The sequence below is a fragment of the Myotis daubentonii genome, chromosome 9 (assembly GCF_963259705.1).
Source record: "Myotis daubentonii chromosome 9, mMyoDau2.1, whole genome shotgun sequence".
Taxonomy (NCBI): Eukaryota; Metazoa; Chordata; class Mammalia; order Chiroptera; family Vespertilionidae; genus Myotis; species Myotis daubentonii.
In genome coordinates this window covers 7,978,945-8,254,699 of record NC_081848.1, presented here as the reverse complement: position 1 = coordinate 8,254,699, position 275,755 = coordinate 7,978,945, and the positions used below count along the sequence as shown (strand labels likewise).

Below are 275,755 nucleotides of genomic sequence, written 5' to 3'. Positions count from 1 at the left end.
TTGGGTGCCCCAACTCGAACCCCAAACCTTTTCGTGCATGGGACAACACTCCCACCAAGCAACTTGGCCAGGGCTGAATTTACTTTTGACAGGTATAGCTCAATCATAGGAGGGCACAGGTCAAACAGTCCCAGGATAATAAGTTGACCCCAGAGATAGGCTAGGAATTCTTACATTCCTCAAATCAGGCCTGAAAGAATAGGTCTGAACTCCCCTAAACAGATTGGTAAAGGAATTTAAAGAAAAGGAAAACTCAAAACTCTAAAAAGGTTTGCACTCTTGGGTTCTTATTTGCATATTTTTATATAGTTTCAAAATAAGTGCTAAATCAATGAATTCTTTTTATAATAATCTGTTTTGTGCTTACGTTGGAAATACCAATAGTAAAATATCTGTAGCAATAAAGTAGTCCTTATCTCCATTACTCAAGTAATGAGTAAACATGCTACCAGGGAGATCACTTGAGGAAATTTACTTTCACTAAATGTAAATTGCTTTTTGATTACTTTCAGTCAATAAACACAAGTGAAAATGATTAATAGTATTTGGTTTGCAAAGTCCATTTTATTCATAGTTTGGTGGTGGTGTTTTTTTAAATTAGTTCACAGATCTGGTATATACAGGCGGTTAAAACTGGTTATCACTTTGATAATCAGAAGCCTCTGGTATAACCATGGTCTTTATGAAAACACATTGTAAAATAGGGAATACATGGTAATCTCTTTGAAAGCAATGGTTGCAAACATCGTGTTTCTAAGAAAATATAATTTTACATATATATTTTAAGCAAGCTATACCTCTTAACATAAATTCAGACAATAGAAGTGTGCAATCATAATGTTTATTTTATAGGAAAAAATGAAAATTATTGTGACCTAAATGCTTTTAAGTAATTTAGAGTCCTCTTGGATTAGATGTAGAGCATAAGATATTTTCCCTAATTTACAACCATCCTGGTCAAAAAGAGCTGAAAAGTTGGTCAATAAGTAGGGTTGTCGTTTTCAAGTGAGTTTAACCTGAATTATTTAGGTACAAATTGTAAAGTGTTCCACCTTCAGCTAATTAGGGAACTGACTAAGCCCATTATTTTGTTTTTAAATGAAAACTTTTAAAGGAATTAAGTTTTTGAATAGACTAGTTTGTATAAGAGGATCATTTTTAAAAATCTAACAGGATATAAAAATTATTTTATGAACTCTATAAACATTCTAGTTCCTTAGATTTCTCAAAGAAAGAGAACTTCAGCAGTCACAGGATGGGCTGCCCCACACAAAAGCCGCTAGGGGACAAGACTCGAGTAAGTCAAGAGACCTCCTAGAGTACAGCCACAGTATATCCAAAAGGGACTATTCACACCAGCATGAATCAATGCACACTCCTCCCCAGAAGGCTTCTCTCTCTCTAGAAACTGGAATGAAGATTACCAACTCATTTTACACAAGAATTATTGGGGTGACATCCTGTAACGGAGGTGCTTAGTGTATATTAGATCGATGAGCTAAAGGGAAAAAATTATCTCATTTGCTCCCCTGAACTCAACTTCTGCTTTCTATGGGGGCACTAGGGCCGTGCAGCTCCTTTTCCAAAGGACATAGAGATAAAAAACAAAAAAGCTAGAGAATTTTGAAATTTTTATCTGATTTAATTTTCTCTGAAAAGGAAATTCTACATGATGGTAAGAATGTTTGCTGAAAGAAAACTGACAAGTACAAACTGATTTAAGAGACAGACACTCAAGGTAAGTTGTACTGGAAATACAGTAATGAATTTTGGCCTGATAACCCTCATGCTGTCTTATAGCAAAACACTAAAATCCATGCAACAGACAAATTAGTGACATTAGGACTTTTTCTCCAGACTTTCTGGGGGGAAAATATACCAGAGTGCTTTCATAATGAATTATTCTTACTTATGACTGACTTTCCCAAGTTTTGACAGTCATTTCTGATGAGAAATCATCCTTCAATAGAAGACCAGGTAAACATACATGAAGACATCAGGTGTCTTTTGATCTGTCTGCTAGAAGAACTATCAAATAGATTATGTAAAACTACCTCCACAACAATGACAGGTAGAACTGGAACAGGAGTTATCATTAGTATGCTTGTAATAAAATAAAGCTCATTCGGAAACCACAAGGGCTGATAAGAAGAGCCCATATAAAAGCTACTGGGTTCTCCAGACAATGGACACAGTATACAGAACGCAAGAATATACAGAACTCACACTCATTATAAAAATAGACATGGTTCTCAGACAAAAAAAGCAAATGAGTACAAAAGAATTCTCCAAACACATCTTTATAAAACAACCAAATGTCATCTCAGAGCTCCAATGAGTGAGTAGTCTGTTGAAATGGCAGAAAAGGGAAGATGAACGAGAGACAGACAGGTCAGGAACCCAGAGCTGACCTGCCCACCTCTCCTGGTTGGCAGTGTACATTGGTGGTCACAGGCAGACTGCTTTTGGAGGGCAAACGTTTTTCTCTCTCTCTCTCTCTCTCTCTCTCTCTCTCTCCCCCCATCCCCCTCTCTCTCATGATGGCTGGTTGATAGTGTTTGATGAATGAATGAGAAAACCCAAGTTATTGAGTAATCTCTAGAAATTTAACTATTTTAACTTTACACTTGACAATGTTACACATGAGAAAGGATTCTAGGTCTTTTCACCCAGAATCAGCCCTGCCATTTACAACTCATGCTCCATGCCCCATGGTTTCTATTGTGCCCTAAAGGATCAGCCTAGACTAAATATATGAAAAAATAACTCTGGCCTTGAACTAAAGAAGGGCAGATCAGTAACTCATGCTCAATACTTCATAAACCACAAATACTGAAATTAATGGTCTGTCTCCTTTTAATTGCAAAGGAGATGCCATGAGCTAAAGAAAGTCATGAGAGAAAGTAAGTCAAGAAGATATGGGTAGCAGCACCTTTCCATACCCGCCTGGATTTTTAAGGAGACTTTCACTCCTTATTCCTTTCAAATATAAAATTCATCAGTTGGAAGGGGAAAAAATGGCTCTAAAGTTGAAGAGTCCCCAGAGAAAACTAGGAGTACATGGACTATGCCCTGTGGGCTAAAGGACAAGTTGCAGAACCAGTTAAGACACAAGAGGCAGCCCGAGGTCTTACTTAATTATGGTTTTAGCACAGTATAGCACAAATATGGGCAGCCCTTTTTCCATCCAACTAACAATTCAGTACCATCCATGTCCAATCCAAAAGATTCCTGACGAGTGGCTTTCATCTTTGGTACCACCCCATGAGTTATTCTTGGTTTGTAATAGCTGCAAAGAAGCAAAAAAGCTGGTATCTTTGCCTTGTCTGTGAGTACAATTGCTGGACTCTGATTGCTGCAACCACTGAGGCCAATTGAAATAACACAGCAGAGTGATGCATCCAATTCCCAGGTTCCAGATAGTAGCAGCCATGCCCCTACAGGAGCAAGATCATCCATCCTATTGGTTAAGGCCATCGGTTTGTTGTCCTCAGAGTAGAATAAAATACTGTGTTCCCACGGACAAGGAACTCCAGATGAATTCATGGTCTACATTTGGACAGGGATTTTAAGTACCACATACATCAGGCACAGAAACGACTGGCCTGTGGCTGTCACACTTGGAGAAGCTTCTATTTTGGCAGCACAAACTAGAAACTTTGTAGGGTATTCTAGTTTTAGTTCTCGTTCCTGAGTGAAGCAGCCAGGGCATGCCAAGTTCCACCAGCCCAAATCCAATACTTAGAATTAATTCTCCCCATGGTCTTCTTCTACCCAGGCTACAATTTTCCCTTCCCATCCAGGGATGGCATCATCATCATGGAAAACCTGGAGAAAGAAAAAAAGCCGTAATGAAAAAGAACACTAAGATAGGAAGTCTCACTAAACAACTGCTGCTGATAAAAATGAGACTTCAAATATAAAGGATAAGAAAGCATAGAGGACCTGGCCACCAGTGTTTCTCAGTGGTTAGAGTGTTGACCAGCACACCAAAGGGTCATGGGTTTGATCTCAGTCAAGGGCACGTACCTGGGTTGCAGGTTTGACCCCAAGCCTGGTCGGGATGCATGCGGAGGCAACGAATCGGTGTCTCTCACTTCAATGTCTGTCTGTCTGTCTGTCTCTCTCTCCCTCCCTCCCCCACTCTCTAAAAATCCATGGGAAAGATATCCTCAGGTGAGGAATAACAACAAAAAAAGTGTAGAGGAAAGCTTTGAGTTTGAGAGTTAGAGTCTATGTCCATTTGGTTCTGTCCCTAAAGTTATAATGGGTAAAAAAAATTATATATATATAACTAGAGGCCTGGTGCACGAGATTCATGCACTTGGGGGCAGGGGCAGGGGGTGTCCCCCAGCCCAGCCTGCACCCTCTTGCAGTCAGGGAGCTGTCAGTCAGTCAGACATCCTTAGCACTGCTGTGGAGGTGGGAGAGGCTCCCCCACCACCTCTGCTGCGCTCATCAGCCATGAGCCTGGCTTCTGGCTGACCAGTGCTCCCCCTGTGGGAGCGCACTGACCACCAGGGGCAGCTCCTGCATTGAGCATCTGCCCCCTGGTGGTCAGTGCACATCATAGCAACCGGTCGTTCCGCTATTCGGTTGATTTGCATATTAGCCTTTTATTACTTAGTCTTAGTTCCATATGTATAAAATGGTAAGAGCATCCCTAACACTACCTTGCTCATAGAAATACAAGAATTCATAAATTAGGAGCCATATAGTACATTGGGCTTCTTAGGAGAAAGAAACAGTATAAACATTAAAACAAGAATGGGGAAAAAATTGGTCAGAAAGACCAATCTTAACATGTTTGCATGCAATTCTTTTCACTCATTCATTCATTCATTCATTCATTCAATTCATTTACTAAGCCACTAATAGAACAGGGTTATTAAAACACTTCAGCGAGGCCCTAGCAAGTTTTGCTCAGTGGATAGAGCATCGGCCTGCAGACTGAAGGGTCCCAAGTTGGATTCCAGTCAAGGACACATGCCCAAGTTGCAGGCTCAACCCCTAGTAGGGGGCATGCAGAAGGCAGCCGATCAATGATTCTCTCTCATCATTGATGTTTCTATCTCTCCCTCTGCCTATCTGAAATCAATAAAAATATATTTTAAAAAAACAAAACATTTCAGTGAGGAACTAACTATTTACAAAATAAAATACTGGCTTTCTCAACCCTCTTTTTTTTTTTAAATATATTTTATTGATTTTTTACAGAGAGGAAGGGAGAGAGATAGTTAGAAACATTGATGAGAGAGAAACATCGATCAGCTGCCTCCTGCACATCTCCCACTGGGGATGTGCCCGCAACCCAGGTACATGCCCTTGACCGGAATCGAACCCGGGACCTTTCAGTCTGCAGGCCGACGCTCTATCCACTGAGCCAAACCGGTTTTGGCTTCTCAACCCTCTTCATTCTAAAACTACAATGAAAGCACTTATAATATTCCATAACCTAGAACTCTTTTCCACAAAAAAGTCTATTTTTAGCAGATGGACTATAAAGAGAAGCACAGGCTAAGGAAATAATCAAGGCGTTAAGAGTAAGTACAGTTGACTCTTCAGAAGTTCCTCACTTTCATATCTGAGAAACTACCATCACTATATACACCAGTTCCACATTCTTGCCTATTTATTTTGCACTACAGAGAAAGCAGAAAGTTTTTGAAGATTTGACTACAGACACAAAAGGGACCCCAAAGCCAAGCTTTTGTTCAATCGAAGGTCCTTTATTTTTCTTAAAATAAAACTTCTGTACAAGTTTGGTCAAAATAATTAAGTCCTTGAAGTAAAGCAGCTATCAGCTTCTTGGGCCACTCCTTGACCTTGACCTTTTCAGTCTAGAGTAGTCAGACTGGTCGGAGGCTTTGGGACGTTCCTCTGACCTGGTTAGGGAACGCAGGTACTTCTGGATACTAGTCCTTGAGTAGAAGGCTTTGGGGGTAAGGAACGACCAATAATACCACCCAGACGCCCCAGGAACACTGTACCTCCTCTTTAACAGTGCCGAACTCAGGATCCAGCGCTTTGAAGTGATACCGGTGATTCCCTTCTCGGTCAATAGCTGCTTTAAAATCCTTCAATGTCACCTCCCCCAACCTGCAACAAATAGAGCTCTAAAATAGACTGTTTACCAACAGGTTGGAAAGATAAGGCTAGCTTTAAACCCAGGCCCCTGCCAAAGTCTCTTGGGGCAGAAATAGTTTGGTTTTGTTAGGTCACTGCCCCTGATAACCCAGATGATTCTACAGAGCAGAGGTAAGGGAGCCAGTCACCAATAGGGAATAAAAATGGCATTACAAATGGGGTGATCTGAGAATTTAAAATAGATTTATTCAGCAACAGCCAAATCACTCTCTTCCTTTTCTCTGGATAAAAGACATAAGGTCTCTGAAATCTAATTTGTTGAACTCCCTTCTAACCCAGACCAAGTAAAAGCAGACTCTCTCTAAGAAAGAGAAATCCTCACTTTCATATCTGAGAAACTACTTTTCCCAGTAGTTGGTTCCACAGCTTAAGTATCTTATTTCAGAGCCTTTAACCTTAGAAGGGAGTATATTGGCCCAGTGTTTGCAGTTTCTAACGGTAGTTGTAGTAATCAAATAGTAACAAAGATCAATGATAGCAATCCAGGGCTATCAGCAGGAACTATTTTGAGCACTTGAAGCCTATTTGCATATCAAGATTGGAAGCATAGTTGTTGTGTGTTGTGATGAAAGGAGCCACATGCTGACCTGACAAGCTCAGGGGAGGCCTGCATGGTGGTCTTGCAAACTCAGAGACCTAAAGTAACCACAAAGGATGATCTGAAATTAAACTTTGACTAAAAGCAGTTATGGTGGCAGTTACGTCCTAGGCCAGTATCTTCACTGACAAGGTCAACCTTTACCTTCACTGAGCCTATCTGTCTTTTTGCATCTATGATAACATACCCTTGAAATGTCTGGGTAACTTGTGACTTCCCTGTATCTGGAGCCCCTGGGGCACAACCAGGTGTGCTGGGCCCCAGGACAGATACCACAAATTCCTTCATCATCATGTTAATTGTTCCCGCACCCACCTAAGTGTGTGTCCATCATTTTACTTTTTGTCCAATCCCAGGGGTTTCCCTGCTTTGCTTTATCCCTCCTCCTTAATCTATCACCAATGAAATTCATGTAACCCACCTATGTTCCTCCTTTGATTGGAATGTATAAATACAGATGTAACCCCGCCATTCTCCGGAGCCCTATCTCAATTCGTTGAGGTTCTGCTTCCCGGCATATGTCGACAATTTGGCTCAAATAAACTCACCAAAAATTCTTTACAGGTTTCAATGTTTTTTTACATTAACATGTGTGTGCCTAGCAGATCATGACTTGTCCCTTGTAATGCCCCTGGTGAAGCTGAAACTGGAATCTCTATGTCCTGTGCTCTCCTCACCTCACCATACAGCTTCTCAAACACCTCTTAGCTGGTTAGATGGATGGGCAGTAACTAATGATTCTGCCTTCCTGCCCTTTTAAAAAGAGAAATAGATCCAAGAATCTTACCTCTTTGGTATATTGACCATGAAGGGTGTAAGTGACCGGTCAGTGAAATAGAGCACTTTAGTGCAGGTGCTGCTGACAGTTGGAGAGCTCTGTGAGTGAGGCAACGCTGCAATCAGAGAGACTGTGGTCAGAACATTCAACTTGCAACCACCCAGCCCTCATTTCCAGGTTTATTAAATGTCCCAGGGGGACGGCAGGGGGGTGGGGAAGAGATTAACCAAAGAATTTATATGCACATATGCATAACTATGGACAGACAGCAAGTGAAGGCCTGGAGGGAGGGAAGGGTAAAGCGGGGGAGAGGGGTTAATGGGGAAACAGGGGACATCTGTAAAACTTTCAACAATAAAGATAAAAATTTTAAAAAAATGTCCCAGGAGGATGAAGCTGCCTGAGGTCACAGTACACTTTTCTTTTCACACCCTTGCCAAACACCAAGTCCACAGGGTGTCACCCACAGGAAGTCACCACTAGGGCCACAAATACAGGAAGTGCTTTGGATATGGACACTACCACAAAGACCATCATTTCTTACCCATTCTAGGTATTTCTAGTAAGGAAATAGCAACTGTTCTGCAGGTATTGTTGCTAAGAGTCAAAAGAGGCCAGAGAAGCCAGCAACATTTCAGCTAGGGCAGAATGGACACATAGCAGGAGCTGCAGGCACTGCCAACACTTACATTTTGGAGGTCTGTGGTAGAGAATGCTCATGCAATTCATGAAATGAGAAATGAGTTGGAACAAGAACCACAGGAGCAAAATAACCTTAGAAACTCAGATGCCAAGGGAGCCTCATGCTTCCAGTCTAAAACAATCTACCTTATCCCTTAGCTACAGAGGATCTATATGTGTTGGCCCATGGTTTTTAACTCAGTTCTCTTGATCCACATCTTGTCTCTAGCTTTGTATAGGTACTTACGTAAAATTTTTATTTAGTTTTAAAATAAATTTGTATTTTTTTAGAATTTTTAAAAATTGATTTTAGAGGGGTGGGGGAGAGAGAAACATCAATGTGAGAGAGAAACACTGATTGGTAGGTTCCCTGACCAGAATGAACCGCAACCTGGGTATGTGCCCTGACTGGGAATAGAACCCAATGACAATGACGCTTCAACCAACTGACCCACACCAACCAGGACTGGAAACATTTTTATTAATGAGTACTTGTGATTATGACTTTAAAAGAACAGGAGGAAAGACCAATCAGAAACTCTTATCATAAGGACCAAAAAATAATAAAGTGTCATTAAAATCTGTCCTGTGCCCTAGCCGGTGTTCAGCACACCAAAGGGTCATGAGTTCGATTCTGGTCAAGGGCACATACCTGGGTTTCAGGTTGGATCCCTGCCCTGGTCAGGGCATGTGTGGTAGACAACTGATTGATGTGTCTCTCTCACGTTGATTCCTGTCCACCCCCCCCCTTCCCCTCCCTCTCTTCCACTCTCTCTCAAAAAAAGAAAAAAATCAATGGAAAAATATATCCTCAGGTGAGATTAAAATAAATCTGTCCTGCAATTCCATCTACATATATTTTCTTATTAACTTTTTCTAGACATTGATCCCATTCAAACTGGCAGCCACAGGACAGCATTTCTAGCAAGGGGTTTCAAACAAAGGAGAGTGTGAGGGAAGAATTAATACAGGGGAAGAAAGACAAGGGAACATTCATCTTTGTATAGCAATCACAGTCAGTCTTCAGAATTTTTCTTCAAAGAATGCCAGTTATTAAAACTATATGCCAAAATGCTCCGTGGACTCTAGCACCTAACAGTCACTTTAATCACTAAATTTTATTATTGATTATTGATTCATTCATTCATTCAACAAACATTTATTGTACACTTACCATGTGCTAAATTTCGAGAATATAGAATCAACCATATGTGGTCTCTGACCTCAAAGAGTTTACAGTCTAGTATGGATGACAAATATGGATATAAATAATTACACTGAAATCAGACTTGTGCAAACTGCACAGAAGGACTGAAGATGGAGTGGTTAATTCCACCTGGAAGAGGTCAGAAGGCCCCATAAAGCTCTTAGAAAATCATCAGATAGAGAAGTCGAAAAGGGCATTCCAAGAGGGAAGGATACATGTATGTGCATGGAATGTGATCATGTATTTTAAAAATTAAAAGTTAACTAGTAAGGCTGGACAGATCACAAGGACTCTGCCAGCATAAAACATTTAGATATTAGTCGTAAGCTCCGGGGAGATACTGAAAAAGAGTGACATAATCAGACAGTAGGAAGGCCAATCTAGCAGCAAAGTAAAGTATGAGTTGGATGGGAGAAACTAGAAACCAGTCATCCCATTAACAGGCAATTAAAAACAATCTGAAAGATGAGGAAGGGCAAGATGGAGTCAGAGAAGGAATGGATTTGAGGAACCTTTTTCTTTTATCTTTTTAAATATATTTTTATTTATTTCAGAGAGGAAGGGAGAGGGAGAGATAGAAACATCAATGATGTGAGAGAACCATTGATTGGCTGCCTCCTGCACGCCCCCTACTGGGGCTCAAGCATATGCCCCTGATGGGAATCAAACCCGGGGACCCTTCAAGTCTGCAGGCTGAAGCTCTATCCAGTGAGCCAAACCGGCTAAGGCAGATTTGAGGGACTTTTAGAAGGGAAAAGTCTTGGTACTTGGGATACAGTTGAATGTTGGGGGTAAAAGGGAAGTACAGTCCGGGGGGAAAAGATGCTGGCAGTATTCCACTGTGTAAATGTACCACATTTTCCTCATCCATTCATCCACTAATGGGCACTGGGGCTGTTTCCAGATCTTGGCTATTGTAAATAACATGGCAGCGAACACAGGGGTGCATGTACTCTTTCTGACTACGTGGCTGTAAAGAAGAAGGAACTCTGTGACAGTTTGGATGGACATGGAGATGATTATGCTAAGCAAAATAAGCCCGTCAGAGAAAGACAAATACCATATGATCTCATATGTGGAACCTAATGAACAAAATAGGACCAGAGCATGGATACATGGAACGGACTGGCAGATCTCAGAGGGGAGGGGGAACGGAAGAGGTTAGCCCAAGAACATATATGCACATATGCATAGCCCATGGATGCAGACAATGTGGCGAAGGCTGGGGGGAGGAGGGGTGAAAGAGGGTAGAGCTGGGGGAAATGGAGGACATCTGTAAGTCTGTCAACAATAAAAAAAAAAAAGATGCATGACAGTACTATTAACTAATATAGGGATAGAGAGGTGAGTTATGTCATACTTTAAAATGTTTATTGGTTGCCTTTATGTATCAAATACTAGAGATGCAAAAATAAATTAGATCCAATCCCCATCTTTAAGGAGCTCAAAGTCTAGTGGGGTGAAATAGCAAAACAATTACAATATAATAAAATGTGAAAATAATATTGCTATGTACTGAATCCTGCCCTTCCCAAATTCATATGTTGAAACCATAAACCCTAGTGTGATGGTATTACAGACAGTATCTTTAAGGATGGATTAAAGCTAAGGGACGTTATAAGAGTGGAGCCCTGACCCCATAGAACTGGTGCCTTTATAAGACGAGGAACAGACATCAGAACTCTCTCTCCACCATGTGAGGACACAGCAAGAAGGTAGCCATCTGCAAGCCAGGAAGAGAGCTCTCCCTCACCAAAACCTGGCCATGCTGGCACCCTGACCTTAGAGAACTGTGAGAAAATAAACCCCTGTTTTTTAAGTCGCCCAGTCCATGGTGTTTTGTTATGCAGCCCAAGTTAATACAAATGTTACGACACATTCTGGGTGAATTTCAAGGAAAGGGTAATCATGAGGTCAAATGCCACACAGAGGCCTAGTAACTAAAACAGGTTTAGTAACTAGGCCATCGATGACTTAGAGAGCAGTTTCAGTTGATTAGTAAAGAAGACGGAGTTGGATTACAGACTTTCCCTGTGAAAACGAGAGTAATGAGGGAGAGCAAGCCTTACACAACATTAAATCATGTTAAAATAATTGTTACTTCAGTGTGAAATTACTATGAAAAGCATGTACAAAAAGCTCAAATAAAAGATCCCCAAACAAATCTTTGTGTGTGTGTGTGTGTGTGTGTGTGTGTGTGTGTGTGTGTGTAAATTTAACATATAACTTTAAAAGGCATCACACATCAATTTTAGTTTTTAAGTTCATGATCATTTGGACTTAATTTTTGTATACGGCATAAGGTATGTGTCAAGACTGTTTTTATATGGGTCCCTAATTACTCCAGGACCATGTGTTGAAAAGCCTATCCTTCTGTGTTGTATTTTTTTTTTCTGGTTGGGTAACCTAAACCTTCGTTCCTTTTGCCATTGACTAGCCCTTTCACAGCTACCTAAAATCTATTGGCCAAATATTTCTGACCTCTCTGTTTTGTTCCACTAATCTATGTGTCTATGCATTCACCTATACTGTACTAACTTTTTAGTTTTGAAATCAGATAGTGTGGTCATCCAAATACTTTGTTCATCTTTCTCAACTTTTTCTGTACGGCTATTTCTTTTTTTAAAAAAAATAATTCCTTATTGTTAAAAGTATTACATATGTGACCTTCCCCCCCCCCCTCCATTAACCCCCTCCAGCCTGTGTGTGTGGCTATTTTAATCCCTTTATTATTCCATATACATTTTAGAATCAGCTTGTTTATATCTACAAAAGGATTTTTATTGGAATATGATTGAAGCTATAACTTATTTGGGGAGAATGGATCATCTTAACAATATTGAGTATTCTAATCAAGAAACATGGTATATCTTCCCATTTCTTTTTATATTCTTTGATTTATTTCATCTGTGTTCTATAGTTTTCTTTTTTTAAATATATTTTTATTGATTTCAGAGAGGATGGGAAAGGGAGAGAGAGATAGAAACATCAATGATGAGAGAGAACCATTAATCAGCTGCCTCCTGCACACCCACAGTGGGGATCGAGCCCGCAATCCGTGCATGTGCCCTTACTAGGAATCAACCTGTGACCTCCTGGTTCATAGGTCGATGCTCAACCACAGAGCTATGCCAGCTGGGCTGTGTTCTATAGTTTTCAACATAGAAACGTTGCACATATTTTATAAGATTGGTTGGTACCTATGTATTTAATGCTTTTTGGTCCTACTATAAGTGGTACTTACAATTTTTTTTCTATTTCCAAGTATTAATTGCTAGTATATAGAAGTACAGTTGTGTCCGGTAACCTTGCTAAACTCATTTTCTTTTTTCTTTTTTCTTTTTTTCATGTCAGACAGGTAATGTGCCAAAGGTGTAACAAGGTTCGTGGGAGGCACATCTCACACAGCAGCGTGAATACCCAATCATCACGCTTATGAACTACAAAAGGATCCCAAACTCATTTATTTAAAAATATATATAATATACATATATATATAACATATATATATTATTTCAGAGAGAGAGGGAGAAATAGAAATATCAATGAGAGAGAATTATTGATTGGTTGCCTCTCACACACCCCCTACCAGGGATGGAGCTCAAAACCCCAGCACATGCCCTGACCCATAATCAAACCATGACCTCCTGGTTCATAGGTTGACGTTCAACCACAACTACAGAGGCTGGGCTAACCTCATTTCTTAGTTTTAGTAGCTTTATTATAGATTATTTGGGATATGTCCTATAGACAATCATGTCATACAAACAGAGCAGTTTTGCATCTTCTTTTCAAATCTCTATGCCTTTTCTTTCTTTTCCTGCATCTATGTTCATCAGAGATACTGATTGGAATCAGGGTAAAATAAAATGTGTTAGGAAATGTTGCTTCTCTTATTTTCTGGAAGAGTTGGTATGAAATTGTATTATTTTTTTCTTAAGTGACTCTATCAGACTCTGGAGTTTTCCTTGATGGATGGAACATCTTAAACTACAAATTCAATTTTATTATAACTATAAACCTATTCAGCTTATCTATTTCCTCTTGAGTAAATTTTGTAGTTTGTGTCTTTCCAGGAATTTATACATTTCATCAAAGTTGTCAAAATTATGGGCATAAAGTTGTTTGTTCCTTAGTATGCATGTAATATCTGTAAAATCTATAGTGTTGTTCTCTCTTTCATTTCTAATGGTAATTTGTGTCTTTCCTTTTTTTCCTTGGGCAGTCTGGCTATAGTTTTATCCATCTACACTAATAAAAGAGAAACATGGTAATTGGTGTACGACCGCTACCCTTCCCATTGGCTAATCAGGGCAATATGCAAATTAACTGTCAGCCAAGATGGTGGCCGGCAGCCAGGCAGCTTGAAGCTAACATGAGGCTTGCTTGCTTCAGTGACGGAGGACTCCAACGTTCCCCGCCTGCCACTGCAGGCCTCTGAGCCTGCAGTTTCAAACATTGTAACAAATACAGACTCCAGAAACCATCTTTCAGCCGGCTGGGGTCTCAGAGCTGGAGTTGATACAGAGTTTCGAGAACCGAAACAAACCAGATACCTGCTTTCAGGAGCGGAGGCCTAAGAGCTGGAGCCTCAGAGCTAAAGCTGGCCCAGAATAAAAAAGAAAAAAGAAAAAAAGGAGCAGTTGGGAGCTTCAGTCCCAGCCTGAAAACAGCCCTCAGCCCCTCACCCAGACTGGCCAGGCACCCCAGTGGGGACCCCCATCCTGATCCAGGACACCCTTCAGGGCAAACCAGCCGGCCTCCACCTGTGCACCAGGCCTCTATTCTATATAGTAAAAGGGTAATATGCCTCCCAGCACTGGGATCAGCGGAGCCACAAGGCCTCCCGGCACCGGGATCAGCGTGACAGGGGGCAGCGCCCAAACCCCCTGATCGCCCTGCGGCTCTGTGTGTGACAGGGGGCGGGGCCACAACCTCCCTATCGGCCCTGCTCTGTTCGTGACAGGTGAAGGCGCCCCAACCCTCTGATCGGCCCTGCTCTGTGGGTGATAGAGGGCGGCGCCCCAACCCCATGATCCGCCCTGCTCTGTGTGTGACAGGGGAGCTCCTCAACCCCCTGATGGGCCCTGCTCTGTGAGTGACAGGGGGGAGCTCCCCAACCCCCTGATGGCCTTGCTCTGAGCGTGACGGGGGCGGGGGGGGGGGAGCTCCCCAACCCCCTCATCGGCCCTGCTCTGTGCATGACAGGGGGCAGCGCCCCAACCCCGATTGGCCTTGCTCTGTGCGTGACAGGGGGTGGCGCCACAACCTCCCCATCGACTCTGCCTTGAGTGTGACAGGGGGCGGTGCCCCAACCCGCCAATCGGCCCTACCCTGAGCGTGACTGAGGGTGGCATCGCAACCTCCCAATCCGCCCTGCTCTGTGCATGACAGGGGGCGGTGCCCCAACTCCCCAATTGGCCCTGCTCTGAGCCCAACCAGGGGCTGCACCTAGGGATTGGGCCTGCCCTCTGCCACCCGGGAGCAGGCCTAAGCCAGCAGGTCGTTATCTCCCAAGGGGTCCCAGACTGCGAGAGGGCACAGGCCGGGCTGAGGGACCGCCCCCCCCCCCAGTGCACAAATTTTTGTGCACCGGGCCTCTAGTTTTATTATACTTTTCAAAGGACCAGTTTTCTGTTTAGTTTTGTTCTAATTTTCGGTTTTCAATGTCATGGATTTCTATTCTTTTTTTTTTTTTAAATATATTCACTGAGCCAAACCGGTTAGGGCGGATTTCTATTCTTATATTTAATAGTTCCTTCCTTCTGCTTCCTTTGGGTTTATTTTACTCTTCTTTTTCATATTTCACCCCCCCCTTTTTTTTTCTTAAAATATATTTTATTGATTTTTTACAGAGAGGAAGGGAGAGAGATAGAGAGCCAGAAACATTGATGAGAGAGAAACATTGATCAGCTGCCTCCTGCACATCTCCCTCCGGGGATGTGCCCGCAACCCAGGCACATGCCCTTGACTGGAATCGAACCCGGGACCGTTCAGTCCGCAGGCCGACGCTCTATCCACTGAGCCAAACCGGTCTCGGCCATATTTCCCTTTTTTTAAATGATATCTTAGTGTGGTTTTTAAATATATATATATTTTTATTGATTTCATTTTAAAATATATTTTTTTATTGATTTTAGAAAGGGAGAGGGAGAGATAGAAACATCAATGATGAGAAAGAATCATTGATCATCTGCCTCCTGCATGTCCCCCACTGGGGAGCCCACAACTCAAGCATGTGCCCTGACTGCAAATCAAACTGTGACCTCCTGCTTCATAGGTCAAGACTCAACCACTGAGCCACGCTGGCCAAGGTTTCATGTTTCTTTTTTATTGTTGTTAATATTTTTCCATTGATCTTTTATAGAGAGTGGAAGAGAGAGGGAAGGATAGTGAGAAACATCAATGTGAGAGAAACACATCAATTGGTTGCCTCCTGCATGCGGGAGAAGCCTGCAACCAAGGTATGTGCCCTTGACAGGAATCGAACCCAGACCCTATGGTCTGTAGGCCAACGCTCTAACCACTAAGAAACACTGGCCAGGACATACTTTAGGTTTTGTTTATTATTATTTTCTTAATTGCATATGTGAAATACAAAACTGGTTATGGTTAGCTTTATACTATTTGGTTTTTGAAAATTATTTACATACTTTTAGATTGGGTCTGGGTAAACTATAAAAGATAAGAAAATGTGAACGTTATTAAGTCAAAAGATACAGAGTAAAATAGAAATTATGAGGCGGTAGATTTCCAACATGTTGGAATGAATAGGGGGGGAAATGTAATGAGTAGGCATAGAGCAGGTAAAAAATAATACCTAGCCATGACCACTAGATGGCGCAACGATTTTGCAGGACTTAAACCGAATGACATAATAAGCAATCAAAGTTTTAAGGAAAATCCCCCCCCAAATCAAGCTTATTGGTGCAAGAAAGAACTGGAATTTTCTGTGCTATTTGAGTTGTAGGATGATTTGTGTGTGTTTTTGTTGTCTTAAATTTTGTTTTATTTGGTATAAATGTTTTAAGCTTATAGTATTTCCCAAAGATATTTTAGCCTTTCTGAGTCAATAGAACAGCACCCTGCACATGGTTAAATGGTACTTGAAGTGATAGGGGTGATGATGATGGTATCTTCATAGTCCTGGAAATAACTCAATACTAACTAGTATTGCTCCAGAAACAACACATTATAAAAGTGAAATTATATAAGAAAAATTCGATCCACAAAATACTAACGTCTGATCTAATACTCTAGGAGACCTTACTGAGCAATAATGAGCACTTACTGGAATTAGGGGGCCAGGACTCCCGGTATTCACTACCTGCTTGAGTTCTGGGTGACTTGCCCCGAACCTGGAGAGCCACACAAAAATCACAAGAATTATGATCAACGGCAGAACTTAACCAAGAAATTTAAATTTTAAAAGTGTGCCTAAAATATACTTGTTCTACCATTTGCCTAAAATACACATCTTCTTCCACAGTGTATAAAACTGTATATATTTATTCTAACAATAATAATGCACATTTATAAAAGGCTTTCTAATTTTCAAGCATTTCCCATATATTGCCTCATCTGATGCGAGCTCATTCAGGGGAGAAGGGGGAAGGGAATAAGCAGTAAAGAGAGAGCTGTGGGGCCAAGCACCACAATTCCTCCGACAGTTAAACAGTTGCTAGGAGTGAGAGTTATCATGAACTCCCTCCCCGGATTGTCAAACCATGATGAAAAGGAAAACCAAAGAGAAGAGCAACTGCAACCTTCAGCAGGGTCTCATCCTTTAGCACTGCCTTCCTCTAGACTAAAATGGATAAAGTTAAGCTTCGTTGGGAGCTTGCCTAAGAGAAGCAGCAGAGAACGAGGATTACCCTTTTTTCTTGCTTCTTCTGGGTCTCCATGACATGCAGGCGCTCCATGAGGCTGGAGATGCCCTGCTCCAGGCTGTCGATGGTGTGGTGCTGAGGGTCGTGGCCGCTGAAGCTGTTGCGCAGGCTGCGGAGAGCATCGCGCACGAGCTGCAGGTCGCTGGTCTGTGGGCGAGAGTGAGGTGCTGCTGGCATGCTGCAGGGTCATGTCATTAACCATATCCTGGCCACTGGGCTTAAGAAGACATAGGGGAGAAATTTCCAGGATAGATCTTTTATTTTTGAGGGAGGAGGTGTGGATTATAGGAAATGGTCCTCCACAGAAGCAGGCCTACTGTTTCCCACCAATTCTTCATTTCGAGTAACAAGTGCCTCAGATCTTTACACACCCAACAGATGCAAGAATAGGGAAGTGGGATACAAAAGGCGAGCCCACTGGTGATGGATAAGATGCTCTTCTGGTTTCAGCTGAAGTGGCAGGTCTGCACTCAAATCTTAAGAACTTACCCCTCTAGGAGTGATTGAAGCAGCTCCTTTTCCTGCCGCCGGAGGGAGAAAACCATTGCTTTGAGAGCTGTGACTGTTGTAATTGGTCACCTACAGCAGCAAGAAGAAATGATGCTTGTTGTGAGAGAATTCCAAACCAAGATGTCCTGTCTTACTTTTCTTCTTTACATTCGTCACTTCCTGACATAGTTTATAATTATATAATTATATATCTGTTTTCATATCTCTATTAGAATGTACAGGGGTTTTTTCCCCTTTGTTCATCACTGCATCCCCTGTACTTGACCCTTCATAGGCACTGTTGAATGTAGAATAAACAAAAGGGAAACCTCAGCTGGGAAGCCCCCAATCTAGACTCTGCCTGGCCACTGGAGGGCCTGAGAATGCTGCTACAGCACCTCTGGCCTTTGCTTTAGTCATTTAAAAATAAAAACAATGACTAACTTTCCTTCCTCCCTTCCTTCCTTCCTTCTTCCTTTCGTTTTGAAATATCTTTTTATTGATTTCAGAGAGAGAGGAAGGGAGAGGGAGAGAGGGATAGAAACATCAATATTAAGAATCATTGATGCCCTAACCCAGTGGTTCACAACCTTCTGGCCCTTTAAATACAGTTCCTCATGTTGTGACCCAACCATAAAATTATTTACGTTGCTACTTCATAACTGTAATGTTGCTACTGTTATGACTCATAATGTAAATATCTGATATGCAGGATGGTCTTAGGCGACCCCTGTGAAAGGGTCGTTCTACTGCCAAAGGGGTCGGGACCCACAGGTTGAGAACCGCTCCCCTAACCGGTTTGGCTCAGTGGATAGAGCCTTGGCCTGCAGACTGAAGGGTCCCAGGTTCGATTCTGGTCAAGGGCATGTACCTTGGTTGCGGGCACATTCCCAGCAAGAGGTGTGCAGGAGGCAGCTGATTGATGTTTCTAACTCTCTATTCCTCTCCTTTCCTCTTTGTAAAATTCAATAAAACTTAAAACTTAAAACTAAAAAAAAAAAAAAAAAAGAATCATTGATCAGCTGCCTCCTGCACGCCCCCTACTGGTAATCAAACCAGTAACCCGGGCATGTGCCCTGACTGGGAATTGAACTGTGACCTCCTGGTTCATGGGTAGATGCTCAACTACGGAGCCACACCAACCACGTAATGACTAACTTTTCTTGATCCTGATTCTGAGTCAGGTGGATCTACCAGGACTATGTTTAGTCATTTACCGGGATTATTATTTTTTTTAATTTAAACTCTTTATTATTGAAAGTATTATATATGTCTCCTCCCCCCCCCCCCCCATTGACCTCTCCTCAGACACTCCCACCCCCCATACCTGGGTTATTTTATGTATTCTTCATAATGGCAGAGAGGGCCACTATTATTTCCATTTTCCAGATGAGCCTTATTTCTAAGGTTCAGAAGCAAGTAAATTAAAGTCACACAATGGTCAAAAGTGGTAAAGATGTACCAATGTTACACCAATAAAGTTAATTTTAACAAGCGGTAAAGATGTATCTGAAACTAGATTTTCTTATCCTGGAATCTGTATTCATAACCCCCTCACCAAATAACCTCCTAAAAAACTGACCTGTGGCCTTGGTTCCGTCCTGATTCAGAAACAAAACCCCCCTCTTTGCCCTTGTAAATGTGGGAGGGAGACCCCGAGTTGGAGGTTACCTCATCTGCCTCTCTTTTCATACAGTGAGCCAAAAGGACATCTTTGTGTTCTAGCTCCCGTTCTAGATCCACCTGCAAACCAGAGACTAAGTCAGGAAAGCATTTCTTCAGGCCATAGGGACAGGAAAGTCAGTGGCTGAAGATGTCCCCACCTGCTGGTAACTGGCCTCGGAGAGTTTCCGGAGTGCTTCCTCCAGCTTGGCCTGGTGATGCTGAAGCAGGCGGTCCTTCTGCCCCAGCTCCTTCTGCAGTAGAGAGAGAGCTTTCAGATGTGGCAAAGTCAAGAACATCGAACAGTTTGCTCCTTGCGGTGCCACTTCCATCAGAGGAAAGCGGAGCCTTGGGGGAACGGTGCTTTCCTCAAGCTACACCCCACACCACACACACCACAGCAGTCTTGCACAGCGCAAAGGATTCTTGGAAGGGTAAAGAGAAAGGGAACTACTGTTTGCAGAAGGACCACTAACTACATGCTATCCATGCTAGTTAGATAGAAAGGTTAGGACTAATCTGAAGTTTCCACACTCCTAGTTCTGTGCTCCTTCTCCTAGCCATGCTCTCTACCTTCAGGGTTAGGGTGAGTGAATCAAGGGAACACAGAAAAGGATTTCCTTGCCAAAAGCAAGGATGAGCACAGAGTACTTAAGTGCTCTTTGAACAACAGCAACATGGGCTGTTCATAAGACAAGGTCAGGTGGAAATTATTTCCAAACTGACGTTCATTCTTACTTTATATTCTCCCAAGAGCCGGTTCCTCTCATCTAGCTTCCTCTGCAGATCCACCTGCAAGAAGGATAAGAAAGAATTAATGGCAGGGAGGTGCTGTCTGCCAAGCCCAGCAGGAAACTAGCTATTCAGTAACCAGGGTTCCTGTGGGAAGCAGAGGGCAGGGCTGCGGTAGAGTCACACAGCTGCTCTGCGTGTCTACACAGACTGTGGACACACAGTGTAGCCTCCGTGTCTCGGTGGCCCCAACGCTGAAGGGCTTGAGGCCAGTGTGTTGGAGGCTCTCCCTTGGGAACAGACGCAAGTCTGACAGGAAATAAAATAACTGCAGACACTGAGAGCAGACAACCTGAAATTGAGAGATCAGGACAGCAGACCTAACGGGACTTCATGCAGGACCCTGTTTTGCTCCTGGGCTTCAGTGAGGTCACAGTTCATTCATTTAACTTACATTCTGGTTGTGCAGCTCATCTTTGTCCATATTTGCCCGCAGTAGTTCTTGTTTGAGCTGAAGAACAGATGTGTCCTGCTGAGTCAACCTCTGCTGCAAGGCATCCTGGGGGGGAATCATACTGATTATTGTGGTCCCAATTAATCAGCCAGCTGGTTATTACTAAGTTATAAAACCCCTCACTGTGTATCCAGCATTAGTTCTGGCCACGCCAGTGGGAGTGACTTCAGGGATGGCCACAGGAGATGAGCAGGGGCTTTCTGCCCCTTCCAGGACAGTGGCACCTAAAGGACAATCCTATTCATTGTCCTACCAAACTACATGAAACCTGATTTTCCTTCACTTGGTACTCACCACTACCCTCTGCGTCATTCCTGACGGTGTGGTGTCCTAGGGCGAGGTCTTGGGGAATAAAAAGGACTTAGATTCAAATGACAAGTTCACCACTTTTGTGACAGTGACGTTGGATGATGCACCCTCCTTCCTCCCCCCTGGCTTTCTCATCTATGTCTTGGGCATATAAATACTCAGTCTACCTCGCTGCCAACTCCCTATTTCCTAGCAGGCTGGGGCCTGTCTCTGCCTGCCACCCTATTCATCCAGAATCCCTGAGGTCCCTCCACCCAGCCTCCCAGACCCCTGCACCTGGCGGCGCTTCCATGCCTAACCTGGACCAGGACTGGACTACACATATTTCCATGCTCAGAACTGCTCTTGGACTATGGTTCCTCCTCCCATATCCTAGAACCTTACCAACTTCAGGCTATCCTTCTCTCAGCTTGGACACTCTTGGTTCCTCCCATGCTTAAGAAAAGGTGAGTTATACATACTTACATAAAAGGGTCATTCCTCCAACCACTGTGACCTCCAATGGAACTATGGACTGGGGCTGCATCCCAACGTATTGACCCTGACTTTCCTCTTTACAGACCACAAAGAAATGGTGGGGGCTCTGGAGAAGGTGGGAGCCCATTCCTGAACATGCTGTCTGCCAGGACGGCACGTGGCAAAGGCAGTCTAAGAGGCCCTGGCGCCAGCAGCTCAGAGGAACGTTTCCCATGCTCCATGGGAGGAAAAGCGCTTCTGTGGTTAATAATTCTAACCTTGCTTTGGGCCACCTTCCTTACGAGAAACCTCCCCGGGTCCTTTAATATGTTACTATTCACTGTGACTCTTCAAGTCCAGAGGGCAGATCTCAGATGTATTTGACCATGGAACACATTTGTTTCTGAAGTATCTCAAAGGACTCAGGCTCTGAAAACGCTCTAGTCTAGCCCACGAATGGAAGTGCAGGGAAGAGGGGAACACTGTTTTCCACTTCCAGTATTTATACACAGACATGCTCCCACTTGGGTGAAATAACATACATTCAAGGTGATAAGCTATATCACTGGTTGTATGAGCAAGTGCTTAAATAATCACATACAGTGGCACACTGTGCAGCCACAAGCAACATGTCAAGCTGTATTTGCTGTATACTATTATTTGGGGGAAAATTATGTATGTACTAGAGGCCTGGTGCACAGATTCATGCACCAGTGGGGTCACTCGGCCAGGCCTGTGGGAATCCCCTGAGGGGTCCCGGATTGCAAGAGGGTGGTTCTCAGGTGATGCACCCCAGAATCGGGCTCCCTCCTCTCTGGTTCCGGGTGCATCACCTGAGAACCACAGCTGTCAAGTCACCGCAGCTTGGCAGCTCCTGCATTAAGTGTCTGCCACCTGGTGGTCAGTGCACATCATAGCTACCAGTCGGACGGGAGACCAAGTGCATGAATTTCACCCTTGCGGGGATGTCCGACTGACAGCTTCTGGCTGAGCAGCGCTCCCCCTGTGGGATCAGGCCGAAACCGGCTCTCCAACATACCCCGAGGGGTCCCAGCTTGCAAGAGGGCACAGGCCAGGCCGAGGGATCCAACCAGTGCATGGTCAGGGCCGGGAAGAGATGCGGGAGGTTGGCCAGCCAGTGAGGCACCGTGGGAGGGTTCCAGGACATGTCCAGTCCATCTTGCTCAGTCCCGATCAGCTGGATCCCAGCAGCAAGCTAACCTACCAGTTGGAGCGTCTGCCCCCTGGTGATTAGTGCACGTCATAGTAAGCAGTTGAACGGTCTTAGCATTTCATTAGCATATTACACTTTGGCCAACCAGTCAACCGGACACAGCATATCAGACTTTTATTATATAGAATTTGTTGATAATTGGTAAGTTGCCTCCAGGAGAGAGGACTAGGTGATTGGGGGGACAGGGCCAGAAGTCAGGCTTTACAAGGATTATCTTTTTGTACCTTATTAACTTTAAACCATTTGAATACTATTAACTATTCAAGAATTAAGTAAATAACAATTTTTAAGAGGATATACCTCTTTAGAACAGATAAAAAAATAAAACTGGAGAGAACTGTAGGAATTGATTGTTTACAGATAGAAACAAACAGGGCAGCACAGAGGGAAGTGGCAGCACCAGGGGTCATAACCCCCAGAAATAAGCCTCGGCAGAACAAAGGTGTATATTCCTCACCACGTCTCACTTCCCACCCACAAAGCTCTCCCTTTCCTAACAGCACAGAGTCTGCCAAAGGCCCCACCATGTATACAAAGAAAGACGAGAGGACCCATCCAGCCTCCTAGCACCTACTCTTACCAGTAGACTACTCGACCTTGTAGATAATTTATTTAAAGATTTAAATATCTTCCTTTTTACCTTTATCCCCTGTAAGTTTCTGGCTTCTTGTTTACATTTCAGCAAGTCCTTCTGCAAACCAAACACAGTTAGATGAGATGGAGCATCTGGGCTGCTTCAGATGCATTACCTCGTTCTGTGAGTAGGAACACAAAACTCAGAAAACCATTGTATGAAAAAGTAACTGTCTACTGAGGCAGAAAGGTCTGGTCCAGTGAACAGTGAAGGCTGACCCAGTCCATTCTGCCCTATGGCCCCCAGGCTCAACGCCAAGAAAGAAGACACCACACAGTCCCATAGGCTTTCATTCCTACAATTAGCAATCTTCACCACCAGGAAATGGAATCATAATAATCTAAATCCCTCTCATGAAATACGTGATCCATCTCAATATGCCTACCCCCAATGTCTTCAATGATTATCTTCGTTTCTAATGTTTAGCCAAGGGTCAAACTGCTGATTCTCCAAGAGCATGTTGTTTTTCATGGACCAAACAAAAATAAATTTAGCCCAATAATGCAGTACCAAGTAATTACCCCTCCTTGACAGTAGATTAAACATATGTATATGATTATCACTAGGAAAGAGATTGTAGGAGAGGAACACCCATAACTCGGACCCACTCTCTTCTTATTGCATCACATCAAGAGTTTGGAATTAACACATCCGAAATGGAAACGGTTAACCTGGACTCCACAGATGGGCTTCAAAAATTCAGGTCAGTGAGTGTGTGTGCATGTGCTCTTGCATATTTCTGGGGAGAGGGTTAATGGTTTTAGGCTATACTTATGGCTCAAAAAAAAGTTAACACATTGCGGACCAGTAGTTTTATTGCTAGCTTTAACCCAGTGGCCAGATAAGTTTTTATTGAATGAGTAAAAAAAGTGTTTTACATAAATGTTAAAGGCACGCTTTAAAATTAAATACTCATAGCATTTTGAAGTTATTTATTACATGTTCTTACAAGCTAATATCTTGTAAATTATGATACTTTGTAAAACACTGTGAAGCGAGAATTCTCATGATTCATCTGCAATGTGTTAAGATCCACTGACCTGAAAGAATTCTGGGAAGTATTCATTTAAAAAGATCTGGACTCTGCCCTAGCCAGTTTGGCTCAGTGGACAGAGTGTCGGGCTGCAGACTGAAGGCTCCTGGCTTTAGTCGGGGTGCATGTGAGAGGCAACTAGTCAATGTGTCTCTCTCACATCAATGTTTCTCTCTCTGTGTCTCTCCCCCTCCCTCCCACTCTCTCTAGAAATGAATGGGAAAATATTCTTGGGTGAGGATTAACAACAACAAAAAGATACTGGACTATATTTGATAATATTATACTGCATATTTGAAAGTTGCTAAGAGAGTAGATCTTAAAAGATATCATCACAAGAAAAACATTTTAACTATGTGATCATTTCTATATATATATATACACATAATATATATGAAATCAATAAGATGTTTATCTGAAACTAATACGTTTATGTCAATTATAAAAAAGAGCATACTGATAATAGATCCAGTTTTTATTTTATATTAGTTAAAAAAATAATGAAACATTTCAAACATATAAAGGTATAATGACATAGATGCCCATTACTCATCACTGAGATTAAAAAGATGTTACCTTTTGCCATATATAGAACACATCTCTCTTTTAATCAAAGGCATAATACAGACATAGGTACAGCTAGAGTCATGAGTCTGCATCCCTTACCCCCTTCCCTATTACTGTCCTGAAGTTTGAATTTTTTTCAAAGGGTAAATGTACATGTCCTGACATACCTTTAGGTCCTGATTCTCCTCCACACTCTGATCCAGACGACTTTGGATTATAATCTGAATATAAGGCAAAAAGAGATGGCTAAGTACCTATGCTGTGAAATTTAGAGGCCATTCATTCAATAGATATCTATTGAACACTGACTACTGTGGAGACAAAGGATAGAAAACAGTGCCTGTTCTCTAGTGGACGCATATGCCCAGGGAGATGGGAGCAGATGAATATGGACAAAGTTTATAGTAGAGTAAGTAAGTATGTGTTGGATGCAGGAGGTTGGGCAAAGGCAAAGAGAAATAGCAAGGGATGAAGCTGGAGAGAAAACTAGGGGCCGGATCATGAAAGGCCAGAGAGGGCAATGGGGAATCCATGAAACATTTTAGGCGAAGAGATGACAAAATGAGGTTTCCCTTAAAGGTAAATCATTCTTGCTGTTTTATACAAAATGAATCGGGAAGAACAGGAGAGGAATCAGGAAAGCTAGTTAGAAGGTCGCTAGAATATTGGATAAAGGCCTGAATTAAAGTAGTGGCTGTGAGAATGGAGAAAACTGCAGATATTTAAAAAGTCAACTGACAAAATTTAGTGACTAATTGGTTATAGAGGGAAGGGTCAGAAAGGATTGAAAAAATGATATTTAGATTTTTGTTTTGGGTATTTGGCTAGATGGACAGTAAAAACACAATCCAAAAGGACAAGTAGTTTTGGTGGTGGTGAGAGAAGGGAGAGAAAAGCTGTTTAATTTAGGATTCATTGAAATGGAGGTGCTGATGGGGAATACACAAGTGGAGGTAATAACAGGCAATTGCATGTTCCATATATAAATCTAGAAGTCCACAGAGAAACTGTGCTAGAAATAAATAGTTGAGGTGACATCTGAGTCAGGTGGGAGGTGAATGAGGCCATGGGGGCACCTATTACCCAGGGGAAAGCATGAGAAGGAGAGGGTCCTAGGAGCAAGCATTTAAGGCTCAGGCAGAAAAGGCCCCTGGATGTAATGCCCGAGGGTAGGGTCCTGGGACTGTTCTGGCATTAGCATATCTCCAGCACCTTGCAACAGCAACTAGCACAGTCACCACTCAATAAATATTTGCTGGTTGATTGAATGAATGAAAGGAAGAAAAAAAGAAGGGAAAAGTCCTCTAAAACAGAAGAGAAAAACCAGGAGAGTTGGAGTTAGGGAAGAGAGCATTTCAAGCAGGTGCAGACAACGGGGTCAAATGCTAAAAACAAATCAAGTACATGAACCAGATCATTTGGTTTTGTCACAAAAGATGGAGCTCACCAGTTGCTCCTGGGGATTGACTCCTGGTTCACAGAAGGCCAAGGGCCTGTCCTGCTCATCTTCGGGCAAGGACCCACTGAGCAGCAAGGCCTGGATAACCACAAACACAGAAAGAAATGTAACTCCATCAGAGAACTGAGTCTGGGGTTGGTGGGCTCATCCCTTATTGAAATCACTCTGGCTTCCTCCAGAAATTCCCTTGGTAATTTGTGAACCTGGTCCTCCAACTGCTCACCGTGGGTCTGTCTGGAGTTCCTCTGCTCCAAGGCTCTTTGGCTCCAGAAAACAATCTAAAATAAACATTCCTCTTGGAAGCGGCATTTCAAAACCAGAGCCCCTCAAACTGAATTTTGCCAGCTGGGAAGTGAACCAAAAGCAGTGTAGAATTTCCTAGCATAGAAAAGCTTATTATAATAAATTAGTTAGAATTTATAGCACTGCCTTGGGTTTGTTAGAATAATTCTGCATTTTTACTCTCCAAGGCAACCTGATAGAACAAGAAGGAAAACATACTTGCAGAGAAATATGGGCATTCATTTCCACTCCCCACACCAGGCTTTGTTTTCATCAGATTTACCCTAAAGCTAAGAAAGCTCAAACTCAAGGGCCCCTCACCTGTACTGCCCTCCCAAGTTCCTATATCTAATATTGGATACATAATCTGTAATCTTAATCATTTTAAAAATATATTTTTTTATTGATTTCAGAGAGGAAGGGAGAGGGAGAGAGAGATAGAAACATCAATGAGAAAGAATCATCGATAGCTGCCTCCTGCATGGGGATTGTGCCCCCCCACCACCTTGAGGATTGAGCCCCCAACTGGGGATTGAGCCTGCAAACTGGGCATGGAGCTTGCAACCTGAGCATGTGTGTCCATCCGGGAATCGAACCGTGGTCGACACACAACCACTGAGCAACACCGGCCAGGCTGTAATCTTAAAGATGGCTTCCCAAACTGTGTACTTTTAGACTCACAAAACTTGGATCTACCCCTGCAGGCAGCTATTACAAGACCTACCAGCTGAATGAAAGATTTAAAAATGTGTCCTCGTCTTATATCACGAGCTTTCTTAATCCAGTCAAGAGAAGAGTTACAGAGATGAGATCCTGTTTCATTAAATAGTATAACACAAATTAACCACAAATGTTGGTATATAAGAATCCAAGAATTGGTTGGTCTGCCAAGCACTAATTAACACTAAAAGTTTAGTAAATCAAATTACTTGGTTATCCCATAGGGTTGTGGCAAGAGGTAAGAAGCCACAGAGCTGCAGGTATCTAAGGGAGAGCCACGTTACAGAAACACTGACCCTAATGGCAAAGTGCTGGATGGGCTCTAGCGAGAGCCTACGAACAAGTCAGAAACCGGGTGTGGCTTAGCAGGCAACTTGTTCATCCCTGAAGGAGTTAAAACGCCAGTGGCTGCTGTGAGCCCCATTGTATTCCATAGGGAACTGAATTCTCACTGTGGTCATGTGGCTGTGATTAAACGCCTCTGTTTGCAGAGAATATTAGGATGCTGACTTTCTGCCTATCGATTCTCTTCTTTTTCTGTCTAATCTGTCATCGGGTTTCTTCCAGGCTGAAAAATGCAAACCAAACTGATGGATATCTATGTTCACATAATCACATTATCCTGGGGAAACTTGGTTGGGTGTAATCCCAAAGTTTTTCATGCTTTAATAGTTCCAATTAAAGGACAGCACGCGCACGCACACACACACACACACACATCCCATTAATTAAACCATTCCTCAATGGAGTGGCAGAAAATGTTTATCTAAAAGGCAGACATTTAAAATATACAAAGAGCCCAGCCTGTGTAGCTCAGTGGTTCAGCGTCGACCTATGCACCAGGAGGTCATGGTTTGATTCCCAGTCAGGGCATATGCCTGGGTTGCCAGCTCAATCCCCATTGTGGGGTGTGCAGGAGGCAGCCGATCAATGATTCTCTCTCATATTGATATTTTTCTCTCTCTCTCCCTCTTCCTCCCACTCTGAAATCAATAAAAAAAATATTTTAAAAAATTTAAAACATACAAAGAAAATGGGTGGGAAATCAACAACTCTCCAGGGAGGAATATTTAGGCAGTAAACATTCCTCCAACCCTTCTCCGTTCCTGGGGCATACATTATGCAAATATTTTACCAAGCACCAATCTCCCTTTTTTTAAGGAACCCTTTGTGTCCTCACCCTGTTGCTGGTTGGCTGGCAGCACCGCCTCCACCGCCAGCCGGCTGCCAGAACCACTCACATAATGTGGGCTTTGTTTATGTCTCCATAAATATTTGACAATTCAAGAGCAGTGCAGTTCCCAGCACAAACAGAAAGGAATATTCCTAGACAATTTCAGGGTCATCAGCACACGACCAGGGCTCCCCCAAATAGAGACAGATGCACAAAGACAGAGGGCTGGGGGGTCATTTCAGGGTAGAAACCAAGTCAAGTGGGTCAGCCGGCCTCTGGGAGATTTCCTGAGCTGGCACTGAAGGTATAGGAAAGACTGAAGGGCTTTGTTGCTCAAAGAAAACCTCTTCTACCTGATGACGAAGCCTTGGCATTCACTCGCAAACGCATTAGGAGCGAGCGGAATCCTTTCGCTAGATTCAGACAGAGACCTTGGTATTACGGGCTCCCGCACCCTTCCTGAAACAGTCCTAGGAGACAATCCCTGACTCTCCAGAGTGCCATTATTTGGGGAAAGCTGCAACTGCACGGCTGTAGCTGCAGCTCGGGCAGGAACCCACCTGTGAGCTGAGAGCCAGAACAAGGGTTTGGTAGGGCTCGATGGCTCCCAGGCTCGTAGAACTCCTGACAACTGCGTTGTAAACAGGAGCCCATCTGGCCCATGTAAGAGCTATACTCACAGAGAAGGAACTGTCTGCCCTTGGAGTCACACTCCCTCTGTCTAAACTCCCCATTCAACTCTGACCTCACACAAAACTGAGTCAGTTTATTTTCAACTGACACCAGTGATTTAAGAATAATAATCAGTTGGTGCGCGGAAGACGAACGACAAGGGAAGGAGCTACCTGTAATCCTGATATCATTTTCTTGGCTTCCTCCATTTCTTTTTCTAAATGTTCTTGTTGTTCCAACAGCTGTTCTTCCCATGAGGTCTCCAGACAGGTGGTGGGGCTACCTGGTCGCCAGTCTCGGGATAATGGAGAGTCTGTCTCCTCTACAACACGAAAGGAGGGAGTACAGTCCATGTTGAAGAAAACTGAGAGTCCGGCAGGAAGTGTTCACAGTCCTCGCATTCACAGGTTCAGGTCACTGCCTCCTGAACCTGTCCTCGCTCACAGCCTGGACTCGCCACCAGGTGGGGTTGTGAGACACAAAGAATTGGCTATTAACTCGGACCCCGGGCTCCTGGGAGCAACACTTCCTCTGTTGGGGAAACACATCCTCTTCAGAACGTTTAGGAAGCAATAAGACCTCCTCTTTGGGAGTCTTGGTGTGGGACATATAGATTTTACTATTAATTCTTTAGAACTGGCTCTCCCGGAGCTTGATTCTGCCAGGTACAAAGAGGGAAGCTGTCAGTGGCCATGAAAACAAAAGTCCTGTTGGTTGCTCTGGAGATTCAGAGACCATTCTGTCATGTAACAGTGTCTCACACAGGAAACGAACCAGTAAAGCATATTTGCACAAATTGTTTAATCTCTCTCTCTCTGGTTTTGTTTTATTTTCCTGCCTTTACAAGCTCTTCTAATTTCATTCATAAAAATGAGTATAGTAAGTCGAATCCCTCTGGGTTTCTGTGAAGATTAAATGAGGTAATTTATGCCCAGGGCCATGTGGTGTGGAGCCCAGAGCAAGCACTCAATCAATGCTCTCCCTCTCCCTCCTCAAGTCCCAGGAGTGTCTGACTCAGTAACATGCTCAGTCGTATTCTTTGATACTAATGCCAGGTTTAGAGAGGGGATAGAATAAGGAAGAAATCAATTCCAGTTTTTCTTCTGAGGGCGTCGGTTGCATTGTGTCCCCTAATAGGCGAATAAAACTCTATCTAAATCACGTGTTTTGCTTCTTCCTGTTTTCCTCTGTGTTTATGTGAGTAAACAGAGAGCAACTAAAACAGAGGAAGGAGAAGTCTAAACAAAGGGAATTCCTCGTGGTCCTTTCTGTAGCCCTCATACCAAACCTGATGTAGACCTGCTCTCAACTGTACGTTCTCACAGACACCTCAGCAACTCCTCTATAATCCTGGCCCTAATTTAAGCAAGAGAAGGACTGAAATTATTTGTATAACACAGAAATCATAAAATCTATTTATGTGAATAAGGCTTCCGACTGTTCCAAAGTCATTTCCTAATTCACAGGCAGAGGGCCGAGGAACAGCCTGTCTATACTGCTGCAAGATTTCTGACAGCCAGGACATCGGAAGTGACATTCTCTAAGAGGGTAACTACGTTCCTTGGCTCTAAAGCAGTGGTCGGCAAACTCATTAGTCAACAGCCAAATATCAACAGTACAACGATTGAAATTTCTTTTGAGAGCCAAATTTTTTAAACTTAAACTATACAGGTAGGTACATTGTTATTAACTTAATTAGGGTACTCCTAAGCTGGCCTTTGCTAAAAACGTCCTGAATCAAATTGAGGTACGTTCGCTGAGGTCGACCCCTTCCAACTCTCCCATCCACACTCGTCTTGTATACTTGTTTCATCTATCTCCTTTCCGAAAACCGACTTCTGCGCATGGGCCAGGAAGTTTCAATCGCACTGTACGTGCGCACCCGCACGTGGTATTTTGTGGAAGAGCCACACTCAAGGGGCCAAAGAGCCGCATGTGGCTCGCAAGCCGCGGTTTGCCGACCACTGCTCTAAAGCATTAGAGCCCTGCAGAGCTGAGCCTGCAGACACAGACTATGGAGAGGCACAAGGATCCCCCAAGCTCTTCAAGCTGAGAGCTATTCCTTGAGCCAACCCAAGCACCCAAGAAATAGTACCTGTCCTGTTCTCTATTCCTTCAGAGGGAATAATCACAAACTCTGCCTTCTCCTCCGACTGGGTGATAATGGATTCGCTCTTTGCACTGTGGATAGGACTGGGTGAAGTCAGGCTGTGATAAAAGGAAGAGAAACAATTATTATGAACAGTTGTTTAGAAGCCAACTTTCATTAATTAATCCCAGATACAGGTTTTTTTTAAAGCTTTTCATATATATATATATATATATATATATATATATATATATATATATATTTGTGTGTGTGTGTGTGTGTGTGTGTGTGTGTGTATTTCAGAGAGGAAGGGAGAGAGATAGAAAATCAATGATGAGAGAGAATTATCAATCAGCTGCCTTCTGCATGCACCCTACTGGGGATGGAGCCCGCAACCCAGGAGTATGCCGTTGCCCGGAATTGAACCCGGTACCCTTCAGTCTGCAGGCTGACACTGTATCCACTGAGCCAAACCAGCTAGGGCCCAGAGACATGTTCGTATCCATCTTACTCCTACTGCCTAACACAGTACCTGGCCCACAGTAAGAACAAATATTTGTTGAATGAATAAATGACCCAGTCCTAGGACATCTTTTACACAACAAGGTTGCCTTGAAGCTTAATTCACTGAGAAGAAATTTATCAGAATTGGTAATCTAGCATTTTAAAGAGCTTCTGGGTTGTGTGTGTGTGTGTGTGTGTGTGTGTGTGTGTTTGTTTCTTTTTAGTCCTTACCCAAGGATATGTTTTTATTGATTTTAGAGAGAGGAAGGGAGAGTGAGAAAAACATTGATGTGAGAAACAGCTATTAGTTGCCTCTCATATGCATCCCAACTAGGATTGAACCCCCAATCTAGGTATGTGCCCTGACTGGGAATCAAACCCACAACCTTTTTGTGTACGGCTGATGCTCAACCAACTGAGCCACCTGGCCAGAGAAAGTTTTGTTTTGTTTTTTACTCATTACCATTACCATCCTGGGCCCAAGTTTGGAGACTAATATAGTATGTGTTTTACTATCTTTGAATACTTGAAGGAAAATCTGTTTCCAATACACTGATCCTTCATACACACAAGCAATACCAGCAGAGTAATCACAGCAAATCAGCTCTGGGCTGATGCCAAAGGAGAGGAAAGAGTGGAAGGTGCCTCAGCAGGGAAAAAGTGCTGGGGTGTGGACAGCACCAGGATGGACAAAGGAGCAGTGATATATCAATGAAGCTAGGACATGATAAGGAAAGGGTAACAGGCCAAAAGAGGAACACCTGCTGGGCACGGTAAAGGTTTACTTGACTTACTCCCGGAGTTACTTATAAGTCTGCCGCACTAGTTTCAAACTGTCATGAGCAACTCGCAACAATTCTTAAGTTCTGATATAATTACTGGCCTCGGAAGGAACTGTTCGGATTTGGGGGGAAATGGAATTTTAAATCTCCAGAAGAACAGCAAAGCTATGACAAGCCGGGGATGTGAGGCTGAAGCTCGCAGCTGCAGAGCCCGTTTCTCTGCACTGCACCTTGAGCACATGGGCACCGAAACACTGTCAGGGGCCATGGGGGCTGCAGGCCCAGCCCCCTCTCAGGAATTCTTTCCAGATCCATCACCTAGACAACAGGGACAGAGTCTAGGATTCACTGACCCACTTAACATGCCCCTGACGTCTCCCAGGCTAATCCTCACAGCCACGAGCAGGAGTTAACATTTCTTCTTTCTAGAAACCAGTAAAAACAAGAGGCAAGCACAGAGGAGGTGCCTAGAGAATTCAGAGCCCCTGAAGCAACCTGAGGACTAGGTTCTCATCCTCCTCATGGTCCAAAGTTTAAAGGCTTCAGTGGGAATGCCCTCAACCAGTAATACATTCTCATCCTTATTAGAACACACAAAAAAATTTAAAGTTGTTGCTTCTTCAACTTAAAGAAAGGAACTTAACCAGACCTATAGATCTACAACCCAAACAAGCAAGGGGGGTGAAGAGTGGCAAGATGTGGTATTTAGAAAAGGTAATTGCGCCCTAGCCGGTGTGGCTCAGTGGATAAAGCATCAGCCTGTGGACCAAAGGGTCCCAGGTTCGATTCCAGTCAAAGGCAGGAACCTCGGTTGCAGACTCCTCCCCAGTGCAGGCCCTGTCCCGGGCTCCTGCAGGTGGCAACCAATCAATGTGTTTCTCTCACATCGATGTTTCTCTCTGTCTTTCCCTCTCTCTTCCACTCTCTCTAAAAGATCAATGGAAAAATATCCTCGGGTGATGCTTTAAAAATAAATAAATAAAGTGTAATTTAAAAAAAAGAGAGAGTGAAATTTCTTAAAAAAAAAAGATAGATAGATAGAAAGGTAATTGCTCTATAGAATTCTCTTATCCACCTTTCACTACTTAGGCAATCTTGATTTCCAGGCCAACATGCATTAGCTGCTGGAAAAGCACTAGTCTAGGGGGACTATCCATAATAATAAAAGTGTAATATACTAATTAGACCGGACAGCCGAAGGATCTCCCGGATGACTTTCTGGACAAAGCCGGGGCTACGAGGGCCGAGCCCCTTGCACAAATTTCATGCATCGGGCCTCTAGTGTTATTTATAAAGAAACAGATTTAAGCCCTAGCTGGTTTGGCTCAGTGGATAGAGAGCCGGCCTATGGACTAAAGGGTCCCGGGTTCAATTCCAGTCAAGGGCACATGCCCGGGGTTGCTGGCTCAATCCCCACTAGAGGGTGTCCAGGAGGCAGCCAGTCAATAATTCTCTCTCATCATTGATGTTTCTATCTCTCTCTCCCTCTCTGAAATCAATAAAAAAATATATATTTTAAAAAGAAACAGATTTATGATTGTGCAGGCCTCAGCATTCGCCTTCCTATAGCAATTGGGATCCATGTGCCGAAAGAGGCCTGAAACAGCTACTCCTTTTTGAGAATGAAGACACTTCCTCAGCTGACAAGGTGCTGTGGTTGACATGTCCCACCGGCTGCATTTGAATGGACCACGGTGGGTAATGTGTGAGTCGAGGGTGGGCTGGGAGGGTGGTGTGAACCAGGACGCTGGAAAACTGCTTTCCTAAAAGCAGACGCATGCTCAGCTCCACCTTCTCCTCCTGAGTGAGCTGTCTCCCACACAAGGGCCGAAGGAGGCGGACGTCTGCATATCCAACCCCACTGGGGGAGTGGCCGAGCAGCCAGAAGAAAACAACATTTTTCTTTCTTGAATTGAGGCTGCCAGTGTGTGAGGCCAGAGAGCTAAGACCATGGCACTGGACGGCCAAGTTAAAAGAGAAAGGACTGAGGAAGAAAAATCCTGAGGCCAGAAGAACCTCATGAATGAGGATAGTGCATTAGGTCCTCTGCCTCAAGCCAGAGGAAAGTATTTTCACACTAATTACATGCTGTAGGCTCTGCCCGATTCACTTTGAGCCCTATTTCATAAGCAAGTAATCCCCTACCTGCCACCATAATCTTCTCAAATCAGGGAACAAGTGATTACAAATCAGGTCCCACCGATACACTTAATCCCCACAGGTTTAACGTCCCTCCAACCTTAATGTATCAGAAAGGGCCATAAGAAAGGGCCACAGGAAAAGGCGTCCTGTTCCCCCTGAAGTGCCTTCGGTGAGCAGAGACAAGACAGGGTAAAGGGCCACTTCTTCCCCTACGCTGGCCCAGCGCCCTCACCGCTGCACGTTATGGTGATAATCCCAGCGCCCTCGCCGCTGCACCTTATGGTGATAATCCCGGGCCAGCAGCCCGTTCTCCCCATACAGCACCCCCACCATCCGCGTCCATCTCTGGCCACCGGCACCCTCCCGCCGGGCTCTGCTCCCACCCAGGCCCCCCCCCCCCCCCCTCCACAGCCCAAGTGGCCTCAGCTCACCATTTGACTTGCGTCCCTCCCATGGCCCCCTCTGGCTCCGGGCTCAGCGAGCCTGCTCGCCTGGGTGAAGCGGGGGGCTGAGCGTCACAGCGCCCCCCGATCCGGGCATGCCTCCCCGAGCGGGGGCAGGCCGACTCCCCGAGCCGCCGGCCGATCGCGGGAGAGACGGGGGAGGGCGGAGAGGCCGGCGTCCCGGCCCCGGGGACCGGGATGCTCCGGGGCTGCGGCGCGCGGTCGGTCCCGGCAGCTCAGACGCGGCAGCAGCCGGGGCTGGGTGGGACCGCCTCCCCTCGCAGGCTGCGGGCACCGGCGGCCGCATGGCGGGCTCCGCGGCCGCGCGGCTGGGGGCATGCCCGGGGCGCGGGCATCTCAGCCCATCTCCGGCCGGAGACGCTCCGCGGCTCGGGCAGCGCGGCCGGCCGAGTCCCGGGCAGCGGCGGGCGGGCGGGGACCCCGGCTTCGCAGCGCCTCCCCGCCCCTCCCGGCCCCGCCCTGCCGCCCTCCCCAGGCGGCCACCCGCGGCCAGGCAGCGCCGGCTCGGACCCAGGCGGGGGGGGGGGGGGAGGGTCGGGGAGCACCCTCCGGGCAGGGAGGGGCCGCCGGCGGGCAGGATCCCCAGGGGGCTGGCCCTGGCCCTGAGAACCCCCGATCTGTACACGTTGCCTTCTCCACCCTGAGCCCTCCCTCCGTGGACGCGGAGGTCGGGGTAGGTAGAAGCCCGCTTCGGAGGGTGCGGTCTCCCCGGAAACCGCGGACGCCCATCTCTCCCGCCTCCTCTCCGGGTGTTTCCGAGTGTGCTCTGCCCACGAGGGGTCGTTTTGCCGGGACACGGGGAGAGGCTGGCCTGAGGTCTGGGAAGCACCAGGCGGCAGGGTGTCCCCCGAGGGGGGGGGGGGCAGGGGATTGGACACTGAGGGCTCTTTCCAATCTTAACCTCCGGTTCCAAGTCCCATCCCGGGGTCTCCTGGCTTTCGTGGTCACTGAGCCATGAGATGGGCTCCCCCGAGCAAGGGTGGAGGGAGGGAGCCCGCTGGGTCCCAGGGAGCACGCCGAGGAAAAGGCAGGGTGCTGACTGAACACCCTAAAAAGGCGAGTGAGAGGTCAGCTTAGCGGTTCTCAACCTGTGGGTCGCGACCATCGGAAAACACATATAGCATATCAGATATTTACATTACGATTCATAACAGTAGCAAAATTAGTTATGAAGTAGCAACGAAAATAATTTTATGGTTGGGGGTCATCACAACATGAGGAGCTGTGTTAAAGGGTCGCGGCATTAGGGAGGTTGAGAACCAGTGGAAGGAGTCAAAGACAGAAAGCAGAACGCCAACTGTTCTCTGAGCCCCTCCAAGAAAACTGTCCCATCAGCCACTGCAGTCGGATTTCCAGTGGGTCACTAACTCCCACTCCCACGGAGGCTGCCCCAGTCTGAGTCCTGCCAGAGGGGAAGGAAGCAGGTGATCTCAGGAAGAAATAGAGGCTCTCCCCTGACCTCCACCCGCCCCCCCCCCCCCCCCCAGGGTGCTGCCAGGCACTATCAGGCACGGAAGAGCAAAAGGCCTGTGGCCAGGCAGGAAGCAATAGATCTCATTATACAACGACACATCCTTTGACTCTGTACCAAGTGACAGTCTAAGAAGCAAGCGAGGAAGAAGTGGTTTGGATTCTCACTAAAAGCACATCTATTGCTTCATGGGTACAGGGTTTCCTTTTGGGGTGATGAAAATGTCTTCAAACTGGATGGAGGTGATGGTTGCAAACATTATGAAAGTACTAAATGCCACGGAATTGTACACTTTAAAATGATTCACGATTGCTGGGCCTGAGCGGCTCAGTTGGTTGAGCATCATCCTGTGCACCGAAAACTTACAGGCCTGGGACACTTACGGAGGAAGGCAACCCATGGACGTTTCTCTGTCACATTGATGTTTTCTTTTCTCTCTCTCTCTCTCTCTCTCTCTCTCTCTCTCTCTCTCTCTCTCTCTCTCTCTCTCTCCCCCCCCCTTCCTCTCTTGAAGCATGTCCTCGGGTAATGATTTTTAAGAAGTAAAATGATTAATGGTTAATTTTATGTTTTGTGAATTTTATACATAAGAAAGCACATCTATTAAATGTGAACACTAAAGTTGAGCAAGGTTACCAGAATATTAAAACGGGGAAAGAATTGCATGTGACCTCCATAGACTAGGAAATGGTCCATCAAACTAAGACGGGATATTATGAGAAAAAGAAATAAGAGGAAAAACACCAAAGACACATAAAATACTTAAAGACAAAGAGCAATTAGGTTTGACTAGAACAGCCTAAGCTGGATTGAGGTAGGAGACAAAAAAGGTCAAAAGATGATAAATTAAACATGATTCAGCAATGAAATGAAGTTGGTAAATAAGCTAACATGATCTGGGGATGTGTTCATAGGAGCATGATTTACATAAGCCAGGAAAGTAATCTTTTCCTGCCACTATACTTGGCATTGATCAGGCTTTTATGAGAGCACTGTGTCCTGTTTTGGTCTCCACACTTGGAGCCTTTCAGTTACAGTCACATATGTATTCTAATCATTAGCCCACTCAAATATGTACTTATCTGCCACAATTCCCAGCCCTATAAGTGAAAGTCGGAAACATTCTAATGCTCTAAGTCAGTGGTTCTCAACCTTCCTAATGCCATGACCCTTTAATACAGTTCCTCATATTGTGGTGACCCCCAACCATAAAATTATTTTCGTTGCTACTTCATAACTGTAATTTTGCTGCTGTTATGAATCATAATGTAAATATCTGATATGCAGGATGTATTTTCATTGTTACAAATTGAACATAATTAAAGCATAGTGATTAATCACAAAAACAATATGTAATCATATAATGTGTTTTTCTTTTTTTTAAAATATATTTTATTGATTTTTTACAGAGAGGAAGGAAGAGGGATAGAGAGTTAGAAACATCGATGAGAGAGTAACATCGATCAGTTGCCTCCTGCACACCCCCTTCTGGGGATGTGCCTGCAACCAAGATACATGCCCTTGACCAGAATCGAACCTGGGACCCTTGAGTCTGCAGGCCGACGCTCTATCCACTGAGCCAAACTGGTTACGGCAATATATGTGTTTTTCGATGATCTTAGATGACCCCTGTGAAAGGGTCGTTCGACCCCCAAAGGGGTCGCGACCCACAGGTTGAGAACCGCTGCTCTAAGACAACTCTGCTCACTTTCTCTTGCTATGAGTTTGATACAGCCCCCTCAGGCCATAACTTAGTTACACCCAGGCAATAAGCCAATGCAATGGAACTGGTTCTCATAAACACTGGCAGCTGATATACACCCTCCGGACATCCAGGCTGGACCATGGCAGGTCCCAGCACTGGCACTGTGGCTCTGCACAAAGCTTCCCCAGGTGGGAAATTCACAGCATCCCACCCTCCCCTCCTGCCAGCACAAAACCACGAGGCAGTGCTGAGGGCTACCCCTTTAAGGCCAAACATAATCAGAGGGAAAGAGAACGGGTCTAGGTGCCTCACGGCCTGCTGTGTTGCTACTAGAGGCTAAGAACCCCAAGACTCCTCAAGAATTCAGCTTTTAGCTAGGACTGGAGCGGTAAAGAATCTGAGGCCACGGTTACCTGGAGCAGCTGGACTCCGACGGGGACCGTTGCTGCCCTTCGTACTGCTGCACCAGAGCTCGCACGCTCCAGTATGGGTTCTCGATCTCCTCGTCCGTGCTGCTGTTCCTAAAGCCAGAGGACACCAGCAAAGGAGAAGGGTCAGTCCTTCACGTCCACTCACCAAGTACTGAAGGTGGCCCTCTCGTGAGCACTACAGGAAAGATGAATAAGGCAAAGCCCCTGCCTCAGAGACACTTGAAACCTCGCAGGGAAGATAGATAGAAACGCGCATAACTTCACCAATCGTTGCGACACCTCGGGGTCATGCTTAGCACACACACGACCACCAAAGCATTTCCTGCCGCGCCTCCGGGGGCAGCTTGGCCTTCAGGATACGTTCCAGGGAGAGACTCCCGCAGACACTGCTCCCAGTGAAGGAAACACACGGTGCCAATGGCATCTCTTCACAGTTCTGGGCACCAGAGCAACAGATTACCTATGCCATTCAACCACTTTGCTGACTGCGAATAGAGCTCTTCAAAAGAAAGGGCTTTTCTCGTTCAAAGTGCTCTTTTCTGCAGCGTGGGGCTGTTTGGGTGATATTTTTATCTACTGCAGATACGCATCTAAGGGAAAATATCAAAGACAGTCCAGTTTCCATGCCCAGATGCCCACCCTTACCTCTGTCTGTATCGAAAGACGTCCCGTCCTGACCGTGACATGTCGTGACACACATCAGCCAGAGCAGCAGCTGCTCCCTGGGCCACGGCCGTGGCACAGTGTGGCTGGTGACTCTGCAGAGGGGCTCTGAAGTCCCGTCCTTGGCTGACGGTCCTGCCAGAGCCGGGTTTGAAGTGAGCTGCCAAAGCAAGGACCAGCCGCATGATAGACTTCAGGTTTCCTTCCACAATATCTGGGGGACAGAAGAGACCGAGAGGCCCTCAGAGGGAGGGAGAGGGCTGAGGACTCATTCACTAAATACGCACTTGCTAGGGATGCAGGTGAGCGAGGCAGTCAAACTCTCTGTCCTCACAGAGCCATGTTCCACAGGGACACAGAAGACGTAAAAGCAATGACAATGAAGTACAGTAACATGTCATGATAGGAGAGGTACAGGATTCTTCGGGGGCTCCGAGTGGAAGCATCGTGCCTAGTCTAGAGGGCTCAGGATTCCCGCAGGAAGTGAGCTCTAAGCTGAGACTTGGTTGATGAGTAGTGGTCCATCAGATGGAGGAGAAGAGGGAGCAGCAAGCATGAAGTCTAGAGGCAAGAGAAAGCATGACATACTAGAGCCTCGCTGTCTGGTGTGGGAGCCGCTGGCTACACTGAGCACTTAAACGGTAGCTATAGTCTGAATTGAAATGTGCTGCAAGTGTAGTATTTACTTAGCACACGCACACCCAAAAACAGAATGCAAAATAGCTCCTTAGATGTAGTATAAAAAATAGAATGTAATAGTTTACATTTTGAAATATTTTAGATATATGAGTTAAATTTTTTATTCAAACTGGTTTCACACTTTTTTCTTTTGTTTAATGTGGTTATTAGAAACTTTTACGTTACACATGTGACTCACATTATACTTCTACTAGAGGCCCGGTGCACAAAATTTGTGCGGGGGGGGGGTGTCCCCTCAGCCCAGCCTGTACCCTCTCCAATCCAGGACCCCTGGCTCCTAATCGCTCACCTGCCTACCTGATCGTCCCTCACTGTTTCCGTGCACAGTTTCCATGCCCAGATGCCTACCCTTACCTCTGTTTGTATTGAAAGACATCCCGTCCTGACCGTGACATGTCGTGACACACATCAGCCAGAGCAGCAGCTGGTGACCTGGTCACCCCTAACTGCTCCCCTGCCGGCCTGATCACCCCCAACTGTCCCCCCTCCACCAGTCTGGTTGCCCCCAACTACCCCTCCTGCTGGCCTGCTGGTTGCCCCACACAGCCTGCTGCTCAGTCATTTGGTCGCCCCTCACTAACCCCCCTGCCGGCAGGGTCGCCCCACGCAGCCTGTTTGGTCGTCCGTTCAGTTGCGATGGTTGCTTAGGCTTTTATATAGATAGATGGCACAGCTCTGCGGTGGAGGAGCTGAAAGAAGTCTAGCAGAGCTAGAACTCAGAGCATAGCAGGAGAGGGTGAAAGCTGAGGGATGAATCAGAGGTCAGGTCAGGAAGGGCCCGATAGGCCATAGGAAGGATTGCGGGTTTTATCCTAAGGACCCTATGATCAGAGGACTGCCGGAGCATATGTACTCAGGGTAAGATCATTCTGGCAGCAACGTGGAGAGCAGATGGGAGGAGGACAAACATCCATGCAGTGGGACTAAGCAGGAAGCCAGGCAAAAGAATATGAGGTCCTGAGGGGCAGTGTTCCCTAAAAATAGTTGACTTTAATGGGCCAGATCCCCAAGCCCACTCCTAATGGGGACCAGATGAAAGAGATTATCGTATTCTAAATTTGCCCTAGAAAAGAAAAAGGAATGCAGGCAGAAAAAATGTGATAGGTCTGGTGAAAGTTAATGTAAGGGAATTGGTAAAATACTTTTTTTTTTTTTTTTAGTTGCATAGCCTTTTAGATATGCAAGGTTTTGAAAGGATTGATTGATACCTTCTACAGGGTGCTCTCAATGGTCAGCATCTACCCTTCCTGAATGACCCCAACACAGAGAACATCAGTAATAGAAACATGACAGGAGTGCCCCCTCTTGCCCCCATTCTCACCAGAGTCACAGGTAACCAGGCCCAGAAACTGAGGCTGAAACAGAACCGGATTACAGTCAGTTCTAGAGAGATGGCGAGAGGACTGGGGGGCCTGTGCTTTCCGAAGACACCTACACCCTTTCATCCTTGCAGCCTGGGCTCAAGGGGACTGAGAAGTGTCCCCTTCTGGCCGTGTGGCTACAGGAGAGGGCATGTGCTGAGGTCACAGAGCCCCTTCATCCTACCAGGAATAGTCTGTGATGTAAAAAAAAAATGCTAGAAAATAGTTTCCATCTGGAAAACTGGATGGAAAAAAATGTAGGCTACTATGATGTGAAATAATTATTGGTCATGAAACTGTAGGAACTTCAAAAACATAATCTAGCCTCATTTTTATTACTTTAAACGAGAAATTCTAAAATCAATATCCCAATTTTGTAATTTCTTCTCTATTAATTGTCTTACACACAGTCAGGCAAACCTTTATTTAATTAAAATGAATAGAAAACTTCTATCTTCACCCAGGTTTCCAAAGCAGTCAAACTTTGATAATCACTCTGTCCCAGTAACTTTCTTTACCGGAAAATGACATGAGGTCATGGGGCTAATCCTCCTCCTGTCTATCGGATCCCTTGACTACACACTGAGCAATTGCCAATAAAGATGAGTGTACTCGTCCACCAAGAACGTGAAGAGGCACTGACCTTTAGCTGAAGTCTGGTGCATACGAATCTTTTTGGAGGCCACAAACTGTAGCACCTTCTCCACGTTATTCTTCATCTCCTGTTGGTTTCTAGGACTCAGCTGTACCCCACTCAGCTTTTCTCCTGCTGTTAGAAGACAGAAAATATATGAAGTTATAAGGAGAAATAATATCAAAGTCTCATATAGCCAGATATAAAGGGAATATTTGATGTAAAAAGTAAGATTATATATAAATATACAAGTGAATTAAGCCTTAGTGCTTGTAATTTGGAATGGGGAGTAGAAAAATTAAAATCTTTTAGATGGCCTGCAAATTTTAAAAAAAATATATATTTTTATTGATTTCAGAGAGGAAGGGAGAGGGAGAGAGAGAGAAACATCAATGATGAGAATGATTGACTGGCTGCCTCCTGCATGCCCCCTAGTGGGAGTCAAGCCCCCCTGCAACCCAGGCATGTGCCCTGACCAGGAATTGAACTGTGATCTTGTGGTTCATAGGTTGACATTCAACCACTGAGCCACACTGGCTGGGCTGGTTTATGTTTTTAAAAGTTGACTCTGGGTAGACATAGATTATACAGAAAGGAAACAGGGAGATTAGTTAGAAAGAAAATGAAAAGACAAGGCAAGAGATAATGTTTTAGGCTAGAGTGAAAGAGGCTACCGGGTGAAAAGTCAAATAGTGGGTAAACTTTTACTGTAAAGCAGACAGCACATGCGAAGGACTGGATATGATACATGGGGAAAAGAGAATAATCAAGGAAAACTTCTAAGTGTCCTGCTTCAAGAGCTGGGTGAAAGGCACTGTGATATGTTGCTTAGATCAAGAAACCTGGAGGATAAAGGGATTAGTGGGGAGAAGGAAATCAGTTCTGATTAGGACATGTGAAGTCAGAGTTGCATTTTGGACATTCAAATAGAGATGCTGACTAGGGGTTGATATTCATGTCTAGAACTCAAGGAAAAGTTTAGGACTAAAGATATATATTGGAAAGAGACCACTTAGGGATAGAGAATATCCAAGGGCTAAGGAGAACTTCAACAACACTCAGAGGTTAGGAAGAAGGAGAAGAGCCAGCAAAGCAAACAGGGAGCCAGTGAGGAAGGAGGAAAACGAAGTCCACAGGGTCCTGGGAACAAGTAAGACAAACGTGTAGTTGCCTTCTTATTCTGTTGCTGGTTTCTTTTGTTGTGCAGAAGCTTTGTAGTTTGATGTAGTCCCGTTCATTCTGATGGATGATTGGATAAAGAAGATGTGATACATATATGCAATGGAATACTACTCATGCATAAAAAAATGAAATACTGCCATTTGCAACAACATGGATGGATCTTGAGAGTATTATGCCAAGTGAAATAAGTCAGGAGGAAAGGGACAAGAATTGTGTGATATCAGTCATATGTGGAATATAAAACAAAAAGCAACAAACAAAACAAGCTTATAGATACAGACAACAGAATGGTGGTCACCAGAGGGGAAGCGGGGTTCGGGAGGATGGAGAAGGTAAAGGAGGTCAAATACGTGGTGATGCAAGGAGACGAGACTTCAGGTGGTAGACACACTATCTGTGCCTGGAAAGCTCCTGGCGAGGAGAGAGGGCGCAGCGTGCCCCCAAGGCTTTCTGTTGGGACAGGCGAGTACTGGGCCTGGGCCCACTGATGCCCCTCTTTCCTTTCCTTTTGTGTATACCTTTTTTTCCCCTTTTCTTTAGAAAAGGGGAAAAAAAGGTATATACCTTGAACTTACATAATGTTATTATTAACCAATGTCACCCCCCAAAAATAATTTTTTTAAGTGTTTGAAGGAGGAAGGAATGATCAACTGTGTGAAGTTCTTTTAAATGGAATAAAATGAGGGCTGAGGCCTGGCACTGGATTTCACAAGGCAGAGGTTGTGACCCTGAGAAAGTTTGAGTGGAGTCGTGGGATCCAAAGCCTGAGGAGGGCGGGTGGGTTAAGTAAGGGATGGGGAAAGGAAGTGAATTCAGTGAACTTTTCTCGAAGGCAAAGTCACAATGGAATGTCACAAAAATACTTGGGTTTTGGAAAAACGAACACATATTCAAACTGCTTGTATATGTACAGAATATCTCTGGAAAGAAATGCAAAAAACTGCTTACTCTGATTGCCCCAGAAAAACCAGGTAGCTGGCAGAGGGACAGAGGTGGAAAAAAAGGCTTTTGACTTTATACCCTTTTGTGCCTTCTGGGTTTTTTATCTGATTACATTTTCAAGTATAATCTATTGAAATAAGTGAAAAATTAAATGTTTAGAATGAGCTCGGAATGAAAGCAGATCTAGGTTTGCACCACTGCTCCGACACGTACAGTTATGTGGTCTTGTAAAGCTGCCTAGCCTTTTTAAATCTCATAAAATAAGATAGTGGCACTCATCCTACCCATGTCATGCATCAAAGTAGCATGCTTAGCACAATGCTTGATATACTAGTATTCTTATTGCTCAATGAATTTACTTTTATGAATCCTCTTTTTTAAGCTTGTTTCCTGAAAATGGGGATACTATTAGCTGTTTCTCAAGGGTTGATGATTAAATGAAATTAAAGGAGATAGAAAGTATTCAACAAATGGCAGCTGCTGCTACTATTACCATTATCACCATCATTATCTATGAATACTCTGGTGAGTCCCTGAACTGTGCCAATGAGGGAGAGGCTGCCTGCAGCAAACCGGGCTTCTGCGCCACGGGAACCCTGCATCCCTCCAGGACCCTCAGTGAGGTCAGCTGACTAACATAACCATCCGCGTTTGAGTACCTATCATGTGCCAGGCACTTGGGGAGGAGTTGTGGAACCAAAAGTACAGAAAAAAAAATTATGCTGTACCTGCTTTTAAAGAGCTCAGTGTACACAGGAGAGAGAGCTGAACAATTACCATTCAGTGAATGGAAATAAAATAATACTAGAGCTACACACAAATGCTATGAAAATAAGGTTATGGCACCATTTGTAAGAGTGACCATCAACAACTGCAGGGCTCCAGAAGGACCAGCCCTTTCATGGAGCACATGGTAGTCAGTATCTGCCTGGCTCCCACCTCCTTTTCCAGCCTCGGTTCAGACATTGATTCTTCTGACAAGCCACTACTGAACCTCCAGAACTGGGCTGGGTGAGCCCCCTGCCATGAGCCCCATCTGTACTCACCCCATCAGAATGTAAGTACATCAATGGAAATGACTTCACTTTCCAGTCTTTCCAACTAGATTGGGGGTGAGGGGAGCTCTTGAGAGCTTAGACTGTGTTTATTATCATATTCCCAAAGCATAACACAGTACCTGGCACACAGTGTTTATTGACTAATAAATAAATGAATTAACCCTGGGAAAGTATTCTGTCTTCTCTACTTCCAATGCCATAGATTTTATTTACACACACACACACACACACACACACACACACACACACACACACACTTTGTTAATCCTCATCCAAGGATATTTTCCCATTGATTTTTGGAGAGAGTGGAAGGGAGGGGGAGAGACAGAGAGAGAAACATCGATTGGTTGCCTCCTGTACGTCCCGAACAGGGCCGGGGATCAAGCCTGCAGCCGAGGTATGTGCCCTTGAAGGGAGTCATGGACCCTTCAGTCCATGGGCTGACGCTCGGTGCCATATGTTTTACCGAAGAAGCCACCTGTTCTGAAGGCATATGAAGGATAAAGAAGGTCAAGTTCTGGTTTATGTTAGCACCAGAGTCCAGGGCCAACTGACCGACAATCTCGATGAGATGAGCCAGGATCACCCCATCCCGAAGGTCCTGTCGCAGGTCCTGCACCGGCTTCACCGCTGGGCTCTTCCTCAGCTGCGCGTTCACCCAGGCCACGTACGCCTGCAGTTGCTGCTGAAAAATGAAAGGTGGGAATAAGGGGAAGGCTGCCCATTATTCTTAACCTCCGCCCTGCACATGCAAGGCCGAATCCGAGGTTGAACTATGGTGGGCAGTGCATCACACCCAGAGGGAGCAGGAGCTTTTAAGGAAAGAAAGAAGAAAGATGGTCAGGCATATAGCACGTTTTAAAATTCCCTAGTTTCATGTTAGTCTCCAAGGATCAGCTAACCTCTGACTAGGGTGGCAGTGTACACACAGATAAGGAGACAAGTATGTCAAGGACTACGACTCCGGCTTTCCTTGAGTTTTGCCTGGATGAGGTCCAGGCCCACAACCACAGCCAGTTTTTGGTGTAATCACTGCCACCAGCAGCCCACCCTGCTTCCCAGGAACAATCACTCATGTCCGTACGCACAATGGGCTGCGATAGTCATAAGAATTGATCTTGGGGATCAGGAATAAGCAGTAAACCAAGCTCAGAACTGCCTTTTGCCCAGCTGCTTTTTTTCACAATGAGACTTAACTGAAATCTTCTCACACTGAACCTAAGATTTATTCTCCTGAGCCTATAATCCTGGGATTGCTACAAAGTTAGTTTTAATCTGTGCTTTATATTGTCAAAGAGGATCTAGTCACCTAAAACCTGCACACACTTACCAAGGAAGGGCTATGGTAAGCAGTGTTCCTGAAAACTAAGGACAGGCTGGGGAGGGGGGGCACTTGCATTTATTCTCCGACAAAGCTAGGGCCCAGCAACCTCAGATGCCTGTTAGGCCCAGGTAGGGACATACCACTCATCCAAACCCTTGGATGACCGTACATGTTCCACTTGTCCCTTACACAGAGCTTGTATGCAGGTGTTTATTCTGATTATTTGGTCTGAAGATGGGCACTAAATATCAAAGTAGCACATGAACAATGTCATAGTGCAGGCAGCACTCTGTCTGGTTTCTGTAGAAGCCCAAGACCCTAAAAATTAAGTTCAAGGGCTAAATTATTAACTTATAATTTGGTTAAAGTTCTGTTGACTTCTAAGCCCCAAGTACTTCCTTAATAAAGTGATGTTGGCAATTACTCATTGGCGGCTTCCTGAGCTTAAATTAAATCTTCCTTATTTTCTCTAAATTGATTTGTGGGAATAAATAAAGTCCTTTGGAAGACAGTACTAAGGCAACAATCAATCAGCTACTGAGAAACTACAGGAACCACTATGATCAGCAAGAAGTGGGGGAGGAATATTTATTGAGTACCTACCATGAACTAAATATCATTTGTGTGGTTTTTTAAAAAAAATATATTTTATTGATTTTTTTACAGAGAGGAAGGGAGAGAGATAGAGAGCTAGAAACATCGATGAGAGAGAAACATCAATCAGCTGCCTCCTGCACATCCCCCACTGGGGATGTGCCCGCAACCCAGGTACATGCCCTTGACCGGAATCGAACCTGGGACCCTTCAGTCCGCAGGCCGACGCTCTATCCACTGAGCCAAACCGGTTTCGGCTCATTTGTGTTTTATACATGTTTTAACGAGCTAATGAATAGACCTGGAACAGGGCTGCCGCACAATTGATGCTTACTAAATGGTCATTACTATTTTCATCATTATCATCATCTAACTCAATTATCAAAAAAGCACAGAAGGGTCAGTATCATCCCAATGGATGGATGAGGTTCAGAGAGATTATGTAACTTTTCCAATGTCCCCACAGCTAGGACATAGTAGACCCGGTATTGAAACCCACTGGGGATCAAGCCCGCAACCCGGGCACATGCTCCTTACCGAAATCGAACCTGGGACCCTTGAGTCCACAGGTCGATGCTCTAACCACTGAGCAAACCAGCTGTAGCCCTAAGTATTTTTTAAATATATTTTTATTGATTTCAGAGAGGAAGGGAGAGGAAGAGAGCTAGAAATATCAATGATGAGAGAGAATCATTGATCAGCTGTTTCCTGCATGCCCCCTACTGGGGATCAAGCCTGCAACACAGGCATGTGCCCTGACCTGGAATCGAACCATGACCTCCTGGTTCATTGGTTGATGCTCAACTACTGAGCACACCAGCTGGGCCCAAATCCTTAAGTATTATTTTTTATTTTATTAAATGTTCATTTTGAAATAATTTTGCCACATAAACGTGGCAAAAACATCACAAATAGTTCCCTTACACGCCTTCCCCAAATATTTACATCTTACACAACCCAGTACAATGATCAATACAGGAAATTAACACTGACACAAGACCACCAACTAACCTACAGTGAAATGATTCAAATTTCACTAATTATCCCACTAATGTCCTTTTTCTGGTTCAGTGTCCAATCCAAGGTCTCACACTGCATTTAGTTGTCGTGTCTCTTTAGTCTCTTCCAATCTTTGCCCTTAATGATCTTGACAATGTTGGAGAATATTGGCCCAAATATTCAGTGTCCCTCAATTTGGGTTTGCCTGATGTTTCCTTTATTTCTGCTCTGATCTTTATTACCATTACTAGAGGCCCGGTGCACAAAATTTGTGCACGGATGGAGTGGGGTAATTCCTCAGCCCAGCCTGCACCCTCTCCCAATCCAGGACCTTTCGGGAGATGTCTGACTGCTGGTTTAGGGATCCCTGCAGATCGGTCCTAAACTGGCAGTTGGACATCCCTCTCGCAATCTGGGACCGCTGGCTCCTAACTGCTTGCCTGACTGCCTGATCACCCCTAACTGCCTCTGCCTGCCTGCCTGATTGCCCCTAACCACTCGCCTGCCTGCCTGATTGCTCCTAACCACTCACTTGCTTGCATGATAACCCCTAACTGCTCCCTGGGAGGTGGAGCCAGCCGGGAGGGGGCATGGTGTTCTGGTCTCTGGTCGTTCTGGTCATTCCACCATTTCAGTCGCTGGGCTTTTATTATATAGGATGTTTTCCAGTTACTTTTTGTGTATATAAGAGCTACTTTGGTATGTTAATTTTATGACCTGTTAACTTATCTTTAATTGTTTGAGTTTTATCAGTGACTAGAGGCCTAGTTCACGAAATTAGTGCACTGTAGGGTCCCTAGCAGCTGCCTGTTGCTGACCAGGACCTCTCTCCCTTCTCCTAGCAGGCCCCGCCCCCTGGTTGAACTCCCGGATGACCTCCCGGTTGAGGGGACAATTTGCAAACTATGCTTTTATTATACAGGATTGTGGCATCCAGGATTACTATCACATCAACCGTAAAAAAAAAAATAGTTTTTCTTCATTGTAGTGCTTCCCAATTTAGTAAGTTACTGGTATTAGAACTATATATATATTTTCTCATGTTAAGAAAGTACTCATCAAGTCTTATTTTCTTGAGTGTTTTTATGAGGAATGGATGTTGAATTCTGAAAGTTTCTTAGCATTTATGGAATTAATCTTTTATGATTATTTTCCCTGACACCTATTAGTCTGGTACTATATGATATTAATGGATTTCCTAACAATGAACTTACCTTTAATTCTTGGAATTAAACTCACCAGATCATAGTGAATTATATTTTTACTATGGTGTTGGATTCTATTGTTAATAAAATAATTATTAGTGCTATATCAGTACTATATATGACATTTCTTCATAGGTACTCATGAACATTAGTCTGCAGTTTTCTTTTTGATTGTCTTTATCATATTTAGGTATCAATATTACCTTTGCTTCATATGAAGTAGGAAGTTTCTCTACATTTTCTATACTCTGAAAGCTTTGGGACTCTCCGATATGTGAAGGTTTGATAGAATTCCCCTATAAAATAATCTGGGCCTGGTACCTTATTTGAGGAATAGTTCCTTAATAACTTCATTTCTTCTACAAAAATTGGTCTAAATTTTGTCTCCTGCAATTTTAATAAGAATTTCCCAAGAAATGATTCATTTCATCAATTTTTTTTCCTTTCTTTTTTTTTAATAATTTTTATTTCTTAAAGTATTACAAAGAGTATTACATATGCCTCCTTTTCCCCCCCCCCTTGACATTCCCCCAGTCCCTACCCCCTGCCCCCCCCCCCCCGTGTCTTGTGTCCATTGGTTAATCTTATATGCATGAATATAAGTCCTTCGGTTGATCTCTTAATCCCCCCCCAAACCCTCCCCAGGCTTCCCACTGTAGTTTGAAAGTCTGTTCAATGTTGCTCTGCCTCTGCATCTACCCCTGTTCATCAGTCTATACTGGTCCCCATTATCTGTCCCAACATCACTGGAGCAGTCCCAACCTCATCGGGGCCATCTCAGCCTCACCGGGGCCGTCCCTACCTCACTGGGGCCGTTTCAACCTAACCGGGGCCGTTTCAACCTAACCGGGGCCGTCCTGACCTCACTGGGGCAGTTTCAACCTCACCAGAGCCGTCCCTACCCCACCGGGGCCGTTTCATCCTCACCGGGGCCGTCCCAACCTCATCGGGGCTGTCCCAACCTCACTGGGGCCATTTCAACCTCACTGGGGCCGTCCCGACCTCACTGGGGCCGTTTCAACCTCACTGGGGCCATCCCGACCTCACCGGGGCCGTTTCAACCTCACCGGGGCTGTTTCAATCATTTCATCAATGTTTTAAAATGCATTTGCATAGACCTGAAAATACTCTGGTAATTTTTTTTGTTTCATTGGTTACTTCTCCATTATCATTTCTCATTTTGTCTTTTGTGCTTTCTCCCTTTATCTTCTTCATTGTGTTAGCCAATAGTTTGTCTATCTTGATATTTTCAACAGATCTTTTTAAAATGCTTTCAAGAATTATTGCTATTCTGGCCTAAGTCCCTCTAAAACCATAATATCTAGAAACAACCACAATTCTCTAGTGTAAAACCTGACACTCGGCTTCCTTATCTAAAAAATTTCACATTCTTCTTCTCCTTTTTCTTATTTTTTGTTACCCCACCTCACACCGTTGACTCACACAATGCTGTCAACCAAAACCTCCCAGTAATTTTTAATATTCTGCTGTTAAATCAATCTCTTCCATCTTTGTTCTTTTAAAATTGATCTTCTTAATGCACATTTACCTCTTATAAATTTCAACCTGTTAGATTCTTTCTCTGAAGATCCCTGCAGACCCTGTCCTTTCATGCATTCATTTATTCAAATCAACCAACACAGCCAGGAATTGTGCCAAACCCAGCGTTTACAGTCACATAAATAACTATGGCACAAAGTGATTGCTGCAGCAATGGAGAAATGTTAAAAATGCTATTAATGCACAGAAGGGTCAAAAGGGAAGGAAACATTTGGCTGGCTTGTTAAGGTTGTTTGCCAGGCCACAAAGAGGAGAAGGGCATCCTAGGTGATTTAAACAAAAAAGAAAAAAAAAGACCTGTGGAGGCATATGGTATCTTGGAGGAATAGCCAATTAATAAATTACTGTGTGGGCAGAGCCATCAGTGGCAGGCAATGAGGGTGGAAAAATAGGTCAGCACAAACCTACCAGCACTTAGACTTAGGGCTTAAGATCTTCAGCAGGAAAGCCTGGAGCTTTGAAACAGGAGAGTGAAACTGTGAGACCCGCATCTTAGAAAAGTCACTCTGGACACAGAGGAGAACATGGGGTAGAAAGAGGAGCATCCAGATCTGCAGAAACTAATGAGGAGACGAGGCAACAATTCCCATGAGAGAAGATGGGAGCCTGAATTGAAGCAGCATAGTTAGAAAAGCACAAATTCCAGAAACAAATCAGAGGGGAATGATAGGATGTGGGCAGTGACAAAAAGAGAGGCTCCAAAAAGTCATGCCTGAATGATTGGCTGATGACGATACATTAACTGAGAAAGGGAATACGTGAAGAACAAGTATTGGGAAAAAGAAATAAGAGTCTGAGCTCTTTGTAAAACATAAAAAAGCCAGTTGGCAAAATCCATGTCTAGAGCACAAGAGATGGGAGCGAGGTGGGAGGTACATGTTTGAGAGTATGTATGTGTGATAGGTTATAGCCATAGGTGTGAGTGAGACATAATAACTAATAACTACCACCTACTGAGCACTGACTATGCACCAGGAACTGTGCTAAGGACTTCACCACATCTTTTCATACTCTCTCTCTCTCTCTCTCTCTCTCTCTCTCTCACACACACACACACACACACACACACACATTAATCCTGTGAGAAACTATCTTTCTCATGTCACACACATGGAAACCAAGGTTCAGAACAACAAAAACCCCAGTCACAAGGCTGCTAACTGTCAGAAGAAGAATCTGAACCCAATGCTGACTCCAAATCCTGGGCTTACATGTGAACCACAAGAAGTTACTTGGCAGGAAAGGGAGTGAGGAGACGGATGGAAGGGAAAGAAGAGATTAACAATGTACTAAGTGGCAATTTTTGTCAGCTATTGAAAGAGGCACTTTATATCCCTGTCTCCTTTAATATTCATACCCAGCCATTAAAATTGATTTTATTGGCCCCATTTCCCATATGGGAAACCTTGCTCAAGATCATAGCACTGATAACTCATGAAAATGGGATTTGAACCCACTGCACCATACTCCAAAGAATAGATTATTTCTACAATACCAAAGAAAGCATACAATGAGAGGAGAGAAGGGAGTACCCAGGGCAGAGGATGTGATATATCAACATTAAAGAAACAAGTGAAGTGAATTGAGCAATAAAATGATCCTAGGACATATAACCAGAGGGCAGAGGAAATATGGGAATCCAGGGATGAGAGAATTTTAAGACAGGTGGTCAGTTAGGTCAAATGCTATAAACAGTCCAGCTGAGGACTAAGAAGCCCATTTCACTGAATAATTAACAGGCTTTGATAACCTTTGAGAACAGATGCTGTAGCGTGGTGGGGTTAAAAGTCAGATGGCAGTGAACTGAGAAGACCTCAGAGAGCATAAAACCAGCAGTGAGGGGAGGAGAAAGGGTCGCTGGAGAGGAAAGGGAATAGAGAATGAGGATAACAGGAAACTTGTTGGCTGGGGTGTGGGGTTAGTGAGGGAGAAACAGATACAAAGGGAGGGATGTGAACAATGCAGCAAGGTTCCGGGGAGAGGAAGAGGCCACTTCCTGCTCTGATTGTGAGGAGGCAGGAATACATACCTACAAATAGGTACAGACCTGGGGAATGTGGAGTGGGGGAAGAAGGAAGTTGAAGGAGCCCAAAATTTAATAAATGCCCCTTTATTCATTACTAGAGGCCTGATGCACAGAATTCGTGCAAGGGTAGGCCTTCCTTCCCCCAGCTGCTGGCTTCGCCGTCCTGGCCCCGTCCCCCTCCTGCACCCGCCTTGGCTTGGTGCTGCCCACAGCCGCCACCACACACCCTGGGCTCCCAGGTTCTGCGGAGCCCTCCACCCCGAATGATCACCCGCTGGACAGTGGCCTGGGCCTCCCTCTGCAGGGCGATCGTGGGGCAATGGCAGGCCTGGCACTAGTGCATGAGGTCCTGCTGTTCGGCCATTTGGTCGATTTGCATATCATGCTTTTATAATCATAGATAGAAAGGAACGGGGAGAATGGAGGAGGCTTCCAGAAAGGAACCCTGTGGGAGACTGGAAAGAACAATGATGGCACCCAGGACTCAATAGGGCTGGAAATCATAATTGTGTCATTCAATCAATCAGCACAGCTATGTGATTTCCTCTAGAAGGGCTCAGCAGGCCTGGGGGGTGAGTGGAGGAAACCAATATGGGCTAACCTAGGACTGGAATTGGTCAGAGGAAAAACAGCGATCACCAGGAAGTGAGGATGGTGGTGGGAGTACATTTGAAGTGACTGATTGTGGAATCTGCACCGGATAGAAGAAATTAGGGAGAGCTGATAAACTGAGAGGACAGAGAATAGAGAACTTGATGCACCTCAATGTAAGTTTAATGGGAATGGAGGAGTGTGGAGATTGGGGTGTTAAGCAGAGAGTAAACGTTCAGAGTTCAAGATTTCAAGGGCAGCACTAGACTGTTTGCTCAGTGGTTAGAGCATAGGCTTGCAGACTGAAGGGTCCCAGGTTTGATTCCAGTCAAGGGCATGTATCTTGGTTTTAGGTATGTGTGGGAGGCAACCAATTGATGTATCTCTTTCACATTAATGTTTTTCTCTGTCTCTCTCCCTCCCTTCCACTCTGTCTAAAAATAAATGGGGGAAAAATATCCTCAGGGGAGGCTTAACAAAAGAAAACAAAACTAAGATTTCAAGGGCAGGGCAATTTTTTTAAAAAAATATATTTTATTGATTTTTTACAGAGAGGAAGGGAGAGGAATAGAGAGTTAGAAACATCGATGAGAGAGAAACATCGACCAGCCGCCTCCTGCACACCTCCTACTGGGGATGAGGGCAGGGCAATTTTGTGCAATAAGTTCCAGGATGCAGCTTCCCTGTGTGGCATTTTTGTAGCAGCACAGAGGACAATCATTGCCGTGGGGATGGTCAAGGAACTGGGAGGCTTGACTGTCTTCATCATGGATCCTGAAATCATTCCAGGAAAGTGTTAGCTGAGGATATTTACTATTCTTCCCAGAGTCATATAACTTAAAAGACTGATGAGTGTGCCTTCCATGACGCCCAGCCAGCATGGCTCAGTAGTTGAATGTCGACCTATGAACCAGGAGGCCAGGGTTCGATTCCCGCCAGGGCACATGCCTGGGTTGTGGGCCAGATCCCCAGTGGGGCATGCAGAAGGCAGCTGATGAATGATTCTCTCTCATCATTGTTTCTCTCTCTCTCTCCCTCACTCTTCCTCTCTGAAATAAATAAAAAAAATTAAAAAAGAAATCACTGACAAAACATTTTAATTGAATTGTCCTTTGTCATGTCACTACCATGTCTGCACGCTGACAGAGACCTAATAAATCACATCTAAGAGAGATCACAGATTCACAGCTGAGTGGCTTATTCTTATCCACAGGTTGAGGGTTACAATGACTTTGCTCCTTTTAAGTCTAATCTGGGGAGCCAACCACTAAACTAAGTCTCAGTGCATCTCCTCTCTGACATGAAGGTATCTGTACCTGGTGTCCAAGAGGCAGGCCAAGGCCCTGTTCTTGTTATACTGGAAATGCCTACTGCTGGCTCTGAAAAAACTGATTTGAACAACAAAGTAGACACTCATGAGGACCGGCCACACCACCAACTTCCCCACCAAGATGTTATCTTAAAAGAGGCCTACAGTGAAAGCCTACGTCCCAGTTTTATGTTTTACTAGAGCTACTTCTGTTAGCAGATGGAATACATATGCTTCTTGCAAGAGTCTGTTACTCTCTGGTTGAACTAGTAGGTCTTTTTCTTGTCCTTTTTTTTTTTTGCCTCAGAATCTTTTCTCAAATTATAACTTGTGTGAAAGCCACATATGTAAAAAAGGGAAAGCAGTGATTCTCTGGTTAGCACCAGGGTGGGGAATTCAGAGACTAGTCCCCCCCTTTTTAAAAAAAAAAATTTTTTTTTATTGATTTCAGAGAGGAAGGGAGAGAGAGAAACATCAGTGATGAAAATCATTGGTTGGCTACCTCCTGTACGCTCCCTACTGGGAATCAAGCCCAAAACCTGGGCATGTGCCCTTGACCAGAATCGAACCTGGGACCCTTCAGTCCACAGGCCAATGCTTTATCCACTGAGCCAAACCAGCTAGGGCTAGCCTAGTCCTCTTTACCCCCCACACCCTACAAGCCATGTGAAGTAACCTCTTAAGGGGTTCTTGCATCAGCTGAGGAAAAAGCAATCACTGAATTTTGCTTATTTCTAGCACTAAAATTTTATAAGTCAATTATTCAGTGAAGACAAAATAGATTCAGCAAAATAAAAATATCCAAAATATTAAGAAGTATACCTTGAACCTTCTGGAGAAGCTCCATAGAACCATAATCAGTTTCCAATCAGGCCCAGAGGGGGTGGGGGAGCTGCAGGTGTAGCTAACAGCTCTTGGGGGTAGCAGTCCAGCTCACAATGACTCCCCCTTCTGTAGAAACATGACCCTCTACAATCAGTGGTTCTCAACCTTCTGGCCCTTTAAATAGTTCCCCATGTTGTGATCTAATCATAAAATTATTTTCGTTGCTACTTCATAACTGTAATGTTGCTACTGTTATGAATCGTAATGTAAATATCTGATATGCAGGATGGTCTTAGGCGACCCCTGTGAAAGGGTCATTCAACTGCCAAAGGGGTCGCGACCCACAGGTTGAGAACCGCTGCTCTACATACTCAGTGATGGGCCCCAGTACTGGTCTGGCATTATATCATCCCTTCCACTGGCCACAGTTGACTGATCCACCTAAGTTGACTGGTCAAGCCTAGTAGATCTCTGGACTTTTTTGGTCTCAAATTTAGGAATAGAATCAGTCCCCTTCCCAACCACCCTTCTCTCTGTTTCTCCCAGTCTCTCTTTTACAAAGTTGTAAGATATAAAACTTAGATGCTGCCATAGGCATGATGTTCACATCTATAGTGAAAGTGAATAAAGCCACCCACAGAACCAGAGATAAGAGGCAAAAAGCAGAGGGAGCGATCCTGCCAGTGTTTGAGTTCTTGATTTTCATTGAGACTGCGCCATCCTTGCCCATTCCATGATTTAGAGTTTTAGCCTTTCCTTGGATTCCATGCAGTAGATTCCATTTTCTATCTCTGCTAGTTCAAGCTGGGTTCTTGGCACTTGCAACCAAACTAATAAGAAAAGCAAGATACTTTCAGCTTTCGACAAGGTATAACTTTCTTCAGTCATCCCAAATCTGGGTTCATCCCACACCAGCCGCCTCCACCATGCTGCCAAAGTTTGACCCCAACGAAACCAAAGTCCTATACCTGAGGTGCACTGGCGAGGAAGTTGGTGCCACATCTGCCCTTACCCCCAAAATTGGACCCCTGGGTCTGTCTCCTAAAAAGGTTGGTGATGATCCTGGTGGGTGTGGCTCAGTGATTGAATGTCGACCTCTGAACCAGGAGGTCACGGTTTGATTCCTGGTCAGGGCACATGCCTGGGTTGCGGGCTTCATCCCCACTAGGGGTTCTGTAGGAGGCAGCCAATCAATGATGTTTCTCTCTCATCAATGTTTCTATCTATCTGTCTCCCTTCCCCCCTCTCTCTAAAATCAATTTTAAAAATATTTTTTAAAAAGGTTGGTGATGACATCGCCAAAGCAACCAGGGGTTGGAAGGATCTGGGGATCACATTGAAACTGACCATTCCGAACAGATTGGCCCACGCTGAGGTAGCACCTACCTTCTGCCTTTGCCCTCATCATGGAAGGCCTCAAAGAACCACCAAGAGACAGAAAGAAGCAAAAACACACACCCATTAGGCACAGTGTAAATGTCACTCTTGATGAGGTTATCAACATTGCCCAACAGATGCAGCGCCAATCTCTAGCTAGGGAACTCTCTGGAAACATTAAAAGAGATTCTGAGGAATGCCCAGTCTTCAGGCTGCAATGCGGATGGCTACCACCCTCACGACATCATGGATGACATCAACAGTGGTGCAGTGGAATGCTGGGCTTAGTTAAGAACTACAAAGGAAAATATTTCAGTTAAAGATCATTTGACAAAAAAAGCAAGAAATCAGATATACTATGTCTGTGACCACAAAGAACTAATCTTGATCCAGAATTAACATCTGAAACTTGTTCCGTGGAAGCTAGAAGGATGCCTGAGCAATCTGGAAGTCTAGAAAGGCTGAGGGTTTTATGACAACCCTCTGAGTCAGGTCTCAGGGAAAAGGAAAGTACACAGAGCAACAATCAAATCTGTGTGAGCAGGATTTTGGCTTGACAAGACTGAACCACTCTAAAGCTCTGAGCAGCTGGTGTGGGGAGAGGCCTTAGCAACCCATACTCTCCATCAGCTTCCTCCAAGACACTCCAAGTAACCCTGCAATATCAATTCAAACTCTTCCAATAAAGACAGTTCTGCCTACCATCTTAATCTGTGCAGGAAATCTTGACCTGGAAAGCTTTCCGGTCGCCCAATGTACCTGGTTTTCTTTGGGACCTGCCCTTCCTTCGGAATAAGTTTGTAAATCCAGCCTCTGCTTTCTATCTCCTCTAAGCAGCAAGGTCAAAGAGAATTCCTACAGGGAACTTGTTTGGGTAGAGCTGCAAAAGCACTGATTGGGCTTTTCCAGAGAAGTCTGTGGGACCTCCCATCCCTAGTGTAGAAACATTCAGGAAGTAGGCTCTATAGCAGTGGTTCTCAACCTTCCTAATGCCGCGGCCCTCATGTTGTGGTGACCCCCAAGCATGAAATTATTTTCGTTGCTACTTCATAACTGTAATTTTGCTACTGTTATGAATCGTAATGTAAATATCTGATATGCAGGATGTATTTTCATTGTTACAAATTGAACATAATTAAAGCACAGTGATGAATCACAAAAACAATATGTAATTATATATATGTGTTTTCTGATGGTTAGGCGACCCTTGTGAAAGGGTCGTTGGACCCCAAAGGGGTCTCGACCCACAGGTTGAGAACCGCTGCTCTATGGCTTCCTGCCTGGCAAGCAGGAAAGGCGAACAAGAAAAGGAGGAGGCTCCTGCAGTGTGCTGGAGAGTGCAGGAGACCTGAATGGCTCAGGAAGGAAATCAGTTTTACAGTGAAACCAGATACGGGACACCCTCCAGCAGCAGAAGCTGAGGAGATGGGGTGGGGTGTTGCTGATAAACTGAGAAGAAGGCAGGAGGTGTGAAAACCTTGCGTTATTACTGGCCTAAATTCTGCCAGGAGAAGAATGTAATATGGCATTTCTTTTCTATTAATTCCTTCAGGTCTTACTCAACCAGGAAAGGCTACTTATTCATTGAAGTTGGTGGCTAATTAGGTAAAAGTAAAGTTCACAAGTAAAAATTTTAGGTTTTTTCTTCCCTCCATGGGTAGGGCTCTTTGTATTAGTGTTCAGCCCAGAAGTCAAAGGATAATATACCAGAAAGTAAAAACCTAAAAACTTTCTGGAAGATTTCATCTCCTAGCCTTATTTTTAAATTTCCATTAGTCATGAGTTCCATAAACACTCTGTTCTTCACAAGTATATGTTATAAGTGTTCAAAAAATGCATGTGAGTGAATGAATGAATGAAAGAATGAATGAAATGAGGTATCACTGTATAGTCTATGAGTGTCCTTTACTAAAAACAGGGCATGGAGCCCACTCTTAGGGTTTTGGGATTGGTTCCCTACCTCCCTAATATATATGATTGTTATCATAATTAGCTAGTTTATTAATATTAATAGAAAGAGAGCAAAGGGGAGGCCAGACATTATAAGCATGGTCATCTGCGCAGCCTCACCAGGAAGCTACAGCTTCACTCTCCCCAGTAATAACCAGTCCATTCCCTACAGATCATTGGGGGAAGGGATCGAACAAGGGGGAAGATGGGCACATTCGCAGTTAAGTTGGGGTGACACAGGAAAGGTGCTTGCCTGTCAGTCTAGCCTGGGAAAAAGATCACTGGCTAGGAGGCTACTCTGATGGAAGCCCATGAAATCCTGGAAGGTGAAAATCCCCAAAGGGAGTTCCCTCTCTTGTGCTCTCTTGCTCTTGCACTCCTGTTTCTCACCTGCTCTGTGACCAGCACTCACCTGTGTGCTAACCTACCATATGGCCTTAAGCAGCTGCATGGCCCGTGGCCCTGTGGACCCCACATGCAATGAACTGCAGCTGGGAAGACAGGCTAAGCTAGTCAGATGCTGCACTGAACTATAATTTTGTTGTTGTTGTTGTTAATCCTTACCTGAGGATATTTTTTCTATTGGTTGCCTCCTGCACAAGCAGATTGAGCCTGCAACTGTGGCACATGCCCTTGACCAGAACTGAACCCGCAACCCTTCACTCTGGCAGCCGACACTCTAACCACCGAGCCAAACCAGTCAGGCTGGACTGTAATTTAATATAGGACAGAAAGTCTGGGCAGTGGCCTTGATCCTAGCCCTGCTGAAGACAAGATTGGACTTTTTCCATGGCAGGACATGGAGATGGGACCTTGGAGGGAAATCCCCTTAATTTTATCCACTGAGCCAAACCGGCTAAGGATTTTTTTTTTTTTTTTTTTTTAGTCATCACCCAAACCCCTTAATTTTACATCATCAATAAAGCTTTCCACAAAAATCCCATCCCCCCCATGGGGAAATTCTTTTTCCTGAGGCATCCCAAGAACTCCACTTCCACTAATAACATGATCACTGAAGGTTATGTCCATGACCACTTAAATAGGGCCTGGTTTGAGTGCCAGAAGCCAATTCCAGCATATCATAATTGCAAGAGTTTCATCAGAAGGTTGATGGAACTTGGGGACTCAACAAGGGCTGAGTCCCATATGTTGTCACCTGTTGGGAATGGCTGATGGCATTTCCTCAAACCTGAAAAGGAATGATTGCTTGGCTGCCAGACAGCGCAGGGCATCTTAATCTACATGTTATTGCCTCCTACTGGCCAAACACCTGAACAGCCGTTGGCTAATTTCCTCCATTCTGACAATGGACTCTGTATACGAAACCCTGACCCTTTGAAGTGTATATCTCTGCCTCTCCTCTGGACAAATTGTGTTAATAAAAAGCATGGGGTCCTGAGATGAGGAGATCTTAGTTTCCTTTAAACTAGGCTCCTCTGACCCCCAAATGCCTTTCAAAATTATATTTCATCTCTGGACTCCTATTTAATCTACGCACAGCCTTCTTCAGATTCCAGAACACTTCTTAATGTTGGAACAAGAGCCCCGGCATTTGAGGATAAAAAATAAGGAAATACGTTCAGGAAAGTTCAGTCCTAACAGCCTCGACAACAGGGCGAGTCATGGGGAAGTGGCACCTGGCACACAGTGCCCATCACTGCTCCACGGGCCTGGCCAGCCCATCACTCACCATGAGGAACATGACGCTGCCTGAGAGCTTGCTGCCAGGGAGCATCTGTTTAGCTGGCATTGACTCCTGTGGGAATAAAGCCAGTGAGCTCGGGTGAGGAGTGGAGAAATCAGTCAGGATAGAAAAAAGAAGGTTGGCGAGTGAGGTGCTTTGTTACATTAAAGACTTAACTGGCCTTTAATTTCCACAGCAAAGCACAGAGGAGGTCATTGTGGAAATGTCTGACCGCCTCTGCTTGGCCCCAGGTTGCGGAAGGCGTGAGGCGCTTGGGAGCGATGTCTGCTGCAGCTGCTCCACATGCCAATCCTCTTCTTCACTGGCCCTATGTCCCCCTGCGGGAATGGCGCCAGACAAAGGCTCCTCCTGTGTTTCTCAGGGACTACCAAGCAGATGAATCTCTGTGAGATTTAAATTTTTACTTTTCTACATGGAGAAAAACTGGTAGGGAAAGTCTCCCAGGTCATGTGCTTAAAAGGTTGAGGCTCAGACACCTGATTTCCTGTTGACCAACATTTTAACAAATCAGCTAAACAACTTTCAGTCCCTCAGGCCATTCATACTCCAGCCAGGCACAGGCTCACTCTGCCTGACAGGCAGGATTTCCACATCACCACAATTTCCCCAAGTTTCAGACTCTGACCATTTACTTTATGTTCACTGCCCCGTGAGCTCCACCAGAGCACAGACTGTGTTTTTCTTACTTCTGTTTCCAGAACCTGGCACGGTGCCTGGTGAACACAGCCATTCAGTGACTGTCTATTAAATGAGTACCTGCATGCATGTTTTCCAGATTAGCAAGAAGAAAAGTCTGGTCTCGGTGAGTAGGTCAGTTGGTAAATCGTTGGTACTTTTCATGATATTATTAAGTAGAAGGTACCTGTGTAATCTTCCACAAACACTACCTCTTTTATGGTACTTATCACATTAAGCTTCCTGTTATGGTTTTTATAGTACACCTATAAATCTCTTCCTATAAATTCCTTGGAAGCAGGAACTAGTTGTTTTTCTATTATTTTATCCAATTCCTCATCCAATAAATGAATTAAATGATGGAATGAATGAATGCTTACTTGCCAGACTATATTACAGTCTTTGGTCTCCCCAAATCCTCCAACACATGCACCAAAGTACTTTTTTAAAGAAAGTTTAGCGAAGGAGAACCAAGATGGCGGCATAGGTTAACGCCGGAGTTTGCTGCTTTGAACAACTACTTCAAAAGTGAAACCAAAAAACGGAAGGGACATCACCCAGAACCACAGGAACGCTGGCTGAGTGGAAGTCCTACAACTAGGAGGAAAGAGAAACGCACACGGACACTCAGAGGAGGCGCAGTGGTGAAGTCAAATTCTGAGGTGCGGAGTGTGCGGAGCAGGCTGGCGGCGGAGGGCGCGGTTGTTGTTTTCAATCGGGAGGGAGTCGCAGACTCTGAGCACCAGATACAGGCGAGTCTTTAGGGACCCAGACTCAAACGGGAGAAGCGGGACTATCTGGCTTCGGTCAGAGCGAGTGCAGCTTTCTCTCCCAGCTTTGCAGCGGGTGCTGGGACTCAGAGAGGCAGAGCCCCTGGGGACAGGACTGAGAGCCGCCATAACTGCTCTCTCCGGCCCACCCTGTTGATCCTGTGCGACCCGCCCCGCCCAAGCCCTGCACAGAGGCATTTGCCGGATAGCCTCAGGCAAAGGCTAGATTAGCACCTCCCTAGAGGACAGAAGTTCTCTCACTGCTGACACAGCTGATTCTCATAGCCACTTGGCCTGGAGGTCAAACCCTCCCTGGAATTAGCTACAACAATCAAGATTTAACTATAAGACTGCGAACAAAGACCACTAGGGGGTGCACCAAGGAAGCATAACAAAATGCGGAGACAAAGAAACAGGACAAAATTGTCAATGGAAGATATAGAGTTCAGAACCACACTTTTAAGGTCTCTCAAGAACTGTTTAGAAGCTGCCGATAAACTTAATGAGATCTACACGAAAACTAATAAGACCCTCGATCTTATATTGGGGAACCAACTAGAAATTAAGCACACACGGACTGAAATAACGAATATTATACAGACGCCTGACAGCAGACCAGAGGAGCGCAAGAATCAAGTCAATGATTTGAAATGCGAGGAAGCAAAAAACATCCAACCGGAAAAGCAAAATGAAAAAAGGATCCAAAAATGCGAGGATAGTGTAAGGAGCCTCTGGGACAGCTTCAAGCGTACCAACATCAGAATTATAGGGGTGCCAGAAGATGAGAGAGAGCAAGATATTGAAAACCTATTTGAAGAAATAATGACAGAAAACTTCCCCCACCTGGTGAAAGAAATGGACTTACAGGTCCAAGAAGCGCGGAGAACCCCAAACAAAAGGAATCCAAAGAGGACCACACCAAGACACATCATCATTAAAATGCCAAGAGCAAAAGATAAAGAGAGAATCTTAAAAACAGCAAGAGAAAGAAACTCAGTTACCTACAAGGGAATACCCATACAACTGTCAGCTGATTTCTCAACAGAAACTTTGCAGGCCAGAAGGGAGTGGCAAGAAATATTCAAAGTGATGAATACCAAGAACCTACAACCAAGTTTACTTTATCCAGCAAAGCTATCATTCAGAATTGAAGGTCAGATAAAGAGCTTCACAGATAAGGAAAAGCTAAAGGAGTTCATCACCACCAAACCAGGATTATATGAAATGCTGAAAGGTATCCTTTAAGAAGAGGAAGAGGAAGAAAAAGGTAAAGATACACATTATGAACAACAAATATGCATCTATCAACAAGTGAATCTAAAAATCAAGTGAATAAATAATCTGATGAACAGAATGAACTGTTGATTATAATAGAATCAGGGACATAGAAAGGGAATGGACTGACTATTCTTGGGGGGGAAAGGGGTATGGGAGATGTGGGAAGAGACTGGACAAAAATCGTGCACCTATGGATGAGGACAGTGGGTGGGGAGTGAGGGCGGAGGGTGGGGCGGGAACTGGGAGGAGGGGAGTTATGGGGGGAAAAAAAGAGGAACAAATGTAATAATCTGAACAATAAAGATTTAATTAAAAAAAAAGAAAAAAGAAAGTTTAGCCCCTAGAAAAACACTTGCAGAAAAAACACTTGGCACATTAACCAAAGATAATGTTCATATGACATCAATACCAAGTGGCAGAGAAAACAAATAAATAGCTTTGAGGCAGATCAGAATGGGGACAAATTGATAGAAAGGGCAGGCCCAAAACATAGGAGTTGGGGATGACATCCAGGTGAGCTATAGAATGTGGCTGTAGCCAAAAGTTGTGGATAATTCAAAATGCAGACTAACCATGTCGATACAACGGACTGCATTGACATGAATCAATTCTATGAGTAATTTGTCAGGTGTGTTCAGACCAGGGCTATTCAGGGAACATAATGGAAGAAAATTCTGCCATGCACAGTTATGCATCATGGCATATGGTTGAGATTAGAGGCTAACAGTGGGTAGAGGAAAGCCTTGATTCAAAGGACAAGGTTTCTCTCTGTTAATGAACCAGTTAGGGCCATAGCTTCATTTCCTGTGGCAGTTTTTGCTGCCACAGAGAATGACGTCACGGCCCTAACCACACAGACCTTAAAAGCAAACGGGTGATGAAGAATAGCTTCAGATATGCTTGGAGCATTTCCCAGAGATGACTAGATAGGTGTGTTATTCTTAGCCTCAGTGAAGAGCTTTCCAGAGGGACTGAAGTGTATTCTGACACTGGCCTTTAAGTCCCGATCTATATCCTTATCACACGACTCTAACAAAAGAGACTGAATATATCTAGCTCTATTAAGCAATCCTAGAGGCTGCAATAGGTCAATCAGGGCCCCATCATCTCTGAAATAACTAACATAGCATTATTCAGTAGCACTAAATGTGATACAGTACATGAAAAGAATTATTCAATATAATTTATTATGTATGTAAAATAATTATTTAAACTTTCAGGGACATTTGAGATTTAACATATTACTATTAATATTGTTTAGATTATGTCAATTTCTCAGAGAAACCAAAATACTGATTGGTTATCAGAGTTCAAATCAGCCATGGGCAAACTACGGCCCACGGGCCGGATTCGGCCCATTTGAAATGAATAAAACTAAAAAAAAAAAAAGAAGACCGTACCCTTTTATGTAATGATGTTTACTTTGAATTTATATTAGTTCACACAAACACTCCATCCATGCTTTTGTTCCAGCCCTCCGGTCCAGTTTAAGAACCCATTGTGGCCCTCGAGTCAAAAAGTTTGCCCAGCCCTGGAATAGATTATACATTAGCCTGTAGATGGGGTGGAAGGGAAGTTTACAGGATGGATAGAAAAGTCAAATGTCAGAAAGAAAAAAGAGGCATTACTACATTACCCTAGAGGTGAATTAATAAAGTTGTGTGTCTATTGTTTTATTTCTTGTTGTTTTGTTTTTATTAAGACTCCATTACCACCACAAAAAGAAAACTCTCCCATTCTCCCTTTCCCTTATGATTTATAACAACTGGAGGTCAGGGGACATTTATGGACACACTAAAGCTCTTCAGGGGAAATGTTAGGAAATGAAAAAGAGCAGAAGGCAAAGACGGGCTGACTCTGTGCTGCTTCTCTCCTCCTGAGAAGACAGACAGTGGGACCGGATACTTGGGACTGAGTTTAAAAAAGGGGAGGCCAGAGGAGGACCTAAGGGGCTCCTGCACAATTGGCGGATAAGTCAGACGTGTGACACTTGAGACCACGGGCAGGCCCAAAGGCAAGGAAATGAGGAACCGGGAATACTGGAAGCACTCACAGAGGTGGCCTCCTGGCTTGTGTGACTGCAGCTCTTTGTTAACAACCCCCTGACATGTGTTCAGAGGACTGGTGCAAAGACGAGGAGCCCTGCCGTGCACGCAGGGTGCAAACTCTGACCTTCAAGGAGGGCTGTGACAGCCTCAGCCAAAGGAAAAGCCTGACTCAGTGGGTTAGGTTGGGACAGCGTCTCTGGAACTTTCCTCTCTGTGTCAGGAACAAGGCCGGGCACAGGGGCCAGGACTGGAGAAGGTTCTGGAACAGGTCAGGCTGCAGAACTTCTTAATTAGAAACAGGAATTGAGGAAAGAGCCTGCCGTGCAGCTGTAGCAAGAAAACCTTACACACAAATTCGCGAGAATGGCTACCTCCAGGAAAGACTGCAGCGATGGCGGAGGCACTGTCTTGCCTGTAATGTTCATATTTAAGAAGAGAATGTACTCATGTGTTCATTGTTTAAAGACTGATTTTTAAAAATCTTAAATTTAAGAAAGAGAAGGAAGAGAGGGAGAGGTGAAAAGAAAAGGAGAAAGAAAGCAACACACAACTAACAGTCTAGGTCTCCTTGTAGGGGTCTCCCTGGAACCTGGGATAAGGCGAAGGGGCGGGGCTCAGAAGCAATGAAAGCCATGGAACAAATCGCAAGGGGGAAGGATCCTACATCAGAATTCTCTAGGTCCCAAGAAAAAGAGATGTAATAAGTAACAGAATTTTGAGAGTAAACACTGAGGAGAAAGACCAGCCAGCCTCTCCCATACTGCCTGGCACACTGGGGCTCCGTTCCCCGCTCTCACACAGAAGGGAGGCAACACTGACTCCCCTGAACTGAGCCCAGAAACCCAGACCTTTTCTCCTCTTACGTCTTCTCTGCCAACCATGCCCTTGGTTGTGGAGAAACGCACTACCCAGGTTTTAAAAAAAGATATCAATAGAAGAGGGCACTTCATACGGACCACCTACCTGCTCACCCTGCCCCCTCAAACTTTCTACCAATGCAATGCCACCCACCCTTCCCTCTGCTCTTCGTTAGCGCCTGGAATAGAGTGAGCACTTCTGCCACAGACTCAGGAATTTCCTGGGGGGGGGAAATCCCTGGGGAGAGTGGAGACCACCTCTTCTGGAAGGAGATGGCCTCTGAATCCGTGTCCTGTCGTCTGGGCTCAGGCTAGCAGCCAGCGACGGTCCATGACCAGCGTAGCTGGAGGCAGGCGGCCCCTTTGATGTCTCGCGGTTCACCCGTGGGGTCGGCACCCTCCCACCACCAAAGCCGCCTTAGGGCTCCGCATGCGAGTTGTTCTGGGTCCTCCCGAGGAGGAGGGCGCCGGAGGACCGGTTCCAGAGATGAGGCGGGAGGCGCTGGGGGAGGGGGGCTGGGCAGTGGGAGGGGCAGACGGGGCAGTTACCTCGTTGAAGCCCTCCTGCAGGACGTCCAGAAAGTTCCCCCGGGTCAGGCACGCCAGCATGGTTCCTGCCGGGGCTCCCCGGGCGGGGCTGCAGGCCCGGCGGCGCCGCCTCCTCCCACTGCACACAAAGACTCCGGGTTCAGCTCGTGGGGATGTCTCCGGAGTCCCGCACGCCACTTACTGGAAACCCAGACCTGAGCCAAACTAGCGGCTTCCACTGGGCATGCTCCTACCGAGGCCCCCGCAGGAGGGGCCGGCTGCTCCGCGGTTCCTATAGAAACAGCTGGGGCGCGAGGGCTGGACCGCGCTGGCTGGAGGGAGAGCGCCGCGGGCGCGCGGAGGCAGGCGTGAGCGCGCGCCACACACACGCACACGCACACACACACACGCACACGCGCACACACACACACACGCATAAGCGCGCACACACGAGCACATAGGCGCGCTCGTGAACGCGCACACACGCACACACACGGGCGTGCCGGCGTGTGCATGCACTTGCAGTCACATACGCACACACCAGGTCTGCAGACAGGCGTGTCTGAGGGCGCGCGCGCTGCACACACATCGGATCTGCTGATTAAAATCGCGAGCAACTCACCGCGTGGCGGGTGGGAAAGGGAGTGAATCAGAGGATTACAGCCTCTCCCCTCTGCCACACCAGCTGAAAACAGCAACCTTTTTCCACATGGGGCCTGGACAGTGAGGTTAGGCTAAAGAAGAGGAAGCAAAAGGTAGAGAAAAAGAAAAAGAGAAGAACCTTTTAGAAGGAAGGAGAGAGAGAGAGAGAATAGAAAGAGAAAACTTTAGTTATTGATGGTATTAGAACACATTTAATTGAAAGAAAGCTAAGCAAATCACACAGGATCACCACAGAAACATCAAGGGTAAACCAAGGATGACCAGGCTTTGACCAAAAAACAAAACAAAAAACACCTTCCTTTCTTTTTAGGATAACTTCTAAAATGTAAAATCCATATTTTTAATGTTTTAAATTAATTAAATGGGTTTTAATTGAAATAAAAACAGCAAAAATGTCCTGGTGCTTTTGAAAGAGTTAAGTAAAGCCTGCTCAAGTGAAAGAGCTATCCCCTCTGTTTCTTCTTATTCAAGCCATAGGACTTATTTATTGTTAAGAACACTAGCTGGTTGTACTCTCAGTGCACACTCTTGTTTCTGTAGGAAACAGGAAGCTGGAAGAGCACCCATAGTACGTATATGTACCCCGCCTGCTCCCAGATGGAGGGAACGGGTTTATAGAGTGTTAAAGCTTAGAGGGGCTGGGGCCTTGTCCAAGGACACAGCAGTTCAGTAACAGAGAGGGTTTGAGGATCTAGGACTCTACACTCATAATTTTGCAGAAGGGACAGATTCTATCCCCAAGTCCCCGTTAGAACCTTAGCAAGAAAGTCAGTCGTGGCTCTTAGGCAACGTAATGACCGCCTCTTCGTGTCAGCAGGAAAAAATCTTTACCCAGAGCAGCCAGAACTGGCAACATCTTGCCTGCATGTTGAAAGCTGCTAAACAAAGATGCTTCTGAGAAGAGAGAGACACCTTCCTTCTGACCACAGCAAGCAGGAAGCAGAAAGCCAGCAGAGGTGTTAAGTGGCTGCTGCTGGTTGAATACTGTGGGTTCCATTCTGGCTAAGGCTGGGGCAAAACCATGACGACAAATCAAACTGAACCCGAGCAGCCCACAAGTTAGAAGACCATCCTTCACAACCTGTCTGGGAATTTAGTTGCCAAGAACACCCCTCACCAGAACCACAGTCCTTACACCCTCAGGTGAGTCACTAACTCATGTGAATGCAACAAGGCCTTCTTAAAAGAGAAGTATGCCACTTTCAAGAGCATAAAATTGCATAGACACAGTAGAAAATATTGAGACATCAGAGGGAGGTTCTGCTGTTACCAAGCGGTCGCTGTTTCTCAAACAACAAGTCATTTATCAAAGGAAGACCCCTGACCTCAATGCTCCTGGGAAAAGACTCATTACATCACTGAATGTTAAAGCTTCAAAGAAAAGATCTCACCCAGCCAGTATTGCTCAGTGGTTGAGCACTGACCTATGGACAGTAGGTTACGGTTAGATTCCGGGTCAGGACCATGCCAGGGTTGAGGGTTCGATTCTCAGTACAGGGCAGCCAATCAGTGATTATCTCTCATCACTGATGCTTCTAACTCTCTCTCCCTCTCCCTTCCTCTCTGAAATTAATAAAAATATATTTTAAAAATATCTCATTTGGCCCAACTCCCTCATTTCACAGATGTAGGAACCAAGGCTAGGAGAGGAGAGGTGCTTAGAGTCACACAGCTAGTGTCTCTGAAGCCCAACCCTATGCTGGAGGAATGAAGGAGAGCATTGTGGTGAACTGAGAAAAGATTTACTACAGGGCATATGGTCCAAGATTGCACTCTTCCCTGGAAATCTATACTTAAACCAACCACATAGTCTACATCAGTAGTGTCCAATAGAACTCCCTGTGAGGGTGGAAATGTTCTATATCTGTACTGTCCACTACAGTGACCACTCGCCACATGTGGCTAATGAAAATGTGGATCTAAAATTTAAATGGCATTTAATTTTAATTCATTTAAACTTAGTACAATTTTAAAGTATTCCATTGTCCCCATACAACTATTGAAATGTCCCCAAAGTTATGATGTATTGTATTTAATTTGCTCTCACACTTGGAAAAAGCACAAAATTCATTTTTTGGCCATATAATCTCAATTTTTTTAATCAGAATATATGTTCACCGTATTTATCATGGGCTGCTTTAGAACGTGGCTCAGGTGAAGAATTGAGCTTTTTCTCTCAGTAGCACTAACATTTACTATTCCTTCCATCCTCCCATCCCACCCTATTGTGATATCAACATAAGAGCTGGGAGGAAAAGAGGGTTAGCTAAAAGAACTGGGAATAACTAGAACAATGATCTGCATCCCACAGTGCCCCTGTGTGGGAAAACAGCAGGCCACTCTGGGTAGCTGAAACATCTCCCACGGCTGCAGGCCTGTCAGTCACTCTGCCTGGGAGGTGAGGCAAAGCCCAAGCAAGCTGCTGTCTGCATGTCGCTGCCTGATTTCTAAAATTATCCCAGGCTTCCTGAGCCCTGCATTATTTTAACAATGATGGTACATACTTCCCTCACCAACTAAAACCAAAAGCTATACAACCGTAATATAGCAAAATCAAGCTTTAACTATGTGCCAAGCCCTGTACTAAGCACTTAGATACATTATTAGCTCATTTGATGGTCACAATTACAATAAAGAGTAGATTTTTTGATACAGTCCCTATTTTACTTATGAAGAAAGAGAGGTTTCGAGGATAAGTAATTTGCTCCAGACCCTATAGCTACTAAGAGCTGAAGTTAAAGTCCAGTTTCTTCATCATTATGCAATCTTTTTTTTTTTTATATTTTATTGATTTTTCACAGAGAGGAAGGGAGAGAGATAGAGAGCCAGAAACATCGATGAGAGAGAAACATCGATCAGCCGCCTCCTGCACATCTCCCACTGGAGATATGCCCGCAACCCAGGCACATGCCCTTGACCGGAATCGAACCCGGGACCTTTCAGTCCGCAGGCCGACGCTCTATCCACTGAGCCAAACCGGTTTCGGCATTATGCAATCTTTTATATGATGCTTGCTACAAAGAGGTTATTCATTAAATGTTTTTAGTTGAATGAATGAGTGAATGAATGAATGAGCTAGTGTAGGAGATATCAGCAAACTCAAAAGACATTCATCACTTCTATTAATATAGACAAGAACATGTTAGCTCAAGTAAGACTTAGAGCATTAAAAGGAAATGTCATTGGTGAAAATATTGATTGTGACTTCTCCTTGTATAGAAGATGTGTGAAATTCTCACCTATGTAAAATTTAACACATCTATTATGGGCCATCATTAGTGACTATGGAGAAGCAAAAAGGCAGTTTGAATAAACAAATAGAATTGTCAATAGAAATATTTTAAGTGACTCTCTGAAATAATTTCTTAATCTTCCTTCTGTTTTCTCACATTAATGAGTTTCTTGGCAGTAGTATATGTTTAAAATTTCTATTGCACTTACCTTTAGAAACATCGGCATAAATATACACAAAAGGGCTCATATTTACAGGCAAACACCCCAAATGTGTCCTAGTTCCTAAACTGCCCTTTGTTCCCAGGCTTTTCTGCCCTTCCGCACCCTGTAATCTTCTTTACACTGCTCAAATGTCTTCAAACACTCCCCTTCCTAGCATGTCCAATATGAATTCCTCGCTCCCAGCTCTTAAAGCCTCCCCCTTCCCAAACTGCCAAGGCTCAGGATCGCAAGCTCCACACTGTCTCACAGATTTACAAGGCTCATTCTCACCTTCATGCCTTCACGACTGTCCCTCTGCCTGGAATGTCCCACCATTCTTTTATCTTTCAAGCTTTCATTTAAAGCAATGATCCATAATGCATTTTAGACCTTGTGGGAAGCAGCCATGTCCATGGGCTGCACGTAGTCCTCAAGAGCAGTGATCCATTCCTCTGGCATATTTATTCCAACTTTATCGTCTTCTACTACACACTGTATTTGAGGTTTATGAACTCCATGCCATACTGGAACTAGTTTAGAAGAGCCCCTGACCAAGCCATCTGCTTGAATGCTCCTGACACACTCCTCTCATTCTGCCATTTCCATCTCAACAGCCCGAGGTTTCACATCTAATAAGATGGAAGACTTGGCAACAACTGCAGGTTTTTGGCTTTCTTTGACTCATACTGTGCAAGGCATTTTCTCTTCGCCTCTTTGCTTCTTTACTTTCCTCCTCCTCCTCAGATCCAAAGAGATCAATGTCATCATTGTCTTTCCTATCTGTAGCTCCACTTCCTGGGGTGTCTTCCATATTAGCAGGGCCATATTGCCCAAAGCTTTCTTCACTCCTGGCAGGCTGGCCTTTTCCCTTTCGGAAGACTTGATGTGATTATACCAATGTAGGGCATGATACAAGCTGACAGGTATTGGGCTGGACACCACTTCAAATACCACATCTGTTTGTGATGGCACATACCCCTTGATATAGCGCTTGTCCACCAGGTAGTTGCTGAGCACCGGGAGGCAAGTGGGGATTTTCAGGTCTCCCAAACCCATGGCTTCCCTGATCCTGGAGCTGGGCAGCAGCAGAGGAAGAAGGAGGGTGCAGGCAGTCGCACGAGGGCTAAGAGAGGAAAAAAGGCTGCCACACTTCTGCTACTCAGGCCTTCACTATGCCTAATTCAAGTCCCACTTCTTTGTGAAACTTCTCTGACCACTCTTGATTTTGGTAAAATAAAGACAGAGATGATCATAATCTGTCTGGAACACTCACCTCCCAGATAGCCCATGGTTCATTCCTGCTCAAATGTCAAGTTAGCTGTTTGGCCTTCTCTGATCACTCTAGTTAAAATGACAGCATCCCCTTACGCCAGCACTCCCAAACCTGATTTATCTTTTTTTCTTCCCAGCATTCATCCCATCTTGTATATTCTATGTTTACTTGTTCATCTGTTTATTGTCAGCATCCTCCTGCCCAGAATGTAAAATTCCCCATGAGGACAGGGAATTTTGTCTGTTTTGTTACTGGTTAATCTTGGGAACTAAGAATATTTCCTGATACATAGTAGATGCTCAATAGATATTGACTGACTAAATGAATGAATCTTCCTCTCTTCGAAATTCAAAGGTCATAGCATGTATGATATCATATGGAACATTAACTTATATAGTTAATTTAGGAATGTGAATCTTTGTCTCTTTTACTGTATTTCCAAGACAAATATAAATAATTTCTGGCCCTGGCCAGTGTGGCTCAGTTGATTGAGCATCATCTCATGCACCAAAAGGTCACTGGTTCAATTCCTGGTCAGGACACATGACCGGATAGAGGCTCGATCCCCAGTAAGGGGCGGGGGGGGGGGGGGGCAGGCGTGCAGGAGGTGGCCAATCGATGCTTCTCTCTCATCAATGTTTCTATACCTCTATCCCTTTCCCTTTCCTTTCCTCCCCCTCTAAAAAAATCAATAAAAACATATTTTAAAAAAGAAAAGCAAATCAATAAAAACATTTTAACAATAATAATAATAATTTCTGGTATCCTTTTATGTTTTTCTCTCTTCATCAATGTATTCTTTCATTAATTATTCATTAATTATATGTTGAGCATCTATTATATGAAATTATATGCCAGGTCCTATTCTTTTATTTTTTTAAGAAAAAATTTCAAGAACTGAGATACACATAAATACATACACACATAAGCAAGAAAAAAGACTAAAAAAAAGAGTAGTAAAACAAAGACTAGTAAAACCGAGACTCCAATATTAATTATGTGGGGACAGAGTGTACAAAGTGTGACAGACTGAGTGGGTAGAAAAAGGGAAAAAGAGACAGAATGGTGAGAGACTGGAGTAGGGTGTTGCCAAAGTAATCACCAGATGCTAGTGCTTAATATAAACTGAACCAAAGCAAATATGCAAATATATTTAACATGAATTTTTAAAATTTACATTTCAAAGTTTTCTGCCAGCTATCCTGCAGGTAAAAACTAAACTAAGACGAGCGACATCTGGTGGATATTTTGGAAGAGATCCTTGAGTTTCTCCCCCATGTATTTGGACTGCATTCATAATGCCAGCGGTTCTCAACCTGTGGGTCGAGACCCCTTTGGGGGTCGAACGACCCTTTCACAGGGGTCACCTAAGACCACCGGAAAACACATATATAATTACATATTGTTTTTGTGATTAATCACTATGCTTTAATTATGTTCAATTTATATCAATGAAAATACATCCTGCATATCAGATATTTACATTATGATTCATAACAGTTGCAAAATTACAGTTATAAAGTAGCAACGAAAATAATTTTATGGTTGGGGGTCACCACAACATGAGGAACTGTATTAAAGGGTCTCGGCACTAGGAAGGTTGAGAACCACTGCATAATGCGTTAGGACTCCACATTACTAATTACACTCTCATGAAATAGTCTTTTTGCAGGACTCAAGGTCTCATTGCAAGAGGAAGCCATGGGGCCTTTCTATCTCCCAACTAATGTCCCTCTGTCTTCTTCAGAATGCATACAAAATCTGACACCACAATTCTCCTGTTAAAAGGTAACTTATTACTTAAAATGTTCACATCCTTTGATCTAGGGATTCCACTGCTGGGACTCTGCCCTAATTAAAATGGTCTTAAATGAGAAAATCAATTATTTTTTACAATGGGGAGAGTGAAACATAACAGTTCAACAATAGTGGAAAGGCAAAGAAAATTACAGTCATTATAATGTTTTCCAAACATTTGTACCCACATTAAAACAAACATTTTAATAATTTTGTATCAACAAACATTAAGTTAAAAAAGCAAAAGTCAAAAAGTATGTATATATGACCTCAAATATGTAAATAATACACATGGAAAAAAAGACTAGAAGAAAACATTCTAAAGTATTTAGAGTGATTGCTTCTGGATGGAAGGATTATACATTTTTAAAATCATGGTTTGCAATATTTTTCAAATGCTCTATAATTAACATACTTGTTTTTACAAAAACATTATTTAAATCTTAAACAATGCATATGTTCCGATTAATTTGTAGAATTTTTCAACCTCTGCCTGGTTTTATTAATTTCAGATGAAGATAGGTAGAGTTTCCATAAGGGGAAGCAAGAAAAGAAAGCAAGCCCTGACTGGTTTGGCTCAGTGGATAGAGCGTAGGCCTGCGGACTGAAGGGTCCCAGGTTCAATTCCAGTCAAGGGCATGTACCTTGGTTGCGGGCACATCCCCAGTAGGGGGTGTGCAGGAGGCAGCTGATGGATGTTTCTAACTCTCTATCCCTTCCCCTTCCTCTCTGTAAAAAAATCAATAAAATATAGTCAAAATATGTATGTTTAAAAAAAAAAGAAAAGAAAGCAAATATAATTTAGTTCCAGGATCTGAGTCCTTATGAAGAAACCCCCGGGCTGTAGAACTGTACTGAAAATCCAGTACTGTTGGCATGCTCCTCTAAAAATCACACCAGAAACTTACAGAGGGCTCTGCTGGCACCAGGGAGCTACAGGGTCTCATCACCACATGGGTCCCCATCTTCACCGTCTCTAGAAGAGCCAGGTCAGGGCCACCTTGAAAAAAGAGGAGGAAGAAATGTGTAAAAATACAGGACAGGAAAAAATAAAATTCCAAAAGCTAAACCAACCTAGTGGGGTCAGCCCCTGCCTCAAACCTACCAATGTAAGTCTAAGTATCAGAAACAGATGCTGGTTAACAGGAACTCCAGCCCACGGTCTTATCATCACAACGGGGCTATCCTAATAGCATTTAAAAAAACTAGTCACTTAGGTTTGAATGGTAGTAAACTAAAGAGTAATGCTTCCCTATCATTCGTGAAACCAGGATGCATTTTCCCTTCTCCTCGCATATATCAGTCTAAGACCAGAGCAAGGATTCCGAAGACAAGCAGGAGAGATACTGGGAGCTCTGCTTCTGACATGCACTTCCCGTCTTCTCAGAAATTCAGTATTAAACTAGAAAGGCAGCATTTATATTCTGCAGCAGAAGTTTTCATAGCACTTTACAGTTACAAAGTGCTATCATCTACATCATCTTAATTGGCCACCACAGTAAATAACTCTTGGAAATAGAGTTCATTTTATTGCCCCCGGCGAATAGGAAATAGGCCCCGCCAATTAGTGGTGGAGGCAGTTTTCTAGCCACCTCTTCACTCGGTCTGTGCCAGGGAACAGGCCGGGAAAACAGTGATCAGGATGCGAATGGGGCCAATCTTTGACTACACGCTACATAACATTCCCGGTGCTTAAAAATTCTCACATTCTAGGAAGCTGATACTAATATTACCAACTTTTTTGTGCTGTGATTCCATTTTCAGTACTCTATCCATCTTAAGCAGCCATCCCTCTCCGGGACAAGCCGAGGGCCAGCCGTATTTAGGGACGACGGTGTCCAGGTTGAGAAAGGGAAGCACATTACCGCTTGCCTCCAAGTTCTGGAAGTCTGAGTCAGGAATGCACACTAAGAACCTGTGAGCTCGGAGCGGGTTCCAAACTTCTGCCTCCTCCTTCTCGCCCCCCCCCCTCGCCCCTCCGCGTGTCCCCAGTTCTGATCTGGCCGCTCAGCTGATAGTACTTCCCAGTTACCCGCCGCCTTTCAGCACTTACCTCTTCAATCATCGGTCCGACGGTCGGTCTGGTTCGCCATCGCGGTCCCCAGCCCTTCGGAGCCGGGCCTCGTTCAGCTACAGCGTCGCCGCTGCGTTCTCGCTGCCATGGTGACGCGGAGGCCCGCCCCAGCCAGCCTCCCACGGACCCGCCGGCCTTCTGCCGGCCCAGACCCCGCCCCCTGCCCGCCCCGCCCCGCCCTCTAACGGCCCGGAGATCGCAGCTGTCCCCGGGCTTGACCCCACCCCCTGTGTGTCTGCCTGACCCGCCTCCTGCGAGCCTGGGTCCCGCCCTCCGACTTCCAGGACCGGGTCCCGGTCTGCACAGAGGCGCCTCCTACCGGCCCGGACTCCGCGCAGAAGGGAGCTCGCCTCGGGTCGGTGCCAACCACTCCCTCGCTCCGCCCCGGCCGGCCTCTCCACCTGCCGGCGTGGAGCCCGCAGGTGCTCGCCCCAGAAAGCGCACCAGGCGTGTTCCGTAAGAGATTTATTGTTCCTAGCGGCTCAGCACCTTCGAGAACCTACGGTCTGGCCACGCAGTGCTGTCAGTGTCAGTGACTTGAGGTCCTGGTAATGGATGCTTGGAAAATGCTTCCTCCAAGCCTCAGGTGGCTGTTCAGGTCTGGACGTGGACCCAGCCACTGAGCAAATGGCCCGGGCAGGCCCAGGGCTGTGTACTAAAGCCCGCGAGGCCTTTTCAGAGCACCTCTTCTTCGGCTTTGCAGTTTCAGGTACGCAACAGGGCATCATTAAATTAAGTTCAACAAGGTCAGCTCAAGTACTTAAGGGGTAACCTGTTTTTCCCGCACTTTTTTCTTTTTGAGAGTAGGAGCAAAGGTAGGATCAAAACCTACCTTCCCGCACACTCAACCTACCACCTCGTTTTAAGTGCAACTCCATCCACCCCTGACTAACCCAAATACAACTCCAAGCTCACGGCGGCAAATAAGAGATAGGCATATGGGGAGAGAGCAAGACTGGGGACACAATTCCAGGGGCTCCTGAATTCTTTAAACTTAAAATGTGGCACCATGCCTGGGCTGCCACCCAGTTCTCCAAAAACAGTTCATTGTCTCACGGGAGTCCTGGTGAAATGATGGAAGCTGGTCCCTCTTCCCCGAGGCTCACACTAGCGTCCCGCTCTTGCTGTCATAGCAGGGCGTGGCCTGGGGGAAGCAAAGGGTGGCATACTCTGTAGCATTTTCTGACTGCAGGTGCTTCAGCTCCCGGGCAGAGCGTGGCTGGGGCTGGCTGCACACTTGAATGACTGCGTAATGTAAGCCGCTGTCGTCTGTCCTGGGGCCTTGCTTCCGCTGCTGAGACGCCGGCTGCTCCAACACCTGCTTAGGCGCATGTCCTGTTGTGACATGGCCCTGCCAGGAATGGACAACATTAAGAGAGATTCTTGGATTGGTTTGGCCCCCCCACCTTCCACGATGTCCCTCTATTTTGCTCCATTAGGGGGGCACCGAGGAGGAAGGGCAGAACAGGCAAGTTCTATAGATGACTGAGCTGTGTCTGTTCCAGGGGAAAAGGCCGAGGCCTGGCATCCCTAGCCCAAGCCGCCCTCGAGAAGGGACAGAGGCCTGTCATTACCTTTGTGCCACTCTGCTTCTGCCGCTGCTGCTTCAGTGCCCATCTGGGTGGACCCCCTGGGAGGAGGAAATCCAATTTAAACCCATTCACTCTTCCCTGTCTCTACTGAGGTTGCCATCTTCAAACCTCTATTAAATTATTATGGCAGGCTTCTAACTAATCTCCCTACGTCTGTTCTCACCTTCTTCACTCCCATCATTCCCACATCCAAACTCTTTAGTAGGGAATGCCATCTGGCTCTTTTACAATCTGCCCATAATATCTTCCATCCTCATCTTTCTCTGGTCCCTAACAGAGTTCAACAGATACATGTTGAGAGCCCATTAGATTCCAGGCTCTCTGCCACATTGTGGGGATTGAAGAATGAGTAGGCTGCTTCCTCTGCCTCAGGGAGCTTACAGTCCACTAGGGGAGACAAGTAAGTACACAGACTATTACAATGCAGTGTGGTAAGTGCTTAGCTACCAAACAACTGGTCACTTTCAATCAAATCAGCCTCTTCTCTCTCTCCTTTCTTTTTTCTGCATAAGATAATCCCCTTGCCTAAAATAGCCTCTCCTCCCTGCTCCTCTTCCAACTTGTGAACTTGATGTTACTTCTTCAACATTGGTGTTTCCTGCCATTCTCCCACAGCAGGAGTATGCATCTCTTATAGCACTAGTAGATGACGTTACGGCTACTTGGTTACATATCTATCTCTCAAACTTGACCTTCCCCTCTTTCCTCTTGTGCTTTTCTCTCTCCTCGGGTTCCTTCAGTGCCTCACATACAATATAAGTGCTCAGTAAAGTTCGGTGGATGAATGAAAGCATGAACAAACAACCTTGCCCACTGCAATAATAGAGAGGACGAGACCCAGAGTTTCAGAGCTGGTCTTGAACCCAGTAACCTAAAGGTTCTCTGTCGTGCACTGTCTCCCCTTATCCCTCCCAACACTACCCTTCCCCACCCTTATGCTCCTTCCAAAGACACCACTTCCATTATCTTCTCTAATTTGCTACCAGCTCCCTCCACCCCGACCTCACCCAGTCCCTCTCCTCCCCCAGTTACCCATTTTCTTTTTCCTCTGGAAGATTGATGGGCAGCTCCTGTGAAAGGAAAAACAGATCACCCATGTGTAAGAGACCTGGCCTCTATCTTCCCTCCTTCATCATTTGCTCTGTGATCTCTTTAACATTCTAGGATGATCTTCCCTCCCCTCCCTCTAACAAGTCATCCTGAGCCAGCCCCAAAGCATTTATCAAGGATACCACACCTCTCCCAAAGAGATGGTTCTGGAAGGCGGGGTGGAACAACTGACATAACCAAACCCAAAATACAGACTCAGGCAGCCAGTCATTACATGCCAAGGAGGAAGCTGGGTTGAGCGCTATTCTGAGATTGTCTAACAGGCTAATTCCAGCAGAGGGTAAGGGAAACTGGCCAAATAATGGGCTATTCCTGGATTCAGAGACCCTCTTGCTTCTGCTTCCCTGCCTTTTTAGGGGTCTCTGCTAGTCTGGGATTCTCATTCTGGGAGTCACAGGAGCTGCCACAACCAGGGCTCACTAGTTAGGGCTCCTCAAAGCCCTTCCCTAACAGGTGACCTCCCTCCCTGCTTCCCTGTCCTTGTGTTTAATTAACAAAAGTGTGAGATGTTTAACCTTTAAGGCCCATAGCACAGGGAGCTTTGAATTTGGTGAGTGACTCAGCTACCCCAAGCTCACTGCAGGGCAGATCTCTGATACTCATTTCTGAGCCCCTAGGGTCCCCAATGGAGCCGGTGTGTCTATGATTGTCAACTGTTTTATGGCCAGAGAAACACTTGTCTGAGGAAACAGACTAAATAGTTTGGAGCTTACTCCCATGCTTTTTCTTGCTAGTACATTTCCAGCTCTCACCCTGGCCAACCCTATTTGTCTGACTTCTGTCTTCTGAAGGAAGTTTCCTTTTATTGCTACTTAAAAAGAGAGGAAAACTTACAAACCATGTCCATTTTACTACTGTGGAAAAATCAGGATCCCTCCCCCCCCCGCCCCCCCGCCCTCTCCCCCCCCCCCCCCCCCCCCCACACATTTCTGACAGAGATTTGTGTTCCGGTGAGATTTTTGGTTTTAACGCAGCTTGCTGAGTTGAGAGCTGTTAGTCACTATCTGAATGCTACAGGTGATTCAGAAGAAAGGCATTGAAACTATTTCTGGGCCTTTCTACTTCCTCTTTGGCTACTTCAGTTCTTCCTTTCTCTTACCACTGCCTACCAGCCGTGGGCAAACTATGGCCCGCAGGCTGGATCCGGCCCGTTTGAAATGAATAAAACTAAAAAAAAAAAAAAAAAAAAAAGACCGTACCCTTTTATGTCATGATGTTTACTTTGAATTTATATTAGTTCACACAAACACTCCATCCATGCTTTTGTTCCGGCCCTCCGGTCCAGTTTAAGAACCCATTGTGGCCCTCCAGTCAAAAAGTTTGCCCACCCCTGGTAGCCTCTAATTCCCTATCCTTTGTCACTATTGTCTTCCTAATTACTTCTACTTAAATGGATAAAGAAAATATTAATTCTAAAATGACATAGGGTTGGGCAACCCAATTTTAGTAAATGGAGCCTGCTCCCAAGTTCGATATTGCACAATGCCTGGACACAACCCAAATGGAATATGCAGTTACTCTTTGGTGACAAGGCTTTATTTTTAGCTTAGAATTAAGGAAACTAAATGGGCACTCTCCCATATGGGTAGTAGGAGTAAAAATTGGTGCAATCTTTCTAGAATGCACTTGGCAATACGTATAAAAAGCCTTAAACAAATGTGTGTACCCTTTGGTATAGCAATTCCATAGCCTAAGAAATAATCTGGCAGGTGCAAATATGAATACTTAATATAGCATTATTTACAATGGCAAAAAACAGTAAATATTTTAAATGCTCAACATTGGGAACTGATTGAATGAATGACATCTCTAATCAATGGAAAATCACACATCCATTTAAGAAAAATGTTGGAAGAACACCTAATAGCATTGAAAATTTTCTTCCATATTAAGTTTAAAAATGTAATAAGATATGTTTTGGGATAAAAAACCATCTACATAGGCATTTTAAAAAGATTACATGGAAATATAATCAAATGTTCCTGTCATCTCTGGGTGCTTTTATTTATGGTTCTTATTTTCTGCTCTTTGGTATTTTCCAAATGTTCTACAATGATTAAATATCACTTTGTAATAAGAAAAATATTTTAAAATAAAAATCTCTTTAATTATCATAGTATCTTTAAATCTCTGGAAGTTATTGAGATTATGAGAAATACTATTTACCCAGCCCTACTAATACTTTGAGAGGAAAAAATATACAGGGTGGGCAAAAGTATGTTTACAGTTGTTCGTATGGAAAATAATACAATAATACAAGAATAAACTCTGTTTCACGTACTCACAACTATAAACCTACTTTGTCCCACCCTGTAATTTGGTTAGACTATCTGGTATAGTGTTTCTAGCCAGGCTCTAGAGTCAGACTGATGCTATCAGACTAGCTGTGTGACCTTCGGCAAGTTTTAACTTATTAGGCTTCCATTTTTTAATCAATAAAATGAGGATGACAAAAGAACCTAAACCTTATGGGATTATTGTAAGAATAAAATAAGATAATAAATGTAAACTATTCAGCTAGCTGCCTGGCATATAAAGAGCATCAGTCAAAGCTGACAACTATGACTACCACCATCAGAGGAAAAAATAACCAAAAGGAAGAACATGAAGACTTGGGAAGGAAGGAAGTGAAAGAAGCTATTACACCCCCTTCTTTAGGTGCTTTTATTTTTTTAAATATATATTTTATTGATTTTTTTACAGAGAGGAAGGAGAGGGATAGTTAGAAACATCGATGAGAGAGAAACATTGATCAGCTGCCTCCTGCACACCTACTGGGGATGTGCCTGCAACCAAGGTACATGCCCTTGACCAGAATCAAACCTGGGACCTTTCAGTCCGCAGGCCAACACTCTATCCACTGAGCCAAACCAGTTAGGGCTCTCTAGGTGCTTTTAGATATTTCTGGATATCTTATATCTGTAGGACATTTCAGAGTTTAAAAAATGCTTTTTTTTTTTTTTTTTTTTTTTTGCAATCCTGACAACATATCAGGAAGCATGTATTATTATTCCCATTTTACAGATCGGTCAGCTAAGGCCCTAAAAACGTTATGTTACTCTAGAAGGCAGAGACCAAATTTCCTATTTTTACTATGTCTTCTGCATCTATCAGTATGCCCAGCACATATAGGTATTGAATAAAATATTTGTTTAAGAAATGAATAGAGCCCTAGCTGTTTTGCCTCAGTGGATAGAGCGTTGGTTTGTGGACTGAGGGTCCTGGGTTCAATTCTGATCAAGGGCACATGCCCAGATTGTGGGCTCGATCCCCAGTAGGGGGTGTGCCAGAGGCAGCCAATCAATGATTCTCTCTCATCATTGATGTTTTTATCTCTCTCTCCCTCTCCCTTCCTCTCTGAAATCAATAAAAATATATTTTAGAAAAAAGAAATGAATGGATAAATGAATGCGTAATAGGAACAGGACTTGAATCCAATGTACTGACTCCAACTCATATGCCTTTTTCAATGTACCTCAATTATCTCTTTAAATATAATGATGCTTTATTCATAAACAAGGTATCCTCAACACTGCCCCAGGCTTGGAAAGGTATAACTAAGAAGGCATTGGTTATATAAAACCAGGTCCGGGGGTCTCTAGTGATGAAAACTCTGGGAAAGAACAATAAAGACATTACAATTAATTTACGGTGAGCCTTTCACATGTCCTCTGCTCTTCAAACCTGTCATCTAAATGACATAAGTCATGTTCTCTATATTTTAGATATCATAGGTCATGTCATCTGTATTTTATATATGAGAAAAAAAAAAGAAGTAACAGGATTTGCCTAAGGTCACACAGCAAATAAGTGTGAAAGTTATATTCAAATATTCCATGGGTCTCCTCTCCTCTTCTGTCCTTTTAAATAAACATTTCTCCAATGTTGAGTTGCTTGACTTGGGAGGCAGTATTACGCAGTGGTTTAAGGCATGAGCTCTGAAATCAGACAGATCTAGATTGGAATCTTGGTTTACGTGCTTACTAGCCATGTGGCCTCAGACAACTGCTCTGAGCCTCAGCTTCTCAGCTGTAAAAACAGGAGGAGATGTAAGCCACATCTCGCATAGAATAGTTGGGAAAAGTAAATGAGATTGTAAAGTGGTAAGCTACAAGTGCTACAATTCTTATCATCATCTGGGGAAGGAAGGAAATGGGAAGAAGAGAGAGGAGAGGAAGAGGAGGACAAAGAGAAACAATGCCAGGTCACCATTCCATCCCTGCTTTGGACATTCTCCTGACAGCTGGCGTGGCTGTGTTTTCTGAAGTCTCTTGAAAGGAGTGAGCACAGAAGGAGGTGCTGTTCTGGTGGAGGAATAGGAAGGTGCCAGACGGAGGAAAGTGGCAGTGGGAGGCTGGCAGAGAACTATCATGCACCTCGATCTTATTCTCAGGGCCTCCATGTCAACCCACACAGATGTCACCCTCTCCCCTTGCCCCCTACTCACCTGCTTCCCCCGCAGCAGAGCCGGTTTCCCATGGTGCTCTGTCTCCGAGGGAGCCTCGCTGTTTATCTACATAAAGAGCTTGTGCATTTCCTGGTTCCTGGTTTAGTTTTCAGTAGCAGCTCCCAGGCAGTCTGTCAGTGTCAGATTTCAACCTAGCAGGTTGCACTTTGGAAGCCACCTGCTGGAATGATTCCCAGGTGACTGCGCCCAGCCAAAGGGTACAGGAACACACACGGGCTCCAGGTGAGAACTACCTCACCTTGGGGATTTGGAGCCGCTTTGATGAAACCATGAACTTTGAGCTTCAAGCTCCAATGAAAAGAAACCTGAGATAGAAAAGGGCTTTGGGCTTCCTTAGGAAATGTTTTTCCATGATATCGCACTGTTATTGAAATATGTCCTCTAAAATGGAGTACAGAGTCTCACCTTCGGTTTCCCAGCACTACTCAGCTCTAATTGAGTTTCACTTTCAAGGTTATCAGTATCAGTTTCTCATTATCCCTGTCCAGAATCTGGGTTTGGAAACTGTAGTCTCTAGGAAACGTTAGGTAAATAGATTTCTTTTTATTCTTTCTCCCTTGCTATTGGAATTAACGTGGGCAAATCACTTTTTTCTTAGGACTGTAATAATGAAGGACCGAACCTATTGCCCAATCCCCTTTCTGGTAAAGAATCATATGATTGCAATGACCTCAGCACTTCTTAACCACTCACTTCCCCATTCCCAGCACAGAACTATAGAATCCCCACTTATAGAATCCTCAACTCAGCTTCTCCTTCCAATGACCTAAAATTACATTCATTCCACACTTACCAGCAACTAGGATGCAGTCAAGCAAATCCCTCTGTAGAGAATATGGGTTCTAGGAGAATTTTTAAAACCCATAAAGCTTGTCTCCAGTGCTCCCACCCCCATCTGCCTTGTTCAGATGCCCAGGTATTTGCTCCTTATGGGCATTCAGGACCCACCATTCCACCCTGCACTCCACAGAGAGTACCCTGGACTCTTCACTCTTCCCCATCTTCTTTCCTTAAGAAAAATGCAACAATAAGAGTGAGGGCCTTATCAGATTGTGGTGAAGATTAAATGAAATAATGTATATAAAGCTCTAGCCCAGGGCCTGGAACATAGGAGCTCTCAGTAAGCCCTACCTATTGTTATTATTTCTTGTTTTCAGCTAATCGTCAGATGGTAAAGCATCTTTATTATCTTGTGCTGGGTCATTGCACGGCCACTTATTTCATGGCCATGCCTCTCCCCTGCAATTCGTTCTGTGCTCTACCATTACCTGTATTCTTTTCATCCTGTGACACAAACATCTTAGCCTGGCACTCAAAGCTCTCCAAATTTGGTCCCTTTCCAGCCTATTTCTCTAATTTGAAGGAAGTCACTTAAGAGATTCTATATGGCCCGAAACTCCAAAGGAAACAACAGTGTGTTGTGGTAGCCAGATCCACCTAAAGCAGCATTAAGAGCAGTCCAGAGTGATAAACAAGGGCATTGATTATTCCACTGAAGTCTGTACCAGTCAGTCCATGACTGGATTAAGTCATTTATTTATTTATCTATTTATTTTATTTTTAGAGAGAGAAACATTGACTTGTTGTTCCACCCACCTAGGCATTCACTGATTGACTCCTGCATGTGCCTTAACCAGGGATCAATCAAACATGCAACCTTGGCACATGAGGATGACATTCCAACCAACAACCAAGCTACCTGGCCAGGGCTGGAGTAATAATTTTAGTACTCTATGTTGATTTTCAAGTTATGTTGTCAAAAGGCAGTGTGTTTAAGAGAGAGTTGTCTAGATATCAAGCTATATTACAAAGCCACTGTTCTCAAAACTGCCTGGTACTGGCACAAGAACAGACATATAGACCAATGGAACAGAACAGAGATCCCAGAAATCAACCCAAGCCATTATGCTCAATTAATATTTGACAAAGGAGACAAGAGCATACAATGGAGTCAAGACAGTCTCTTCAATAAATGGTGCTGGGAAAATTGGACAGATACATGCAAAAAAGTGAAACTAGACCACCAACTTACACCGTACACAAAAATAAACTCAAAATGGATAAAGGACTTAAACATAAGATGGGAAAACATAAAAATCTTAGAAGAATCGACCCCAAATAGCTGCAGCAATCCTGAAAAAGAACAAAGTAGGTGGGATCTCAATACCAGATATCAAGTTGTATTACAAAGCCACTGTTCTCAAAACTGCCTGGTACTGGCACAAGAATAGGCATATAGATCAATGGAATAGAGTAGAGAGCCCAGAAATCGGCCCGAACCAATATGCTCAATTAATATTTGACAAAGGAGGCAAGAACATACAATGGAGCCAAGATAGTCTCTTCAATAAATGGTGTTGGGAAAATTGGACAGATATATGCAAGAAAATGAAACTAGACCACCAACTTACACCATACACAAAAATAAACTCAAAATGGATAAAGGACTTAAATGTACGACAGGAAACCATAAAAATTCTAGAAGAATCCAAAGGCAACAAAATCTCAGACATATGCCGAAGCAATTTCTTCACTGATACAGCTCCTAGGGCACTTGAAACTAAAGAAAAAATGAACAAATGGGACTACATCAAAATAAAAAGCTTCTGCACAGCAAAAGAAACCATCAACAAAACAACAAGAAAACCCACTGTGTGGGAAAACATATTTGCCAATGTCATATCTGATAAGGGCCTAATCTCCAAAATTTATAGGGAACTCATACAACTTAACAAAAGGAAGATAAACAATCCAATCAAAAAATGGGCAAAGGACCTAAATAGACACCTTTCAAAAGAGGACATTCAGAAAGCCAAGAGACATATGAAAACATGCTCAAAGTCACTAATCATCCGAGAGATGCAAATCAAAACAGCAATGAGGTACCATCTCACACCTGTCAGACTGGCTATCATCAACAAATTAACAAATGACAAGTGCTGGAGAAGTTGTGGAGAAAAAGGAACACTTGTGCACTGCTGGTGGGAATGCAGACTGGTGCAGCCACTATGGAAGACAGTATGGAGTTTCCTTAAAAAACTGAAAATGGAACTCCCATTTGACCCTGTGATCCCACTTCTAGGAATATATCCCAAGAAACCAGAAACACCAATCAGAAAGGATATATGCACCCCTATGTTCATAGCAGCACAATTTACAATGGCTAAGATTTGGAAACAGCCTAAGTGCCCATCAGCAGATAAGTGGACTAAAAAACTGTGGTACATCTACATGATGGAATACTATGCTGCTGTAAAGAAGAAAGAACTCTTACCATTCACATCAGCATGGATGGACCTGGAGAGCACTATGCTAAGCAAAATAAGTCAGAGAAAGATAAATATCACATGATCTCACTTATTTGTGGAGTATAATAAATAAGATGAACTGATGAACAAAAATAGATCCAGAGACAGTCTGTTCATCAGAAGCAATGAACAGACTGTCAAACCTCAGAGGGAAAGCAGGAGTGGTGGTGGTGGTGGGGAGGTAAGCGATCAACCAAAGGACTTGTATGCATGCATATAAGCCTAACCAATGGACACAGACAGTATGGGGTGAGGGCATGTGCTGGGGGGCGGAAGTGGCCAGGGAGAGGTCAACGAGGGGAAAAGGAGACATATGTAATACTTTAAACAATAAAGAATAAACAAACAAACAAATAAGTAAATAAATAAAGCTCATATAGCCCTAGCCGGTTTGGCTCAGTGGATAAAGCGTCAGGCTGAGGACCAAAGGGTCCTGGGTTCAATTCTGATCACAGGCATGAACCTTGATTGCAGGCTCTTTCCCAGCCCGGGCCCTGGTCGGGGCTCAAGCAGGAGGCAACCAATTGATGTGTTTCTCTCACATCGATATTTCTCTGTCTTTCCCTCTCTCTTCCACTCACCCTAAGAATCAATGGAAAATATTCTCAGGTGAGGATTAACAACAAAATAATAAATAAATAAATAAAAATCCCAGTTACGAAACAGTTCAATGTGAAGCTGCTTTGGTTGAAGTCTGAGTAGGATCTTTTAAACTTCTTTTTCTTCTCAATTAAGGACTAAGATTCCTGAGTAGATAATAAAAGGCTATGGTTTTTATGATTTATATTTACCATGTGTGTCCCCATAGTATATCACTTGGGGGTTGATAAATATTTGTTGAATGAATGAACAAATGAATATGCCAGTAGTTATTTCTCTGAAGTATGCTTTCATTTTAAATTGATGGCAATTCTTCAACCAAAAATTGGATTCTTCAAGTGAGGGTTCTTATCCCGAGGATCCACAGTTCTCTAAAAGGGGCATATGAATGGACTCCAAGAGCTCTATTCAAATTTTATGCCAAATTTGGGGGCATATGTATTTTTTATGGTAAGAGCATCTATAGCTTGCTTTTGTCATATTTTCAAATTGGTCTCTAATCCAACAAAATTAAGAATCAACCACTTCAATGAAGAATTTCAGGTGTCTATCACAGCCTCATAAAAGATTATTTTGGAGCAGGGAGATCTTCTGGAAACTCCCCAAATCATACACACACACTTTCTTGATTACAGAAAGTAAGTGAGGGGTCAGACCTCAGGCTTTCCTGCACACACCATCCTATATAATAAAAGGCTAATATGCAAATTGTCCCCTCCAGAGTTCCACTGACTGGGAGTTCGACCACTCGCTATGTGTGCTGACCACCAGGGGGCAGCACAGAACGAAGGAAGACCCTGATCAGCCCTGATCACTGGCCAGGCCTAGTGACCCTACCTGTGCACAAATTTCATGCACCGAGCCTCTAGCATTTCTAATAATAACCCTCTACTTCCAGAGGACACCTCCCTGGCCATCAAGCTCACACTAGTAGCCCTAGACCCCCTGCATTTAGTCTTGGATTATGTGGGGGTGCTGCAGTGATTCCTCTGGGATGTTCCAAGATATGAGGCAAATGCTTCCTCTCACAGGCCTCCGCTTTGCAGAGGGCAGGGAGATTATGGAGTTCAGTGACAACGGCAGAGGTTTCTGTGTCTGTGCCCCTGCGTATACATACTTGGTACTCAGACAGAGGCCATTATCAGTGGACAGATCTTCGTATGGGAAAACAGGGCTTTAGGCAACTCTCTCCAGCCAAATCCTGTTTTCCCAATCCCTACCCTAAACAGGCCAGACAGTCTGGAGACCCTCGTTTTTGTGTCTCTAATCACCAGCTCAGACAGTGCCCTGTGGTTGTCTGGATGGCATATCCCTTTTCCCTCCCGGGATCACTCTCCTTTGTTGCACTGTGAGAAAGTTATGGCTCGGAATTTGATCTGGAGCCAGTGTCAGCTTTGGGTGTGACCTCAGCATTCGAGCTCGGGGTTCTGTAATGTTGAGCACATCGAACTGAGGACCATGTTTCCTAGCTATGCCCTCCTCCTCCCTTCCCACCCCGTCCTCCAGGCCAGAGAATAGGAAGCAGCACAAACAAGGCCCGGAGATTTGGGTTTATTCACCTCTACCTAGAACTAAACCAAAGGCTAGGACACGTCCCACAGGACCAAACCATACTTTGTGGCCCGTGCACTTTTCCCTTCTCCCAAGGCTGCTGCTGTCTCTGGGGTGGAGGCAGCAGCTGTATCACCACGGGAGGTAGAAAGGGCTGGGCACTGGGTCTGAGGCACTCAGGGCTCAACTCTGGCTGCCTCTTCTTCCTCCGGATCAGGAGGTGGAGGGAGGAGGGAGATGTAGACCTCATTGACTTCTGTGTCCAAATGTCGGCCACCCCGAGGCGCCTCCAGGTTGAGGATGCCGTCATGGGTGAGGGCAGCGCGGACCCGCCAGGGGTCAACATCAGCAGGCAGGACGTAGGTGCGGCAGAACTCCCGAGACACGAAGCCGTGGCGGTCCAGGCGCTGGGGGTGCCGGGCAGACACCTCCAGCAGGTTGTCCACAGTCCTCACGGTCACCTCATCTGGGGTGAAATGGCTCACATCCAGGAACACCTGGAACTTGCCCTCGCTGAGCCTGAGCTCAGAGGCCCCTGCCCGGCTGCCCTCCCCAGCTCTGATGGCCCGGGGCCGGACATAGTAGCCGTGGTAGAGGGTGGGGGTCAGGATCTCTTCTGGCAGGAGGCCTGAGGGGCAGAGAGAGAAGGCAAGAGGCAGGATGAGGGCGTATGAGGCGGGAGCAGGGGTGATGGAGACGTGAGAACTAGGGAGAGCCGGAGGGGCGTCCGGAGGAGCAGGGAAGGGGAGGGAGGGGGCACAACGGCTAGAAGGAGGCAGGTGGGGAGAGGGACTGAGAAAGGAAATGAGATGGGGATGGAGGAGGCCAAACCCAAGCAGAACTGGGCGGACAGAGGAACGAGAAGCCACTCTGAGGGGCCGGGGGCAGGGGGCAGGGGGCAGGGGGCAGGGCCCTGGGCCTCAGGTCTGCACTGAGGTCAGTAGGCAGCGGGGAGAGCCGCGCGGAGGGGCGGGTGGGAGCTGGGGTAGGAGATGGCTCGCCCGGGAGTTCAGTTAAGCCGGAGTGGGGTGGAGGCCAGCGCCGTCGGGAGGCCAGCCCAGAATTTCAGGCGGTGGGGGCAGGAGGCCGAGCGGCGCTCGGGCCATACCTTCTCCGAAGCGCTGCTCGCCCAGGCGGCTCGGGTTGGCAAACTCGTACTCGGCGGTGGCCGGGTGGGCGTGGGGCACCGAGCGGCCGGACATGGCTGCGGACGGAGGCGGCCCTGGTCCGAGGTGCGGCGACCCTCCGGCTGCCTGCGGAGCCGGGGCGGCGGAGGTGGGGGCGGGGTCGACACCACCCAAAATAGTGCGGCGGCCGGAGGGCGGGCGCCCGCCCCAGCGCCAGCCGCCTGCGTGTGGCCGGACCCCCGGCTCCCCCGCCGCGCGCCCTTCAGCTGTCGGGGCACCAGCGAGGCCAGCGGTCCTGGCTGAGAGTGAGCGGGGAGGGCCCTGCGGGCACCTCCCAGCCGGCACATTGTCCACGCCGCCTTTCTCCTCGGTCGCAGGCACCCTGCGCCCTGCTCATAGAGCTCTTTATTGAATGTTCTGCAGTCCTTGGAAGGTGAAAGGTGCAGGGACCCCCCCGCCCCCCTTTCTGGTATGTGGTGAGGGGTCTTTCTGCCCAGATTCATGTCGGGGTCCCCACCAGAACCCAGGTCAGCCTTGAGAACCACACAGATGCCGGCCAGTGGCATGCAATCGCTGCTCCCCTCCAGAGACCCACAAAGAGTTAAGGTCTCTGGGGCCCAGCCAAGGAAGATTCCAGTTCCTGCCCAGGCCCAAGATAGTTGCTGGCCTGTGTCCCCTGGCTGGCTGGCTGGAGAGGAGGAGGGGCACGCCGCCCGCCTGCTTGGAATTCCTGACCGTTTCCCAAACGGTGAGGGGAGGGTGCCACTGGGTGTGGACAGAAAGCTAGTGAGACAAGTCCAGGACAAGTCACTGGACAGGCCAGGCGTGTTTATATTTCTCTTTTCTTAGCTCAGTGAGTACTGGGTATGTGTCACACTGCCAAATCCCTGATCACAAGTCTCTATGAACGGGCGGTGAGCTGGATAATAAAACCCCTGACATCATCATTCCAGAAGCTTCACAAGGCTGCGTATATAAGGGGCTGGCTGTAGCTGCCGCTGAAGGAGCTGACCAGCCAGCTGACCCCGACACTCACCAGCCACCATGGATATCGCCATCCACCACCCCTGGATCCGCCGCCCCTTCTTCCCCTTCCACTCCCCCAGCCGCCTCTTTGACCAGTTCTTTGGTGAGCACCTGCTGGAGTCTGACCTCTTCCCGACTTCCACTTCCCTGAGCCCCTTCTACCTCCGGCCACCGTCCTTCCTGCGGGCACCCAGCTGGATTGACACTGGGCTCTCAGAGGTAAGTCTCCCCTCCACAGGCAGGAGAGTTTCCAGAACCTTCTGGAAACATTTCCATCTGCTCTCCTGTTCCTCTGTCTGAATCTGGTCAGAGGGGACGCTATGTCCAAGTGTCTTAAGTCTTTTAGGCACTTATGTGTCCTGCAGTGAAGAAAGATGAAGTTGCTAGTTTCTTCTCCAGTCACCTGTTTGTCTTTGATGCTCCTCTGTATCCCACTTATTACATTTTTTCCATGTGCTAGGAAGATACTCTTTTATCCCCTAACTTTTAAGTAGGGTGCCCCTTTCTGGTTTGGTTCATAAAGATCTGCAAGGAAAGAGCTGCCTGCAGACTCCTTTGCTTACCACTTCTAATACTCATACTCCTGAAACTTTTATCATTTCATGTTTCAGAGCCAGGAGACAGCACTACCCATCCTGAGCTTTCCATCCCCACTGTGTAGAGCTGGAGACAGCAAATACGATTTCCTTCCTTATTTCCTCTTCTAAGATTTTCCCAGTTTCTCAGGGCTGTGTCAGGCACCAGCCTGGGTCCAAGCCTAAAGAGAAAAGAATGTAGGTCAAGTCTTGGGACCCCTACTTGTCCTAAGAGGGTGGGAAAACCGGGTGAGCACATAAGGTTGACAGAAGCTGTCACTGATAACACTGTTTTAAAAATATCCAAGTGTGAGTAAACAGGAGCTGAGTGGGCAAGGGCTTTGGAAGGACAATCAGGGCCAGCAGAACATTCCAGATTGAGTGGGTGGGAAAGTTGGCAGAGATCTGAGCAAGAAGAAGGGGCCTTTGTCTCACAGACAAATGACAAGGCCAGGCATTGGGGTCAGAGAGGCAGCAGAAGCCATGCCCAGGCCCATCCTTGTGATTGGTCCCCTGGGTGGCCTGTCTTCTTCCCTGTCCCTGTAAATAAAGTTTGGGCCTAATGACCAAGTGGTGTGCCTTGGGTACCACTATGGTGGCTCCCCTGCACCACAGAGCCATGTTTATTCAAAAAGGGATGTTTAGCCAAAAAGAGGAGGATAAACTACCGGGGAAGAAAACAGAATGATGAGACTGCACTAATGCACCTTCTGACCATTATTTCTCCGACCCCTTCCTCCCACCTTGCTGTTTCTAGATGCGTCTGGAGAAAGACAGATTCTCTGTCAACCTGGATGTGAAGCACTTCTCCCCAGAAGAACTCAAGGTCAAGGTGCTGGGAGATGTGATTGAGGTGCACGGCAAACATGAAGAGCGCCAGGTGTGTAGCTTGTTTTCTCCTCTGTTCATTCATTCAGCACATACTATGTGCCAGACATTGCCATCAGCCTCTGAGGCTGGCAACACTCCAGGCCTAGCCCATCAGGGCCTGGAAACAGGATAGACCTGGGATTGTTATTGTTTTGGCCAGAGAAGTGATCTTTGTTGTTTGCTTTAATTTTATTTGATTGCCTTAGATGGGTTAGATGGGATAGATGGGATGTTCACTTCCCATTTAAGCCAGTGGTTCTCAACCATGGTCACATTAGAATCACAAGGGGAATTTAAAAAAATTCCAGTGCTAAGGCACATCTCAGACCAATTAAATCAGAATTTTTAGGGATGGGACAGAGGCATCAGCATTTTAAAAAGCCCCTAGGTCATTGTAATGTACAGTCTAGGTTGAATAGCACTGATTTAGGCATAGTGCTTGTCGGACACCTAATGACATTAACTGCATGCACTCTGAAGGCATTTGAGTTTGGGACTTTTGATGTTCTGGAATCCTCTTCTCTTTAGCCCATCTTAACAGTGAACTACTTGGTTTGCCTCAGTTCCAGAGCTGTACTCAGCTCCTAATACCCTGGAGCACAGACGGAATCTGTTGAGAGCCTGTCTGTATAAATGCTTGAGATTCAGCAGGTTTAGTAGAATGCTGAAGAATGGAATAGCCAGCTTCTCATTACTTTCCAGGAGGGTGTTTCAATAAGTTTGTTTTTTACCAATTAGTGATAACTCGGAGCCTTGTACAATAAACAGTATAGTTTGAGGTCCTCAGGCTGTTTCCATTTTGTGTATATAACCTAAGTTTGGGTCACAGTCTCTCTGGATGGAATCTTTTTTTCTCTTTTTTAATAGCAGCAGTCCTATTGGTCTGGAACATTCTGGGACATTCTTAAAGAGTCAGAACAATATCTGAGCTTCCTCAGGCACTTAGATCTTCAATGCCAATGATGTTCCAAAACCTGTAGGCCCAACAAACATTGACCTAAACCTTTGGGAAATATCTCTAAGCATATCCACACCTTAGGGTGTGAGAGCTGTGAGGCTTTGCCTGTTTCAGATTTCTCAGATTCTCGTTGAAGGAGTGACCACCTAGACAACGTCATCTTAGCCCCAAATAGAAAAACTTTCTCTCATGTTGCCATGGCATTGGTCCCACCTGAAAGGGGAAGTGGGGGGTGGGGGGGAAGGGGAATGTGTGAGTTCTAAGCAAGTGCTGCTTTTTCCTGTTCTCATCTCTCTGCCCCTTTCCTCCTTCTCTTGGATTAGGATGAACACGGTTTCATTTCCCGGGAGTTCCACAGGAAATACCGGATCCCAGCAGATGTGGACCCTCTTGCTATCACCTCCTCCCTGTCCTCTGATGGGGTCCTCAGTGTGAATGGACCAAGGAAACAGGCCTCTGGCCCTGAGCGCACCATTCCCATCACTCGTGAAGACAGGCCCTCTCTCACTGCAGCCTCCAAGAAGTAGATGCCCTTTCTCTAATTGAATTTTTTAAAACGAGAAAGTTTCCTCACCAGTGACTAAAACTCTCGCGACTAGTGCTGAAGCTTATTAATGCTAAGGGCAGGCCCAAATTATTAAGCTAATAAAATATCATTCAGCAACAGATAACTGCCTTGTGCTTGAATATTCATATGGTGTTTTTTTTTATTGGAAAAATACAGCAGGTCCATTTATTCATCACATTATGATCTAGGGGGCTCCAGGGATATTAGAGTCAGAATGGTATAAATTTAGTAAGTCACTTAACCTTTCTGGTCTTTCGGTCTTTCATTTAAAACATGGGGTACTGATTTGTACACTTTTTAAAAAATAATGTTTTTATTGATTTTAGAGAGGAAGGGAGCGGGAGAGAGAGATAGAAACATTAATTATGAGAGAGAATCATTGATCGGCTACCTCTTGAATCCTCCACACTGGGGATCGAGCCTGCAACCCACGCATGTGTCCTGACTGGGAATCGAACCGTGACCTCCTGGTTCATAGGTCGACACTCAAACACTGAGCCACACCAGTTGGGCTGATATGTACACTTTTTGTAAGGAGTAAATTAAGGAGAAAAAATAGATAAAGTTCCTGGCAGAGTTCAAGGAATATCAGTTCCTCTCTCTTCTCCCTCTTTGATTTTGGCCCTCAATTCCAACAACAAATTGAATGAACTCTGGATAACAATACATTAAAGGCCTTAGTACATCTCTGAAATTAATCATGTCACTAGGGAGGAGAGATGGTATCCCCAAAGTTATTTGACATTTTCCTGCTGTTAAGCATTGCCTTCAGTTGATTCATAAAGGAAATAAGAAGGACTTGGGTGATCAGCACCAAACACGCATCTCAGGTATAGTCCTAAATTATCTGGCAAATACCTATTAAAGCTAAGACTGGAAAATTTCCAATTCAATGACCCACTATAAAAAAAGTTAAGTTTTAGAATTATAATGAATAACTGATTAACAAGTGATTCTATTATTTAACTTAAAAATATATTACTCTACAAAAACATCTTCATTTCACTTCTGTGAATCTAAACTTCTGATTCAATTAGTGAGAAGTGGCCCTGTGTAGGTAATCTGGCATAAATGTTTTTCTTCCTTTCTTTCTCTAACTCTGGGCTCATAGTTTTGCACTTGCGTCCACTTCATTTTCTACATTTCCCCCCCAGTTCTAAACCAGGTTTTATAATGATGAGTGGGGCTGCTGTCCTGCTATCATATTGAATACTATCATGGAGCCACAGATAGCTTATGCAAATGTGTAATCATCATGCTATGCCTGAGTCTTCCCACCGCACTAAGCCCAGAGTTTCTATTCAACAAAGCACCTCAGAAGTTTGATGGGCAGGATTTTTCCATATTTCTTTCACAAATGGAAAAATCCCATTACAGCCTCCTGGCTTTAAGCAATGAGCTGGTTTCTTCTTTCATCTTGGATTGAGCACTTTTAGTCTGTAGAAGGGAAACTCTTAGCTGCTACTGTCTGCTTCTAGACCTAGAGGCCAAATGCACATTCCCCTGAATTTTTTGTTTATTTAAACATTTTGTTACTAATTTTGCCCATATTGTTATTTATCTTTTCTACTTTAAAACACTCTGCCACTGCTATGTGTTAGGAACAAAGGGATTGCATCAAACATGAACTTATTATTCCATCTTGACAAAAAGTCCCCTATTTACTTTTTGACCTACCACTTTGCTGAAACTACTTATGAAAGTGAAAGTTTTGCTAAATCTCATGGACCATTCTGATAATCCATTTGACTACCCACCTCTTTCTTCTTTAAACTTCATTCTCTTGGTTTCTGTGACATTGTGCTAAACACATTTTTCTCCCACCTTTCTGACCACTTCTCTCTCTCTCTTATGAACTCAACTTTCTCTGTGAATCATTTAAATTTGCCTTTCCAATGGTTCTACTGTTGACCTTGCCATGCCCTTCTTTTTGATAAGCTTAGATTATACTATCAACTCCCATACCTTCAACTCTCATCTGTGTGCTTGCATGTTCTAAATTTATACTCCCATGCCAGGTGTGCCACCAGGAGAACTGAAATGACATGTCCAACTACTTTTTAAATATATCCACTTGAATTCCCTAAGGCCCACAAATTCAACATATCTACAACTGTATTTATAATCTTCAGTCTCAGTAAATTCTCCTCCTAATGTGCTTCATTCTTGGTGAATTCAATAGTTCTCTTTTATGTATCTTAACTGCTCATTCTTATTTTTAATATTATATATTATGTAAGTTCACACAACTGGCAAAACCAGAAATCAAAGAATTATTTGACCTATTTTGAAAAACAAAACAGGCAACAATAAAATCAACAAAAAGAAAAATTAAGGAATAACTTAATTTGAAAAGAGCAATAAATATTAAATAAAAAGCAGAAATTTAAAAAACATATGGATATGAAAAAGAACTTTTTAAATATATCAGAAATTAATTGATGTCATTAATGCTATAAGGAACAAATATGCACATTTACAAATTTAAAGATAGCTGAGGAATTCACTCAGAATGCAGCAAGTTGGGGGGGAAAAAGATATAAAAAAAAAATCAGAATAGTTAAGATACATGGAAGAAAGAATGAAAGACTCCAATATATATCCAAAGGAGTGTTTTCGGAGAATTAATGGAAAAAATGATAAAGCATTATTTGAAGAGATTTTCCAGAATTGAAGATAGATGTGAGTTCTCAGATACTGGGCAGGATAAATAAAACGAAATATGCACCTAAAAATATCACTATGACAATTCAAAACAATAAGCATGATGAGAAAATCTTAAAATATATGAGGTGAAAAAGGTATATTAGTTATGAATTAGTTGGTCCGACGGTTGTGGGTTATTGTTAAGCTGATTAACAATTATGAATTAATTACAATTGTATTTACAGCAGACTTCTCAGCATTAATAAATATCAAAAGATAATGAAGTGGGGAAAAAAAGAATAATGGGATGGCCCAGCTAGCATGGCTCAGTGGTTGAGTGTTGACCTGTGAACCAGGAGGTCATGGTTCAATTCCTGATCAGGGCACATGCTCGGGATATAGGCTCCATTCCCAGTGTGGAGCATACAGGAGGCAGCATATCAATGATTCTCTTTCATCATTGGTGTTTCTATCTCTCTCCCTTCTTTTCTCTTCCTCTCTGAAATCAATAAAAATATATTTTTAAAAAAGACAATGGAGTGAGGCAAGAACATACAATGGAGACAAGACAGTCTATTCAATAAATGGTGTTGGGAAAATTGGATAGACTCATGCAAAAAAAATGAAACTAGACCACCAACTTACACCATACATAAGAATAAACTCAAAATGATAAAAGACTTAAATGTAAGTTGTGAAACCATAAAAATCCTAGAAGAAACCATAGGCAGCAAAATCTCAGACATCTCTCATAGCAATATGTTTATGGATACATCTCCTAGGGCAAAGGAAACTAAGGAGAAAATAAACAAATGGGACTACATCAAAATAAAAAGCTTCTGCACAGCAAAAGAAACCATCAACAAAACAAAACGGGAGCCCACTGTATGGGAGAACATGTTTAGCAATGATACATCTGACAGAGGGTTAATATCCAAAATATATAAGGAACTCATACAACTTAACAAAAGGAAGACAAACAATCCAATTAAAAAATGGGCAAAGGACCTAAATAGACACTTCTCCAAAGTGAACATACACATAGCCAAGAGACATATGAAAAAATGCTCAAAGTCACTGGTCATTAGAGAGATGCAAATTAAAACAACAATGAGGTATCACTTTATACCAGTCAGAATGGCTACCATCAACAGATCAATAAATAACAAGTACTGGCGAAGATGTGGAGAAAAGGGAACCCTAGTACATTGTTGGTGGGAATGTATACTGGTGCAGTCATTATGAAAACAATTATGGAGTTTCCTAAAAAAGAAAATAAATATGGACCTGCCATTTGACCCAGTGATCCCACCTCTATAAATATATACTAAGAAATCCAAAATACCAATCATAAAGAATGTATGCACCCCTATGTTCATAGCAGCACAATTTACAATAATAGCTAAGATCTGGAAACAGCCCAAGTGCCCTTCAATAGATGAGTGGATAAAAAAGCTGTGGTACATTTACACCATGGAAAACTATGCAGCAGTAAAAAAAAAAAAAAAGAAAAGAAACTCTTAACCTTTGAGACAGTGTGGAGGGACCTGGAGAGTATTATGCTGAGTGAAATAAGTGAGTCAGAGAAAGATAAGTATCACATGATCTCACTTAGATGTGAAATCTAATGAACAAAATAAACTGATGAACAAAATAGATCCAGAGACATAGAAGCATGAAACAGACTGTGGAATTTCAGAGGGAAGGCGGGGAGGGTGGGTGGGTGGAAAGAGATCAACCAAAGAATTTGTATGCATATATGCATAACCCTTGGGCATAGACAATAGAATGGTGAAAGCCTGGGGCGGGGGGTGGTGGTGGGCTAGAAGAGATCAATAGGGGAAAATGGGGGACATATGTAATACTTTCAACAATAAAGATTTAAAAAAGATAACGGAGCAATGGCTGATTGGGTAGAAATAACTAGCTGTTAACTCATAATTTTAGTTATCACTCAAAGTAAAGTGATCCATGGCAAGGATAGCAATATTGAAAAAAAAATCTCAATGTAATTTATTACATTAATAGAGTAGAAGAAAATAAATCTTTTTAAAAAAATTTTTTTTATTGATTTTTTACAGAGAGGAAGGGAGAGGAATAGAGAGTTAGAAACATCAATCAGCTGCCTCCTTCACACCTCCTACTGGGGATGTGCCTGCAACCTAGGTAACATGCCCTTGACCAAATCAAACCTGGGACCTTTTAGTCCATAGGCCGAACCTTTGTCCACTGAGCTAAACTGGTTAGGGCAGAAAATAAATCTTATAGTTATCTCAAAGTAAGTATGGGTCCACCCCCATATTTACAGGGGGAAAACAATCCCTGTCCTGTTAACAATCCAGGAATACTAGGGAGTTTCCTTAGCTTGATACATATTATAATACAAAAATCTAAAGCAATCATTATATTTACCAAAGAAAATTTCAATGGATCATTTTTACTATCCTGAGCAAAATAAAGGTGCTCACTATCACTCCCAATATTTAACTTGCCATGAAAAGTTCTAGCTGATACCACAATAGAAGAAAAATAAAATGTAAGGATTAGAAGAGGTGAAACTGCCATTATTTGTAAATTATATAACCATCTGCCAAAACAACTGCCACATAATCAACAAACTATTAGAACTACTAATAGCGTTCAGTGTTTATAGGATGCAAGTTTATAGAATACTGTTCTGGTTATTGATTCCTACATATTAAACTATCTTAATATTTAGTAGCTTAAAACAGCAATCATTTTATTAGACCTTACTATTAGTAGCACAGGCTCAGTTGGGCAATTTTTCAGCTCCTCATGGCATTGACTGGGGTCTCTTGGTGGTATTTAACTTAACTCCAATTCCTAATCCCTTGGAGAGGATGACTGAAAGGCTGGGTTCAGCTGGACCCTTCTCCCTCTCTTTATAATGTCAGGGCCTCTCAGTAGGGTCTCTCCATCAGGTAATTGAACTTCTTATATGGTAGCTCAGGGCTCCAAGGATTGCTCCACAGACAGGAAGTGGGAGCTGGTCGAAGTAGTTACAAAGCCTGCAACTATAGGCTTTCCATTCAAAAGGAAGGGGCATAGACTTCCACCTCTTGATGGGAAAACTGCCAAAGAATTTGTGGCCATATTAATCTTTCACAGGGGCTAACAGAAAAGGAGAAGATATATGCACTCTCTAAAATTTATAAGACATTAATAGGTGAAATATACAAAGAACTACTGCAAATCAAGCAAAGGACAGCTACTTCAATTTAAAAAAAATCAACAAAGACTATACATATAAAATGTATAGAAGTGGAAACCAAAAAGCCAAACTGCATACAAATAAATGCTGAAAATCATTAGTAGCTAGAAAAATGCAAATCAAAATAACAATAAGCTATCACTTTAAAACAGGCATTTTCAATATTGCATTATTGACATTTTGGGTCAGATAATTCCTTGTTGTGGGGCTCTTCCGTGCATTGTAAGATGGTTAGCAGCATCCCTGATCTTACCCACTTGTGAGAAATGCTCACCTTACTGGATTCAAATAGCAGACTTGGAGACATGAAGCATGCCAAACACAAGACTTTTTCTTTTTTTAAATATATTTTTATTGATTTCAGAGAGGAAGAGAGAGGGAGAGAGAAACATCAATGATGAGAGAGAATCATTGATTAGCTGCCTCCTGCATGCCCCCCACTGGAGATCGAGCCGGCCACCCAGAATCTAACCGTGACCTCCAGGTTCATAGGTTGCTGCCCAACTACTGAATCACACCGGCTGGAGGAAAACGAGACTTTAATACGGTCTCCAAAGAGTGGGTGTCCAGTTGAACAGGCACAACAGAGCATCAGTCACAGTCCCTCCTCCAGTTCCTCATTGGCTGAGTATGAGGAGGTTAATAGTTTTCCTCATATGTGGCCTAGGCCTTATTTTCTCCTACTGGATTATTTTTTAAAATGGGCTGAGGCCTTTTCTAGTTGTCTCTACTGTCTTTAGTCTAGGTAGATCTTCCTGGAAAATGTGCTACTGGTCACGTACACAGTTCTTTGTTCTTGTACCCTCTTCCCTCCTCCCTATATTCTGTTTGCCCTGGGAAAATTCAGTAACCATTTCCAGTAAAAGTTGACTATGCTGAAGATGGATCACAGAGGCTATTTCCTACACACTGGATCCAAAAGGCATACCACTTGTAACAATCAAATATATCTTTAGACATTGCCAATGGTCTCCTGAGGGACAAAATTGCTCCTGGTTGAGAACCACCACTTTACACACTATCAGTTTGGCAAAAAATAGAAAGGTGGATAATGCTAAGTGTTGGCAGAGATATGGCAACATAGGAAGCCTCAGGCATTGCTGGTGGCTTCATAACAATATACGCCTACTCAGAGCTCAGCAATTCAGAAAATGGGTAATTTGCACAAGTCTAAAAAGGAAGGAGTATAAGGATATTCTATGAAGCCTTGTTTGACTGTGGGGAGTTAGAGGCAAATTACAATATGGTGGAGAACACTCTACCTAACAATACATTTTTTTTTCAGTGCACATAAATAATTCCACAGAGAGACTATACATTAGGCCAGAGAAATTAAATAAGAAAAAGAAAAACAGAAGTAAAACTTTCATATCTTACTTGTAGAAAACTCTAAAGATTCACACAAACTTGGTAGGTAAAAGCTATGGAAAAGGGGGACTGTTGGTGTAACACTAAATAAGTTAGGACAGGTAAACAAAGAGTAACTTTGTGTTTGTAAGCTAGTTTCGAAAGGCCAAATTCTGTAAAGGCCACGTGTTAACATAAAATTTTGTAGTTACATCAATATTGAGTAAATTTGTTGGTATGTCAAATTTTAGTTTTCCAGTTTTACTGGAATGTGAATTCACATTTACAAATGCTGAGGCAGCCTAAGAACCTTAAGTGAGGTTTGAATAGTATTGAGCTCTGTCTTGCTGCAGTTATTGTATCCAAATTCTAGGAAAAACAAATTGATGCTGGAAAAAAAAACACAAAAAACCCCCACACAATTCCATTTACAATAGCATAAAAAAGAATACAATACTTAGGAATAAACCTAATTAAGGAGGAAAAGACTTGTACACGGAGAACTATAAGACATTGCTAATATAAATTAAAGAAGACAAATGAAAAGACATCTATGTTCACAGACTGGAAGACATGTTATTGTAAAGATATCAATACTAGCAAAAGTGATCTACTGATTCAGTGCAAGCCCTATCATCTTAAACAGGAGACACAAATAGAAAAATGCTGGTAAGTTTAGCCATTTTATTGACTTTATTGGGGTTACATTAGTTAATAAAATTGCATAGATTTCAGGTATACAGTCAAGCGGCCAGCTTGGAATACATCATCTGTATATTGCATTGTGTCTCACCACTCCAAGTGAAGTCTTCTTCTATCATCATTTATCCTCCCTATACGGTACCCTCTTCTACCTCCCCCCAACGCCCTTTCCCTCTGGTAGTCACCCATGCTGTTGTCTGCCGGGAGCCGGTCCATCCTTGCTGTTTCAAGGGACCTGGCATATATGGCATACGGTTCTTAATATGTTTGCTCACCTTCTTGGCGCTGTGTTTTAACCAAGGTCACCTCTCTGAGAAAGGTTGTTTCCCCAGGTAGGGATTTCCCCCTGAAGTTAGGGAGGGAATAAAACCTCTTAACTAAGTGCCAGGCGGGTAATTAATCACTTTAACTACGAACAATCATGCTTAAGCTACATAATCTTTACTCCCTGGAATGGAGATAAGAAACGCCCTAACCTTTGGAATAGAGATTGATAGGATTGGAATCAACTGGTATAAATACAGATGTAACAAGACAGCAAGACACAGAACGTAGAAGTCAGAACTCAGAAGACAGAACCTACGCGGAACCTGGAGATGGAGGAGCTTCGCTGGAGAGAACATGGCAAAAGATCCTGGACAGAAACTGGCAACAGAACCTAGAGACAGAACCTAGCGAGAGAACATGGCAAAAGATCCTGGACTGAACCTGACTATAGAACATGGCAAGAGAACCTGACTAGAACCTGGTGACAGAACCTGGCTGGAGAACCTAGCAAGAGAACATGGACACAGAACTTGGCTGGAGATCCTGGCTAGAGATCCTGGCTAGGCTGCTGATCAACTGAACGCTGTCTCCGTGTCATTCCTTCTTCGCCGACTCCATCCACACCTTTGGGGACCCCTGGACCTGCTGGGGTTGGACCCCAGCAGTTGTCTGTGTCCATGACGTTTTTTTCTTTATTTAATCCCTTTATTCTTCTCATCCAGCCCTACAACCCCTTCCACTCTGACAGCTGTCAGTCTGTAACTATGAGTCTGTTTCTATTTTGTTAGTTAATTTTGTTCATTAGATTCCGCATATAAGTGAAATCATATGGTACTTACCTTTCTCTGACTGGATTGTTTCTCTTAGCATAATAATCTCCAAGTCCATCCACACTGTCATAAAAGATAAGATTTCCTTCTTTTTTTTTTTTTTTTTTTTTTTTTTACAGCTGACTAGTATTCCATTGTTTAACTGTACCACGGCTTTTTTATCCACTCATCTATTGATGGGCACTTAGATAGTTTCCAGATCTTGGCTATTGTAAACAACACTGCAATGAACTTAGGGGTGTGTACATTCTTTCCAATTAGTGTTTCAGGTTTCTCTGGATATATTCCCAGAAGCGGAATTGCTGGGTCATAAGGCAGTTCTGTTTTGTGTGTGTGTGTGTTTTGGTTAATCCTCACCAGAGGATATTTTTTTCCATTGATTTTTAGAGAGAGTGGAAAGGAGGAGGAGAGACAGAGAGAGAAAAACATCAATGTGAGAGAGACACATCAATTGGTTGCCTCCCACATGCGCCCCGACCAAGACCAGGGATTGAGCCTGAAACTGGAATCGAACCTGGGACCCTTCAGTCCATAGGCCAATGCTCTAGCCACTGAGCCAAACCAGCTAGGGCTGCCCATTTTTTAATTGAATTGTTTTATTTAATCTTCAACCATGAATATGTTTTTATCAATTTGAGAGAGAGAGAGAGAGAGAGAGAGAGACAGAGACAGAGAGAGAGAGAGAGAGAAACATTGATCTCTGAGAGAAACATTGATCAGTTGCCTCCCCTACTCACCCAACCAGGGATCGAACCTGCAACCTAGGTATCTGCTTTGACCATGAATCGAACCTTCAACCTTTTGGTGTACAGGATGACACTCCAACCAACTAAGCTCCCTGGCCAGGGCTGGATTATTTGTGGGTTGTAATTTTTTTGGTGTTTTTGTAACAGTGAAAAATTGTAACCCACCCCACCATTTTTTTGGACATTGTTTCTGTAAATAAACAGCATGTTTGTATAAGAATCCTAGGAATTAACTTCAAAAGATACAGACTCCAACCATCTGTCGTCCCAGTTCTGGAAGATTTGCTGACCTTCAAATGTAAAACCAGGATGACGTAGGACCAGGATGACAAAGACCAGGATGATGCACACCAGACTGTCACTTGACCGGTTTCGAGGTCCTTATCAGAATGCACAGTGCTGCCTGCACGTAGAGATCTTTCCAACCCTCTCCCCTTGGTTTCTTTGTTCTGCTTTGCATCTCCTTCCTTATAAAAACTTCTGTCTGAGATATTGAAATAGGCTTTGTGACTAGAGTCCCCCATCTCCTCAGGTGACCAGCACTTGAATAAAACCTTCTTCCTTTTTTTATCAGCATCTATCTCATGAGTTTGGTTTTAGTGGAAGCAGGCAGGTGAACTTAGGTTCTGGTTACAAGATGTAGAACTTCTTTAAAAAATTAAGATGTTAACCTCTTATAAGATGAATCATTGGCAAATATGTTTTCCCATTCAGTGGGTTGTCTTTTCATTTTGTTGATGGTTTTCTTGCTGTGCAAAACCTTTTTAGTTGGCTGTAGTCCCATTTGTTTATTTTTTTCCTTTGTTTCCTTTGCCCAAGGTGATACATCAGGAAAAAAAATATTGCTAAAAGAAATGTCCGAGATTTTACCACCTATGTTTTCTTCTAAGATTTTTATGGTTTTGAGTCTAATATTTAAGCTTTTAATCCATTTTTAGTTCATTGTTGTGTATGGTATAAGAAAGTGGTTTATGGTTGTTTTTTGGTTTTTTGTTTTTTGCATATATCTGTCCAATTTTCCCAACACCATTTATTGAATAAATCTTCTTTACCCCATTGTATATTATAGCTTCCTTTGTCGAGTATTAATTGACCACAAAGGTATGGGTTTATTTCTGGGCTCTTTATTCTGTTCCATTGATCTATGTGTCAGTTTTTATGCCAGTGCCATGCTGTTTTGATTACTAGGGCCTTGTAGTATGGTTTGATATTAGGCAGCGTGATTCCTCTATGTTCCTTCTCAAGATTGCTGTGGCTATTTGGGGTCTATTGTGGTTCCATATAAATTTTTGGAATATTTGTTCTAGTTCAGTGAAATATGCCATTGGTATCTTTTTGTTGTTGTTGTTTTAGAAAGGAGAGAGAGAGAGAAACATTGATGAGGGAGAAACATCCATCAGCTGTCTCCCACATGTTCTGCACTGGGGACCAAGCATGTGCCCTGAACAGGAATCAAACTGGTGACTTCTTAGTGCACTGGACGACGTCCAGTCAACTGAGTCACACAGCCCAGGGCACACCATTGGTAACTTGATAGGAATTGCTTTGAATCTGTAGATTGCTTTAGGTAGTATGTACATTTCAATAATGTTAATTCTTCCCATCCATGAACACAATATAGGCTTCCATTTATTTTTAGCTTCTTCAATTTCTTTCTTCAGTGTCTTATAATTTTCCAAGTACAGGTCTTTTACATTCTTGGATAATTTATTCCTAGGTGCTTTTTTTTTAATTCCTAGGTATTTTTTATGCAATTCTAAATTGGATTGTTTTTTAGTTTTCCTTTCTGATAGCCCATTATTTTATACACTAGAGGCCTGGTGCACAAAAATTTGTGCACTCAGTGAGGGTCCCTCAGCCCGGCCTATGCCCATTCACAGTCTAGGACCCCTTAGGGGATGTCCACCTGTCGACTTAGGCCCACTCTCCAGGGGATCAGGCCTAAGCTTGCAGTCAGACATCCTTCTGGCAGCCAGGGAGCCCTCGGGGGATGTCCAACTAAAGGCTTAGGCCCCCAAGAGATCAGGTCTAAACCATTAGTTGGACGTTCTTAGTGCTGCCACGGAGGTGGGAGAGGCTCCTGCCACCACCACTGCACTGGCCAGCTATGAGCCAGCTTCTGGCTGAGTGGCACTCCTCATATGGAAGTGCACTGACCACCAGGGAGCAGCTCCTGCATTGAGCGTCTGCCCCCTGGTGACCAGTACGCATCATAGCAAATGATCATTCTGCCGTTCAGTCAATGTGCATATTAGCCTTTTATTATTATTATATAGGATGTCCCCATTTCCCCCCTTTTGCCCCCTCTATCCAGCTCTTGCCCCCCACTTCTCTCTGGCCATCACCATACTGTGTCCATGGGTTGTGCATATATTTTCTTTGGCTAATCCCTTCTTTAAATTCACTTCTTGCCCTAATCGGTTTGGCTCAGTGGATAGTGCGTAGGCCTGCAGACTCAGGGGTCCCAGGTTCGATTCCGGTCAAGGGCATGTACCTTGGTTGCAGGCACATCCCCAGTAGGGAGTGTGCAGGAGGCAGCTGATCGATGTTTCTCCCTCATCGATGTTTCTAACTCTCTATCCCTCTCCCTTCCTCTCTGTAAAAATATCAATAAAATATATTTTTAAAAAAATTCACTTCTTTAAATTTTTAATTTCAGATAAGTGCTTATAACTGCACTATTATGTATTTTCTATTATATCATTTAGAATTAAGATATTTTTAATTGAACCCTTGTAAATTATAGCACAATTTAATAAATTATGCTAGAAGCAATTAGGAGATTTTTCATGTAATGCAGATACATTTCAATTAATATTTTATTAATTTTTAATTTTTTAATTTTTTAATTTGAAATAATCTCATACATGTAAAAAAAAACTATAAAATACTACAGCATATTATATTTACCCTTCACCCAATTTCTTAGGTGTTAATAATTTAAACATAACCATTATACAACTAACAAAATTTGGAATATATTTTTCTTATAATCTCTTTAATGTTACTTAATCCATGTACTTCGTTTTTGTTACTCTTCACCCAAGGATATTTTTCCATTGAATTTTAGAGAGAGTGAAGGGGAAGGGAGAGACACATTGATTGGTTGCCTCCTGCACATGTGTTGATAGGGACTGGGGATCAAGCCAGCAACTGAGGTACATGCCCTTGACTGGAATCGAACCTGGGACCCTTCAGTCCACGGGCTAATGCTCCTGTGCCCTGAATAGGAATCAAACTGGTGACTTCTTAGTGCACTGGACGACGTCCAGTCAACTGAGTCACACAGCCCAGGGCACACCATTAGTATCTTGATAGCATAACAGGCTGCAGCTTAATTCATTTACTTTTAATCTATATGTGTCTTTATATTTAAAGTGGGTTTTGTTTTTATTCACCCTCATAATCTGCCTTTTAACTGGTGCATTTATGCCACTGACTTTCAGAGTGCTTACTGATAGAGTTACTACCATATCAGGCAGCTTCTGGGGCTTCCGGGGCCAGCCTGCCTTGCCGCCAGGGACCGGATTGGATCCCGGGGCAGCAAGGCAAGCCGGCTTCTGGGGCCGGCCTGGATGGTGGCACGCTGGCGGCTAGCGCTGTCCCACCCTGCCTTCAGTATACAAATTTAGCCGCCATCTTTGTTGGTGGTTAATTTGCATATCATGCTGATTAGCTAATGGGGGGTGTAGTGAAGGTACAGTCAACTACCATGTTTGTATATTATTAGATAGGATTGTTGTATAAAAATGCCACCAGTCGTAACTGGTTTGGCTCAGTGGATAGAGCATTGGCCTGCAGACTAAAGGGTCCTGGGTTCAATTCTGGTCAAGGGCATGTACCTTGGTTGCAGGCTACTGTTTGCAAATATCATCTCCTATCTGGTTAGCTGCCTCTTTGTTTTGTTGTCAGTTTCTTTTGCTATGCAGAAGCTTGTTAGTTTGATAAATTTATTCATTTATTTTTGCCTTTACTTCCCTTGCCTTTGGGGTCAAGTTTATAAAATGTTCTCTATGACCAGTAAAATGCTTATTTATGGGAGAGGGAGAGAGAGAGAGAGAAACATTAATGATGAGAGAGAATCATTGATTGGCTGCCTCCTGCACACCCCCCTCCTGGGGATCAATCCTGCAACCTGAGCATGAGCCCTGACTGGGAATCAACCCGTGACCTCCTGGTTCATAGGTTGATGCTCAACCACTGAGCCATGATGGCCAGGCTTGAAAGGTACATATTTATTGCCATTTTATTCTTTTAACTATGTTCCTCTGGTTTTTTCTCCCCTTCTTTTTCTTAAAGAAGAACCTTTAACATTTTTTATAATACTGGTTTGGTGGTAACAAACTCCTTTAGCTTTTCCTTGTCTGGGAAGCTCTTTATTTCTCCTTCAGTTTTAAATGATAGCCTTGCTGGGCAAAGTAGCCTTGCTTGTAAGTCCTTGGTTTCATCACGTTGAATATTTCATGCCAATCCCTTCTGGCCTGAAATGTTTCTGTTGTGAAATCAGCTGACAGTCCTACGAGAATCCCTTGAAGGTAACTATCTTTCTCTTGCTGCTTTAAAGATGGTCTCTTTGTCTTTCTCCTTTGCCATCTAATTATGATGTGTCTTGGTATGGGCCTCCTTCAGTTCATCTTGTTTGGGACTCTCCGTGTTTCCTTGAGTTGTGTGTCTTTTTCCTTTATCAAGTCAGGAAAGATTTTAGTCATTATTTCTTTAAATAGGTTCTTTATCCCTTGCGCTCTCTCTTCTCCTTCTGGTAACCCTATTATGTAAATGTTGTTATGCTTCATGTTGTCCCAAAGATCCCTTAACACATTGCGGACCAGTAGTTTTATTGCTAGCTTTACCCAGTGGCCAGATAAGTTTCTATTGAACGAGTGCAAAAAACGGTTTACATAAAATGTTAAAGGCACGCTTTAAAGTAAAATACCCGAGTAGCGTTGGGGCTGGCGAGCGCGACGAATCAGAGCATTGCGCCGTCTGTGGGCGCTTCTGGGCCACCGGCTTCTCCGCCTTCCACCCTGGCGTCCCCAAGTCCTGGCTCCCCATCCTCGCTGCCCAGGGCGTCGACGCCCTGCGGGCTCAGCGGGCTCAATCTGCGCAGCGCCTCCTCCATGTTGAGCAAACCTCTTCAGGGGCTCGTGGTGGCCCCCGTGACCTCCACACCGCCGCCAGGAGGCAAGGATCGGGAAGCGTTCGAGGCCAAGTACCAACTTGGCCCCCTGCTGGGAAAGGGGGGCTTTGGCACAGTCTTCGCAGGACATCGCATCACAAACCAGCTCCAGGTGGCCATCAAAGTGATCCCCCGGAATCGCGTGTTGGGCTGGTCCAGCCTGTCAGAATCAGTCACATGCCCACTGGAAGTAGCACTGCTGTGGAAGGTGGGTGCAGGTGGTGGACACCCTGGTGTGATCCGCCTGCTTGACTGATTTGAGACCTCAGAGGGCTTCATGCTGGTCCTTGAGCGGCCTTTGCCTGCCCAGGATCTCTTTGACTACATCACAGAACAGGGCCCGCTGGGTGAAGAACGGAGCTGCTGCCTCTTCACCCAGGTAGTGGCAGCCGTTCGGCACTGCCACGCCCGTGGAGTTGTTCATCCTGACATCAAGGATGAAAACATCCTGATAGACCTCCACCAAGTCTCTATCAAACTCATTGATTTTGGTTCTGGTGCCCTGCTTCATGATGAACCCTGCACTGACTTTGATGGGACAAGGGTATACAGCCCCCTGGAGTGGATCTCTCGTCACCAGTATCATGCTCTCACGGCCACTCTCTGGTCACTGGGTATCCTTCTCTATGACATGGTATGGGGAGACATTCCCTTCGAGAGGGACCAGGAGATTTTGGAGGCTGAGCTCCACTTCCCTGACCATGTATGCCCAGACTGTTGTGCCCTAATCCGCCGGTGCCTGGACCCTAAACCTTCTGCTCGACCCTCACTGGTGGAGATCCTGGTGGATCCCTAGATGCAGAAACCAGCTGAAGATGCACTCCCTGATACCCCTAAAGGAGGTTCTGTCCCTTTGGCCTGGTCCCTGCTGCCCTAGTTGGGCTGTCCCATGGCCATGCCACAGGAATAGGACATCTGTTGATCTGGTTTTACAGGTCATTAAAAAATCCAGTGTTACTAGGGTCAGAGATTGGGGATCAGGGGTCAGAAAACATATGCCAAGTCTGCCCAGTCCCCATCTCAATCCTGTTAAGGAGCCTTCCTCCCAGAATTTACAGTTTCTTATTCTGGAGGGGGGACTTCCTTGCTTCTCATTTTACTAAGTATGTTTATTTGGTTAAAGTTAATTCCATTCTGAGCCCCAGGAATCTGTGTTACAACCCTTAAACTGGCACCTCCTGCCTGCTACACCACACAAACTTAGTTGAAATGCTCTAACTTGGGCAAGGGTGCTTTTGTTGGAATACCCCAGCAGCTCTTATTTTAGTAAAGGGACTGTTTCCTTTAGCTTAGGTTAAGATTCCATGTTCAGTCAAGCTGCTTGCCTACCTCAGCCCAGGGTTGATTATTCTGGGGGAGGTAATGCTCTATTGTTATTCCAGGGCTTTTTTTTTTCTTTTTTTGTCTTGTTTTTTTTGGTGAAGGGACCCTACTCTGTTATTCCAAGTGCTCTTATTCTGGTGAGGAGAAACCCTGCTTCCAAGATTTGGGAAGGAATGGGAGATGGACACCACCAGAGTCCACTAGGATGGGTTGGATGGTTTTTGGGGGGATCAGGTGGGGGAAATAAGTCTTGTTGTTTGTTCTCCTAGGGCCTCCCCCTCCACCTTTTTTGGATTCTTGCTTCCTCCTTCTGAGCCAGGATTGTCCAGTTGCTGAAAGGTAAATACTTATGTATTAGGAGGAAGGGAGCTCCAACTGTGTCATCCTCTCCCTTCTCCACATGCCTGGATTATTTAAAAAGCCATGTGTGGAAACCCACTATTTAATAAACGTAATAGAATCACAAGTGACTGGCCAAAAAAAAAAAAGTAAAATACCCATTGAATTTGAAGTTATTTATTACATGTTCTTACAAACTAATATCGTTTTAAAGCATGATACTTTGTAAAACACTGTGTAATATGAAGTGAGAATTCTCATGATCCGTCCGCAATGTGTTAAACTATCCTCATTTTAAAAATTTTTTTTCTTTTTGTTGCTCTGATTGGATGTTTTCTGCTACTTTGTCTTCCAAATCACTGATTCAATCCTCTGCTTCATCCAATCTAGTGATTACTCCTTTTAGTGTATTCTTCATTTCAGATAATTGCAGTCTTCATTTATGACTAATTCTTTTTTATGGTTTCTATGTTCTTTTTTTGCCTCCATTTCACTTAGCTCTTTTTTTTTTTTTTTTTTTTTTTTCACTTAGCTCTTTTACTGGAGGTGTCTTCTGTTCTTTCATTTGGGGCATTTTTTTGGTCTTCTCTTTTTGGCTGAATCTTTGTGTTTGTTTCTATGTATTACGTAGGTCTGCTATGACTTCCAGTCTTGGTAGGATGGCCTTATGTAGTAGGTATCCTGTGGAGCCCAGTGGCACAGTCTCTGTGATCACCTGAGCTGAGTGCTCCAGGGATTTTCCTTATGTGGGTTATGTGGGCCCTCCTGTTATAACTAAGACATGATTTCAATCGACCTCTTCGTGTGTGAGTTCACCCTCTGGCTGAGGATTGACCTGTGCCTCAATGTATGAGCTGCTGTGCAGGTGCTGACCACATGAAGCAGAATTCACCTCAGCAAGGTCTCCTGCCTGCTGAGATCTACCCTTGAATATGCCACTTGTGAAACTAACTGAATCCTGCTCTGATGTTGTCTGAAGCTGGCCACTGGGTATGATGGTTCTGGGAAGGGCCCTTGGGAGGGGACTCTGGTGCAGGCCAATGTCAGATGCTCCCTTTGACTTGGCCTGGGCAGCCAGTTTGGAGCTACAAAGCAATCCACAGTTTTTGGCTGCCTCTGCTGGGCCTGGTGTGCATGGGAAGGCGCAAGCTGCACCACAAGGGGAGCTTTGACCACCACCGGGCCTGGGTCACCAGTAGGGGTGAGTGGTATTCACCAAATTGATACCGGTTCAAACTCAGTACCAGTGCTGGGCCTGAGGTCACCCAGCAAAGGTCCTGTGGTAGGCAGTTAGACAGACATAAGCAGAGCAAGGACGATGGGCCACGTACAGAAGGTCACCAGAGTGGAAAACCCTTGCCTAGCAATGGACAATTATAGGATGGGACCTTGCCCACTAGGGTGACCTTTCTGTCCCTAGCATATTGTTGGTCATTCGGTTTAGATGTCCTGACCTTCCTCCTCTGAGATCATATCTGGGCTTCAGTTGCTTTTCAGTTCCGGGTTCAGAAAAGCAGCAAAACCAGACAAGTGACCCCTGGGCTGACCTCAGGACCAGCTGCATTAAATAATGATTCCCCTGCCCTGACACTGACCAATCAATCATTGGAGACCTCAGTCCTAAAAGGACACACCTGGAAAGCTGCTGAATATTCTATTAAGATCTTCCCATGGAACTGCCTCTAAAATCTCCACCCTTAAAACTCTTAGGAGGGAAGGCCCAGTGAACTCTCCTTCCTGGGAGCACACCCATGCCTTTCCCTCCCCCCTCCACACCTCCAGGACATGTTATCATTACCTTCCTCACTCCCAGGCTCCAAAGCAGCTTCATTTGCTTCTAAGCCAATTTCTTTTACAAATTATTTCTTATACCTCTGTGATTTTCTAAATAAACTAGTGGCCTGGTGCATGAAATTCGTGAATGGGGAGAGGTGTCCCTCGGCCCGGCCTGCACCCTCTCCAATCTGGGACCCTGGCAGTTGGACATCCCTCTTGCAATCCGGGACTGCTGGCTCCTAACTGCTCACCTGCCTGCCTGCCTGATTGCCCCTAACCACTCTGCTTGCTGGCCTGATCACCCCCAACTGCCCCCACCCTGCTTGCCTGCTCACCCCCAACTGCCACCCCTCCACTGGCCTGCTTGCCCCCAAATGCCACCCCTGCCGGCCTGATTGCCCCCAACTAGCCCCTCCCCAACTAGCCTGATCACCCCTAACCACCTCTGCCTCAGCCCAACCGCCATGGCTTTGTCCGGAAAGACGTCTGGAAGGTCTCCTGGTCTAATTAGCATATTACCATTTTATTAGTATAGATAGAGGCCTGGTGCACGGGTGGGGGCCGGCAGGTCTGCCCTGAAGGGGTTCTTGGATCAGAGTGAGGGTCCCCTTGAAGGGCATGACTGGCCTGGGCGAGGGGCTGAGGGCCGTTTGGGGATGGTTTGCAGGCTGGCGAAGCCCCCAGCTTTGTCCAGAAGGTCTCTGGAAGGTCTCCTGGTCTAATTAGCATTATTACTCTTTTATTAGTATAGATGTTGTCTTATAGTTTGAGTATTGACTGTGGATTATTTCCTAGCCAGGACTCAAATACTAAGTTTTCTGAACCCAGGTCAGTCTTACCTCACTGCTCTAACACCTGGTGCTGTTCCCACCAACACCAACAGTCGCAGGGTATAACAAGTCTAGCTGCCACCTGCTGGGTGCTTGCACACCTTTGTAGGGGGGTGGGGTCTCAGGGAGTTATCAAGTGACACCAGCAGAGTTTGTCAGGCCCAAATAGACCAAGATTTGGCCATGTGAAGGGAGGGCTCTGCGCTGTTCAGGCGTATGAGGGGGAAAGGACCCCCATTCTAGAGCCACACTACTCAGTCTGTCCCAGATTCCGCCAGGAGCCCAGTTTCATCAGCGCAGGATCACTGGGAATCAGGAGGATGGAGCTAATAGATCTCTATTGAGGGGGAGGTGCCAGTCAGGCTTGGGAGAAGGTGGAGAGAGTAACCCCCCACCCCATAGCCACACAACTCTGTTCCAGATTCTGCCCAGACCTTAGCAGGGCAGAGCCACCAGGAATCCAGAGGGTGGAGGCCACTAGGAACTTGAAGAGTGGGGCTAGCAGATCTCCCTTTTGGGGGAGGAGCTAGTCAGGTTCACAGGAAAGGAATGACCCCCACCCCAAAGTCACACAATGCAGTCACTGACACCCTTTGAGTCTCAAGCCTCTACACCCAGCCCAGGCAGCTAACTTCCCAGCAAAGTGCAACCTCCATAGGTATAACTACAGGAGTCTTGAGGGTGGGCATTCCCCCCGGGCTGATGCCATACGGAGGGCAGTGCTCCATTCAAGAAAGATGGTGTCTGCAGTGCATGAGAGTGACTCAGCACAGGTATCCTGGTGGCTGTCCCTTCAGCTTTCTCCCAGAGCCACAAACACCAGACTCTCCTCATGTGACTGGTCTGCTCTGCCCTCCTTCTGCTGGAGCCCAGGGTGAGTGGCTGTGAATGATATTTTGTGCATCGGCCCTTTAAGAGGGCACCTATGTCTCTAGCAGACTGTCACCTCTCCCTGACAGACAGAATCGCCACTGATTTTCACAGTCAGAGTTATGTAGGCACCTCTTCCTGGCTCTCGTTCTCTGGGCTGGGGAGTCCAGCTTGAGGTTGAGACTTCTCAGGGGGAACGTTTGCAGCTGATATCCTTTCAGAATCTCACCTGCTGCCTGTGGGAGTGTAGCCAGTCCTTTCCTTAAAATATATATATTTTAGATATCACCTCACACCTCTCAGAATGGCTATCATCAAAAAATCAACAAGTACTGGCAAGGATGTGGAGAAAAGGGTACACTACTTCACTGCTGGTGAAAATGCAGATTGGTGCAACCACTATGGAAAACACTATGGAGTTTCCTCAAAAAATTAAAATCCGTTTGACCCAGTGATCCCACTTCTGGGAATATACCCTAAAAACCCTAAAACACCAATCAGAAAGAATATATGCACCCCTATGTTCATAGCAAGGTTGTTTACACTAGCTAAGATTTGGAAACAGCCCAAGTGCCCATCAGTAGAGGAATAGATTAAAAAGCTGTGGGACTATGGCATACTATACAGCTATAAAAAAGAGGGATCTCTTACCCTTTGGAACAGCATAAATGGACCTGGAAAATATTATGGTAAGTGAAATAGGCCAATATGAGAAAGACAAATATCACATGATCTCACTTATTTGTGGAATCTAATTAACAAAATGAATTAACCAACAAAATAAGACCCAAAGCATGGAGGCCTGGAACAGACTGACATATCTCAATATGGGGTTGGGGGGAAGGGATGAGAATAGATAAACCAAAGAACTTATATACTTACTAGGGGCCTGGTACACAACATTCGTGTACTGGGGGGTGGTCCCTCAGCCCAACCTGCACCCTCTGCAATATGGGAGCCCTCAGGAGAGCCCTCTCCAATCTGGGAGTTTCTGTCTGTCTTTGCAATCATATGAGTGAATTGTCTGAGACCCCAACTCAGTTTGGTTTGTTGCTCACAAAATAATAGAGGCATTTTTTTCTTTGCTTCATGGGTGGAGATTTCCTGGAAGTTTTAAGATATCTTCCCTTTAATTTTTCCTAGACACTCTGATTTTACTTATGTCTCTCACCTTCGCTTTTTCTCCATCCCCCACTGCAACAGTAACTTGCACCAGGTTCACTTTGCTCTAGTGTCTAGGACAGCTGTGGACAAACTACGGCCCGTGGGCCGGATCCGGCCCATTTGAAATGAATAAAACTATTGAAAAAAAAGACCGTACCCTTTTATGTAATGATGTTTACTTTGAATTTATATTAGTTCACACAAACACTCCATCCATGCTTTTGTTCCGGCCCTCCGGTCCAGTTTAAGAACCCATTGTGGCCCTCGAGTCAAAAAGTTTGCCCACCCCTGGTCTAGGAGATCCATCTGCCACCGAACTACGATTCCCAGCATTCCTGGTGCTCCCAGTGCTCTGGGCTTCCACTTCAGGTCCTGGGGCTGCCACCAGAAGTACTATTCCCAGGATTCCTGGTGCTCCCCGCACTCTTGGTTTTCCCTTCCTTCTCTGTCTCAGTCCCACGGCCTCCCACTCTGCTAAGTCCTCCACTCTCTGCCGGCTCTCCTGCTCTGCTCTCCGCCTGGTGGCTTGTGGGGAACAACCAAGGGAGCCACATCCCCCCAAGCTGCTGGCTCTCCCACTCTGCTCTCCACCCAGTGCCTGTGTATGCAAATTAACCCACCATCTTTGGCAGGATAATTTCCATACTCACTCCTGATTGGCTGGTGAGCATAGTGGAGGGACAGTCAATTTACATGTTTCTCTTTTATTATATAGGATATGCATAGCCCATAGACATGGGCAATAGGGTAGTAAAGACCTGTAGGTGTTGGTAGGAGCTGGTATGAGGGAGGTGCAGTGGGGAAGAAATGGGAAATATCTGTAATACTATCAACAATAAAAAATATATTTAAAAAATAAGAATACAAAAAAAAAACACAAGAAAAAGATAGTTGACACACGGCCTTAATTTAAGCCTCTGTTGTTTCCAACTCTCTGGGGTCACAAACTTAGATACCTACAGGAATCAGACAGGTAATGCCAGTGAGTGAAGGAGGGCTGCTGTGGTCTCTGGTAAATTGCAGGACTGCTTATCCCCAGGTAAGGAGGCAGCTGCTGCTCAGCTCTAGCCACCTGGAAATGTAGGTCCAATGTTGCCAGAGCCTTCAATTATTTCAAGAGAATCAGAAATATATTTACTTATGTGAAATCTCTCAATTTTTAAATAGACAACTGATTGACTTTAATTCAATTAATCTCCAAACATTTTATGTTTTTAAATGCTCTTATAAATTGTACTTAAGAAATTTTCATCTATTGGGTAGCAGTGGTGTGTGTGTGTGTGTGTTTGCATGTGTAACTTGAAAAAGTGATTAAAAATACACAAAAGCACAAAGTGCTAAATATTTAAGACAATGTTGAAAAACAACAAATTTGTTTGAGACATATTAAAAAGCTACATTAATTAAAACAGTGAGTAATTATGCAAAGATAGATAAACCAATGGAATAGACTATAATCAATTATATCATCAGTTGATTTATCTTAATTTTTTATTTTTTATTATGTAGACACATTTTTATTAATTAAAACACATTTTTTTGTTATTGTTGTTGACAGTATGACAGATATCTCCCATTTCCTCCTCTCCCTTTACCCTCATACTCCCAGCCCCTGTCTACCCACCCCGGTCTTCACTACTCTATTGACAGTGTTCGTGGGCTATGCTTATACATATTTAAGTTATTTAATATCCGGTATTGTGATGCCTCCTACTGTGTTCTTCACTCTCAAGATTGCTGCAGCTATTCGTGGTCTTTCAGCGTTCCATGTAAATTTTTGGAGTATTTGTTCAGGTCTGTGAAGTATGCCATTGGTATTTTCATAGGAGTTGAATCTATAGATTGCTTTGGGTAGTATAGACATTTACTACCCAAAGTAGTAAATTTTAATTGTGTTATTTTTTTCAATCCATGAACATGGTATATGCTTCCATTTGTAGCTTCCTGTATTTCTTTTTTCAATGTCCTATAGTTTTCCAGGTCTTTTATCTCCTTGGTAAGTTTATTCCTAGGTATAATTCCTAGGTATTTCTTTTGTTGTTGCAATGGTAAATGGGATTGCTTTTGTAGTTACTCTTTTTGAGAGTTCATTATTGGTGTATAAAAATGCCATCTATTTCTGGGTGTTGATTTTGTATCCTGCTACCTTGCTGAATTCATTTACTAAGTCTAGTAGTTTCCTGGTGGAGTCCTTAGGATTTTCCATGAACACTGCAAATAATGACAGTTTTACTTCCTCCTTTCCAATTTGGATGCCTTTTATCTCTTCATTTTGTCTGATTGCTGTGGCTAAGACTTCCAGTACTATCTATATTATAAAAGGCCAGTGGCCATACGCCATAATGCTGTAACAACCAAAGACCAGTCACCAGGAGGTGCATGGAGCACCTCTTGGTGCCTCCCCCTGGCCTGCAAGCTGCTCACAGCGGCAGGGCGGGGCTCACAGCGCGGAGGGGCTCATGTGGGGCTCATGGCTCATGCAGCCTGGAGGGGCTCGCAGCTCGCATGTTGAGGCAAGGCTCGCAGGGCGCAGTGGCTCACAGCAGCGAGCTACTCATGCACGGCAGGTCTGGGGTCCTGCCGGTGCAGCAGGTCTGGGGTTCCGCCAGTGCAGGGGGTCTGGATTTCTCGCTATTTTGTGCACTGGGTCTCTAGTGTTAAATAAGAGTGGCGAAAGTGTATATCCTTGTCTTGTTCCTTCTCTTAAAGGAAATACTTTTAGGTTTTGCCCATTGAGTATTATGTTGGCTGCATGTTTGTCATATATGGCCTTTATTATGTTGACGTATGATTCCTCTATGCCCACTTTACTAAGAGTTTTTATCAAAAAAGGACGCTGGATTTTTTTTCAAATGCTTTTTCTGCATCTATTGATATCGTGTTGTTTTCACCTTTCAATTTGTTTATGTGATTTATCATGTTTATTGATTTGCATATATTGTACCAGCCTTGTATCCCTGGAATAAATCCCTCTTGGTCATGGTGTATGATCTTTTTAATATATTGCTGGATTTAATTTGCTAATTTTTTTGAGGATTTTAGCATCTGTGTTAATCAGGGATATTGGCCTGTAATTTTCTTTATTTGTAGTGTCTTTATCTGCTTTTGAAATTAGGATAGTGCTGGCTTAATAAAAAGAGCTCAGAAGTGTTCCTTCCTCTTGAATTTTTTGGAAGAGTTGAAGGAGGATAGGTATTAGTTCTTTGAATGTTTGGTAAAATTCACCTGTGAAGCCATCCAGTTCAGGACTTTTGTTTGTTGGGAGTTGGGTTTTTTGTTTGTTTGTTTGTTTGTTTGTTTGTTTTTAATTACTGCTTCAATTTCATCAGTTGTTATTGGCCTACTTAGGTTTTCTGATTCTTCCTGATTGAGTTTTGGAAGATTGTATGTTTCTAGGAATTTGTCCATTTCGCCCATGTTGTCCAGTTTGTTGGCATATAGTTGTTTGTAGTATTTGCTTACAATCCTTTGCATTTTTGTGGTGTCTGTAATATCACTTCTTTCATATCTGTTTGTATATTTGGGTCCTCACTCTTTGTTTCTTGATGAGTCTGGCTGGGGGTTCATCAATCTTGTTTATCTTTTCAAAGAACAACCTCATAGATTGATCTTTTGTACTGGTTTTTATTTATTTTTATTATTTTTATTTTGGTCTCCATGTTATTTATTTCTGCTCTGATCTTTATTATTTCCTCCCTTCTACTTCCTCTGGGCGTTTTTAATGTTCTCTTTCTAATTCAATACTTGTAGGGTTAAAAAAACTTTAAAAATAGTTGTAGGGTTAGATATTTTATTAGTCCTTTTTCTTGTTTCTTGAGGTAGGCCTGTAGTGCTATGAACTTCCCTCTCAGGACTGCTTTTGCTGTGTCCCATAGGTTTTTGGGTGCTTGTGTGTTCATTTTCATTTGTTTCCAGGAACTTTTTAAAAAATATATATTTTATGGATTTTTTACAGAGAGGAAGGGAGAGAGATAGAGAGTTAGAAACATCGATGAGAGAGAAACATTGATCAGCTGCCTTCTGCACACCCCCTACTGGGGATATGCCCACAACCAAGGTACATGCCCTTGACTGGAATCGAACCTGGGACCTTTCAGTCTGCAGGCCAACGCTCTATCCACTGAGCCAAACCGGTTAGGGCTCCAGTAACCTTTTATTTATTTCTTGATCTCATTGGTAACACATTCATTATTTAAGAACATGCTCCGTGTTTTTGAGTTTGTTTTTATTGTAGTTGATTTCTAACTTCATGTCATTGTGATCTGAGAAGATGCTTGGCATTATATCAATCTTCTTGAATTTGTATAAACTTGTTTTGTGCCCTAACATATGGTCTATCATTGAGAATGTTGCATGTGCGCTTGAGAAGAATGTACATTCTGTTGCTTTGGGGTGAAATGTTCTGTAAATATCAGATCCATCTGATCTAGTGTGTCATTTAAGGCCTCTGTTTCCTTGTTAATTTTTTGTCTGAAAGATCTTTCTAGTGATGTCACTGGGGTGTTAAAGTCCCTTACTATGATTGTGTTGCTGTTAATCTCTCCTTTAAAGTCAATCAAGAGTTTGTTTGTGAATTTTGGTGCTCCTATGTTGGGTGCATATATGTTCACAATGTTGTATTTTCTCCTTGAAACATTCCATTTAGTATTATGAAGTGGCCTTCTTTGTCTCTTGTTATGGCCCTTGTTTTAAAGTCTATTTTGTGTGATATGAGTATTGCTACCCTAGCATTTTTCCCCTTTCCATTTGCATGGAATATATTTTTCCATCCCTTCACTCTGTTTCTTTGTATTCTGAGGTGGGTCTCTTGTAGACAGTATATATCTACACTAATAAAAGAGAAAAATGGTAATTGGCGTACGACGATACCCTTTTCATTGGCTAATCAGGGCTATATGCAAATTAACTGCCAACTATGATTGGCAGTTAACTGCCAACTAAGATTGGCAGTTAACTGCCAACTAAGATTGGCAGTTAACTGCCAACAAGATGGCGGTTAATTTGCATATGTAGGCACAATGCAGGGAGGCGAAAGGGAAAGCAGGAAGAAGCCCCCTGCCACTGACAGTGATCAGAAACCCAGGGGGGAGCTAAGAGCTGGGGGGCAGGGCAAAGGCGGCCCCTGGGGCCGCCTTTGCCCTGCCCCCCAGCCATGATCGGAGAATCAGGTGCCTTTGCCGCCCTGGCCAGTGATAGCAGGAAGTAGGGGTGGAGCCAGCGATGGGAGCTGGACACGGTCGAAGCTGGCAGTCCCGGGAGCTAGGGGTCCCTTGCCTGGGCCTAAAGCAGAGCCCACGATCGCGGGGCCGCTGCAGCTGCGGGTCCCCACTGCCCGAGCCAGACGCCTCAGCCAGAGGCGTTAGGCCTGGGCAGGGGCAGAGCCTGCAACCGCGGGGAGCTGGGGGTTCCCTGCCCAGGCCTGACACCTCTGCCGGAGGCCTCAGGCCTGGTCAAGGGGCCGATCCGGTGATTGGTGATCGGAGGGTGATGAGGGTCAACTCCTCTGGCCGAGGCATCAGGCCTGGGTGGGGGGCGGAGCCGGGGATTGGGGGGATATGATGGTCCCCTTGCCCAGGCCTGAAGCCTGGGTCAGAGGCGTCAGGCTTGGGCGGGGGGTGGAGCAAGCGATCAGAGGGAGATGGGGGTCCCCTGCCCAGGCATGATTCCTGGGCCAGAGGCCTCAGGCCTGGGCAGGGGCCAGAGCCAGTGATCGGGGGGAGATGGGGGTCCCCTGTCCAAGCCTGACACCTCTGGCGGAGGCGTCAGGCCTGGGCAAGGGGCCGATCAGGCGATCGGAAGGTGATGGGGGTCTACGCCTCTGGCCGAGGCATCAGGCCTGGGCTGGGGGCAGAACCAGTGATGCGGGGAAATGAGGGTCCCCTGCCCAGGCCTGACGCCTCTGTCAGAGGCGTCCGGCCTGGGCAAGGGGCCGATCCTGTGATTGGAGGGTGATGGGGGTCAACGCCCGAGGGCTCCCAGTATGTGAGAGGGGGCAGGCTGGGCTGAGGGACACTCTCCCCCACCCCCACCCAGTGCACGAATTTCGTGCACCGGGCCCCTAGTAATCTTATAATCAGAGGGTGATGGGGGTCTACGCCTCTGGCTGAGGCATCAGGCCTGGGCAAGGGGCAGAGCCAGCAATTGGAGGGGTCTGGGGGTCCCCTGCCCAGGCCTGATGCCTGGGCCAGAGGCATCAGGCCTGGGCTGGGGGCAGAACCAGTGATGGGAGGAAATGAGGGTCCCCTGCCCAGGCCTGATGCCTCTGTCAGAGGCGTCAGGCCTGGGCAAGGGGCCAATCCTGTGATTGGAGGGTGATGGGGGTCAACGCCTGAGGGCTCCCAGTATGTGAGAGGGGGCAGGCTAGGCTGAGGGACACTCCCCCCCCCACACCCAGTGCACGAATTTCGTGCACCGGGCCCCTATTATATATATATATATATATATATATTGTAATGTTTTCTCTTTTTTCTTTCTTTTTTTATACTTCATTGGTTCTTTTTTTTAATTGTTTTATTGCTTAAAGTATTACAAAGGGTATTACATATGTGCCCTTTCCCCCCCCCCCCGCCCTTGATAATCCCCTGGCCTCCCCTACCCCCCAGTGTCTTATGTCCATTGGTTATGCTTATATGCATGCATACAAGTCCTTCGGTTGATCTCTTACCTGGTAATGTTTTCTTATCCATTCAGTCACCCAATGTCTTTTGACTGAAGCATTTAATCCATTTACATTTAAGGTGATTATTGATAGGCATTGATTTATTGCTGTTTTTGTTTTCTTTGTGCCTATGATCCTCTCTCCTTTCTACTTTTTTTAAAAAAATATTTTATTGATTTTTTACAGAGAGGAAGGGAGAGAGAGAGTTAGAAACATCGATGAGAGAGAAACATCAATCAAGTGCCTCTTGCACACCTCCTACTGAGGATGTGCCTGCAACCAAGGTACATGCCCTTGACTGGAATCAAACCTGGGACCCTCAAGTCCACAGACCAACCCGCTATCCACTGAGCCAAACCAGTCAGGGCTCTCCTTCTTCTTAAAGCAGTCCCTTTAACATTTCTTGCATTGCTGGTTGGTGGTAATGTACTCCTTTAACCATTTTTTGTCTGGAAAGCTATTTCACCTTCAATTTTAAGTGATACCGTAATCTTGGATTAAAGCCCTTGCTTTTCATTACTTTGAGTACTTCATGCCACTCCCTTCTGGCCTGAAGTGTTTCTACTGAGAAGTCAGTTGACATCCTAGTGGGAACTCCTTTGTAGGTAATTTTCTGTCTCTCTCTTCCGGCCTTTATGATTCTTTCTTTGTGGTTAATGTTTGCCATTTTATTTATTTATTTATTTATTTATTTAAAAATATTTTTTATTGATTAAGATATTACATATGTGTACCCTCTTCCCCCCCCCCCCCGCTCATCCCCTCACCCCCCCGTTGTCCGTGTCCATTGGTTAGGCCTATATGCTTGCATATAAGTCCTTTGGTTGATCTTTCCCCCTTGCCCCCACCCTCCCCTACCTTCCCTCCCAGTCCCGATAGTCCAATCAATGCCTCTCCGTCTCTGGATCAGTCCTTGTTCATCAGTTTATGTTGTTCATTATATTCCACAAATGAGTGAGATCCTGTGGTATTTATCCGCTCTCCAGTTCCATCCATGCTGTGGCAAATGGTAAGAGTTCCTTTTTCTTCTTCCTCTTCTTAAAGAATACCTTTCAGCATTTCATATAATGCTGGTTTGGTGGTGATGAACTCCTTTAGCTTTTTCTTATCCGTGAAGCTCTTTATCTGACCTTCCATTCTGAATGATAGCTTTGCTGGATAAAGTAATCTTGGTTGCAGGTTCTTGCTATTCATCTCTTTGAATATTTCTTGCCACTCTCTTCTGGCCTGCATGGTTTCTGTTGAGAAATCAGCTGACAGTCGAATGGGTACTCCCTTGTAGGTAACTGACTGTCTTTCTCTTGCTGCTTTTAAGATTCTCTCTTTATCTTTTGCTCTTGGCATTTTAATTATGATGTGTCTTGGTGTGGTCCTCTTTGGATTCCTTTTGTTTGGGGTTCTCTGCGCTTCCTGGACTTGTAAGTCCATTTCTTTCACCAGGTAGGGGAAGTTTTCTGTCATTATTTCTTCAAAAAGGTTTTCAATATCTTGCCCTCTCTCTCCTTCTGGTACCCCTATAATTCTGATGTTGGTACGTTTGAAGTTGTCCCAGAGGCTCCTTACACTATCTTCATATTTTTTGAATCTCTTTTCTTTTTTTCTTTTTCGGTTGGGTATTTTTTGATTCTTTGTATTTCAAATCTTTGACTTGATTCTTGGGATCCTCTTGTCTGCTGTTGGATCTCTGTAAATTATTCTTTATTTCAGTCAGTGTATGCTTAATTTCTAGTTGGTCCTTTTTCATGTCCTCCATGGTCTCACTATACTTATTGAGGGATTCATTAAATTTATCGGCGGTTTCCATAAAATTCTTTTTTTTTTAATTTAATTTAATTTTATTTATTTATTTATTTTTTTTTTTGGATAACTTGACACTTCTTTTTATTTTATTTTATTTTATTTATTTTTTTTTATTGCTTAAAGTATTACAAAGGGTATTACATATGTATCCATTTTATCCCCCCGCCCTAGACAGTCCCCTAGCCTCCCCTATCACCCAGTGTCTTATGTCCATTGGTTATGCTTATATGCATGCATACAAGTCCTTTAGTTGATCTCTTAACCTCCTACCTCCTGCCCCCCAACCCTCCCCGGCCTTCCCGCTGCAGTTTGACAATCTGTTTGAGGCAGCTCTGCCTCTGTATCTATTATTGTTCAAAAGTTTATAATGGTCTCTATTGTCCATGAATGAGTGAGATCATGTGGTATTTTTCCTTTATTGACTGGCTTATTTCACTTAGCATAATGCTCTCCAGTTCCATCCATGACGTTGCAAATGGTAAGAGTTCCTTCCTTTTTAGAGCAGCATAGTATTCCATCGTGTAGATGTACCACAGTTTTCTAATCCATTCATCTACTGATGGGCACTTAGGCTGTTTCCAGATCTTAGCTATGGTGAATTGTGCTGCTATGAACATAGGGGTGCATATATCCTTTCTGATTGGTGTTTCTGGTTTCTTGGGATATATTCCTAGAAGTGGGATCACAGGGTCAAATGGGAGTTCCATTTTCAGTTTTTTAAGGAAACTCCATACTGTCTTCCATAGTGGCTGCACCCGTCTGCATTCCCACCAGCAGTGCACAAGTGTTCCTTTTTCTCCACATCCTCTCCAGCACTTGTCGTTTGTTGATTTGTTGATGATAGCCAGTCTGACAGGTGTGAGATGGTACCTCATTGCTGTTTTGATTTGCATCTCTCAGATGATTAGTGACTTTGAGCATGTTTTCATATGTCTCTTGGCTTTCTGGAAGGCAGCTATGCTCACCACTATACAACCAACGCCTTGTCTCTTGGCTTTCTGAATGTCCTCTTTTGAAAGGTGTCTATTTAGGTCCTTTGCCCATTTTTTGATTGGATTGTTTATCTTTCTTTTGTTAAGTTGTATGAGTTCTCTATAAATTTTGGAGATTAGGCCCTTATCAGATATGTCATTGGCAAATATGTTTTCCCACACAGTGGGTTTTCTCGTTGTTTTGTTGATGGTTTCTTTTGCTGTGCAGGAGCTTTTTATTTTGATGTAGTCCCATTTGTTCATTTTTTCTTTAGTTTCAAGTGCCCTAGGAGCTGTATCAGTGAAGAAATTGCTTCGGCATATGTCTGAGATTTTGTTGCCTTTGGATTCTTCTAGAATTTTTATGGTTTCCCGTCGTACATTTAAGTCCTTTATCCATTTTGAGTTTATTTTTGTGTATGGTGTAAGTTGGTGGTCTAGTTTCATTTTCTTGCATATATCTGTCCAATTTTCCCAGCACCATTTACACCATTTATTGAAGAGACTATCTTGGCTCCATTGTATGTTCTTGCCTCCTTTGTCAAATATTAATTGAGCATATTGGTTCGGGCCGATTTCTGGGCTCTCTATTCTATTCCATTGATCTATATGCCTATTCTTGTGCCAGTACCAGGCAGTTTTGAGAACAGTGGCTTTGTAATACAACTTGATATCTGGTATTGAGATCCCACCTACTTTGTTCTTTTTCAGGATTGCTGCAGCTATTCGGGGTCTTTTTTTATTCCAGATGAATTTTTGGAGAGTTCGTTCTAGATCTCTGAAGTATGCCGTTGGTATTTTAATGGGAAGTGCGTTGAATTTATAGATTGCTTTGGGTAGTATGGACATTTTAATGATGTTGATTCTACCAATCCATGAACACGGTATGTTCTTCCATCTGTTTATGTCTTCCTCTATATCTTTTTTCAACGTCCTGTAGTTTTCTGAGTAGAGGTCTTTTACCTCTTTAGTTAAGTTTATTCCTAGGTAGCTTAATTTTTTTGGTGCAATGGTAAACAGGATTGTTTTTATAATCTCTCTTTCTGAAAGTTCACTATTGGTGTATAGAAATGCCTGAGATTTCTTGGGGTTAATTTTGTATCCTGCTACATTGCCAAATTCATGTATTAAGTCTAGTAGCTTTTTGATGGAATCTCTAGGGTTTTGTATGTATAATATCATGTCGTCTGCAAATAAGGACAGTTTTACTTCCTCTTTTCCAATTTGGATGCCTTTTATTTCTTCTTCTTGCTGAATTGCAATGGCTAACACTTCCAGTACTATGTTGAACGGGAGTGGTGAGAGGGGGCATCCCTGTCTTGTTCCTGTTCTTAGGGGAAATGGTGTTAGTTTTTGTCCATTGAGGATGATGTTGGCTGTGGGCCTGTCATATATGGCTTTTATTATGTTGAGGTATGATCCTTCTACTCCCACCTTGCTGAGAGTTTTTATCAAAAATGGGTGTTGAATTTTGTCAAATGCTTTTTCTGCATCAATTGATATAACCATGTGGTTTTTTTCTTTCAATTTGTTTATGTGATGTATCACGTTTATTGATTTGCGGATATTGTACCATCCTTGCATCCCTGGGATAAATCCTACTTGGTCATGATGTATGATCTTTCTGATGTACTGCTGGATCCGATTTGCTAAGATTTTGTTGAGGATTTTGGCATCTATGTTCATGAGTGATATTGGCCTGTAATTCTCTTTCATTGTGTTGTCTTTACCTGGTTTGGATATTAGGGTGATGCTGGCTTCATAGAATGAGCTTGGAAGTGTTCCTTCCTCTTGAATTTTTTGTAGTAGTCTGAGGAGGATAGGTTTTAGTTCTTCCTTGAATGTTTGGTAAAACTCCCCTGTGAAGCCGTCTGGTCCTGGGCTTTTGTTTGATGGAAGCTTTTTGATGACTGCTTCAATTTCTTCCATAGTTATTGGCCTGTTGAGATTTTTAGATTCTTCCTGATTGAGTTTTGGAATGTTGTATTTTTCTAGGAATTTGTCCATTTCCTCCATGTTGTCTAGTTTGTTGGAGTAGAGCTGTCCATAGTATTTTTTAACAATCATTTGTATTTCTGTGGGGTCTGTTGTTATTTCGCCTCTATCGTTTCTGATTTTATTTATTTGGGTCCTCTCTCTCTGCTTCTTGGTGAGTATGGCTAGAGGTTTGTCAATCTTGTTTATCCTTTCAAAGAACCAGCTCTTGGTTTCATTGATTTTCTGTATTGTTTTTTTGCTCTCTATGTCATTTATTTCTGCTCTAATCTTTATTATCTCCTTCCTTCTGCTCACTCTGGGGTTTTCTTGTTGCTCTCTTTCTAATTCTTTGAGTTGTAGAGTTAGATGATTTACTACCATTTTTTCTTGTTTTTTGAGATAGGCCTGTAGAGCTATAAACTTCCCTCTCAGGACTGCTTTCATTGTGTCCCATAGGTTTTGGATTGTTGTGTTTTCATTGTCATTAGTTTCCAGGATGTTTTTAATTTCTTCTTTGATCTCATTGGTAACCCAATCAATATTTAATAGCATGCTATTCAGCTTCCAGGTGTTTGAGTATTTTGGGTTGTTTTTATTGTAGTTTATTTCTAGTATTATGCCATCGTGGTCTGCGAAGATGCTTTTTATGATTTCAATCTTCTTGAATTTGGGGATACTTTGCTTGTGACCCAATATGTGGTCTATTTTTGAAGATGTACCATGAGCACCTGAGAAGAACGTATATTCCCTGGCTTTGGGGTGAAGTGTTCTGAAGATGTCTATTAAGTCCATCTGATCTAGTGAGTCATTTAGGATTGCTGTATCTTTGCTGATTGTTTGTCTATAGGACTTATCCAGTGCTGTCAATGGTGTATTAAAGTCCCCTACTATGATTGTATTGTTGTCGATCTCTCCTTTGATATCTTCCAGGAGTTTTTTTATGAATTTGGGTGCTCCTACATTGGGTGCATATATGTTTACCAGGGTTATAGCTTCTTGTTGTATTGATCCCTTTAGTATTATGAAGTGGCCTTCCTTATCTCTTGTTAAGGCCTTCACTTTGAGGTCTATTTTGTCCGATATAAGTATTGCTACCCCAGCTTTCTTTTCCTTTCCATTTGCCTGAAGGATATTTTTCCATCCTTTCACTTTCAGTCTGTGTGAGTCCCTTCTAATGAGGTGGGTTTCTTGTAGACAGCAGATGTATGGGTCATGTTTTTTTATCCATTCAGCCACTCGATGTCTTTTGGTTGGAGCATTTAGTCCGTTTATGTTTAAAGTTATTATTGAAAGGTACTTGTTTGTAGCCATTTCTTTTTGTGTGTGTGTGTGGCTGTTTTCTTTCTGAGCTTTTTATTTCTTCTTTTTATACCAGTCCCTTTAGCATTCCTTGCATTGCTGGCTTGGTGGTGACAAACTCCCTTAGCCTTTTTTTGTCTGTGAAGCTTCTTATTTCCCCTTCAAGTTTGAATGATAGCCTTGCTGGATAGAGTATTCTTGGATTCAGTCCTTTGCTTTGCATCACTTTGTAAATTTCAGTCCATTCTTTTCTGGCCTGATGTGTTTCTGTTGAGAAATCATTTGACAGTCTAATGGGAGATCCCTTGTATGTGACTTTCCGTCTCTCTCTTGCAGCCTGTAAGATTCTCTCTTTGTCCTGAACATTTGCCATGGTGATTATGATGTGTCTTGGTGTGGGTCTTTTCGGGTTCACCTTGTTTGGGACTCTCTGGGCTTGTGTGACTTTTTTCTTCCCCACCTCAGGAAAGTTTTCTGATATTATTTCTTCGAGTAGGTTTTCTAATCCTTGTTCATCCTTCTGTTGTTCTGGTACTCCTATTATTCGTATGTTGTTTCGTTTCATGTTGTCCCAAAGCTCCCTTAGGTTCTCCTCCTGTCTTTTAATTTTTTTCTCCAATTGCAGTACATTTTGGGTGTGTTTTGCTTCCTTGTCTTCTAATTCACTAATTCGGTCCTCCGCTTCTCCTAGTCTACTGTTGATACTTTCAATGGAGTTTTTCATTGCAGCTATATCACTCTTCATTTCTTCTTGGGTCTTACGTAAGTTGTTGATTTTTTCATCTGTTTCTTCTAGCTTCTTCCATATGTTATCGATTTTTTCATCTGTTTCTTCTAGCTTCTTCCATATGTTATCGATTTTTTCACCTGTTTCTTCTTGCTTCTTGAAGAGGTTGTCGATTTTTTCCTTCATCCGGTTTATGCACTCTAGGACCCTTATTCTGAATTCTTTATCTGTCATGTTGCATGCCTCTGTATTACTTAGCTGCTTTTCTGGAGAGTCCTCCTTCTCTTTCCTTTGGGGGTTTCTTTGTCTACCCATGTTTGATCTCACTGACATATCTAGATGTTGAGTCGTTCAGTGGTTGCTCCCTGGGTGGCAGTGACTCCTTGGTCTGTGGTTGCTCTTCGGGCGGTTGCGGTAGCAGCTGCTCTTCAGTTGGCAGCAGCTCCTCTGGTGGGTGCTGTTCACAGCTGTGGTGGCTCTTCTGGCTGGTGGGGCGAGGTTTCACGTACAGCTGCTGTTCCTCAGCAGAGGATGTGGTGCTCAGGAGGTTGCTGTTGCTTGGATCTGCTGCATTGATTTAAAGGCACAAAATACAACACAACAAGGCACCACGTACCAGGCACTATACACAAATATATTCACGATATTAATAACTCCAAATAAAGGTGACCACCTGAATTAAGAGAATTAGGGGATAAGGAAGAAGGAAGAGAAAAAGATAAAAGAAAAAAAAGAAAAGAAAAGTAGGGACCAAAAAAAGGAGTGCAAAAATGAAATCGGGAAAAAGGAAGGGGGAAAATAAAAGTGAGAAAAGAAAAGAAAAAAAAAAGAGCGAAAAGAGAGAATGAAGTGGAAGAGGGGAAGAGACTTTTTATATGAGGAGAATACTCCTATAGAACAGCCATTAATCCCAACAAATTCCAGCAACAGCTCCCTGGATATGAATGCAAACTAGAAACAACCAATAATATAACAATGAAAATAGAATGGAGAACACTAATCCCAAAATAAAATAAAGAGAAAATAAAATGGCACTTTAAAAAATGGTAAAATGGTAGCAGTAATAATACTGGTTAAAAAATAAGAAGGTAGTAATTAAAAGGGTAAAATCAGGTGATGGAAAAAGAAAAAAAAAAAGAACAGAAAAAAAAAATTGATTTCTTAGTTAAAAAGTGAAAAAAGAAAAAAAAAATGCAGTAGTGAAGGTCCTTCGGTTCTTCTATTCTTCAGTGTGGCTCGCCTTAGACCTTCCAGGTATTCAGGAGAGTGTTGAGTTTCCCTGCGATATACTGTTCCTCTGTGTTGTGAACCACAGTCCTTATTTTTAAAGCAGGTCGCATTTATTTCCCAGACTGCCTTATTTTGTGTTTAGCAAAGAGTCAGTTTGTGGGTCAGCCTCTGGGTGGCAGTGTTCTGGGGTTGGCCTCTGGGGCTATAGGGCCTCTCTTTCCAGTGGAAGTTCACTGCCCAGAGCTGACTGCGTAATAGTTAGTTACCGGTGCTATGTTGTTGCTGGGATTGAAAATCCCTCTATAGGCCAGACCCTGTTAACTCCCAGGGACTGATAAGGTTATTTTAATCCTTGATCTCGTACAGGGTGGAATCTGGGTGTGGCTGTGCTCCTTGCCTGGGGGCCGGGGGGAGGAGCCTCACTCTCTGGAGAGAATGGCTGCCCCAGTCTTGGGCTCAGGGGTGTCTCAGCACTCAATTCGCTGCCACCTCTCCCGGCTCCCCCTCTCTCCCCAGTCTCTCCCCAGATTCCACTCCTCCGCACACTCTCCCTCTCTTCAGCACAGGTGAGTGTCTGTATCCGAAATGTCCCATGAACAGGATTCAGTGAAAACAAACAAACAAATGCCGGCCGCGGAAACGGAGAAGGCTTGGTTTCTGTAAGCTTCTTCTCTTACCGGGACTGTATGGTCAGGTCAGCTCTTCAGGCTGCCCCCTTTAGGCTCAGTCCTCCGTGATCACAGAACCCAGCTCTCAATTTCCCTGGCGGCGCCAGGAATCCCGAGGTTCTCCTTTCCCCCGTCAGGGGCTGTGCCTGTCCCAGGGGACGCGGCTGTCTGCCACGCGGTCTCCCTCCGACTCTCTGGGCTCAGAGGTCTGGCAAACTTTCCTGCCCAAATCCCTGTTTTTTTTTTACCTTTCCAGGGGAGTTCTGCTCTTCCCGGCTGCAAACCCTCTCACCAGCTGAGCAATTTCACCAATTCGGTGTGGGTGTTACTGGTTTCAGCTGTTCATTCCATTTGCTCAGGGACACGACCTGGGACGCGTCTGCCTATATCGCCGCCATCTTGGTTCCTCCATAAAATTCTTGAAAAACCTTATAAACGTGGCCTTGAACTCTATATCCAGTCGTTTGCTTTCCTCCGTTTCTGCCATTTGTGACCTTTTTCTTTGTCTCCGCATTTTGGCTGCTTCCCTGTGTTGATAGAGTGGCCCTGCGCGCCAGGTGTCCTGTAGGGCCCAGTGGCTCAGCCTCCCCAGTTACCTGGGGTAGACACTCTTGGTGCCTTGGTTGTTGTAGGATCACTGGGAGGAATTGACCTCCAGGCCAATTGGCTGTGGGGATCAGCTGTGTCTGAAGTGGGAGAATGGTCCCCCTCTGACCACTGGGTGCAGTGGCTCCTGGATCTAAGGAGGTGCTAATTCAGCCCCTGCCTGAGGCCACACAGCAGGAGCCACGAAGAGGCTCAGCTGTGAAGCAATGCAAGCCGCTGCGGGGCCTTGGGCCTTCTCTTGGAAGTTCTGGGTCTGCCTGGCTGGGCTGTAGTTAGGTACATTCACATGCAAAAGCCTCTGCCGCAGCCTGGGTGGGGCGGGGTCTCAGGGAGTCAAAGGGCGGTGAAAGCAGCTTTGGTGATTCTCCGCGCCCGGGAGCTGCGCGTCTCAGTGTCCCGGTAACGGCTGCAAGCAACTCTGAGGGAAAGCCGCCCTCAAGTTCGCCCGATGCCGCCTGACAGACCAGCCTCTCCCCGTATGAGCCCTGGGTCCCCAGAGACCCGCTGGAACCGGAGTTCAGAGCAGTCGGGAGCTTGTGATTCAAAAAGACAGCCGCGTCCTCAGGCGCCACCCCCTTTCCGCGCGCGCGCGCGCGCGCGCGCGCGAGCCGCCGCCGTACCTCTGCACTTCACCTCTGCAGCTCCCCTGGCTCTCAGCGTGCCCGTTTTCTTCTAGTTGTAGAAATTACACTCAGCCAGCCTTCCTGTTGTTCTGGACGATGTTTGCTCTGACCCTTGCGGTATTCTTCAATTGTTGTGTGAGGCGACAATTTCCCGGTGTTTATCTATGCCGCCATCTTAGTTTCTCTCCATTTTATTTATTTTTTAAAAAAATATTTTTATTGATTTCAAAGAGGAAGGGACAGAGAGATAGAAACATCAATGATGAGAGAGAATCATCAGTTGGCTGCCTCCTGCATGCCCCACATCCATGATTGAGCCTGAACCCGGGCATGTGCCCTTGACTGGAATCAAACCTGTGACCCTTCAGTTCACAGGCTGGCACTCTATCCACTGAGCCAAACCAGCCAGGGCATGTTTGCCATTTTAATTACGGTATGTCTAGGTGTGGGTCTCTTTGGGTTCATCTTGATCAAGGTTCTCTGCCTCCTGAGCTTGTGTGGCATTTTCCTTCACCAGATTGGGGAAGGTTTCTGTCATTTCTTTAAACACGTTCTCTGTTCCTTGCTCTCCTTCTTCCTTTTCTGGTGTTCCTATAATGTAGATGTTTTGTTTCTTGTTGTCCCAGAGTTCACTTAAACTATCTCCCTACTTTTTAATTCTTTTTTCTATTGGCTGATCTAATTGGGTATTTATTTCTACTTTGTCTTCCAAAGTGCTGATTTGATCCTCTGCTTCATCCAATCTTTTAATAACTTCCACTGTGTTCTTGTTATCAGATATATCATTCTTCATTTCTATCTAGTTCTTATTAATGGCCTCTATCTTCCTTTTCATGCTGTTGTAATTTGCACTAAGTTCCTGAAGCATCTTTATAGCCATTGCTTTTAACTCTTATAGGTTGCTTGCTTCCATCTCATTTAGTTCTTTTTCTGGAGATTCCTTCTTGTCTCTCATTTGGGGGTCATTTCTTTATCCACGTTTTAGCTGTCTCTTTGTATTTGCTTCTATGTATTAGATAGAACTGTTATGCCTCCCATTCTTTGTGGACTGGCCTAATGTAGAAAGTGTCTTGAGGTGTCTAGTGGTGCATTTTCTTTGTTCACCTGAGCTAGATGCTCCAGGAATGCCCTTGTGTGTATTATTTGGGCTCTCCTGTTGTATTTGGGAGGAAAACCTGAGGTGAGAGGTTTTCCTTCAGGGTGGGGCAATTACTTCTGCCTGGAGGCTAATTGTTATTCTCAGACTCTTAATAGGCCTCAAAAACTCCACAGGGTGGGCAAGGGGTTTTCCAATAGGGTGGGTCAATTGTCGTCGTCCCCCCCCCCCCCCCAGGCAAAAAACATCTGGATAGCAAAGGTCTGCCTGAGAAAGATGACCTCTGCAGTGTGAAGGAATGACTCAGCACAGAAAACCAGGGTGTTTGCTTTCTGATCTCTAATCCCAGAGCCCCTAACCCTGGCTTATGCTTGCACAGCTCCAGTCCACTCTGCCCTCCCTCTGCTGGAGCCCAAGGTGAGTGGCTGCACTCAAAATTTTGTGTGTTGGGCCTTTAAGTGGGTGCCTGCATTTCCAGCTATCTCTCCCTGGCACAGCAACCCCCTTGCTTTTCACAGCCAGATGTTATGTGGGTACCCTTCTCAATTCTCATGCTCTCTGCTAGGAGGCCCAGCTTGGGAATTAGACCCCAGAGTTCTCAGTGGTAACCCCCCACAGCTGAGATATCTCTCCAGACCTTCAGCTGCTGTTTGTGGGAGCCCAGCCAGCCCTTTCATGCCTCTGCCCTTCTACCAGTCTCTATAGTCTTTCTATCCTTTGTTATCAGGGTTCTCTCCAGCTAGTCTTCAGTTGATTTTTTTAAATACATTTTATTGATTTTTTACAGAGAGGAAGGGAGAGGGATAGAAAGTTAGAAACATCGATGAGAGAGAAACATCGATCAGCTGCCTCCTGCACACCCCCTACTAGGGATGTGCCCGCATCCAAGGTACATGCCCTTGACTGGAATCGAACCTGGGACCCTTGAGTCCGCAGGCCGACACTCTATCCACTGAGTCAAACCGGTCAGGGCTTCAGTTGATTATTCATTACGGCTTTTTGTACTTTAGTTGTAATTCCAGTTTGGTCCCGGGAGTGTGTCTGTTTAGCATTCACTTACTCCACTGCCGTTTTTAATCTCAATCTAGCCATTTTAAAATTAAGACTGTTGCCTCCCCATGGTCACTAACCTTAAACTAATCTCAACCTTTTATCAATCCTTATCAATTTCCTACTTTGAAAGACTCACCTTAAACCAGTGGTTCTCAACCTTCCTAATGCCGAGACCCTTTAATACAGTTCCTCATGTTGTGGTGACCCCAATTTCATTGTTACAAATGGAACATAATTAAAGCATAGTGATTAATCACAAAAACAATATGTAATTATATATGTGTTTTCCGATGGTCTTAGGAGACCCCTGTGAAAGGGTCGTTCGACCCCCAAAGGGGTCACGACCCACAGGTTGAGAACCGCTGCCTTAAACCAACTGAGCCCTTATCCCAATTCCTGAAGATATAACTTACCCAAATATTTGCCTTTTGAATTATTACCAAGACTCTGTCAAGCTGATGTTCTTCCTTACTATAGGCTTAATAACTCAGCTTTGTTTGATCAACAGGTTTCTGTGGTGATTTTTGTGGGGAGTAAAACATTGATAGTCATAGCTCTTTAAATATAAAAATAAATATTTATAGGTAAGATAATTTCTGAGATCTGCTCCAAAATTAATTTCATAAAAAACAGAGTAGATAGGGGTAGGAAAATTTATCATAAAGTTTTGAAGATGGGAGTTCATTATAATATTCTGTCTGCATTTGTATATTTTATTTTTTTAATATATTCCATTGATTCTTTAAAAAAAAAAATATATATATATATATATATATATATATTGATTTCAGAGAGGAAGGGAGAGAGAGAGAGAGAGAGAGAGAGAGAGAGAGAGAGGGAGAGAGGCGGGGGGGAGAGAAACATCAATGATGAGAATCATTGATTGGCTGCCTCCTGCATGCCCCACACTGGGGACCGAGCCCGTAACCTGGGCATGTGCCCTTGACTGGAATCAAACCTGGGACCCTTCAGGCCAGAGGCCGACGCTCTATCCACTGAGCCAAACCAGCAGGGCTCCATTGATTCTTTACAGAGAGGAAGGCAGAAGGATAGAGGGGTAGAAACATTGATGAGAGAGAAACATAGATCAGCTGCCTCCTGCACACCCTCTACTGAGGATGTGCCCGCAACCAAGGTACATGCCCTTGATTGGAATTGAGCCTGGGACTCTTCAGTCCACAAGCCGACGCTCTATCCCAGGGGTGGGCAAACTTTTTGACTCGAGGGCCACAATGGGTTCTTAAACTGGACCGGAGGGCCGGAACAAAAGCATGGATGGAGTGTTTGTGTGAACTAATATAAATTCAAAGTAAACATCATTACATAAAAGGGTACGGTGTTTTTTTTTTGTAGTTTTATTCATTTCAAACGGGCCGGATTCGGTCCGCGGGCCGTCGTTTGCCCACGGCTACTCTATCCACTGAGCCAAACCGGTCAGGGCTGCATTTGTATGTTTTAAATTCTTTATGATAATAAAAAAGTTCTTTTTCTTTTTCTAGTCCTTAAGAGGAATGTTCATTAAGATCACATTAAAGTTACACTATCTGACCATGACTACCAGACTCATACCCAGAAAGTATCTAGGCAAATGTAACCTAAGTTATACTGAATTTTGCTCCTGATGGAAGGCAGGAAGGAGCAGACTGGTTATAGATTTGAGAGAAATAATTCTTTTTACTGCCCTCTTACAACACCCCCAATTATATAACTAATAGATGTAACCAACTCAAATTTTACATTTAAATATTGGTTAAAGGTGGTAGATAACATTTCCTGTGCTTTATTTATTCAGAGAGTGAAACTGTGCTACAGTGTTCTGACTTCTTAGTTGTGCTTAGAATGTGCTCCCTCCTGTATTCTGTTCTGGAAAAATGAAGCTTCTTCTTATTTTGTTAGAACCTCAGACTCTGAAATGGGCAGTTACTATGATTACATACACACACAGAGTGGTGCTCAATTTGAGGTTTTGGGTAGCTAAGCATATAAGTTGACTTTTCTGTGCATTTGTATCGAGGTGGATCCAGCTCAGGTTGATGTCCTGGGAACCAGTGAGGCTCTCGCTTAAATCCTGAGGGAAGAGAAGAGAGAAGACAAGTGGAATCAGTCAATAGTAAGGAGACTTAGTCACCAATTTCATGATTACTTCTGTGGGAATAGAGAGTGAGTCCTGTAGAATTCAGAAAAGAGAGAAATCATTCACTCATTCATTCATTTATTCACTCGTTCAGTTAACTTTTATTTGAGTTCCTTCTATGTTCCAGGCCCTGAATTAGGTCCTGAGAATTTAAGAATTAAAAAAAGAATAGTCCACCTACTATGGTTTGAAAGTGGCATTTTGTTATTGTAGCTTGTATCATATGTTGTTTCAAAGTAGTGTCCAAACTGGAAAGAAAAAGTAATAAATTAAAAATATAGGAGTCTACATCCAATATTTGGAAATAAAGGACACAGTGACATGAATTCTAACATGCTCTGCCATATTTTAGATTGACTAGAGGTCTATATATCATTACTCTATGTCCTACTAACTTTCATAACCTTTTTATGTTTGCTTAGGGGACCTAAAAGGGCAAGGACCAGGAGAAAAGCTAGCCTGAGTCCAAAGACATTGTATATTTCTTTAGATGAATAAAATTCAAACAAGAAGAGAAAGAGTACTAGCCATCTTTTTATTACCTTACAATAATGTAATATTCTACATCATAGTAAAGTGGGATAGGTATTCCAGCTAAGAACAGCTTCCCTCCCCAACCACTTCACTGAAAAGTATGAGAGATTTCCGCATTAGAAGTTATCAGATTCTTGCCTCTCAAATGGCCACTAGTTCTTTTGCTAACAGAAGGAAACAAAGAAAAAGAAAGTTACATTACCTGGGAAGGCAAGGGTTTGGGCTGCATTATATTCCTTAGATCATATCTTTCCTGGTTCCAGTTGCCCATCAGGGTACGATTTGAATAGGCATTCTCATTAGTGGTGCATCTCCATCCATACTGGGAAAACTTGGACATATTATTCCAATCTGTCCACACTTCAGCATGGCCGTCTGCATTAATGAGGCTGCCATAGTGCGGGTTTGTAAAGAAACAGGAGAGGAACTCTCTCTGGGAAAAGATGAGAAGAGAAAAGCTTCTTATACAAATCAGAGAGCAGAAAAGGCATCCCCTTTACACCCTTGGCCAAACATAATATAAGCACACCTTACTAAGAGTCTAGGCTTTCCTTCCAATTTGATTGCTATCATTGTTTCCTTTCTCCAGGTTCACAAGTCCTTGGACGTATCCTCTCAATCAGTAGTATGAATGACTATATAGATTAAATGCTCCCCCTCCAAAATACAGAAAAACTTTAGTAACCCTAATACTATATACTAGCTAAATGTTCAGGTAATTTTGAGATGTGGGAATTTAAGAACTAAGAGTATTTCCCTGGCCTGTGTAGCTCAGTTGGTTGGACCATCGTACACGAAATGATGGTGGGTTCGATTCCCAGTCAAGGCACATACCCAGGTTGTGTGGTGGATCACCAGTCGGGTTGCGTGCAGGAGGCAACCTATCAATGTTTCTCTCTCGCACTGATGTTTCTCTTTCTCTCTTCCTCTCTCTAAAAATATAAAAGTATTGTTATAGTCCAAGAGAATAAGGAGAAGTGAGAACTGGAAAACTAGGTAACACAATAAATAATAGTTTCCTTCCTTCTAGGACCAATTCAAATGCAATTATTCTATATGGCTTCCCTTGTCAACTTATTTGTCTCACACTGTACATCATGTTCATCTTTCTATATTTATAACTGCTACCATGTGTCAAGAGTTTTTAAAAATATATTTTTTATTGATTTCAGAGAGGAAGGGAGAGGGAGAGATAGAAACATCAATGATGAGAGAGAAGCATTAATTGTCTACTTCATGCTCCCCTCTGGGGAACCAAAACCACAACCAGGGCATATGCCCTGACTAGGAATCAAACCATGACCTCCTGATTCATAGGTCGAAGTTCAACCACTGAGCCACACTGGCTGGGCTCAAGAGTTCGTTAAGTACACTTCCAATAGCCTATACTGGACTCTAAATCCCTGAGGACAGGATTTGTGTCTTATTATCACACTCTCTCCTTCTGCCTGACCTCTCAATCAACAGTTCTCTGAACATACCAGATGACCAATATCTGATTTTCAATTTGTAAGAAATCAAAAGAAGCCTACCCGTTTTTATTTTTGGCAAAAAGAAAAATATGAAAGTCTGGTCCCTTGGCTTAGGAGCAAGACATTACCTTCCCTGAAGAAAAGTAATTTGATCCTGAGGAGTTTACGTTGTTTGTAGATTCTATAGGAGAGTGACAGAAAACCTTACTCTTCTGGTCCATGTTCTTTAAAAGAAGAGATGTTACCAAACCTGGTCCTCCCAGTTCTTAAGCAGAGACAGAATGTAGATCACTCGCTCACCATGACCAGGTCACCACTCACCCACCTTTCCACAGGTAGGGACAAAGCCAATACTGTCCTCTCCCATGACGTGCCTTTGCAAGACAGGTGCATGCCCTGATGTCAACAAACAGCATAATGACTAAAGAGTAGCTGGTACCACAATGTTCAACAGGCTTAGTGTTCAGGCGGCAGACCAAGGCGATCCTGTCCTGGGCAGTAGGACAGATACCATCATCCACTCAGTTTTCCACTCCTGGAACCCGGGGCTTATCTTTGACACCAATTCCTCTTTCAATCCCTTACATCACCTAATCATGAGGTCGTGTTGATTTTTTAATTAGCCCACTATCCTCTATCCCCACGGCCAAGCTACAATTCAGATCTCCCTATCAGCCCTGGACTCTATGACTGCAAGAGCCTCCTATTTGACCTCCATGCCATCAGTCTAGTTCTCCAATCCTTCTTTTGTTTTGTTTTGTTAATCCTCACCTGAGGATATTTTTCCGCTGATTTTTAAAGAGAGAGGGAAAGACAGAGAAAAACATGGATGTGAAGGAAACACATCGATGTGGTTGTCCTCTGAATGAGCCGCAACCTGGGCCCAGGCCTGGGAGGAACCCGCAACCGAGGTATGTGCCCTTGACCGGAATTGAACCGGGACCCTTCAGTCTGCAGGCTGATGCTCTATCCACTGAGCCAAACCGGCTAGGGCTTTCCAATCCTCCTTCACACAAAAAAGCAGGGCTTTTGAAAATAAAAATTTAATTGTGTTCTCTTCCTATTTAAGATGTTTCAGTGTCTGGCCCCTGTTTCAGAATAAGGTCCAGGCTATTGAAATGGCTTATAACGTTCTGTATGTACTGGCCCCTGCTTAATTTTTCAGTGTCATCTACTATCTACTCTCCCTCCAACTACATTGCAGCCAAACTCAACTGCTCTGCGTCTCCATCATGCTTTGGCATGTATTGTTCCTTCTGCCTCTTCACTCCTCTTGACTGGGGGAAAGTGTACTTCTCCCCCTTAGCTTTCAACTCGTCTCAATGCCAGGGAATCTTTTTTTATTTCCTTTTCTTCTTTTTTTTAAATTTTGTTTTATTGCTTAAGGTATTACAAAGAGTATTACATATGTCTCCTTTTTTTCCCCTTGACCTACCCCCGATTGCCAGGGAATCTTTCACTCCCCCCGATGCTAAGGTTTCCCGTCTGTGTGCCCCGCGGGCACCCTGAGTCACTCCACTCCCAGCTGTGTCAGAATTGCCTCCTTGCTGCGCATCCTTCCCCAGACCACAAGCTCAGCGAAGCCAGAGGCCGCGTCCTGCTCATCCACACACGCATCTACCTAACCGTGCTCACAGCGGCACACAGCAGGCACTCAGTATTTCCTGGATGAACAAAAGGCAGGGGATGGGAGCACCTGGAGACATTCCGAGCAGTAGAGACAATGGCCAGCAGCCATTTTGGGTGAGACCAAGACTGCTATCAAATCCTCAGTGTCAGGAGCGAGCAGAAGGCAGAAGACGCCGACTTTAACCTCTCGGCGGCCCGAGTCCCGCCCCGCTTCCTTCACTCAGAACTCCCTCCCCCTCGGCCGCTCCCTCTGCGCTACCGACTGCTTGTGACCTCATGCTTGGGTGACGAAGTCGCTCGGGGGCCCCTCGGGCTCCGGGAATTTTATTTCAGACTCTCGAGGGGGTGGGCGGAGTATGGGGACGGCGTGGTCGGCGTCTCCCTTTGGCACTCATGGGTATGTTCATCCCTGGATGTGGCTGCACTAGTTTGTCCAAGGCCACCAAGCGCTGTGGTGCGTCATCCACCGGCGACGGGTGAGGCGCCGTCAGCAGGAGCCCCGCGACGGAAGTGACGTTAATGGGCGCCTCCGAAGACGCGAGCGGGAGAGCCAGTTGAGGCCATGGCCCCTCGGCGCCTCCTCTTGGTTGGGGAGGGGAATTTCTCCTTCGCCGCCGCCGTGAGCGAGACCCTGGACCCGAGCACTAGTCTAACGGCCACCTGCCTCCAGCGCCCCGCCGACTTCGCGGGGGACCCGGCGGCCCGGGAGAACCTGCGGCGCCTGCGCGAGCGAGGTAGCGAGGACCCCCTCCGCGCGGCCCCGCCCAGCGCCGGCCCCGCCCAGCGCCGGCCCCGCCCAGCGCCGGCCCCGCCCAGCGCCGGCCCCGCCCAGCGCCGGCCCCGCCCAGCGCCGGCCCCGCCCAGCGCCGGCCCCGCCCAGCGCCGGCCCCGCCCAGCGCCGGCCCCGCCCAGCGCCGGCCCCGCCCAGCGCCGGCCCCGCCCAGCGCCGGCCCCGCCCAGCGCCGGCCCCGCCCAGCGCCGGCCCCGCCCAGCGCCGGCCCCGCCCAGCGCCGGCCCCGCCCAGCGCCGGCCCCGCCCAGCGCCGGCGCGGAGCGGATGGGAACGTGGGCAGTCAAGAGAGGGTTGCTCCTGACAGTCCCGTGAAGATTCGCAGAAAGCCCGCTCTGTGCCTAGACGTGGGTTGCTTCGCACGGTTCAGGTTAGGGAAGGGTTTTCCATGCTTCCAGGTCCTAAGACGCCCTCCGGTCTGTATTTCGTGCCAGGTACAGAGATACGTTTTGGTGTGGACTGCACCCAGCTGGCAGATGCCTTCGAACCGCACGACAGGGCGTTCGACCGAATTTGTTTTAACTTTCCGCACTGTGGACGCAAAGCTGGAGTAGCTAGGAACAGGGAACTGCTTGCCAAGTTTTTCCAGAGGTGAGGAAGGGAGAGCACGCACCAGGAAAGATGGACATGACATACGGCACTGGAACATTGTAGTTTGGGAAATCAGGCTCACGTGTGTCAATTACTGTGTTGGGTTTAGAGAGAGCATAACGCTCCATAAGAATACACAGTCTCGTTGGAAAGGCAGACGTATATGCCCTAACCAGTGGTTCTCAACCTTCTGGCCCTTTAAATACAGTTCCTCATGTTGTGACCCAACCATAAAATTATTTGTTTTTTCATAAAATTATTTTTGTTGCTACTTCATAACTGTAATGTTGCTACTGTTATGAATCGTAATGTAAATATCTGATATGCAGGATGGTCTTAGGCGACCCCTGTGAAAGGGTCGTTCCATCGCCAAAGGGGTCGCGAACCACAGGTTGAGAACTGCTGCAAGTGGTTTGGCTCAGTGGATAGAGTGTTGGCCTGCAGACTGAAGGGTCCCGAGTTTGATTCCGATCAAGGGCATGTACGTTGGTTGCGGGCACATCCCCAGTAGAGAGTGTGCAGGAGGCAGCTGATCAATGGTTCTCTCTCATCAATGTTTCTTTTTTTTTTTTTAATTAAATCTTTATTGTTCAGATTATTACATTTGTTCCTCTTTTTTCCCCCCCATAACTCCCCTCCTCCCAGTTCCCGCCTCACTCTCCGCCCTCACTCCCCACCCACTGTCCTCATCCATAGGTGCACGATTTTTGTCCAGTCTCTTCCTGAATCTCCCACACCCCTTTCCCCCCCAAGAATAGTGAGTCCATTCCCTTTCTATGTCCCTGATTCTATTATAATCACCAGTTCATTCTGTTCATCAGATTATTTATTCACTTGATTCTTAGATTCACTTGTTGATAGATGCATATTTGTTGTTCATAATTTGTATCTTTACCTTTTTCTTCCTCTTCCTCTTCTTAAAGGATACCTTTCAGAATTTCATATAATCCTGGTTTGGTGGTGATGAACTCCTTTAGCTTTTCCTTATCTGTGAAGCTCTTTATCTGACCTTCAATTCTGAATGATAGCTTTGCTGGATAAAGTAATCTTGGTTGTAGGTTCTTGGTATTCATCACTTTGAATATTTCTTGCCACTCCCTTCTGGCCTGCAAAGTTTCTGTTGAGAAATCAGCTGACAGTCGTATGGGTATTCCCTTGTAGGTAACTGAGTTTCTTTCTCTTGCTATTTTAAAGATTCTCTCTTTGTCTTTTGCTCTTGGCATTTTAATGATGATGTGTCTTGGTGTGGTCCTCTTTGGATTCCTTTTGTTTGGGGTTCTCCGCGCTTCTTGGACCTGTAAGTCCATTTCTTTCACCAGGTGGGGGAAGTTTTCTGTCATTATTTCTTCAAATAGGTTTTCAATATCTTGCTCTCTCTCATCTTCTGGCACCCCTATAATTCTGATGTTGGTACGCTTGAAGCTGTCCCAGAGGCTCCTTACACTATCCTCGCATTTTTGGATTCTTTTTTCATTTTGCTTTTCCGGTTGGGTGTTTTTTGCTTCCTCGCATTTCAAATCATTGACTTGATTCTTGCGCTCCTCTGGTCTGCTGTCGGGCGTCTGTATAATATTCGTTGTTTCAGTCCGTGTATGCTTAATTTCTAGTTGGTTCCCCAACATAACATCGAGGGTCTCATTAGTTTTGTTGTAGATCTCATTAAGTTTATCGGCAGCTTCTAAACAGTTCTTGAGAGACCTTAAAAGTGTGGTTCTGAACTCTATATCTTCCATTGACAATTTTGTCCTGTTTCTTTGTCTCCGCATTTTGTTATGCTTCCTTGGTGCACCCCCTAGTGGTCTTTGTGCGCAGTCTTATAGTTAAACCTTGATTGTTGTAGCTAATCCCAGGGAGGGTTTGATCTCCAGGCCAAGTGGCTATGAGAATCAGCTGTGTCAGCAGTGAGAGAACTTCTGTCCTTTAGGGAGGTGCTAATTTAGCCTTTGCCTGAGGCTATCCAGCAAATGCCTCTGTGCAGGGCTTGGGTAGGGCGGGTCACACAGGGTGGGCCGGAGAGAGCAGTTATGGTGGCTCTCAGTCCTGTCCCCAGGGGCTCTGCCTCTCTGAGTCCCAGCACCCGCTGCAAAGCTCAGAGAGAAAGCTGCACTCGCTCTGACCGAAGCCAGACAGTCCCGTTTGAGTCTGGGTCCCTAAAGACTCGCCTGTATCTGGAGCTCAGAGTCTGCAACTCCCTCCCGATTGAAAACAACAACTGCGCCCTCCGCCGCCAGCCCGCTCTGCGCACTCCGCACCTCAGAATTTGACTTCACCACTGCGCCTCCTCTGAGTGTCCGTGTGCATTTCTCTTTCCTCCTAGTTGTAGGACTTCCACTCAGCCAGCATTCCTGCGGTTCTGGGTGATGTCCCTTCCGTCTTTTAGTTTTACTTTTGAAGTAGTTGTTCAAAGCAGCAAACTCCGGCGTTAACCTATGCCGCCATCTTGGTTCTCTCCTCTCTCATCAATGTTTCTAACTCTCTATCCCTCTCCCCTCCTCTCTGTAAAAATCAATAAGATACATTAAAAAAAAAAAAAAGGCAGACGTATAACCCTGAAGGCTAAGTCAAAGTACAGATAGTGTGCTCCTGGGTGTCTAAAGGGCAGATCACCTATTTTTGATCATGTAACATAATGGTAACCAGTGTAGTCTAAAGGTGAGGAGCATGGATTTAGGAGCCAAACTGCTTGGACTCAAATCCATGCCCACTACTTAATAGTCATATGGTTTTAGGTAAGCTTCCTTAATCCTTTTTTGCTTCCTGGTCTATAAACTGAGGATATAAATAGTAACTACCTCATAACATTATTGGGAATTTACCACAGTGCTTTACACCAGCGATTTTCAGCCAGTGTCTGGCGGCAGGCACACTAGTATACCAAAACATGTGGCACAATTGCAGGTCTCTGGATCATGGCTGTCAACAAACTTTCCACAGAGGCAATATTTTAAGTTAGTATTTGAAGTATAGAATTTTAATAGGCAGGAGGGGAGTGAAAAGAACAACTTTCTCCACCAGGAACTGTGACACAGCTGCAAGAATTTTTAAAACATGCAATGCCTGATTGTTTAGTCAGGGGCACTGACCCCATTTGCCCTAGATCCATGGTCAGCAAACTGTGGCTCGCGAGCCACATGCGACTCTTTGGCCCCTTGAGTGTGGCTCTTCCTAAGCCTTAGGAGTACCCTAATTAAGTTAATAACAATGTACCTACCTATATAGTTTAAGTTTAAAAAATTTGGCTCTGAAAAGAAATTTCAATCGTTGTACTGTTGATATTTGGCTCTGTTGACTAATGAGTTTGCCGACCACTGCCCTAGATTGTCAAGTAAGAAAATGACAACCAAAACAACAGTAGCCGTCCAGTGTGAATGAATCAAATTTATACCTATTTTTGTGTGTCAGATCAGCAAAAAATAAACTTTTTGGTGTGCCGCAGAATTTTCGTAGTTTATGTGTGCCATAAGATGAAACAGGTGGAACATCGCTGCTTTACACTATTTACCAAAGCATATGGCATAATTGGAGGTCTCTTTGGGTCATGGTTGTCAACAAACTTTTCATAGAGGCACTATTTTAAGTTAGTATTTGAATTTTAATAGGCAGGAGGGGAGTGAAAAGAACAACTTTCTCCACCAGGAAGAACAGCCTGATCAGTGAATCCTGTATAGGAACTTTGCAGACATTGACTTTCAATGGCATGTAGGTGAAGAATGCAAATGCCAAGCTGGGTAACACTGGTCAGCCACTAGTGTCGGTGATGAGTTGAACATTGGATTTACATTCTAATATACTTCCAGCTATTTTCTTTGCATGTTTCTTTGCCAATGGGTGTGACTAGATTTTAATTATTTCACAGCCAAACCATGTATATATAACTAACTCCTGTGGTAATTGCTACTTGTTTCTGATAAATGGCCGCTATTTTCTCCCCTCTCTCCCCCCATTAGCTGTGCAGATGTTCTTGCAGAGGAAGGAGAAGTCCACGTGGCATTGTGTAGAGGACAAGGTGGGACTCCTGCTGATAATCCCACAAGAGAATGGCACAACAGTTGGCAAGTGGTTGCCATGGCAGCTCTAGGAGGATTTATTTTAAGTGAGGTGCATCCCTTCAGCTGTGAGGCTGTGCCAGGGTACAGGTGCACTGGATATAGGTAAGTAATAACAGAGGTTTAAGTTGTTTCAGCTCTCTCACTAATTATTAAAAAAAGCTCATAGGTTTTCCTGATTCAGTCTCAAATACTTTATTTAACAATAACAGGCTTCATACTTGGTATCTATTTTGCCAGGAGTCAAGATAAGTCATTTCATGTAGAAGGTGCTTTGAACCATATCTTCACCCGGAGCTTACCCTTTAAAGGTTCGCAACCGAGAATCTTCAGGGTCAAATTGGGTGACCAGTGGTTTTCTTTTCCAGAACCAGAAGCACTTGTAGGAAAGTTGAACAGGTAACTGGTATTTTACCAGAAATTACTTCTATCTCTAACTGTATCCTGATTGGCTTGATGGCAACCATATATTGAACTAGCGGCCCGGTGCACAAAAATTTGGGGAGAGAAGGTCCCTCAGCCCGGCCTGTGCCCTCTCGCAGTCTGGGACCCATCGGGAGATAACGACCTGCTGGCTTAGGCCTGGCAGAGGGCAGGCCCAATCCCTAGGTGCAGCCCCTGGTCGGGCTCAGAGCAGGGCCGATTGGGGAGTTGGGGCGCCGCCCCCTGTCCTGCACAGAGCACGGCGGATCGGGAGGTTGCGATGCCACCCTCAGTCACGCTCAGGCTAGGGCCGATTGGGGGGTTGGGGCACCGCCCCCTGTCACACTCAAGGCAGGGTCGATAGGGAGGTTGCGGCGCCACCCCCTGTCACGCACAGAGCAGGGCCCATCAGGGGGGTTGGGGCTCCATACCCTGTCACACACAGAGCAGGGCCCATCAGGGGATTGGGGAGCTCCCCCCGTCACACACAGAGCACAGCCGATCAGAGAGGGTTGGGGCTCCGCACCCTGTCACACCCAGAGTCCGCAGGGCGATCATGGGTTTGGTCGCTGCCCCCTGTCACACTGATCCCGGTGCTGGGAGGCCTCACTGCTCCGCTGATCCAGGGGCCAGGACGACTCTCGGCTCCGCTGATTGGGGTTGCTGAGGCATCGAGGTTCCATTGATCCCGGCCGGGAGGCCTCTCGGCTCTGCTGATCCCAGGGCTGGGAGGCCTCTCAGCTCCACTGATCCCGGGCCAGGAGGCCTCTCGGCTCCGCTGATCGCGGGGCTGGGTCGTCTCTCGGCTCTGCTGATCCGGGGGCCCGGAGGCCTCTCGGCTCCGCTGATCCCGGGGTCCTGAGGCCTCACGGCTCCTCTGATCCCAGGGCCGGGAGGCCTCTCGGCTCCGCTGATCCCGGGTCACCTGAGGCCTCTCTGCCCTGCCGCTTCAGGGCTGTTTGGCTTTGCTCTGCTTGGAGCCTGAGTATGCAAATTAGCCGCCATCTTTTAGCTTCTATAATTGAAACATTGTATCTTTTGGAGTTGTTGCTTCAGGAGCTCAGAGCCCCACAGCTGCAGATGGGGAACCTTGGCTTCCTCCATCGCTGGGGCAACCAAGCCTCCTGTTCTCAGCTGCCTGGCTGCCGGCCGCCATCTTGGCTGACAGTTAATTTGCATATCTCGCTGATTAGCCAATGGGAAGGGTAGCGGTTGTACGCCAATTACCATGTTTCTCTTTTATTAGTGTAGATGGGTGCTACATATACTGTTAATGATGTTGGTGCTCTGAATACTTGTCAGTCTGGCCTACATAAGCCCTTTAGAACTAAAAATTTTCTGGTATAGTGTATGGACGGTGGTTGTCAGAGTTCTGAAACACATGATATTTCTGTTTATGGTGGATGATTTCTTTGTTTCTTTTCAGAATCAACTTAAGGATAATTTTTTTCTATTTAGCTATTTGCACTTTATATTCTAACTACATTGTAATTATTTACTATTTTAAGTTTAAAAGGTTATTTTGTGTTTGTGCTTACACAGAGGTTTCCTAGAAACATCTTCCTGTCATCCTATCAAAACCATAAATGAGAAACTGATTTCTGAACTGGGGAAAGCTTTCCCTCTAAAAAGGCTGAAGTGTCCCTTCCCTTTGCTGCCACCTGAAGAAACCAGTGTTCTCACTTCCTGGAACTGTGACATTCTATCAACTGTCTTTTGGATTCATCTCCTTGAGGATAACTCAAATTCTGAGTCCCTGACTGGTGGGACAACAGAAGACATGGAGGACTTTCTAGTGTCACTTTCCGAACTTAGCTTTCCCAAGAGCCCTGGAAGAGATGGTAAGGAAGAATCTCATGAAGGACTCTATGCCCAAGCCAAGATCTGGCTTAGGCCGTCGCTCCTAGTTCATGTTCAGACTGTCATCCAAGCACCAGACTTCCTCCCAGGTTCTTTGTACATCCTCAGTGGACCTGTCTTTCAGAAGTGTCACATCTTACCTTTCACAATGCCAGCATTTCACGAGACTTTACTTATCCTTGGGTTTAATAAAAATCCGAAGGATGACTGTCTTCAGTCACTACGGAACCACCTGAAGGGCATTCTAGATAGCCTTCTGACTCAGACATTGCTGGAGGGTTCTAAACAGAGCAATTCAGTAGAATTTGTCTTTCAACCAAATGGGAAAGATTATATGATTAATGTGAAGTCTCATAATTTTGGCCCAGGTTGTGCCAAGGATCTGAGTATTGGGTCTGTTACCACATCTATTCCAAGCATTATACATGAAGAACAGTGTTTTGTGTTTGTGTCTATGAACTTGGACCTATTAGCCATGCTTGTCTGGGGTATCTCTGACTGGAGGATGTTGTGGACCTTTGATAAACGTTTTCTGAAGAATTTTGTCCCTGAGAAAATAGAACCCTTTAAAAGTTATTCCCTATATCCTCCAATCTATGTGCATGATATTAGTTTTTGGTTAGATGAGAAAAAAGGATTTGATGAACTAGAGTTTCACACTGTGGCCCGAGCAGTGTCCCAAGACACTGTCATATCCATACAATTCCTTAGTCGTTTTCAGCACCCCAAGACTAAGCAGGTCAGTCTCTGCTATAGACTGACCTACCAGACCTGTGACAAGGCCCTTACCCAGCAGCAGGTAGCATCAATGCAGTCCCAGTTTAGGAAAGAGATTCAACGACTACATCTGACACCTCGGTAGTTTGGTAAATTCATTTCTGCAGCATGATCCTTATGAGTATGAGATGAAAAAACTCATTTGTAACTGGGCATCCTCTCTGGACTATTTTTTTGTAAAATCTTTTACCTTGTGACTGTTGACTCTAAAGGTACCTTGTGATTCGATTATTTAAACTTATAGACTATAATGTGATTGGAGACCTTTGGAGTTGTGCAGTATTTTGATCCTGAGTAATGACTAGGAAAATAAATCAAACATCATCATGTACTTTAGATGCTCTATTGCTAAAGAGGCAATAGAACTTGAATGTCTCATCAAATATATATAAACTAGAGGCCCAGTGCACAGATTCATGCACCAGTGGGGTTCCTTGGTCTGACCTGCGCCCTCTCGCAATTTGGGACCCCTTGGCAGATGTCAGACTGCAGGCCAGGCCGAGGGACCCCACTGGTGCACGAATCCGTACACCGGGCCTCTAGTATGCATATAAGATCTTTGGTTAATCTCTTCCGGCCCCCTCTTGCCTGCTTCTTGCTGAGATTCATCAGTCTGTTCCATGTTTCCATGCCTATGCATTGAGCGTCTGCCCCCTGGTCAATGTGGATCATAGTGAATGGTTGAATGGTCGCTTAGGCTTTTATATATACATATATAGATATATATTTTTTCACACTGTCAATCCCTCTTTCTTTAACTCTATTGTATCATCTCAATCTGTGTACAAGAGTGCTTTTTAGTCAGACCAACATTTATTAGCTTGGGTAAGTTGCAAGTGCTTCATTGGTACCATCATTATCTTCATCATCATCATCATTTTAATCAGTGGTTAACTATTGTGAAAGTCATGGAACTAATAGGTATCAGATTTAGAGTTTATATTTGGATCTGACTCTACAGCCCAAGTACTTTCTGCCACTTTGTTATTTTACTTCCCTTTCCCTGGTCTTCAACAGTAGTCTCTCTACTGTAATTATCTCTAAAGTTTGTCCCCCTCCTAGATATGGGGGCCTTCTGTTGTAAGTGGTCCTAGGTAGAGGAAGAAAGGGGCCTGGGTTAGAGTGAAATGAAAAGGAGATGGATGTATGGGATATAGTTAGGCTGGGATGTCTGAACTTGATAACAATTGCATGTGAGAATTGAGCAATATACTCAATTGCCATTTTTAAAACTTGGAATTTTTTAGTATGAAATCATAACCTGGGACCCTGTCATGTTGAGCATTCCCCCTATAAATTTGGTAGGTACAGGTACAGAGCTCCATAGGATTGGATAGAGATGTGATTGGGGGAGTAGGGAGAATGTCAGGAACATGTGAATGACCCCTGGGGGTCACAGCCATGATATCAGATACCTGTATAAAAATGCATGTGTGAAATCAGGAGAAAGTTCCTGAACTCTGGGTTGGATGAGCATGGGCTTTGTAGCTAAGTCCTGGGTTGAAATATGACTCCTGAGTTGGGCTGGACCTGGGTTGGAATATGGCCCCACCATTTCCTAGCTATGCAACCTTGGACTTCGCTAGGTCTGATCAAATAATTGAATCAATATCCCCTCCCTTGGGAACTGACCTTTAGCCACTTCACAACCAACATTCCCTTTCGCTTAGACCACATTCCACTTGCTAAGACCATTGTCTTTCCCCTCCAGACTTCCCCAGGATCCAACCCACCCAGAGAGTTCCCCACCAAAACAGCCCACCTAGAGTCCTTTAAAACCTCTGACTCCCCATCCTTGGGTTCTGGCGCCATTTTGGGGCTCAGCCCATTTGGTTCCCAGACGACCTAATACATTTATAATTCTTTACCACTTTTGGCCTCGTGGATAGCTCCTTCGGCAACCTTAACATTTCGGCGACTAAAACCCAGGAGGGTTCATGGGGAAGGGGAGCCATTGCCCTGGCTTCGGTCACCCCGGGTTTGCTGCTCAGAGAGCAGTAGGCAGCAACAGCTCGTCCTGGGTTTACCTCCAAATCCTACTTGGGTGGCTCAATTGCTGGCCTCGATTGGGCATCCCTCCCTTACAGGCCCTCCCGAACCAGCCAAGGAGGATGCCAGATCAGGAACCGCTCCTTCTCCATTGCTGACCCTCCAGCCCACACCGGCCAATCTTCTCTCGGTGAGTGACGTTCCACAACTTCCCTGATGTGGAGTCTTCTGTCCACTCACTCTCACTGACTTCTCGAAAGTCCTCTCGTCTCAAAGGTCCTAGCGCTAGGCCAGAAGAGCCCTCAGCTATTTGGCTTTGGGTCCTTCTGGACTGGGGACACCCAGTCTAGAGGGTCACCCTCGCTTCTCGTGGTGATTTGTTTAGCAGTGAGGACGTCTGCCCCAAACAGCCACCTTTGGATTTGTGGTCTGTCACTCACCCTTCCCCTCATGTGGAGCACACTATTCTTATCATGGTGAACATTCCCTCCCCATGCCTAAAACGGCCCCTCTTGGCTGTGTCCTTACAAATCTCAACCACCTTAGACTCAGGGGTAGATCAGGCCCAAGCGCCTCATTTTTTTTTGTAACACTGTTTGGCCACAATATAAACTAGATAATGAGTCTCTGAAAACAGCACTTTCAATTTAACACATTGTGAGACTTAGATAATTGTTGTCCTGAGATAGAAAGTGGTCAGAGATTCCCTATGTCCCGGCCTTTTCACCCGTCTATCCTGTCCTTCTCTCTGTCAGTCCTGCTCTACCTACCAGGTCCTTCTCCTTCATGCAAAACAACATACCCTGAACATTTCTGATGCTGAATCTACTTTTGACCCAGTGACCACTTCTCCCACCACCCCTGAGAGCCCAAATCCCAACAACTCGAGTTCCAATACAGCCTTTTCCCCACCCAACACTCGCTCTTGGGCCACCCAAAGACTGCCTACCTCTACAGCATCGGTTCTCAACCTGTGGGTCGCGACCCCTTTGGGGGTGGAACGACCCTTTCACAGGGGTCGCCTAAGACCATCGGAAAACACATATATAATTATATATTGTTTTTGTGATTAATCGCTTTGCTTTAATTATGTTCAATTTTTAACAATGAAATTGGGAGTCACCACAACATGAGGAACTGTATTAAAGGGTCGCGGCATTAGGAAGGTTGAGAACCACTGCTCTACAGCCACTTCTATTCCCATGCCCATTCTATCCCTGAGGGAGGGAGCAGGAACTGAGGGCACAGTCCAGGTCCACCTCCCATTGTCTGTGTCTGACCTTGCCCAGGTTGAAAAAAGACTAGGGTCTTTTTCCACTGACCCAAATACTTTTACCTGTCCCAGCCCTATGACCTGACCTGGCACAACATCTATGTCACCCTGTCCTCCTCTCGAACACCAGAGGAGAAGGAACAGGTCTGGCTAGCAGCTCAGGACCATGCTGGGGCCCTCCCTAGACAGGACGCAGCGGCCAACCTGGTTAGCATTAACACGATCCGCCGAATTGACCCAAGAAGGGAATATCAGGTTCATTCCGCAGGGCGCCAGTTCCGTAGCCATATAATCCCGCCTCATTGCCAGACTCAAAAAGGCTGCCCATAAGGCAGTCAGCTATGATAAACTCAATAAAATCACTCAGATCCCAGACAAAAACCCAGCTCCTCGCCGCCCCCTTTCTCTCCAGCCTCATATGTCTGTGCATAATTTTCCAAAGTCTTTGAAAACTTAAAGGCTTTGGAGCATTGCTGGGTTAAATGATAAACATCTAAATATTTTAAAATAACATAAAATATTGAAACATTGATTGCTAGACAAGTTTAACATTTGCCTGCTCTAAGCTTTCTTTTTATATATATAGACTAGGGGCCCGGTGCACGAAATTCGTGCACTGGGTGTGTGTGTGGGGGAGTGTCCCTCAGCCCAGCCTGACCCCTCTCACATACTGGGAGCCTTCAGGCGTTGACCCCCATCACCCTCCAATCGCAGGATCGGCCCCTTGCCCAGGCCTGATGCCTCAGCCAGAGGCGTAGACCCCCATTACCCTCTGATCACCTGATCAGCCCCTTGCCCAGGCCTGACGCCTCTGCCAGAGGTGTCAGGCTTGGACAGGGGACCCCCACCTCCCCCTGATCACTGGCTCTGGCCCCCGCCCAGGCCTGAGGCCTCTGGCCCAGGAATCATGCCTGGGCAGGGGACCCCCATCTCCCTCTGATCGCTTGCTCCACCCCCCGCCCAAGCCTGATGCCTCTGACCCAGGCTTCAGGCCTGGGCAAGGGGACCATCATATCCCCCCAATCCCCGGCTCAGCCCCCCGCCCAGGCCTGATGCCTCGGCCAGAGGAGTTGACCCTCATCACCCTCCGATCACCAATCACCGGATCGGCCCCTTGACCAGGCCTGAGGCCTCCGGCAGAGGTGTCAGGCCTGGGCAGGGGACCTCCAGCTCCCCATGGTTGCAGGCTCCACCCCTGCCCAGGCCTAAAGCCTCTGGCCTAGGCATCCGGCCCGGGCAGCGGGGACCTGCAGATGCAGCGGCCCCGCGATCGTGGGCTCCGCTTTAGGCCCAGGCAAGGGACCCCTAGCTCCCGGGACTGCCAGCTTCGACCGTGTCCAGCTCCCATCACTGGCTCCACCCCTACTTCCTGCTATCACTGGCCAGGGCAGAAAAGGCGCCTGATTCTCTGATCATGGCTGGGGGGCAGGGCAAAGGCAGCCCCAGGGCCGCCTTTGCCCTGCCCCCCAGCTCTTAGCTCCCCCCTGGGTTTCCAATCACTGTCAGTGGCAGGGGGCTTCTTCCTGCTTTCCCTTTCGCCTCCCTGCATTGTGCCTACATATGCAAATTAATCGCCATCTTGTTGGCAGTTAATTTGCATATAGCCCTGATTAGCCAATGAAAAGGGTATCGTCGTACGCCAATTACCATTTTTCTCTTTTATTAGTGTTGAAGTTCTCTTGTACTTTGTTGAAGGTATATTTTCTTGAGAGTAAGGGTATATTTAAAACATGTTCATATGACATGCGCTGACCACGGGGGGGGGGGGGGGGGGGTGGCGCAGAACCAAGGAAGGCTCCTGCTGGCAGCCAGGGGAGGGAAGGCCCTGATTGGCCCTTATTGCCGGCCAGTCCTAGGATGCTACCCGTGCACAAGTTTCATGCACCAAGCCTCTAATTAATTTATAATTCTTTACCACTTTTGGCCTTGTGCCTTCCTTGGTGATCCTAACAGGCCTCAGTTTCCTTCTCAATAAAACAAGGGTGTTATGATATTAAATTTAAAAATGATAAAATATGTAAATGCTTACCATAATGCTGTAGTAAAGATAAGGGGACTTATAATTGGACAGATAGAGCGCTTTAATTAATCTGAAAAATAACCATATTATTTTAAATCTTAGAACACATATACTTATGTGAATAGGGGGTTAAGTTTCTCATATGTAAATAGGGGGTTAAGTTATTCTTAAGTTTCCTTTTCAAGGCCTGTCTGAAGCATGACTCAGCTGTGAATCCAGCAAGCTGAGCCGATTATCATGGTCAGACCAATCCACCAGGAGTCAAACATCATCTCATCAACATCATCTTATCGCCTGATAACCAAGGACAATAGCTGACATCTGCGGACCTCCAGGGCTACACATAGCTGCATTCGGTTCCGGTTCCCAGCCTCACCGTAGCCCCTTCCCCTTTACAATCCTGTCCCCTGCACTTAGCTATAAGACAGGATTTGAATGCTTGCAAGCGCCCTGTCTTCTTGGTTGGCTAGCCTTCTCAATAAACGCCTAATATGATTCAACTCTGCCTTCGTTATTGAACACAGCGACAGGCAGCCCGAGACCAGTAACAGTAGCAATGACAGCACTGGTGTATGGTTGAATTTGCCACATAGAGTTTCTTGTCTTTCATTTTTTTTGGGGAGGGGGGGTTCTTTCTAGGTATATTAATTTTTTAAATCTTTATTGTTGAAAGTATTACATATATTTCCTCCCCCCCCTCATTAATCCCCTCCAGCCCGCCCCTGCCCCCCACTTTTTTCTGATTGTATTTTCTACTATTAGCCACAGGCTGTCCTTACCATTCTTACCAAAGCACAGACAGGGCAAGTTGTCAGTGACTTTTAAGGGCCTCCCCTTTGGTAGGCAGCTGTGCTATGATTTTTAACTGAATATCTCCGCGCACTCACGTTGCAGAAAGCTTTCTATTTGTGCTTTCTTTTAAAAGTGTGTGTGTGTGGGGGCGGCGGGGGCGCGGGTCACTGAAGAATGGTTTTTGCAGGAGAGTGGAGAACGCTGAAAAGTGAAGGCGGCGAGAGTTAGAGGCAGGGAGGAATGCCCAGCGTCACGAGTGTGTGGAAGGGACAGCTGTGACGGCGAAAGTAGGCTCAGGTCCTCTTTCTTTTCTACCCTAGGATGTGCCCCCATCGGCCCCACCACGCTGTGATTTAGTGTTGTCTGCGCATGTCAAGGTCTTTTGTCCCTCGGCGGACGCCGTCTGCCAGCCAGCGCGATGCCGGGGTGCTCGCCCTCTCCGTAGGGTGTCCGTGGGCTTCTACCTTCTCGTCCCAGCTGGCCATGGCCAGCCGCGGGGCTCGGCAGCGCCCCAAGGGAGGCGGGAGCAGCGGCGGCGACACGGCCTCGGCCGCGGACAAGCTGCGGGACCTGCTGTGCGGCCGCGAGGCGGGCGGCGCGGAGCCGCGGGCCGAGTAGGTGCGGGGCGGGGGCGTGGCCGGCGGCGGCGGCGGCGGCGGCGCGGGGTCTCGGGGTCTCGGCCGCGCGGGCCCGCTGGCCCCGGGGGCCCGGCTGCCTCTGCACCCGGGTCCTTTTGCTCTTCTCGGGCGGGTCAGCGTTCCGTCTCCACCCCGTCCTAGACCTCCACCTCGGGTCCGAATTTGCTGTAAGGAAACCTGGGGTGCGGCTCCCGGCCCGGCCCGGCGGGGGCTGGCGTCCTGTGTGTGAGCGGCGAGAGCCGAGAGTACACCCTCTTGGGGTCTCGCCGTTTCCTTCATTCTCCCCAAAGCCCGGCCCGTTCATGCGAAGGCCCCACAGCCTCCAGCACGGCACCCGCCTCTCTCCCAGGCCGGGAACCGCAGGGTAGGGCTGCACCGAAGAGCTGTCAGCAGACGGAGCTGGAAGAGGGCACAGCGCCTTGCACATGTTAGGCCTCTGTACGTTGGAATAAATGAGCTGATGAATAAATAAAGCCACGGAGAGCAATGACCTTGTTACGAAAAGAAAGAAACGGGGTGAGAGCTTTGTGGTCTTCAAGTGAGTGGTTAGTTGGCTGAGGGTACATGGAGCGTCTTAGATGCGAGAACTAAAGGGTATGCGTTCGCTTACACCTGCAAAGCAGGAAGTGGAAGGAATGATGAAGGTTGATCGCCCCGGACAGCTAACTGCTCACCGCTATTGGAGAGTACTTCAGGGCTTTAATGTCCCTTGCCAGTCCTGTCTTTTTGGTCTAATTTTAGGCCTTCTAGTTAGCAGGCACTTCCTGACACATACTTTTTTTTTTTTTTTTTGCTTCTGAGCAGGTTATCTGGGAACAAAGCAGGCCAAGTTTGGGCACCGGAAGGATCTACTGCTTTCAAGTGCTTGCTCTCAGCAAGGTTATGTGCTGCTCTTCTGAGCAACATCTCTGACTGTGATGAAACGTTCAACTACTGGGAACCAGTAGGTGACTTCTTTGGGTATTTTTGTTGTTCTTGATTTCATTGCCTGGGACCTTGTTACCAATCAAGATCCAAATATTATATACACGTGTTACTAGTAGTGAAATAACTTTATTTGCACTTTTGTATTTTAAGTTGATGATTTAGTAGTCGTGCCTATTTTTTTAAAATACATTTTTATTGATTTCAGAGAGGAAGGGAGAGGGAGAGAGAGAGAGAAACATCAATGATGAGAGAGAATCATTGATCAGCTGCCTCCTGCATGCCCCCTATTGGGGATGGAGCCCGCAACCCGGGCATGTGCCCTGTCCAGGAATAAACCCTTGACCTCCTGGTTCATGGGTGGATGCTCAACCACTGAGCTACGCCAGCCAGTTGATGGCTGTAGGGAATCTGGCTGTTTTATGAAAGGATATAATTTGTAATTTCCTTAAAAATTTAAAAAAAATCAAAATAACACTTTGAGAAAGTTTTTAAAGTTAACCATTACTACAAAACTTTAAGGAAAAACAGTTTCCAGTTCCTTTTCTTATGTTCAAATCCCAGTCCCCGGAGGCAACCGTTTTCGACTTTCTTAGTTATTTCTTCTGATGGTTACTAAAATAAATACCATTACTAAATAGTATGCTTATACTGCTATTTCTTGATTTTTAGATTTTTAAGTTTATTGACTTTGTATTACAGAAAATTCAGAGGTGAAATTTTCACATCACATTTTTCAAAAAAAAGAATGTTTAGTGTAGGTGGTTTTAGGAAAATATAAGATTTTGAGTTTTTTAAAGTTTTTTGTTGTTGTTTTGTTTTTAATATTTTTATTGATTTCAGAGAGAAACTGAGAGGGAGAGAGAGATAGAAACATCAGTGATGAGTGAGAATCATTGGCCTCCAAAAGGGGACCCAGCCCCCAACCAGGGCATGTGCCCTGACCAGGTATCAAACCTGTGACCTCCTGGTTCATAGGTTGATGCTCAACCACTTGAGCCACCCTGGCCAGGCAGATTTAGAGTTTTGTTTTGTTTTTTAAATAAGTAGAAGGTAAAATTCAAGCTTTTAAAGTTGACCAAACAATAATCTTGTAGAATTTATAATGTCCTAATATTTCTTAATATTGTGTCATTTTGATTCTTATCCATTAGTTGCAAATCTTGTTGAGAGTTTCAACATTTTTGTATACCGTTATTTCATTAATACTTTTGCTTAAAATCTTCATCTTCATTCTTTAAACAAGGATTTTTGGCCACTATAACCCTGAATTCATCTGTTTTGTACTTTCAGACACACTACCTCATCTACGGGAAGGGATTTCAGACTTGGGAATATTCCCCAGTTTATGCCATTCGCTCCTATGCTTACCTGCTGCTTCATGCCTGGCCAGCTGCATTTCATGCAAGAATTCTACAAACTAATAAGGTAAGGGCAGGCCAACCTGGAAGCAATCACAACCGATCAAGAGGTGAGAAAAGGACAAAATAGTTTGGTAGTTAAGAGGAGACATTTTCTAGAAGAAGAATTATTTATTCATTCATTGTTCGACAAATATTAATTAAGCAACTTTTGTTTGGTAGACACTTCATTAAGTGTTATGGATGTAACAATGACCAAATCCCTGCCCTCATGGAATTTATGGTTTCATAAAACCATCAGAAGAAATAACTAAGAAAGTTGAAAGAAAGGGGTTGCCTCTGGGGACTGGGATTTGAACACAAGAAGTGGAACTGGGAACTACTGTTTTTCCTTAAAGTTTTGTAGTAACGGTTAACTTTAAAAACAATCTCAAACTATTATTTTGCTTTAAAAAAATTTTAAGGAAATTACAAATTATGTCCTTTCATAAAACAGTCAGATTCTCTATAGTCTTCAATTACTACTAGCCTGGCCAGCATGGCTCAGTGGGAAGACTACTTGTAATTGAACAAGTAATTATAAATGTAGTGAGTCTTATGAAGGAAGAGTACCAGTGTGCAGTGGGATAGCCTATTAGGAGAGCCTACTTTAAACAGAGTGCTGAAGGATAGTTAGAAATTAAGCCGAGACCTAACCTGATTACTTTTCAGAAATATGACTATGATGTGTCTTGGCATGGATTTCTTTTGGGTTTGTCTTGTTTGGAGTTTTCTTAGCTTCTTGAATCTTTAGGCTTATGTCTTTTGCCAAATTTGGAAAGTTTATTTAAAAAAAATATATATTTTTATTGATTTCAGAGAGGAACAGAGAGGGAGAGAAAGATAGAAACATCAATGATGAGAGAGAGTCATTGATCAGCTGCCTCCTCCATGCCCCATAAGGGGGATCAAGCCCACAACCCAGGTATATGCCCTCAGCGGAAATCTAACCGTGACCTCCTGGTTTCTAGGTCGATGCTCAACCATTGAACCACTCTGGCTGGGCTGAAAAGTTTTTAGCTGTATTTTCTTTTTTTTTTTTTTAAGTACTTTTTCAGCCCTGCCCTGTTTCTCCTCTCCTGAGACTCTAATGACATGAATGTTAGATATTTTATTTTAGTCCTACAGGTCCCTGAGAATCTGTTCTTCCTCCCTGTAACCCCCAGTCTCTTTTTCTCTGTGTTGTTAAGATAAATTTCTAATGTTCTGTTTCCCTGTTCACTGATTATTTGCTCTGTCCCCTCCATTTCACTGTTGACCCTACCCATTAAGATTTTATTTTGGTTATTATTTTTTTTAAATTGTAAAATTTCCATTTGGGTTTTCTTTATAGTTTCTATTTCTTTACTGAGACTTTCTATATTTTTCATTTGTTTCAAGCATGTTCTTAGTTGCTCATTGAAGCAATTTTATAATGGCTCCTTTATTATTATTATTTTAAAAAATCTTAATTGTTGAAAGTATTACATATGCCCTCCTTTTCCCCCCATCGACCCCCTTCAGACAGTCCCTACCCTCCTCCCCTCCCCGGTCCCAGGCTTTCACCATCCTATTATCTGTGTTGATGGGTTATGCATATATGTATACAAGGTCTTTGGTTGATTACCTCCCACTCACCCACAATCCCCCTGCCTTCCCTGCGAGATTCTGCACTCTGTTCCGTGCTTCCATGCCTCTGGATTTATTCCATTTGTCAGTTTATTTTGTTAATTAGATTCCACATATGAATGAGATCATGTGATACTTGTCTTTCTCTGACTGACTTATTTCACTTAACATGATACTCTCCAGGTCCCTCCATGCTGTCTCAAAGGGTAATTGATCCTTCTTTTTCACTGCTGCAAGGTATTCCATGGAATAAATGTACCACAGCTTTTTTATCCACTCATGTACCGATGGGCACTTGGGCTGATTCCAGATCTTAGCTATTGTAAATTGTGCTGCAATGAACATAGGGATGTGTACATTCTTTCTGATCTGATCGGTATTTTGAGTTTCTTAGGATATATTCCTAGAAGTGGGATCAGTGCATCAAATAGCAGTTCCATATTTCATTTTTTTTAGGAAACTCCATACTGTTGTCCATAATGGCTGCACAGTCTATATTCCCACCAGCAGTGTACTAGGGTTCCCTTTTCTCCACATCCTCGCCAGCACTTGTCATTTGTTGCTTTGTTGATGGTAGCCATTCTGACAGGTGTGAGGTGATACCTCATTGTTGTTTTAATTTGCACCTCTTTGATGATTAGTGACTTTGAGCATTTTTTCATATGTCTCTTGGCCTTCTGTATGTCCTCTTTGGATAAGTGTCTATTTAGGTTCTTTTGCCCATTTTTTAATTGGATTGTTTGTCTTCCTTTTCTTAAGTTGTATGAGTTCCTTATATATTTTGGATATTAACCCTCTGTCAGATGTATCATTGCTAAACATGTTCTCCCATACAGTGGGCTCCCGTTTTGTTTTGTTGATGGTTTATTTTGCTGTGCAGAAGCTTTTTATTTTGATGTAGTCCCATTTGTTTATTTTCTCCTTAGTTTCCTTTGTCCTAGGACAGTGATGGCGAACCTTTGACACGCGTGTCAGAGGTGACACGCGAACTCATTTTTTTTGGTTGATTTTTCTTTGTTAAATGGCATTTAAATATATAAAATAAATATAAAAAATGTAAGTCTTTGTTTTACTATGGTTGCACATATCAAAAAATTTCTATATGTGACACAGCACCAGAGTTAAGTTAGGGTTTTTCAAAATGCTGACACGCCGAGCTCAAAAGGTTCGCCATCACTGTCCTAGGAGATGTATCCATAAACATATTGCTATGAGAGATGTCTGAGATTTTGCTGCCTATGGATTCTTCTAGGATTTTTATGGTTTCCCAACTTACATTTAAGTCTTTTATCATTTTGAGTTTTATCATTTCTTGTGTACGGTGTAAGTTGGTGATCTAGTTTAATTTTTTTGCATGTATCTGTCCAATTTCCCCCAATACCATTTATTGAAGAGACTGTCTTGACTCCATTGTATATTCTTGCCTCTTTTATCAAATATTAATGACTGGGGTTGATTCCTGGGGTCTCTGTTCTGTTTCATTGATCTGTATGCCTGTTGTTATGCCAGTAGCAGGCTGTTTTAATTACAGCAGCTTTGTAGTATTAACTTGACATCTGGTATTGTGATTCCTCCAACTTTGTTCTTCTTTCTTGAGATTGCTGCAGTTATTTGGGGTCTTTTTTGGTTCCATATGCATTTTTGGAGTATTTGTTCTAGATCTGTGAAATATGCTATTGGTATTTTAACATAGATAGATTGCATTGAATTTGTAGATTGCCTTGAGTAGTATGGACATTTTATTTATTTTTTTTATTTTTTTAAAAAATATATTTTATTGATTTTTTTACAGAGAGGAAGGGAAAGGGATAGTTAGAAACATCGATGAGAGAGAAACATAGATCAGCTGCCTTCTGCACACCCCCTACTGGGGATATGCCCACAACCAAGGTACATGCCCTTGACTGGAATCGAACCTGGGACCTTTCAGTCCGCAGGCCAACGCTCTATCCACTGAGCCAAACCGGTTAGGGCAGTATGGACATTTTAATGATATTGATTCTACCAATCCATGAACACAGTATATTCTTCCATTTGTTTATAGCTTCTTTTATCTCTTTTTCAATGTTACAGTGGTTCCTTTAATACAGGGGTCCTCAAACTTTTTAAACAGGGGGCCAGTTCACTGTCCCTCAGACCATTGGAGGGCCGGACTATAGTTTAAAAAAAAACTATGAACAAATTCCTATGCACACTGCACATATCTTATTTTGAAGTAAAAAAACAAAACGGGAACAAATACAATATTTGTATTTGCATGTGGCCCGCAGGCCGTAGTTTGAGGACCCCTGCTTTAATACTTAGGTAATTTTAACATCTCTTTCTTTTTCTTTTGGTATTTATTGATTGGTTTTTTCATTGAGTTTGAAATCTTACTGTTGACAAGTAATTTGTAGTTAAAACTTGGATATTTTGGGTATTCCATTATGAGACTGGATCTTATTCATGGGCCCTGCGTGCTTCTGCTGCACTGCTCTGCTCCTCTGGGTCATAATGAAGCCTTTGTTTTAGCTGGCTTCCTTTGATATACTCCACTATTACTGCAGGTGAGGGTAGGCCTCCACTGATAACACCCTAGTGGGCAGGGTAGGTGTACTGCATAATGACACTGTGGTTCAACAGTGGATCCAATGCGTGCCTCATGTGTTTGTGGTGATGCTGGTGTAAACAGACCTACTGTGCTCCCAGTCATATAAAAGTACAGCATGTTCAGTTATGTAAAGTACATAATCCTCCTATCTAATAAAAGAGAAACATGGTAATTGGCGTACGACCGCTACCCTTCCCATTGGCTAATCAGGGCAATATGCAAATTAACTGTCAGCCAAGATGGCGGCTGGCAGCCAGGCAGCTTGAAACTAACATGAGGCTTGCTTGCTTCAGTGACAGAGGATTCCAACGTTCCCCGTTCCCCGCCTGCCTTCCCCGCCTGCCGCTGCAGGCCTCTGAGCTGCAAGCAACTATGTAACAAACATAGATGCTAAACAAAACCCCAGAAACCTGCTGGGTTTCAGCCAGCAGGATTGCAACATTGTAAGCAAAGGCCAGAAATCTACTTTCAGCAGCGGAGGCCTAAAAGCTGGAGCCAAGCCTCAAAGCTAAAGCTGGCCCAGAATAAAAAAGAAAAAAAGGAGCAGTTGGGAGCTTCAGTCACCCCCAGCCTGAAAACAGCCCTCAGCTCCTCACCCAGGCTGGCCAGGCACCCCAGTGGGGACCCCCACCCTGATCCAGGACACCCTTCAGGGCAAACCAGCCGGCACCCACCCATGCACCAGGCCTCTAACCTATATAGTAAAAGGGTAATATGCCTCCCAGCACCGGGATCAGCATGACAGGGGGCAGCGCCCAAACCCCCTGATCGCCCTGCGGCTCTGTGTGTGACAGGGTGCAGCGCCCCAACCCCCCCCCCCCCCACGGGCCCTGCTCTGTGGGTGATAGAGGGCGGCGCCCCAACTCCCTGATGGGCCCTGCTCTGTACGTGACAGGGGGCTGCGCCCCAACCTCCTGATTGGCCCTGCTCTGTGCGTGACAGGGTACAGAGCCCCAACCCCCCTGATGGGCCCTGCTCTGTGAGTGACAGGGGGCAGTGCCCCAACCCCCTGATGGGCCCTGCTCTGTGCATGACAGGGGGTGGCGCCGCAACCTCCCCATCCACCCTGCCTTGAGTGTGACAGGGGATGGTGCCCCAACTCCCCAGTCGGCCCTACCCTGAGCGTGACTGAGGGTGGAATCACAACCTCCCGATCGCCCTGCTCTGTGTATGTCAGAGGGCGGCGCCCCAACTCCCCAAATGGCCCTGCTCTGAGTCCGACCAGGGGCTGCACCTAGGGATTGGGCCTGCCCTCTGCCACCCGGCAGCAGGTCTAAGCCAGCAGGTCGTTATCTCCCGAGGGGTCCCAGACTGGGAGAGGGCACAGGCCGGGCTGAGGGACCCCCCCCTCCCTCCCCGAGTGCACAAATTTTTGTGCACCAGGTCTCTAGTATCATTATAAAGTACTAGAGGCCCGGTGCACAAAAATTTGTGCACTCAGGGGGGAGGGGGGTCCCTCAGCCCGGCCTGTGCCCTCTCCCAGTCTGGGACCCCTCGGGAGATAACGACCTGCTGGCTTAGGCCTGCTCCTGGGTGGCAGAGGGCAGGCCCAATCCCTAGGTGCAGCCCCTGGTCGGGCTCAGAGCAGGGCCATTTGGGGAGTTGGGGCACCGCCCCATGTCATGCACAGAGCAGGGAGAATCAGGAGGTTGCGATGCCACCCTCAGTCACGCTCAGGGTAGGGCCGATTGGGGGGTTGGGGCACCGCCCCCTATCACACTCAAGGCAGGGTCGATGGGGAGGTTGCGGCGCAACCCCCTGTCACGCACAGAGCAGGGCCAATGAGGGGGTTGGGGCGCTGGCCCCTGTCACTCACAGAGCAGAGCCCATCAGAGGGGTTGGGGCGCTGCCACTCTCACACTCAGGGCAGGTTATGGCTCTACCCCGTCACACACAGAGCAGGACCCGTTGGGGGGGGTGGGGGGGGAGGGGGTTGGGGCACCACACCCTGTCACACACAGAGCCGCAGAGCGATCAGGGGGTTGGGGCACTGCACCCTGTCACACACAGAGCCGCAGAGCGATCAGGGGGTTGGGGCACTGCACCCTGTCACACACAGAGCCGCAGGGCGATCAGGGGGTTCAGGGGGTTTGGGCACTGCCCCCTGTCACACTGATGCCGGTGCCGGGAGGCCTCGCGGCTCCGCTGATCCCTGTGCACTGGGTGTGTGTGGGGGGGGAGTGTCCCTCAGCCCAGCCTGCCCCCTCTCACATACTGGGAGCCCTCAGGCGTTGACCCCCATCACCCTCCAATCGCAGGATCGGCCCCTTGCCCAGGCCTGATGCCTCTGGCCTAGGCGTTCGGCCCGGGCAGCGGGGACCCGCAGCTGCAGCGGCCCCGCGATCGTGGGCTCCGCTTTAGGCCCAGGCAAGGGACCCCTAGCTCCTGGGACTGCCAGCTTCGACCGTGCCCAGCTCCCATCGCTGGCTCCACCCCTACTTCCTGCTATCACTGGCCAGGGCGGAAAAGGCACCTGATTCTCCGATCATGGCTGGGGGGCAGGGCTTCTTCCTGCTTTCCCTTTGGCCTCCCTGCATTGTGCCTACATATGCAAATTAGCCGCCATCTTGTTGGCAGTTAACTGCCATCTCAGTTGGCAGTTAATTTGCATATAGCCCTGATTAGCCAATGAAAAGGGTAGCTCGTACGCCAATTACCATTTTTCTCTTTTATTAGTGTTGATGAACGACTATGTTACAGGTTTATGTATTTACTATACTAAACTTTTTATTGGTAATTTAGAGTGGATTCTTTATACTTTTAAAAATATATATTTTTATTGATTTCAGAGAGGAAGGGAGAGGGAGAGAGAGATAGAAACATAAATGATGAGAGAGAATCATTGATCAGCTTACATTTGTTCACATCCTTTTGCAGGGATCGAGCCTGCAATCCAGGCATGTGCCCTAAACTAGAATTGAACCTGGGACCCTTCAGTCTGCAGGCCAACACTCTATCCGTTGGGCTCTTTATACTTATTTTAAACCGGCTAGGGCTCTTTATACTTATTTTAAAAAGTTTAAAACAAAAAAAAAGTAAAACACTTTTTTTTTATGCCATCTTATGTTGGCAGCAGCCTCATATATCCAGTGTTCACTGTGTCTCTTGAGTACATCATTTTCTCTTGTGCTTGATTTAATGTCGTGTAGTTTTGTACAGTACTATGGTAAGTGCTACTAGGCTACCATCTAGGTTTGTGTAAGTACAGTCTGTGACATTTGTACAAGGACGAAATCACCTAACATTGAATTTTTCAGACTGTGTACGCATCAATAAACAGCAATGACTGTACTGCTAGATTCGGGGAGGGGAACAGGCTTTCCAGGGGATCACCACTGATGCTGGGGTGGAAGAGAGAGCTCATTGCCACGGGCAAGGATAAAAGTCCTGGCTTCCTACTGGATCTTTGGTCGCATCGGTGAGACTGGAGCTACATTTTTTTATGGAGTGCTTGGCTGGAGTAGAGTGGTTCTTGTCTAAAAGTTTTCTGTCTTGCTAGGCTATCCCTTTCTTGTTTTTTTGGCTAGATAGAGCAGGTACTCATTGGTGTTATTTTGTCTCTGCCCATTGGCATTTCTAGTTGCCAACTCCTTTAGCTCCAAGTTTGGAATATGAAAGACAAAAAACGAAAACCCAGCAAACTTACCACCATGTTGTTACTTAGGTCCTCACCCAAGGATATTTTTCCATTGATTTTTAGAGAGAGTGGAACGGAGAGGGAGAGACACAGAGAGAGAAACATTGATGTGAGAGAGACACATGCCCTTGACCAGAATTGAACCTGGGACCCTTCAGTCTGGGCCGAGGCTCTATCCACTGAGCAAAACGTGCTCGGGCTATTTATGACTACATTTTAAGGACCATGAATAATCATCAACTAGAAAGCTTTGATATGCTTGCTAAACATAGTGAAGTTTGTCAAAGGCCACAGTATGAAAACTTAAAAATGAAATGAATTCTGGGATACAGAAATGGAGTTAGTTTTGTTCACATCTACATCTATACAATTGTCTTTAAGAAATGTTTGTTGAATGAGTAAGCTTTATATAAGAATTTTTCCACTTTTTTTTTGTAACCAGAAATTTTAATATCTGTATATACTTGTCCATGAAATAGATACAGCCTAATTTATTTAACCATTTCACTAAATTTATTTAACCATTTCCCTATAATTGGACATTTTGTAGTTTTTAAAAAAGTTTTTCTGAATTAATAGTGCTGCAATTAATATTTTCATGAATAGAACCACCATCCCATATTTACTTACATAGTTACTTCTGTGAGCTGGAATCATAGAATTAGATACACTGAATTTAAGGGATATGAAAATTTTCATGGTTTTTGATACATATTGCCTTTATAAGGATTATATACATTTATAGTGTTATTAATAACAAAGGAGAGTGGGGTCATTGTTAAGAGTTTTGCTGACTTGTATCTGTGATCTGTTTTTGTTTTTTTTTGTCCTGGGTTTCTTTCAGATTCTTGTCTTTTACTTTTTACGATGTCTTCTGGCTTTTGTGAGCTGTATCTGTGAACTTTACTTTTACAAGTGAGTATAAAAGCTTTGCTTCTAAAAGTGCTATGAGGAAACCCAATATAGATTAGTTTTCTGATAGTATTAGCAGTGTTTAAAAATAGAAAACACTTTCCTTCTGGCTCCTAATATTATATCTAAAATGTGATCTCTTGTTTGAAACAAACTATTGGAAGGGGAATACTCCTAATGATCACTTTTTCCCCCCTGAGTTTCATAAATACTGTAACTTCATATTATTAATTTTAATTCTGTTAATACATATCTAACTAGTCTTCTCTTTGGGAGGATTTAGTAGCGCTTTATCTTGTGTCCCAAGATATAGATAGGATCATGATTTACCTTTTCCCCTTGAGCTTAACTGACAGGAACTTAATTCCCGTGTGGGACTCACTGCTCTTATTTGCATCCAGTAAATGAATTTCACCAAGTACCTATTGTTTGATTGAATATTAGTGGAAATACTAAGTATTTTAGTAATAAAAATAGCTCATTTTTTTTTACATGAAGCCTAACAAACTTCTTATTTTGTTAATGCTGTAAAAGGTATTTGGACTTAATGATCATTATTAAAAATCTTCCCACTGCAAAACAGCTAAAAATGTCAGATAAAAAAATAGTTGGCCTTGACTCTGGGTGGAATAGAGGAGAAAAAGGAAAGCCAGTTCTGCCTTTGAGGATTATAACCATAAGTTGGTCGTCATATGGGCTCAGGATTGAATTCAAATCACCCACATGGTCCCCCAACCCCCAAGTTGAGAATTTGTTTAAAATTGTTCTGGGATGGCAGTGCTTTCAGGCTACTTGCCAAAGTGAATGTAAAATTTCGTTAGAGGAGTGAATTCTTAACCCAAGTGTCAAAGAATTACCACAGGTAAAGTTTCAGTGAACAAGACATTATAGTAAAAATAAATCATAGAGCACAAAAGGGAACAAGGCACTATGCCTGAGAGCCAACAGACATAACGACAGGTAGCTGACCTGCATGACTTCATTTATTAGGAATTACTGAAAGGAGAATGTAAAATAAGCATATTTAATATTTTTAAAGACATGTAAGAGGGAATTGAAAAAATAAGTCAGAAATGAGACTAATCAACAGAATGGAAAGGAACTTACAAAATGGGAGAAAATAATTGTAAACCATATTTCCAAAATATACGTGTAAGGAACTCCAGCAACTCAATAGCAAAAACACTAATAATTTGATTATAAAATGGACTAAGGACTTGAATAGACATTTCTCCAAAGAAGACATACTAATGACCAATAGATATGTGAAAAGGCAATCAATGTTGCTAATCATCAGGGAGATACAAGTCAAAACCACAATGAGATCACTTCATATTTGTTACAATGGCTGTTAAAAACAAACAAACAAAGACAACAGATGTTGGCAAGGAAGTAGAGAAATTAGGACCCACACACCATTGGTGGGAATGCAAAATGGTAGTGCAACTATGGAAAACAGTATGAGGTTCCTCAAAAAATTAAAATTCGACTACCAGCAATCCCACTTTTAAAAAAATATGTTTTTATTGATTTTTAGAGAGGAAGGGAAAGGGAGAGAGAGATAGAAACGTTGATCAGCTGCCTCTTGCATGCCCCCTACTGGGTATCGAGCCCACAACCCCAGGCATGTGCCCTGACTGGTCATGGAACTGGTGACGTCTTGGTGCATGGTTCCACGTTCAGCTACTGAGCCACACCAGCTGGGTAGCAATCCCATTTCTGAGTATTTACCTAAAAGAATTGAAATCAGAATCTGGAAGAGATATGCACATTCCCATGTTCATTGCAACATTGTTCACAATAGCCAAGATTGAAAACAAGGTAAATATCCATTGACAGATGAATGGTGGTGGTGGTGCGGGGTGGGGGGGGGGGGGGGCACAAATGTGTTATATACATACAATGGCATATTATTCAGTCTTAAAAGAGTGAAATCCTGCAATATGTGACAATATGGAAGAACCTTGAGGACATTATGCTAAGTGAAATAACCGGTCACAGAAGGACAAACACTGCATGATTCCACTTACATGAGGTTTCTAAAATAGTCACATTCATGGAAGCAAAAGAATTGACTTGTGGTTGCCAGGTGTTGGAGAGAGGGAGAAACAGGAAGTTGCTAATCGATGGATATACAATTTCAGTTATACAATATGAATTCATTCTAGAGATTTGCTGTACACCATTATGCTTATAGATAACAATGTTTTACACTTAAAAATCAGTTAAAAGGATAGATCGCATATCAAGTGTTCTTACCACAATAAAATAAAGAAGTTAAAAGAACTGAGACTACAACAATAACCAGGCAGATTTGAAAAAGAACTGAACAGAACTTCTAGAAATGAAAATATAAGAATTGGTATTTAAAATTCAATAGATAGGTCTCCAGGGGTGGGGAACATCCGGCCTGCGGGTTGTATAAGGCTCACAAAATCATTTGGTTTGGCTCTGCCAAGGCATGGGGGTGAGTTAATTAAATGTTTGACCAAATATAGCAGGCCAATTTTTAAGTTGATAATGTTGTATGGCCCACAAATGATGTTATAAATATCCACATCGCCCTTGGCAGAGAAAGGTTACCCACCTCTGGTTTAAACAGATGATTAGACATTACTAGCATGTAAACTAGAAGATTGAGCTGAAGAAAACACTAAGAATGCAGTACAGAGTGACAACAAGTGGAAATATAAAAGAGTTAAGAATGTTCATTGCCACATTATTCACAATAGCTAAGATTGGAAACCACCTATATGTCCACTGACATTGTGTATGATAGAGTTGAAAGATGTGATATCTAATCACATTCTAGGAGATAATGGGGAGGATGGGGAGAGGCAGTTTTCAGGGAAGTAATGGCTAAGAATTTTCCAGAATTGATGAAAAAAAAAAAGATGCTAATCCACAGATTCTGAAAGCCCAACATATCCTGATATGCATAACTAAAAAGGAAGAGTGAAACTGTGTAGAACTTCAAGAACAGAGGAGATTTTGGTGTGGCTTAGTGGTTGAGCACTGATTGATCTATGGACCAGGAGGTCATGATTCAATTCCTGGTCAAGGCACATGACTGGGTTGCAGACTCGATTCTCAGTAGGGGGCTTGCAGGAGGCAGCCAATCCATGATTCTCTCTCATCATTGATGTTTCTGTTTCTCTCTCCCTTTCCCTTCCTCTCTGAAATCAATAAAGATTTAAAAAAAAAAAAAAAAAAGAGGAGATCTTAAAAGTTGACAGAGAACTTAATAGATTACCTATAAAGGAATGTTAGGCTCACTGACGCCTTCTCAAATGCTAAAGGCAATAAATAAATAAATAAATAAATAAATAAATAAATAAATAAATATCTTCCAAGTGCTGAGAGAAAATCACTGTCATTCTAAAATTGAATACTCAGGCAAAACATCTTTTAAGAGCTAAATTAAGACTTTTTATACATAATATAAAAGAAAGAAAAAGAAATCCAACAAAAACAGAATTTACCATTAACAGAGCTTCACTAAAGGAACTTCTAAAGGATATACTTAGGAAGAAGCTAAATTATTTCAGAAAGAAGCTCTGAGATGCAATAAGTAACCTGAGCAATAAAAATAGTTAACACATGGTATGTCTGAGCAAATTTTGACTGAATGAAGCAATAACAATTTCTAATAATGTTTCATTTATAGGCTTTTTAAAGACCTACAAGAAAGAAGTAAAGGGAGTGTATAATTAATTGCTTAAGTTTGAGAAACCCTGACTTAGATAAGGACTTATTAACACTGTGGTGTATCTCCTAGTCTTTTTCTGACAACTACCATTCATTGAGTGACTGCCAGGCACTCTTCTAAGCACTTGGCCATGCATTGTCCTCCCAGAAACCGTACAAAGTCTCACTAACCTCTTTTTACAAAGGAGGAATCTGACAGAGTGAGTATGTACCTAGACAAGGGTGTCACTGCTAATAAGTGGCAGACTCCAGATTTGAACCTGTGCCTATGTGAGTCTGAGGCCTATTGTTTTCTACAACATCATGCTGTTTTCCTATTGTTAGTAGACATGCCCTTCGCACAGAAAGTATATCTTTCCTTGTAGGGAGAGAGCTTCTCTCCTTATGCACGTGAACATTGCTAACAAACCCGTCAAGCCCGCTCGGTATTTGACTTTACATCTTCCGTGTTCTCTGTGATGTGGGCATGTTTTTGTCTTTTGATTTGAAATTTCCATCCCCACGATGTGCTCTGCTGAGAGTTTTTGCCTTTCTCCTAGGGCCGTGTGTAAGAAGTTTGGGTTGCACGTGAGTCGAATGATGCTAGCCTTCTTGGTTCTTAGCACTGGCATGTTCTGCTCATCTTCAGGTAAGTAAAGGAGCAGGTGAGGGCTCACAGTTGCATTTAAAGAAGGAACTTGTCCAGATACAGTTTATATTTGTATAACATGTTAATAATGTGCAGATCACTCTTACCTGTACACTCTGGATTGGCTTTACCACATTAAGTAAGGTAAGTATTTTCTCATTTTTGTTGGAACTTAGAAAGATGACATGACTTACTGAAAGTCAAACAATTCGTAAGTGGTAGAGCTGTTGTTTTCATGAGGTTGCTTTCTGTTACATATTATATTTTTTTGTCACTGTAAGGCTGAAAAACACAGGCACCCCCTCTTTCTTTGTTGTTAGGGGAAAGAAAATCATTTTTTTATTTTGCTCAAGAAAGCTCTTGTGCCTAAAAAACCTGTTCTTGGTGGTTCTCCTTTCTGCCCAATATTTGCAATGTGTTCTGTAAGGTTTACATCTTCTGTTGAGATTTTTTTTTTCATACAAAGTTTGTAGAAATAGAGAATAAGAACCTTAATCTAGAGAGGTGGCTTTCAAACTATGCTGCCAGTGAACATTCGTGTTCTATGAGCTGAACCAAGGTAACCTGCTGCCAAAAGGCAGCCTGTTCCCAGTCTCTGGAAAAATTGTTACTATATATAATTATTTCAATTTTAATTTCTGCTTGCTTGTACCAGAATCTAGTATACACACTAAATATGCACACAAATTGTATCCAGCTCAAAAGTATATGTTTTTTCTTCATTGACTATCAAAATCTATGTTGTTCTGCAGACACCTCAGGGCTCCACACCCAAATAAGTTTGAGAGCCAGTGGCCTAAATGAGACTGTGCTCTCCCCTCTGAGCTGGCAGAGACCTCAGATTCCTCTGCTCCCCTTGCCTGAACACTGTAGATGGCATCGATTCTATTTAGCATTTATCTGTGAAGGTTGTACCCGACGTTTTTCTAGTTACTTTGCTACTCCTGAAATTGATGCTTCTCTGAGGGAGATACTTGGGAGTGTCTTTAGTTTTGTAACCTCAGTTGAGAATGTTAAGGCACAGATTAGTTCATAGCATCCTTTGAGACAAAGCCTCATCTCTTTGCCAAGGTTCTTAGATCATATTGCCTCTTCATCGTGGTTCTTGTTGGAGTCAGTACTGACTTTTCTTCCCCAGTGCTAGGTGAAGTAGACCTCATACAGCAGGGAGATGCAGATCTGCCTTTTTGTGTAGAATTGGTGGAAACACTTTGATCAAACGTCACTATTGTAGAGAACCTGAGTACAGTCAGTCCCCTGCTGTATATAACAGCAAAGTAATACTAGATGGAAATAATTAGGGGGACACCTAAGGTCACACATCTATGTCAGTGGATGCAGGATACAAAGCAGTGTTACCATCCAACTTTTGGCCTTTGAGAACGTTTCCCAGAATTCCTATGGGGAACAGGTTGGTACTTGGACAGCCTCAGAAGACTGTCAGAAGATAAACTTCTCCAGAAATAGATTGTCAGCAGTGGCTCTAAGTTTCCTGAAGCATATTCACTGCCTGGAAATATAGCCTGGGGTTATGCCGGGGGAACCTGGAGTTCTATAAGTTTTAGATTTGGGTATAAGCCAGGAGAGGGATGGCATGGTTGGTATTGTAGAACTGGCTGGGTGATGTGTTGGTACCTAAAAAACAGGAGTGAGAAAACAAGAAAATCATTGCATTTCTTTTTTTAAAAGGTGCCCACTTCTAATATAGCATTGCTCAAAATATGTTCCCGGTTATTGACATTTTGCAATATAGTAGGTAATTTTTTAATAATTGATACTTAATAAATCTCAAACTCTTGACCCTGTCCCCCTTTTTTTCATGTCTTTACTCTTACAGCATTTCTTCCTAGTAGTTTCTGTATGTATACTACATTGATAGCCATGACTGGCTGGTATATGGACAAAACTTCCATTGCTGTGCTTGGAGTAGCAGCTGGGGCTATCATTGGCTGGCCATTCAGTGTGGCTCTTGGGTAAGAAACTAACACAACTCATCTCCCTTGTATCACTGGGCATATAGTAAATCTTAATGTGAGGTTATCTCCATATTCTCTGGGTAGGATCTAAAGTTAGAGGATTTATTTGGGTCTGCAAAGACTGGGAAATGAAAGGATATTTCTCTTGGTGCTCATTGTTTTGATTAATAAGAATAGTAACTGTTAAGCATCTGCTGCGTGTTAGACACTGCTAACCCACTTACAAACTTCATTCCTAAACCTTATAACAACTCTGCAGGAGAAATCAATTATGAGTGCTTTGTAAATGAGAGAGTAGAGTCCAAAAGGTTGAGTAATTTGCCTTTAAGATTATGTTTGCTTTTGGGTCCAGGCACTTCTGACTCTGTAGCAGATGCTTTTTCCACACTGTACTGCCCTAGGCTGTGTTTTTTCCGTCGCCACGGCTTGAAATCTGAGTTCCTTTCAGTCCTTCCTTCTTGCCCCCAGAATAGTTTTTCTTAGTTTCATAGTGCCTGTCATTCCTTTTGTACTTTTTGTTCCCACCACTCTATTCTATTTGTGCTGCCTTAACTTATTGCCTGGATACTAGTAATTTAGAAAAAACTCCAGTTTGATGTTTAGGTCATTATAGTAGTAGTAGTATATCTTTATTATTTTAAAAGTATTGGATTGTTTGAGGTAAAAAGAATTCTTAATTTTCTTCTCCCCTTACACAATCTTCAAAGATAGTCACTGCTAATAGTTTTGTGTATATCTTTCCAGAAATTATCCTTGCATGTATAAATGCATACACACACTTATATACCAAAATTCTTAAAATAAATAGGATTATTCTATACTCATGTAAATTTTTTATTGTACATAGATTTATATTGTTCTTTGTATCTATTGCATAGCATTCCATTATATGGCTGTTCATAATTTATTTAGCCATTGTCTTATTGGTAGACATTTGGTTTTCATTTTTTTGTTATTATACACATGCTTCAGTGAACATTTTTGTACATATGTCTATATACTTGTGGAAATTTATCTATGGAATACATTTTTAGAAAGGGAATTCTAAGTCAGAGAATAGGCATTTTAATTTTTCTTAATTGACTTTTAAAGGCTGGTATCTCCACCTTCAATCTTTTCTTTTATTCTGCATATTATCCTCAAATTACTTTATTCTTTAAGGTTTTGTTTGTGGTTCTCTTCTATACTTTCTGCTATCTAGTCAATCATCTCTTCAGTTTCACTCATATATTCCTAGCTGCCTATTAGATCTCTCCATTTATATTTACAACATTGAACTCATTACTTCCCTTCCATATCTGTTTCTTTACCTCTGTTTCGAACTCAGCAAATGGTACTGTCTGTGCTGAGCCAGGAACCTGAAACTTATCTGTGACTCTCTTCTTTTTCCCATATCCTATTAATTTATTACACCTCCTGAATATCTTTGGAATCTGACTACTTTTCTTCACCTCTCACTGGTCCTGGATTACCTTACAGCCTCCTGAATGATCTTCCTGCCTCTAGTATTGATCCTTGTAAATCTACTCTCCACATTCAAACGTTCCTTTTACAGTTATCTTCCTAAAATGCAAATATGATTGTATCATTCCCTATTTTGTTCCAAACTATATAATAGCTTCCCCAATGCTCTGTGTCCCAGAGGTTGGCAACCTGTATCCAATGGAGCAAATCCAGCTGACTTGTTTTTGTAGAGCCCAAGAACTAAAATTTTCGCAATTTTAAAGGGTTGTTAAAAAACAACACACACACACACAGAAGAATATGCAACAGAGACTGTATGAGGCCTTGTAAAGCCTAGAATATATGCTGTCTGGTCCTTTAAATAAAAGTTTGCCAACCCCTGTTTCACGGTGTGCAAACTCTAACATGACTCATAAAGCCCTTATATTTCCCCCTTTTTACCTCTCCAGCCTTCTTTTTTTAAGTTCCTCCATTTCTTTTACTCTCTACTCCATCAACATTGAACTTTTGGAGTTCCCCAGATACCTCTGGGTCATCTGTTTTGATTGGTTTGCCTTTAGCCGAGATAAGTGATTTCAGGATCACAATCAGTTAGCAATCTACCATCATTTATTGAATCCTTTGTGCTAGGAATGGCTGACACTGTGAAAAATAAATCAGTTATGGTTCTTGTTTTTTTGGAGCTTGCATTTTAGTAGGAAAGGCAGACATTGAACAGGTAATTAAAAATATGATGACTTACGTGTTACATGCCATTGAGTTGGCTCTGACTCCTGGCCAGTGAGTGGTGTCCACAATGTCCTGATCTCAACAGCTCTGCTCAGCTCCTGTAGACTCATGCCTATGGCTTCTATGGGGTTAACACATCTTCTATTTGGTCTTCTGCTTTTCTTGTTGTCTTCTATTTTCCCCAGCATTGTCTTTTCCAAAAAACCCTGTCTTATCAAAGGAGGAATATAGCACTTGGAAATGTAACCATTGGGGAGAAAAAACAAATGTTAATGCAAAATATAGGTAATAGAATGTGGAAATTCAAATTATAAAAGATGATGTTCTGTGGCAACGCATGCTAAATAAGTCACAGAGATGCCTGGAGGAGGGGGGAATAGAGCCTATAGTTGACATTTGGGTGGATTCTGTGTGAATAGGTTGATGTAGGGAGGGAATTCTTTGTGTTGGAGTATGGGTAAAGGCTCAGACTAGCGTCCTAGATTCGGAAGTCATGGATATGAAGGTGATGGATCATGCAGCAAGAGTGGAAGCACTTACTGAGAAAATGAGTACAGAAAGAAAAACAGAAACTTGTTTTTGGGAACTATGACCATAATTGGGCACCCCATGGGATAGGGAAAAGAAGCCTAGGAAGGAGCATTCAAGAAGAACCCCAAAGGAACAGGGGCTCGGGCATCTGAAGAGGAAGGAACAGGTGCTTTGTGCAAAGTGCAGCAGGTAGACAAAGGGGATGGGCCTTGTGCAGAGATAGTGGCTGTGCCCGAGAGGTCGGTGTTCACAGCTTGATGCTAGAGCAGCGGTTCTCAACCTGTGGGTTGCGACCCCTTTGGGGGTCGAACGACCCTTTCACAGGGGTCGCCTAAATACATCTTGCATATCAGATATTTACATGACGATTCATAACAGTAGCAACATTACAGTTATGAAGTAGCAACGAAAATAATTTTATGGTTGGGGGTCACCCCAACATGAGGAACTGTATTAAAGGGTCGCGGCATGAGGAAGGTTGAGAACCACTGTGCTAGACCTTCAGGAAGAAATAGTGAAGGCAATATACATATTCCTTGCTTCAAGAACTTATGTGAAAGGAAGAAGAACAAATGGTATTGGAAGAGGGTATATCAGAATTGTCGTTTGTAATATGGTATTGCTAAAATCTTAATATATCACGAAAGGGAGAAATCAGTATTTATTTGGCAGGATGGGTATAGAACAGTAGGCTACGTTTACCTTATAATTAATATATTTTAAATGTCCATTAGACATAAATATGTATAAAACAGAGCTCATTCCAGAAGCTCAATCTTTATATTTCTTGTGCATCATGGGTGCATCGCACTCTGATGGGTCCTGAAGAGAACAGTATATTTTTGAGAAGAAATCCTCTCCTGTACCACCTTTCTTCCTCAGTACAACTGCTAGAGACATGTTATTCTCCGCTCTGCACGAGGTGTGTGAATCTGACCTGTCTATATTCTCTCTAAGTATATAACTCCCCACTTTCTGTTTCTCTGTCAAATAGTTTACCTATTGCCTTTGACTTGCTGGTCATGAAACACAGGTGGAAGAGTTTCCTCCATTGGTCGCTGGTGGCTTTAATACTCTTTCTGGTGAGTTTTCTCTTTTCCTTGTTTTGTTCTAAAATTTTAATGACAGCAACTTCTTTTTTAAATTTTTAATTTAATTTATTGGGTAACATCTGTTCATAACATTATATAAGTTTCAGGTATACAATTTTGTAATACATCATCTGTATGTTCCACTGTGTGGAGCATCCTCTGATGTGGGAAAGAGAGCATTAGGAGTTGGTTCTGTTTTTGATTTTGAAGTTTGTCCTATGAGAATTGTGAGAATGTTTCCAGAGCAAAACTCCGCAATTGCTATATATTTTCTGCTCTGTTTTAGGTGCCTGTGGTGGTTATCGACAGCTACTATTATGGGAAGTTGGTGATTGCACCACTCAACATTGTTTTGTATAATGTCTTTACTCCACATGGACCTGATCTTTATGGTAAGGCCTTATGAGATTAGGCAAGAATGAGGAGATAGCTTAATTTGCCTGTGCTTTGAAATTTTAATTCAACTGTCTCATTTGATCAAATATGCCATTTCTTTGCTGATAATATTATTTTCTGATTTAAAAATAAATGTTGATCGGCTGGTGGGCTCAGTGGTTTGGCTTCGACCTATGAACCAGGAGGTCACAGTTCGATTCCAGTCAGGGCACATGCCAGGATTGTGGTTCAGTTCCCAGTAGGGGGCGTGCAGGGGGCAGTCGATTGATGATTCCCTCTCATCATTTGTTTCTCTTTCTCTCTCCTTCTCCCTTCCTCTCTCTTTCTTTTTATTTTTTAATTAAATCTTTATTGTTCAGATTATTACATTTGTTCCTCTTTTTTTCCCCCCCCATAACTCCCCTCCTCCCAGTTCCCGCCCCACCCTCCACCCTCACTCCCCACCCACTGTCCTCATCCATAGGTGCACGATTTTTGTCCAGTCTCTTCCCACATCTCCCACACCCCTTTCCCCCCCAAGAATAGTGAGTCCATTCCCTTTCTATGTCCCTGATTCTATTATAATCAACAGTTCATTCTGTTCATCAGATTATTTATTCACTTGATTCTTAGATTCACTTGTTGATAGATGCATATTTGTTGTTCATAATTTGTATCTTTACCTTTTTCTTCCTCTTCCTCTTCTTAAAGGATACCTTTCAGCATTTCATATAATCCTGGTTTGCTGGTGATGAACTCCTTTAGCTTTTCCTTATCTGTGAAGCTCTTTATCTGACCTTCAATTCTGAATGATAGCTTTGCTGGATAAAGTAATCTTGGTTGTAGGTTCTTGGTATTCATCACTTTGAATATTTCTTGCCACTCCCTTCTGGCCTGCAAAGTTTCTGTTGAGAAATCAGCTGACAGTCGTATGGGTATTCCCTTGTAGGTAACTGAGTTTCTTTCTCTTGCTGTTTTTAAGATTCTCTCTTTATCTTTTGCTCTTGGCATTTTAATTATGATGTGTCTTGGTGTGGTCCTCTTTGGATTCCTTTTGTTTGGGGTTCTCCGCGCTTCTTGGACCTGTAAGTCCATTTCTTTCACCAGGTGGGGGAAGTTTTCTGTCATTATTTCTTCAAATAGGTTTTCAATATCTTGCTCTCTCTCATCTTCTGGCACCCCAGAATTCTGATGTTGGTACGCTTGAAGCTGTCCCAGAGGCTCCTTACACTATCCTCGCATTTTTGGATTCTTTTTTCATTTTGCTTTTCCGGTTGGATGTTTTTTGCTTCCTCGCATTTCAAATCATTGACTTGATTCTTGCGCTCCTCTGGTCTGCTGTCGGGCGTCTGTATAATATTCGTTATTTCCGTCCGTGTATGCTTAATTTCTAGTTGGTTCCCCAATATAAGATCGAGGGTCTTATTAGTTTTCGTGTAGATCTCATTAAGTTTATCGGCAGCTTCTAAACAGTTCTTGAGAGACCTTAAAAGTGTGGTTCTGAACTCTATATCTTCCATTGACAATTTTGTCCTGTTTCTTTGTCTCCGCATTTTGTTATGCTTCCTTGGTGCACCCCCTAGTGGTCTTTGTTCGCAGTCTTATAGTTAAATCTTGATTGTTGTAGCTAATTCCAGGGAGGGCTTGACCTCCAGGCCAAGTGGCTATGAGCCCTTCCTCTCTCTGAAATCAATAAAAACATATTTAAAAATAAAATAAAATAAAAATAAATGTCATTTGAATATAGCTCAGTGATATGTTGCCACTAAATGTTTTTCCTTGATTAATAAGATAGTTACATTTAGCTTTCTGTTGGTCCTGCTGTCTGTTATTCTCAGTTGCAAAGTAGTGAGGACTCTGATGAGTATGCCATGGCTTTTGATACTACTCTTTTTTTTATTAAAAGTTAATTTTTTCTCATTAGAAAATTAATATGATAAAAATAAAAACATTCATAATCCCCTAATCTCCAGATAGCAATTGTTAACACCTTGGAGTTGTACATGTACACATTTGGTACTATTAATTGTTTATTTAATTCACATTACTTCAGTATCAGGCATTAGGGGGAAAAGTGTGAAAAATTTATAGATAAAGCATAGCAACTGTGTGTGTGTGTGTCGAGGAGGGGAGTGTCAGCATGAGAAGGTAGGTAGTGTTGACATAAGAAAGGTCCAAACCTGTAGAGAAATTTTTGTAAGAATTTGAGCCAAACTGATAACACATGCTCGAAGCAAGATCTCAAATGATCCAAAGAATAAGTTTCTTTTATGCATTTGAAATTAAGGAGGGAAGGAAGGAAGATTACTTGAGAATAGGAGAAAGCAAGCTAGGGATCTGATTACAGGTTGAGATTATGTGCTTTCATGAAAGTGACTATGCTTTTTTTAGGGGTCTGAAAAGAGTTATTTCAAAGGTATGTTAACCTAGATGTGCAGAAACTAAAGACAGGTCTTGCTTAAGGCAAAGATAACCCTTTTACTAAATAATATATGCCTAGGACGTGACTACTCACCATGACCTGCCCATTTAGGCATTTATGATCAAATCACTCAGGGAGCTTCCTTTCCATAGAACTCATCTTTTTTTTTTTTTTTTTTTTGAAAATATGTCAAATTTATTTGAAGTTATATATTTCTTATTTATTTTTCTGTTACATGATTGCTATCTTTAAATAAAATAGCAGTGGAGCAGTTAAAGGTAGCAATTAGTAGTAATTAACAAGACTAATTAAATAAGTAATATGTGTAAAACTATAATATTGTTATAATGCTTCTTTGTTCCATTATCTCCTCTGATACATAACTTATTTCACCATTTTTTTGAACTTTTATTACACATTTAAATTTTGTAAACTATGCACATTGTTATGAATTTTTAAGATAAATGAATTTGAGATTATAAATGGAGAATTTAAATGTGAACGAACTAACTAAACTATATTTAATACAAATGACAATGGCGTATTTCTTCCTGTCCCATGATACAGTAAGCTATTTGTATTCTTTATCCTTTTCTTTTTTCTTTTTTCTTTTTTTTATTGCTTAAAGTATTACAAAGGGTATTACATATGTGTCCATTTTTTCCCCCGGCCCTAGACAGTCCCCTAGCCTCCCCTATCCCCCGGTGTCTTATGTCCATTGGTTATGCTTATATGCATGCATACAAGTCCTTTGGTTGATCTCTTATCCCCCTACCTCCTGCACCCCCACCCTCCCCGGCCTTCCCGCTGCAGTTTGACAATCTGTTTGAGGCAGCTCTGCCTCTGTATCTATTATTGTTCAAAAGTTTATAATGGTCTCTATTATCCATGGGTGAGTGAGATCATGTGGTATTTTTCCTTCATTGACTGGCTTATTTCACTTAGCATAATGCTCTCCAGTTCCATCCATGCCGTTGCAAATGGTAAGAGTTCCTTCCTTTTTAGAGCAGCATAGTATTCCATCGTGTAGATGTACCACAGTTTTCTAATCCATTCATCTACTGATGGGCACTTAGGCTATTTCCAGATCTTAGCTATGGTGAATTGTGCTGCTATGAACATAGGGGTGCATATATCCTTTCTGATTGGTGTTTCTGGTTTCTTGGGATATATTCCTAGAAGTGGGATCACAGGGTCAAATGGGAGTTCCATTTTCAGTTTTTTGAGGAAACTCCATACTGTCTTCCATAGTGGCTGTACCAGTCTGCATTCCCACCAGCAGTGCACAAGTTAGAACTCATCTTTTTTATCCACTATAGTTTGGCCAGTTTAGGGTTCAGAGAAAAAAGGAATGCCTTTAGTCCAGGGTGCATTCCCCAGTTTACTGTCATCTCCACCCCTCCCCATGCCTTTCTTTTCGTCAGTCATTTCTTCTTTTTCCCCCTAGCCAGCCATTTGTCCCCTAAGGGCTTTTGAGTTAGTGAGCACTATAGGGGGATGAGCTAGAGAGATCTTTCTGATCAAATCATGCAAGTCAGTCAGCAATTTATGGGACATTTTTTAATTAAAATAAGTGTAGTTTCTTTGCCTTAATCTTTTGAAGTTCTTAGAGCATTCTGTATATGATTGTCTTGAGCTCTGCCATGAACAAAGCAGGTTAATATATTATCAATTTAAGCCATGCCCACCATTTTTTATGCCACCCTGCCAATAGAACCAGCAGATTGAGTGAGGAGATTTAAAGTAAGCATGTAAATGAAATTTAATAAGGCCTCCTGGGATTTGGGGGAATATTGTTATTTTAGATGGCAAGTAATAGGTTAAAATAAGCTGTTTTGTTTGTGAATAGAATTCACAAACTGCATGGTTAAAGAATAATTGCTAAGTGAAGGAATTACAAAAGACTCTTATGGCTCCAAGATCCTCAAGGATGTGACAAACAGCCCCAATTTTAAGCTTTGCCGGTAATGGGAGAGTTTGCATATTTTTAGTTGCCGCTTGCTTCAGTTCACTTATAAAATTTTATTTCTTTCTACAAGACAAGGGAGACTTCTCTCAAACCCAGATGGCACATTAGAAATTGGTTTACATGGAACCTACTAGAAGCATGATATCTGCTATGTATGGGTGAATAAACTATTAATTTGAGTTTACTTTATAAAAATTGGATTCTCGCCCTAGCTGGTTTGGCTCAGTGGATAGAGCGTTGGTCTGTGGACTGAAGGGTCCTGGGTTCAATTCCAGTCAAGGCCATATGCCCAGTTTCAGGCTCGATCCCCAGTAGGGGGTGTACAGGAGGCACCAATCAATGATTCTCTCTCATCATTGATATTTCTATCTCTCCCTCTCCCTTCCTGTCTAAAATCAGTAAAAATATATTTTAAAAAAATTGGATTCTCCACCCAGCTCCTGCCCCACCCCAGGCCTTCACTGAACTATTGTCTCTATCCATGGGTTATGCATATAAATTCCTTAGTAAATTTCTACCCACCCTCCACCTTGAGATTTGTCAGTCTGTTCCATGCTTCCATGTCTCTCGACCTATTTTGTTCATCAGTTTATTTTGTTCATTAAGGTCCACATATAAGTGAGATCACGTGATATTTTTCTTTCCCTGACTGGCTTATTTCCCTTAGCATAATTATCTCCGGGTCCATACATGCTGTCTCAAACAGTAAGACAGCCTTCTTTTTTCATAGCTACATAGTATTCCATTGTGTAAATATACCACAGCTTTTTTATCCACTCATCTACTGATGGGCACTTGGGCTGTTTCCAGATGTTAGCTATTGTAAATAATGCTGCTATGAGCATAAGGGTGCATAGATTCTTTCTGATTGGTGTTTTGGGATTCTTAGAATGTATTTCCAGAACTGGGATTGCAGGGTCAAACGGAAGTTCCATTTTTAATTTTTTGAGGAATCTCCATACTGTTTCCACAGTGACTGCAACCGTCTGCATTCCCACCAGCATTGTACTAGGGTTCCCTTTACCCTACATCCTTGTCAGCATTTGTTGTTTGTTGATTTATTGATGGTAGCCATTCTGGCAGGTGTGAGGTGATGCCTCATTGTAGTTTGAATTGGCATTTCTCTGATGATTAGTGACATAGAGTATTTTTTCATATGTCTATTGGCCATCTGTCTGTCCTCTTTGGAGAAGTGTCTGTTCAGGCCCTTTGCCAATTTTTAAATTGGATTGTGTATCTTCCTTTTCTTGCGTTGTATGATTTCTTTATATATTTTGGAAATTAACCGTTTATCAGATGTATCATTGAAGAACATGTTCTCCCATACAGTGGGTTCTCTTTTCATTCTGTGGATGGTTTCTTTTGCTGTGAAGAAGCCTTTTATTTTTATGTAGTACCATTTGTTTACTTTTTTCTTTGTTTCTCTTGCCCTAGGAGATATATCAGTGAAAATTCTGCTATGTGAGATGTCTGAGATTTTGCTGCCTATGTTTTTTTCTAGGATTTTTATGGTTTTGCAATTTACACTTAAGTCTTTTATCCACGCCATTGAGTTTATTCTTGTGTATGGTGTAAGCTGGTGATCTGGTTGCACGTTTTTGCATCTGTCCATTTTTCCAACTCCCTTTATTGAAGAGACTGTCTATGCCATTGTGTGCTCTTGCCTCCTTTGTCAAATATTAATTGACCATAATCGCGTGGGCCGATTTCTGAGGTCTTTGTTCGATTTCTGAGGTCTTTGATCTATATGCCTGCTTTTGTGCCAGTACTAGGCTGTTTTGATTACAGTGGCTTTGTAGTATAGTTTGATATGTAGCATTGTGATCTTTCCAATTTTGTTATTTCTCAAGATTTCTGTGGCAATTCAGGGTCTTTTTTGGTTCCATAGGAATTTTTGGAATATTTGTTCTAGATCTGTGAAATATGCTCCTGGTATTTTAATAGGGGTTGCGTTGAATCTATAGATTACTCCGGGTAATATGGACATTAGAATGTCAACTGACTTCTCAATAGAAACACTTCAGGCCAGAGGGAGTGGCATGAAGTATTCGAAGTAATGAAAAGCAAGGGCTTAAATCCAAGACTACTGTACTCAGGGAGGCTATCATTTAAAATTGAAAGTGAAATAAAAAGCTTTCCAGACCAAAAAAAAAGGTTAAAGGAGTACATTCAATTAAACCAGCAATGCAAGAAATGTTAAAGGGGCTGCTTTAAGAAGAAGGAGAAAAGGAGAGAGAGACGATCTAGGCATAAAGAAAATAGAAATGGCAATAAATACCTATCAATAATAACCTTAAATGTAAATGGATTAAATGCTCCAGTCAAAAGACATAGGGTGATTGAATGGATAAGAAACATGACCCATATATATGCTGTCTACAAGAGATCCACCTCAGAACAAAAGATACACACAGATTGAGAGTGAAGGAATGGAAAAATATATTCCATGCAAATAGAAAGGAAAGAAAGCTGGGGTAGCAATACTCATATCAGATAAAATAGATGTCAAAACAAAGGCCATAACAAGAGACAAAGAAGGTAACTTCATAACACTAAATGGAATCTTTCAACAAGAAACTACAACCCTTGTACACATATGCACCTAATATAGGAACACCCAAGTTCACAAAAAATTCTTGATGGACTTTAAGGGAGAGATTAACAGCAATACAGTCATAATAGGGGACTTTAACACCCCAGTAACATCACTGGATAGATCTTTCAGACAAAAAATTAACAAGGAAACAGAGGCCTTAAATGACACACTAGATCAGATGGATCTAACTGATGTTCACAGAACATTTCACCCCAAAGCAACATTCTTCTCAAGCGCACATGGAACATTCTCAATGATAGACCATATGTTAGGGCACAAAACAAGTTTATACAAATTCAAGAAGATTGATATAATGCCAAGCATCTTCTCAGATCACAATGACATGAAGTTAGAAATCAACTACAATAAAAACAAACTCAAAAACACTCAAATACACGGAGGCTAAATAGCATGTTCTTAAACAATGAATGTGTTACCAATGAGATCAAGCAAGAAATTAAAAACTTCCTGGAAACAAATGAAAATGAACACACAAGCACCCCAAACCTATGGGACACAGCAAAAGCAGTCCTGAGAGGGAAGTTCATAGCACTACAGGCCTACCTCAAGAAACAAGAAAAAGGACTAATAAAATATCTAACCCTACAACTAAATGAATTAGAGAGAGAGAACAGCAAGAAAAGCCCAGTGGAAGTAGAGGGAAGGGAATAATAAAGATTAGAGCAGAAATAAATGACACAGAGACTAAAAAAACAGTACAAAAGATCAATAAATCCAAGTGCTGGTTCTTTCAAAAGATAAACAAAATTAATGAACCCCTAGCCAGACACATCAAGAAACAAAGAGAGAGGACCCAAATAAATAAAATCAGATATGAAAGAGGCAAGATAACAATGCACCACAGAAATACAAAGGATTATAAGCAAATACAATGAACAATTTTATGCCAATAAACTGGACAACCTGGGTGAAATGGACAAATTCCTAGAAACAATCTTCCAAAACTCAACCAGGAAGAATCAGAAAACCTGAGTAAGATGATTACAACTGATGAAATGGAAGCAGTAATTAAACACACACACACACACACACACACACAATTTCTAGCAAACAAAAGTCCTGGACTGGATGGATTTACAGGAGAATTTTACCAAACATTCAGAGAACTAACACCTATCCTCCTCAAACTATTGCAGAAAACTCAAGAGGAAGGAACACTTCAAAGCTCTTTTTATGAAGTCAGTATTATCCTAATTCCAAAACCAGATAAAGACACTACAGAGAAAGAAAATACAGGCCAATATCCCTGATGAACACAGATGCTAAAATCCTTAAAAAAATATTAGCAAATCGGATCCAGCAATATATTAAAAAGATCATATACCATGACCAAGTGGGATTTATCCCAGGGATGCAAGTCTGGTACAATATTTGCAAATCAAACGTGAATATCACACAAACAAATTGAAAGTTAAAAACCGCATGATCATATCAATAGATGCAGAAAAAGGATTCAATAAATCCCAGCATCCTTTTTTGATAAAAACTCAGTAAAGTGGGAATAGAGGGATCATACCCCAACATAATAAAGGCCATATATGACAAACCTACAGCCCACATAATACTCAATGGGCAAAAACTAAAAGTGTTTCTCTTAAGAACAGGAATAAGACAAGTGTGTCCACTTTCACCACTCTTATTCACCATAGTACTGGGAGTACTAGCCATAGCAATCAGACAAGAAGAAGAGATAAAAGGCATCCAAATTGGAAAGGAGGTAGTAAAACTGTCATTATTCACAGATGACATGATATTGTCCATAGGAAACCCTAAAGACTCCATCAAGAAACTATTAGACTTAATAAATGAATTCAGCAATGTAGCTGGATACAAAATCAACATCCAGAAATTAATGGCACTTTTATACACCAATAATGAACTCTCAGAAGGAGAAACTAAAAAAGCAATCCCATTTACCTTTGCAGCAAAGAAAATATGATACCTAGGAATAAACTTAACCAAGGAGGTAAAAAACCTACACTTGGAAAACTATAGGACATTGAAAAAAGAAATAGAGGAAGATACAAACAAATGGAAGCATATACCATGTTCATGAATTGGAAGAATTAACATCATTAAAATGTCTATACTTCCCAAAACAACCTATAGATTCAACACAATCCCCATTAAAATACCAAAGGCATACTTCATAGAGCTAGAACAAATACTCCAGAAATTTATATAGAACCATGAAAGAGCTGAGTAGCTTCAGCAATATTGAGAATGAAGAACAAAGTAGGAGGCATCACAATGCTGGATATCAAACAATACTGCAAAGCCATTGTAACCAAAACAGGCTGGTACTTGCACAAGAATAGATACATAGACCAATGGATCAGAATAGAGACCCCAGAAATTGACCCACACCATTAGGGTCAATGAATATTTGGCAAAGGAGGCAAGAACATACGATGGTTTCTAGACAGTCTCTTCAATACATGGTGTTGGGAAAACTGGACAGACACATGCAAAAAGATGAAACAAAACCACCACCTTACACCATACACAAGAATAAATTCAAGATGGGTAAAAGACTTAAATGTAAGACATAAAACCATAAAAATCAAAGAAGAGAACATAGGCAATCAAATCTCAGACATCACACATAGCAATATGTTTATGGATACGTCTCCTAAGGTAAAGGAAACTAAGGACAAAATAAACAAATGGGATTACATAAAAATAAAAAGCATCTGCAAGCAAAATAAACCATTATCAAAATAAAAAGGGAACCCACTGTATGGGAGGACACATTTGCCAATGATAAATCTGACAAGGGATTAATATCCAAAATATATAAAGTACTTATACAATGCAACAAAAGGAAGACAATCCAATAAAGAATAGGCATTTCTCCAAAGAGGACATACAGATGGCCAAGAGACATATGAAAAAAATGCTCAAAGTCTCTAATCATCAGAGAAATGCAAATTAAAGCCACAATGAGATTCCACCTCACACCTGTGAGAATGGCTATCATCAAAAAAATCAACAAATATCAAATACTGACGAGGATGTGGAGAAAAGGGAATACTAGTTCACTGCTGGTGGGATGCAGACTTATGAAGCCACTATGGAAAACAGTATGGAGTTTCCTCAAAAAATTAAAAATGGATCTTTCATTTGACCCAGCAATCCTACTTCTGGGAATATATCCTAAGAAAAAGCCAAAACTCCAATCAGAAAGAATATACTAGTATGCACCCCCATGTTTATAGCAGCGTAATTTACAATAGCTAAGATTTGGAAACAGCATAAGTGCCTATCCATAGATTAATGAATAAAAAAAGGACATTTACTATGCAGCTGTAAAAAAAAAAAAAAAAAAGAGGGATCTCTTACTCTTTGGGACAGCATGGATGGACCTGGAAAATATTATGCTAAATGAAGTAAGTCAGTCTTAGAAAGACAAATATAACATGATCTTGTTTATTTGTGGAATCTAATGAGCAGAATGAATTGACCAACAAAATAAGACCCGAATCATGGAGGCCTGGAACAGACTGACATACCTTGATGTGGGGTTGGGGGGATGAGAAAAGATAAAACAAAGAACTTGTATACTTATACTAGAGGCCTGGTGCACGAAATTTGTGCATGGGTAGGGTCCTTAGGCCTGGCTGGTGATAAGGGCTGATCTGTGGGGCAACTGGTGGGATGATTGGGGGCCCCTTCTCACACCTGCCTTGGCTGGCCTGGTGCTGCCCACTCACCAGCCCCACCCCCTGCTACCCCCGGTCGCCTCCCTCTGCGGGGCCACCGGCGGGGTGATCGGGGGCCCGCTTGCATCCACCTTGGCTGGCCTGGCGCCACCTGCTCACTGGCCTTGCTAGCCGCAGATGGGGGCCTGTGGGCTGGGGGCAACCCATGCGTTGAGCATCTGCCCCCTGATGGTCAATGCAAGTCATAGCGACTGGTCGTTCCACTGGTTGTTCCACAGTTCAGTCGATTTGTATATTAGGGTTTTATATAGATAGATGCATAGCCCATGGACATGGGCAACAGAGTAGTGAAGACATGGTGGTAAGTAGTGGCTGGGAGGATGGGGGCAAAAAGGGGGAAAAGGGGCAATATCTGTAATACTGTCAACAATAAAAAGTTCATTTTTTAAAATGCCATTGATTTCTGGATGCTAATTTTGTATCCTGCTATATTGCCAAATTCATTTAGTAAGTCTAGTTTTTTGATAGAATCTTTAGGGTTTTCTATGTACAATATTTTGGCATCTGTGAATAATGATAGTTTTACTTACTCCTTTCCTTTCCAATTTGGATGCCTTTTATTTTTTCTTCTTGTCTGATTGCTATGGCTAGGACTTCAGTACTATCTATAATAATAAAAGTGTAATATGCTAATTAGACCGGACAGCTAAACGTCCTTCATGACATCCTTCTGGATGACCTTCCCGACGAAGCTGGGGCTGCGAGAGCCGTGCCCCTTGCATGAATTTTGTGCATAGGGCCTCTAGTCTATATATGTAAAAGCCTAAGCAACCAGCCAACTGGCTGGTAGCTATGACATGCACTGACCACCAGGGGGCAGACTTTCAACACAGGAGTGGAAACCACAGGCATGGAAACATGAAACAGACTGACGAATCTCAGAGGGGAAGTGGGGATGGTGGGAAGAGATTAACCAAAGATCTTATATGCATACTAGAGGCCTGGTGCATGGACTCAGGCACCGGTGGGGTCTCTCGGCCTGGCCTTTGCCCTCTCACAATCCAGGATGCCTCGGGGGATGTCAGAGAGCCAGTTTCAGCCCATTCCCCGCAGGCCAGACCGAGGGACTATGCCATTGCACGAATCCATGCACCAGGCCTCTAGTATTGAATAAGAGTGGTGAAAGTGGATATCCCTGTCTTAGTTTTGGTCTTAAGGAAAACACTTTTAGTTTTTATCCATTAAGTATAATGTTGGCTGTAGGTTTGTCATATATGACATTTATTATGTTTTGAGTATATTCCCTCTATTCCCTCCTTGCTGAGAGTTTTAATCAAAAGTGGGTGCTGGATTTTGTTGAATGCTTTTTATGTATCTATTGATATGATTATGTGAATTTATCCTTCATTTTGTTTATGTGATGTATCACATTTATTGCTTTGCGAATTTTATACCAGCCTTGCATCCCCAGAATAAATCCCACTTGGTCATGGTATATGACCTTTATAATGCTGAATCTGATTTGCTGATATTTTGTTGAGGATTTTGGCATTTATGTTCATCAGGGATATTGGCCTGTACTTTTCTTTCTTTATGGTATCTTTACCAGGTTTTGGAATTAAGAAAATGCTGGCCTTTTTAGAAGAGCTTAGAAGTCTTCTCTCCTCTTGAATTTTTTGGAATAGTTTGAGGAGGATAGGTGTTAGTTCTTTGAATGTTTGGTAAAACTTGCCTGTATATCCATTAAGTTCAGGAGTTTTGTTTGCTGGGAGTTTTTTGATTACTGCTTCAGTTTCATGAGTTGTTATCAGCCTATTTGGTTTTCTGATTCCCTCTGACTGAGTTTTGGAAGATTGTATGTTTCCAGGAATTTGTCCATTTCGCCCAGGTTGTCCAATTTGTTGGCATATAGATGTTCTTTCATATAGATGCATTTTCTTACAAAATCCTTTGTATTTCTGTGCTGTCAGTTGTTTCTTAGCCTCTTTCATATCTGATTTTTATTTGGTCCTCTCTCTTTGTTTCTTGATGAATCTGGCTAAAGGTTCATCAATCAATCTTGTTTATCTTTTCTTAAAACCAGCTCTTGGTTTCATTGATCTTTTGTATTGATTTTAAGTCACTGCCATTTATTTCTGCTTTGATCTTATTATTTCCTTCCTTCTACTTCCTCTGGGCTTTTCTTGTTTTCTTTCTAATTATTTTAGTTATAGCAGGCCTGTGGAGAGAATACTTCTTCCATCTTAGGAGTAGGCAGTCTTTGTGTATTCTAGGTCTTCAGTGAAGATTTGTCATGAATGAATGAATAAATGAATGGACAAATTCTGGAGTATTCATTAGATTATACTGTATTAGTGTCCTGATCGCTATAATGTCCTAAAACTATTTTGGTTAGACTTGTGGTATACTAGGTTGGGATTTTCTTGATACCAAATAAGAATAATGAAGGTATAAGTATGTTTAAATCCAAAAGTATTTTAAAATTGATTGTCAGCTAATTTTGTTATAATTGGTGAGTCCATTTGGCAAATATCAAAGACTTATATTTTATTTATTTATTAATTAATATATTTTTATTGATTTCAGAGAGGAAGGGAGAAGGAGAGAGAGATAGAAACATCAGTGATGAGAGAGAATGATTGATGGGCTGCCTCCTGCATGCCCCCTACTGGGGATAGAGCCCACAACCCTGGCATGTGCCCTTGACTGGAATTGAACCTGGGTCCCTTCACTCCGCAGGCCGATGCTCTATCCATTAAGCCAAACCAACTAGGGCAAAGACTTATCTTTTAATAGATGCTTTGATGCTGTACAATTGTTAGTGAGATAGTATGTCTTTTGTTTTGGAAACTCCAGCCTTTTTACTTTACTTACATGTTTGTCACTATTTGTCATTATTTTGACTATTTTATAATAGTCTCCTGCTCTGAGTTGTTCATTAGCTATGAAAGGCATACCATTTCTTATCTGAAAATTAAAATGCTGATAGTTTTTTGCAGATATCCCTTAGTGCTGTTTCTTATATATAAGAACATAATAAACTTATAAATACTTCTTGAATAAATGAATGAATGGATTTGAGATAAAGAAATGTTGACTAAATTGATTTTGTGCATTTATCATGTGTTCTCATAGAACTTACTGTCTAATAAGGCTGCAGACACACAAATAGATCATTACAGTTCAATGTATTATGTGCTACACTGGAAAGATAGTCAGGGAATTATAGGAGCAGTTTCATCAGGAAAAACTTCTTAGATATGGTGGTCCTTGCGCTGAGCCTGGAAGGAGGAGTAGGGGTTGGCTAAGTAGACACTAGAGAAGTATATTTCAGACAAATAGAATGTCAAGTGTAGGAGCACTGAGACAAAAAAGATTGAATACTGAGTTATTTTATAAAAAAAACTTAAAGTAGTTTTATAGCATTAGCTGAATTTTAGGTAGAAACTACAGAGGTATGAGCAAGATAATTTTAGCCTCTCCATTGTGATTGTAATAATATAAATATTTACTCTCTATATGGTTCCTGGTTTTCAGAGGGACCTTTCTATGCTTTCTTGGAGAGACAGCATATATTATGAGACATTCCAGACCTGAGCATGTCTTTTGAGGTCAGGGAAAGAAACACAGTTTTTACAGCTATTAATAGCTTCTGTTTATTAAATGCCTACTATACACCAGAAATTTTACACATACTGTCTTCTTCCCCTTACAAAAGCTCTGTGAGATAGGCGTCATTTATCCTTATTCCCAGATGATGACAGTGATGAAGAATTGGCGAGAGACTTGCCACATAGTTAAATAGGTGGCAGAAAGGGGAGAAGAGCCCAGGGCTATCTGACTCCAAAGCCCATGTTCTTTCCACTAAAAACGACCTTAGCAGAACCCTGGAGTTTGGCTGAGATCTGACAGGACAATAGGCTTGCACAAAGCGGGTAGGAGAAGATAAGATCCAGTCTACAAAATGGGCGAGAAGTTGCATCTTTGAAGGCTGATGCAGTTTGGCTTGCAGGGTGATCAGGAGCCCTACAGAGCTTCAGAGTCAGAGTGCCAGGAGCACGGGCAGGCTCCTCCCCCAGGGAGTGCTGCGCCAGACCCTTGTCGAAGAAAAAGAATGGACGAGGCAAAGAGTACTTGGCACTTAGGAAAGGTAGAGTAGTGTAGACATAAAATTGCAAAGTCATAGGCAAAACATCTTTATGGGGTCAATGATCAAGAGGTGAAATTTCGATGAGGGAAAAAGGGGACATATGTAATACTTTCAACAGTTAAGATTTTTTTAAAAAGAGGGTAATGCTGCAAAAAAGGAAGTGGTCTTGGCACTGAATTTGTCTCTTATAACTTGTAACATTTCGAGTTCTCAGATGTTGAGGTTGGTAAGCATTTTTCTGTGGTGAGTGAAGAGTAGTACTCTCTGACCGGTACACAGGCCTAGGGAAGGCGGGGGAGGACAGGTACAAGAAACGCTCTTCCCTCAGAAATAGTATGGGTCTGCTCAACAATGCCATTCTGGGGCTTAGGATCTGATCCCTGCCTGTTTATGCGTTTTATCAGCATCTTTCAGATCACTGGACAGGACATTTCAGAAGGTAAAATGAAGGTCCTCTAGTAGGAGGCCCCCAGTTTTCCACTCTTGCTGTAGCAGAGGATGAAGCCCCAGTGGAGTCGTTTGAGACCAGCTTGGCGTTGACTGCCAGCCGGAACTCTTTCTGAGCCTTCACTCTTTTTTGTTGAACACTGGTGGCTTTTCCCTCTTGGTGTTGCAAATTTGACATTTAATAAGGATGATTTACTATAATTTTCTTTTTTTAAAATATATTTTTATTAATTTCAGAGAGGAAGGGAGAGAGAGATAGAAACATCATAATGAGAGAGAATCATCGATCAGTTACCTCCTGCAAACCCCAAGCTGGGGATCAAGCCCACAACACAAGCATGTGCCCTGACGTGGAATTGAACTGTGACCTCCTGGTTCATAGATTGATGCTCAACCACTGAGCCACAATGGGTGGGCAAATTTTCTACAGTTCTATAAAATTATGGGCCTACAAAGCGGTTCCTCCTCGTTCAAACTATGGAACACTAAACATCCCTTCTTCCAGCCTCTCTCAAACTCTCTTTAGCTCATTTGAATGGAAGGAATTGACTTTTATAAAGAGTGAGGTTGATGAGTCACTCCCTGCAGAGACCCTGCTTTCAGCTTTCTTACACTTTGCCTTTTGCACTAGTTGAGTGCTTAGCTTGTCATTCTGATGCAGTTTTTCTGCATAGTTCAGCTTTGATACTTTCTGAGCAGCAGCATTGAATATCTCCCTGGAGATAAAAAGTTTTTACTCTTTTCTCTTTTAAGGCAGATGTCTCATCAAGTAGTGGAGGACACTGGCTATCAGAAATCACTATTTTTGTCCCCTTTTACCCTTGTTTTTAATACTGTTGTCACTTGAATCTTTCCCACTCTTGGCTTATCCCCCAGTTTTTGCCCTATCTTTCAGGGAAGTAACAATCTATTATGAAATATTCACAAGCTAGCTGTGAACTTGGGTCCATGAGCAGTGAACACATAAAAATAGAATTTAGGGGGGGATAAGGACACATTTGTAATACCTTCACTAATAAAGAATTTTTTTAAAAAATAGAATTTAGCAACTTAATACTTTTAACTGTGCATCTCAGAGTTCGGTATACCTAGGTAAAAACATAGTCAGCCCTACAGGAGGGAATAGTAAGTTGTGGTAGAGACAAATATTTGCTGGAAACTGTTAGGGTCACAGAAGAAGGAGCACATGACATCGAAAGTGATAAAGAATTATACATTTTTTAGGTCATCTGGAAACCAAGTGGGCTGAGGCTCCAAATGGCGCCAGCACTCAGGGAAGGGGAGTCAGATTTTAAAGGACTCTAGGTGGGCTTTTTTGGCGGGGAATTCTCTGGGCGGGTCTGGATCCTGAGCAAGTCGGGAGGGGAAAGTTAATGGTCTTAGTGATAATTGGAATGGCGAGCCGAGGTTTTTTCCTCAGGGTCGTGTCTCGGGATGACAAAGAATGAGCACTGTGGACCCTAAGATTTAAGCAAAAGTGTGGAAAATGTATTACAAACAGATTCAGACTCCCCACATGGGGAGGGGGCCCAATAATGAGTTGCTGCTGAAGCCTCGTGGTCTAGGGGTATATATTTGCTATAAGCCTGCTCCGTATCTACCCCTGTCACCACCTGATTGATTCCCTCAAATGTTCTTACCCAGCAACGGACCTGAAATTTCCCTGTTCCTATGTGTCAGTTCACCTTATTGTTGCAGACCCTCCCCAGTTTCATATACTTCCCACTCTGAGTCCAAAAACACCCTGTTATTTCTGTATGGTTGTTTCTGTGGTGAGGCTGCTCACACTGCCGTGTCTGCCCTGCCGATGCCCCACCTGCCTTGCTTCCCACTGGACCCTGCCTGCCTGCCTGCCTGCCTGCCTGCCTGCCTGCCTGCATGTCACGCTGACTCCCCTTGTTAGCAAGTGGAATGTGGTCTGAGTGAAAGGGAATGTCAGTTGTGAAGTGGTCTAAAGGTCAGTTCCCAGGGGAGGAGATATTTGATTATTTGATCAGACCTAACATTCAGCCTCTCTATTTTATGGAACAGGGATGGAGGTCATTTCTTCCATCTGAGAGGGGACACCAAGATCATAGGGGGTGGACTTTGATTGCAGTCGGCTGGAACGCTGCATAGATCCTCCTGGTTGGAGGAGGGGCTGCAGCAGCATGGTTTCCCCAAGAGACTGGCTGGTGAAGACTCAAAAGCCATCCTGAAGGGAAGATGAATAATGACGCAGAATACATGGGCCAAAACCGAGGATGAGGAATAGGAATGTTAATGGTCCTATGAAGGAAGTAAGCTGGTATACCAATTTATATTTTTTAGCCAGTAGCCCCATGAATTTGATTGATGTTCTCTAATCTTTGTGGTCCTTTCCGTTAATTTTTGGGTGGCATCCCTGCCTAGGCCAGACTGGTTGATATAAAAACAGCATTCTTCCTCCAGAAAGAGGCATAGACTCCTTTCTCTGCCGTTAGGAGGTCTAGTCCTCTCTGATTTTGGAGGATGACAGCTGCTAGTGAATCTCTCTGATCCTGAATTTGAACTAAACTTTTGGCCATGTCATCTGGGTTTTCTTGTAGAACCTGAGACAGGATTTCAAAATATTATAGAGCAGTGGTTAAGCTTCCTATGCCAGTCCCGACACCTATTGAGATACTGAGGGTTATGAGGAGAGGGATTATCTGGACTGACCTTTTGTGTCGGATATGATGGATTACGGGGATAGGTAAAAACTGATTATTGGGGGCTACATCTACATTGAAGTGAGATAGACTAGAGTACAGGTTCCCATCCAGTTGATCATCCCTGTTTTGATAGAACTCTGTCTCCTGCTAAGAAGGGAGGTAGAGAAAAATCCCTAGCACATGCCAAATCATTAATTACATTCAGTGTTTGATTAAGATGCTGGATGGAATTTGTATGTGATACCCAAGGCTGAGGAAACCTATTGAGTGATTTGGGAGGTAAAAGCTGGCCCCGAGGCAGCCATGGCATCACTTGTCTGGTTTTGCTGCTTTTCTGGGCCTGGAGCTGAAATACAACTGAGGCCTAGATCCTATCTTTAGAGAGGAACAGGTCAAGGTGTCTAAACTGCCTGGCTAGTGATATGCTAGGGGAGGATAGGTTAGCCTGGGGGCTAGGTTCTTCTTTTTCCACTTTTACTCTTGCTAGGCATCCGGAACTTTCTGCCTGGGGGGAGTTTCTTTACCTGGCCAGTCATCCTTGCTTGGGGTGGGGGGATGTCTAACATTCGGGGATCTGTCTAACATTTCCCCCCCTCAAGGATTTTTGGCACTGAATTCTTTCAGAGAAAAAGGGGTATAGGATCTCTTCTATAGCTGCTTCCTGCTGAAAGGGGAAGATGTTTTTCTTTTGAGCCCCAAATCCTTGCTTTCTGTCAGAGGGAAGGTGAGGCCTGGGCACAGAGGAGGCTGTGATTGTGTTTGGGCATGGTATTTCATGAGTACAAGTAGAGACACACTGTGTAATAAATTTTAGTATTATTGAGACAAAAGCTAGAATGAAACACTCCAATGTGTTGATTACAAACATCTGAAATGCCACCGCCTTCCATAGGGAACTATTACTCTAGGCTTGTCTACTGTCACTGACAAGATACCTGTTACTCCTGAGAATTTCCTGTTTGAACTTGGCTCTGAATCTTTGCAAGTTCCTTCCTAGAGGATACTAAAATTTCTAGAATTTTATTTAGGCAGAAAACACATGTAACATACAGACAAAATACATGAAGACCATACATACTATTTAAATTATAAATTTTTCCTTTGCTTTCAATGACTTCTGACAAGGCTAGAAAAGGGAAGAGAAGTTCCTAAATACCAAGCAGGAAGATCTGTTCAGACTTTCAATGATAGTGTCAGGGCCTATGAATGAGTGGTGGAAACAAAGTCTAGGTTCCAATCTAAGGACTTAAGCATGAGAGAGCCCAGGCGGGGTTGCTTTAGCTTACTAGGGGAGAAGGGGTCCTTTTGAGCAATCAATGTTTCAGTATTTTATGTTATTTTAAAGTATTTAGATGTTTATCATTTAACCCAGCAATGCTCCGAAGGCTTTAAGTTACCAAGGACTTTGGAAAATTATGTATAGGCATTTGAGGCAGGAGAAAAGATGGGAGGAGGAGGGAGCAGGCCCCATAGCCTGTTCTAGGACTGCAGCTTCCAGACCTGCAGCCGCTTGGATTTAAAACTGCCACATTTTCCCCTAGAGATAACATGCTAAGGTTTGGGTAATAATGAGTTCTGCTTCTGATACAGCGGGACTGTTAAGTCAGTATTTGCAGTTTTGCAGTGAAGAAAGTTGTTTTTTGGGTAGGAGGAAGTGAGAAGGCGCTAAGATGAGAGCAGTTTTCTGAGAATTAAAGGGTGAGAATGCTGGCCTTGGGATCTAAAGGCTCAGTGAGGGGTCCCTTTGCTGCATCATAGAGCGGCTTTGCAAGAAGACTAATTAGGAACCCAGAGGCGAAAGTACCAGTGAGCCTGAGAAAGGACAGTATTTCTTGTCTAGAGGAGAGGACGGTCATGGAGGAGGTAAGGCGTTACGGTCTGAGGCAATGGCTGTACTTTGTGGGGTGAGAGTGAAACCGAGGTAGGTGATTGTGGTTCGGGACAACGGGGCTTTATGAGGGGATGCAAGGTAGTCCTGGTCAGGCACGGAGGTAGAATGAGAAAAGAGGATAAAGGGGGTATCCAGTAAGATGCAGTGTAGAGGTGAGGTGGCTAATGGCTGTGAGACTAGTCCGTCAGCCCCATAATAGAGACTGAGGAGGGGACAAGGGTCCCAGTGAATTTAGGGAGGGCAGAATAAGTGGCCCCAGTGTCACTTGAAAAGGAGATCGGCTCACCTGCCCCCACAATCACTACCCGAGCTCTGTCCTGGTGGTGTCAGTCTGTGGGGCCCTGTCAGGACCTGGGCAGCTTCGGTCTTCAGTGGCCAGTCCCAGGAGGTCTGGGGGCTCCAAACTGGATCCAAAGGGCGGCCTTGCTGGACTGGCTGAGGTCCAACCTGGAGGGGCCGGGCTACAGTCTGATTTCCATTGGCCTTCCCTTCCCACCTCGGGCAGGACCAGGTAGGGTTTCCGGTTTGAGCAGGACTTGGCCCAGTGTCCTTTTTTGCATTTGAAGCATGGGCCCAGAGGAGGCTTAGCCCCTGACTTACTCTTGGTTGGAGGACCGGCACTTCATTTGGGGTTCATGAGAGCGATGCTAGGAGCTGAAAGGCCTCCATCTGGGCACTAGCCTTGGTCTGATCTCGCCTTTGTTTTTGGATTTGGGTCTCCTAGTCTCTACTATTAAAGACCTTAAAGGCCCGGTTAATGAGGACTTTTTGAGGGGTTTGTGGACCTGTGTCTATTTTTTGAAGTTTGTGGCGTATGTCGGCGGGAATGATTGGGATATAAAAAGCATTTTCAAAAGAAGGATTCCCTCTGAGGAGGTGGGATCTAGGGTGGTAAACTTCTGTAAGGCCTCCGTGAGGGGGGAGGGGAAGAGAGCTGGGTTTCTGTCTGGAATTTGAGTGATTTTATTGAGTTTGTCATAGTTGACTGCCTTATGGGCAGCCTTTTTGAGTCTGTCAATGAGACGGGATTATATGGCTACAGAGCTGGCGCCCTGCGGAATGAACCTGATACTCCCTTCTTGGGTCAATTCGGCAGATCGTGTTAATGCTAACCGGGTTGGCCACTGCGTCCTGTCTAGGGAGGGCCCCAGCATGGTCCTGAGCTGCTAGCCAGACCTGTTCCTTCTCCTCTGGGGTTCGAGAGGAGGACAGGGTGACATAGATGTTGTGCCAGGTCAGGTCATACGGCTGGGTCAGGTACTCCAGTCCCTTGGTAAAAGTGGTTGGGTCAGTGGAAAAAGACCCTTGTCTTTTTTCAACCTGGGTCAGACACAGACAATGGGAGGTGGACCTGGACTGTGCCCTCAGTTCCTGCTCCCTCCCTCAGGGGTAGAATGGGCATGGGGATAGAAGTGGCTGTAGAGGAAGGCAGTCTTTGGGTAGCCTGAGAGCGAGTGTTAGGTGGGGAAAAGGCTGTATTGGAACTCGAGTTGTCGGGATTTGGGCTCTCAGGGGTGGTGGGAGAAGTGGTCACTGGGTCAAAAGTAGATTCAGCATCAGAAGTGTTCAGGGTATGTTGTTTTGCATGAAGGAGAAGGACCTGGTAGGTAGAGCAGGACTGACAGAGAGAGGGACGGGACAGACGGGGGAAAAGGCCGGGACGTAGGGAATCTCTGACCATTTTCCATCTCAGTGACAATAATTATCTAAGTCTCACAATGTGTTAAATTGAAAGTGCTGTTTTCAGAGACTCATTATCTAGTTTATATTGTGGCCCAACAGTGTTACAAAAGAAAATGAGGCGCTTGGGCCTGATCTACCCCTGAGTCTAAGGTGGTTGAGATTTGTAAGGACACAGCCAAGAGGGGCCGTTTTAGGGTATGGGGAGGAAGTGTTCACCATGATAAGAATAGTGTGCTCCACATGAGGGGAAGGGTAAGTGACAGACCACAAATCCAAAGGTGGCTGTTTGGGGCAGACGTCCTCACTGCTAAACAAATCACCACGAGAAGCGAGGGTGACCCTCTAGACTGGGTGTCCCCAGTCCAGAAGGACCCAACAGCTGAGGGCTCTTCTGGCCTAGCGCTAGGACTTTCGAGAAGTCAGTGAGAGTGAGTGGACAGAAGACTCCAGATGAGGGAAGTTGTGGAACGTCACTCACCGAGAGAAGATTGGCCGGTGTGGGCTGGAGGGTCAGCAATGGAGAAGGAGCGGTTCCTGATCTGGCATCCTCCTTGGCTGGTTCGGGAGGGACTGTAAGGGAGGGATGCCCAATCGAGGCCAGCAATTGAGCCACCCAAGTAGGATTTGGAGGTAAACCCAGGACGAGCTGTTGCTGCCTACTGCTCTCTGAGCAGCAAACTCAGGGTAACTGAAGCCAGGGCAATGGCTCCCTTTCCCTGTGAACCCTCCTGGGTTTTGGCACCAAATGTAAGGGTCGCCGAAGGAGCTATCCACGAGGCCAAAAGTGTTAAAGAATTATAAATGTATTAGGTCATCTGGGAACCAAATGGGCTGAGCCCCCAAATGTCGCCAGCACCCAGGTATGGGGAGTTGGAGGTTTTAAAGGACTCTAGGCGGGCTTTTTTGGGGAACTCTCTGGGCAGGTTGGATCCTGGGGAAGTCTGGAGGGGAAAGACAATAGTCTTAGCAAGTAGAATGTAGTCTAAGCGAAAGGGAATTTTGGTTGTGAAGTGGCTAAAGGTCAGTTTCCCAGAGGTATTGATTCAATTATTTGATCAGACCTGTCAGAAACTAAAATAATGTCCTGAAAAAACAGTATCTATTTGCAAGAATAGATATTTGCAAGAATCAAAGAGAAAGGGGTTGTTTTCTATTAAAGCTTAGCATCTTTAATAGATGACTCCCTTTCTCTCTGGTCACTCTGATTTTTCTTCTCAGGCTCAGATTTCTATAATTTGTTAAGGAGAAGGCCAGTCAAGCTTCATAGCACTACCTCCAACTGGCAGTCAGGAGAGGACTCTGTAAAACATTACTTCTCGGGGACCTAACAAACTCCATTTAGGAAATGTGTTGTTAACTAGTAAATCCAGAGAAAACATATATTTCTGTTTTGAAAATAAGAGCTTCTATTTGTTTTCTGTCACCCAAAAGATTATTTGTAAAGAATACAAGGTATATATCTTGGCTGGTTTTGTTCAGTGGATAGAGGGTCAGCCAGGTTCGATTCTGGTCAAGGGCACATGCCCAGGTTGCAGGCTCAATCCCCAGTGAGGGGCATGCAGGAGGCAGCCAATCAGTGACTCTCTCTCATCATTGATGTTTCTATCTCTCTCTCCCTCTCCCTTTCTCTCTAAAGTCAATTTAAAAAAAAAAGAACACAAGATATAAATGTCTCCAATGAATTTGGTCTGGGTCAGGACCTCTGTTCCTGAATAGTCTCAGTCATTGCATTTGGTTAGGAAGAACTGAGCTTTTCCAAAAGGTAACACACAATTGAACTTGACTCTTCCTTAGGGTACCCCACGTCCCTCTTATTCCTCTACTTAGTGTTTCTAGTGTTATGGGTTTGGTTTCTATCTTATTTTGCTGTGTAAGCTGCAAAAGTGTCAGGTTTTTCTGACTGTTCTCTGCCTTCTGATTACCCTTTTAAGCAATGCTGATTGCAGGAAATGGCTGTGGTGCAAGGCGGTGCCACAGTGATTAGAACCCGTGGTGTCATTGCCTGCCTGATTGAAGTAATCACACAGAGGGGAAGAGCAGATGGAATGCTCCCAAATGTGCAGAGGAGACTGTTTCTCATCATTTGGGTTTAAGGATTTTGAGTTAAAGAATCAAAGTTAATGTGAGTTAAGGCTTGTGTTTTTAGTCATTTTGTTTCATTCTTAATCTTCAAAACTTCTTCAGAACTTCTGGGTCTCTGAATGTTGTTTTTCTAAGGAAAATAGGTTTTGCTATTTACCAAACACAAGGTCCCCTGTATATTAGTACATGAGTATAAAATCGTGGCTGAGCATATCAAGGGAAAAGATACTAGAATGTAAATGGGATGAGCAGGTGAGAAGGAAATGGGAAAGGCCCCAATAGCTCAATTCTGCAAGCCTGCCCCTCCCCACCCCTTCAGATGCCATGGGAAGTCCAGGTTGTCACCTGTACTCTGACCATTGGAAGGTCCAACAGCCCCTTCCTTAGATTCAATGAATTGGCTAGAGCAGCTCACAGAACTCTGAGAAACATGTACTTGGGTTTACCAGTTTATTATAAAGAATACAAGTGAATAGCCAAATCCAAGAGCTGCATAGATGTATGTGGGAAGGGGCTCGGAGCCCCTATGCTGTCCCCACACCATGTGCTCGCCAACCTTTTGGATTTTTATGGAGGCTTCATTTAATAGGCTTGATTGGTTAAATCATTGGCCATTGGTGATTGAACTTTATTGCCAGCGCTTTTCTCCTCCCCTGAGGTCAGAGTTCAGCGGGTAGGACTGAAATTTCTGGCCCCCTAATCCAGTGATGGCAAACCTATGACACGCGTGTCAGAGGTGACACGCAAACTCATTTTTTTGGTTGATTTTTCTTTGTTAAATGGCATTTAAATATATAAAATAAATATCAAAAATATAAACCTTTGTTTTACTGTGGTTGCAAATATCAAAAAATTTCTATATGTGACACTGCACCAGAGTTACGTTAAGGTTTTTCAAAATGCTGACACGCTGAGCTCAAAAGGTCATCACTGCCTAATCACAAGATTGGTTCCCCTGGCAGCCAGTCCTGAACCTCTGGTTATCTAGGGGCTTTCCTAAGGTCTCCTAATTAACATAACAAAAGACACTTTATCACTCTCATCACTTAGGAAATTCTAAGGGCTTAGGAGTTCTGTGCCTAGTAGGGGGATGAAGACCAAATACAGATTTCTTATTGTACATCAGAATATCACCACTAACCTATTTAAATTATTTGGTTGTTCTGAAAAAGTATTAGTCCCAATTGGGAATGGCTATTTGAGTTAGATATACTTATCCATACAGAAAATACAGCTTAATATTCTGAAACTTGATTTTTGTCTAAGTCATGACCAATCCCATTGTCTTCCCATCTTCTGTTCTTGTGAGCATGGAGAGAGTGGGCTGTGGAATCTCTTTAGCTTATGGCATTGGATCACCAGCATTACTCAAATGGAGGTTGTTATGAGCCAACACTGTAATAGGTGTCAAAGGCATCCACTAATGATTTCTTATGTCTTTGTCTCCCTCAGGTACAGAACCGTGGCATTTCTATTTAATTAATGGATTTCTGAATTTTAATGTAGTCTTTGCTTTGGCTCTCCTGGTCTTACCACTGACTTCTCTTATGGAATACCTACTGCAGAGATTTCATGGTGAGTGACACAAGGGATGATAGGTGTTTTGGGAGGGAAGAGCAAGTAACAATGTATACCAAGAAATGAAAAATCAACAATGAAGATTTTTAAAAAAGAAATGAAAAAGAATCTGCTTATTTATTCTCTATTTTCTCCCTTTGGAAATGGTTGATTTATTGAATTTCTATCTGTATGTTTGGATTATTTAGACTCCTGTGAAGATGTGGTGAATAATTGAAAATTAAGCTGACAAGGAGGAGCTTTATAACCCTTAAAGTGAGGCAGTCAGTATAATTTACAGAACCACCCTGGGAGGCAAAAAAGCTTAAATCTCAGAGGATAAACCTATTTGATTAAGTCTCCTGTTTTTTAAAGAAGTGTTAACACAGTAGATTGTTTAAGATAATCAGTGCTAGAGGCAAACATTCTTTGGGAAATCATTTCCACCCAAAATCTGAAAACTAAGCCATATAGGGAGTCCCCCGAATTAGATACTGAAGTGAGAGAAGCTTTGGACTCTGCTCTTTTGTTCTGTTTTGCTTCCCTTTGCCTTATTGTGAAAACTTTAGGTTGTCATTTGTTTTGCTTGCTCTATTTCACAGCCAGTGTTTTCTCAAGTCATGCTTACGATATCTAGTGCTATAGTTTCTCTTATGGAAGACAGAATTGAGTAGAAATTAAAATGTGATTTGGAAAGAGTTTTATTTCAGACTTTTCAGTCTGATTTGGTTGCCATGTGATTGATCCTTCCACTCTACGCCTTATTCTGCTTTTCTACTACTAATGGTTTAGGAAGAGTTTACTGTACTGTAAGAATAGAATAGGAAAGCAGCCTTCAGAGTCACTTTTGTTTTGTGTGAGGAGTTTTGTTTTAACATAACCATAATGCCATAACAAAATTAAGAAATTGCTTAATATCATCTAAAATCAACTTGATATTCAGATTTTCTTCATTATCTGAAAAATAGCTTTTTACAGTTAGTGTGTTTAAAGGAGGATCTAAATACAAGTCATATACTGAATTTAGTATTATGTTTCTTAAGATTTTTAAAAGGTCCCCCACTCTCACCTCTTTTTTTCCTGAAGATTTCTAAGGAAATTAGGTCATTCATATTGTAGTGTTTCCACATATGTGGTTTTTTATTTTTTTTAATTCTTTATTAGTTAAGGTATTACAAATGTGTCCTCATCCCCCTATTAAACCCCCATCCTCCCCCCCTCCCCTCACTCATGCTCTCATCCCCCTGTTGTCCATGTCCATTGGTTTGGCTTATATGCATGCATACAAGTCCCTAGGTTGATCTCTTCCCCTTGCCCCCACCCTCCCCTACTTTCCCTCTGGGGATTAATAGTCTGATCGCTGTTTCTCTGTCTTTGGATCTGTCCCTGTTCATCAGTCTATGTTGTTCTCTATATTCCACAAATGAGTGAAATCATGAGGTATTTATCTTTCTCTGTATGGCTTATTTCACTTAGCATAATGTTCTCCAGTTCCATCTATGCTGTTGCAAAAGGCAAGAGTTCCTTCTTTTTTACCGCAGCGTAGTATTCCATTGTGTAGATGTACCACAGTTTTTTAATCCACTCATCTGTTAATCACAAAAAATAATTTATGCCTGTGGAAAATTTGGAAATGCTTGTAATCCTATATAATAAAGGCTAATATGCAAATAGACCAAATGGCAGAACGACTGGTCGCTATGACGTGCACTGACCACCAAGGGGCAGACGCTCAACACAGAAGCTGCCCCCTGGTGGTCAATGTGACAGAAGCTGGGCTGGCAAGCGCAGTGGCAGTGGTGGGAGCCTCTCCTGCCTCCGTGGCAGCGCTAAGGATGTCCGACTGCTGGCTGGGAACAGGCCTAAGCCATCAGTTGGACATCCCCCGAGGGCTCCTGTACTGCGAGGAGGCACAGGCCAGGCTGAGGGACCCCCCCGAGTGCACGAATTTCGTGTACTGGGCCTCTAGTGTAAATATAAAAACAGTATAGTAAGCTGTTTTCTACAGTATGAATCCAATTTTGGTTTAAAAATGTATAATAACACACATATCCACCTAGTAAGAAAAAAAGTGCTTTCCGGTTTTTTTGTTTGTTTGTTTTTTCTTTTTTTTTTTTATTGTTTTATTGCTTAAAGTATTACAAAGGGTATTACATATGTGTCCTCTTTTTTCCCTCGCCCTTGACAATCCCCTGGCCTCCCCTACCCCCCAGTGTCTTATGCATGCTTATATGCATGCACACAGGTCCTTCGGTTGATCTCTTACCCCCCTCCCTCCTGCCCCGCAACCCTCCCCGGCCTTCCCGCTGCAGTTTGACAATCTGTTTGAGGCAGCTCACCCTCTGTATCTATTATTGTTCATAAGTTTATAATGGTCTTTATTATCCATGAATGAGTGAGATCATGTGGTATTTTTCCTTCATTTGACTGGCTTATTTCACTTAGCATAATGCTCTCCAGTTCCATCCATGCCGTTGCAAATGGTAAAAGTTCCTTCTTTTTTACAGCAGCATAGTATTCCACCGTGTAGATGTACCACAGTTTTCTAATCCATTCATCTACTGATGGGCACTTAGGCTGTTTCCAGATCTTAGCTATGGTGAATTGTGCTGCTGTGAACATAGGGGTGCATATATCCTTTCTGATTGGTGTTTCTGGTTTCTTGGGATATATTCCTAGAAGTGGGGTCACAGGGTCAAATGGGAGTTCCATTTTCAGTTTTTTGAGGAAACTCCATACTGTCTTCCATAGTGGCTGCACCAGTCTGCATTCCCACCAACAGTGCACGAGTGTTCCTTTTTCTCCACATCCTCTCCAGCACTTGTCGTTGGTTGATTTGTTGATGATAGCCAGTCTGACAGGTGTGAGATGGTACCTCATTGTTGTTTTGATTTACATCTCTCGGATGATTAGTGACTTTGAGCATGTTTTTATATATCTCTTGGCTTTCTGAATGTCCTCTTTTGAAAGGTGTCTATTTAGATCCTTTGCCCATTTTTTGATTGGATTGTTTATCTTCCTTTTGTTAAGTTGTATGAGTTCCCTATAAATTTTGGAGATTAGGCCCTTATCAGATATGACATTGGCAAATATGTTTTCCCACACAGTGGGCTTTCTTGTTGTTTTGTTGATGGTTTCTTTTGCTATGCAGAAGCTTTTTATTTTGATGTAGTCCCATCTGTTCATTTTCTCTTTAGTTTCAAGTGCCCTAGGAGCTGTATCAGTGAAGAAATTGCTTTGGCATCTGTCTGAGATTTTGTTGCCTTTGGATTTAGCTTTCTGTTTTTAGTTATACTTTTTTTGTCTATTTTATAATAGGAACAGTACTTTTTACAAAGAAAAAACAGGAAAATATAAAGAAATAGGAAATAAATGATCCATATATTCCATCATGCAGTACAACTGTGATTATGATTTTGCATATTATATGGGGGACATTTCAAAATTTTAGGTCATATTTAAAAATATATTTGTTCACCTTTGAGATACAGAATAGAAAAAGATTGTTTACTTGTACTTATTTTCTTTCAATTAAGAAAATTTCAACCTAAACTATTTCCTGGGAAGGCATAAATTCTAAATTGTAACCTGAAATCTCATGATAAAATCTTAGAGTTGAAAGTTTAAAGATAAGCTTGTTGCAGTTTAAAAATTTTTATCCCTGAGGAGTTTCTTCAAAAATACAAATAAATTAGGAGTGCTAAATTAGGCATCCTAAGGTGGATTTTAAAAATTTATCTTAAAAAATCAAATTTTAAAATTTTTATTTTTAAGTTGGATCTTAAGGACAATCATTTCATCTGAACTTGCTCATTACAGACAAAATGGACACTAGGGGGCACTCTCTATCTACTATTTGCTAGTCATCTATGTACTGCTCATTATCACTAACAGAAGCACAGTAGGGGATGCCTTCAGGCTTATCACTAAGTGTTCATGTACCTAACCACAGCACCTTTTCAGCATGTGCCTGGTCTTAGTGTTCATTAAATTCCTTTAATTTTTTCATATGCTTTAAGTACATTTTGGTTCCAATTTTGGGATTCAGAGTAGATGGATATTTGCAGAAGAGAAAAGAAAACTTGATCAGTAAACTCCCTTTAAGTGTTTTTATATTTGCTTAGAAACAAACTCTTTGTCATTTGTGGTTTGACAAAAACAGTGATGTGTTTAAGAATCCTGCTCCACCCACCGGTTCCAGTCTCGCGTGGGATGCTGAGGGATGGCAGACGGGCAGTCTGTGCACTTGGTGGAGGGTGAAGTCCAAGCAGGCGTGCTGGATGTTCAGCCACCAGGAACGCCTGGAGATTTTGTCTGGTGGGGAGCCGCCTGGCAGGGGACAGAGGACCAAACTTCATGTTTCCCCAGTGAGGCTGGGACGGCCCCGGTGAGGTCGTGAAGGCCCCAGTGAGGCCTATACAACCCCGGTGAGATCTGGACGGCCCTAGTGAGGTCGGGACGGCCGCGGTGAGGCCAAAACGGCCCCAGTGAGGCCGGGACAGCCCCGGTGAGGTTGGGATGCCCCCGGAAAGATCAAGACGGCCCTAGTGAAGTCAAGGCTGCCCCAGTGAGGTTGAAACGGCCCGGTGAGGTCAGGACGGCCCCGGTGAGGTCGGGACGGCCCCGGTGAGGTTGAAACAGCCCCGGTGAGGTTGAGACGGCCCCGGTGAGGTCAGGACAGCCCCGGTGAGGTTGAAATGGCCCCGGTGAGGTTGAAACGGTCCCGGTGAGGTCAGGACAGCCCCGGTGAGGTCGGGACGACCCCGGTGAGGTCGGGACGGCCCTGGTGAGGTTGAAACGGCCCCGGTGAGGTAGGGACAGCCCCAGTGAGGTTGCAATAGCCCCGGAGAGGCCGAGACGGCCCCGGTGAGGTTGGGACTGCTCCAGTGATGTTGGGACAGATAATGGGGACCAGTATAGACTGATGAACAGGGGTAGATGCAGAGGCAGAGCAACATTGAACAGACTGTCAAACTATAGTGGGAAGCCTGGGAGGGTTTGGGGGGGGATTAAGAGATCAACCGAAGGACTTATATGCATGCATATAAGAATAACCAATGGACACAAGACAGTAGGGGGTAGGGACCGGGGGAATGTCAAGGGGGGGGGGAGAAGGAGACATATGTAATACTCTTTGTAATACTTCAAGAAATAAAAATTATTAAAAAAAAAAAAAGAATCCTTCTCTTTTTCTTTCCTTTAATATGTAGCTATTTGAACAGACCGCTGGTGTATAAGTAAGAAGAGTAACATATTAAAAAGAACATAGGAATTAAAACCCAAAAAATGAGTTTATGTTATGTTTTTGGTTAATCTCAGGAACCTTTAGTCTTAATGGCAGGACTCATTAGAGAGAGAAGGCTTTTTTTTCTTCATTCATTGTACAAATGAAGCTCTATTGCCCATTCACCTGACTTTCATTTATTCTAGCCAGATCCAGTATTGTGCCTCCCTTTCCATGTTGGATCTCTTGGGAGAGCTAAAGAGTATATACCTCTTTTTATTCAACTCCTTTATTGCACCGGAGAAAGTGTGAACACAAGAAATGAAATATTTTATGGGGTGCCCTAGGGCATATTTTCATGTTTGAGATCAAGAGAACATTGAAACTCAATATGTTGTTTCTAATATGGTGAAAGGTGGATATTTTTCTGTGTTTTACAGTTCAGAATTTAGGCCACCCATATTGGCTTACCTTGGCTCCAATGTATATTTGGTTTATAATTTTCTTCACCCAGCCTCACAAAGAAGAGCGATTTCTTTTCCCTGTATATCCACTTATATGTCTCTGTGGTGCTGTGGCCCTTTCTGCACTTCAGGTGAGTTTCAGGGAAATAGATATCTGCTTCATTCTGCTTCACTTTTTAAATTATTCCTAAAGTTTACAGGCAAATTACAAAATGCTTCCACTAAAGTTATTTAACCGTACATTAAGCCTGATACAGATCATGTTATTAAGGCTTTATGTAGTGCTCGCTTAGCTGTTGATTGTACTCTTTTTTTGCTGATTACATATTTGCAGTGTTGATTTGTGAGTTATTTGTCTTTGTTGCCAATAAGAATCCAAGTATTTTTAAATCATTGAATGGGCCTCCCATAGAATGGTGGTACCCCAGCAGAGCTAATAGAATGTCTGCTCTTCAACAGTGAGATCAGAATAAAACCTGTTCAACTGTTTGAAATAATATCAGGCAGTTAAACCCAGTTTAGATCAATTCCCTGTTAGAATTAATCTTGAATATCTCTGTATTTATGGCCTCAGAAGCTTCCAGACTCTTTTTTGACCTCTGCTACCATTTGCAAGTGACAGGAAAGAATAATTAGGGTAAGAGGTTTTCTCTTTAACAGATTTATGGAGATATAATCACAAACCATACAGTTTACCCATTTAAAGCATACAATTCAGTGGTTTTTAGTATACCCACAAATATGTGTAACCATCCACACAGTCAGTTTTAGAACATTTTCATCACCTCAGAAACTGTACTCTTTAACTGTTGTCACCCCCCCCTTTCTCTTATCTCCCCAGCCCTAGCTACCATTCATCTATTTTGTATCTCTGTAGATTTGCCTAATCTGGACATTTCATATTTTTAAAAAATAAATTATTAGCATTTAAAGAATTAAAGAAATATCCAAATGATTTTCCTATGAAGCTACTGAGATTTCGTTCTTTTTAAAAAAATATATTTTATTTTTTACAGAGAGGAAGGGAGAGGGATAGAGAGTTAGAAACATCAATGAGAGAGAAACATCAATCAGCTGCCTCCTGCACACTCCCTACTGGGGATGTGTCTGCAACCAAGGTACATGCCCTTGACCGGAATCGAACCTGGGACCCTTGAGTCCGCAGGCTGATGCTCTATCCACTGAGCCAGACTGTTTAGGGCTAAGATTTCATTCTTGAGAAACCCTCTGGCCAGGATGACCCTAAGATAGTCTTTATCTTAGAATTTGGAGTGGGTACCTCACTAAATGTTTGCAAGTTCTGAGACCCTTGATAGAACCTCTTTTGCTGCTTTTTCCATCTTTGTTTTGCTATGATGTCTTCTAATTGTGTATACTCTGCAAGGTATATCTTTTTTTAATAGTTTCCTTTCCTTCTAGAAATGCTACCACTTCGTGTTTCAGCGGTACCGCCTAGAGCACTACACTGTGACCTCAAATTGGCTGGCGTTAGGGACACTCTTCCTGTTTGGGCTCTTATCCTTTTCTCGCTCTGTGGCCCTGTTCAGAGGTAGGTGTACTGAGAATGTCGTAGTCCATACTCATGAGGCAATTCATCTTGGGTTTTGCTTAATGTGTGATTGTTAGTGCAACGCAGCTTGAGCTGGGAGGACTTTTCTATAGGGTGGCCTGTGGACTTAAATATTAAGACTGGGGTGTGTCTCTTTATTTTAGGATTGAAGAGAAAATTGAGAATTCCTTTTAGTGTGATTACCTGTAGTTCTTTTTCTCTATTCTTAGTGATTTTTTCCCCTTCAAAGGATACCTTTTCTTTTTAAAGGATGAATTAAGGAAGTTTTAAACTTAGGATTAGATTTGGGGCTCAATTCCTGATTTGTATGTTTTCTTATCATCTTTAATTTCACACAGATTAAAATGGGACATTAACGTGCGTCATAAGTAAATATGGGAACCTCATGGTACTTACTCACCTTTGGCTTTCACAAGACTTTCAATTCTTTTCCTTCCAGGGTATCATGGGCCCCTTGATTTGTATCCAGAATTTTACCGAATTGCTACAGACCCAACCATCCACACTGTCCCAGAAGGCCGACCTGTTAACGTCTGTGTAGGAAAAGAGTGGTATCGGTTTCCTAGTAGCTTCCTTCTGCCCGATAAGTAAGTTGTCCTTTAATCGAGTTTTAAATCAAAGAGTAAAATAGCAAATCTATGTCAATGTCTTCTTAATTTTTCTTTTTTGGGGGTATTTTTCACAAAAAAGTTTTTCTATTACCATCTCAGAGAGCTGTGGGACCTGCACTGTGCACCCATTGCCTCTGTTCAGGGAACCGAATGCTGTGTTTGGTTGTGCACCCTGCCCTTAACCACAGAACTCTGGGGAATTCTAAAACCACTTTGGGCCCTGGGCTCCTGCCAGTGGCTCTTCCTAAGGATTCATATTTAAATTTCTATAGGGATCTGATATGAATTCACTTCTAAAAGTGGTCTAGAAACTTTAGCAAGAAGCGTGTTTTTAGAGAAGAAATGTCATGTAACAACACTAGAAGGTTCCACCGATGTATGGACACTAGGGGGAGCTGTGGTCAAGACAGCTGTGCCACTTTCCATTAAGCTGTCTATTGTGATAGCATTAGGTTCTGGGATTCCTTGTATTTGCTTAATTTGGATGGAGAAGAGTCCTATTTGGGGAAAAGGGAAGTCAGGTTAAGAGTCATTTTCCTCCATTTGGGGACTGGTGTTATCTTGTGCTTGGTAAAGATCCTATTATCAGCCATTAATAATTAAATCAATACTTATTTTTTAAGTGTTGACTTTACCTTTAGTTATAAAATAGTTTCATAACTAAAGATATTTTTGAAGAATACTTAGGAACAAGTCCTTCTCCCATAGTGAGTTTTTACATTTCACTCTTTTCTCTATATACCCGATGAATTTGCTGTGATCTGGATAAGGGGTAATTGGCAATTAACTGGTGCTTCTCTGGTTGTTTGATGGTATGAACATTTGGTTACACAGTCATTGCTGAGAGCTGGTGAAATGGGTTGAGAGACCTCTAGTTTAACATTTCTCAACGAGTTTGGACTGAATTGTGACCTCTGCCTCTATGCTCCCGGGTTGAGGTTTCAGTAGAAATATCTTTTTTCCAAGTGAAATGAAATACTTTTACATGATTTGGAGGGGGGGCTTGTTTATTTCAAGAACATTAGCAATATGGGCCCTCTGTGTTTTTCTTATTATCCTCATTTGTGTTTCTGACAGTTGGCAACTTCAGTTCATTCCATCAGAGTTCAGGGGTCAGTTACCAAAACCTTTTGCGGAGGGACCACTGGCCACCCGGCTTGTTCCTACTGACATGAACGACCAGAACCTAGAGGAGCCATCCAGATATGTAAGGGGAACATTCTCTTTTTACTACTTTGAAAGGCTGTTGGCAAACATGTTAGAACGTTGATAAAATGGGAATTTCTTAGAAAGTGTTTTCTTTGGGGTGAGGGCTATAACAACTTTGTTGAGAAAAAATGAACAGTATCACTTTTATTTTTCAAATTACCACCTTTATTTTCTATGTAAGACATATAACTCAGTATATTTTCTGAGCTGGGCTGGAAATTTTTATGTTGAATTTGACTTATCATTTTAAAACACATTCTGAAACTCTTTTCATTCCTTGGTCCATTAAAATACTTGGTGGGGAACTTTCAAGTTATCAGTAGCCCTTTGACCTAACAAGTAGTATATCCTCGTTTTAGCAAATGGACAGTCAGTGAGGGCTATTTTCACAGCCCATCCATGGAGCAATGTCTCTCAGGACTGCATTCTTCTACCCACTCATCTTCACTCGCTCTGAGATTCTATGTGGGTTTTATTTCAGTGTCTTTGAAAGATGACACCATTTGGTACCAGTAAAATCCTTGATTGCGGAAAAGGTGAGAGCAATAAAGATAGTACTCCTGGTTCCCAGAGTCAGTAAAATATTATTTTATACAATTATTAGAAAGCACATTTTTGGGCAACATTGAACAATTTAAATGTCAAATACATTTTGTTTAGGTTTTCTTATGTTGTATACTTGAAATGTGGAACACCAGGTCCCGGTTCCCTTCCGAAGCCACTGGCGGCCACATCTGGCCTTTGTCTCCTGGGCTGGGGGTGGTTAGACTTCCAAGGAGACCCTCAGGGCTTATGAGTGAGATTCGTATTGTGTGAGCGTTAGCTATAAGCTATGAAAGTGAACATCATAAGGCACAAACTTGGTTTGGGCCCCTGAGAAGGTAAGATATGTATGCCCCTAAGTGGCTTGTATTAGAGTTTCCTTCTAATTTAAGCCTCCGATTCCTGTAACAACATCAAGTAGCCCTGGGCAGGGTAATCTGTTATTGGTCATTCTCATTTTAGCTGAGAGCAGGCTTTGATGTACAGGGGATCGCATCACCATGGAGACACTGGATACTTAAGAGTGGGAGAATACACTATAATGGGGAAGATATAAATTGAGTGATGTTTTAGGAAGAGCTAGTATAAGGTAGTCAAAAAGAGCATGGGCTTTGGAGTCGGGTCTGAGTTCAAATCCCAGTTCCGTTGCTTATCTTAGTGATCGTTGACAAATTAGTTAACTTCTTTGTTTAACTAATTTCAGTTTCTATCTGGAAAATGGCAATAATGATTCCTACTTAGGAAGATTATTATGAGATCAGATATTATATTTCTCTGATATATTTAGCATAGTGTTTGATACATTGATTTTCCCACAAATGTTCTTAATTAATGGCTTATGAAATGGATTAGATATAAAGGAACCACTTAAGAGGATTTAAAATCTGCCCGAATCTATCTCTCCTTCCTTCCTTTTATTGTTCCCTCACCTGGTTTTTATTTCAGTCCGTCCAGGCTCATCTTTGCCTTTTAAGAGAATATAAAATGTTCACAAAGCTAGACTATATGTTCAACCATAAAAGAAATCTCGGTACACTTGAAATTAAGGAAATCATACACATTATGCTTATCTTTAAAAATATCAATAAAATTAGTTAATCTCTAGTTAGACTGATCAAGAGCAAAGACACAAACTACCAATATAAGAAGTTAAAGTGGAAATATCATTATAGAAGCTACAGGCATTTGTGTAATATTAAGAAAATATGGAATATGGTGGCCGCAGGATGGCAGAGAAGGCGAGAGTGTGACCGAGTAAAGAAGTGAGAGGGGCGTGTGTGGACGTGTGTGGTGTGTGTATGGGTGGGAGAGGGACAGATAGATATCTCAGGAGTCCCAGGGATTGGCAGATCGGGCTCGCCTAGACGGGGAGCCCTTGCTACCCCGCAGGCATCCCTAGGCCGGCTCGGCTTTGGCACGGAAATCATTGCCTTTTCTATTCCAATGACTTTGCTTATCTGAATGACCACACTTATCTTCCTTCTGATACTAGCAACACTCTCTTCTTCTCTGAAATCTTTCCCAACTATAAGTCCATAGTGAGCAATCCTTCTTAAGTCCCTTAAATATTTACCTGCACAGCTCATTTGGCCATTTAATTTTGTTGTCTTATGTTATTGAAATATTTCTGATATGTATGTAATATCTTTCCCCATCAGATAGTAACTGCTATAAATAGAATCACTGTACCTTATTCTTTTCGTATTCACTACAGCATCTAGGATAGTGCTGTATATCTACTAGTTAGCCTATAGATAATTTCTTGCTTGAAGGATGAATGTTGATCATCACTGGGCTAGTGATGTTGACTATAGTGATGTGAAGAAAGCTGACTATAAAATCTCCAGTGGCCTTGCGTATATTTCTTAGACTTTAGGCACTTGTTGTCTCTAGTTAGATCTTATTTCCATATTCTTTGCTGCCAGACACGGTTAAATTTGGTTAAGTGGCTCTATATTAGCTATACTCAAAAGGTGAAGTTTTTTTGGAATACTTATAGGAGTCACCAAAATGCTGGCTGATTAAAGCAGGGACAAACAACTCAGATATATCTGCTGAGTATACAGTGGCTATCATTGTGTTCATCCACCTTCCTGTTGAGAGTTTCCCTGCAGGGTTCTCTTTGAATTTTCCTGCAGGTGGGGGAAGTGCCCTCCAGATCCAGTCCACTCACCTTTGACCCTTTGGAAAATTGAAGAGAGGTTTGATGGCTTATTGTGAATTCTACATGTACTATGATCAGGAATTCATTTGTTTTTAGTTAACTGTTTAAAAAGATATTTGTTGCCCAGGCTGGTGTGGCTCAGTTGGCTTGGCATCATCCCATGCACTGAAAGATTGCTGGTTTGGTTCCCTGTCAAGACATATGCCCAGGTTTCGGGCTCCATCCCCCATGAAGGAGGCAGCCAATCAATGTTTCTTACATCAATGTTTCTCTCTCTCCCTCTTCCTTCCTCTCTCTCTAAAAAAAAAGAAAAATCAATAAAAATATATATATTTTTAAAATATATTTTATTGATTTTTTACAGAGAGGAAGGGAGAGGGATAGAGAGTCAGAAACATTGATGAGAGAGAAACATTGATCAGCTGCCTCCTGCACATCCCCCACTGGGGATGCACCCGCAACAAGGTACATGCCCTTGACTAGAATCGAACCCCGGACTCTTCAGTCCGCAGGCCGACGCTCAATCCACTGAGCCAAACCAGTTAGGACAATAAAAATATTTTTTAAAAAGGTTTTGTTTTCCTCTCATGGTAACTGTAATATACATTTATTTATAAAATAATGAAAGCTGTCAATAAGAAAAGCAATCATCTATAATCTCATTAAATACATATTAAGCCATTAGCAGTTTGATGTTTTTCCTTCTACTTTTTTCTCCTATATACATATATAACATATTTATATTTAAACAAAAATCTCAACTATTTTTAAAAATAGTGCCGTAGCCCAGCTGGCATGGCTTAGTGGTTGAGCATCGACCTGTGAATTAGGAGGTCACTGTTCAGTTCCCAGTCGGGGCACATGCCCAGGTTGTGGGCTCAATGCCCAGGTTGCAGGCTCGATCCCCAGTGTGGGGTGTGCAGGAGGCAGTCGATCAACGATTCTCATCATTTATGTTTCTATCTCTCTCTAACCTCTCTGTTCCTCTTTTAAATAGTGCTGTAGTTTTTAAGAAATGGTGCCAGGATCAAGACTGTAATGGCTAAATAACTTCGCCCAACACAGAGGAAGCCATGCCGTACTACATTTATGCTTGTTACTTCGGGTATCAGTCCTGGTTTTTAAGTCTGGGTTCATTCAAAAAGGCAAAGTAATTATGTTATCTTTCTTTCCTGAGCATGCTAAATAGCAACATTGTTTTTATCTGCCCTTTGTCTCTCAGTGATGGGAGAGCCAACCCTTCAGTGCTAAGTGATTTGGGTCTGTCTCCTGTTTCTAGTCTGACTGGTTAACATGTAAGACCTCCTTTATTTCCCTAGCCCCTTTACCTCTGAGTTTATCAGGAATTAGGAAGGAGTGTTTATAAAGGTTCTGTGGTTTCTACTGCATTGTTATAACTATACTAGAGGCCCAGTGCATGAAAATTGTGCACGGGTAGGGTCCCTAGCGGCTGCTGGCTGCTGGCTGCTGGCTGCTGGCTGCTGGCTGCTGGCCTTCCTTCATCCATGCTGCCCCCCGGTGGTCAGCACATGTCATGGCGAGTGATCAAACCCCCGGTCAGTCAAACTCCCAAGGGGACACTTTGCATATTAGGCTTTTATATATATTGGTTGCAGAAATAATTTTGCTTTTATATTCTTTCATGGCAAGTATTGAATAGTTATTGAACATTCCATTATTGAGCAGGTAACATTTTTACACTGATACATGCCAAGATTTTCAGCCAGAATCAAGGTCTGAATTTAGAAGATACATTTTGTTGACCTTGCAAAAGACCTCAAGTTTGCTGTGGAAGTGGTGTTGGAAGGTTTGCAGCTTGTGAACTAATGAAAGGGTTCTTTGAAATATGACATAAAGTTATAATACCAAAAAGGATGGATGTGTCTCTCAATACACAGTGAACTGAAGAAGCTGGGAGGTCTTTGAGTTGTTTTTACATGCACTTTGCATATTCTCATGTTGAAGGGTTCAACTGTGTGCAGTTTTCTGGATTCACTCTGTTTTTATTGTGGATAAAATGATAGATAAGCAAATGCATATATTGAATTGTGCTCAGATTGTTCCCTAATACATCAGTTGGCATTAGAACAAATTGCATTTTCAAAACGTGGTACAACAAAACTGACAGTATATTCAGGCAAAGCTTTCCATATCTTGTTCTTCCTTATCCTCTAAGTCCTTTTACCATTTAATCAGTGGAAAGAATTATGGACTTGGAAGAGAACTTAAGATATTATAAAATCTATGATCTCTTCATTTTATGGGTGAGGAACCTGAATCTCAGAGAGGTTGTAACATGACAAAGGTTAGTCATAGGATAAGAAGCTTGCTTTCAGGATTCCCCAATATTCTTTTCATACCTCCTCTGACTTCCGGAGCCACTCACAGTTTATATCATATGTTATGTCACTTGGATATATGTGCTCATGCCATGGTTAATCATTCCTTGATAACTGAATAGACCTTAAGGGGCTGAACGTTACTTTTTTTAAAAGTTACTTTATAGCCCTAACCGGTTTGGCTCAGTGGATAGAGCGTCAGCCTGCGGACTGAAAGGTCCCAGGTTCAATTCTGGTCAAGGGCATGTACCTTGGTTGCGGACACATCCCCAGTGGGGGATGTGCAGGAGGCAGCTGATCGATGTTTCTCTCTCATCAATGTTTCTAACTCTCTATCTCTCTCCCTTCCTCTCTGTAAAAAATCAATAAAATATATTTTAAAAAAAAGAAAAGAAAAAAATTAATAAAAATGATCAGGATCCACTCCCTTTTTTTCTCTCTCTCTCTTTTAATGCTTTCTCCTATCCTTTTTATAAGTCCTTATTGGAGGAGAAAATAAATTGCTCTATAGTTTTACTAATTGTTCTCAGCCGTGAGTATCAAAGCAGCAGATTCAAATTGCTATAATATGTGCAGTAGAATAAGATTGGAATTCACTAAGAATGTAAGTGAATGCTATTCAAAATGCTTCTTTGAAATAATTCCCTAGTATCTATTGTGTTTCCATTTAGAAATCAAATCATGTTCCCATGATGTTCCACTGAATGACCAAAAAATTTTACCTGTAAGTTTACATTGTTACCGTGATGTAAATTTTTACTTGTGAATTTAAAGATTTCATTGACAAATATATGTTTAGCAAGGCTAAATAGGAGAGAGTAAAACTATAAGACAGACTGTGCTACTTTTTAAAATTTAATTGGACTATATATAAAAAAAGAAATGAAAAGCCAGGAAAATAGTTGAAATCTTCTCTATCAAATGTTTCCTCCTAGGCCCAAGTGTTCTATTTCAGAAAAAGGAAATACCAAAGGCGAAAACTGATGGCCAGAAAAATGATGTAATGGCAAGAGCACTGGGTTGGGAGTCAGGAGAACCTGTGATTCTTTAAGCGAATTGAATGAAGTGTGTTTTCTTATATGACTTTGTGAGCTTCCAAGACCCTTGAAATAGCTTTATATCTCTCTTCAATGTACTGTAATTACACCTGAAATCCAGTTGCAGTGTTTAGATTTTATCTTATTCCATTACCTGTTTTCTAATCAAATATTTTATGGTGGCAAAGCTTATTTTGAGACATGATTGTTGGGCCATGGGACCTAATGACCAGAGGTGGAAGTCTAAATGCTGCTTCTGTCCCAAAGAGATGGGCGTCTTTTAGGTGAGCACTGTGCTGTGTCATGCTCCCTGAGTGTGGTGTTGATGTTGGAGAGCTGAGAAGATATCACTGCACAGTCCTGGCCGGGCAGAATCTCTGTAACAGCTGGTGAGGAACACCTGCAAGAATATTCATTATTGCCCCACTCCTCTCCCAACAAAATGTTCACCTTTGAGTATTGATGTATTGACCTCTGTAGCAGGCCTTTCTTTTGTCTTTTAGAATGTGTTTTTTTTATTTACCTCTGAGGTGATATAAAATTGTCATCCTTAACAGACATTTATTGATGAGATGTAAATAATGTTTTGTCGGTGATCAAATTAGTTTGAATTTCCCCACCGCTGCCTTTTTTCTTGTGGTTTGGAGGTGCCGACTTGTTCTTCTCCAGAGCTTCTAGTGGGCTGTTAGAAACTGAAAAAAGTCACATTTCTTTCAAAATGAGTCCTAAATGCCTGTATTTTACACCATGGCATATTTTTAGCTTCGACAGCTGGTTGATATGTAGCCTGTGACTAATGAAATGAAACACATTTTTGTTTCATGATCATGTGTTAATGTTACCCTACAATTTTGTTATTTTTGATGTAAGAAAGTAATTAAATCTGAAGATGTAAAAAATGAGCTCTTTGGTTACGCTTTAAGGCAGATTTAATCAAGTCTTTTGAATTATAGATGAGGTGGTTATGGCATGTGGTCTCTGAGTTTGCACTGTGAGATGTTGATAAAACTGAGAGAAGAAACTTTTCTTTCTGACTCTGACTCTTCGACCGAAGGGGCAGTAGTCACTTCGTGATACCAGGGAGTCAAACAGAAATGTCAAACTGAAGATAGTCACAGTAAAACAGTATATTTAGCATTATCAGATTTTGTGAGGAAAAATTTGTATCTGTAGAGAAAGAAGCCTGGAACATATGCTAACAGGTTAATGGTGGTTTTCTTTGGATGGAAGATTATTGTTGACTTTTAAAATGCATTTTTAAGGTCATATTTTACTTTCATTATTAAAAAAAAAATAACCACAATAAGGGCTACAAATAGCAAATCTTTGAAACGATCAAGAAGCCTTTAGTGTGCTTTGCAAACTACACTGAGCATGCTGCCATTGACCTCTGGTTTCCTGTCTTTGAAGACAAGAACTTCAACTTTAAATTAGGAGATAGAATCTCTGTTATTTCAGTCATATCTAAGCCTACTTTTGCTGCTCTTTCTGCAAACTAGATCTAGATTGTTTCAAATAAATGAATGTGGTTTACCTACCAAGCTATGAGGAAAATTTGTTTTTAAACCTAGAAGTAAAAGAGGATGTTGCTGTGGCAAATAGACTATTCGGGAGAGGAGTTTAAGAATTAAATGAAAATTTAAATAAAGTTAAATAATTTGCCTATTGTTGAGGTTTGGACAAAAGGCCTGTCTACTCAGTAAGTGTGCCAGAAACGACCTGTTGGCAGGGGCATTCCCAGCAGTGCTGAGTCGCTGGCTTAAAAAGACAGTGATCTGTATATTCTGTCAGCACAGTATCATTTACCTCCAATCTTTGGGCCTCTTTTATTCTTAATCATTTTTAAATGTTTCTGTTTCTGTTCCTTTGTTGGTTTATTCATCCACCCATTCATTTAAAGTCAGGAACTTTTATTGGTCCTGGCTATGTGCTGAAAATACAAAGGTGGCAAAAAGAATAGTCTCCAGTCATTTAAGAAAAGTCTCTAGCAAGAAAAATAATCATGGCAAAAATAAGGGAATTGGGGCCCAGCTGGCGTGGCCCAGTGGTTGAGCATCACGACCTATGAACCAGGAGGTCAAGGTTTGATTCCCGGCCAGGGCACAGGCCTGGGTTGCAGGCTCGATCCCCAATGTGGGGCGTGCAGGAGGTAACCATCAATGATTCTCTCTCATCATTGATGTTTCTATCTCTCCCTCTCCCTTCCTCTCTGAAATCAATAAAAATATATATATTAAAAATGGAATTGGGAGAAATAGAAACAATGTAGGAAAATGAAAAAAAATTTTAAACTTTTATAATTAATGTTCTCTGATAGGACCAAAAAAAAGTTTGGGACCATAAGACAAAAACATATGCTTTGAAAGGGAACAATTGGAAAGTAAGAGCTCCTAGAAATTAATAATAAGATAATGTAGATTTAAAAAAATTAATAGAATGATTAGAGGATAAAGTTGAGGAAATCTTCCATACCATAATAATACAAAAACAAAGAGGTAGAAAATAGGAAAAGGAGAAAGGATCAGAGGAATCAGCATCTAGCTAATAGGAGGTTCAGAAGGAGAGAACAAATGAAATGGAGGAGAGAAAATGCCAGGCTGTGTATAACTTCCCCAGAACGAAGGACACCACTTTTCAGATTGGAGGAGCCCACAAAGTGTGTGCGAGCCATGAGAAATGATGCGTACCAAGATGTACCAAATACCAAGAGCAGTTTGTGTGTATTATTTCATCACTGAAAAACCAAAAAGTACCAGGAGAAAAAGCTGGAATAGTTGCCGCTAGGAAGTGGGACCAGGGAATAAGGAGGGTGCTGCTATTTTTCGTAATAAACTTCTTATATTGTGTAAGTTTTGAACTATGCAAATATATTCTTATGATAAACCTAAACATAAATTTAGAAAGGGACACGAATCTTGTCCTCAGAGTCCAGTAGGAGCAGCAGTTCTAAAATACTCAGGAGTGTAGTGAGTGCCAGCTACGCTGTGGGGGCACCGAGGAAATGGGAAGGGCTCTCCGACGTTCAGTTTGGGGACAGCTTCACATAGGTGGTGGCATAGGATCTGGGTGTTGGAGGAGGATTAAGAGTTCTCTGGCAGAGGAAGCGGAAATTCACATTCCTGTCAAAGGGAACCACATGCACAAAGGCTTGAAGTAGGGGAGAACATTGGGTATTTACGGGAAAATAAATGGTTTGAGGTTTCTAGATTTTAGTTAATTGGGCAGAACATTTTTCAATTCTTTCCTATTTCATTTCTTCTAATATATTTATGTATGTGACCATGTTCTTTGCTAAGTTATACCTTAAGGACAAGGGTGTCTTTAATCGTTGAAACCTCCACAGTACTTAATATAGGGCTTATACAGAGCAGAAGTTTTTAAAATTTTTAACTAAAATAGCCCTTCATTCACTCTTCTCGAACTCAAGAGAGGCCCCCCCAAACCCTGATAATAGTGGAAATTTAGACTGATTAGGACTAAGCTCTATCATTCTTCAAGGTCTAGATATATTGCAGTTAGAGTACTAGGTTCCAAGCTCCTGGAGCACGGGGCTCATGCCCTTTCCATCCCATCACCCACGTGGCCCAGCACTGGACAGACAGCAATTGAGTGAACCCTTTCAGTCTTCAGAAACAGATCCCAGACGGAAAGAAATACTTACCTCTCCTGCTTCCTCTTGTTTTAATTTGATCCTTAAATTACCCAACGCCCTGGTATCTGTAGCTATCTCTGCCTACCGTTACTAGGGGATAGAACTAGATAGGTTTATGTTACCTACCAAGATGCCAACCCACTAAAAACGTTCATATTATTTATTGCCTTAATATCACAGCATTAACTACAAGATGGGTTAGCAATTTATTTTTTAGAAAACAATATTGATATCTCTTTTGATTGATCTTTTTCTATTTTCTTCAAGTCTCATTAGCATGTTCAGTCTTCTCAATTTCAACTCTCATTTTCAAGGGTTTTCATGAGGATTTCATATGAGTTTTGCTATTTAGTTTATATTATTTGAGTTTGTTTTGAGAAATACATACCCTTTTATTACAGACACAAGCTATCCAGTTTTAGTTACACATACCATCCCCCTAAATCTTGAGCTCCTTGATGCCTTTTTTAATTTTTATTTTAAAAACTTTTTATTTTGAGACCCTGGCCAGGTAGCTTATGTTGGTCAGAGTATCATCCTGATATGCCAAGGTTACAGGTTCAATACACGGTCAGGGCACATACAAAAATCAACCAATGAATGCATAAATTAGTGGAACAACAAATTGATATCTCTCTCTCCTTCCCTCTCTCTTTATATTATCATAAGGAAAAAAACAACTTTTTATTTTGAAAAAAAGGTTCACAAGAAGTTACAAAGATAGTACAGAGGTTACATGTACTCTTCATCCAGTTTCTCCCAATGCAACTATAGTTAATTCCAAAACCAGGAAATTGACATTAGTATAATTCCATTATACTTTCCCACAGTTGCAGCCTCGACACCCCCCCCCACCCCTTGCTCCTTTGGCCACAGCTCTGCAGAGCACAGGCCTGGCCCGCCCGTCTCTGCAGGACCCCCTCCTAGGGCCATTTTATCACATGTATAGACTTTTGGAACAGCCACTGCAATGAAGGTGCAGAACTTTTCATCACCACAGAGATCTCTTTGTGCTACTCCTTTAGCGTTACACCCACCTTCAGCACCCCTAATCCTTGGCAACCGCTAATTTGTTCTCCATGTCTATAATTCCATTATTCCAAGATTTTTTATAAATAGAATTATATAGTGTGTTACTTTTGAGATTGCTTTTTCCTTCAGCCTAATGCCCTTGAGATACATACAAGTTTTGTGATCAATAGTTTGTTCCTTTCTATTTCTGAGTTGTTTTCCATGTTATACAATTTGGGATAAATACCACAGTAGGTTTAACCATTCACTTATTGAAAGACAATTTGGCTCTTACAAATAAAGCTGTTATAAGTCTTTTGTGTGGATATACCTTTTCTTTTCTCTGAAATAAATATCCAGGAATGTAATTGTTGATAGTAATATGATAGGTATATGTCTAGTTTTTTTAAGAAACTGCCTAACTGTTTTCTAAACGGCTGTACCATCAAGCAAAGTGTAGCTATCTTAACCCTCTTTACCATCCTTTTTATAATAGTTTTAAATATATCATCTATATATATTGACAACTACATCATAATGTGTTATAATTTTTACTTTAACATTTAAACTTAATTTAGAAAACTCGAGAAAGAAAATCTATTGTTTTTATCCATATCCTTACTTTTTTATTGTTCTTTCTCTCTTCCTAATGTTCCATGATTCCTTCTTGTATTATTTTCTTTCTATTTCAAAAATTCTTATAGCCATTCTTTCAGGGTAGGTCTGCTAGCAACAAATTTTCTTTCATCTGAGATTGTCTTAATTTCCCCTTCATTCCTAAAGAATTATTTTCTTCTGGATATGGAGTTCTAGGTTGACAGTTCTTTTCTTTCAGCACTTGAAAAATATTGTGCCCCTTCCTCTGGCCTCCATGCTTTTTGATGAGAACTCTGCTGTCATCCTAAATGTTTTTCCCTTATAGGCAAGGTGTCATTTTTCTCTGGCTGCTTTCAGGATATATATATTTTTTTGTCTTTAGTTTTCAAAAGTTGAATTATAATACATCTTGGAATGAATTTCTTTGAGTTCAGCCTGCTTGGGGTTCACTCAGCTTCTTGATTCCATAAGTTGAAGTGTCTTGCCAAATTTGGGGAGCTTTCAGCCACTATTTCAGCCCTGCCCTCTCTCTCTCTCGCTTCCTGGGACTCAATGACATGAATGTTAGATCTTTAGTTTCCTTTTGTTACCGTTCCACCAGCCTCCTTCAATATTTTTCCAGTTCTTTTTCTTTATGTTATTCAGGTTGTGTAATTTTATTAATGTTTTCCAGTTCACTGATTCTTTCCTCTGATACCTGCTTTCTGCTGTTGAGCACATCTGCTGAGTGTTTTTATTTCAGTTCTGACCTTTTCATTTCTAAAATTTCCATTTGGCTCTTCTCATATTTCTTTGCTGAGATTTTCTGTTTTTTTGTTTGAAGCATGTTTGTAATTGCTCATTGAAGTGCTTTTTATCATGGTTGCTTTAAAATCTTTGTTAGATAATTCTAATATTTCTATCCTCTCTGTTGGCATCTGTTTGTTATCATTTGTCAGGCAAGTTGAGATCCTCCTGGTTCTTGCTATGATGAGTGAGGTTTCATTGAAACCTGGACATTCTGGGTATTATGTTATTAGACTCTGGATCTTATTAAGTCTTTCTGCTGTAGCTGACCTCTTTAATCCTACACTGGTGGGGGAAAGGGAGGGTTTCCTTGTGACTGCCAGATGGGAATGGAAGTCCAGATTCCTCACGGGCCTCTACTGATACCCTAGGGTGGACAGGGATGTTTGTTACAGCTGGGTGACAGCAGGAGTTCACCACTAGGCTCTATTGATATCACCTTGACTGAGATGAGCAGCGGAGTGCCTTGTTATTGCTCTCCATGTAGCCTCCACTGATACCATGGTGGGGTGTGACCTCATTACCACTGGACAGTAGTGAAAGTCCTGATTCCCCAGTAGGCCTTCTCTGACACCACCTCAGCATGCAGTGCGAAGGGTGCCTCATTGCTGCCAGGTAGAGTGGAAGTCCAGGCTTCCTGTGTGGTTCCCAGTGATGCCATGGGTGGTAGATGGAGGAGGCTTGTTACTGCCCAGCAGGGTTGAAAGTCCTGGTTCCTGCTCCGTCTTTTCTGACACTATCCAGGCCAGTGGGAGGGGCCCTGCATTACAGCCTGGTGAAGGTGGAAGTCTAGGCTTTCCATTGGACATTTACTCACAGAGCTGTGAGTGGGATGACAGTTTTTTTGATGTGTGTGTGGAGGGTGTTTTTAGCTGGTGTATTAGTAAGAATTCTTCAGAGCAACAGGCCAATAGAATGTGTGTGTGTGTGTGTGTGTGTGTACACACACATATGAGAGAGAAAGAGATTGATTAATTTTAAGGGACTGATTCACACATCTGAAGGGCAGGTAAGTCTGAAATCTGCAGGGTAGGTTGGCAGGCTGAAGACCCAGGTAACAACTGATGTTGCAGCTCGAGTCCAAAGGCAGCCTGGAGGCAGAATTTTCTCTTCCTCAGGTGATCTCACTCTTCTACTCTTAAGGTCTTCAACTGATTAAATGAGGCCCATCCACATCATGAAGAGTAATCTGCTTTATACAGTTTACTGATTTAAATGTTAATCTCATCTAAAGATACCTGCATAGGCCTGGTGTGGCTCAGTGGTTGAGTGTCCACCTATGAACCAGGAGGTCATTGTTTGATTCCCAGTCAGGGCACATGCTGGGGTTATGAGTTCGATCCCCAGTGTGGAGTGTGCAGGAGGCAGCCGATCAATGATTCTCTCTCATCATTGATGTTTCTATCTCTCTCCTTCTCCCTTCCTCTCTGAAGTCAATAAAAATATATTGAAAATAAACAAACAAACAAATAAATAAATAAAAATACCTTCACAGCAACATCTAGTCTGGTGTTTAACCAAATATCTGGGTATTGTGGCCTAGCTAAATTGACATATAATATTAATTATCTCTGCTGGAATGATTATTGTCTAAAAATATTGATCCTTGGTTTGTGAAGGTCCTAGCTGGTCTGCCTTCTTTCCTCTACCTTTTAGAGTCATCTCATGTTTGTTACAGACATAATATTCAGGGTTTTTAGCTGGACTTAGCAGGATGAGTATGGAAAAGTGCCTGCTCTTGCCTTTTATGTCTTGCTTTCTTTTAATATATCAGATTAAATGCTTCATTGATATTTGAGGCCATAGGTTTTTATTTCTAAACCTCTTCTCTGTATTATCATGAAAATTATTTTATTTTTCCTTCTGTGTGTGTGTTTGTTTGCTTTTAATATTGTATCTTTTAGCCTAGAGAGTCTCATTTTATGATTTTCATCTGGATGGTTTATTTTCTCCCCTTTCAGATTTTACTTTAAATTTTTTTTTATTTAGTTGGAAGTTTCTCTAAGCATGTTCACTCTGGTCTTGGGATACATTTGGATCCTTGCCGGTCCATCCTATCTAATAAAAGAGAAACATGGTAATTAGCGTATGACCGCTACCCTTCCCATTGGCTAATCAGGGCGATATGCAAATTAACTGCCAGCCAAGGTGGCGGCAGGCAGCTGGAAGCGAACATGAGGCTTGCTTGCTTCAGTGACGAGGACTCCAACGTTCCCCGCCTGCCACTGCTGGCCTCTGAGCTGCAACTCTAAGCAACTGTGTTACAAATATAGAAGCTAAACAAAACCCCAGAAACCTGCTTTAGTCCGCCAGGCTTCAGCCAGCAGGATCGCAAAATTGTTTCAAATACAGAAGGTAGACAAAGGCCAGAAACCTGCTTTCAGCAGCGGAGGCCTAAGAGCTAGAGCCTCAGAGCTAAAGCTGGCCCAGAATAAAAAAGAAAAAATGGAGCGGTTGGGAGCTTCAGTCACCCGCCAGCCTGAAAACAGCCCTCAGCCCCTCACCCAGACTGGCCAGGCACCCCAGTGGGGACCCCAACCCTGAAGGGTGTGTGACCAGCTGCAAACAGCCATCATCCCCTCACCCAGGCTGGCCAGGCACCCCAGTGGGGACTCCCACCCTGAATGGTGTGTGACCAGCTGCAAACAGCCATCATCCCCTCACCCAGGCTGGCCAGGCACCCCAGTGGGGACCGCCACCCTGATCCAGGACACCCTTCAGGGCAAACCAGCCGGCCCCCACCCGTGCACCAGGCCTCTATCCTATATAGTAAAAGGGTAATATGCCTCCCAGCACCAGGATCAGCGGAGCCGGGAGGCCTCCTGGCACTGGGATCAGCATGACAGGAGGCAGCGCCCAAACCCCCTGATTACCCTGCAGCTCTGTGTGTGACAGGGGGCAGGGCCACAACCTCCCTATCCGCCCTGCTCTGTTTGTGACAGGGGAAGGCGCCCCAACCCCCTGATCAGCCCTGCTCTGTGCCTGATAGGGGGGAGCTCCCCAACCCCCTGATCGGCCCTGCTCTGTGTGTGACAGGGTGCTGTGCCCCAACACCCCCCCCCCCCACGGGCCTGGCTCTGTGTGTGACGGAGTAGAGCCATAACCTCCCCATCGGCCCTGCCCTGAGTGTGAGAGTGGCGGTGCCCCAACCCCCTGATCGGCCCTGCTCTGTGTGTGACTGAGGGTGGCATCACAACCTCCCAATCCGACCTGCTCTGTGCATGACAGGTGGCGGCCCCCCAACTCCCCAATCGGCCCTGCTCTGAGCCCGACCAGGAGCTGCACCTAGGGATTGGGCCTGCCCTCTGACACCCGGGAACAGGCCTAAGCCAGCAGGTCATTATCTCCCGTGGGGTCCCAGACTGCAAGAGGGCACAGGCCTGGCTGAGGGGCCCCCCCACCCCAAATGCACAAATTTTTGTGCACTGGGCCTCTAGAAAGATATAATCCAGAAAAACCATCCTAAGATTTGACGCTATTGTTTATACTTTACTGCTCACTTTTATTATCTTTCTCTTACAAAGTTCCAACCTTTAACTTGAAAGAGAAAAGGAAATACCAGTTCTTTGCTTCAAAGACATTCCGTTTCCTACCTTAGACCTCAAAATAACTTGAGAGACTTTCTTCTGTCATTTGTTTCTAAGGTGAATTGTCAGTGTTTAGTGTTTGGCAGATTTGTGTTTAGCTGGTTCCCTACCAAGTTTAATATATTGAAGGGAGATGGAATACTTTTCTTCTAGCTATTTCAGGTCTGTTTTTACACAGATGCTTCTCCACTCCCCAGTCAGGGTCATTTATATAAACTCTGATTCAAAGCCTGGGAGCCACAGCCTGCCTCATGTAATTTAGCCTCTTCCACTAGCCTGTTTCACTTACACCTGTGAGTCTTTACAAAAGTAGTTTGCTATTCCAATGCCATTCTTTTCTGCTATCTTTCCTCCAGGTAGTCTATCGAACCACTTTTCAGACTAAAGATCTTGTTTTCTATGGGAGTTCCCTGCAGATTGAGCAAAGGAGAGCTACTGATATTTTTATTTTTTTTACTACAACACAATTTTCCCATGCCCAATCTCCCAAAAATTATGCACTATCCACTTCCCTTAAAAAAGTCCAATTAGCTCAGCCAGTGTAGCATCGACCCAGGAACCAAGAGGCCACTGGTTCGATTCCCGGCCAGGGTATATGCTAGGGTTTTGGACTTGATCCCCAATAGGGGGCATGCAGGAGGCAGCTGATCGATGATGTTTTTCTTTCATCGCTGTTTCTATCTCTCTATCTCTCTCCCTTTCTCTCTCTCTAAAAAAAATCAACAAAAACATATTTTTTAAGAAGTCCAATTAATTTTTTAAAAAATCCATACTCTTACCACATGTAAGATAACCAACCCTCAATTACCTATGTTAATAAAAGAAATAGTACACAAATAACCCCTACTCCTGAATACATTTTTCTTTTAATACTTTAATATGGAATATTTTGGGATTTTGCAGAATTTCAAATAAGTTAACAAAGTTACCCATTGAAACCCAACATAAGATTCATCAGAAAATTAGTCACCTTCTTCAATCCATTTCCATAGGTTGATGCAAATAGTAACCAGGGTAGAGCTTCATCTACTGAATTTATACTTTGTTGAGTGATGAGAATAACTGTGGAAGGTTTGACTTTAAAAATCATTCTCTCTTCCTGCCCAACTGGGGTGGCTCAGTGGTTGAGCATTGACCCATTAACCAGAAGGTCACGGTTTGATTCCTGGTCAGGGCACATGCCTGGGTTGTGGGCTGGATCCCCAGTAGGGGGCATGCAGGAGGCAGTCAATTGATGATTCTCTCTCATTACTGATGTTTCTCTCCCCCCCTCTCTCTGAAATCAATAAAAACATATAAAATATTTAAAAAATCATTCTCTCTTCTTGTATCACAAAATATGTACCAGAAACTGGTCATAATGTCAATTGACTGATTAAGTAGAGAAAATTATAATAGCAAAAGATTTTGTGAGCATGTTTTGCCTACTCTGGATGATCAAAAATTAATTTCCTGTTACTTTGTGTTTATACTTTGGCATAAATGCTTTATTGGGTAAATGCCACTTAAAGTTTATTCATCTGGTATTGTCCATCTTTGGTAGTAAGCTCCTTAAAGGGCAGGTATCTACTAGTTACATGTCTGTCTGCTTCTGGTTCTTTTTTAAGTTATAATGAAAATATAATAACTTTAAATAAAAAATTTGACAAAACAGTTTATAGCTTTTTGCACACATGGTTTGACTTAACTGGAAAGCACAAATACGGTCATTGGGAAGCTGAGCGATTCAGAGAAGCTAAGGGGAGTGGCGCGGAGCTGCTGCAGGGAACCCTCAAAACCTTGACCTGCAGCAAACTCGGTCTGAAAGCTAATATTTAAAAACGACCACACCAAACAAGACACCTCCTGGTGCTGACCCTCAGCAGGTGGGAAGAACTGGAGCAGTATGGGAAATTGGGTCACAAGTTGTTTGGTCACTCTCATCTTGCAAACCAGGATTTGGAATAGATCAATTATGAGGTGACAATCTAGAAACTTACTGGCAAGCAGATGGCTCCTAGCCTCATTTAGTGAACATCCAATTCAGAAGAAAAACAATGGTGAAAACATTATGTATTTATGTGGACTACAAATCTGATAAAAGCTATAGTACAAGCAAGATCTCAGTCAGAGTAGGAAATAATTCCCACAACCTTCAAAAAATTCGGCAACTTGTACTTGTGGAACCAAGTGGCTGGATTCATGTTCCTTTAACTCATAACCATAAGAAACCAACTCCCACATTCATGACACAGATTGCTGTGCTAGCCAATCACCAAAATGGAAGAGACACTCATACGAGACAAATTAAAATATATACACCAGTGGAAGAGAGCTCCATTCATAAATTTCCTAGATGTACAACTATTGATTTCATGAGGCATCGTTCAATAAGGTGACCTGGAAACAGAACAGAAGTCGTTAAACATATCTTTGTTTTCTCTGGTCATCAAGTAAGTAAATAAACAAACAAATAAAAACAAGGTAGAAATACTCTGAAAGTTGTGTGATTTATTTTTCTTTTGTTTCCTAATTTTGTACTTAATAAGCTTTTCTTAATGATGATAGTGATAGTGACTTTAGTTCTAAAAATGAATGAATTTTATTTTGTATTATAGATGTATTCTTAAACTATTTTATGTAAACTGATATTTTGAAAATCAAAATTGTAAAAGAAACCCTGAATTGCTGTTATAAGACAACAGAAATTAAGCAGTCTCCCATGATTTCTCAGTTTTCTACATATGCATTTTGTATACTGTAGTTTTATTTATATTGAAATATATGTTTAAGAACTGAGAGCTGTAGATTTAGCTTCTCTGTGTGGCAATACTGGCATCCTGTATGTTCACTTCCATGTACTGATTTAACAAGGAAGGTAGATAGCTTCCATTTATTTGACACTTCGATCAATTGGATGTGGCTACGGGAGCCCCAGGTGGAAAGCATGACAAGATTGCATTCAGGGTCAGTGAGAGACCAATGATTAGTGATGTCTAACATGAGCAGTAGGAAGGGAAACAACTAAGTTTTCAGTGTGTCACCACCCAACCTCAGGATAGGTCTATGTAATGATTCTAGGCTCTCCGGGTCAGACATGTGACTTGTTCTCAAATCATGCATTTTACATTGTTAAAACACTTGGAAGTGAAGAAGCTCTGTAAAAATTTAACATTTTTCAGGCATGCAAACCCACACAATTTCTCTAACCTTTTCTATATTTAATAGTGTCAGAATAACAATGATAATATCTGTGCTTTAAATAGCTCCTTGAAATCAGCAAGTTCATAGAACCGAATGATCTTATTTTCTTTTACCTTTGCCATTTTAGACAAATATGTATATTCAACAATGTTCAGTGCTACAACTAAGACAGACTTTCTAATTGCCCACATCTCGGCACTATAAAAAAGCAGTTTCTATGTATTTACCTCTAGTTGAGGGATGTATATATGGTATCACATCTAATGATGAGCAGCAGTAGCTTTGAGGAATGTGAATTATATTTACAATTATGATGAAGTTATTTTCTCTACAATGAGAGAGATTTTTAGTGGTTTGCAGTCCAAACCCTTTGGAGAGATGGTAAAACCTCTGAAGTTAGGTTAAGTGACTTCCCTTAATCATTGAGCTAGAACTAGAGGCAGAGTATTTAGAGATCCTATATTTTTTAATGAGTTTATTATTATTTTTTTGTTGTTGTTAATCCTCATTGGAGGATTTTTTCCCCATTGATTTTTTTTTTAAGAAGGAATGAAAGGGGTGGGAGAGAGAAACAGATGTGAGAGAGACACAAAATTGGTTGCTTCCTGTGGGCCAGAGATGGAACCTGCAACCCAGCCATGCGCCTTTGACTGGGAATCAAACCTGCAACCCTCTGGTGCACAGGCTGGTGCTCTAACGACTGAGACATGCTAGCCAGGACCCTATTTCTTGATGCAAATGGTAACCTTAGATATATTTAAACAAAAAGAATGCTTAAATGGAAGCAGAGTGTTCAGAACATTATTCTCCTTTTTTGTTGATGTTATTTCATAGGTTAGCTCTTTTGCTGGCTGATACAATTCACATCCAAACATAGTAGGGTACAAATACAGTAGGATTTCTTTTTATATTTGTATTTTCATAATAAAAGATTGTGGCTGATATGGAGTCAAAAGATAACTTCTCAGAGAAATTCTTTACCTGCAGAAAGTTCTGCAAGCTTGCAGGACTTAATTGTATATAACATCTTGTCTAAAAATTGGGAATAAACAAGAAATATCCATGTGGAAATTTGGTTTGCCTTAAAATGTTACTCTTCTGTTCATTTTCTGTGCTCTTTGGATTCTCTATTCCCCTTCCTATGGGGAGTTATATATTCTGATGGCAGTAGTGGGACCCAAGAATAATTGTTTAAACTGATTTCTCTAGGCAGAGCTCATCTTTTAATTTTTCATTCTATAAAATATTAAAGTAAGTTAAATCTTGTTATGGTGAATTAGTAGTTGATTTACTGGAGTTTTGAACTCATTTTGCCAGAGATTTTTAAAATAGATTTATTACAGTGTGATTTTATCTTTATTATATGCTATTTTAGAGGAAATAGATTGTCCTCTCAGGGCTAGAAGCTACGGGAAGACATTCTTGGCACTTACTAATAGCTGATCATAGTTTTTAACACTTGGTGTTTGAAGTTTTCCAGCAAACTGGTGCAGCTCATGGCCTTTCCTTTTTGACTGCCTGCTGTGTGCTGGGGTCTGTACCAGGCACCAGGGCTACAGTGGTGATCCAGACCGACTCAGAGCTGAGTGCTCAGCTGTAAGAGGACCTGGGCCTTGCTGTCATTGCTCACAGAGGGCACATAATGAATCAAAATTTATTACATGTTTTGGAAAGAAAGAAGAATTCTGAATACAGCTTAAAGGTTAAATATTAAATTCATAACATATGTCAGCCACTGTTGCTATTTGATAGCCTCAGTTATGATCACATTTTACTTAGTATGGGCAAAGTTTCTAAACAGTGTTTTTCTGCTTCAATTCTCCCATTTGTCATGGAAGTTATAGGACAGTAGATTTTGATTGATCTTTCACATTCTCCTCTTGAACTCCTAGAGGATTCTTTATTGCAGTTGTTTACCAGGGAATTTTTAGTGACATTTGAGAAATAAGACCTGTCTTATATATGGAGATGGTTTCTCTGTGATGTTCTTGAACCTCATGTTGGCCTTTGACAGAGATCTCTATTTTTATAGCCTTCATGCGTCATTGTCATTTCCAGCTAATAGATGCCTAAATTCACGTTCACATCCTTCCCGTCTGAGGACTTGTGGGGCATGGCTCATGCAGCTGAGTAGACAGCAGGGAAGGTCGCTGAGAAAAGGAGGTTGGACCATTAGCTCTTTCCTTGTCCCCACATGGCATTCTAAACTGATAAATTTACTGTTTGGTACAGCTGTCGAACCTGTTCCCGTTGTCACCTCTTCTCAGTCTTCAGCCTCCTCACAGCCTTCTGTGGCTTTTGAAATCCCTCTCCCCCTGAATTTCAGAGCTGTGTCCTCTGATTCCTTTCCTGTAACCTTTGTAATAGTTCCCCCTGCCCTTGCTTTTTCCACTTCTTTCTTCTGCCTGTACAGTAGGCATCCGCCCAGATTTATCTGTGGTCTTCTCCTCTCTGACCTTTTCTTGTCCCCCTTTTCCTATGCTTTCACCTTTTCCCTCCTCTTACTTTCACTTTTTTTCCTCATGCATTCTTGTGTGCATTTGTTAAAGGTGCATATACTTAGCACCTACTGTGTACTTTAAGGAAACCTTTAGAGCAGCAGTTGCCAACCGGTGGTCGGCGGACCACTCGTGGTCCGTGAGGTCCAAAAGGTTGGCGATCGCTGGTTTAAGGAAACCTACTATGCTAGGTTTGTGGAATGCATGAGTAAATGAGACAGACAGAGCCCCAGCTTCCATAGAATTGACTGATTTCCCAATTAATTTGTAAATTATAATTGTGAAATGTTTTAGTGGAGAATTACTGGTTGCTGTAAGACAATGTAATCTGGGGACCTCTCCTAGCTCAAGTGAACAGTGAAGTCCTTCTTAAGGAAGTCATTGTTAGCTGAAATCTGAAGAAGGAATGGGAATTTATGAGGTGGACACAGAGAGTGTTTGGCATTAGGAACAGAAAACCACTCTCTCAGTGCCAGGGCACATTGGCCTTCTTTCAGTTGCTTGAATACACAGCGCTTTTCCCACCTCAGTCCATGTAAAACAAGTTAACCATCTTTTCTACATCTCGCCCAAGTGATTCTTCACTGCAGCCCCTCTTTTCCCAAGTCACTGGATTAGACATTTTGGTACCAGTGATTTCCTTTGAAATAGACCTGACATTTACCCTTTCTTTGTTCTTCATTATCAGTGCCTAGAACTAACTTCAAGGTGTCATCACTTCACAACTGGGTACTGCGTTAGTGTCCGGTGTCCCGAGGGCTGGGGTCCTGTTCCTTCCTTTCCTCCAGCACTTCCTTGGCCCATCCTAGTATGGACCTCTCCTTCTGAGACATATATATCCTATCTAATAAAAGAGAAACATGGTAATTAGCCATACCTCCGCTACCCTTCCCATTGGCTAATCAGGGCGACATGCAAATTAACTGCCAGCCAAGATGGCGGCTGGCAGCCAGGCAGCTTGAAGCGAACAGGAGGCTTGCTTGCTTCAGTGACAGAGGAAGCTAACGTTCCCTACCTGCCTTGCCGGCCTCTGAGCTTGCAGTTTGAAACATTGTTACAAATATAGAAGCTAAACAAAACCCCAGAAACCTGCTTTCAGCCAGCCAGGATCTCAGAACTGGAGTTGAAACAGTGTTTCGATTATAGAACCCAAACAAACCAGATACCCGCTTTCAGCAGCCGAGGCCTCAGGGCTGGGGCCAAGCCTCAGAGCTAAAGCTGGCCCAGAATTAAAAAAAAAGAAAAAAAGGAGCGGTTGGGAGCTTCAGTCACCCGCCAGCCTGAAAACAGCCCTCAGCCCCTCACCCAGACTGGCCAGGCACCCAAGTGGGACCCCCACCCTGATCCAGGACACCCTTCAGGGCAAACCAGCCGGCCCCCACCCGTGCACCAGGCCTCTATCCTATATAGTAAAAGGGTAATATGCCTCCCAGCACCAGGATCAGCGGAGCCGAGAGGCCTCCCGGCACCGGGATGAGCGTGACAGGGGGCAGCGCCCAATCCCCCTGATCGCCCTGCGGCTCTGTGTGTGACGGGGGCAGGGCCACAACCTCCCTATCCGCCCTGCTCTGTTCGTGACAGGGGAAGGCACTCCAACCCCTTGATCAGCCCTGCTCTGTGCCTGATAGGGGGGAGCTCCCCAACCCCCTGATCGCCCTGCGGCTCTGTGTGTGAAAGGGTGCGGTGCCCCAACGCCCTGATCGGCCCTGCTCTGTGGGTGATAGAGGGTGGCTCCCCAACCCCCCCGCCCCCACGGGCCCTGCTCTGTGTGTGACGGGGTAGAGCCATAACCTCCCCATCGGCCCTGCCCTGAGTGTGACAGGGTGCGGTGCCCCAACCCCCTGACCGGCCCTGCTCTGTGGGTGGTAGAGGGCGGTGCCCCAACCCCCTGATCCGCCCTGCTCTGTGCATGACAGGGGGGGAGCTTCCAAAACCCCTGATCGACCCTGCTCTGTGCGTGACAGGGGGGAGCTCCCCAACCCCCGATCGACCCTGCTCTGTGCGTGACAGGGTACAGAGCCCCAACCCCCCCGATGGGCCCTGCTCTGTGAGTGACAGGGGGCAGCGCCCCAACCCCCTGATCGGCCCTGCTCAGTGTGTGACTGGGTGTGGCGCCCCAACCCCCCCCCCCCACCGGCCCTGCTCTGTGTGTGACGGGGTAGAGCCATAACCTCCCCATCAGCCCTGCCCTGAGTGTGACAGGGTGCAGCGCCCCAACCCCCTGACCGGCCCTGCTCTGTGGGTGGTAGAGGGCAGTGCCCCAACCCCCTGATCTGCCCTGCTCTGTGTGTGACAGGAGACGGTGCCCCAACTCCCCTATCAGCCCTACTCTGTGAGTGACAGGGGGGAGCTCCTCAACCCCCTGATCGGCCCTGCTCTGTGCATGGCAGGGGGGAGCTCCCCAACCCCCTGATCGACCCTGCTCTGTGAGTGACAGGGAGCAGCGCCCCAACCCCCTGATGGACTCTGCTCTGTGCATGACAGGGGGTGGCGCCGCAACCTCCCCATCGACCCTGCCTTGAGTGTGACAGGGGGCGGTGCCCCAACCCCCCAATTGGCCCTACCCTGAGCGTGACTGAGGGTGGCATCGCAACCTCCCGATCCGCCCTTCTCTGTGCATGACAGGGGGCGGTCCCCCAACTCCCCAATCAGCCCTGCTCTGAGCCCGACCAGGGGCTGCACCTAGGGATTGGGCCTGCCCTCTGCCACCCGGGAGCAGGCCTAAGCCAACAGGTCATTATCTCCCGAGGGGTCCCAGATTGCGAGAGGGTACAGGCCGGGCTGAGGGACCCCCTCTCCCCCCCGAGTGCACAAATTTTTGTTCACCGGGCCTCTAGTTTTAGCATAATGCCCTCAAGTTTCATTTATGTTGTCACAAATAGCAGTGTTTTCTTCCTTTTTATGACTGAATAGTATTTCATTGTGTGTGGTATATACACATCACATTTCACCCATTGATGGATACTTAAGTTGTTTCCTTGTCTTGGCTATCTTCTATAATAATAAAAGCGTAGTATGCTAATTAGACTGGACCACCGAACGACCTCCATACGTTATTCCAGACGTCCTTCCGAACATAGCCGCCATGGTGGGGGCCGAGGCAGGGGCAGTTAGGGGTGATCAGGAAGGCAGGCAAACAGTTAGGGGCAATCAAGCAGGCAGGCAAGTGGTTAGGGGCAATTAGGCAGATAGGCAGAGTGGTTAGGGGCGATCAGGCAGGCAGATGAGCATGTAGGGGTGATAAGGTAGGGATACAGATTGGTTAGGGGCGATCAGGCAGGCAAGCGAGCAGTAAGGAGCCAGTGGTCCTGGATTACAAGAGGGATGTCTGACTGCCGGTTTAGCAGGGTCGGGCCTAAACCAGCAGTCAGACATCCCCCAAGGGGTCCCGGATTGCGACAGGTAGAGGCTGGGCTGAAGAACCCCCTCCACCCCTGACTCCGTACACGAATTTTGTGCACTGGGCCTCTAGTCATAAATAATGCTGCAGTGAACATGGGGGTGCACATGTCCCTTTAAGATAGTGATTTCATTTCCTTCATATATATATATATATATATATATATACCCACCCAAACTAGGGTTTTCGGATAATATAGTATGTAGTTATGTTTTTAATTTTTTGAGGAACCTCCTTGCTGTTTTCCATAAAGGCTATACCAGTTGACATTCCTACCAAGAGTGTATCCAAGGTTCCCTTTTCTCTACATCTTTACTAGCACTTGTTATCTTTTATCTTTTTGATGATAGCCATTCTAACAGGTGTGGGTGATATTTCTTTGTGTTCTTTGTGTTTTTAAAAATATATTCTTAGTGACTTTTAGAGAGAGAGGCAAGGATAGATAGAAACATCAATGAGAGCAGAACATCCATTGGCTGCCTTCTGCACGCCCCCACTGGGGATCGAGCCCAAAACCCGGGCATGTGCTCCAACCAGGAATTGAACCAGTGACCTTCTTGGTGCATTGGTCAATACTCAACCACTGAGCAACACCAGCTGGGCTCTCATTGTGGTTTTGCTTTGCATTTCCCTAATGATCACTAATATTAAGCACCTTTTCATGTACCTGTATGACTTTGGAAAAGTGTCTGTTGAGGACCTTTGCCCATTTTTAAATCAAATATTTGTTGTGCCCGAACTGGTTTGGCTCAGTGGATAGAGCATTGGCCTGTGGACTGAAAGGTCCCAGGTTCAATTCCGGCCAAGGGCATGTACCTTGGTTGCGGGCACATCCCCAGTAAGAGGTGTGCAGGAGGCAGCTGATAGATGTTTTTCTCTCATCGATGTTTCTAACTCTCTATCCCTCTCCCTTCCTCTCTGTAAAAAATCAATAAAATATATTTAAAAAAATATTTGTTGTTTTGCTATTGAGTTGTATGGATTCCATATATTTTGAGCATTAATACCTTATCAGATATATGGTTTGCAAATATTGTTTTTTATTTCATAGGTTGCCTTTTTATTGATTGATTGTTAAAGCTTCCTTTTCTAATTATCTTATTTCATCTCTAATAGAGAGCCTGCCCTTGATCATACTGACCATTTTTCTGCCAGAGGCTTTTGTTTTTGTGTGTTTCAGTTGTTCAGTAACTGTTTCCTAGAAAAAAAGAATCTTTAGCATCTGTTTCCTAGAAAGGATTTAAAGAGATTACATTTTAAAAAATGGATTAGGGCCAAAACCGGTTTGGCTCAGTGGATAGAGCGTCGGCCTGCGGACTGAAGGGTCCCGGGTTCGATTCCGGTCAAGGGCATGTACCTTGGTTGCGGGCACATCCCCAGTGGGAGATGTGCAGGAGGCAGCTGATCGACGTTTCTCTCTCATCAATGTTTCTAACTCTCTATCTCTCTCCCTTCCTCTCTGTAAAAAATCAATAAAAAATATATTTAAAAAAATAATAATAAAAAAATAAATAAAAATGGATTAGGATTGCAATTAATATGATTTTTGTCTTGATTTATGTCTTTTCTTAAAAATATTTTTTTATTGATTTCAGAGAGAGAGGGGGGAAAGAAAAAAACATCAATGATGAAAGAAAAATCATTGATTGGCTGCCTCCTGAATGCTCCCTACTGGGGATCCAGCCTGCAATGCAGGCAGTGCTCTGACTGGGAATCAAACCTGGGACCCTTCAGTCCTCAGGCCAATGCTCTCTATCCACTGAGCCAAACCAGCTAGGGCGGTTTCTGTCTTTATAAAACTTTACTTTAAATGAAATTTATATATGGATGGTTAATGAGTGGAGCCTAAAGCTGACTTGCATAGCTGGGCATTAATTAGTTACTATCCACATCTCTGAAAGACCATGTACCCAACACCCAGTCTAGATAATGAGGTCTGTAGTGTATCTGGCTGAGGTCAAGTATTAAAATGTCCTACTCAGAGCTCCCTCACCAAAGGAGGTCTCGGCACGAGACCATGAGAGTCTGTGGCCCTTGCTGCTTTTGTTTGATTTCAGAGACATGGTACTTGCAAAACTTAAAAAAAAAAAGTTTTCATGTTTTCAAAATCCTTGGGAGCTACAGAGTGGAGGTTCAGACCAAAAAGGTTGCTTCCTGAAGTGTTTATGCAACGGGTCATTTTTAGAGCATTCTGTGGAATGGAATTGGATCTGACGTCAATTCTCAGTATGCTTTCTCTCCCCTGGAGAAACAGCCCATATGCAGAGCCAGATGTGAGACTGGAATCTTCATTACATAAAAATAATGCTGGGAGAAAATGAGACTATTACTCTGAGTGAGAGGTTGGGGAAGAACAGAGTTTACTGTAAGCCAGAGGTGACTGAATTTTTCTTATATGCACTTAAAAAACCTTCAATTCTGTGTAATCCATAGTGCATAAAGCATAAGTGTGCAGTAAATTAATATAATAGAATACTTGTGTAACCATCACCCAGGGCATTGCCAGCACTCAGAAGCTTCCAGCAGTTCCTTTTGTCACTACCTACTCACCCTTCAGATGGAGCTTCCCAACTCTATGATAATAATTTCTTTGTTTTCCTCTTTACAGTTACTCCTCTTATATGCATTCCTAAACAGGATGAGTTAGTTTTGCCTGTTGTAGAACTTCATATACATGGAATCATATTGCATTTTTGTGTGCCTTAATCCTTTAACTCAACATTTTGTTTGTGATAATCATGCATGTTGTTGCATGTATCTGTGGTTTGTTCTTTTTAATTACTATACTAGAGGCCCGATGCACGAAATTCGTGCAAGAATAGGCCTTCCTTCCCCTGGCTACTGGCACTGGCTTCCCTCTGGTACCCAGGACCTGGGCTTCCCTCGCAGCCCTGGCTTCGTCTGGAAGGATGTCTGGTCTAATTAGCATATTACGCTTTTATTATTATAGACTAGAGGCCCGGTGCACGAAATTTGTGCGGGGGGGGGGACCCCTCAGCTCGGCCTGCACCCTCTCTAATCCAAGACCCCTCGGGAGATGTCGACTGCTGGTTTAGGCCTGATCCCACAGACCGGGAGCCCTCAGGGGATGTCCTACTGACGGCTTAGGCCCGCTCCCTGAGGGGAGCGGGCCTAAGTCACAGTCTGGCCTCCCTCTGTGGGAGGTGACCAGGTTGATCAGGGGAAGGCGCTGCCCTCATCACCCCAGCCACTGCTGTTGCCTCTGGCCCATCACCCCGCCACTGCTGCTGCCGCTTCTGACCTCCCTCTGCAGGAAGCGACTGGGCAATCAGGGGAAGGTGGCCCCCATCACCCAGCCACTACTGCTGCTGCCTCTGGACTCCCTCTATGGGGGGAGGCGGGGGGGACAACTGGGCAATCAGGGGAAGGCGCCGCCCCCATCACCTCGCTGCTGCTGCCACTGCCGGCCTTCACAGCGGCCTGCCTCGGCCCTCATAGTTGCCATGGCTGCCTTCCCTTTGCCCTTGCAGCCGCCGCCATGGCTGCCTGCCTTTGGCCCTCGCAGCCACTATGGCTTTGCCCGGAAGACTTCTGGTCTAATTAGCATATTACCCTTTTATTAGTATAGATAGTATTTAATTGTATGGCTATACCACAATTTATTATTTTATTGTTGGATGTTTGATTTTTTCTAATCTGAACCAACTGCAAATAATGACACTGAACATTCTTGAACTTGTCTTTTTGCTGCATGCATTTCGCTTGGATATACTTAGCTTGAACCATGTGAAATGACCATTTTTGTGCATTAAACAGTCAGATATTAATGATTTCATATGGTTCAATCTAATACCTAGGAGTAGAATTGTTGGATCATAGGAGATACCTATGTTCAATTTTAGTAGATTCGTCCAGTTTTTTGAAAATCTTCTACCAACTTAATCTCCTGGACCCGTTCTTTTGGGTTTTTATGGATGCTTCATTACACAGTCATGATTAATGAAATCATTGGCCATTGGTGATTAAACTCGGGGTATAATCTCTCTTTCCTCCTCAGAGGTCAGGGATAGGGCTGAAAGTTTGAACCCTCTAATCACTTGGTGACCAGCCTCCTCCCTCATTTTTAGATGCTTTCCAAAAGTTACCCTGTTAATATAAACTCAGTTGCTGTTGAAAGCGGCTTGCTATGAATAATGAGACGCCCCTTTCATCTCTATGGCTTTGGAGGAATTTCAGGAACTGAGGAAATGAACTATTTAACTGAAGAAGTATCCTACAGTTTATAGCATATTCCATTGAATTAATTTTGTTATAAACACAATACCAATTATGTGTGTGTGTGGGGGGGAGGGTCCTGTTTTTTTTTTAATATTTTTATTGATTTCAGAGAGGAAGGGAGAGGGAGAGAGAGAAACATCAATGATGAGAGAGAATCATTGATTGGCTGCCTCCTGCACACCCCACACTGGGGTTTGAGCCCACAGCCCAGGCATGTGCCTCAACCAGAAATGGAACCATGACCACGTTCATAGGTTGACGCTTAACCACTGAGCTACCTTGGCCAGGCCCAACATGGTTATAATATTCTCTTCTGAGCACCTGTGATGCTGTGTTGTCTCCATGATGTGAGCAACTGAATGACTAGTTTTGCTTATTGTTACAACATATTTTTCATAATCTTCTCCACTCTTACAGTTTATTGATCTTTTACTGCAGGAACAGTTCCCATGTCTCTGTCTGTTCTGTTGAATTTTTGAAGGAGACGATATGCATGATATCTCTGCACCCTCACTTGGCTCTGTCAGCAGAGACAGGGTTTCCTTTCACATTAGCATGTGTGTTTAGTCTTGCCTTTCAATCTCCGCATTAAAAAGTGATTATTGGGAGGGAGCAATAGTGAACAAGAGAAGATACGTTATTTTTCGAGTAGGTTGTAGACTCATGCTAGTTTCAGAAGTGTGTTTGGCTAAAAGGATGTATACCCAAACTAGAATCAAAACTCACAAAGCTTAAATATATTTTGGCTCGGTGCGTGCATATCTCCCCCTTACTCCCAGGAGCCTAGGTAATACCCCAACACCCAACACTCTTATCTGAGTGGAGAGAACACAGGTAACATCTGAGGACTTGGATGCTTGTGCTTCTAAAACTCTGTGGGAATGCTTAGAATTGCAGTTTATGTTCCTGACCCTGAAGGCACCTTTGTAATTACTAATGAAGAGTTGGCCTTTCTCCATTGCAGATTGACATCAGTAAATGCCATTATTTAGTGGATTTGGACACCATGAGAGAAACACCCCGGGAGCCAAAATATTCATCTAACAGGGAAGAATGGATCAGCCTGGCCTACAGACCGTTCCTTGATGCTTCCAGGTATGTGGCTTTAATCCTAAGTGATGTGTTAGGATTAGTAAAGATGAAAATTGGAATCTAGGATTGAATAACTTCCAGCCCTGGGCTGACGCTAGTAGCCATCATTTTACTTTATTTTTATTTAGACCCAAGCACATCTTCTATCCTTGTCCAGTTTCCTGAGGAATCTAAAAGCACTCTCTTTTTCTAGGTAACAGAATACAAAATATATTCCAGTATCATCTAAATAAAAGAATCTAAAAAAAAAAAAAAAAAGAATCTAAGTAAAGCAGATGGATCCATGAAGAAAATACAAATAAGTGTTTAACATTGATTATTTTCAGCAACCAACTTCATCTATTTTAACTGAGAGCATTCTAACACAATTAGGAAGATTGACTCTATCCTTTAAGGAGCTAGAAGTTCATATCCATTATTTTTAGGCACAAGGCTCAGCCAGGGATGGGATAGACCTTACTATGTCTTAACTAGAGAAACCAAATAGACCGGGCATGGCTGGCTCTTCAGAAAGGTCTCAGAATTAATGATGAGAGGGGAGTCAGGGCATTCGGTGAAGTGGTAATGGAGCGGGGATGAGTTGGAAGGGTCAGGCTGTCTGTGGGCAGAGATCCAGGTAAACAGACAGTTGAAGTTGAGGAGGGTCAGGGAGTCCCAGAATCCAAGAGGTTGGGCAAAGAGCAAAAGGTAGAGGAGCTTGTCTTGAGAGACAGGTCTGGGACTCAGAAACAGGGAAGAGAATGTTTTTAGGAGGAGGGGGTCATCAGAAGCTGCTGATAAATCAACTGAGAGGAAGAATAATTGTCCATTGGACTTGGCAGCTGATAAAAGTAATTTTGGTGGAGTAGTGGGGCGTAAGCCCTTGAGAGATTAGATGGGCCAAAGCAAAAACAGAATAAGTATTGGAAAAGGCAAATATAGACAAGTCTTTTGGAAGGTTTTGCTATAAAGGGAAACAGAGAAGGCTATAGCTCATGGTGGGTGTAGGGAAGTGCTGACTAGAAAGATTTTTATCCTTAAAATTTTTTTTATGGTAATATAGATCGATAGATAGATAGATAGATAGATAGATAGATAGATATGACATAAAATTTGACATTTTAATCACTTAAAATTCAGTGGCATTAATTACACTTACAGTATTGTGCAACCATTACCATTATCTTTTTTTAATCTACACTAATAAAAGAGAAAAATGGTAATTGGCGTACGACGATACCCTTTTCATTGGCTAATCAGGGCTATATGCAAATTAACTGCCAACTAAGATTGGCAGTTAACTGCCAACAAGATGGCGGTTAATTTGCATATGTAGGCACAATGCAGGGAGGCGAAAGGGAAAGCAGGAAGAAGCCCCCTGCCACTGACAGTGATCGGAAACCCAGGGGGGAGCTAAGAGCTGGGGGGCAGGGCAAAGGCGGTCCTGGGGCCACCTTTGCCCTGCCCCCATGCCATGATCAGAGAATCAGGCGCCTTTGCCGTCCTGGCCAGTGATAGCAGGAAGTAGGGGTGGAGCCAGCGATGGGAGCTGGGCACAGTCGAAGCTGGCAGTCCCGGGAGCTAGGGGTCCCTTGCCTGGGCCTAAAGCGAAGCCCACGATCGCGGGGCCGCTGCAGCTGCGGGTCCCCACTGCCCGAGCCGGACGCCTCAGCCAGAGGCTTTAGGCCTGGGCAGGGGTGGAGCCTGCAACCACGGGGGGCTGGGGGTCCCCTGCCCAGGCCTGACACCTCTGCCGGAGGCCTCAGGCCTGGTCAAGGGGCCGATCCGGTGATTGGTGATCGGAGGGTGATGAGGGTCAACTCCTCTGGCCGAGGCATCAGGCCTGGGCGGGGGGCTGAGCCGGGGATTGGGGGGATATGATGGTCCCCTTGCCCAGGCCTGAAGCCTGGGTCAGAGGCGTCAGGCTTGGGTGGGGGGTGGAGCAAGCGATCAGAGGGAGATGGGGGTCCCCTGCCCAGGCATGATTCCTGGGCCAGAGGCCTCAGGCCTGGGCAGGGGCCAGAGCCAGTGATCGGGGGGAGATGGGGGTCCCCTGTCCAAGCCTGACACCTCTGGCGGAGGCGTCAGGCCTGGGCAAGGGGCCGATCAGGTGATCAGAGGGTGATGGGGGTCTACGCCTCTGGCTGAGGCATCAGGCCTGGGCAAGGGGCAGAGCCAGCAATCGGAGGGGTCTGGGAGTCCCCTGCCCAGGCCTGACGCCTGGGCCAGAGGCATCAGGCCTGGGCTGGGGGCAGAACCAGTGATGGGGGGAAATGAGGGTCCCCTGCCCAGGCCTGACACCTCTGTCAGAGGTGTCAGGCCTGGGCAAGGGGCCGATCCTGCAATTGGAGGGTGATGGGGGTCAACGCCTGAGGGCTCCCAGTATGTGAGAGGGGGCAGGCTGGGCTGAGGGACACTCCCCCCCACACACACCCAGTGCACGAATTTCGTGCACCGGGCCCCTAGTTGAGATATAATTGGCATATAACATCCATGTAAGTTTGAGGTGTACATTTCTTTTTTGTGTTGAGAATACCACTATTTGCAAAACTTTTCTGTCACTCCAAACTGTTCCTCTTTTACTTTTTTAAGATGAGGAAAATAACATCATGTTACATACTGATGGAAGTGGTCTCTTATAGAGCTGAAACCTGATCATGGAGAAAGGAAAGAATTGCTGGAGCACTGCCCTTGAGTTAGTGAGAGGAGCTGCACAATAAGTCAGGATGTGCTGTAGGCAGACGTACAGATAGGTCTCTGAACAGCACTGCCCGGGAGAACTTCCTACAGGATGGAGATGTTCTGCTCCATCCAATACAGGAGCCACAGCCATGAAGTAGTAGCTATTAAGCATTCGAAAAGAGACTAGCAAGACTAAGGAACCAAATTGTTAGTTTTATTTAATCTTAGCTAATTTAACTAGCCACACGTAGCTACTAGACAACATAATAGTAACAGGCAGCAGGGAGGTGTGATGATGGGGGTCTGGAGGTTCTCTTCTGATGGCCTCAGTTTTCTGAACAAAGAAGGAATAGGGTTCTCAGGTGAAAAGGGAGACTAGGGAATGAGGTGTTAGAGCTTTGAGGAGAGAGAAGGAGTGAAATAATTGATGAGAGTAAGAGACAAAAGGAGCTTGAGAATTATGGTATGATTGGAGGACAGACTCAGGAACTCATTTGAATGTTATTTTCTATTTCTATAGATTTGCCTTTTCTGAACCTTTCTTTGCTCAGTTGGTTAGAGCATCATCCCCATATGCCAAGCTTGCAGGTTCAAGCCCTGGTCAGGGCACATACAAAAAGCAACAATGAGTACATAAATAAGTACAACAACAAATCGATGTCTCTCTCTCTCTCTCTCTCTCTCTCTCTCTCTCTCTCTCTCCCTCTCTCTCTCCTCCCCTCCCTCTCCCTCTCCCTTTCCCTCTCTCTCCCTCTTCCCCTTTCCTTCTCTCTCTAAAATCAATCAGTAAATACATTTAAAAATATTTTTATTGATTTCAGAGAGGAAAGGAGAGGGAAAAAGAGATGGAAACATCGACGAGAATCATTGATCGGCTGCCTCCTGCACACCCCCTACTGGGGATCGAGCCCAAAACCCAGGCGTGTACCCTTGACCTAATCAAACCTGGGACCCTTTGGTCCACAGGCTGATGCTCTAGCCACTGAGCCAAACCAGCTAGGGCAATAAATTTTTTAAAAGTCACTTGAGTCTTAAGTGGGAACAATGTAGTTGCTTCTCTTTTCCAGCTACTTATAGCTGTGTAGTGAATCACAAAACAGGCGAATTTAATAAGTTGTTTTTTTAAAAAAACAACAACAACACATACAGCTTTATTGAAATATAAGTTACATACCATAAAATGTACCCATTTTAAGTGTACAATTCAATGATCATTAGTAAATTTACCAAGTTGTGTAACCATCACCACAGTTCAATTTTAGAACATTTCTATCACTCCAGCAAGAGCCCCCTTTCCCACTCTCAGCTCCAGAGAACCACTCATTATTTTCTATTTCTATGGATTTGTCTTTTTTTTTTAAATAGTATTCACGTTCTTTGTTTTTTTAAAAATATTTTATTGATTTTTTTTTTACAGAGAGGAAGGAAGAGGGATAGAGAGTTAGAAACATCGGTGAGAGAGAAACATCGATCCACTGCCTCCTGCACACCTCCTATTGGGGATGTGCCCGCAACCAAGGTACATGCCTTTGACCAGAATCGAACCTGGGACCTTTCATTCCGCAGGCTGACGCTCTATCCACTGAGCCAAACCGGTCAGGGCATATGGATTTGTCTTTTGTGAACCTTTCATATAAGCAAAATTATGTAATATGTGGGGTCTTGTATCAGGATTTTTCCACTTAGCATGTTTTTGAGGTTTATTCATATGATAACATATATCAGTGCTGTCCTTTTTATTGCTGAATACTATTCCATTCTGTGGATATACCCATTGTGTTTATCCCTTTACCAGTTGATGGATATTCAGGTTATTTCCACTTTTGGGTTATTATAAATAATACTGCTTTGAACATTCATTTGCCTGCCTTAGGGTTGGGTTTTAGCCTAAAAAGTTCAACAAAACATGAAATGGCAAGGAAAGTGAGGGTTTGTGCAGGAAAGTGATATAATGATTGATGGCCTTAAGTTGGGTAAGGAGGGAAGGACAGGACATGGAGGAGGTGGGAAGCCATGAAGGGTGGTAGAGTCATGGATGGATTGATGTTAAAACTGTCAGAATTGGAGAGTAAGAGGAGGGTGTTGGAGAGAAGCAGTGTGAGGGTATGAAGTTGTTCTTTGGTGCCTGGCTTGTTATTTGATGTAGTAGTTGGGGTAGGTCTCCACTGTGACTTCAAATGTTTTGGGGTCAAGAAACTGTGACAACATGAGATCTGGGCCTGGGAAGATCTCCAGCTCCTGAGAGGACAGCAGATCCCAAGCAGCCTTCCTACTGACAACGGGAACTTCGTGGTTCCCAAACACTGACCAGCAGTACATTGCTTGCAGAATAAACTGTTCATGGCACATGGGGCAAGTGAGTTTTTTTGAGGTGACCTATTTTCATTCTGGTTTTGAAGGATTGAAAGGAGAAGGGTTCCTACCCTAGTTGGTTTGGCTCAGTGGATAGAGCATCGGCTTGCGGACCAAAGGGTCCCGTGTTTGATTCCGGCCAAGGGCACGGTCAAGGGCACGTACCTCGTACCTCCCTGGCCCAGGTCCTGGTGGGGTGGGGGTGGGGGGGCGTGCAGGAGGCAACCAATGATATGTTTCTCTTGCATTGATATTTCTCTCTTTCCCTCTCTCTTCTACTTTCTCTAAAAATCAATGGAAAAATATCCTCAGGTGAAGATTAAAAAAAGGAGAAGGGTTCCTCATTCCCATTTCCCCCTTGGCTGGTGCACATAAACTGAGAGCCCCTGGGACAAGGTGAAGACACATGACATGTGTGCACTTTTCACTGGAAAACTTGAGGGAAGAATAAAAGGTGTTGGTCGCCTCCCACCTGTCTTGTGGTGAGCAGAGCTACTGGAGGGCACTGGCGATCACACAAGGATGTGGTTGAGAATCACTTCTCCAGGCCTGTGTTCAGCATGCTCCTCACGGGCAGGAGCAGGGGACACATTGGGGACATGCCATTCGCTGTTCTCCACTGAACATCCTGCTTCCCTAACAAACTACATTTTAAGGGCAGAAATAAGGCATAATTGGATCAGTTTGATAAGCATTTATTCAACATCTTCTACATCTAAGACTCTGGACCAGTGGTCGGCAAACTTATTAGTCAACAGAGCCAAATATCAACAGTACAACCATTGAAATTTCTTTTTTGAGAGCCAAATTTTTTAAACTTAAACTATATAGGTAGGTACATTGTTATTAACTTAATTAGGGCACTCCTAAGCTGGCCTTTGCTAAAAACATCCTCAATCTGATTGAGGTACCTTCGCTGAGGTCGACCCCTTCCAACTGTCCCATCCACACTCGTCTTGTATACTTGTTTCGTCTATCTCCTTTCATTCATCCTCTCTGTACGTTCAAACCATCTCAACATACCTTTCTCAATCCTCAACACTACATCTTCTTTCACTCCACAACATTCCCTAAAAATAACTTGATAAACTTTAAAGTTTTAAGTCAACTTCGCACTGTAGGTGCACGCCCGCACGTGGTATTCTGTGGAAGAGCCACACTCAAGGGGTCAAAGAGCCACATGTGGCTCACGAGCCACGGTTTTCCGACCACTGCTCTAGACGGTGCAGACCCGACCACTGCCTTGGGGAGTTTATTGTATGTGTGGGGAGGTATCCCGTAGTTCAGAGAAGTACTATTGGAGCACAGGAGGGAGGATTAATTCCAAAAAGGTCATGGTGGGAGGAACCAAGGAAGAGTTCAAGAGGAAATGCTATTGAAGATTGCTGCAGTGATAGTGTGGTGTGGGCTGAAAGAAGGGGAAGTTGGAGGCATAGAAACAAGTTAGGAGACTGTGCTGGTTGACTAGATGAAAGGCACAGTAAACCCTCAATTTTGCAGGCCTTCATTTAATGGACTTTGGATTTTTTTTTTCTTTCTTTTTTTTTTTTAATTAAATCTTTTTTTTTAATATTTTTTTTATTTTTATTTTTTAATTAAATCTTTATTGTTCAGATTATTACATTTGTTCCTTTTTTTCCCCCCCCATAACTCCCCTCCTCCCAGTTCACGCCCCACCCTCCTCCCTCAATCCCCACCCACTGTCCTCATCCATAGGTGCACGATTTTTGTCCAGTCTCTTCCCACATCTCCCACACCCCTTTCCCCCTCAAGAATAGTCAGTCCATTCCCTTTCTATGTCCCTGATTCTATTATAATCAACAGTTCATTCTGTTCATCAGATTATTTATTCACTTGATTTTTAGATTCACTTGTTGATAGATGCATATTTGTTGTTCATAATTTGTATCTTTACCCTTTTCTTCCTCTTCCTCTTCTTAAAGGATACCTTTCAGCATTTCATATAATCCTGGTTTGGTGGTGATGAACTCCTTTAGCTTTTCCTTATCTGTGAAGCTCTTTATCTGACCTTCAATTCTGAATGATAGCTTTGCTGGATAAAGTAATCTTGGTTGTAGGTTCTTGGTATTCATCACTTTGAATATTTCTTGCCACTCCCTTCTGGCCTGCAAAGTTTCTGTTGAGAAATCAGCTGACAGTCGTATGGGTATTCCCTTGTAGGTAACTGAGTTTCTTTCTCTTGCTGTTTTTAAGATTCTCTCTTTATCTTTTGCTCTTGGCATTTTAATGATGATGTGTCTTGGTGTGGTCCTCTTTGGATTCCTTTTGTTTGGGGTTCTCTGCGCTTCTTGGACCTGTAAGTCCATTTCTTTCACCAGGTGGGGGAAGTTTTCTGTCATTATTTCTTCAAATAGGTTTTCAATATCTTGCTCTGTCTCATCTTCTGGCACCCCTATAATTCTGATGTTGGTACGCTTGAAGCTGTCCCAGAGGCTCCTTACACTATCCTCGCATTTTTGGATTCTTTTTTCATTTTGCTTTTCCGGTTGGATGTTTTTTGCTTCCTCGCATTTCAAATCATTGACTTGATTCTTGCGCGCCTCTGGTCTGCTGTCGGGCGTCTGTATAATATTCGTTATTTCAGTCCGTGTGTGCTTAATTTCTAGTTGGTTCCCCAATATAACATCGAGGGTCTTAATAGTTTTTGTGTAAATCTCATTAAGTTTATCGGCAGCTTCTAAACAGTTCTTGAGAGACCTTAAAAGTGTGGTTCTGAACTCTATATCTTCCATTGACAATTTTGTCCTGTTTCTTTGTCTCCGCATTTTGTTATGCTTCCTTGGTGCACCCCCTAGTGGTCTTTGTTCGCAGTCTTATAGATAAATCTTGATTGTTGTAGCTAATTCCAGGGAGGGTTTGACCTCCAGGCCAAGTGGCTATGAGAATCAGCTGTGTCAGCAGTGAGAGAACTTCTGTCCTCTAGGGAGGTGCTAATCTAGCCTTTGCCTGAGGCTATCCGGCAAATGCCTCTGTGCAGGGCTTGGGTAGGGCGGGTCACACAGGATCAACAGGGTGGGCCGGAGAGAGCAGTTATGGCGGCTCTCAGTCCTGTCCCCAGGGGCTCTGCCTCTCTGAGTCCCAGCACCCGCTGCAAAGCTGGGAGAGAAAGCTGCACTCGCTCTGACCGAAGCCAGACAGTCCCGCTTCTCCCGTTTGAGTCTGGGTCCCTAAAGACTCGCCCGGATCTGGAGCTCAGAGTCTGCGACTCCCTCCCGATTGAAAACGCCAACCGCGCCCTCCGCCGCCAGCCCGCTCCGCGCACTCCGCACCTCAGAATTTGACTTCAGCACTGCGGCTCCTCTGAGTGTCCGTATGCGTTTCTCTTTCCTCCTAGTTGTAGGACTTCCACTCAGCCAGCGTTCCTGTGGTTCTGGGTGATGTCCCTTCCGTGTTTTAGTTTCACTTTTGAAGTAGTTGTTCAAAGCAGCAAACTCTGGCGTTAACCTATGCCGCCATCTTGGTTCTCCCAAATCTTTATTGTTCAGATTATTACATTTGTCCCTCTTTTTTCCCCCCCCATAACTCCCCTCCTCCCAGTTCACGCCCCACCCTCCTCCCTCAATCCCCACCCACTGTCCTCATCCATAGGTGCACGATTTTTGTCCAGTCTCTTCCCGAATCTCCCACACCCCTTTCCCCCTCAAGAATAGTCAGTCCATTCCCTTTCTATGTCCCTGATTCTATTATAATCACCAGTTCATTCTGTTCATCAGATTATTTATTCACTTGATTTTTAGATTCACTTGTTGATAGATGCATATTTGTTGTTCATAATTTGTATCTTTACCTTTTTCTTCCTCTTCCTCTTCTTAAAGGATACCTTTCAGCATTTCATATAATCCTGGTTTGGTGGTGATGAACTCCTTTAGCTTTTCCTTATCTGTGAAGCTCTTTATCTGACCTTCAATTCTGAATGATAGCTTTGCTGGATAAAGTAATCTTGGTTGTAGGTTCTTGGTATTCATCACTTTGAATATTTCTTGCCATTCCCTTCTGGCCTGCAAAGTTTCTGTTGAGAAATCAGCTGACAGTCGTATGGGTATTCCCTTGTAGGTAACTGAGTTTCTTTCTCTTGCTGCTTTTAAGGTTCTCTCTTTGTCTTTTGCTCTTGGCATTTTAATTATGATGTGTCTTGGTGTGATCCTCTTTGGATTCCTTTTGTTTGGGGTTCTCTGCGCTTCTTGGACCTGTAAGTCCATTTCTTTCACCAGGTGGGGGAAGTTTTCTGTCATTATTTCTTCAAATAGGTTTTCAATATCTTGCTCTCTCTCATCTTCTGGCACCCCTATAATTCTGATGTTGTTACGCTTGAAGCTGTCCCAGAGGCTCCTTACACTATCCTCGCATTTTTGGATTCTTTTTTCATTTTGCTTTTCCGGTTGGGTGTTTTTTGCTTCCTCGCATTTCAAATCATTGACTTGATTCTTGCGCTCCTCTGGTCTGCTGTCGGGAGTCTGTATAATATTCGTTATTTCAGTCCGTGTATGCTTAATTTCTAGTTGGTTCCCCAATATAACATCGAGGGTCTCATTAGTTTTCTTGTAGATCTCATTAAGTTTATCGGCAGCTTCTAAACAGTTCTTGAGAGACCTTAAAAGTGTGGTTCTGAACTCTATATCTTCCATTGACAATTTTGTCCTGTTTCTTTGTCTCCGCATTTTGTTATGCTTCCTTGGTGCACCCCCTAGTGGTCTTTGTGCGTAGTCTTATAGTTAAACCTTGATTGTTGTAGCTAATCCCAGGGAGGGTTTGACCTCCAGGCCAAGTGGCTATGAGAATCAGCTGTGTCAGCAGTGAGAGAACTTCTGTCCTCTAGGGAGGTGCTAATTTAGCCTTTGCCTGAGGCTATCCAGCAAATGCCTCTGTGCAGGGCTTGGGTAGGGCGGGTCGCACAGGATCAACAGGGTGTGCCGGAGAGAGCAGTTATGGCGGCTCTCAGTCCTGTCCCCAGGGGCTCTGCCTCTCTGAGTCCCAGCACCCGCTGCAAAGCTGGGAGAGAAAGCTGCACTCGCTCTGACCGAAGCCAGATAGTCCCGCTTCTCCCATTTGAGTCTGGGTCCCTAAAGACTTGCCTGTATCTGGAGCTCAGAGTCTACAACTCCCTCCCGATTGAAAACAACAACCGCGCCCTCCGCCTCCAGCCCGCTTGGCGCACTCCGCACCTCAGAATTTGACTTCAGCACTGCGCCTCCTCTGAGTGTCCGTGTGCGTTTCTCTTTCCTCCTAGTTGTAGGACTTCCACTCAGCCAGCGTTCCTGTGGTTCTGGGTGATGTCCCTTCCGTTTTTTGGTTTCACTTTTGAAGTAGTTGTTCAAAGCAGCAAACTCCGGCGTTAACCTATGCCGCCATCTTGGTTCTCCCCGGGACTTTGGATTTAACAGACAAAATTTCCAGTCCATGTATCATATGTGAGAATTAAATTAAAACTCTGTTAATTTTTAAATGCTTTTAACCAAGGTTTGCTTATAATTAAATTAACAGGGGTTTTTTTGTTATTTTTAACACATTTTAGCAAATAGGCCATATGTTTGAAAAAACACTGTTGTAATTTTGCTAACATAAATAAAAATACATATCTACAACTATATCTACGTATTTAAATCCAAGAGTTACCGCTCATAAAGAATGATTAGCACATGATCACACTACACTGTGCTGGCAATTGGTTCTGTTGTCCTGTGACATGACTTTCTATAGCAGTTTTAACTGTGCCAGCCGACGTTCCAAGTGCACTAAGTCACGCCCCCACCCGCGTGCGTTTGTTTACTTGGGTGACTGGTGAATGCACGCATTTACTAGACCTATTCAGTATAAATTTAAAATTACAATAATACAAGTAGAAAACTTTTCTATGAAATTAAACTTTCATACATATGTAATGTTAATTACATAAAACATGACTAAGTTAAAAACAGGTAAACTAACTAATTTGTTAGTTTGGCTTTAACAGATACTCCCTTGCCCAAATTAGTCCGTTATATCAAGGTTTTACTGTAATGAGGGAGTGAACTCAACTGCAAAGGGAGAGGTAGACTCAGGAGTCACATTGTTTCAGAGAAAGATCAGGCCAAATTGTAGATCCTGGAAGCCGATGACTTTTCCCAATGGCCGTGCCAAGCTTTACAATTTTTCCTTTGCTGTTACAAGTGTGATACTAGTTATTATTATGGGTTGCTTTCTCTAGCTGGGCTGGCCCCAGCTGCTTCTTTGTTTCCTGTGCTCCCACTGAGCACATCTCTAGTGTGGGTGGAGGGAAGGAGAGGGCCACTGGGAATGCCCTCCCAAGAAATGTAATCAAATTTGTTTCTCAAATGCTTGTCCCTAAAATTTAAATCTTCTTTATAGTTCAGTTTGAAATCATTCCCCCGCCCCCTTTATCCATCTACTAGAGGCCCAGTGCACGGATTCGTGCACCAGTGGGGTCCCTTGGCCTGGCCTGTGGGGATCAGGCTGAAATCGGCTCTCTGACATCCCCCGAGGGGTCCCGGATTGCAAGAGGACACAGGCCAGGTCAAGGGACCCCACCAGTGCACAATTGGGGCTGGGGAAGGACCGCAGGAGGGTTCCAGGGTGTGTCCGGCTTGTCTCGCCCAGTCCCGATCGGCCAGACCCCAGCAGCAAGCTAACCTGCCAGTCGCAGGGTTTGCCCCCTGGTGGTCAGTGCACATCATAGTGACTGGTCAAACGGTCGGACACTAGCATATTAGGTTTTTATTATATAGGATTTGTCCTTCTAACATCCATCCAATCAGCAAATACTCTCTGAACACTGCCAAACACTGTCTTAGGTATATAGTGAAAAACAGTATACACAAGCTCCCTGTCTTTTTGGGCCTTACAGAATAATGGGTAGGCCAACAGAAATCCTACAAATAAAAATATAATTGCATCCTGTGTTAAGTGCTTTAAGGAAAAATACAGTGAGCTGTGAGAAAAGAAGTCAGCAGTGGGCAGTACCTGCAGTCTTCTCCTTATGTCCTCAAGCAGCTTATTGGGCATATTTGTAAATAGGAAAATATTTATTGTCCTTGTTGCAGAGCTAGGGCATGCAAGGGTTATAAAAGAAGCAATTAGACAAAGATTTTGCTCTTAAGTAACTTACAACTTTATAGTTATACATACAAAAACAACTTGAAAATAGTATTAAAACCTCAGGAGGCATGAAGTTATTTGCTAAAACTTCAAAGAAAGGAGAGACCTATGGAGGTTAGAGTATACTGAGCAGGCTTCCTAAAGGAAGTGGTGCTTGAGCCGAGGTTTAAAGGAAAGGGAGGATTTGTACTGGTGGCAAAGAGAGTGGGACCACTTGCATAATTCAAGGAGAGGAACTCCCGAGCATAAGATAAAAAGAAGCCCATTGGATAAGGGGTGTGAAGGTCAATAAAGAAAAGTTCAATTTACCTCTTCGGCTGATTTTTAACTTTGCTTTTAGGTAAAGTGATCTATAATATATCATTCAAATCAGAATGCTTTTTAAAAGTAAAAGTGGCCTTGCCCTGGGAAAATTGAGATACGTGGTCACCCTGCTTTAATGTGGTCAGAGTACAGGGGCTTGTCCCAAAAAAGCAGGACAGGAGAGTGGAGTATGTAGATACAGTTCCTGTGGCCTACAGTCCATGTTTCCCATGCGGATTTGTCCACAGTTTACTTATGTAGTTCAATTTGCTGGCACTCCTTGGTCACTTCTTTCATTTCCCACCCATTCCTGAGATTGGTCTCTGCTGTCTGAAAGGGAAGCAATCAGGAGAGCTTGAAGACAGTACCAGCACAGAAAAACACCATCCTCTGTGTGTCAGGGAGACTCAACTCCAACAGGAATCAACCTAGTGATTATTAGGACACTAGAGGCCTGTGCACGAAATTCGTGCACTTGAGGGGGGCTCCCTCAGCCCAGCCTACGACCTCTCGCAGTCCGGGAGCCCTCGGGGGATGTCCAACTGACGGCAGTTGGACATCCTTAGCGCTTCCATGGAGGTGGGAGAGGTTCCCGCCACCGCTGCTGCGCTCACCAGCCGTAAGCCCCGCTTCTGGCTGAGCAACGCTCCCCCTGTGGGAACACACTGACCATCAGGGGGAAGCTCCTGTGTTGAGCATCTGCCCCCTGGTGGTCAGTGTGCATCATAGCGACCGGTCATTCCGTAGTTCGGTCAATTTGCATATTAGCCTTTTATTATATAGTACTAGAGGCCCGGTGCACAAAAATTTGTACACTCGGGGGGAAGGTGGAGTCCCTCAGCCTGGCCTGTGCCCTCTCGCAGTCTGGGACCCCTCGGGAGATAACGCCCTGCTGGCTTAGGCCTGCTCCCGGGTGGCAGAGGGCAGGCCCAATCCCTAGGTGCAGCCCCTGGTTGGGCTCAGAGCAGGGCTGATTGGGGAATTGGGGCGCCGCCCCCTGTCATGCACAGAGCAGGGCGGATCAGGAGATTGTGATGCCACCCCCAGTCACGCTCAGGGTAGGGCCAGTTGGGGGGTTGGGGCACCGCCCCCTGTCACACTCAAGGCAGGGTCAATGGGGAGGTTGCAGCGCCACCCCCGTCACGCACAGAGCAGTGCCAATCCGGGGGTTGGGGCGCTGCCCCCTGTCACGCACAGAGCAGGGCCTATCAGAGGGTTGAGGAGCTCCCCCCTGTCACTCAGAGAGTAGGGCCGATAGGGGAGTTGGGGCACCACCCCCTGTCACACACAGAGCAGGGCGGATCAGGGGGTTGGGGCACCGCCCTCTATCACCCACAGAACAGGTCCAATCAGGGGGTTGGGACGCCACTACTCTCACACTCAGGGCAGGGCCGATGGGGAGGTTATGGCTCTACCCCATCACACACAGAGCAGGGCCCGTGGGGGGGGGGGGTTGGGGTTGGTGCACCACACCCTGTCACACACAGAGCAGGGACGATCAGGGGGTTGGGGCGCTGCACCCTGTCACACACAGAGCCGCAGGGTGATCAGAGGTTGGGGAGCTCCCCCATATCAGGCACAGAGCAGGGCTGATCAGGAGGTTGGGGCGCCTTCCCCTTTCACGAACAGAGCAGGACAGATAGGGAGGTTGTGGCCCCACCCCCTGTCACACACAGAGCCACAGGGCGATCAGGGGGTTTGGGCGCTGACCCCTGTCACGCTGATCCCGGTGCCGGGAGTCATATTACCCTTTTACTATATAGGGTAGAGGCCTGGTGCATGGGTGGGGCTGGCTGGTTTGCCCTGAAGGGTGTCCCTGGATCAGGGTGGGGGTCCCCACTGGGGTGCCTGGCCAGCCTGGGTGAGGGGATGATGGCTGTTTGCAGCTGGTCACACATCATTCAGGGTGGGGGTCCCCACTGGGGTGCTTGGCCAGCCTGGGTGAGGGGATGATGGCTGTTTGCAGCTGGTCACACACCATTCAGGGTAGAGGTCCCCACTGGGGTGCCTGGCCAGCCTGGGTGAGGGGCTGATGGCTGTTTGCAGCTGGCCACACACCCTTCAGGGTGGGAGTCCCCACTGGGGTGCCTGGCCAGTCTGGGTGAGGGGCTGAGGGCTGTTTTCAGGCTGGCAGGTGACGGAAGCTCCCAACCGCTCCTTTTTTTCTTTTTTCTTTTTTAATTCTGGGCCAGCTTTAGCTCTGAGGCTCCAGCTCCTCGGCCTCCGCTGCTGAAAGTAGGTAATCGAAACAATGTATAACTCCAGCTCTGACTCCAGCTCTGAGATCCCAGCTCTCTGAAAGCTGGTTTCTGGAGGGGTTTTTTGTTGAAATGTTTCAAACTGCCAGCTCAGAGGCCTGCAGCGGCAGGCGGGGAACGTTGGAATCCTCTGTCACTGAAGCAAGCAAGCCTCATGTTAGTTTCAAGCTGCCTGGCTTCCAGCCGCCATCTTGGCTGACACTTAATTTGCATATCTCCCTGATTAGCCAATGGGAAGGATAGCGGTCGTATGCCAGTTACCATGTTTCTCTTTTATTAGATTAGACTAGTGGCCCCGTGCATGAAATTCGTGCACTGGGGGTTGTCCCTCAGCCTGGCCTGCACCCTCTTCAATCTGGGACCTCTCGGGGGATGTCTGACTGCCGATTTAGGCCCTAAACGGCATTTGGACAGCCCTCTCGCAATCCGGAACTGCTGGCTCCTAACCGCTCACCTGCCTGCCGGCTTGCTCACCCCCAACTGCCCCCCCTCCCCGCCGGCCTTCTCGCCCCCAACTTCCCCCCATTGCCAGCCTGCTCACCCCCAACTGCCCCCCCTGCTGGCCTGATAGCCCCCAACTGCCCCCCCTGCCAGCCTGCTCGCCCCCAGTTGCCCCCTTTGCTGGCCTGCTTGCCCCCCCTGCTGGCCTGCTCGCCCCCAACTGCCCCTCCTGCCGGCCTAATCGCCCCCAACTGCCCCCCTTGCTGGCCTGCTCACCCCCAATTGCCCCCCCCCCCGCCAGCCTGATCGCCCCCAACTGCCCCCCCGTGCCGGCCTGCTCGCCCCCAACTTCTCCCCCTGCCAGCCTGCTCGCCCCCAACTGCCCCCCCCTATTGGCCTGATCACCCCTATCTGCCCTCCCCTCCTTGTCTGATCACCCCTAACCTCCTCTGCCTCGGCCACACCACCATGGATTTGTCTGGAAGGACATCCGGAAGATCTCCTAGAAGATCTCCCAGTCTAATTAGCATATTACCCTTTTATTAGTATAGATTAGGATTGCTGCATATTGAGGAATTCTGAATATCTATGAATATGCAAAGAGGCTTGTTTTCTGTTGAAACTGTTGGAAGATAAGCAAGGCCTTTTTTGTTGGACTGCTGGAGAAGGACCCCCTAAATAGTGCTAAATGTTGTTAGCCCATTTGGGAGAGTGGCAGCCCAGGTGCTCATCCATTCTTTTCTTCTAAGCTTCTCTGTTTTATCAGGGACTAGAGGTCCCAGATGTCATTAGTTTGAGAGAGGATGCAGGCATAAAATCTTAGTAACCATTTTCTAGTCACCCCTTGCACATAGCTGGTACCATAGCCTCAACTTATACTCTCTGAGTTTGCCATGTCTGTGTCTGGCTAATTTTATAAAGATTTATCAGATTCTATGGCCATCTCCTATTACATAGTTTCTAAAATGAGAGAGGATTTTTTTCTTTCTTTGAAGGATGATATAATTGCTACTTCTACAAAATAGTCAGCAAGTAGATAGCTGTAATGCCTACTCTGAGATTCCCCAAGAGGAGTGAAGGCAGAGTGTTGCACTAGATTACCAGCTCAGTGGTGGGTTCCTCTCTGAGTGTGCTGGGAAGGTTCCGCTCTGGGAGTCTGATGGGAAGTGCCTCTCCAGGATGTTGAAGTTGGCCTCCTGAGCAGCAGGGCCTGTTTGTAGCTTTGGAAGCAAGTTGGGAGGCCCTCCCCCTGCTTCGTACAGCCACATCCTGCCCATTCATTCCTCCTGTGTTACAGGTCCCTTTTGTTTTGCTTGCTTTGCTTTCACCTTTGTTTTGTAGATTATGAGATTTTATTCTTCCCTATTTTGGAGCAGATTAGCCTCATCTAACTGAATTTTAGGCTTGCCTGATTAAGGGCTTGAGATAATTTAGGGACACTTAAGTGGGACAGAATTTCAAAGCTTTGCAAATTTATTATTATACTAGTAACCCGGTGCACAGATTCGTGCACACTGAAAGGAAATTAAATAGAAAGTGGCTGGCGGGGCAGGACTGGGCAAGACAGGGCGGACACGCCCTGGAGCCAACCTCCCGTGGTTCCTCCCTGGCCAGCCGCACCTGGAGTGGCACCGTGGCTTGAAGGGCATCTGTGGAGTGAGCGGGGTCTCTCCGGCAGGTGGAGTGCCTCAGCCTGGCCTGCGGGGATCAGGCCAAAACCGACTTTCCAACATCCCCTGAGGGGTCCCAGAGTGCTTGAGGGCACTCTACAAAGTTGCTTTCGTACAGGGTATGGAACGCAAACGCAAGTGTGCAGTAAACCAGATCCGGGGCCGACAGTGCCCCCGCAACAACATAACCCCTGGCTGAAGGTGGAATCACACAGTCCCGAGAGGAATCAGGCTCCCTCCTCTCTGGTTCCCGGGTGCATCACCCGAGCACTGCCACTGCCAAATCCCTGTAGCTCAGCAGCTCCTGCGTTGAGTGTCTGCCCCCTGATGGTCAGTGCACATCATAGCTACCGGTAGGACAGACACTTAGCATATTAGCCTTTTATATATATAGATGTGAAGAGTAATGCAAGTAAGGAGTTAGAAATTCGTGTCTTCAGCTGGTGTGGTGGAGACAGGTTTTCTGGTCAGAGGACAGCAGTGAGGTGCCCGTGAGAGGCCACTGGGCTGTAGCTGCTGAGGAGATATTTTCACTGAGATATGACTATCCTTTTAGTCTCCACAAAGAAGTGAATCCAGCAGCGATGAGCCCTGAAGAGTCCATGGCACCTGTATTCTATGTGGTAGCCTGGTGGATAACCCCCAGCCCCTGACCTAGCATAAGCAGAACTCTCAATTTCTGGAAGATAATTTCTGGAGTAATCACTGTAAAGGGCAAATTAGTTGGAAGCTCTTGTTGTAGTTATTGCTGTGTAACAAATCATCCCAAACTTAGCGATATGAAACAACAATTGTTCTTGTTTTCTCTCATGGAACTGGGGGTTGACTGGATTCAGATAAGGCAGTTCTATATCTCTCGTGGTTCTTATGCATTGGCCTTCAGATGGTGGTCAGGACTGGAGGCATCTCAAAGGCTTTGTCACGTGTCTGTCTGTTAATGCTGTCTGTTGACTAGATCTCAGCTGGGCTGTCAGCCAGAACACCTACTTGTGGCTTCTCTATGTGGCCTACGTTTCCTCACAGCGTGGTGGCTGGCTTCTAAGAGTTAGTATCTCAAGAGCTATATAATCTTTTTTATGACCTAGCCTTGGAGTTCACAAAGCAACGTTCCCATCTCATTCTGTTCTTTTTTTTTTCTTTTATTATTATTATTTTTAAAAAATATATATTTCTTTATTGATTTCAGAGAGGAAGGGAGAGGGAGAGAGAGAGACAGAAACATCAATGATGAGAGAGAATCATTGATCAGCTGCCTCCTGAACGCCCCCTACTGGGGATCGAGCTCACAACACGGGCATGTGCCCTTGGCCAGAATTGAACCTGGGACCCTCCAGTCCGCAGGCCAACGCTCTAGACAGTGAGCCAAACCAGCTAGGGCTCATTCTGTTCTTGAAAGCAAGCCACTGGAATAGCCCCTGTTCAAGGGAGAGGAATTAAACTCTCCCTGTGGATGGGAGGAGTGTGAGGGAATTTATAGACATGTTTTAAAACCATCACAGCTCTTTTGATGCCATTCTTCATTTTAATTGGATACTTTTTGAAAATTTTATTTTTAAAGGAGATTTCTTTCAGAAGAGACATATGGCACACAAAACAGTCCAACAGGCTAGTTCCATCTGAGCTTCTTACTACCCAGGTGGAATGGGAGACTGCACTTCATGTCAGAATTTGGTTGCAGGCCAATAGTTTGAAAAGCTTCAGATGGTGTTCAGATCCTTTAGGTAGAATTAGTTTTCCTTCCTAACCAGTAATTGAAGTGATCTTGTCTTTCCCTACACATCAATCAAGGGGTGTCTTTAGCTCCTTCCTCTATGCCAAGAATAGAGAAACTGTAAGGAAGAAGAGGTCAGAGTTCCTTGACTTTTGTAATTCTTATTTTTACTCCCCACATACACACTGATTTCAGAGAGGGAGAGAGAGATAGAAACATCAATGATGAGAAAGAATCATTGACTGGCTGCCTCCTGCACACCCCACAATGGGGATGGAGCCTGCAACTTGGGCATATGCTCTGACCAGGAATTGAACTGTGACCTCCTAGTTCATAGGTCGATACTCAACTACTGAGCCATGCTGGCTGGGCTCTATTTTTGTAATTCTTTATCAGGTCATTATTCTCTTATACTTTCTGTTTCTTTATCAGTTTTTAGCCTTTCCATTTTTTCTTCTCTCCAGATACTTTCCTGAGAACCTTCATCTGCAGAGCTAGCCCAGACTAGATTTAGCCTCAACACACATTGGTGTTTTGCTTCTTGTTTCTTTAGCTGCTTAATCATTGAGATCTGCTGACATTTTAAGAGGAATAACCGTTTTTTATTTTTCTGAAGTTTAGAGAGTCTGTTTTCCATTGTTATAAAATTAGTTCTGTAGAAAGAGACTATATGTCCGGTCAGTGTGACTCAGTGGTTGAGCGTCAACCAGGAGGTCACAGTTCGATTCCTGGTCAGGGCATATGTCCAGGTTCTGGGGTCTATCCCTGGTGTGGGGCATGCAGGAAGCAGCCGATGAGTGATTCTCTCTCATCATTGATGTTTCTATCTCTCGCTCCTTCTTCCTTTCTGAAGTCAATAAAAATATATTTAAAAAAAGAAAGAGACTATATACAGACCATCTGTGCTCCAAGTCCATACTAAAGAGATGCAGGTTTGACAACTATGTACAGTGTTTTAGGACACCAGCTGCTTTTAGCTAGCTTAGACCAGGTAGCTAGCATCATCCGAGGTCTTTGTTCTAAGTTCCTTGAGAGTTAGAACCACATTTCTTGTTGATTCTGTGTAACTCCTAGCATATAGCTGTGTCTCAGAAAATATTTATTGATTATTTGATGTATTTCACATTCATAAAACTGGATTTATGTAAGTGTAAAAAGAATAAAAAGGTGAAGTAAGGATTTCTTAAATTTCAGAACTTTTTGATGCCCTTATTTGGTATAATGAAGATCGTCGAGTATTTTAAAGCATACTCATTTATTTCATCTTCATAGAGCTTGCCAGAATCATCTACCTGCTGTGACTTCAATGCTGCTTCCTATTTGTCCCATAGAAGCATAGCCCAAAGAGTGCAAAGAGCAGGGGCAAACACCTTGAACACCACTCAGTGTTTTCTCCCCAGGAATGGTGGGTGGGACCTATAGTACCTGCATATCCAAGTAGCTCTCAGATGGAAAATAGGCGGGTGAAGAGCATTTCCCCAGCAGCCTTGGTGTGACTGGAGGTCAGAAAATGGCCAGTTGCCTAACCGCAGTTTTTTTCTCAATCCTCATTCTGAATATTGGCTAAAGGTGACTGGTCAAGAGGTTATGATGTTTTCACATGATTGGCCAAGTGCCACGAATAAGTGAAGTGACTCACTCTGTAAACAGTCACACAGTGCTGTGATTCTAATTTGTGCCTCAGCAAACTTCCAAATCATTACACAGTATGGATTTTTGGAGATTGTTACCAAATAGTCAAAACTGTAAATGCATTCAGTGAATGTCAAGGGTCTTTTGGAATGCATGCTGAAAATAAATGTCATTTTGGTCACATGGGTAATGATGATTGAGCATATTCTGTGTAAACTGAAACCTGGATAACTTACTTGACCTTTAGCATTTATATTTTCTTTGCTAATATGGATGCCCTCCACAAGTCTTTGTGCTCTAACATCTCCTGGACCACTGCAGCTTCCCCTCCCCTACCACACACCGTAGGCTCCTACTTTGCTCTGCCCCACCTAATGGCTTTAGGACTGAATTTCTGGGAAGAGGAGAGGAAGAAGAACTTCGTATTAGTGTTGATATTTCCTTTTCCTTGTGGAAGATGAGTATTGCCAAAAGTGAGTGAGGTAAACTAATGCTCTGATTTAAGAGTCTGGGCATAGTCATTCATTCATTCACAGATTATTAATAAAGTACTTTATGTGAAACTGTTCTAAAAGTTAGAGATATAGCAGTTAGGTCAAGATATATCTTCAAGGGACTGAAGTTCTAGTAGAGTATAAATGTAGCAAGCAACTCCTGTGTTCATTTCTCTTTTATGCAATAAATGCCACCTTTGCATTACTCACTGACCATTAGAGTAATGCCCCTCACTCCATTTCCTGTTAAAGAATATTAAACTGCAGTCACATTTTTACTACATACCAGCTTTTTGAGCAGTTCTCAGGACTATAGGTTGACTATAGATGAAGTCTTGAGGGAATTTGGAGATTCTCTTCGGAACAGAAGATTGTTGTGAAAATTCAGTTCTGCCCTGAGGGTTGTAGAAAGAGTAACTGAAATGTGAGCTAAGTGCAAGAGAGAGCAAGAGACAGAGATACAGAGAGAGGAAACTAGCTTCTAAAAGAAAGAACTGGCGTCAGCTTAGACTACGGGTTCACATGGACATTAATATTTGGATGAGTGGATGAATGGATAAAAATAAAAGAGAAAACAGTACTAGGACGTTTTCTTTTTAAAATGAAAAATTGACCCAGCATTTCCTTTTGTGCCTGCTGAACTAGAGACATCAGGGACTGGCAGCCAGTCTTCCATTGACATCAGCAAGAGCAGATTTAAATCTCCACAGAGCACTTCCTAACCTTGATAAATATGGCTGGTAATTGAATTAGAAAACATTCTGAGCTGTCAGCTAATTATGCTATTCAGACAATAGCTTTGTCCAAGTCTGTTTCATCTTTGACTCGCTTGAGTGACTTGCTCACTGGTAAGTGAAGTATTTCCATTTCCATGATAGAGGCGTATATTGTACGTCTCCCTAAATTCTGCTGTCTGTGCTTCCTCAGAGCAATATGTTGGCATTTCACATAATTACAGACAGTGTTGTATGAGCTTTGATAGGTATTAGTTTTATTCTAATTTGTGATTCAGTCTAATCTTTGTTTCCATGTGTATGGAAACACATATTATTCTAGTGCTGAGCTACTCTTTTCAAAGGCAAACAACCACTTTCATTTTCCCTTTTCCAGCAATAGTACAGTATAACAATTTAAAAGATCCTAGTCATGCTTAGCATATTAAAGCTATTCATGGTAAAGACACTCATCTAGAACAGCAGCAATAGTTTTAGAAATGAGGAATTCAACCCAACTTGTTCTCTTTGTTTTAAAAAATCACAGAATGTTCCCATCCCAGCTCAGAGGTGTTGACTGTTCCTCACTTCATCTTCTTGAAGAAATTAATGGCTTTAGATGTTAAAGATAAATAATGTTAATTCTAAAGTAGAATCTATGCATCTTGAAAATACTGGTTCTGGGCTTCAGGTACATCTCTAATAGGTTCTAACTTATTGCTTCTGGTTGTTTTTGCACTTGTATCATCAAAATGCAAAATTTGAAGAATTTTTTGAAACCTTTAACGATTCAATTTTGTTAAAGAGAAGGCAGCTATCCTTTTTGCTCTGTAATGCAAACATTTTCACTTTTAGATGTTATAAACACCAGTTAAAATGATCAGTTCATTGAAATTTTTTTTTAATCCTCATCTGAGGACATTTTCATAGACTTTTTTGAGAGAGGGAAAAGGAGACAGAGAAAGAAACATTGATGTGAGAGAGAAACATCGATCAGTTGCCTCCTGCACGTACCCCAACCAGGACCCAGGATAGAACCTGCAACCTAGGTATGTGTCCTGACCTGGAATCAAACCTGAGGTCTTTCTATGTACAGAATGATGCTTCTACCAACTGAGCTACACTGGCCAGGATTTCATTGAATTTTTTAAATACGTTTTTTTAATTGATTTGAGAGAGAGAGGAAAGGAAAGAGAGAAGCATCGTTGTGATGAGAGAGAGAAATATCAATCAGGTGCCTCCTGCATGCACCCCTACCGGGGATCAGGGGATCAAGCCCACAACCTGAGCTTGTGCCCTGACTGGGAATCAAACCGGTGACCTTTCAGTGCATGGGAAAATGCTCAACCAACCAACCATGCCACTCCGGCCAAGACTTCATCTATGTCCTTCCAGTCACCTTTGTATATGAACTTGCCTTCAGCATGTGCCCACTTACTTTATTAAATAAAATTTGACACACAGACCTAATAAAAGATGCAAAAATGTGGTCAGATGCCCTGTTAACATAACAGGTCGGTCCAGGTTCTTGTTGCAAAATACTGCATGACAAAGTCTTTCCTGTTGAATGACTAACTGAATGAAAATACCTTATTTCCTTTTTGTTCCTGGAAATATATTGTTTACTCATTAATTCTTGAGTTTGAGAAAATTCATGCAGTATATTGTCATCTGAAGATGCACTGGCAAATTTTGCTTGTTAGATCAATTTCACCATCATCATCAGAGTCTTGAGTGCTGCTGTTTCTCTTTTCATTCATCTGCTGTTTTGTCTAATACTTGTAAAATGTCTCCTATCAGTTTTCTTCTCATTGCCATAATGGATTGCAATTTTTAAAATTCTGAATTCTCAACATGTTCAATGAAAGCAAAGATAATGTCTTCAGTTTTTCATACCTTATTTAATGATGATGCAATACTTTGGGCAATGCAATAAGAAAATTGAGCCCTAACCGGTTTGGCTCAGTGGATAGAGCATTGGCCTGTGGACTGAAAGGTCCCAGGTTCGATTCCGGCCAAGGGCATGTACCTTGGTTGCGGGCACATCGCCAGTAGGAGGTGTGCAGGAGGCAGCGGATCGATGTTTCTCTCTCATCGATGTTTCTAACTCTCTATCCCTCTCCCTTCCTCTCTGTGAAAAATCAATAAAATATATTTCTTTTAAAAAAGAAAATAAAATTGAAAGATAATGCAATAGTGACTATTTATTTTACTTTTGCATCATTCTGTTTGGTAATTTCATCATTTTCCTTTTTCTTATTACTTTAGTCTCGTTTTAAAAAGCATAGTTGTAAACAATCCAAGATACAGAAAAAAAAATGAGACCACTAAGATCCTACAATATAGCTTAAATTTATAAAAGGGTACAATAGATCCACATGGTAATTATAAGATAAAATTTTTTATTCTGTTTTTTAAAAATCAGTATAATCTCTCTTTGTTCTTTGGAAGACTCTGAAAAGATTAACATTATGAAATAATAACCCTTCCAAATAGTAAGGAATTGTTCCAAAATAAAGTCAAACACTCACATTGGGCACAGTGGCCCTAATGTTATACCAGGGACTAAGTTGACTGGCAGTATGTGCTGACTCTGTTAATGAAGCTTTTATCGTGGAGTGGAGATGACGCTACGTTAGTTAGTGTTGGCTTTTCTTCACCACACTTAAGTTCGCAGGAGTTTGTTCCGGCTTACAGCCTTCTGTTCTGACCTTCCCCTTATCTGTGTAGATGGGCAGAAAGAATACATTCACGCTGTTGCAAAAAAAAAACACACAAAAACAAAACAAAACAAAAAAACAGCCAGTTACAGTTGTTGCAAAAAAAAAAAAAAAAAAAAAGAATACATTCACTTCTTTCTGGCTCAGGTAGGTGCTTTCTCCTCCTGTTCATTGTGTTTGCAGAAGCTCTGGTTTATCTCGTGTGTCTCTTCTAAGCCTCTTTCTCTGTCAGCGCCCTTGAACGGTTAGCTGTTGAAGTGAAGTGCATCTCTGTTGAGCACAGAGCATTTCCAGGATCCCAGTGGGGAGCCTTTCTAAGGGGTGTGTATGCCAAGCACGATCTCATTGTGTGCAGGCATGGCAGGAGTCTGCCAGACCCAGGGGTAGGCTGCCAGTGCAAATGCCACATTGACATGACATTTACAAGTTTAGAGTCTGAGAAAAGGCTGGCAATGGAACACCCGTTAGCTTCCTCATTTAGGTTGGCAGTAACTGGGCCAGCTTTGATGTTTTGACTCAGAAATCACAGTCACAAAGTAATGCTTGATACAGAATTTGAAACTATCACTGCCACATTTTCTGTGAAGTTATGAATCCTGTTAACCTGTTCCCATGATACAGGATAAACCATAGTGGTTGAGTGCAGAATCTGGAATCAAAGCTGGATTTGACTGAGGGCTCTGTCACTTCCTGTGTGACCCCGAGCAAGTTACTTTATGAAAGCCTCAGGTCCCATCTATAAAATAGGGATAATATCACTTTCCTCCTATGGGTTATTGGCTGGATTAAGTAGTATCTTTAGAAGTATAAGCACTTTTCCCGGTGTTTGTCCAATGCTGAGTGTTCCATAAATGTGAAGTATTTTTCAGAAACTCATAAGAAATTCGGGTTTTCATCTATTCCTATATTTTAATAACAAATATGTACATTTTATAACTTGCCAGGGACATGTCATGACATGAGCTTGTGTATAAGACTCTCTTTGACTTAAGAATTGCTAGAGCCCTGGTTGGATAGCTCAGTTGGGTAGAGCATCATCCCGATACATCAAAGTTGTGGGTTTGATCCCTGGTCAGGGCACAAGAATCAACCAATGAATGCATAAATAGTGGAATAACAAATCTCTCTCTCTCTCTCCTTCTCTCTCTCTCTCCCTCTCTCTCTCCCTCTCTCTCTCTATCTCTCCCCTTCCTCACCCTCTCCCTCACCCCCTCCCTCTCCCCTTTCCTTTCTCTCTCTAAAATCAATAAATAAAAATTAAAGAAAAAACATAATTCCTGGAACACTACACTGGAAGCCCAGACATGCTTTTCTTTATCTTTCTAGGGAAATTTAGTGCTGGAGTCAGGATCATTTGAGTGTCTCTACAGTTCTTAGCTGCAGAAACCATTGGGTATTAAGTATTTATTTCAGTAAATAGCAGTCCTTTGATTGGCCTGCAACTTCTCTGTGGTGTGTTCTAATGCTAAGTGAAGAACGAGAGCTATTTTGAAGGCTATACAGTGACTTAATTGGGAGACTGTCTTTTTGGTGTGGGTAACAAGGTACTTGGTTTTGATTACTTTATCGTGGTCTAGTAGCTAAATAACATCCTTACTATAGCACTTAGTTTATTTCCTTGAATCATTTTCAGTACCATTAGTAAATTCTCTCAAATGGTAAAATTCTCCTTTCCTCCCACCCCCTTGTTTTTCAGATCTTCAAAGCTGCTGCGGGCATTTTATGTCCCTTTCCTGTCAGATCAGTATACAGTGTATGCAAACTACACAATCCTCAAACCCCGGAAAGCAAAGCAAATCAGGAAGAAAAGCGGAGGTTAGCAACACGTGTGCCTGTGGTCCCAGCGGACAGCCATCCTGTTCTAGTGGTTCCACTGGCAGGACTCCTTCCCAGTCGTCACTTGTAACGTTGTAATAAAGGCCACCTGACACAAATCCTGGAATCTGGGTGCTTTGGGCTGGTCAGTCACCCACATTCACTTCTTGCCTGAGTGTCTGTTCTGCATGTAACCTTTTGGCAGCTGGGCAGAGAAAGGCCCTAAGTCCAGGGAGATAGAGTGTTCCACATCTCATTGTTTTTCTTCTGTTTAATTATTCACTAGACCGGAGAAGAGCAGAATCAACCCATAGGAAGAATTGAAAGTCTCTGAACTGGGTGGCTGTGTCAAGCTGTTCTCCACTCTCTGGCCTGGCACCTGAGAACTAGCTCGCCTCTCCTGGGCCGTATGGGCCTCTCCACCAAAGCTGTGTGGCAGCTTCTCAGAGACCTTCTTGTTCAAACCCTAGTGCTGAGAATGAGCACAGCCCAGTCGCCAACCTACATGCCCTTTCCCCTCCAGCGAGACTAAGTTTCTCTAAAGCGCTTCACAGGACGAGGCCTGTCCTGGAGGTACCTCAGGAAAAAGGCAACGACGTGAGGAACTATGGCCAAACTTCATTATTTAGAATGCCACTTATTCTCATTTTATTTCCTTTACAACAAACTGTAACTATGTGGATTGTTTTTTAAGTGTTAGCATGCTATTTCTTGAACTCAAGACTTCCCTGTGTAAAGTTATTAATAGAACAGTTACAGTGTATGCAAACTACACAATCCTCAAACCCCGGAAAGCAAAGCAAAGCAAATCAGGAAGAAAAGCGGAGGTTAGCAACACGTGCACAGGACATATTTGGAGAAAATTAATTCTGTCAATTGGTAGAGTTGGATAATATCACATTTTTAAGTAATGTATTCTGTGGCCATTTCTGAGGAAATTAAGAATTTCCCTTTTTTAAACAACCCTAGTGAAAAAGACCAGTGTATATTTATAGCAACTATTTTTGAGTCTGTACATTGCCAAGCACATCCTGCATGGGGCGCCTCTCATCAGATAGGCAATTATAATGACCTAATATTTTAATAAGTGTGTACTCCCTTTCCCTTTACATACATTACCTTTACATACATTATTTCATAGTTTATAAAGCATTTTGCACTATCTCGTTTGATCCTCAGTCACAATGTGAAGTAGATAAGGCAAGTGTTTTTATACCCATTGTACAGATGAAGAAACTGAGATTACTGGGGAAGGTAAAGTGACTTGCCCAAGGTCACATAGCCAGTAAGTAATAGCACCAGGACCAGAACCTATGTTGCCCAGCTTCTCATCTAGTACTCTTCCATATTTCCTCACTTGACTATGAAAACAGTACTTGAAAGAATGATGAGGTTGTCCAGAGACGAGATTGATAATCTGACTTTCTGTTTTAATGAAGAATTTTATCGGTTTTTTCTTTGAGTTCTCCGGAGCCTCCACTGTCTGTTGGTTAGACTCTCATCACAGCAGTGCTCCGTGGTCCAGCCTGGCCGGAGGCAGGAACACGGTGCTCGTGTTTGGAAGTCATGCTCCTTGGTAGCCAGGCAGGATCCAGTAGTAGTTCATTTCTATAGTCAATCTGGCTCACAGCATAGGTGCCTTATTTCCCCAAGGGCAGTTGTGTCTAGTATCTGCAAATCGGTTGAATCTATTTTTCGGAGTTTCATCTTTGATTTTTCAAAGAGAAGGGCTTTCCATAGGAACTGATCCCAAGAGAGGAGAAAAGAAATGATAAGGGAAGGAATGGCTAGTGGCCACATGAAGGTCTCCCCTCTGAAGGAAGATTGGGACCCAGTGGAAGCACTGGAGAGGCAACAGGTCTGGGCAATAGAGGGTAACTGGAAAGTGCAGATAAACTGGGGTCCCACTTGCTGCTTTAACGACTTCTGCCATTTAATTCTCAATCCTTGATGACTTTTTCCAGATATTGGCACATTTGGTCTGACTACAGGATAGAGAATTTTCACTGAAATATCTTGCCATACCTACATTAATAGTGCAGTGAGTTGCTAAAGCCCTTTACTTTCTGCAGAGGTGAATAGGAGAGTTCCGAAAGGGAGGTCCACGATGAGTGGCTTGTTCTAATTGCAGTGGCACAACGCTGATCTATTTATCACCTTTCGTGTGGGAAATGAAAAGCCTTCTGAGCAGGAACTTACTATAATATAGCACAAACAAAGGTCATGATTGAGCCAGGGATTCCTGGGGAATATTAGTTCCTATTCCTTTTAAAACCTGATTTTGGTTTTCTCTGTTCTACGTATATCTTTAATGAGAGCACAATAAACTGCAGGACACTGTGCCAAATGCTATAGGTCAGGGTAGAAAAAAAGAATGTTTTTTGTTATGAAGGCATTGTTCATGTGATATTTATATAAACACATTTATAAATCTCCATCCCAGCAGTACAGGGGGATTAGCTTGCTGGGGAAAAGTTTCAAACACCTGGTCAGAGTAACATGTCTCTTCTAGAGAATCAGGGTTCAGCATGAGCTGTCCCTCTGCCCATTATAAGAGTGAAGTGTCTGAGGTACTTATTTCTCCATAGATTGTGCAATATCAAGGAATGAAGGACTATAGATTGTTTGTAATAGCCTTTGATTATGGAGCTGAGTGCGGGAGTGGGTGTACTCGGCAATATCAGGACTCTGATCTCTGATCTCTGAAGCAGCTGGATCTGAACGCCGGATCTTACAACGCTGAGTCCCATTGCTGAACCAAACTGTGTAATAGGCATTTATTGCCAAAGTTTACCTGTCACCGGGTGGTTGTCATCTGATAAGAAAGAAGACTGGTAATTTTACTTATTTTTTTATTTTTTATTATTTGAGAGAGAGAGAGAGAGAGAGAGAGAGAGATTGATTTTTTTTTGTTCCACTAATTTATTATTCATTGTATGTGCACTGACCAAGGATTGAACCCCCAACCTTGGCATATTGGGACGACGCTCTAACCAACTGTACTACCCAGCCAGAGGAAGACTGGTCATTTTAATCTCTTGGGATAATCACAGAAAATTGAAGCCCATACTCTTTATTATTGAACTCAAGTTTAGAAACATGGTTTTAAATCAAGGTGGTTCTTGATCCCAACCATTTATTTGGGTCATTTTTTGTTGTTGTTGTTGTTGTTTTTGTTTGTTTGTTTGTTTTAGTTTGGAGTTCTGGGAAAGAACCTTGAAAACTCCATGTGGTTCTGCAACATTAGATCTGGAGTGACCATTTGGGCAAAGCACCAATGGCAGTCCTTGATCGTGTTTTGCATTTCCTGGAGTTTATTGAAATAAGAACTCACTGTGATTGTGCTGCCTTCTGGGCAGTGCCAGGCAGCTCTGCTTTTAATTTGGTTAATTTTATTTTCTCTGGAGAAGGAAAAGAGGCACAATTTCATCTTTGCCTGCACAGGCACATTAAAGCTCATGTGTTAATTCATTCTTACGCTCCTCCATTAAATTACATGCCTTGGTAAGTCGGTAAGTGGACATGTGTTCAGCTTTAATTTTTTTGCAAGAGAAAAATCAGACTTCGTATGGCATTGTTGTATTTCAGAGGCTCTCTGGTGTTTCAATAACTCTAAGTGAATGTTGCCTTCAATTTTTCCAATGCATATAACCAGGTGGTTCATGCTGCAAATGCTGTCAGGAAGCAGTCCAGTGCTGGAGCAAGAGATTGTTCAAGTGATTTGTCTTCCTGATCCTTGTGCTTTATTTCACGTGTCAGTGTTTACATTGCATACTTATATTTTCTGTGAAAGAAAAAAGTTAAATAAATCTTGGCAGTTTGAGTTTTCCTTTTCTTAAAGTGATATTTTCTCTCTTGCCTTTAGCTTTTAAATCTTGGTGGAGATTGGAAAACAAAGGAGCTCAGCTCCTTCCATCTACCTCACTCCTACTCTTCAGTGGATAGACCTGCCTTCTGTCGTCTAAATAGCTCAAAATGCTTATTCTAAAAACTCTAGGAAGAATTCTTTGGGAAATCCAGTGAGGGTTGGTTTTATTTTATTTGTGGAAAAATCATGCACAGTAGGAATTACTCAGTGTATCACTGTTATAACTAAAAGAGAGTTTCAGGGTTTCATCTTATGTTTTGGGGTTAAGAATTTCCATCAAGTGAGGATCTTAATATTCATAGCAATGTGGATCTAATAATATCTAACATTTAGGTAATTTACCACTTTGCCAGAAGTTGTTAGGAGCAAAAATAACTTCTTTGTGAATGAATTCCTAGTATCATTCTTACACCTTGCATCTTATAGCCAATAACTTCCTATAGCCATCTGGTTTTATACCATTGGTGGTTAATTTTCTTCCCATAGGACCCAAAAATGCCCATGAAACTTAGTTTGATTTCTTTCTCCCAGGTTGTTTTACAGATGGATGCTTTATTAACATAATTATTTTCCCCTGTCTAGAAGGCTCATCCTTGTCTCTGTTTGTTACTTTTACTTACAGGGCCATCTTGAGTCTCCCTCTCCTCTAGGAAGCCTTTCTAGACTTCAGACCCCTGTGATTACATCCATTCCCTAACCCTCTCTGGTACCCAGTGTCTTTCCTAAGGACATAGACTATTAACATGCATCCCTTGCAAACCTGTCTCTCAAGAGCATTGCTGGCATGTCTAGGGGGCAAAGACCGTGTCGCACAAGCACACAGTTCCCTGAGCGTGTTTATGGACAATGAAGAAAGAAAAGTAAGAAGAAACCTGAAACTGATATACAACTGTCGCTTTCAATTTGGCAGATTTCTAGACCACAGAAAATACAGTAAGTCATTTGATACGTCCTATGTTACCCAAGGGCAACTTGGAAGATGTGAATGAGGCTTGACATTGTGTGTAACAGCGGCAGATTCCTCGTAGTACCTTCCCAGAAGGAGAGACTGGGCACCCTCATTGAGCTTTTCTACTATTACTTAACTAAAGGCCCGATGGATGAAATTCATGCAAGAGTAGTCCTTCCCCCGGCTGCCGGCACCGGCTTCCCTCTGGCACCCAGGATCCAGGCTTCCCTCCGGTCACTGGCAGGCACCGGTGACCTGGGCTTCCCTCGCAGCCCCGGCTTTGTCCAGAAGGTCTTCTGGAAGGACGTCTGGTCTAATTAGCATATTATGCTTTTATTACTATAGATTTGGAGGGTCAGACTTAACCCAGGAGACCTTCTGAATGAATGTGAGGCAGAGCCTATCCTCCAGGAGTGAGGGGTGCTCTGTTACTACCAGCCACACGCCCCATTAGGAAAAGGAAATTAATTGCAGGATGACTTTGTAGTGATACATTCAAGTTCAATAATATCAAGTAGCAAGTGATTCTTTTTAAAACTGAAAGCTGTTTGGCTCTCCTAGCTATAGAGTTCAACGTAGACCCGACGTTATTAAAACAAATTTGTAACCAACATTTGGTAAATGAAATGAGGCAAATTCAGATAAGGGACATGAGATTATGGAATTGTAGTGGCCCACACAGACTGGGAACTCCTTTTGTAGCTTCTTAGAATAAATAATGGCTAAATTAACAATTGGGTTAAATAGCATCTTACCTGGGTATGAGCATTTTAAAAAAATTTAAGTGAATCTTAAGGTTATCTTCATAAAATACGTCAAAGAGGTAGGATTTTTTGTTTTTGACTTTGCTTCTAGTTTCTGGGCTGCTGCTTCTGTCCTTACATGCCTGGAGATAAAAGTAAAACCAGGTGATTCTTAATGGTCCTAACAGCCAAAAGATTGTGTGAGCTGAAACAGACTTCTTGTCTGGCCGGCGTGGCTCAGTAGTTGAGCGTTGTTGACCTATGAAGCAGGAGGTCATGGTTTGGTTCCTGATCGGTCGGGGCACATGCCCAGGTTGTGGGCTCAATCCCCAGTGTGGGGTGAGCAGGAGGCAGCCGATCAATGATTCTCTCATCACTAATGTTTCTATCTCTCTCTCCCTCTCCCTTCCACTCTGAAATCAATTAAAAAAACAACAATTTCTTTATCACAGACCTACAGGCATGGATATGAGCCAACACCTGCCTTATGAGGCCTCCTCTTTGACCTGCATTTGCCTGCAGAACCAGTATTTGGCAACTGGTGCCATTGGTCTGTAATTTGCCCTTTTAACTCTTGGGTCCCAAGTTGCCCAGTGAGAAGGGCATGTTTTGGGGTCTGTTTGTTACCTGCTTCAGCAGCGTTGTACTCAGTGCTGGAGAAGATGTATCTATGGAGCAGTGATTCTCACCCAGAGCTGCACAGAGAGAATCATCTGAGGACCCTCTTAAAAATGGCCACTCTCACCCTGACTTGTTTGGCTAAGTGGATAGAGCATCAGCCTGTGGACTGAAGGGTCCCAGGTTTGATTCCCGGTCAAGGGCATGTACCATGTGGGCACATCCCCAGTGGGGGGGGTGCAGGCAGCTGATGGATGTTTCTCACTCTCCATCCCTCTCCCTTCCTCTCTGTAAAAAATCAATAAAAAAATAAATAAAAATGGCCACTCTCTGCTTGCTCCCACCTGTCCCCTTGAAATTCTGAGTCAGTGGTCCTAGATGGGCCTAGGTGTCATTATGTTTTTAAAATATGTTTTATTGATCTCAGAGAGGAAGGAAGAGAGAGATAGAAACATCAATGATGAATCATTGATCGGCTGCCTCCTGCACGCCCCACACCAGGGATCGAGCCTGCAACCCAGGCATGTGCCCTGACCAGGAATCGAACCATGACCTCCTGGTTCATAGGTCAACACTCAACCACTGAGCCATGCCAGCCAGGCAGTATCATTATTTTTAAAACACTCCTTAGGTGGTTTTTCTAATATTGAATGCTATTGATATTGGAGACCAGAAGGCAAACAATTACACCAGATCAAAGATAATTAAGTAGGCAAAATGTTAGGTGTCCTTTTCCAATTACAACCCTAGGCCTCTTCCCCTCCCCAGACCCTTTTCTCTACTTTTCCCAGCCTATCAAACCTTTCCTGCCCCATATCCCATTCTCTCTGGGCCCTGCTTTCTGGGAAACAATCTATACTAATAAAAGGGTAATATGCTAATTAGACCAGGAGACCTTCCGGATGTCCTTCCAGACAAAGCCATGGTGGCAGGGCTGAGGCAGAGGCAGTTAGGGGCGATCAGGCCAGGAGGGGAGGGCAGTTGGGGGCGAGCAGGCCGGCAGGCAGAGTGCTAGGGGTGATCAGGCAGACAGGCGAGCGGTTAGGAGCCAGTGGTCCCGGATTGTGAGGGGGATGTCCCAGATTGGAGAGGGTACAGGCTGGGCTGAAGGACATACCACCCATCCCTCCTCCCCCCCCCCCTCCTGTGCACAAATTTCGTGCACCGGGCCACTAGTTAACTAATAAGGTACTGAAGTACCCTAGTGGACGTTAATAATTTACTATAGGTCTCTTCCCATTGATCCCGGTGACACCTCATTATGTCTGAATGATAACACATCTGGAAAAAAAGAGAGTAACTAATTTTGGCAATTTCCTATTTATTAGGTGGGAGGAAAGGGTGTGAGCAGGCAGATCCAACCTTTGGGATGACGTTCAAGTTTCACACCCTGCTCATTGGCACTGCTTGGCTCACTCAGATAAGGACCTGGGGCTGTCTTGAGTAGGATAATTAGAAAATGAAAGTGGGGGAATTAGGCCCTCCTGCTCAGAACATGTTGGGGGCCTGCCTTGTAGATTTCCTATACTCAGCTCTGTTTGTTTGAGACGAGTACAGTGAAGACTTCCCCTTTGTTATTCTGCCACTGGTCTGCAGAGCTTCTGGGAACTGCTGCTACCCCTCAGACATGAGAGCAAAGGTTAATCCCATTTTGAGGGAAATGACCTGAAATGTGTTCACTCAGCCAACAAGAAAACACCATGTATCACTTAGGAACTGTTCTTCTTTCTTGTCTCCCTCTTAACAACATGTCTCGAAGCCTCCTTGGTATTTCCTATAATGTGCTACCCTTTTTTCTTGCCAGTGAGATATTTGCAGTTATGGAGAAAAGGAGGCTGATTTTACAGTACTGCATTTTTTAAAGAATCATGAATTTTTTTTTTTTTAACTCGTCCCTTTCACCTTTCCTTGGGCCTTTTCCTTTAATTGCATTTCCACAGTCTGTAATTACTGGAAATATTCAGAAAAACAACACCAAAGTTTAAATTTGTTGCCATGCTATTTGGTTTTGGTTTTGTTTTACTCCCAAGTGTCACACTTTCTGGAAAACTTCTTGAGGCAGCCTTGTCTTCAGGGCCATCATAGAGACTTCCCTAGTGTCCAGCAGAGGGCAGCCTCTTCCCACTAAAAATTTCAGAGCTCCTTTTCTTCCAAGAATCTAATTAATTTCAGTATTTGCTATATACTTGGTGTGGAAATTCCAGTGGAAATTGAAATACCTGCATTGCATTTCTCTCAAATCCTTCTCCATACGTGGCAGTCTTATATTGCTATAATTGCAAAAATGTCCAGGAGAAAACCATGCCCATAACTTATAGGAGATGCCACAGGTCAATTCTCAGTTGATTTCAGTTCTAGTTAACATGACCTTGATGGCATTCATAGGTAATAAAAGGTAAGAAATTGGTTTATAAGGGAAGCATCTATTTGTCCATTTCCAAGGTTTCAAACATGAGCAAACCATGACATGCACACGTTAAATTTGATATTGCCAAGGGCAACCCAAAGGATATATGAGTGGCCAGGGTTCTCCCTTCCCTCAAATGCCAGCACATCTGCTAGCTCAACATGTAGGGGGGCTGAGCCCCACAAGTTCAAAGGCCTGAGAATACCTGTGATTGCTCCTTATGCTTATGTCTGGGGTGAAAAGCAAACCTTTGCAGAAGGCAGTATGATCCACATTCAAAAGTATAGGGTTCCCACCTAGGCAGATGTAGGCCTTGAGGAACAGACAAGCTTGGCTCTTTGGACTCTTTTGAACTCAACCTTAGGGAAATATTTTGGGATTTGGTGTAGGGTTTTGTTATTTGGGGGTGTTTTTCTGTTTTTGTTTTTGTTTTTATACTATGTTGTCAGATTT

General features: G+C 43.6%; 7 protein-coding genes, 1 non-coding gene and 3 pseudogenes across 27 annotated transcripts; 5 read left to right on the top strand and 6 right to left on the bottom strand.

The window, feature by feature from the left end:
- Nucleotides 1–544: 544 nt before the first annotated feature.
- Nucleotides 545–76,373, bottom strand: DIXDC1 (DIX domain containing 1). 9 transcript variants are annotated; one of them, XM_059707855.1, is made up of 21 exons: nucleotides 67,007–67,320; nucleotides 60,815–60,880; nucleotides 45,920–46,049; nucleotides 42,192–42,314; nucleotides 39,471–39,702; nucleotides 38,808–38,915; nucleotides 31,333–31,445; nucleotides 29,411–29,559; nucleotides 26,378–26,467; nucleotides 25,098–25,151; nucleotides 23,337–23,387; nucleotides 20,638–20,742; nucleotides 20,190–20,243; nucleotides 19,613–19,705; nucleotides 19,461–19,532; nucleotides 17,790–17,879; nucleotides 17,286–17,447; nucleotides 16,703–16,769; nucleotides 7,533–7,638; nucleotides 5,991–6,099; nucleotides 545–3,828 (listed from the first exon to the last, which is right to left on the bottom strand). In XM_059707855.1, exons 1-21 carry the CDS (start codon nucleotides 67,064–67,066, stop codon nucleotides 3,748–3,750), a joined length of 2,115 nt encoding a protein of 704 aa, XP_059563838.1. In that variant the 5' UTR covers nucleotides 67,067–67,320; the 3' UTR covers nucleotides 545–3,747. The 9 variants fall into 9 exon arrangements, with proteins under 9 accessions (XP_059563838.1, XP_059563837.1, XP_059563842.1 ...); XM_059707854.1 differs by having other exon boundaries at nucleotides 42,192–42,317; nucleotides 67,007–67,319; XM_059707859.1 differs by lacking the exon at nucleotides 19,461–19,532 and having other exon boundaries at nucleotides 42,192–42,317; nucleotides 67,007–67,321.
- Nucleotides 12,760–12,863, bottom strand: LOC132242470 (small nucleolar RNA U13). The gene has a single exon (XR_009454655.1). It is a non-coding gene; the product is annotated as a small nucleolar RNA U13 (small nucleolar RNA).
- LOC132240545 (elongation factor 1-beta-like) lies at nucleotides 70,636–72,899 on the bottom strand (annotated as a pseudogene).
- Nucleotides 76,374–76,676: 303 nt separating the features above from the next.
- Nucleotides 76,677–83,663, bottom strand: C9H11orf52 (chromosome 9 C11orf52 homolog). 2 transcript variants are annotated; one of them, XM_059707852.1, is made up of 4 exons: nucleotides 83,377–83,663; nucleotides 78,852–78,889; nucleotides 77,802–77,857; nucleotides 76,677–77,578 (listed from the first exon to the last, which is right to left on the bottom strand). In XM_059707852.1, exons 1-4 carry the CDS (start codon nucleotides 83,406–83,408, stop codon nucleotides 77,330–77,332), a joined length of 375 nt encoding a protein of 124 aa, XP_059563835.1. In that variant the 5' UTR covers nucleotides 83,409–83,663; the 3' UTR covers nucleotides 76,677–77,329. The 2 variants fall into 2 exon arrangements, with proteins under 2 accessions (XP_059563835.1, XP_059563836.1); XM_059707853.1 differs by lacking the exon at nucleotides 83,377–83,663 and adding an exon at nucleotides 82,405–82,428.
- A 5,177-nt stretch (nucleotides 83,664–88,840) lies between these two features.
- Nucleotides 88,841–90,465, bottom strand: HSPB2 (heat shock protein family B (small) member 2). Its single transcript, XM_059707850.1, has 2 exons — nucleotides 89,965–90,465; nucleotides 88,841–89,484 (listed from the first exon to the last, which is right to left on the bottom strand). The coding sequence occupies exons 1-2, from the start codon at nucleotides 90,056–90,058 to the stop codon at nucleotides 89,033–89,035; spliced, it is 546 nt and encodes a 181-aa protein (XP_059563833.1). The 5' UTR covers nucleotides 90,059–90,465; the 3' UTR covers nucleotides 88,841–89,032.
- A 403-nt stretch (nucleotides 90,466–90,868) lies between these two features.
- CRYAB (crystallin alpha B) lies at nucleotides 90,869–94,083 on the top strand. Its single transcript, XM_059707851.1, has 3 exons — nucleotides 90,869–91,228; nucleotides 92,342–92,464; nucleotides 93,736–94,083. Exons 1-3 carry the CDS (start codon nucleotides 91,028–91,030, stop codon nucleotides 93,937–93,939), a joined length of 528 nt encoding a protein of 175 aa, XP_059563834.1. The 5' UTR covers nucleotides 90,869–91,027; the 3' UTR covers nucleotides 93,940–94,083.
- Nucleotides 94,084–108,700: 14,617 nt separating this feature from the next.
- LOC132241995 (serine/threonine-protein kinase pim-2-like) lies at nucleotides 108,701–110,710 on the top strand (annotated as a pseudogene).
- A 24,983-nt stretch (nucleotides 110,711–135,693) lies between these two features.
- CFAP68 (cilia and flagella associated protein 68) lies at nucleotides 135,694–139,911 on the bottom strand. Of its 5 annotated transcripts, XM_059707895.1 has the most exons (5): nucleotides 139,773–139,897; nucleotides 138,205–138,257; nucleotides 136,807–137,037; nucleotides 136,252–136,318; nucleotides 135,694–136,004 (listed from the first exon to the last, which is right to left on the bottom strand). In XM_059707895.1, exons 1-5 carry the CDS (start codon nucleotides 139,780–139,782, stop codon nucleotides 135,829–135,831), a joined length of 537 nt encoding a protein of 178 aa, XP_059563878.1. In that variant the 5' UTR covers nucleotides 139,783–139,897; the 3' UTR covers nucleotides 135,694–135,828. The 5 variants fall into 5 exon arrangements, with proteins under 5 accessions (XP_059563878.1, XP_059563879.1, XP_059563880.1 ...); XM_059707896.1 differs by lacking the exon at nucleotides 138,205–138,257 and having other exon boundaries at nucleotides 139,773–139,911; XM_059707897.1 differs by lacking the exon at nucleotides 136,252–136,318.
- A 356-nt stretch (nucleotides 139,912–140,267) lies between these two features.
- On the top strand, nucleotides 140,268–149,270 carry FDXACB1 (ferredoxin-fold anticodon binding domain containing 1). Of its 2 annotated transcripts, XM_059707884.1 has the most exons (5): nucleotides 140,268–140,439; nucleotides 140,929–141,085; nucleotides 145,033–145,236; nucleotides 145,372–145,530; nucleotides 147,097–149,270. In XM_059707884.1, exons 1-5 carry the CDS (start codon nucleotides 140,268–140,270, stop codon nucleotides 148,274–148,276), a joined length of 1,872 nt encoding a protein of 623 aa, XP_059563867.1. In that variant the 3' UTR covers nucleotides 148,277–149,270. The 2 variants fall into 2 exon arrangements, with proteins under 2 accessions (XP_059563867.1, XP_059563868.1); XM_059707885.1 differs by lacking the exon at nucleotides 145,372–145,530.
- Nucleotides 149,271–154,647: 5,377 nt separating this feature from the next.
- On the top strand, nucleotides 154,648–270,545 carry ALG9 (ALG9 alpha-1,2-mannosyltransferase). 6 transcript variants are annotated; one of them, XM_059707840.1, is made up of 16 exons: nucleotides 154,649–154,879; nucleotides 155,708–155,846; nucleotides 157,121–157,255; nucleotides 165,907–165,977; nucleotides 170,222–170,310; nucleotides 172,148–172,283; nucleotides 176,005–176,092; nucleotides 176,388–176,493; nucleotides 201,524–201,646; nucleotides 207,293–207,447; nucleotides 208,736–208,865; nucleotides 209,326–209,473; nucleotides 210,575–210,704; nucleotides 240,707–240,837; nucleotides 266,599–266,717; nucleotides 267,004–270,545. In XM_059707840.1, the coding sequence occupies exons 1-16, from the start codon at nucleotides 154,749–154,751 to the stop codon at nucleotides 267,039–267,041; spliced, it is 1,869 nt and encodes a 622-aa protein (XP_059563823.1). In that variant the 5' UTR covers nucleotides 154,649–154,748; the 3' UTR covers nucleotides 267,042–270,545. The 6 variants fall into 6 exon arrangements, 5 of the variants coding, with proteins under 5 accessions (XP_059563824.1, XP_059563825.1, XP_059563823.1 ...); XR_009454351.1 differs by having other exon boundaries at nucleotides 154,650–154,879; nucleotides 266,599–266,862; XM_059707841.1 differs by lacking the exon at nucleotides 201,524–201,646 and having other exon boundaries at nucleotides 154,648–154,879.
- LOC132241639 (anaphase-promoting complex subunit 10-like) lies at nucleotides 228,240–228,800 on the top strand (annotated as a pseudogene).
- Nucleotides 270,546–275,755: the final 5,210 nt, after the last annotated feature.

Coding starts and splice junctions, on each gene's coding strand:
- ALG9 (XM_059707840.1), top strand. CDS start 154,749: ATGGCCAGCCGCGGGGCTCGGCAGCGCCCCAAGGGAGGCGGGAGCAGC. Junction 157,256..165,906: donor GAATTCTACAAACTAATAAG/GTAAGGGCAGGC, acceptor GGTTTCTTTCAG/ATTCTTGTCTTTTACTTTTT. Junction 176,494..201,523: donor ACATGGACCTGATCTTTATG/GTAAGGCCTTAT, acceptor TGTCTCCCTCAG/GTACAGAACCGTGGCATTTC.
- C9H11orf52 (XM_059707852.1), bottom strand. CDS start 83,408: ATGGGAAACCGGCTCTGCTGCGGGGGAAGCAG. Junction 77,858..78,851: donor CCAGAGGAAAAAGAAAATGG/GTAACTGGGGGA, acceptor TCCTCCTCCCAG/GGGGTCCACCCAGATGGGCA. Junction 77,579..77,801: donor AGAAGCAGAGTGGCACAAAG/GTAATGACAGGC, acceptor CATTCCTGGCAG/GGCCATGTCACAACAGGACA.
- CFAP68 (XM_059707894.1), bottom strand. CDS start 138,297: ATGGACCAGAAGAGTAAGGTTTTCTGTCACTCTCCTATAGAATCTACA. Junction 137,038..138,204: donor ATTACTTTTCTTCAGGGAAG/GTAATGTCTTGC, acceptor ATCTTTTCCCAG/AGAGAGTTCCTCTCCTGTTT. Junction 136,005..136,251: donor AATGCCACTTTCAAACCATA/GTAGGTGGACTA, acceptor CTCTTCCCTCAG/GATTTAAGCGAGAGCCTCAC.
- FDXACB1 (XM_059707884.1), top strand. CDS start 140,268: ATGGCCCCTCGGCGCCTCCTCTTGGTTGGGGAGGGGAATTTCTCCTTC. Junction 141,086..145,032: donor CTTGCCAAGTTTTTCCAGAG/GTGAGGAAGGGA, acceptor TCCCCCCATTAG/CTGTGCAGATGTTCTTGCAG. Junction 145,531..147,096: donor CTTGTAGGAAAGTTGAACAG/GTAACTGGTATT, acceptor GTGCTTACACAG/AGGTTTCCTAGAAACATCTT.
- CRYAB (XM_059707851.1), top strand. CDS start 91,028: ATGGATATCGCCATCCACCACCCCTGGATCCGCCGCCCCTTCTTCCCC. Junction 91,229..92,341: donor TTGACACTGGGCTCTCAGAG/GTAAGTCTCCCC, acceptor TGCTGTTTCTAG/ATGCGTCTGGAGAAAGACAG. Junction 92,465..93,735: donor GCAAACATGAAGAGCGCCAG/GTGTGTAGCTTG, acceptor CTCTTGGATTAG/GATGAACACGGTTTCATTTC.
- HSPB2 (XM_059707850.1), bottom strand. CDS start 90,058: ATGTCCGGCCGCTCGGTGCCCCACGCCCACCCGGCCACCGCCGAGTAC. Junction 89,485..89,964: donor CGAGCAGCGCTTCGGAGAAG/GTATGGCCCGAG, acceptor TCTGCCCCTCAG/GCCTCCTGCCAGAAGAGATC.
- DIXDC1 (XM_059707854.1), bottom strand. CDS start 67,066: ATGCTGGCGTGCCTGACCCGGGGGAACTTTCTGGACGTCCTGCAGGAG. Junction 39,703..42,191: donor GCACCAGACTTCAGCTAAAG/GTCAGTGCCTCT, acceptor TCTGTCCCCCAG/ATATTGTGGAAGGAAACCTG. Junction 20,743..23,336: donor GAAACTTACAGGGGATAAAG/GTAAAAAGGAAG, acceptor ATTCCCCCCCAG/GATGCCTTGCAGCAGAGGTT.